The sequence below is a fragment of the Urocitellus parryii genome, chromosome 6 (assembly GCF_045843805.1).
Source record: "Urocitellus parryii isolate mUroPar1 chromosome 6, mUroPar1.hap1, whole genome shotgun sequence".
Classification (NCBI taxonomy): Eukaryota; Metazoa; Chordata; class Mammalia; order Rodentia; family Sciuridae; genus Urocitellus; species Urocitellus parryii.
In genome coordinates this window covers 14,897,162-15,185,519 of record NC_135536.1, presented here as the reverse complement: position 1 = coordinate 15,185,519, position 288,358 = coordinate 14,897,162, and the positions used below count along the sequence as shown (strand labels likewise).

The 288,358-nt window shown below is 42.8% G+C and overlaps 3 protein-coding genes and 2 pseudogenes across 3 annotated transcripts in view; 2 read left to right on the top strand and 3 right to left on the bottom strand.

Annotated features, from left to right (window-relative positions):
- The window catches only part of Efcab11 (EF-hand calcium binding domain 11), a 165,159-nt gene extending 61,681 nt beyond the window's left edge, over positions 1-103,478 (bottom strand). Inside the window, exons 1-5 of the mRNA XM_026394240.2 lie at positions 103,329-103,478; positions 102,721-102,816; positions 98,840-98,885; positions 79,171-79,272; positions 78,044-78,134 (exon numbers count right to left, since the gene is read on the bottom strand). Of these exons, the coding sequence (XP_026250025.2) occupies positions 78,044-78,134; positions 79,171-79,272; positions 98,840-98,885; positions 102,721-102,816; positions 103,329-103,403 (410 nt within the window). The 5' untranslated portion in view covers positions 103,404-103,478. The remainder of the gene's footprint in view (positions 1-78,043; positions 78,135-79,170; positions 79,273-98,839; positions 98,886-102,720; positions 102,817-103,328) is intronic.
- LOC113186696 (large ribosomal subunit protein eL6 pseudogene) lies at positions 93,682-94,495 on the bottom strand (annotated as a pseudogene).
- Positions 103,479-104,729: 1,251 nt separating the features above from the next.
- On the top strand, positions 104,730-180,783 carry Tdp1 (tyrosyl-DNA phosphodiesterase 1). Its single transcript, XM_026394228.2, has 16 exons — positions 104,730-104,754; positions 107,582-108,144; positions 110,109-110,152; positions 111,223-111,278; positions 114,880-114,976; positions 120,896-120,930; positions 125,414-125,506; positions 128,645-128,812; positions 129,275-129,353; positions 131,400-131,585; positions 132,228-132,276; positions 134,285-134,351; positions 135,649-135,756; positions 164,491-164,593; positions 175,598-175,706; positions 180,542-180,783. Exons 2-16 carry the CDS (start codon positions 107,586-107,588, stop codon positions 180,613-180,615), a joined length of 1,827 nt encoding a protein of 608 aa, XP_026250013.1. The 5' UTR covers positions 104,730-104,754; positions 107,582-107,585; the 3' UTR covers positions 180,616-180,783.
- An 11,278-nt stretch (positions 180,784-192,061) lies between these two features.
- Positions 192,062-281,973, top strand: Kcnk13 (potassium two pore domain channel subfamily K member 13). The gene is made up of 2 exons (XM_026394271.2): positions 192,062-192,395; positions 281,023-281,973. The coding sequence occupies exons 1-2, from the start codon at positions 192,062-192,064 to the stop codon at positions 281,904-281,906; spliced, it is 1,218 nt and encodes a 405-aa protein (XP_026250056.2). The 3' UTR covers positions 281,907-281,973.
- LOC113186741 (large ribosomal subunit protein eL8-like) lies at positions 219,178-220,108 on the bottom strand (annotated as a pseudogene).
- Positions 281,974-288,358: the final 6,385 nt, after the last annotated feature.

Sequence of the window (288,358 nt, the reverse complement as noted above, 5' to 3'; positions counted from 1 at the left end):
TGGAAAATGTTTGAATTGAAACTCTGGTAGCATTAAAATAAGCTTAGAGAAAATACTAGTTTGGGAATCAATGACCTAGAAATAAATCTCAGAGAGGGATAAGTGAAATTTCAAAAGAGTAGAATCAAAGAACATCAAAATGTTATTTCCAAATGGTTTGTAAAAATAATGTTTTTGGACTACAATGGAGAAATAAGTACATTTTAAATCTACAGGTATTAATGATATACTGGCACGTTGTTACATAACACTAGTCAGTTGAGGAGTGGATTTCCTTCAAAGGGGTTTATTACTTGAAGTGACTGAGCACCTGGTGATACAGTTCCAGCAATGGCATAAACTCTTCTCCCTTTTCAGAGTCTTGGTCATCTGGTGACGACTTCTACCACTGTTCTGAATTCCTCAGAGGTCAACATTCCATATTTCTCTTTCACAAAACTACTCAGACTTCTATTTCTTGACTTCTCTATTCTGCCTGCCTACCTCAAAACCTTGACTTTCCAATGTTTCCATGAAACTGTAGGTTCCTGGCTCTCCTTTGACTATTCTGTGTCTGGGGTCCCTCCTACCCGCAGCCGTTGCCCTTCTCTTTCTAACCACCCCTTTACACTACTAACAGGGCACCATGATTCTCCAACTCGCCTGAACACCCCATCCCTGGGACCAACCCGGACAGTTCTCTTAACGTTCCTTCCCAATATTTAATCGCCTGAGTCTTTCTGTGTTAACACGCCTAGGATGTGTCCATCTCCATTACCCTAGAAACAAGACTTTACCGTTAGAACTTGGTCAGTTACAATGGCTTCCTGGGGATCAGCTCTTGCCTGGGATGACTTTTCCTTTCACAAACCAAGTGTAATACCTTCCCCAAGAGCTGACGTGAAATTCTTTCTTGAATGATGCCTTCCCCCACCTAATCCCCTTCCACAGTGAATTTTAACTTCCTCGGCTGTCACATCTGGTCACAGTCTCTAGGGAGACCAGAGTAATAAGAGGTCAGCAGAAAGATCTCAGTAAATGTTTGCTAAATGGAAATGAATTATACTGCAGCTCTGCCAGAGTTTAATTTTAATTATATAAAGACTGAGGGAAAACAGAAAGCACATTTTATTTCAACTGTAACAGTTATTACTTTGATTTCTTAAATAGTAATAATAGAAACAGATACTAAAAGCATTGTTGTTTAAAATAGAAAAACCACTGGAACAAAATCCTTTAAACATTCTTGTTAGTTTTCTCTCCTCTAATGCTCTAGATAGATCTTATCACTCTGATAAGGGTTCTTTTGGCATCTGAGAAACTAAGGATTGATGACAATAGGAAGACTCAAATATGTGAAGGATGAATTGTGTCCAGAAAACCGTGGGTCAGAGAGATATTTTCCAAATGGGAAATGAATTCTGACAGGAAGCTGGCTGCTGGGAAATGAAGGAAGGCTTTGAAAAGCTAGTAATCATGACCAGATTTTAGCCGTGTTGACTAATGGAAACACACACTCAGAATCTATAATATGAAAGTGGTTCTGAAAAGAACTTGATTATGCAGAAGAGAAACCCAAAGATCTTTTAAAATTTGAACACCCGCATCATCAAATGTGTTAATGTGTCACACATAACAGGTCTATCTTATTAAATAATGGATACTCAAGAATACCTTGCTGGGCTGAAAATCTCCCCTCTTTTGCACCAAGGTTGGCTCCTGGCTAGGGAAAACCTGCAGGAAGTTGCTATAAGATCACTTCCTTGCCTAAGAATCAGTGCCTACTTGCTGAGTCTAGTCCCAGTGCCCCTCACCTGGCATGACTTTTCCCTTCACAAGCAAAGTCTAATAAGTCTATTAATACCTGTGAAATGACATGTGCAAATTAAAATCATGCTTGTGTACTTCTATCTAATTTCCTCTGTATTATTTCTATGTATGTATGAAACATTTTCATTGATTTGCTGAGCATTTATTGAGCATCTTCCATGTGCTAGGCACTGTCTGAAGCTCCAGAGATTCATGATCCCTGTCCAAAAGGAATTCAGAGCCAAACATGGGGGGGCTCACAGGCCTGGTGGGGAAAAAATGAAAAGTAAAGGACAAGAAATAACCAAAAAGGAAGAAAAAACATAAAATGAAAAAAATTAAGTTTAATCCTAAATTGATTAAACTAATAATCCAAAAACTTAATGTTAAATAAAGCCAGCTAAGAAGTTTACCATCTAGGGCTGGGGTTGTGGCTCAGTGGTAGAGCACTTGCCTAGCACATGTAAGACACTGGGTTCGATCCTCAGCACCACATAAAAACAAACAAACAAACAAACAAATAAATAAATAAAAATAAAAGTATTGGGAAAAAAAGTCTGCCAGCCATCTTGATCATAGTTATATTTGGTTTTGTGACATTCTCATGTCAGAGTAAGCAAGCCAACACAGTGGGAAGCAACAGCCCTGAATCTATGAAGGTTCTATGAAAGAGCAACTGTGTGAATGAGACAACTTTCAGCACCTATAGATAAACTGTCCCGACATTTACTTCATAAGAAATGCAACAGCTCATACTTTTATTTCCTAATTTGTTTTGGCAATACTTTCTTCAACATTAGAAAAGAAATTTGTAATTGTATTTATGATCATAAAACATTTCAGAGAGAATAACAGGGAACCATTACAGAAATGTGGAAAACACACAAGTGGTCAGAAGGGATCTATGTGGTCATTTTCCTACAGGAAATATTATACAATAATGACAATCTTGGAATTAAGCAATATGCTTTAGTAATAAGTTTGTGGGAAACAGAAGAAAAGCGACTGCAGAAGCAAACTTGCTGGACAGCCTGGCTGCTCTCCTCTGGCTAACACCGGAGCCTCCCCGGCCTCCGTAGGCCTCACCCTCGCCCCAGCACCTGCTCCCTTTTCATCGTCTCGCCTACCAGCACGAGGCAGTGAATAACCCGCTACTATTTATTTTCCAAGTGTTTGCTTTTCTTCCCAAACAGATCATACACTGTTCCCTGAGGAAAGGAAGTATGCCTTCTATTCCTCCGTATCCCCAGCAACTGGAAAGCACCCTGGCACGTGATAAATGTTTGTTGATGAGGACACATATGCTCATGTTTATGTGAATATTTCTGTGAATATTAATGAATATGGCTGGTTGAAAAGAAAGGACCTAGGATTAAAATTTCTAAATGCTATATATTTTGCCTGATTGGTAAATAATTCTAAAGAACTCAATACAGCCTTGTATTATTTAGACAAGTGAAAACTGAGAAATAAAACTACCCCATTTTAAAAACTGTAAAATTCATTTTTTAATTTTAAGATGTCTTTAAACTTAGATACATAGAGAACAAAAGATCATCAAACCTTTTATTAACCAGTAATCTTTATTTGCACCTTCTTCTCCCTTCTGCTAAATTCCAGTTTCTAAAAATTACTCTAATACATCTAATGGAAAACAGCTTAATTTTTGAATAACTAATTCTAAATAATGAAAAATTGTCCTAACAAATAGGATCTACATCTTTATTGAATTCCACTGTGTACCCTAATCACCTAGCCTATTCTAAATGTCCCAGACTCACAGGTCTAAATGTCCTCCTTTTGACACAAGAGTGTGTCAGAGACGGAATAACTGGATAACAAAATCAGACTGGCAACTATCAGAATGAATGTCGAGGGCAAGGCTGGTGCAGGGAGGGCATGTTTTGATGACTCTTGAACAGCCCCACTATCCACTGCTGATTTTCTTTAACATTATACAAACGGACACAAGGCTTAAACTACAAATCCTCTGTATTAGTTTCCTAGGACCCACTGGGCCCTGCCCCCATCCGTGGCCTCCAGGATCCCTGTGATGCAGGCAGGAAGGATCCCACCTGAAGCTCCAGAGATGTGCTCTGCGGGTCAGCAAGATGCCACCCACCCTGTCCTTAGTGACCCCTCTCAGATTGTCAGGCCCTGATCACTGGCTCAGAGGTGTCCACACACACATCAGAGACCAGGCCAGGACCTCTGAGCCTGCTGAACAGAGCACGCTCTCAGCTCAGGTTGTGAGGGTGTGGGTGTGAGGCCTGGAGCTGTGGTGGTCAGTGTGACAGCCCCGAGGGGAGTCAGCCCCCGATCACAGCTGACACAGGACAAGGGCAAGGCTCAAAGAAAACCAGAGATGTGGAGTCAGAGGCCACTGGAATTATATTCAAAGCCAGTCCCCACTCTGGGTGATTTAGTTTTGAGAGTCAACAAATTCCTTTTATCACTTAAGGCAACTGGAGTTACATTCTGTGAGAAAGCAACAGCGTAGTTCAAAATTGATTCATGAAGTTCACCTAAGTCATATCCGGCAGTCTTTCTTAAAATCAGGAGTTATTTAGAGACTGACATATGAGCCCTAGGCATCTGAGGGGAAAATGCCATGAAGAGAAGGAAAATGAACTTTATTTGAATAGAAAGGCTTTCAAAAACGTTCCTCATGCTGTGTTTTTTCCTAAGTTAGCCTGGCAGTTAGGACACCTGAGTTGTAACAGAGATGAAGCTTTCAATCATAGGATTTTAGACATATTATCAGAGATAATCAGAAAGCTATTTGGGACAGGGACCTTGCCAGGCACCCTCAAGTGTCACTGTGTGACAACAGCCTCTTCTGCTTTTCCCATCAGACCTTAATTGCTCTCACTAATGGGTCTCCCTTTTCTAAACCCTCCATGTGCATGTGGCCATGAGGCCTGCAGGATGAAGCTGTCTCTGGGCTTCCCTCCCACACCCACAGCGCTGCTGTTCAAACCTCCTCAGCAATTCCTCAAAGGCACCAAGAAGGTCCTTCCCTGGGGCCACACACTATCTTCCATGCCCCCCAGCTCTGGATACAAGTCTGTTCCTGACTCCATCTCCAGGTCTCTGCTGAAATATGGCTTCCTCAGAGAAGTCCCCTTCTTCAGCTCCATTGGGGGCTCTGGTTGTAATCAGTCATGACAACTTTGCTCTTCTAGGACGGCAGGTGGAGAAATTTAAAATGACCTACTTCTGAGTCTAATTCTCTACTTCAGGTCTATTTTCCCAGCCAGACTCTAAGCCTCCGATGAAGCCAGAAACCAGGTCTACCTTCATCACCAGATCTGGGTCTGACATTCCAAACAATTCCACGATTCCCAGGCTCTCTCCCTTTGTCTCCTTCTTAAGGTCAGCGTCCAGGCCTCACAACGGCAGCTTCTAACCTAATTATTACCTGGCTTATATGGAACTCAACCTAAAATTGGGCCTTGATGACAGCCAGCACCCTAGCCCTTCCCCAAACTCACCTCCATCAAGAAAGCTTCCATCACTGCTACCACCCTGTTAACAGGTGCCTTTTCCAAAACCCCTAAGTTTATGAACAGTAAAAGGAAAAAAGTGATTAAAAAAAAAAAAAAGCAGGCCTGGCTTGGGGAGCTACCCCAAGGGAACAAAGTCCACCCAGTGCTGTGGTGCCTGCAGGGTGGCTCCACAGCCCAACATCTCTTGCCTGGCCTGGCCTTATTCTTTGATTTCTCCTTAATCTGCAGGCTGAATAATCTATACTTGCTTGACTTAATAAACATTTAATAAGTATTTTTAAATAATGTACGTCTTTGGGGAACTATCAGTTATGCACATTATTATGAATTACTTAAATCAAGATATTTCCCTACTAACATCTAAGACCAGCTAAACCAAGGAAAGAGTTTTGACAGCTGGGAAGAAGAGGAGCTGCTGGTGATTTTGGAGTGGTGCTTCACAAGGACACTTAAGGAAGGGTGAGCTTGAAGCTTAGGAAGGCAGAGGAAAGGCTCCCTGACCCCTTTTCCTTCTCTATTTTAACACAACAGGAGCCACAGGCAGTAGGTTATGAGTAAACCACACTAGAGCTTCACCTGGAAGCTACATGTCACTTACTACATTCTTGGACATTACATCCCAGATTCTAGATTCAATCTCCCAAAACACATGGAAACCAATCTACTCCTAACTGGGGACCATGCTTCCTTTGTTTCTTCTGAAGGGAAAGACCTGAGTGAGCTCCTAATAAATGTTCGATAAAGACATGTTTTTTCCACATTTTTATCGGTGCACTGTAGTTGTGCATAATGGTGGGATTTGTTGCTACCTATTCACACAGGCACACAATACAATGACATCATTTGATCAACATCACTCCCCAGCACTTCCCCTTTTCCTCCCCTCCTCCCTCCCCGATCCCTTTCCTCTACTTTACTGATCTCCCCTCAATTTTCATGAGACCCCCCACGCCCACCAGCCCCTGTGCCTTTCTTTTTCTTTTTCCCCCTCTAGCGAGTGGCCACATGTGAGAGAAAACATGACCCTTGACCTTCTGAGTTTGGCTTATTTCATTTAACATGATGTTCTCAAGATCCACCCATTTTCTTGTAAATGACATAATTCCATTTTGCTTATGATGAATAAAACTCCATTGTGTATATAACACATCAAGAAGCACCTGTTTAGCTGACAGATCAACAGTGTGCAATCTGATCAACAAAGCAAAAACTGTGGTCCCTGAACAGGGAAATCCCAGCAAGAGTAGAAGGACTAAAAGAAAGGTCTCTTATGATCATCTGCACAGACCCTGACACTGTATGCAAGCTAGAGTGACCAAGATTTCAAATTATGCACTATATTTCAACCTTTATTATATACAGGACAGTGTGATTCCGAGAAAAAGTTTGTAAGGTTACAAAACATTGCTACTAAAAGGAAAGGCATTTTGACTTGCTATCAAACCCCACCAAAGTAAGGCATTTATAAATATGCATCAAGATAAAACAAACTCCTGTAGTTAATCAGCAATTTTTTTTTCTGTAAAAGACTCCCCTGTAAACATTGTAACTGGGGTCCCAGATCTCTAAACCCCGAATGAGATGGTACTCATGCGGCTTGTGGTGTCCTAGGGGAGGGTCACCCTGCTATTATTCACTGTGGTTTTGTTCTGAGTGCTCTGAAAGTCACATTAAAACATTTGTTTGTTTATTTTGGTAGCTGAATAAAGACAACTTTGAAAGCTAGGAATAAATACACTTCATAAATACCTCTGAAGGCCATTTCACATTAAGTAAATGATTTCCTTCACAGGGACCAACTATCAATCAGGAGAAAAATGACATTCATACCTTTCCTGAGCATACCAGACCCCAACACCATGTGCAAACTCTACTTGTTTGCTTACAGACACAACTATGTGCACACTAGGTCTCCCTCCACTATATGTTAAAGGAATGTGACTATGGCTGACAAAATAAAAGCCTCTCTAACATGCATGCTTGTTCCTTCTCCATCATATGTTAGGTTACATCCAGTTTATCCAAAATGCTAACCATCAGATAGTGACAATACAATTTGGAAGAAAAAGTTTGGAATATATTTTTAAAGGCCAGGGGTGGGGTGGTGGTGGTGGTAAACAGAAAGATTTCAACAACCACAAATGCAGTCTTCCCTCCTGCCTGGAGGTCAGAGCTCACCCGACCTGTTTGTAATATGTAACTTGTGATCACAACTGCGAGCATTCTGATTTTCACAAGGCTAAGAAATAAAGAAAAAGAAAATTCTACACATTCATATTATACTACTAGAATTAAATGTCTAGAACTGTTTAGAATCCACAGATTCAGCCAGGTACAGTGGCACATGCCTGTAATCCCAGCAGCTCAGAAGGCTGAGGCAGGAGGATTACAAGTTTAAAGCCAGCCTCAGAAACTTAGTGAGGCCCTGAGCAACTTAGTGAGACCATGTCTTAAAATAAAAAATAAAGGCTGGGATGTGGCTTAGTGGTTAAAAGCCCTTGGGTCCAAGCTCTGGTAGCAAGAAAAAATAAATCCAAAGTTCAAGTTTGTGTTCTGGATAAGAGATTATGAGAAGTGACTTCATGTCCCTCTGAGTCACTGCTTCCTCAACAGAAATGGGAACACTGATAGCAGCCACCCCAGGGTTATTGTAAAGAATAAATAAAACAAAGCATGGAAAGTGTTGGGTCTTCAGTAGGTGATAAAATATTAGCTAGTATTATTTATGATGAGAGCAAGATAAAAGACATCATGAAGAATCCAGTGTCTTAACTCCCTATGTCAGCTAAACCAAAGCAGCAAGCTACCCTCCTGCAATCTGATTAGGGTTGGAGAGACACCAGACACCTTCTTTTGAGATAAGCTGTCATCAAAGAGCTGCAGTCATTCTCAGGAGCCATAAAAAGCACAAAACTCTCTTTGGTTTTACCACCTGAGAAAGGTTTGAAGAAACATTCTCTCTTGACTAGATAAAAATGTGTATTAGTTAGCTTTCTGTCACTGTGACAAAATACCTGAGAAAATCAACTTAAAAAGAGGAAAGGTTTATTATGGCTCATGGTTTCATAAGTTTCAACCCATGGTTGCTTGATCCTGTTATTTTGGGCCTGTGGCAGCAAGAACATTATAGTGAGAGCACATGATGGAGGAGGCTGCTCATCTCATAGCAGTCAGAAAGCAGAGAGGGAGGGAGGGAGGGAGGGAGGGAGAGAGAGAGAGAGAGAGAGAGAGAGATAAGTCCAGGGTACCAGGATTCCCTTCAAGGGCTGTCAACCAAGCCTTTAAGACATAGGCCTTTAGGGAACATTTAAGATCCAAACTATAATAAACTAGAAAAGGAAATAAGATAGACTTCATTCTCCATGGACAGTGAAGCTGGTAGAAGACTACAGATAATATTATTCCAATTTCTTAAATTCCTGGGTAAGAACCCCTCCACATCATAAATGTAGGTGTTTACAGTCTTTCAGAAATTATGAAAATCCCCTGCATGTAGAATTAGACATCAAGCTAAAATAATTTTTAATTAATCTTAGCTTAGGCAAATACCAGAGAATTTATTTACAATGATTTCATGATATATCTACTATTTCAAATAGGTAAAACACTGACCATCTCCAGTATTTCTCCTGTGATAGTATATAAATATACCATTTTCCTGTTTGGGACATTCTTATTGAATATTGTAGGGTTTTTAAAGGAAGATACCATGCTCTCTACTAAAATCCACATTAGAATCTAACAGTTGTTATATATTTCTTTCATAGCAATTCAGTAATTTTAATTATAAAATTATAAAGAAAGATGACTGCAAAAAATTTATTATCTAATAGTTGATACAAACAAAGAAATAGGTGTAACAAATAGGTACATTATAAGTATGAAAATTAAAAACAAGACTTATGAGCCCATTCCCAACTTAAAGACTAGAAAATTACCAATACTACCTGTGTGTTTCCTCCTGACCTTAGTCCTGTAGCTCATCTTCAGAAGTAATTGTTCTCTGTAATTTTGATTTTATTATTCTCTTACTTTTCAGATTAGTATTCTTCCAGCTTTAAATGTATATTGCTTAGTTTAACTAAACACTGAAAAAAATTTTGAGATCTTTTTCTCCAAATAAGATTGGCATGACAGAGTGCAGGTGGGGCTGAGCTAACAAGGTGCAGCTGTCACTATTCTTCCCTGATGCATCACAGGCCCCAGCCTCATCCTGAGGACCACCCAAGTTCTAAGGCTCCTCCAGCTTCTGCTCTAGAAATCACCAGTTTCTTTTCATTCCCACTCAGTATGAGCACCAAAGTGACTGTTATCTGAAAGGGAGAACATTCTATCTACCCAGGGTGAATCTTGTACACTATTTCAATGGGAGGAACCTGAGGCTGACCACCATATTGGTGAACAAGTCCTCCTGCCTGGTGGAGAGTTGGCAATGACCCAGACACTGTCTGAGAATATACTGCAACCACCTCCCCATTTCCTCTTCATCATCAAGAAATAAAGCAGAGGACTGTGACTGCCTGGTTGACCATATAGTCAATATATATTTGGTACTAATTCCCACGGACTTCCCTCAAATCCTGTTAAGGACCATGATTTCTTCATCCTTCTTCCAGAAAGTTATGGGGGTCAGCATCCCATATTTATTGAAAAAACTTAAAAAATGTGAAGGATTTCTTGTAAGAAGCCTTCTTGTAAGATGCCAAAGGCCACAGGCTCCCATGTGCAGGCAGAAGGCCCAGGACTACTGGATCAGAGATGAAGGACTTTATTATGGCACAGCAAGCAGCAGGAGCATAAGCATAATGTGTCAGTCTTATGGGATGATGCAGGTGGGCCTGAATAAATGCTCTACACAAAAAGGGGTGCATTACAGAAGAGGAAACCTGAGTTTAGAGTACCTGGGTCCTTTTTTAAACATTTTTTTTAGTTGTAGATGGAACATTATCTTTATTTTTATTTATTTATTTTTTGTGGTGTTGAAGATAGAACCCAGTTTCTCCCACACGCCAGGCGAGTGCTCCACCACTGTGCCACAACTCCAGCCTAAGTATCTGGATCCTTTTAAGTGCTCAGTGTATTAGTCTGTTTTCTGTCACTATAACATAGTTTCAGAGGCTGAGAGTACAAATAATATGGCACTCTTTCTGGCAAGAGGGCCCAGTTGGCTGTGTCACATCATGGCAGATGGCATAATGGTGAGAGCATATATGAGGGAAGAGATTAAATAGTGAGACAGGAAACTAGAGTGAAGGGGAGGGGCCAGTAATGATCTCACCCATTCTTAAAAGATCCTGCTACCTTTTAACATCACCACACTGGGGACCAAGCTTTAACACATGAACCCTTGGGGGACAAATCACATCCAAATTGTAGTATCAGTAACTAAGCCTATCCACCCAGGACAAATCTTTGTACATTATTTCAATGGGTGGGCCTGAGGCTGATCGCCATATTGGTGAGCAAGTCCTCCTGCCCAGAGGAGAGTTAGCAACAACCCTGACATGGTTGGAGCAGTTGTCTGTGAACCTCTTGCTCTGAAAGGAGATACCATCTGTCTTCCCAAGGCTGTTTGCTATATAAATGGCCTGGAAGGAAGGCTAGAGGCTGGAAGAAAGGAGAGTCAGTGCTTCACCCACAAGCCATGTAGAATCAATAGAGGGTGGAGGTGCATAGTTCTCATCATTATATTCAAAACTTAAGTAATTTCTAAAAATTGTATGATTATTTTAAATCCTAGTTTAAACTTGTAAACAAGAGTCATACACACACACACACACACACACACACACATACACACACACACTTACATAACCTTTTGGAGGAATGTGTGTCTGCAGACAGCAAGGATTCCCCAAAATTTGTGCACTTATTAGTTAACACACGTGACATTTAAAGTTCGGGCCTTCAGAGGTTTGAGAGAATCTTTCTGACTCAGTTTTTTCCTCTATTAAGCAAGAACAATATTTTGCTCTGTAATATTAGTTTGAAATTGTTTTAATGATTATAAAATACAAAGATCTGCTGTGAGACAGAACTGGAAAAATCCTGAAAGCTGAAGCCAGTGAGTCTGGCCGGCGGGGCTTCCTGGGGTGAGCAGCACCCTGCTTTACATTATCCTACAATTTGCACCTTTTCCTCCCAAATGGTCAGTTTTCCCATGTTACTAATGTACTGACCTCCCCTGTATATTACCCTGCAATTTATACCTTTTCTTGAAGTCCATCATGTCCCCTACGTCACTAACATGCTGGCCTTTCCTTGATATTATCCTGCAATTTACTCCTCTTCCCCCAACTCTGTCAGATTCCCCATGTCACTACTAATGTACAGACAGTTCACAATTTGTACTGCATTTCTTACAATTTGTACTCTTTAAAAAAAAACAAAAAACTACACTGCTGCTATGCGTCTATGGTGAAATACAGAGACTGCAGAGGTGGGGCGGGGGGCTCTGGCTTCCATGCAGTCCTATGGACAAGGCTCCTGCTTTAGGAAGGTGATAGGAAGCGATTTAATGCCAGAAGATGGGCCCTGAGCTGATGGTTAAGGATGATGAAAAGGATATTTATTTATTTATCTGTTTATTTATTTATTTATTTTTGTGATTCTGAGGATGGAACCCAGGGCCTTGTGCATGCTAGTCAAGCACTCTCCCATTGAACTATACCTCCAGCCCCAAAATCTGTCTCTTTAAAGAAAAGTTTCAAGGGCTTCACAGAATGAGAAAAAGTCCCTAACAAACAGCTTAATTTACATTACCCAAATCTTAAACTGAATTGTGTCATGGAAAAGGTGTTTTTCGTGTATTAATTCAGCATTTTTCTCTTCATTTGTACTGTTGCTATTTTCTGCATTACCTCCTGGTCACTGAGCAGGAAGACTTCCTGCAGAATGCACTCCCTGAGTCGAGTCTTAAATGAGCTCCAGTTGGTAAGACAGAGGGAGGTAGGGTTAAGAGAAATTCCAGGCACAGAGAGCCACAACTGCAAGTACAGAGGTGCAGGCCTAAAACTTAAGTGACTCAGAATGGTTGGGTCACAGGGTGAACAGGAAGGTGGCCACGTACACCCTGAAGGAGTGCCAGGGGCAGGAAGCTGGATGCCGTACTCCATCTGATGTCAAGACTTTAAGAATTTTAAGGGAGACTAACGTGCTCATATTGAAGTCAGAATAATCTCCTTGATGGTGGTATGAAGGATCTATTAGAGTGTCTACATACTATGATCCTGGATGCAGAAAGTAAGTTAGGAGAGTAAGCCATAAACTAGTAAGGAGATGGACTGTGTCTCCCAGAGTCCCAGGTGGAAGTTTGAACCCTCAGTTCCTCAGAATGTGACTGTGCCTGGAGACAAGGTTTTTAACGAGGTCATTAAGCAGAAGTCACTAGGGTGATTCCCCAGTCCAGTATGCCACTGTCCTTACAGGAAGAGGAGATTTCACAGGCACACCCAGAGGGAAGACCTTGAGGAGACACAGGGAGAAGGCAGTTATCAGTAAGCCCATGAGAGAGGCCAACCCTGCCACACCTTGTCCTCAGATTTCCACTCTCCAGAATCAATCTGTTGTTTACCCAGTCTGTGGTGCTTCGGGATAGCATCTAATAACAGCATGGATCAATGATGGCGAGGTGGAAAAAACGGAGACCAATGGTGGCAGATTGGACAGAATTGAGATCAAGAAAAGAAGTTGACTTGAAGCTTCTTGATGGAGGTAACTGGTATGTGGCGATATCATGAACAAAATAATGTAAGCAAAGAGAAGGAGAGCAGGTCTGAGGTGAAGATAATATAAGACATTTAGAGCACATGGAGTTTCAGGTTTCAGCGGGGGACACCTCAAGAGAGATTCAGGAGGAGCTCAAGATGGGGATCTGAAGCTGAGGAACAAGACTGGAGGAAAGGAACAGAACCAGGAGGCCTCCCTGTGGGGACAGCGGCTGAGGATGAAGTCCCCCAGAGAGGAGTGCTGGGGAAGGAGAAGAGTAAAGGCACTGAGGACCACCACAGTGGGATGGAAAGGAAAGGCTAAGGCCTAGGCCCAGGCAAGCACCATCACAGAACAATGGAAAAGAGTATTCTGAGGAAGGAACCGTGGGTCACCAGTGCTGAACCCCAAGGAGAGGTCAAGGACTGAAGAGCTCCGTTGACTCAGACAGGCGGAGTCTCTTGGTGCACTCAGCAGGATGATTCAGTAGAGCTGCTGGAGGGGAAAGCCGCGCTGTGCTGCTTTGGGAAGTGAAGAGACGGGACGTGGAAACAGCAAGCAGACTTCTTTTTGAAGAAGCCTGGCTGGATTAGAGGTGCTCCAGGGCTCACAATGGGACTAATTACTGACGGTAGTAGTGGTGCTGGTGCTGGTGGAGGAGCAGGAAATGGTACCACACAGACTGTGTCGTGGTGGTCACATCCTACGTCACAGGGTACTGGGCCTCTTTGACATGTTACTTCCAACATGGAGCCTAACATCATCCTTACCATAAGTTGTTCCTGCTTCTATTTGGAGTAGCTCGTTAGGAGTAGAGCAATTCCTGCTCAAAGTATGCACATGGGTGTAGGCAGCCCTGGGGGAGAATTCCTGGTGGCCTTCTATGTAATGTAGAGGCAGTAGGTTCTATGCATTTGCTAGTACAAAGGGCCAACTCTGGATCAGAAAATAAAAGAGGGAGACTATAAGTCAAGGTGAAGAGGAACTTCAGCTCCTGGCAGTGCTGCCTGGCCTGGCTAAATGTAGGTGAATTCTGGTCCCTGCTTACACAGCGTCTCTCCCAGCAGGCTCCCTGCCTACGGGAACATGTCTTGTTGAGTGCTATAACTTAGAACACCCTCACAATGCCAGGCATCTAGCAGGAGCCCAACCAATACTGAATGGCTGTGTAGAGATCAGGTCTTCCTGTCCTGATGCCCAGATCATGCTTACAGGGCAAGAATGAGCCCACTGAGTATCCACAGCTCTCCCTGCATCCTCTCACAAGGCCAGTAGAGGTCGGAGAGGGATGTTTAACTAAGGTGGTCAAAGAGAAACTCTGGGGGTAGATGGTTCAAACTATTCTTGGGCAAAGTCAAGGTTACATGTAGAGAAATAGGGTAATAGGGCAAGAATATTTTAAAGGGCAGAACGAAATACGGGATTAGTAATTGGTATATGATACTGAAGATAATTTAGAACGAGGTGGCTAAGTGCACATCATATTACCTCACTAATTCTCAGATACTTTTTCCCTATTTCAATAGTGATGCATTTTACAAGCAGTGTGTCAGTTTCACAAGTAGGATATTTTCTGTCACTAGTGGTACATGGATGGTGCTCCTAGAATCAGTGGTATCTCAAACTCAATGAAATATGGTATTTTAAGTCCATGGAAAGGTGGGGCAGTTGTTCTGATCTTTTGCTTTAATTAAAAGCATCGGGCTTTAGCAATGGGTAAATTAAAACACAAAGCAGAGTACGTGGAAGGCACCTTTCGTGTGCAGTCACTGGCTAGCTGATTTGGAGGCAACCGGCACTGTAACTGATCTCTCCCAGCCTTGAAAACCTGAGCTACAGGAACCCTAAGAAAGCCGAAAGCACTGTTAAGCTCTATCATGAGGAATGACACTCAAGTCCTAGAATTCAGTAATGAAAGGCTGGTTATGACCACTTTTGTTGAACTGTTTCTACGTTTGTTGTTCAGTCTGTTCTCCTCTTCTCCAACACCAGGGAATGCTGCTTACTTACTTAAATGGGATGAAAAGAATCAAGGCTCTACTATTTTGAAAGACAGATGGGGGGGCAGGGGTGGGGGGGACTCTAGCTTGTGGATGGGACAGACCAAAAGATGGCTCTGAGGAAAGTCTGAGATAGAGATAGGATTCCATTTATTAAATGAGGCCTGGAGAAATAGTGGTATGGGGAGTTTGGGTGGTATGAGGTATATTGCTTTCAGTTTTTACAAGATCAAATCTAAATCCATGTATTGGAAATACATTCTATTTTAACTGCTGGATATGGGATGAATTAATTTACTTATTTTTAAATGTATCTACTGGCCTTTAGAAGCTGTTATTTATATAAAGGTACTTTTGAACTTTACAAACAGTTTGGATACTAACCACTATCTAAATATTTAAAATAAGGTATTAGATATGTTCAGAGCAACAATTCATACCCAAAATAAAAATGAAATCATCACCAAATGCCTTCCTAAATCATATTTTTCACCATTGCACAGATTTGTTCTTATATTGTATTAAAACATTTATCTTTAAAATATTAAATCACTTGAATATTTGAATATATTCTTACTACTTTATATAAAGAGTATGCAACCAATGTCAATAACTTTCAGCAATTATTTCAATTATTATTATAATTCAATGTCTAAATCTTTTAAAAATTGAGCTAGGAGACAATCATAAATGTGAACATTTATCTTAAACTTCTTTGAGGTCTAAATTTACTTTCCATCTTGGCTTTGCTCATTTTCACCTTGTATCTGATTACTTTACAAGGCATATGTCTCTTTCTTCCTTTAATTGCTTTTTATACTTCCTTTTTCATTTTTAATTGCTTGTTGCTAAGCAATGTGCATAACATTAGAATATACTTTCACTATCTTTGAACATCATCTATTTGGAATTTATTTCCTCTATTACTTTACCCTTATTTGAATTGACCTAAACTATATTTTCTGCCTCCTTTTGACCCTTTTATCAAAACATTCCCTATTCTCCTACTCTTTGATAATTATTCAGTACCTATTATATTCAATATTTAGCCCAGAATTTTCTGCTCTCCACTGTTTTTGTTAAAATCTGGTGGGCAAACTCTTACATCATTCAACTATTTTTTTTCTTTTTAGCCTATTTGTCTTCCTTCATTTGTATCTTAAGATATCAGACACCTCTTCTTTTCTGAAATTTAGGTTATTTCCTGTTACTCTTCTTTTATCACTTCTGTTGGTCCAGATGTTGGTTCCTTCCAGTACCATAGCCATGCATTACTCTCTTCCTGACACCTTTTATTATGAATGTATAATATCAACTATGATATAATCCTATAAAAAACACATCCTTTATTCAACTTAAATTTGTTTCAATGAATTACACTTTAACTATTTTTCAAGAAGTTGCAATGCATCTAATTTATTTAGCTATGGTAAGCTACCCCCCAAAAAAAATCCAAGTAATAAGATAAAAAACAAACACCTCCATTACTTATAAACATACACCATCATTTTCTTTTACTTGTCTGAATAAATATTTTTAAGAGCACACTTTGATTTTGCCAAAATTAACTTGAAGCTAACTCGCACAGCTAAACTCTTGTTCCTATTTTTATAACTGGAGACAAAAATTTCTAAGAAGTAGGGTGGAAAGGTTGAGGACTTGAGCTTACCTGAGATTCAGCGTGACTCATCCACAAGTGACCTTATAAGGTCCTGTTTTTTCTAATTACAAAAAGGGAACAGTCCTGCTGCTTCTCCCGTTACAACATGGGGATGGCACAGAGATACAGAAAAATTTAAGTAAAATTCATTATGTTTAAACTCTCTGGAACAAAGTTTTTCTATCTGAAATGTCAGATATATACATGGGTGCCCTTGATAATATTTTAGACTATCACACATTTTTCGATTTCCATTTATTCTAAATGTTGTGAGTATACCTTTCTTAATATTTGTTGTATGGCTCTACTATGGTCCGAACTTCTGTGTGCCCTCCCCTCAATCCACACGTTGACCTAATCTGCCAATGTGATGGTATTAGGAGGAGGGCCTCCAGGAGATGAGATCATGGGTCAGAGTTCTCATAATGGGATTGGTATCAACCTAAGAGGCCCAGAGAGCCACCTTGCACTGAGAGGACACAGGAGAAAGGCACCATCTATGAACCAAAAGGTGAGCCCTTACCAGACTCCAGATCTGCTGGCACCTTGAGCCTGGACTCACCAGCATCCAGAACTTTGAGAAATAGTTTTCTATTGTTTATCAGATATAGATATGTTGTGGTCCATTCAGGCTGCTACAACAAAACATATCTTATTAAGATATGTTTTGTTGTAGTGGTCCATTCAGGCTGCTACAACAAAACATATCTTATCACAACAGATTTCTTTCTCTTAAATATTGGACTATATAGCTAGATGAAAGGGCTTAAATTAATTGAGTATCACATTAATGTGGTATCATATTAAAAAATTCTATCACTTTCCAAATTGATCCTGAACTGAGAATCTCCTACCAATTTTCTTTCCCTCCCAAGGTGGTTCATAATTAATTAAAAATAAGAATCAAATAATAAAATGGGGAAATGTTAATTACTTAACAGAAAATGAATGATAAAAACATACCAGGTATCTTTGTGCTTAACTCTGACTTAATGAAAGACATTTAATGTCGTTGACAAGAGTATAAGCTTTGGGGTTAGTCTGCTTGATTCTTTTCTTGGCTCTTTCACTAAAATGAAAACTAGTATTACTTGTGGGGAAAGTAATATTAGACCACAGTGGTTAAGAAAGTAAGCTCTGAACCAGCACAGGTAGGTTTGAACTCTCACTCAACGATTTACACAGTTAACTAAACATATCTGAAAAGTTACTGAATTTCTGTATCTCACTCTACCCATCTATAAACTGGGAAAAAAAGAACAGAAGTGACTCACAGGATAAAGGAGGGACCATTTCAGAACTTCTCTTGCCCTTTCCCCTAGGTATATCCTCTTCTGAGAGCATAACTCCTTAGGATTCAACTCATGGATCAGACCCGTGGTCCATAAGGTCCACTGCTGGGTGATACCACTCAAAATACAAACATACATGCCCCCCACTTGGTCTCCACAAGCACCCTATCTACAGTGACTACTTGATTACTTGCTGTAATCAACCTATTTCTTTACTTCTTAGCACTTAGAATAATTGAGGGCATTGTTATTGTTGTTATAATTTACTTCCTTGTTGTGTTTTGCCATTTCACATCATATGTTAAAACAATCTAGTTCACATCACATCATGTCCACTGCCTCGCCTACCTAAGCAAGTTAACAAGTGCCTCAATAAAAACTTGTTAACAAATAATAAAAAAGTGAATATACTTGTGCTCTTTACCAACATCAACATAAAAAAACCTTAGTCTCTCCGAAATTCACTATCCATTTTTTTTTAAGTTTTATCTACACTATTTTTAGAGCTGTTTACAGTTTTGGTTTACTTCATGACTTGAAACTAACATATTTTAGAAATTCCACTATAAACACTGTCCAAATTTTAACTTTTCTATTTTACTTCTCTTAAATTTACCTTTATCATGAGTTGAGGTATAAAGTTGGAGATGGGCATTCCCTTGAATATAATAGCTTCAAACCTGAGCTCATATCCAGATCATATCTAGTACTAAATGCAGGCACACATATGCCTAGGGTACACAGCATGGTGGCATTAAGGGATTCAACCAATAAAGTGTCCACCTCTATTTATAATCTTTCCCTAAACTAGTTTGCTCAAGAACATACTTGTGTGGACTGACACTGGTTTTCTGATCCCAGTTTCTCTTCAAGCACCTCTCTTCTACTTTACAGCATAAAGACACATTTCTTTCCCAAAATGCATCTTATACTTGTGTTTCTTGGGTGTTTGAAGACTTTCACATGCCAGAGAGACAATGTCAATGAAGCCTTCACTCAGTGCATAACAAACTCCGTAATGAGAAGCTCAGGCACTCCTGTCTATTTGTTTCTATTAAGGGTGACACATGATGTGAAGGGTATGTAGGGTGTGTGTTGAAATGCCCCGAATTCAAGTGTGTTACAGAATGGTGATGATCTTTTATGTCGTCATCTTGACTTTACTTCCCCAACCACTGCCGAAGAGTGCACTGCCAGAGAAAGTCTTTCAAGGGCAAGCCAAAGAGACCATCTGTAAGAAACAGCTGTGATGGTTTATTTATCCAGGGAAAAACTCAAGGAAAGTTTCATCTCTCTCTCTATCCATCCATCACCCATCCAACTTAAGATTTACACCCAAGATGATGAAAGATAACAATGTGCTCCACAGTGGGCATTCTGTAAATGTTCACTGTTCTCAGGAGTGAGGAAAGGATGAATATTCTGATTCACCAGCCTTTCAGTCCATGGCTCAATTACATATAATGCATGATTTGATGGAGATGGAGGTTACCTTAACAAAATAATAGTCTGTATATCTCAGAATAAAAAGAGCTGATGTTATAACAGAGGAACATTTTATGGTTTCTTGAAAATTTGTTCAGAATCATAAAAGAAACATTTTCATTAACCTTCATCAAAAGATGACTGGGCATATAAATATGTTTACTTTTTATTTAGTCATAAATCCCAAGCCACCTGTCACTTCTAAACCACATCTCTTATTCATTTATTTCTTCCTACCAAGTACTTGTTAGATACAGATAAATTTAACAGGATTATATTGCACATTTTACTATAAATTATGCCATTAACAAAAAAAACATTATATAATTATTATTTTTTTGAAACCTTATATTCATTAATGGTACAATATTTCTCTAATTTTACTGTTAATGTCTACTTGTTATGGTTTGGATGTGAGTGTCCCCCCAAAATTTACATGTGAGACAATGCGAGAAGGTTCAGAGGAATAGTGATTGGGTTGTGAGAGTCTTAACCCATCAGAGAATTAATCCCCTGATAGGATTAAGCCTACTATCTGTGAACTGATTAACTAAATGGTAACTAAAGGCAGGTGAATGGCTGGAGGAGGGGGGAACTGGGGGCATGACTTTGGGATATATATTTCTATCTGACAAGTGGAGTCTCTCTCTCTCAGCTTCCTGATCATAATGTGAGCTGCTTTCCTCCTCCACATTCTGCCATGACTTGTAGCCTCACCTGGAGCCCCCGAGGAATGGAGCTAGCTGCCTATGGAGTGAGACCTCTGAAACCATGAGCCCCAAAATAAACTTTTCATCCTCCACAATTGTTCTGGTGGGATCTTTTATTCAAAGCAGTGAAGAAAGATGACTAAAACAGAAATTGGTACCAGGAGTGGAGTTGCTGCTATGACTAATCAGACCACGTGGTTTAGAAGCATTTGGAGCTTTTTGGAATTGGTTGGAGGAATATTGAGATGTGTAGAATTGTAAGCTGGAAATGCTTTAGACTGTTGTAAGAGGAGCTTAATGGCCAATTCTGGTGGGAGCTCAGAAGACCAGATGCCAATAGGACCATGGACAGTGAAGACAGGGCTCAAAAGGGTTTAAAGGAAAAGGAGGACACTATTGGTAATTGAACTAGAGCCCATTCCTGTTATGTCCTGGCTGAGAAGTTGCCTCCCTTTTGCTTGTATCCCGAATTTCTGTGAGCAATGGACTTCTTAATCTGGCAAAAGAAATTTCTAGGCAGCATAGCATTCAAGAAGTGACTGGGTATTGCTGGTGGCTTTTAGCCAAATTTACTGTGATATTCAGGAGCACAAAGCAGAACAGAAAGATCTGAAAAACTTGGACTTGAAAGGCAGGAGTAAAACTGGGGCTATGGAAGTTGAAGTTGTTAAAGACTTTTATGGCTGCTAAAGTAATGCTAAAGACTTTGCCCAGAGAGTTTAAGAAAGATGGCCTGAGGCTTCTCAGGAATTTGCAAGACCATATCCATCTCAGACTCAAAAAAGTAAAAGTAAAAATTATCTTGAGAAGAGACCAGTGGGGTACCCTTCTTGCACAAGGGGACCTAGAAAGTTTTTTCAACATGCTCAGCTACCCAGGCACTCAGAGGCTGTTGCAGCCATGGTCCCTGGAGGCTTGGCTACTGTTCAAGATGGCAGAAGACCTTGGTGTAAATGACATGGTGCTAGTTCTGCAAGACTGAAGAATGCTGAACTTAGGGGGTCATGGAGACTTCCACCAAGATTTCAAAGGAAGGCCTCGGAGGCCTGGCAAAGTGCAGCAGGGTTGGAGTCCCTGCAGGCAGCCCTACAGAGGGCAACATGTGGAGATGTGAGGAGGAAACCAAGGTTGCAGTGGAGATCCTTGAGATTAAGAAATGCCAGTAATGTAGGACATGGTTCTAGGAAAGCTGCGGGAATCAAGCAGAGACAAGCCAACAGAAAGCCTAATCGGACTACAAACAACAAGACCACAGGGGCAGAGCTACACAAGCCCTTTGGACAGAATATCACCATGCCATGTGCCCCAGATGTTGAACATTTGGAGCTACAGGACTTGTTTGCCCAGCTGGATTTCAGTCTTGCTTTGATCCTATCCCTTCTTTCTATGCCCCTATTTTTCTGAATGGAAATGTTTACTCTGTACCATTATATATTGGATACTTTTAAATTGCTTTTAATTTTACAGGAGCTCACAATGTGAGATTGCCTTGCGCCTCAGAGAATACTCTGGACTTGAACTTTGAGCAATCTCGGAACTGTTGAGACTCTGGGACTCTTGGAAACGGACTAAATGTATTTTGCATTGTCAGATGAGTGTGAGCTTTTGGGGTCAGGGGCAGAATGTTATGGTTTGGATGTGAAGTGTCCCCAGAAAACTCAAGTGAGAGAGAGACAATGCAAGAAGGTTCAGAGGAAAAGTGAATGGGTTGTGAGAACCTTAACCCAATCAGTGAATCAATCTCCTGATGGGATTAACTGAGTGGTAACTAAAGGCAGGTGGCAGGTGGCATGTGGCTGGAGGAAGTGGGGAACTGAGGGCATGGTTTTGAAGTACATACTTGTATCTGGCATGTGGAATATCCCTCTCTCCCTCTTTCCTTCTCTTCCCCTCTCCCTCTCTCTTGCCCTGCTTTCTGATCATGACGTGAGCTGGTTCTGTCTGCCACACTCTTCCACCATGACGTCCTGCCTCACCTTGAGGCCTGAGGAATGAAGCCTACTATCTATGAACTGAGACCTCTAAAACGTGAGGCCCCAAATAAACTTTTCCTACTCTATAACTGTGCCAGTCAGGTCTTTTAGTTGTAGTGATGATAAAGCTTTAAAATACTACTGCACTCATCACATTCATAAAAGGGGAAAACATGACCATAATAAGTAGAAAGTACTTGATAAAAGTCAACATCTATTTATGATAAAAAGTTTTCTAGCAAAGTAGGAGCTCCTTTAATCTAATGAAGGTTATATATCTACCCCCAAATCACAACAAAATGCAGGGGCTGGGGTTGTGGCTGAGCGGTAGAGCGGTCACCTAGCATGTATGAGGCTCTGGGTTTGATCCTAGCACTACATAAAAATAAATAAGATAAAGGTATTGTGTCCAACTACAACCAAAAAAAAAAAAAAACTATTTAAAAAAATGCAAAACACTACTGCAAACATCACACCTGATGTGATACAGGAAACGAGACAGGAAAGAAACAGTATGTCTACTAGTATAACTTTTATTCAGCACAGTACAGGAGGCCCCAGCCAATGCAATTAGAAAAGAAAATTAATAACAGAAAAGTTGGAAGAGAAGAAATAAAATTATAATTTGAAGATGACATGATTATAAGTCTAGAAAGTTTTTAAAAGAACACCAACTGTCAAAATTAGTAAGATAAACGATTAGAATTAATAAATTGATGTTATGTACTAAACGTGTCTTCTTCCCAAGTTCTACGTTGAAGCCCTACCTACAATAGAATAGTATTTGGAGGGGGACACTTGGGAGGTGATTAGGTACTGAGGGAGGAGCCCTCATAATGGATTCACGCCCTTGTAAGAAGAGGAAAAGCTCTCTCCCCCACACTCTGTCTCTCTCCAGGTGCACACTCCCTACAGCAAGAAGGCAGCCATCTGAAGCTAGGAGAAGGGCTCTCATCAGAGCCTGACTGGTATGTCCCCTGATCTTAGACTTCCCGCCCCCAAGAACTGTTATTTAAACCACCTGGTCTACAGTATTTTGTTAGAGCAGCCAGAGCAGACTACAACATTTAGCAGTGCTGCTGTCACCGCATTAAAAACTAAATGTTTGTCTAATTAATTAAGTTGAATGTAAAATTTAAAAATCTAAATCATATAACAACACAGAAATGAAATATCTAGGAGTCACCTGACAAAATATGTACAAATATAACAAAGTATATTCTTGTTTTATAGTAAAACAAGAAAACAATAAGAAAATTAAAGAAGACGTTAAAAATGAAAGGGTATACCTCATTCATGTATGAAAGACTCAGAATATTTGACATCTTCAGTTCTCCTCAACTTAATCTACACTAGAGATTCAATATAAATTTTCCAAACTACCTACCAAATGTTTTTTTGATAGAAACGGAAAATGCATAAGAAATTCTAATGAACTAAAAATAGCCAAGCTGGTTCTGAAGAAATTGCAAAGCTCTTAGAATTTATACTATTTATACTACTTGCTATCAAGGTCTATTTATTTATTTATTTTTGATATCAAGGGTTATTATAAAGCCATATAATTAAGTGTGACACTGGCACAAGGACAAACAGGCCAACACAATATAACAGTCCAGGAAAGAGCTGCTGCTGCTGTCGCTGACCTGAAGGTGGTCTGCAGGCAGAGGCCCTCCTCAGGAGTCCTTTAGGGCATTCAGCTGACAAGATGAGGCACTGTGGACAGCAGTCTGCTCTACCAAAATCCATGGATGCAGGTGTTAATCGTATCTTTAAAATACCTTTCCAGCATATCTAGACCAGTTCTTGGTCAATGTGGCCTGGCCAAGTTGACATAAAATTAACCGTCACACTTAGGTAAGGCAAAAATTACCAACATAAGACAAGAAAAGTATGAATGATTACAAAAACCAACAAATTGGATTTCATTAAAATAAGAAGAACTTCTGAAAGAAGTGTTAAGGAAATGAACAAAAAGCATAGTCCAGAACTTGTACATGAAAATATAAAATCTCTTACAACTCAGGGCTTTAAAACCAATTAAAACACTGGGCAAAAGACTTAACACACTTCATTAAAGGAATATGGCTGGCAAGTTAAGATCAAGAAATAATAGCTGAAGTCACTAGTCACCAGAGAAGTGTGAATTAAAACTGAGATAGCCACCGCACACCTACTAGAGATGACTGGAAACGAAACAAGACCAAAAGAGACCACGGACCAGCAATGACGTGCAGCAACTGGCTCACTCGTATTTCACTAGTGAGAATGAAAACATGGTTTGGCCCTTGGGAAAACAGCTCTATGGGAAAGCAGATTTAAAGCACGCTCATCAGGTGCATGCGCACACACTGACAAGCCAGTGTGGTAATGATGCTTCACAGTTCCATCAGCCATTCCACAAAGTACACATATTTCGCAGCATCAATGTTATATATATAAATATATACAATTTTTGTCAGTGAAGATACATAAATAAAAAAGAAATGGTGTGCCAGTTTCTTACAAATTTAAAACACTTCTTTACCATAAGACTCAGAAATTCCATTCAACCAGAAAGAAATAAAAACAAACATCCACGCCAAGACCTGTACACAGGTGTTACAGCAGCATTGTTCACAAACATCCCCAAATGGAAGCAGGTGTCTGCCAGCTGAAGAATGAGAGGCGCTTTTACCCACCCAGGACACTACTCGGCAATGACAAGGAACCAGTCACTGCTGTGCACACCCCAAGGGACAGGTGAATCTCAAGTGCATTATGGTGAGTGGAAGAAGCCCGGTACAGAGGCCAGAATGTCATGTGACCACTTGCACAACATTCTGCAAAGGGGAGTAACACGGACAAAACTCAGATCAGAAGCGCCCGAGGCCAGGAGCAGAGGAAGGAAACTGAAAGGGATATTCTCTGTCCACTGTGTCCCTGGTACAAAAGCAGGTAGCCATCAAAATGCATATAACCCCATATGGAAATTATACCCTGATAAATCTAATTGAAAAATACTGACAGTAAAAGCCAGAAAGATGAAAATTACATTAGGATAAAATCTAATGTGGGAATAATAACAATAGAAATATAAATATTTTAATTTGTGAAACTTCAAATTGTTAAGGAACTTGGTCTCATACCTTTCATGTTACTAAAGCGAAATGATGAATGTCAAATCATTGTGGTGTTTAGATTACACCAGACACATTAAAAAGGGTGATATGTTAATTTTAAGTGTCTGTGTTTATAATATATTGGAAGTTATATGCTCTGATACCATTTGAACTTATTATCAATGTAAAAATACACATGAAAGTGCATAGTCTTTGACTCTGTCCTGAGAAACACAAAGACCACAGCACCGGAGCACAGCTTCCCAAAGCTGCACCACAGCTGGCTTACAGCTGGGGCAGATGTGCAGCCCCAAGATCTCTTGGACGGGCGGGCAGGCAGGCAGGCAGGCAGGCAGGCAGGCAGGCAGTCTGCCTTCATTCAGAAGCAATCTGTCTGTTCACCTAAATGTGCTTTATAAATACTCCGGGAGGGCTGTAGATGAAAAAGATCCTGAAGCACTGCTCTGCAGAAATTCTGTCACATGTGCACAAATGGAAAGGTTCAAGAAATCTTACTGCAGTTTTAATCACATGGTGAATAACTGAGAACAACTGAAGTGTCCTTCCACCAGAGATAGGAAAACAAAATGAAATTTTACACAGCAATGAAAATGAATGAACTACAAGAGCTACATATATCATCACAATGAATCTCAAAGACTTAATGTTGTATGAAAAAAACCAAGGTCCAAGTTATGTACAAAACATCCCCATGTACATAACACTTGAAAATATGCCACAGAAGATGATGTATTATTTATTAATAAATTCAATGCCAAAATATTAGAACAGGAATAAGATTGATAAATATCAAAATGTGGACTGTGATTCTAGATGGAGGGGAAGGAATCAAGGAAGAAAAAAACAAGGATTTTAAATTTTATGTGTGATATTTTATTTCTTTAAAATTTTTTTAGCAAATATGGCAAATGTTAAAACTGGATAAATTTAGATGGAAGAAGTACAAGTTATACATTATGTTATTCTCTACACTTTCTGTGTTTAAAATATTTTCAATGGACACCAAAAGACCAATGCATGTATTTAGTGTTCTTGAAAATGTGACAGGAGTTCTGCTTAACTGTACTTTTGATAGTTTATGGCAAATACACAGAGTCCAAAGATTCAGAAAACTTAAGCCTAGAGATTAAATATACCCATCGTTAACGTTTTAATTAGCTAATTACTGGAACCTAAACATAAGGCCAGCATGAATACTCTCTTTAAGTCCTAAGTAAGCCACAGAAAATTTCATGAGTTCAAATTAGTAAGGATCAAATGTCATTTCTAATATAAATAGCTTGTTTTGTGCAGTCTTTAATAAATTCATTGATTCATTTGACAAGAAGTAAGTGACTATGTGCTTTGTGCTAATCTGAACATCTCAAGGTCAAGGCTGCTCTCATAAAGCTTTATAGTCCAGCAAGAGGGACACAATAGGCAAAGAAGGAGAGATTTAGAAAGTGCTCTGATTGACATAAGATGTGGTAGCAGAGATGATGGGGGTGGGGGTAGGAGATGAGGGATGTCACTTCTCAGATAATGTGCTGCTTCAAAAGGGAACTGTATATGTAAAGACCTGAAATAGAAGGTGACAAGTATCTCAGGTGACATGCACATGACCGCATGAGCATTATAAACTGAGCCTGTAGAAATACAGGACATTTATCATCATGCAGTGGTTTGAAGTCTGGGAATTCTTTTTTAAAAGTTAAAACTAGAAATAACTTTTTTCCCTCTCTATAAACATCTAAATAAATATCATAACCCAGTGACACAGAATGATTTCTTATGTGATATTTAAGTAAAAACAATATAATACTGAAAAAAAATAACAAGAGTCCTCAGGTATTTACTGAAAGACATAGTAAGAATCAACCTTTTTCTAACATGTGCCACCCATTTAGAAAAAACGACAGACTGAAAATATATTCTCAGGAACAGGTGTTATGAAACAAAGAAAGCAAATATAGACAGGGATCAAAAAAGCAGGTGACTGTGAACAGTAAAATAATATTGCAGCAAGACATTAAACATCTGTATTATATTTCAGCATTTGTGTTAACACTCAAACTTTTCTTGAAGCTGTAATGTATTTTCTTGGGAATGGATATAGTAAATAGTAGATCCTTTCATTTCAATCAGAAGAAAATAACCTAAGTGCTCTGTTGAGAGGCGAACTCCTCATTGCCAGCTGTATCCCAGATGGCCACCTAAGAGATTTAAACTTCATACACCCTGTGGGCACCATCCAGTATTCCCAGGTACACAATATGGTCCATACAAGCATGAGAATTGGAAGGAAGGAAATGAAAGAGGAAACACTGGCTAGGGGCTGAACATGTGTGTCCCTCCAAACTTCACATGTTGAAACCTAATCACCAGTGTGATGGTGGGATGAGGGGGGCCTTTTGGAAGTGATTAGTGCCCTTAGAAGAGGCTCTAAGATTCTAAGGTGGCCTCATAAAAATTCTCCCCTTCCATCATATGAGGATGCAGCTAGAGGGCAGCAAGAATGAACCAGAAAGTAGGCCTTCACCAGACTCCATCCAGATCAACAGTCTCCTTGCTCTTGAACCGTCCAGCCTCCAGAAGTGTGAGGAATTAATTTCTGTGGCGCATTCGCTACCCAGTTGATGGTGTTTTTGAAGCAACAGTCCAAATGGACAAAGACCACGTTCTTGTCTTTGTTTACAGACCACAGAGACACGACATCTTCTCTGTTTGCAGTTCTAATTGCTACATTTCAGAAGACAACAAAAGGAAATATACAAACAATAGTGGGAGTAAATTAATAGTCAAGGACCAGAAACCCTTTCTGTACAAAGAGTGAAAAAAAATCAGATTCTCTAACCCAGGAACACAAAGGCTGAGAAAAGCCTAGGAGATCAGGGAGGTTTGCACAGGATAATTAGAATAATCTCCAAATCTGAAAATTAAGAGCCATGAAACAACAATGCAGATTGAAAGAGCCTGCTTCTTTTAATGACAGTTTTATAGGATATATACAGCATCTTATCCATGAGGTCAGACAGGAAAGTAATTCCTTAAAAAACCAAAAGTATTTGATAAAATCATGGTTTCTGAGGGCTGGGTTCGAATCCGTTATTACTATCTGTTGCCGTGCAACCACGGTCAGGTTTTTTAACCTGTCTAGCCCTCAATTTCTCATCTACGAAACACTGTCATGAGGAGAAAATGAGAAAGGGCCTAGGACAGCACTTGCCACATACTAAGTGCTATAAAAACCCCAGCCACAGCTCCACGTGCAGAAGAGGCAGCACAGCTGGTCTGACTGCCACCCCTCGCCCACGGCTGGCCTCTGCCTGGCATCAGAAGGATCACACAGCCGTTAACTGACAAGGGTGGATCACTGTGCCTGCGACTGTTTGGGCAAATGATATGGTTCATGTTGGACACATGTTTCCCTTCTGGGAGTCTGGAATTCGGGTACATGCTATCTCTGGACACACGTGGACAGAGATAGTCAATTATTTTACACTAGATATAAATACAGTAAGAATGCATTTTAATTAATCCTGAAGTTGAGTTCAACAAAAAAGTGATTTTCAAAGGCTGGGGACGTGGCTCTCTGGCAGAGCATTTGCCTGACATGTGTGAGGCCCTGGGTTTGATCCCCAGTATGGAAATAAATAAATAAATAAGATTTTTAGATATTTATACCTTGAAAATAATACCTTCATGACAATGGAAAACATTCCATGTTTTTCTCATAAATAATACATGAAATGATAAAGTTGAGTTTCAATAGCACATTTATTAAATTGTATCACTATCTTATGATACTGTTTTTATGTCACATGAAAATCAATATTTAGCTTATGGCTTCTAAATGATATTCTATACAAGAACAATAAGTGGTCGTGGCCTTCATATGCTTCAAACGGCAAGAGAAGATATATCACAAGTAAAATGCCAAAATTACTGAATTTTAGAAATGCATTGGTAATTTTATACATTTTCTACATTTCTTATAAATAGTCTTCTAATATTTAATAGTCTACCCATATTTGGAAAATATATTTTTTTAAAGTTTGGAATAAAAATACTTAATAATTCATATGACTTTCTGTTTTTAGACAATCAATTACCCTCTGAACAAACTAAAAATGCTGGATAAGACACTCAATACAAAATCACCTTAAAAATTACCAAAGAACTTAGAAGGCAGTGGAGAACTGCCAGGTCAAAACTTGGGGAAGAAGGAGCCCAGAGAGAATGGTAGAAAATCAGCTCCCCAGGGCCATGTTTGCCCTGGAGACAATGGCCTGTGTCCTGCACTCAGCTTTGGTTTGGTAGCTTCATGGGGGAACAGGCCAGGAGTCAAGATCCAGAGCTTGCCCAATATGGATCATCTCACAGGATTAACCTGAAACCCAAAGGGTTGCATGAAACTTTCCTATTACTGAGCAAAGTAGCAAAGAGAGGGAGAGGGAGAGATTGTTACCTAAGAGAAAGCAGAGAGAAAGAAAAAGAGAGAGGGAAGAAGGGAGGGAGGAAAGAAGGAAGGATGAATTTCCATCCCTAAGAGGTTATGATTATCGACTGACCCATGCCGCTCATGTAGATGGGTATCCTGGATCTAAGCATAACTGAGTGAATACAGAAACTTCCACCCATGGATCTGTCTCGACAGGACCCTGTTCTGACAGTGTTCCTGGGAGTCTGGCCAGAGCAAAAAAGCCACTGCAAGGCGAGTCCTTCATTTAGAATACTTAAGAGTTTGAGATACTGTAGTAGAAATTACAGTTTCTAAAACAATAGGAAACAATGCATTTTCAAAAGCAAAAGTTTTCTGATTATCTATGTTTATAATTCAAAAATTAGAAAATTTTCAAGGTAATATTTTATGTCAAAACAGTTCTTTTATCAAATTTAAAAGAAGAGGTAATTCTCCCTAACTTACTGTCTGAGGCCAGTATAGTCTTGATACAAATTAATTAGTTAATTGAATAAATTAAAAAAAAACAGAAAATTACAGCTCCATTTTGGTCACACACACAAATATATGCACACACACACACACACACACACACACCCAAGTAAAATATTAAAATATTAGTTAACGGAATCCTACTGGGTATTAAAAAGGTAACATCATAACCCAACTAGGTTTAGACCAAAAATATAAAAGCTGGAACCAGGTCTGATGGCACACACCTGTAATCCCAGCAACTTGGGAGGCTAAAGCAGGAGGACTGCATGTTGGAGGCCAGTCTCAGCAACTAAGCGAGACCCTCAGCAACTTAGTAAGACCCTGTTTCAAATTTTTAAAAATAATAATTAAAAAAAGGACTGGGATATAACTCAGTGTAAAGTGCCTGTAGATTTAATTCCTAGTACCAAAGATAAAAAATAAAAGATGAACTGATATTAAAACTATACATAAATACACACATCATTCATATTAACGTGTTAATAATTTCATCTCAATTGATATGGAAAAAGCATCTAATATAATCTAATGCCTATTTTTAAAAATTTGTTATATATGGCAGCAGAATGCATTATAATTCATATTACACATATAGAGCACAATTTTTCATGTCTCTGGTTGTACACAAGTGGAGTTGCACCATTCATGTCTTCATACATGTACTTAGGGTAATGATGTCCATCTCCCTCAACTGTCTTTCCTACCCTCATACCGCCTTTCCCCTCCCTCCCCTTTGCTAATGCATATTTTTTATTTAAAAAATCCACTAATAACTAGGTTAGATGGAAACTTCACTAATTTGACAAAGAAGCTAACTATGAAACAACCTATAACTATGACCAAATAAATGGTAAAATGTTAAAATCCTCCAAGTTGCAGAACAAGACACTATCACCATGGGAAGTGCAAGCCAGAAGTCAAACAAAAGAAATTAAACATAAGGATAGGAAAGGAAGAAATAAAATGGTTACTGTTTTTCACTGATAACCTTAGCTTTGTAGAAATATTCTTTAAAACATATGACAAATCAATCAAGGTTTTTAGATATAAGATTAATGAACAAAATTAATTTCATTTCTATATGCTTCTAGAAGTAATTTTAAAAGCATAATTTTCAAAAGCTACCATTTATAGCTTCAATAAAAACTATAAAATATGTAGGCACTAAATCCAACAAAAGAAAAGAAAAACGCAGGGGTTGCGGCTCAGCGGTAGAGCGCTTGCCTAGCATGTGGGAGGCCCTGGGTTTGATCCTCAGCACCACGTAAAAATAAAAAAAATAAAGGTATTGTGTAAAAAAAAAAAAAAAAGGGCTGGGGATGTGGCTCAAGCGGTAGCGCACTCACCTGGCATGCGTGCGGTCTTATAAGCATGCTCTATTCCAAGGTACCTTGGAACGGAATCCTGCCTCCTCTGTTGACTAGCCATCTCCAGTGAGTCAACTACCCTGTTAGTGCCTTGGTTTACTATGTGCAATGTCTCACAATGTGGGACCCACCTCACTAGGTCGTAGTAAAGACAACATAAAGTAAGAGAATGGAGCCTGGCATACAGGAGACACTGCACTGGGAAAACCATCAGGACTATGAAGGGGAGAGCAGAGGTATGATGATACAACAACTTGCAATCTGAAAGGCTTTAAAGAATACCCAATTAAAAGAAAAAAGCAATACCATTAAGAAGATAGCCTTTTAAACAAATTGTGCTGGGAAAACTGGACACCCACAGAAGAATGAAACTGGATTCCTGTCTCTAACCCTACAGAAAAGTCAACTCAAAGTGAATCAAAGACTTGGGAATTAAATCAGAAAGTCTGCAAGTGCTAGAAGAAAACAGGCTCAATACTCCAACATACAGGTATTGATTTCCTTAATGAAACTCCTAAAGCTCAAGAAATAAAACCAAAAAACAGTAAGTGGGGGGCATCAAACTAAAAGCTCCTGCACAGCAAATCAAACAAGAGGATGAAAAGAAATCCTACAGAAGGAAGAAATCTTTGCCAGCTACACTTCTGACTAATGTCCAGAATATATAAAGAACTAAAAAAAACAACACTAAAAAAACTAATAACCTAATCAAAAAATGGGCAAATAAAACAGATATTTCTCAAAAGAAGAAATACAAATGGACAACAAATACTTTTAAAAAATGTTCAACATCCTTAGCAATGAGGGAAATGCAAATCAAAACTGCAATGAGACTTCATTTCACTCCAGTTAGAATGGCAGTCATCAAGAATACAAACAACTGCCAGGCTTGGTGGTGCACTCCTGTAATCCCAGCAGCTCAGGAGGCTGAGGCAGGAGGATCTCAAGTTTAAAGCCAGCCTCAGCAACTTAGCAAGACCTTAACAATTCTTCGAGACCCTATCTCTAAGTAAAATATAAAAAGGACTGGGAATGGGCTGGTAGAGCGCTGGTCTCACAAGCATGAGGCACTGGATTTGATCTCAGCACCACATAAAAATAAATAAATAAAAATAAAGATATTGTATCCATCTAAAACTAAAAAAAAATTTTTAAAAAAAGGACTGGGGATGTGGCTCAATGGTTAAGCGCCCCTGGGTTTAATCCCTGCTACAAGAAAAAAAAAGAAAGAAAGAAAAGAAAAGAAAGAAAGAAAAAAGAGGGATACAAATAACAAATGGTGAGAATGTAGGGGAAAGAGTACATTCTGCATTGTTGTGGGACTGCAAATTTTACAACCACTTTGAAAATCAGTATGGATTTCTCTAAAGCACGGAGATTCCTTAAAAGAGTAGGAATGGAATCACTATATGACCCAGCTATTCCACTCGTGGGTAATTTATCCAAAAGTACCAAAATCAGCATATTATAGTGATACACACATACCATTGTTTATAGCAGTGCAATTCACAATAGCCAAGTTATCAAACCAGCCTAGCTGTCCATCAACAGATAAATGGATAAAGAAAATGTGGTTATATTCACAATGGAGTTTAACTAAGCCATAAAGAAGGATGAAATTGTCATCTGCTGGTAAATGGATGGAAGTGGAGAACATCATGCTAAGTAAAATAAGCCAGATGCAGAAAGTCAGGGGTCAAACATTTTCTCTCATATGCAGATGATAAAGAGAAAAACAAGGAGTTAAAAAAAGAAAAGGAGTGTAAGGGAGGCCAATAGACCAGAGGAAGGAGACTGAGAGAGGAGGAGGAGGAGGAGGAGGAGAGGGCGAGGGGAAGCCATGGGAATGAAATTGACCAAATCATCTATGTCGATGGACAAATATACCACAATGAATCTCACTTTTACGTATAATGGACTAATAAAAAAAGTGGAGCAGTAGATGAGTAGAGGAAGAAGATCAAGAAGAAGGCAAGAAGGGAGGGAAAGAAAAGATATTGGGGAATGAGATTGATCAAATTATATTACTTGCATATACAAATATGCCACAGTGAATCCCATTACTGCATACAGTTACAATGCACCAATAAAAACCATAAGATAAAATAAATATGTAAAACATATGTCAATTTTCCAGAAATTCATTTGTAATTCATTAAAATGTGAACTTAGGTTCTAGACAAGTCTATTCAAAAATTTATACGAATAAGAGGAGAACTGGAAATAACCAAGAAACTGCTAAAAAAAAAAGACTAAGGAGGCAGACTTACCTTATTATTATTAAGATTTTATGAGGACAATGAGAGACTGATACAGGCACAGATAAAATGACAAATGGGACTGAAAACACAGGAACAGAGGCAGCATGCAGAAGAGTAGAGAAAAAAAGGCACTATCAATAAAAAGAGCTGAAAATCTTGTCCATATGGGGAAAAAAGTGAAGCTGAGTTCCTGCACACTATGCCACACTCAAATCAGTCCTAGAAGAATTAAGGATTCAACTCAAAAGGATAACTCTAAATTTTATAAAGAAAATGCAGGTAATATTTCTCTTTGAGTAAGACACACTCTAATTATGAATAGGGTTCATAAATTCAACCAGATTAAATTTTGTTTGTCTCTAAAAATACTCATGAAAGTAAAAAGACAAGCCATAAGTGGGAAAAGATATTTGTTAACTGAAAAAATCTTTGTATCAGTAATGAATATAAAGAATATTTTCAAGTCAATAGGAAATATAATGGGGAAAATTCCAGAATCAATTGTAAATAAAGATGATAGAGAGCTCCATTAAGTCAGGGAAATACAAAGAGAGCCCCAAATGAGGCTGGTTAGCCCCTCGACTGGAAATGAGTAAGAAGTCTGACAATACCAAGAGTGGGGGGACAACAGCACCTCTCACTGCTGGTAGGAGCGTAAGTGGATATCAATGGTTGGAAATATCATTTGGCATTGTAACACAGCACATTGGCACTATCTAAGTAAACATTTATGTACCTCACAGCTCGGCATTTTGGCTTCTAAGTAGATATCTATCCAAGGCTGGCATTTGCACATGAGCACTGGTAGTTAAGATACAAGAATATTCATACAGTATCATTAGTTAGGGCAAAACCAAACAAAATTGGAAGAAAATACTAAGAATCCATCAAGAAGAAATAGATAAACTCTGGTAAATCCACACAGGTGAATGCTATGTACATATAATTTGAGTGATTTACACATGAAATAAGGATAAATAACTAGGATCACTGGTCAATGAAAAGTGATTCACAAAGGACTACATACATTTGGGATTCTTTTTCATAAAGTTTTAAAACAAGGAAGACTATGTATTAACAAAAGACATATATGTGTATATTTATCAAACATACATATATACATATACATATGTCTGAATTTTCAAAGCAGAGGGATTCTGGAAGTGGCTTCTGTGGAGGAAGGCAGGGAGATGGCACGGAGCAGTACGTGAGTATATAGGAGTAAATAGAGGTTTTGGTTCTTGAGTTGAAAGTACTAATTTTATTGTTAAACACACTAACTTAAATAAATAAAATAAATACAGTCATGTGTGGGAAATTATATTTAAAAATTAACTACATACATTTACAAATTTACATCTACTTACAACCTGATTCAAAGTATTGCACCATAGTTTTAATTTATGCAAACTGTTAATGTGCCATTTTGGAATAATTTACCATAACATTTAACTTATTTATACAACCTGTTGGAAAGACTAGCATGTAAATACAGTCGAAAATAAGGAAGAGAAACAGTATACATTACTTCCATAAAGCTAATTTAAGAAAGTATGATAAACAGTTCCTTCAGTATTAAGAGATAAAAAAAGATTCCATAATCAAAAATCCAAATGCACTGAAATCTATCAGTCCAGGAAATCTAACTGTAGAAATATATACTAACTGCATGAAAATAGAGAATAAAGCTGTGGTTCTACAATCCATCGCAGTGAAAAAAACACTGTGTCAAGGGCTGAGAGACCTGGGTCCTAACCCTTTTCTATTTCTACGGCGTGTGATGCCCGATGTATCATTTAATCTCAATGTGATAAACAAGATATTATGCCATAGGTTCTTTAAGGCTTTTTTGTTGATGAAAGTCTATGGTCCTATAAGAAGCTATTCTTATGAAGAATTAGTAAAATCTTGATATAATGTCCTATTACAAGTATCATCAAATTGAATTTAGTATGAAGTGGCTTTGGATGAAGACCACATCCACAAGTTAAAAGGAAAGAATGAAGCATATTTCTGTCTGTAAAAAATTCCTGAGGCTGGATAACTTATAAGTAAAAAAGGTTGACTTGGGTCATGATTTTGGTGGCTGGAGGGTATAGAGTCAGGTACTGGCATCCTGGTGAGGCTCCCTGACTGCGTTGCGACATGGTGGGGTATTGGAAAGGGAAACAGCTGCCTGTTGAAAAGGCCAAACACATGAGTCCTTGCTACAGAACAACCTGCTTTTTCAAGAACTAATTCGTGCCTATGAAAACGGACCCACGCTGTGAGACCAGCATATGTGAAGACGGAGCCTCCAGCATAATTACCTTCCACCTTTTTTGTTGTTGTTCTGGGGACTGAACTTAGGGACAGTCTACTGTTGAGCTACACCTTTGGTCTTTTTTTTTTCCTTTAAACTTTTCTAATTTGAGACAGGGTCTGACTGCATTACTTAGGGTCTTACTAAGTTGGGGCATTCCTCAAACTTCTGCCCCTCCTGCCTCAGCCTCCTACATTATGGGGATTACAGGTATGTGTCACTGCACTCAGCTGAGGACCCACCTTTCAAAGCCTCAACCACCCCAACATTACCATACTGGGGAACAAGCTTCCAGCACCACACCTTTGGGGAAAACCACATCCAAGTCATAACCTGGCATCACCAAGGGACTGGTTAAAATGGACAAGGTGTGTAACGCACAGAATTTCCAAGTGACGAGCAAACACACTGTGTGGTAATTCAGAGGTGTTTTATGGGATAGCCTTCTTATGCAAGGAGACTGAGGCGAAAGCCACAATTTAAATTATTATGTAAAATAATTTTAAAAGTAAGACAAATCTTGCGTAAACATTCTTCAAACTGGCTAACCTAGGAATGAAAGATTAGCAATTGTTCCAAGATAATGTAAGTCCTCCAACAGGCAGAAAGCAGTCAAGTACATTCTATCAGCATGTTCAAGTACAGCCAGATTCTCCACAAAATTGTAGACTTTGGATATGTCAAAGGGTCCTACACTTTCTCTTTTTTTCAGATTCTCTGAAAATCTTTAGAAAAACATCTCTTTAGATATATATCAAAAGACATTCCATTCCCTCCAAACCACCAACAGGTAATGACTTATAAATGACAAAGAATTGGCACCTGGAATATATAAAGACCCCTATAAAGCAACTTAAAACAGACAGCACAGTGTTTTTTGTGTGGATTAATAATATGAATAGGAAACTGACATAACAGGAAACTCAAATACTTAGGAGACATCACACTGAATTTTTATTAGTAATCAGGGATATTAAAGTTATAATAGGATGTCACTTCACACTTTTCAAATGGCAAAAATGAGAATTTGGTTATAAGCATTGGTGAGGCTGTGGATAGAAAGGAACTGCAGGGAACAGGGTGAGAGCCCGCAACTGGAGCTGCTCATGAGTGTGGGCTAAGTCCCTGCTACTGTACCCCTGCAGAATCCCTCCCACAGGTGGATTCGGAGACACCTAATAAGAGCAGTCACTGCAGCACCACTTGTGAAAACAATAAACAAGCCAGTCAATAGAAACACACACACATATTATGGTATAAAATGGAAAAATGTTCTGGGGAAACTTTCTATTTTTTTTTCTATTTCCATGCAGAGGGATCTCTTTATTCCTCTTTTGGAATAACATTTCCAGCCTACCTCTGCCTCACCACTCACCCTAGAGAGATAGTGTCTAATTGGTGCTCCCTCCTCCTTTTCTCTATAAGTCTCACAGGATGGAAGGCCTTTGCTTTAACTCCTGTTCCCTTCACATGGCTGGAGGGGCAGGTCCACCTGAGGGGAGCCCTGGGTAAATTCCAAAGTCTATGACTGCAAGAGTAAGTCTGCTTAATTTGAGTTGCCTTTTAGCAAGCCCACTCTTTTGATAAATATACCTCTCTAATAAAATTGATATTTCTATCTACTACTCTCTTGCACTTGAGACTGTTTCTCATTTAACTTAGGATGGTAAAAGAGGGTAGTTATTGAGCCCCCTTGAACTTCAACACAATACTACAAATCAGGGAGAATAAATGAAAGACGCATGTATGGATGCAGATAAGTAGTAAAATATAATGATAAAACAAAAAGCAATTTACATTTATGTAAGGCTTAAAAATAAGCAAAATAATACTATATATCATTTAAGATATATAACCTGCGTCAAAAAATATAAAGATACACATGATTGATTTTTAAAAATTCAAGACAGTCATTATCTATGAGGCAGAGGAAGGGAAATACAATGAGCCAAAGCTACTCAGGGGGCTTCAACCAGGGTTAGATTGGAATGTTGTTTCTAAACTTGAGACGAACATATATGGATTTTTTTCTTGCATCAAATATTTCATACACACACATACACACACACACACACACCACATATGCATCTAGGAGAAAATAAGAAGCAGAGCTGAAAAGGCTGTGAGAACTGCCTAAAATGTCCTGCCCGGTCACACTCAGACTTTGTCAGCACTTTTCCAGAACCCTCTGGAACACAGCCAGAGGAATAGGGATTGGCCGTGCCTGGAGATGGATACTAAATGTGGTGCTGGCTTCTACAGCTTCATTCTGAACAGGAGGAAAATCTACTAAACCACAGACTTGGGGGGAGTTGGAAAGAATAAAGCAAATTAAGCATCCAAGGAGTGGAACTGCTATCAGTAAATCACGGAAAGGTTCTAGAACTTACTTTGCCATAACAAAACATAAATTATTGCTTTTTCCTCTCTTTTTTAATAGGAAAGTATTTTTATTAATTATCTCTGAAGGGAAATTCAATAAGTGCTCTTGAAAATGCATTTCAATGACTTAGAAATCACTGGAAAGTTTAATTCAGTGGAAATTTTAAGTCAGTATATTTTGGCTACACATGGTCTGAAGACACTGAGAAAGAAAGTCTATGTTGTCTTCTGATGCCCTAGTCTAAATCAGATGCCGACTCACAACCACAATGACAGGACAGAGTCTTCAGATCTGCGTGGCTTCATTTAAAAGAATATATATTTTTTATGAGCATCACCTGGTAAATTCGTTAACTGCCAGGAGAAAACCAGTGCAGGTATGAGCGATGATTCATGCTCCACTCAAAGGCTGATTTCAGGTGGAAGTCTAAACTAATAGTTAACAGAGCTAGTTTGGATTAATCTGCCTTTACATTTGGTAAAAAGGTCAAGCGTGGAAGATAGCACATGACCTCTGTTGATCCTATGGTGCTTGCTGTTAACTGACTGTACTATACACTGGCTGGCTGTTGATCACTTTCCTTCATTTATTATAGTCATTTTTTTTTCAGCTCCATAGGGAATGCTTTTGTATCTTTTAAATTATTGTAGTGTAAAGTTAATCAATTCAAGTTATATGGTCAAAAATATGTATTTTTAGGCTTCCATACATTTTATTAAACTGTTAATTTTTAAAACTTCCTTTGTTCCTCTCAAAAGAGAGGGATTTAGATGATAAACACTTCTTGGTCTTATGCACGTGCAGGCCTCGAAATCATTTTTTCATGTTCCATGTGTCCGATGTAGAAGAACAAATTAAGACTGCTAATATTATGAATCCCTGATATTTAGATGAGAGATTTGGCTCTTACTATCTATCATTTCACAGTTTGTAACCTAAGGATAAATAAGGTGGTAGAAAAGGTAGGTGCTGAGTGATTGAAATACAATACAGTCCAGCACAGCTGTCTCATAATGAAAGCCTACCACAGATTCTGCTGCATTCAACTCTCACAGCCCCTGGGCTTCTTAGGCCCAGTATGTACCAGATAGTATCTGCTGAACTGAACTGACAATCAGGAATGAGCATGGGAGGTGGTAGAGACTGACCCTGGGATACTGCAACCCACCAGATGACTCTGAACACTGGGAATATCAGAAAACCTATCCCAAGGACTCTAGGCCTTTTTATGGCCCTTCATCTCCCTGTTTACATGGAATATGAACAAAAATACATTACACTAACACAATATAAATACACGATATGGCGTGAGATCACAATATAGCATAGTGCAATACAGGATACAACTCACATGATCACAGAAACTCACTGGGGCAGCAGCAGGAAGAGCAGGTCGTGTCCCCGACTACCTTTCAAGTCTCACTCTGACTCTGGTGCCTCAGCTCACTGCAACCCAGCCACTACAGTTTTCTTTTAGTTTCTCAATCCTGCAAGTATTTACGCATGCCAAGCCTTTGCAACTGCTTTTCCTCTTTCTGGGTGGCTCTTCTAGATGGAAAGCAGTTCTTTGTCATTTAGGTCTTACTTCTATTATCACCCCTCAAGGACACCTTGTCCAACTCCCTGACCTAACACCCCCCCGCCACCATCACCACACTCAGTCATTTGCTGCCACCTATTGCTTTACTTTCCCTGTGGTATTCTATCCCTAACAGAAACAGCCTGCTCAGTTATCTGCCTTCTACAAGGAAACCAGGAGTTCCCTGGGAGCAGGGACCTTGCTTGCTTTTGTAGGTGGCTCTATCATCAGCACCAAAAAGATGCTGGGCACACTGGTGTTGAACAGTCCCTTCCCGAGTGGGTGAACAAATACAGCTAGTTGTTGTAATTTGGATCCGAATGTCCTCCGAGTGTGGCAGGTTGGTTCTCAGCCCAGCAGTATTCGGGTGGGCCTTCAGGAAGGTGACTGGATCAAGAGTGCTCTAACCTCATCTTGGGATTAATCCATCAGATTATGAACCCATTACTGGGAGCTGGTGGAAACTGTAGGAGGGGCAGCCTAGCTGGAGGAAGTGGGTCAGCGGGGGCATTATCTCGTCCCTGTCCCTTCCTCTTCCACTCTTCTTCCCTCTGATCCCCTCCTCTGATTCCCAGTTGCCATGAGGTAAGCAGCTCTGCTTCACAACATGCTTCCTGCCATGAAGTTCTGTCTTACCAAAGGCCCAAAGTAATGACAGCCAAGTGACCATGGACTGAAACCTCAGAAACTGTGGGCCAAAATAAACCTTTCCTCCTCTGAGTTACTTTCTCAGGTATTTTGTCAGAGCAACAGAAAGCTGATTAACATAGTGGCCCAATTTAAAATTCCTTAATCCCAAGATTTCCAAAAATGTGACAAATGTGTTGCCTACTTAATCATATTCAAAATTTTAGATATTGAGTTTACTTTAAAATGTGGGGAGCTATAAACAATGAAATAGTGTGATTAGATAAAATTATTAATACTTAGACTTAGATATTAGAAATCTGATAGCGCTAAGAACACCTCAAAGTGAAAGTTATTTATGTATTTTAATCTTAGTGATCTGGCCCAATAAAAACTAAAAATAGTCCTTTCACTATTTTTACTCTAGGCACTAGTTTAATTATAGTCTGTTACTAAAGCTATTACATTATTTTTCTATCCAAATTACCTTGTACTTTTCTAGCAGTGATACTAGCTATCTCAACATGTCACAGGGTATTCTTGTAGTATGAGACATAATGAGAAGTGAAACACAATGTGAATATATTCCTGAATAAAATGCTTATAAAATGTGATTTCTTCTATCAGCCAGAAAAAGGAAATATTACATATTAGGTCAGTCATTAGGTGTAAAAAGCCCAGCAAACAACGCCACATTTGCGTTATACATGGATCTGGCTCTTGTACACATCTACTAGAATTTGAATAACTTGTGCTTTACTGAATACATGTTTAAAGCAGAAAGCTATCCCTTAAAAAATAAATTCAAGAATCATTCAAACACAGTTTTACTGGCAAAGTTTCAGAATCTAACTACAATGAGGTATTTTTCTAAGTTAAATTTAAACCTCTTCATTTTTCAACTGTACCTGTTATAACTAATAGGTTTTAAAATAATGAACAGCCACAGACTATAAAAAAACATTCCACTTTTATAAAACCAAAGATCATTCTGTCTGATATGAAGTTTCATTTTTAAAACTTCATGCATTTGAAAAAAATTATATGCTCCTGGAAGAAATGGTCATTTTCCATGAAAGAAAATGTTACTGGAATATAGCTTTTGCACATAAGTGAAATATACACTGTCAAGTAAAGGCTGTTTTGCTATTTGGCAAATACAGTCTGTTTCCATATAATGGGTAGGAGAGAAAGGAAGGGGCAATTCTGGGTGCCTGCAAACCAAGAACACAAGAATGCAAGTTTTTTTTTTTTTTTAACTTAGACTTGTGAAAATATCAGATATTTAAGAAACTCTAAGATACAAAACAGAACTATTTAAAATCATAGGACAAATGCATGGGAATAATCACAATGTATTATAGACCTTTAAGATGACTTCTATGTAAAATGCATTCAAACTCAAGTTAAAGAAGCATCTCCAAGGACATTTACTATATGCACACAATGAAGTCAAATTCAAGGGCAGTGGGGCAAAAGGTTTGGCTTCATATGGGATCCTTTGTTGGGGGGCTTCCCCAAACCACCTTTAGGTTTGATAACTTGTTATTTTTTGCTACATCTTTTGTCAAATGCAAAAGGTCAGCTTAGATTCAGGGAGTGGAGAAATAAATCCTACACATTGATGGAAGGACAGTCAAGTCACTGTAAAGAGCAGAGGCATAGGGGTGGGAGGAGTTATTGTGGCCATCTTTGCAATCAACTGACTGCTGTAATCCGCGAATGCATGTGTTTCTTTTCTAGTGAGATGGGACTTGAATAACAAGGTTTGGGGGATTACTGGAGATCTCAACTCAATTAGCTCAGTATATGCGAGAGTTACTATAGTTACTATAAAAAAAATCCTATCCTCACACACGCACATGGGGACTTTCAGTTTCTTGGTGCAGAGCAACAGCCCAAATGGTAGGGGGACTGGTCCCCAGCTCTATCTACCTTTAAGAGAGAAGCACTGTATAGCAACATCAGGTGAGTGGCATGTACTTAGTGTAAAATGACAGGTGCAGAAAACTATTTAAAAGTATGTGACTTTGGGAACATTAACCTCTTTCAGCTCAGTTTTCTTATCTGAAAAACAGGAATTATAGTAATACTGTACAACTCATTAGGTTATCATGAGGATAAATGAGATAATGACAATGCCTGGCACTCATTACAGCATTAAAAAATGACAGATAACTTTTGCCACAATCATTATCTAGTTTATCATTTGATGAATAGCCCAATAACTCTTTTTTGTCATATCAACTCATGACTACCTGATACACTTTTATCAAGTTTGGTTTCAGTTCAATACAACTGAGATAATTTAAAACAGTCTATTGTAATGGCAGGCCTTGTAAATTTTCTACAGCATTTGGGCCTGGGTAATTTACAACCTGAAGAAGCCTCCAGTTTTATGACAACTTCATTATTGCAACTCATTAAAACTAGTATGTCAACTGACCCATCTGGGCTAGAATTGAACATTTGATGGCTATGTTTATTCCCTCCTGAGAAACATAGCCTAGAAAGTTTAAACATTTCTTTACATTGAAAAATTAAAAGAAGAGTATTGTGCACGATTTAATAGGAATTTGTAACATGTTAAGAATCCCTTTGAGATCGACAGGTTTGTTTGTTTGAGGTATAAGAAAACAAAATTAAAGAGTCTAAAATTACAGCAATAAAATTATTTTATTCCACATAAAATAGCTATGTGGAAATGAGGAAAGATAGGTCCCAAGTAAGCCTGAGAGTTTAACATTGTAATTATTAATAACACTGACAATGAAATGTATCTAGTATGTAGTAATCATGTATGTAGTAGGTGCTTAATAACCTCTTGCTAAATAATGTTGAATGAAATTAATGAAACAAAATAATTTCTTTTCTTACTTTTTGCCATTATATCACTGCACAGCCACAAACTATTGGAGTTTCACAATTGTGCTTCACAGAATTTTGTTTTTTTCAAACTGAAAGTCCGTGGCAAGTTTATTGGTGCCATTTTTCCAACAACATGTGTTCACTTCGTGTCTTTGTGTCACATTTTGTTAATTTTCACGATATTTCAAACTTTTTATCATTACGTCTTTATAGAGACCTGGAATCAGTGATATTTGGTGTTACTATTGTAATTGTTTGGGGGGCCACCAACTGCACCCACGTACAAGGTGAACTTAAGTGATCAATGCAGTGCATGTTCTGACTGCTCCACTGACCAGCGTTCCCCATCTCTCTCCCTCTCCTGGGACGGCCCTATTCCCTGAGACACAACAACATTGAAATTGGGCCAATTAATAACCCTATGATGGCATCTAAATGTTCAAGTGAAAGGAAGAGTCACATCACTCGTTTTAAATCAAAACCAGAAATGGATAAGCTTAGGGAGGAAGACGTGTCGAGAGCCAGCACTGGCTGACAGATAGGCCTCTGGCACCAATGAGACAGGTTGAGAATGCGAAGGGAAAGCTCTGGAAGGAAATTAAAGGTGCTACTCCAGCAAGCATGTGAGTGATCAGAAAGCAAAACAGCTTTCCTGCCGATACAGAGAAAGTTTTAGTGACCTGGACAGAAGATCAGAGTCATAGCATTCCTTTATGCCACAGTCTAATGCTGAGCAAAACTCCAACCATCTTCGATTTTAGGAAGAAGAGGGGAAGTGGCAGAACAAAAATTCGAAGCTGGCAGAGGTTGGTTCATGAGGTTTAAGGAAAGACACCATCTCAACATCAGGATGAAGCAGCAGGTGCTGAAGTAGAAACGGCAGCAAATAATGCAGAAGATCTGTTACGACTACTGATGAAGGTGGCCACACCAAGCAGCAGGCTTTCAATGCCACTGAAACAGCCTCCTCCTGGGAGAAGATGCCATCGAGAACCTTCATAGCGAGATAGAAGTCGAAGTCTCAAAGGACAGGCAAACTGTCTTGTGATGGGCTAATGTAGTTGGTGACATTATGTGGAAGCCAATGCTCAATTACCATTCTGAAAGTCCTCGGGCCCTTAAGAATTACATGCACTGTACTCTGCCTGTGCCTTGCAAATATCAACCCCAGCCCACTGTTGAGCCCTACTGCTCAGGAAAAAAAGCCTTTCCAAATATTACTGCTCACTGACAATGCACCTGGTCACCAACAAGCTCAGATGGAGATGTACAATGACGTTAATGTTGCTTCATGTCTGCTAATACAACATCCATCAGTAGCCCATGGATCAAGAAGTAATTTTGATTTTCAAGTCCGATTACTTAAGAAATATACTTCATAAGCCAACCAGCTGCTACAGAGAGTATGTCTTCTGATGAATTTAGGCAAAGTAAACTGAAAACGTTCTGGAACGAATTCCCCATTCTAGATGCCATGAAGAACATTCACAATTCCAAGGAGGAGGGCAAAATATCAGCATTATCAGCAGTTCTGAAGAAATTGATTCCAATCCTCATGGATAACTTTGAGGGGCTCAAGACTTCAGTGAAGGAAATAACAGCAGCTGTGGTAGAAAGAGCCAAAGAACTTGGGTGAGAAGTGGAGCCTGAGACATGACTGGATCGCTACCACCAAACTTTCATGAACGAGGAGCTGCAGCTTATGAAGGAGGAAAAAAAAGGTGACTTCTTGAGATGGAATCTACACCTGGCAAAGATGCTGCGAACACTGTCAAATTACAGCAAAGGATTTAGAATACAATGTAAACCTAGTTGATAAAGCAGCAGAGTTTGAGAGATTGGCTCCAACTTTGCAAGAAGTTCTACTTTAGTGGTAAAATGCTACCAAACAAAAATCTTTCATGAGAGGAAGAGTCAATCCACAAAGTAAATGTCATTGCTGTCTTATTTTAAGAAACTGCCACAGCCACCCAGCCTTCAGCAACCATCACCAGGATCAGGCAGCAGGCGTCCACACAGAGAAGGAAGTCCCTTACCCGAAAAGCCACGGGACTTGTTGAAGGCTCAGGGGTTTGTTAGCATTTAAAAAATGCAGTAAAACTTCAAATTAGAGTTATGTATGTTGTTTTAAAAGACATAATGCTATTGCCCATTGAATAGACTACACTATAGTATAAACATGACTTTTATATAAAAAGTCATATTACTTGTGTTATAATGAAATGATATTTGCTTTATCACAGTGGTTTGCATGGAACCAGAGTTATCTCCAAGGTATGCCTGTACTACTACTTAGTATGACATGCTTTAAGTAGTAAATAAACAAAAAGAATAGAAATAGGGAATCAAGGTTTAGTGTTTTAAAGCCATGAAGACCTTTAGAAGAGGAAACTGAAGTTCAGGGAGGTTGACAGACTTATGTCAGTCACTTCCCCTGCATCACAGAATCCAAATTTCTAACACCTGACCAACAGCCCTATGCCATCCCACCACCCCATCATGGAGAAGAAAGAGTTATGGAGTGATCTGTATGTAGGCCTCACAAAAGGTGGAGATGAGCAAATGACTCTGAGAAACATGGTCTTTCATCATGTAAGCCATAAATGTTTCCCATTACAATGTTTGAACAGCTCATGACAATCTAAAATACAAATTTTCTCTGCCATTAACACAATCACATTTTACAGTATTGCAGTAGAGGGTTTTGATATTTTATCAAAAGATTTTATGACCAAATTATCAAAAAATCAGAATTTTATGAAAAGATGTACAATTCCACTGAAGTGTTCTTATACATCCACCACCTCAGAGCCATGAGAGTGTTATGGCCATAGATTATATGGCTCTATTTTTTTACTATGAAAATTTATATGCTCTTGAGATCTTTATTCTATTGAAATTGAGCTGGAAAGGCCCTTAAATCTGCAGACTATAATAGATCTGATTGATAAAGAGACTCAGAGTCCTCTGTCAAGGGCATACCTGGAGGGGTGTAGGGTGGAGAGGTACAGAAGGAAAGGTCAAGACCCCTCTCGTATGATGGGGGTACTTATTTGCATTTCCAATCTGGAATCAGACTGTTGAGTCAAAGACAAATTCTATCAGATAATGTAATCCTACCCAAGTTACTTAGGCCTTATGTACATGTTTTCTCATCTGTAAAATGGAAGTAATCACAGTAGCCACCTCACGTGGGGTTGTTATGAGGATCAAATGAGTTAATGTCAGTACAGCACTCAACAGGTGTTGGCTATTTTCAACCCTCCCTCTGTTTCAGTCAGCTTTTTCACAGCTGTGACTAAAAGACCCGACCAGAACAACCGCAGCAGAGGAAAAGTTCATTTGAGGGCTCACAGTTTCAGACATCTCAATCCATAGACAGCAGGCTTCATTCTTTGGGGCTCAAGGTGAGGCAGAACATCATGGTAGAAGAGTGTGGCAGAGATAAGCAGGTCACATGATGATCAGGAAGCAGAGAGAGTGACGCCATTCACCAGATACAAATATATACCCCAAAGCCACGCCCTCAATGCCTCACCTCCTCCAGCCACACCCCAATTTGCCTTCAGTTACCACTCAATCCCATCAGTTGATTAATTCTCTGATAGGGTTACAGCTCCCTCAAATCACTTCTTCTTATGGCTCACCCAATCACTTCTTCTCTGAACCTTCTTGCATTGTCTCACAAGTCAGCTTTTTGGGGACATCTTACATCCAAACCATAAGACCCTCACATCATCTCCTCACTCACCATAACAGCCCTCCAGCTGGGCAGGATGTGATGTTACTCTCATCTCTCTACTGTTCATTGTGAATAAGAGGAAGGGGACTTTGAAAATTTATACTCATTTGGCTGTCATCAATTATTCCTGAAGTTGGAAATTTTCCTGTTCTCCTGCCACCTGATCTAGAATAAATTCAAGACATCTTAGTAAAACAATGAACACTGAGTGCTTAGTGTGGGCCAGGCCTAGTGTTTAAATGTGCATTTGCATATACAGTGCTCCAAACGATTCTGTGATGTAGGCTCTCATTCTCTGCAGTTACAGATGAAGAAAATGGGCATCGAGAGGTTAAATAACTTGTCCCAGATCTATGAGTTAGTACAACTCTTTTTATTTCCATCAGTCTTCTTGAATTAACTGTTCCATATGGACATGGAGTAGGGATCAATGGTGGACTGTCTGGGAATCTCAACAGCTGGTGGGGAAAAGAGGGCTAAGGGAACTTCCTCAGGTGCAGGTCTGGCCTGGCTGCGTGGGAAGAGCCAACCACATGAACTGCATTGAATTTAGGAAATCACTGAGCACTGGCTAGATCCAGGCTGATGCCAAACTCCTAGGAGACCCAAGCTGGAGGGCAAAACAACGGACTCAGGGAAATGGGAAGCCAGGGATGCTCCAGATGCACATTCACACTCGAGCAAGAACAAGCCCAGAGCTTGGGAGAAAGCAGATTCCTGGCCTTCAAGACAGAAAGCTAGAAAGGGAAAGCTAAAATGTGGGAAAGCCCTCATGCTAATCAGGAAAACGCCAGAAGCTGGACATGCGGAGCTGGACAAACACTGTGGATTTAAGAAAGGGCCGAGTTTGGGAAGGTGGTCCCTGGGATCAACACGGATAGAGGCCACTCTCGTCACATTTTAATCCATTCTCTACACTATGACAGGAGAGATCGTGTAGGTCTCAAGTCTGATCATGTCACTTCCCCACTTACAACATGTCAATCGCTTTCCAGTGTCCTCAGGATAAAGGTCAAACTTCTTGGTAAGTCTTCTGAGGCCTTCATGATCTGGCCCCTGCCTACTTCTCAAACTTTATTACTCTGCATTCACCTTCTGACCCCACCAACTCATCTACCCGACAAAAACCAGCGTATTGAAGGGCAGACTAGCTCTACTAAGCTCCCAGTTGTGCCCACTCCCCTGCCCATCTCTGCAGACTCACACTGCCCACACACATGCTCCCTCCACCTGGTGGGTCCACGCTTCTGGTCTCTCACTGGCTTTCATTTCCTCTGAAGCCAGCCTTGGGCCCCTCTAGCCTTCATGAAGCATCCTTCCTGCCCACAGTATTTTGGAATCACCATTCAGGATTAACTATCTTGGATTCTAACCATCTATCTCCCCAACCAGACTGTTAGTTCCTAGAGGACAGGGCAGTGTCTGTCTTCTTTATTTTCACAGACTCCCACTGTCTGCAATGCAAAAGATGCTAAGAAATGTTTGTTTTCAAAAAAAAAAAAAAAAAAAAAAAAGAGAAAGATATAAACCTGAGACTGAAGCACAGAGGGAAAAGGTGCCTCCTAGAGTCACTGCAGGACAAAGAAGACAAGAGCACACACTGGACACCTTGAGTGAGGTCAAGACCACGCAGAAAACCTGGGCTCTCAGGAGGTTTTGAAAATGTCCACAGAGAGTCAAAGTTTCAGTCACTGATTTGTGTACACACACACACACACACCACACACACACACACAAGGGTACACACAGAATACCCAAGTGAGAGCGTTGCAAGCTTCACCTGGAAGACAAAAATTGGACACATTTTTAACTCAGGGATGATCAGTCATGAAGCATCTGGTAAACTCCACTGAAGAGGAGGGAGAACAAAAGCATTCAGAAAATTAAAGTACTTCTCTCTCTTTAAAACTGACATGAGCCTGGGACAGGGAGAAACAGAGAGCCAAACAAAGAAGACTGGGAAGCAGGAAAGTGTGGCCTGGGCAAAGGGCAAGCTGGAAAGGCTCTTCTGCTTTAATCATTCCAAGCTATACCTAGTCCCACGTGATGGCGCAGACGTGGGGGAGACGAATTAATCCAAGACTACTCGTTTGTGATAGCTTAAGGCAAACAACTTTTAGCAATACTATGAAGCAAGCTGGCAAAATAAATAGAAACGAAGTCCAAGGAATTTAAACATGAAAATTTGGGGGAAAAAAGAACTTCACAAAGGAAAACAGACAAAATACAAGGCTAACCAAACAAAGGCTAAATCAAATAAATAGGAATTGCCGTGTGCCCTGGAGGACTGCCAAGGAGACTGAACTTCAACAAAGAACGCTCTGCCACCAGCTCGGGAAGCTTCAATTCTAGGAAGGATGAAGGGATGCCGCAGTCCCTGAGTGACAAGGGGAAGATGAGGAAGGAAAGGCAGCAGAGCAGATGCCAATGTGGGCTCTGCGGGCAAGCGCCAGAACCTTCCCCAAGACACGGTCCTGCAGACAACTCCCTCCCTCCCAAAGTGCTGCACACACTGCTCCTTTAAGATCAAATCCAGGTCACACCTGAGAAATCTGCATCATCCAGGACTGCCTGGAGCAGCCTTCTCTCTGAGTTCCAGATATAGAGGCACAGTAAACGTCTGGGCTACCATCCTAATATCTCCAGCGTTGAGAAGAAACAAGTGCACGTAGCTCAAGTCTGACAAACCACTGGCATCATGTTGTGAACTCAGAGCCTGTAATAGTCCCTGGGCTTTGGGGCCAGAGCTGATGTCAATGAACTGAGTCTCACTCCCAGGTTGGAGCACAGTGTTCTTGGCCTTGAGGGGTCATAGCAATAGAACCACCACCACCATGACAAGAGTCTCCACTGAAGGAGCACTTATCTTGTGCCAAGCAAGAGCTAAGCCCCTTGTATGAATTATTTCCCCTACCAAAAATCCATTATCTTAATTCTATAACTACTCACACTACAGATGGGGGAAAGAAGGCCAGTTGAGAGTTTTCCAAGATCTCACAGTTGATAAGTAATGGAGTACAGATTTAGACCCAGTTATTCCAGAACACACTCCTGAAAACAACAGAGTAGCCTGCGGTCCAACAGAAGACAGCAGTAGATGGTCAACACCCATTTATTACTTGTTGTATGTTACACGAACCATGTGAGATAAGACTGGAGTGAGATGATTTCATTAAAAAGTAAGGAAAAATAGCTAGAATTCCCTTTACTTGCACCGAAATAAAGTCTTGAGCTTTAACATCTTAAAGAAAAAAAAGGATCCCCACTCTCATATCTACCATGTTTATCCAGCAAATATTTAGGTTGTTCAAGCCATTAAAGAGACTAACAAAACACCACCAAAGGAGAGTTGACTATATATAGCTCAGGGACTTCTAGGTTTAGGGGGAGTAGTGAGGGTGACATCACCCAGAATGCAGGCTTATTTAGATTCAAACACCAGGGAACCTCAGAATCTCAAGTTCCTTATGGTTTCCTGGCTTCTTCCTCAAATGTCTATATTGCTTTCTTTATTGAAATTTCTGTACATTAAGATGAGCTTTTCTTTTTTCCATGACCTATTTTTCCAATGGGACTGAGAGGGGAAATTACAAATGCATATTTAAAGCCACAAGAATATTTAAATTCTCCCTATTTTTGTCATACATTTTTAGTAGTTTCTATGTGCGATGAAAGATAAAAACTTGTGTGCATGATTTAATTGTAATGATGAAAGAATGCTAGGCAGTTGCTTAAGAAACGAGAACAACAAAGGAATAAACTACTGCAGGCATCACCAGGACTGGAATGACACTGCTCTGTGTACTCCATTTCCATGGCAACCAGCAATGGGAAGATGAATGTTTCATAGTCACTCTGCTCTGCAGTACACGTCTATAAATCAAACTTGCATAAAGAGCACACGATTTCTGCTATGGGCTGTACTCAGGGCTGGTTTATTTTCCTGTTACTGCATAATTATAGAAAAGAATCACAAAACAATGAGGTCATTTTTCGTGGGGAAAAAACTCAGAAATTACTGATACACCTGTGGCATATGATGCCATTCATCTGGCAAGAAATAAGAAGCGGGGAAGGCAGACAGCAAGCCAAAACCCAGCCTGCCTCTGGTGTGAAGCGCACACCCCAGGCCTGGTGTCCCCTGCCTCGCTTATCTCTGCTCTGACACAATACAGGAGCTACTTAGTCAGCTGCCTCAGGAACAAGTCCTGATTCTGATAATTGGGCAGAAACACACTCCATATTTAGTATGAGAGGTTACTGGAGGGGAACAAGTATACCCTTGTTTTTATTTACATTGAAAACGGCTCATCATGCAGAGGTCAGTATGGGAAAATAATGTAGTAGCATGGAGGTGGAAGTCAGGGGACCCGGAGTTTGGTCCAGATCTATGGATCTTGGCTAAAGCCATAAAAGTTTGCTCAGTCTCCATTTTCTTAGCTATAAGACAAGATGGTGTAAAGTGATTCTACAAGTCTCCCACCATCCAATTCCAGGATGCTACAGTCTCTAACTCTCAAAGACCTGATCCATCCATCAGATCTGACTAAAGATGATAGCTGTGCTATTCCTAAAAGCAATATATATACACAGACATGCATATATATGTGCATATGGAAGGTATGGCAAAGGTGTGTATGTACAGCATACACACATTTATATACACATGTGCATGTGGACACACACATACATGCCTGACAGGTATATTTTAAAATTCTTTACCAGCTAAAACTCCTGGTTAGTAGTGTTTAGATATTTCACCATTCCACAGAAGCCTTCTTAAAACTTATTTCAACCTTCCAAACACAAAAGATAATGTAGAAAGTTTAATATAAAGCTATCAGTTTAAATTTTTTTCAATTTTATAGATAATCCAATAATTTTTATAACATAAAGAATATTTAAATTTCAGTAATATGGGCTGCCTACTGGGAAGCACATGCTTCTTGAAGTTCTGAGTCCTCAGAGACATGCCCAGGCTCTTCTGGAGTTCAACTTGGTATGCCTGAGGCCCAGCAATAGCAATGCTCAATAGAAGTTTGTAGAAAAAAAATTGATGGACAAACAAACTCGTATGACACCAATGCCATACCTTCCAGCAACCTTGAATTCCATTCTCCAACCTTAAATGTTTAAGCAGCTCCCGACCAACATATAAACATTCTTAGGATAAACTGGCAAATTTCGGGAAACAATATATAACTATATGATTATCTCTTTTGTGAATCTTTATAAAATCTTTGTAGAATTTTAACCAGAAATAGCTTTCTATTAGTGGACCATGAGACATCATCTGAACCAAGGAGGCCCCCTGCCCCAAAGCCTACATCCTAAGTCCTCATGGTGTGCTGAGGGCCATTACCAAGTAGGTATTGACGCATCGTAATCCTTGCCAGTGTACCCCATGTTAAATGGACTTGCCTTGGAAATTTGCTGCGACCTTGCTTGTGTGTTTGAGAAAGATGACCCTGCTCAAGGTGATCGAGGGTGGATCCAGGTTTGAGGAAGTATCCTGCAGGTTTGAGGAAGTATCCCGGTCCTTGGGCTTAGGGTGTTCCCGGTTTAAGGCGTTTCCCGGTTTAAGAATATGGGTTTTAGGGAAGTTGAGGTTGAAGATTATTGCTGCTGGGATTAGGGTGTTCCTGTTGCTTGTTCCCGTTGAGTTCTCGTGAGATTCAAATGGGATTTTGGAAAAAGCCTCGTGGAGTAGGTGAAGTGTGCGGCAGAACGAGACTGCCCCTGAACGTGTGTGGAGGCTGGTGTGAGATCCGGAATAAAGAATTGCTGTTTGAACCTACAGAGCTGTGTGGTGGCTCGTGATTCTGTGCCAAGCCGAGTCATTGGCACTTGGCTTCGGCAATGGTGTGCTAGGAACTGAAAAAGAACCGAGTCAGCTTCAACCTAGGTAAGCACAGGGTAAACAACACCCCAGAAGCACCTTACACCTACTCTGGGAAAAGTTGTTATCATGACTGCTTTACAAGTTGGGAAAACTGAGATATAAAGAATCTAAGTACCTAAGGGACAGTTATGAATATGTCAAAACCTGGCCTCTCTGACCCCAAAGGCTATGCCCCTGACTGCATCTCAGGGTGCCGTCATGCACAGACTATTGCTCCATTTGGATTCTTCAGGGCTAAAATAGGGAGGGGGCCACAAAGGGTTAAATGAAAACCTAATCCTACAAAAGTAATGATTCTGCTGTCACAGAATACACTTACAGTTTAAAAAAAATGTAAAGTAATAACAAGTCAAAGTTTTTGAAATCGGAATTTGGCACATAAATAGTAACCAGAAATAGAACTCTACTGCTCTAGCGAACATTATGGCCCACATCTCCCTTCCCTAACAAGCAAGTCTAATCCAGGATGGAGTCAGATGTTACAAAACCACACAACTTCCCCTGGGAATACTAACATACTTCTATAGGAGCATTCCATCAATGTACTCTGTTGGCTCTCGGAGGGATTTGGGTTGATTCCTCACTTTAGGAAATGCACTAATTTGTACATATGCTTTTGATATTAATTTTTCAAAAACTAATAAAAAACATTTATTAAGAAAGACTCCAGGTTCACCTCTTCTCTTTTCAATTAGCTTCGTATCAGAGTTTTTAGCACCACCAGCTGGATAAAGAGATCTACTACAAAAATGTGCTTGGCACTCAAATCTGTTTTGTTCACTGAGAGAGGATCACACATTTATCTCACATTTAATTTATGGTAAAGTAATTTATTTCAGTCACTAAATAAAATTAGAAATGCCTTTCTTTGTCAGTCAAATTAATAATAATTCACGCTGCCTTTTTCACATAAGGAGGAGGTATATTTTGGTTAGTAAAAATCATTAGCAAAAACTGTATCTATCCACTAGAGCTAATTTGATTTATTCTATCTTAAAACTCATAGTCAAAAAGCAAAGACTGAGAACTACAATTAAAATTAGAAGCTACTAGAATAAATGGTATGGAGGACTATGCTTTGTACACCAATTTTATCAGACCCTGGTTTGACTGGAAATAAAAATGACTGAGGAGATAATTTCACATTTAAAAAAAAAAAAAGGTTGAACTTTTTCCTCCAAGATACCTGTCTCAAAGGTGAATATTGTCATCTCATCCGTCATGTGAACATACACTGCCATTTCTCTTTCCTTCCTGTTTAATTGAACCCCACCTAGCAATGGGTACCAGTAAGGGAGAGCACAGTTGAGCCCTTAGGGTACAAAAGTGATCTCCACTCAATGAATCAATCTGTGAAAGTAAGTAACCTTGAAGAACTAAATCCAATTTTCCCCGGAACCAATTTGTGGATACACACTGTCTATGAAAAGTACATCTAGCCACTTGTTCTCATGACAAATTTGTAACCTGTAGAATGAATGGCACCACTATAGCCAATCTGGTCACTGCAGACCTCTCTACTAGACAATGTTCAAGAAAGAAATGAAAAGATTCCATCCCAACAATCAAATTTGACTCTGATGACAGGGTTCAGTTAAAAGCTTCCTGACAGAGTTTAAAACTACTGTAGTAATTTTGTGATAATAGCAGATTAAACAGCTAATAAATGTGTAGTCGATTTCATAATTTTTAAAAGCCTCTGAGTCTGAATCTGCAATTGAAAGTCTAGTAGAGACAACAATTTGTAATAGGCACAGATAATTAAGATGGGTAAAAAAGCGGTAGTCCTTAACACATGATTTGGACATACAAACTTTGATCAAGTTAACTTATTCTTCTTACTTATTTGCCTCATTCATTCATTCATTCATTCGTGTATTCATCAATGACTCCAACAAAACACAGTTAAATTCCTGCAAGGAACAAATTAGAGTGAGATTTCTACTGTCCCTTCTTCTCTTTGAGTGAGAGTCCCCATGTCCCATCTCCAATACAAAGGTTTCTATCTGAAGACACGAGTGGATTATGAGGAACATTAATGGTAAGATTGGGTTAAGGAAAGCATTTTGTAACTTTTATTTATTTTTGTTTCTAAATATATCCTTTAATAGGATTCTTGAATGATATTTAATGCTAAATTTGTTAAGACTATTTTTGAACATGACTAAGAAACTGAAAAACGGTACATATTCAAATTATACAACATGGTGTTTTGATAGAAATATACCTTGTGTAACAATTTCCACTACTGAATTAATTAACAATTTCATCAATTGACAGAATTCATTTGTGTTTGTTTTAGCAAGTTTCAAGCATATAATGCAATGTTATTAGCTATAGTTACCTTGCTATACATTAGATCTCTAGAATTCATTCATCTTATAACAAAAGTTTGTCCTTTTGACCAATACCTTTCTCCCCCCACTTTCCTGCCACTAGCAACCACTCTGTTTCTCTGAGTTTTGACTGTTGTAGATTTTACAAGTAACTAATATAATACAGTATTTGTCTTTCTTTGTCTGGCTTGTTTCCCTTAGTATAATGTCCTCCAAGATCCTCCACATGACAGGATTTCCTTCTTTTTCAAAGTTGAATGATATCCCATCATACTGCATGTGCGCTCGAACACACACACACAATCATTTCTTATCCATTTATTCATCGATGGACACTTGGGTTGCTTCCATGTCCTGGTGACTGTGAATGATGCTGCACTGAACATGGGAGTGCAGACACTTTAACTGCAAGCTCAGTCTGTTCCCCATTATTATGAGGCAGTGTGTTCCTACACCACAAGACAAAACACTGGACCACTGACAGGGATCTGCAACATGATTACTATCAAATAAAATTTTTGGATAATTTGTCAGTCTCCTGTTGACTATGATTCTCCTAGGACTGTTTTTCTTTGACCAAAAGATAAAATAACTGAGAATTAACTCCAGTTTGGCTTGAATTTAGCAAGAGGCTTCAGGAAGGTGGAGAGCAGAGTTCAGAGCACTGATCGGCTGTAGGATGGGTAAAGAGCGTTTGGGGCAAGAGTTAGGCTGCTGCAGAAGGAAGGCCAGTGGTCGTAAGGAAGCTTCAGGTCTCAGACTGGCAGAGAGCAGGTCCAAGTACCAGAGCCCACTTACCAGCTTAGTCCCCGCCCTCGGGGTCGGAAAAGGGTGAAGGCCTTGGCAAAGAATGGGAGGCTAAGGAGGGGAAAGTGGTATCAGCTTTCCTGGGGCTTAGCAGCTAAGAGGAACCGAGTGAGACCAGTTCTGATACTGACCGGGTCTGAGTTTCACAGGTGAGAGGAGGGTGGAAGTGAGTGGCAAGCGGGAGAGAAGGGGGGAAAGCAAAAGTTATTAGTATTAGCACCTGTCCTGGGTCTCCAGGGTTGGCTTAGGAACTGGGTGAACCAGAGTCACCAGTAGGTTCAAGGGGTGGGAGGGCAGAAGCAGGGGAAAGAGCAGGAACTCAAGAATCTCAGTAGGCCGAGAGGGTTTAGTGACTACTCTGCCTGATTTTCTCTAGCAGCAGGTTATACGCAAGGAGGGCAGAGGAGCAAAGAGCGTGGAGGGTGAAACCGATAAACCAGTGCTGAAACTCAGCAACGGATTAAAAGGCCTCGAAGTAAGCGAAAGTATAATCTACCTTAGAACAAAAAATACGAATTTAGTTTAGCATCCTCATTCCAGTTAAAAATAAAATAAAACTCCACTCATCAATTTTAAATATTTTTTGCTTCCACAATTTGTTTGGCAAATAATTTGGCACTGTGATATATTCTCTAGACAAGAAGCATGCCGCGTGCATTCCTGTCCACGCAGCCTGCCCCACAATGCCTGCTACAGCTCCAGGGGCTAAAATGCTGCATCAGCAGCCTCTTGTATATTTTCATAAACAGTTCCTTTTGTTTATGTTGCAGGTAATCAAATGAAATCTCAAGGATAACACTCCAAACCAAAGCCATTCACATGAACAGAGAAAACCTACAGAATTATGCAACCAGTTTATCAAGGTGAATACGTGTGGCTTCCTCATGTTTATGGCAGGCATGGTAGGGATACAAACACATGGTTCCTACCCTGTGTATTGTTAAAAGAAGTGAGAAAGGAATAGAGCAGAGATTGGAAGCACAGGGCAAAAAGCCAGCCTACCTGAGTCTGAATCTTGGTTGCATTCCTAACCCGCTGGTGGCCTGGAGCAAATCCTTTGACTGCTCCAACTTTTTTTCCTCATCTGTGAAATGGGAACAGACAGTCTAACACACAGGCTCCTGTGAGGGTCTATGCTGCATGGCATCTGGTACAGAGTGGAACCTCAGGAAATGGTGGTTACGGCTCATGTCATGGTTACACCATTGACTATGTTAGTGTGGCAAGCACTACGGCAGTCCTAAGAAAGAGGGAAGATATTGTGTGAGACGGAACAATAAGGAAGGGCTTCACAGAAGTGTTCAATGAAGGAATGGATACCCATTAGATGGGATGGAGCGAGGGAGGAGGAAGAGAGAAAGCAGTGAACCTGGCACAAACAAAAATGTGGAAGAGAAATGAGAGGATGGGTATAGGGCAAGCGCACCAAATGGTGGGTCTAATGTGTGACCTGGGCATGCCAGCAACTTTTGAAAAAGGCTCACCAGTTTCTGTCTATAGCACCTTGTATTTCAGGCAAAGAAATGTAGATGTTCTATGGCAGGCAATGAGCAGCTATTGAAGTCAGAAGTAACATTAAAATGTAATGATAATTTACCCTCATTATCCTAAATTTAACTAGAAGGGTAGACTAGTGATTTTCAAACTTTAATGTGCATATGAATCACCCAGAAATCATATAAAAGTAAACACATCTGATTCAGGATCTTTGGAGTGGGGCTGAGATTAGGCATTGACAAGCTCCCTGACGCTGATGCTGCTGGTCTTTGGAGGACTCTGTGTGACAAGGGTGAACCTCTCCGCGGGAGCCTGAGGGAGGAGACTGGCTGAGTAGGAGGTGGGTAGACAGGATGTCTAGCCTTAAGGCAGCAAACTCCTGTGACACAGATGTCACAGATGAAAAGGGAGTACTGGAAAATGTTTGGTCCTTATTTTAGGCTCTCTATAAGGAGGACAATAATGTTAATGTAGTTCTTAATTCTGAGCCTATTTTCCCAGGCCATTTTTAAATGATATTATTTTAAATATCTCAGGAAATATAAAGATCTTTTAGCAAACACAAATTTCTCTTACTTTATAAATATAGCATACAATATTATTAAGATTTCCACCCAGAAGTTTACTATCTACTACAAAGGAAAAAAACACAAGAAATTGATTCCTTTTTCTATAAAGGAAAATGGCATGAATACATTCATGATGTGAGGCTATTAATAACTTCAAGGATGACTGAAAGGGTTAGCAACATTTGGTCATAGAGAGAAACCATGGCAGCAGTTTCTTATTTGACAGTTGAATTAAAAGAAAAATAGCCCTCGTGCTATTACAGCAAGAACAGCATATTCAACCACATATGTAGATGAGGAATTGGATATGGTGGCCATAACACTTGTTATAGTGACATCTCAAAAACTAAACCCAGGGTTGGATGGCTGTCAAACCCAGTAATTTCCTCCTGAGAACAGTCTTTGTCACACTGACAGACCACATCTGTATTCATGCTGTGGTGGCTTCTGAATAATATCTGTGGTATACAGAGAAAATAAAGGAGTCTGCCATGCCACTCTCCATGATAAATAACCCCGCCAGTGAATTTCAGAGCTGGAAGACGCCTGCCAGATCACATAACACAGCACCCTCACTTCCGGGATGAGAAGACTGTATTCAGAGAGGCTCAGTGACTTGTGGAAGACCGGTCAGTGGCAGAGCTGGGACTAGTGCTTGAGTCCCCTGCTTCCCAGCTGGGGACTCAACTGGACTCTGTGACCCTTCCGTGGCACCAGCGTGCCGTTGGGGGAGTGGAGCAAACGAAAACAAAACCAACCATAGTACAACGCCTGTTGGCTACATAAGCCATTCATTGACATGGAACGTAGACAATGTAGTACAAAACCACCAGGAGCTGCAGGGGCTGCGAGGTGAAGCCTCCACTGCTCCTAATCACGCACGCAGGAGATGGTATATGAATACAGACGGACACGTAATTGCATCAACAAAGATATTCATGACAGCTTAGGAGTTTAGAGCAAAAGGTAGAGACAATTTTCTTTTTGAAGGATGGAAGGTAGGGTATAGGATAGGGGCAACTTTCAAGATAAGAAATATCTTAAATTGCTGGGCCTTGAAAGATAAGTAGAATTTGCATCGGGGTAGGTCTAACCTAAGAGGAGACTACAAAATCTGCATATCCTAAATGTGGGAGGGGTGAAATATTCCTTCATATCAAGTAACGGATCCTTGATGAAATGAAGTAAATCAAAATAACACATTCTATTCGAAAATCTATGTAGTGAAGTGATCACTCTTCTCTACTTGCTTCTTGATCCAGTTCCTAAGCTTTAAGTCCCGTGTCACCAGGTCTAAAGTTCATGCTGGTAAAAGGACTATCCTCAATTACAAAGGAATAATTTTTGTCTATGGTGCAAAATCACTTAAGAACCCTCTGAAAAACTGGCACTTCCTGGAAATAATTAGCACATAATTATTTATATAGCTGGACTTTCATTTTTAAAATTTTTTAATGACACCTAATAATTGTACGTGTTGACGGGGTATAGTGTGGTATTTCAACATATGTATAAGTACAATATGTAATGACCAGATCAAGTAATTGGCATATCCATCACCTCCAACATTTATAATTTAAAAAAATTTTTTTAGTTATAGATGGACATAATACCTTTGTTTTATTTATTTATGTGGTGCTAAGGAGGGAACCCAGTACCCACGCACGCAAGACAAGTGCTCTACCACTGAGCCACAAGCCCCACCCAAACAATTACAATTTTATAGCTGATTTTTAAAAGAAAGCTTTATTCACTATATTACATGTGAAAGTCCCTAAGGGTCCCACAAAGAGAAAATTATGAGGTCATCTTGAAAAGCTTATACACATTCATAATCCCCATGTAGTAAACATAAGAGGATAATTGGAAAGGAGAATCTCTCACCATAAAATGCTGAACCAAAAGAATTTAAATAAAAATTAAAGCATTACTTTGTACAGAAGACACAAAATTTCATGAAGTGAAAACTAGAAGTGGTAGTGCATGCCGGTAATCCCAGCCACTCGGGCGGGAGACTGAGGCAGGAGAATATCAAATTCAAAGCCAGCCTCAGCAACTTAAGTGAAACCATGTCTCAAAATAAAAAATAAAAAGGGTTGGGGTTGTGGCTCAGTGGCTAAGTTCCTCTAGGTTAAATCCCTAGTACCTAATAATAAATCATAGTAATAAAAAATAGAAGCTCAAGAAGTCTATTTTTCTAGCCATGACACTCACAAAGTGGATACAGCTGATGACTGCTACATGTGCTATGAAGAATGAGATAAAATATCAAATCTTTTTTTAGTTGTCAATGTACCTTTATTTTATTTATATGTGGGGCTGAGAATTGAACCCAGTGCCTCACACATGCTAGGCATGTGCTCTACCACTGAGCTACAACCCCAGCCCCCATCTCAAATCTTTTACATTTTCCTATATACAGAAGCATGAAGACCCTTACAGATCAATAATCATATTCACCAAATTAGGTATTCACTATACAACTGTGACCTTACTGAGGCCCCATGGCCACACTCAGACTCATTCTGATACACAAAATAACTGGGAAACTTTCTCTTATTAAACATATGCAACAAATTGGTTGCTTACAGAAAGGAATTATGGGAAGCTAAAGAACACAGTGAGGAATGACATTTCAAAAGAGATGTAAATGATTTAGAAAAATAAGTGCTATCCCTTCCTTTAGGCCTGCTGGTTCTGTAAGACTTACATTCAGTGTACAAGAATGCCTATTAGTTCATTTTACCCAGCTCATAACAATCCTTTCCAATAGACTGGCCATAATCTAAATTTTGATAGTATTTATTGCTACAAATTATTTTAGTCAGTTATTTGATACAACTTTTCTGCCAAGAGTATCCATCACTCCTTTTTACAATTGCATTCTTAAGCCCCTAACCCTCACTAAACTCTGACATTGATTATTTATTACTCAACAAGTCATCATGCTTCTATTTTCAACTAATATTTAGTACTCCAAAAAGGAGAGTTAGATGTTCTTTTATATACTTCGACTTTCCAACATGTAATATGAAAAGGGGAATTCTTACACCAAAAATATCAGGGTATAACTTTAAATGTCCCATATGTGATTGGAGAGCACTTTGATGCCTCCGTATTTTCACTGTACATTAGTCTGTGGCAATCTGCCTGTGCACTCAGAATCCTGGCTGCTGGGTCAGGCCATGGGGCCTTCTGCACATCCACATTTCATTTCATGCCTGGGAAGCAGAAGAAGCTTTGCAGTGCTTTTTGCCAACTGACAGGTGGTGGGAATATACAAATATCTGTGCTTACAATAGATGGAGAAGGCCTCTAGGCAAGTAGAAGTCAACATACCCATGCAGAGAAAAACACAGGCCAGACATATACAGGGTGCTGATGGCAAAGTCAAAAAAGAACATTAAGCCAGCTCCCTGATGACAGCTAAGGCTAAACCATAAACTAAAATTTCCCCCAAATAATGCCAAGCGAGGCCATCAGAGATTAATTCATGAAAATCACATACAGAAAGAGACAATAGATTAGGAAGCTACATGTGGACATTCCTGGTTGCATTTTTTTTTTTTTTTTAAGAGAGAGTGAGAGAGAGAGAGAATTTTTAATATTTATTTTTTAGTTCTCGGCAGACACAACATCTTTGTTGGTATGTGGTGCTGAGGATCGAACCCGGGCCGCACGCATGACAGGCGAGCGCGCTACCGCTGAGCCACATCCCCAGCCCTGGTTGCATTTTAAAGTACTCTTTCCTAGTTATAAGAAATAAATTAAGCCATGAAGAAAACCTTGAGAATTTTACTATCACTGGGCATTTAGAATAAGTGACAATGGACCAACAATTACTTATTTATTATAATGCATAAAGCAACATGCCAAGGACAGTGGAGATAAACCTATAAATTCAGAGGACTTGTAGCATTTTATGGAGACAGTCACAAATACTGCATTTGTATTTATCAAGTAACTGACTAAAGTAATTTGTAGCAATAAATACTATCAAAATTTAGAAAAAGGAGACAAGGCTGTTCAAAGTAGAAAGGGAAAAAAAGGGTTTTATGGAGTAGGACCTTAAAAGAAAGTCCCAATTTGTATAGTTAGGGATTAGGGAGTCGCTGCCAGGCAAGAGAAATGAATGAAATATAAACGCACGTCGCACAATCAAAGGAGTAAGGATTATGCCAAGGGAAAATGGGAATTTGGGACTAAAGAAAGACAAGTCTGAAAAGGAACCAGATGTTGGAACAGGGACAAGGTGTTGCACAGCCAAGATGAAGAGTTCTAACTTAGCTATTAGAATCGATGAAGATTATTTGAACAATAATAATAATTTAAAAAAGCACCACAAAGTTTTCAACAAGTTCTATTGGTGTTAAAGAGGAAAGATATTTCTTGTTTTAATCTGGGTGCTAGAAACAGCCTACTGATAGGACTTCCACCGCACCAACAGTGCATTCAGCTCTTACATCTCTGTACTTTTGCCATTTTTAATGAGTAGAAGGAAAAAAAGACCTTCAAGAAAAGAATTCATTAAAAACTCCAGGATAATAATGAAATACAATCATTGGTACTATTTCAGCTATTTTACCCACATGTGTTCATCATGACTACCAGCTATATGAGGAAAGCAAAGTTAAAAGTTTCAAACACTGAAAGGAGTCTCAAATTTTGAAATCCAAATGTTAAATTTTATGATATCTTTAGAGATGAAGTTTACCAATTTTTGGTTTTGATTTTTCCGTGAGCTGTCCTTTGATTCAAGAAAGTAATTTGGCCCTCACAATCTTTCCTTAAGTAAAAAAATTTGCTCTCATTCATTTGTATGGGCAGTTATAATTAGCATGCCCTAAGAATGACCTACTAAAAATAAAATCTTAAGAGATCATTTTTATAAAGCAAATGCCTCTATAAAATAATAGCTAGAAATAGATATAGAAAGGCTTGGAAGAGACACCATAAAATAACATGATACAGCAAATTAACAAAAGCACATGAAACATTAGCAAATACTGCTCAAAAAGAAATCTAAGAAAAAATTAAACCAAAACCAGGGCAGGGGCGCCACATTGGGCACAGCACAAAGGAGAACAGGCATTGCAGAATCAGAGTAGAAGACATGGTGAGCAAAGCAAGCAATTAAAAATAGAGATTAAAAATTAAAACATAAGCATAAATCCAACATAAGAATAAATCAGCATTCCAAAGAAAAAGAAGGTGACTCCAAAAAGTCTGCTCTGATACGTTATATAATTTTATTTAAGTACAATGGCCCAAATAACTATCTTTGAATATGAAAGACAACAGGGAATACAGGTCTTAGGACCCTAAGAAAGGATTAACTTCAGCTAAGCAACAGCAATGGCAGGAGGTGTGGAGGTAGCTTTGAATTCATTTAACTGCAGAAGTAAGATGACAACAAAGGAAGAGACGATTGCAGAACAGAAGGTGAATGTTATGAATCCCAACAATATATGTGTTTATATATAAAAATCACATTGCTCTTATTTATGATAAAATCACTAAAGTAAACATCACCCAAACAGTTAAAAAATAATAAGTGCTTGTGTTAGGAGCCACAGCAAAAATATTGATACAGGCACCTTTGGATTTTATTGACTGCCAGCCAGCAATTCACATTCATATGGTAATTGGACTCATGCTGTCCAGCTGGGCCCAATTTCAGGACTCAGGTTACTCATGTCACTCTTGTAATGGGAGAGTTCCCATTGGTTGGAAAAGGATGGTAGGAGGGTGTTCCGGGGGAAGTGGAAACCCCCCCGGCTCAGGTAGACACACACGTGTGGACCCACTTGTTAGGGGACGCACATGGCCTCTCTCTAAATAAAACTTTGTCTCAGTTTGACTGGCTTGTGTTTTTGTGCCCAACCGGGCTGTAAGATTGCAAGCCGGCGTGCACTGATAGCTCAGCAGGGGATCGCTCAGCAGGGGTGCCGCAGGCAGTGATCGGCGAGCGGCAGGAACGGGGCTCAGCCAGCTCGCTCGACCCGGGTCCGGGCAGCCTGCGGCATTTTGGTGGCCCTGTACTGGGAACGCCCAAAACTTAAAGGTGAGTAATATTACTCGCCCCTAAGGAAAGGCGACAGAATGGGTATTTCTGTTTTGATTTATTCTGCTCTTATTTCAGGCTCTCTAGCCTTACAATTTTTCCAGACGAGTTGGAATAAATGGCTGACTCAAGGTTTGAAGTTATTCGGCCCTGAGAGAGAGAAAATTGACATAATCATTTTCCTCCTCTCCGTTTCTGTTTCATTCTGTTTTGGCTTTCTTCTATCCTATCTTATTGGGTTACGTTACCTTTATAGTAGATTAGAATCTAGTAAAAAACAAACCGAAAAACTGTTAAGTAAATTGTTAGAGGTCCAAGCCATGGCAGAAAACATATTAGGTCAAGCAAAACAAAAGGTCTCTCAAGCTAGTCAGATAGAAGAAAATTTGAACAAGGCAAGCTCAGGGAAAAAACGGTCGTCAGATAGGGAGGCTGCTACTAACTCCGTTCCACCACCAGAGGGCATAGTTCAACCAACAGCTTTACCTGCCTCCATAGATGATGAACGGAATCCTGAGGCGGGACCCCCAAAACTAGCATGCCCTGTAATTGAGCAGGGAGAAGAAAAAGAACGAGTTTACCGTGCCTTAGATTTCAAAATAATAAAACAATTAAAGGAAGCTGTAGCAGCCTACGGCCCGGCCGCTCCCTTCACAGTCAGTATGGTTGAATCTATTACCGGCTGGAACTTAACACCAGCAGATTGGGCTAACGTGTGTAATTCTGTGCTAAATAGAGGACAGTATTTATTATGGAAAATTGCCAATGAGGAATTTTGCAAGGAGACAGCTAGGCGAAATGCAGAAGCAGGTTACCCTGAACGAGACCTCAAAATGTTACTGGGAAAAGAGGAATTTCAAGAACAGATGCAACAGCTCAGATATGATCCTGGCGTATACGCTCAGATCGCTATAAATGCAATTAAGGCATGGAAAACTTTGAAGGGACAAGGGGATTTTCAAGGTCAACTGTCTAAGATAATACAAGGAGTTAATGAGCCCTATGCTGACTTTGTAGCTAGACTTATTGAAGCAGCCTCTGAGACATTTGAAAATACAGAACAGGCAATGCCATTTATAAAACAGCTGGCTTACGATCAAGCAAATCGTTGCTGCAAAGAGGTCATTAGACCATGGAAACAGGAAGATTTAAACACATATATTAAATTATGTAGAGACATTAATGAACAAGGACAAGTCATGGCAGCTGAAGTAAAACAGGCTTTAAGTACCAAGCCAAAAACATGCTATAATTGCAATCAAGAAGGGCATTTTAAAAGAAATTGCCCCATAGGAGGAGGGTTTAACAAAGCTAGGTATCAAAAGAGTAGAATCCCGGGTATTTGCCCACGATGCCATAGAGGGAGACATTGGGCTAATGAATGCCATTCTCAAACCACCATAGAGGGTATTCCGTTATCAAAAAATGGACAAAGACCAAGTGTCTACCCACGATATCGTGGAGAAAGGCATCAGGCCCCGTTGTCAAAAAACGAATTGGAGGGCCCAATGCCCCGGGGCCCAAAACCACAAATATACGGGGCAATGGAGGAACCCAGCAGCACCATCAAGGTGGTGCCCAGGACGCATTATCCATCAGATCCCTCATCAGACAGACTAGAGGGAGCGCAGGGTTGGACATCTGTGCCTCTGCCAGAGCAGTATTAACTCCAGAGATGGGAGTTCAAATCATTCCCACAGGAGTAAAAGGACCTCTTCCCCAGGGAACAGTAGGCTTATTATTAGGACGCAGTTCTTCTACACTTAAAGGACTTATGATAAGTCCTGGGGTAATTGATCCCGATTATGAGGGTGAAATAAAAATCATAGCTAGTTCTCCAAGAGGTATATCAGTAATTTCATCAGGAGATAGAATAGCACAGCTATTAATAATACCAAGCCTACATGATAAATTTTCCAGTTGTAATGTAGAAAGAGGTTCCAAGGGATTAGGCTCCACAGGTGTAGATTGGGCTATGCTATCTTTAAATTTAGATTCTCGCCCTATGCTAAAATTAAATATTCAAGGGCATGATTTTAATGGACTGCTGGACACAGGCGCTGACCTCAGCATCATATCTCGCCAGGAATGGCCTAAGCATTGGCCATTACAGCAAGCGACCCAAACACTTAGAGGCCTAGGAGTGGCAACTAATCCCCATAGAAGTGCAATGGTATTAGATTGGAGGGATCCTGAAGGATGTGAAGGAACTATACAGCCCTATGTATTGGACCATCTCCCCATAAATTTATGGGGACGAGACGTCCTAGATCAATTAGGATTGACATTAACAAATAACGTCAATCCTAACGCGCCCACTACTAGGGCAAAACAAGGCTTTAGAAAAGAAAAGAGATTAAAAGATCAAGAACAAGATATAACAGCACCAATTCAAGTAGATCAAGAGATAGATAAACATGGATTGGGTTTTCAAAAAGGGCCACTGAGACAATCAAAATTACTTGGAAATCAGAAAGACCAGTGTGGGTTCCTCAGTGGCCCCTAACTAAAGAAAAGATACAAGTAGCCCATGATCTGGTCAAACAGCAATTAGCGGAAGGACATATACAACCTTCCGTATCTCCCCATAATACTCCCATTTTTGTTATTAAAAAGAAATCTGGTAAATGGAGATTATTACAAGATTTAAGAGCCATTAATAATGAGATGGTTATTATGGGACCTGCTCAATCAGGGATTCCCCAACTGTCTGCTTTACCAAAAACGTGGCATGTTCTAGCTATAGATATTAAAGATTGTTTCTTCTCAATTCCAATTCACCCCGAGGATAGTCCACATTTTGCATTTACTATCCCTGCACTGAATCATGAAGGTCCTGATCAGAGATATGAATGGAAAGTACTCCCTCAAGGGATGGCTAACAGCCCAACTTTGTGCCAAATTTATGTTGATAAAGCAATCCAGCCACTTAGAATTCAAAACCCTGAACTACAGATATTTCACTATATGGATGATGTGTTAATGGCACATAAAGATAAAAACACATTGCTAGAATGTTATGCCACGCTTACAAACTTATTAAAAAATTATAATCTAGAGATAGCAATAGATAAAGTACAATTAAATCTTCCAATTAATTATTTAGGAGTTCTATTATCCTCAACCATGGTCCGTCCACCAAAAATTCAAATACGAGTAGATCAACTCAAATCACTTAATGACTTTCAAAAGTTATTGGGAGATATAAATTGGATAAGGCCTTATCTAGGCATACCAACAGGAGAATTAGGACCTTTATTTGATATTTTAAAAGGTCCATCAGATCCAAATTCACCCCGCATGTTAACGCCTGAAGCTAGAAAGACATTAAAAATCATTGAAACATATATGGAAAATATGCATTTGGATAGAATTGATATAAGTTTGCCTTTATTATTTATTGTACTACCGACAAAAAATATTCCTACAGGGGTATTTTGGCAAGAAGGTCCATTATTATGGATACATTTGTCTTATTCTCCTAATACTATTCTTACTAGATATCCTGAGGCTGTAGGGCAATTAATACTCAAAGGAATAAAGGCAGCAAAAGGAGTGTTTGGGATTTCTCCCAATAAAATTATTACTCCATATACTATGGATCAAATTGATGAGTTAGCTAATGAGTTAAATACTTGGGCAATAATCATGTGTAAATCTAGTGTTGCATTTGATAATCACTTGCCATCTAATCCTTTGTTGTCCTTTTGGTCTAAGCATCCTGTAGTTTTTCCAAAAATGACAAGAAAAACCCCTATCATAAATGCTCCAAATATATTCACTGATGGGTCAAATAATGGTACAGCAGCAGTAGTTACTCCTGATCAAACTTTTACATTTTTAGTACCCAAACAATCAGCTCAAAAGGTAGAGCTCAATGCAGTATTGCAAGCTTTTATGATGTTCAAAGATTCTACATTTAATTTATTTTCTGATAGTCAGTATGTAGTTAATGCTATCGTATCTCTTGAAGATGCTGGTAGGATTTCTCCTTCCTCTACTGTTTTCTCTTTGTTTTCTGCTATACAAAGTCTAATCTGGGATAGAAAGGATCCATTCTTTATAGGACATATCAGAGCACATACAGGATTGCCTGGAGCCCTTAGTTTGGGTAATGAACTAGCAGATAAATCTACACATGACATACATATTTTCTCCACAATAGAAGAAGCTATAAATTTTCATAAAAGGTTCCATGTCAATGCTAATACTTTACAAAAACGTTTTAAAATAACTAAAGAACAAGCCAGACATATAATAAAACAATGTCAAAATTGTGTGACATTTTTGCCACAAGTTAATCTTGGAGTCAATCCTAGAGGACTGATACCTAACCATATTTGGCAGATGGACGTCACACACTTGCCAGAATTTGGAAAATTAAAATATTTACATGTTACAGTTGATACTTCTTCTGGATTTTTGATGGGCTCCCTTCATCCCGGAGAAAAAACTAAAGATGTTATAGCTCATTGCTTACAAAATTTTGCCACTGTGGGTGTTCCTAAACAGTTAAAAACCGATAACGGTCCTGGTTACATCTCCAAGTCTTTTAAACAATTTTGCTCATCATTTGGCATTACTCATATAACAGGAATCCCATACAACCCACAGGGACAAGGCATAGTTGAAAGAGCTCATCAAACTATAAAAATGTACTTATTAAAGCAAAGGGAGGGAATTAGTAAGGGGTATATATCCCCCAAAGATAAACTTAAAATAACCCTTTTTACTCTAAACTTTCTAAATTTGGATTCATCAGGACTTAGTGCTGCGGAAAGACATATGTATCCGAAAAATGTACATAAGCCTAAGGTACTTTGGAAAGATATTCTAACAGGACAATGGAAAGGTCCGGACCCAGTAATAGTCTGGAGTCGGGGCTCCGTCTGTGTTTTTCCACAGGAGGAACAGCAACCAATTTGGATTCCAGAGAGATTAACTAAAACAATTTCTACAGAAAAAGAAGATGATTTGACTCAAATCCATAACAGCTGATATCCAGAGTTCCAGCCTGGCTATTCTTGCATCTGCAACAGTGATTTACCACGGTGCCTTTTTCAATATCTATTTTATTATTTGCATTTTTCCCACATCATAAAGTTCTATTTTATTTTATTTTATTTTATTTTACCTTATTTTTTAAGCTCATACAAACCTAGGTTAATGTTTTTCTGATCAGTTTTATTTTTTTGACTGTGTTTTATTTATTTATTTTTTTTAACTGTAAAGTTTTTAAACATTGCAATGGAGATTTCACCTAGCTATAGCTACAAGGCCTTTATTTACTATTGTCTTATATGTTCTATGTTATGTATGCTGTTTTGTGTTGTATGTCTGTATGTGTGTATGTCCATATTTCATTTATAAGGAGCGCTCATGTATATATAGATACAAGTATTCAAAAAAAAAAAAAATTTTAGTCACGTGACTTATATGGTTTAATTTACTTTAGGTAAACAGCTGTTATTAAATTTTGTTTTTAAAGGTGGTTAACAGATATGTTTGTTTACTTTCACCTTTCCTTTTCATTATATTTCATAATTCTGTTCAGGATAATGTCTCTTTAGCAACATGGCCATAATTCCCATCTCCATCCCAGTGCCGGTGAAGACTAAGACCAAACTACAACTTTTATGATAGCTATCACTATAAACTGTACAAATTGATACATCAATCAAAATAACTCAATAAGACTGCTCAATCAAGGACTTAATTTACTTTGGGAGGAAATGGACATATTGATAGACTCCTCCAATTTGAACTGCTCAATCAAGGACTTAATTTACCTTGGGAGGAAATGGACATATTGATAGACTCCTCCACTTTGAACTGCTTACACAACTTGTCTGGACTATGTATCACCTGTATGCATTGTGTTCTATTTGTTGATACAGCGAACTGGTAGTGCTAAATATCTTAGCCGATGTGTCACCAGTGTTTCCAAAGGAGCCGTCAATTGGCTTGGTGTCGTGGCAATTCTGCGTCTTTCTCCCTTCTGCTAGTGATGGTCTGATTTTGGGGGCCAACAGAGGTGAGGCAAGAACCTCACCCCCCCACTGGCACCAAGGTTAAATTTGGGGGCCAACAGAGGTGAGGCAAGAACCTCACCCCCCCACTGGTGCATAGGCCTATTACACAGGTATGGCTATATACTGGACCGGTAGTCAGTGACGGGTATGATTCGGTTACAGTGGTATCAACCTAAGCCAGGAGACTGACGCAATAAGGTCAGTTTTCCCATGACGGGTAAGAACCATATGTGAATTGGACATACCTAACAGGCACGGTCCCTAGCCACATTTGCCTGTTGTTTATTTAAACAGTAGGGGGCAGATGTTAGGAGCCACAGCAAAAATATTGATACAGGCACCTTTGGATTTTATTGACTGCCAGCCAGCAATTCACATTCATATGGTAATTGGACTCATGCTGTCCAGCTGGGCCCAATTTCAGGACTCAGGTTACTCATGTCACTCTTGTAATGGGAGAGTTCCCATTGGTTGGAAAAGGATGGTAGGAGGGTGTTCCGGGGGAAGTGGAAACCCCCCCGGCTCAGGTAGACACACACGTGTGGACCCACTTGTTAGGGGACGCATATGGCCTCTCTCTAAATAAAACTTTGTCTCAGTTTGACTGGCTTGTGTTTTTGTGCCCAACCGGGCTGTAAGATTGCAAGCCGGCGTGCACTGATAGCTCAGCAGGGGATCGCTCAGCAGGGGTGCCGCAGGCAGTGATCGGCGAGCGGCAGGAACGGGGCTCAGCCAGCTCGCTCGACCCGGGTCCGGGCAGCCTGCGGCATGCTTGCAACACTTTTAGAAGGAATGGATATGCCAATGTTGCTATCATGTTATAAAGTGAAATGACTCTTTGATGCCTTATATTCAAGTCTCCCCCACCCTTTCCTTTTGGATGTAAAGTCATTTATTATATTATTTTTATTAAGAGTATTATGGTTACACATGCATGGAATTTGATTTCTGATCACAATCCCCCCAATTCCTCCTCACTTTTCCCCTCTCATCCTCCCTTCCATCCCCCCCTTCTCCTTTCTCTACTAGACTTCCTTTTGCTCATTTATTTATATTTGAATGTGTTTTTTTTTTTACTTATATACAGGTGAAACTCCCTGTGGTTTAGTTTTTTAAAAACTCATCCTGCCTTGCCTGCCCTTTCCCATCCCTCTATTCTGCCTCCCCATCTCCCTCCTCTACATCACTGATCTTCCCTTTATCTTATTAGCCTATCCTTCCCTTCCGTTTCCTTTAATTTATTCCAGCTTTCACAAATGAAGAAAACATTCCATCTTTGAGTTTCTGAGTTGGGCTTATTTTACTTAGCATGATATTCTCTATTTCCATCATTTACCAGCAAATGCCATAGTCTCACTCTTTTTTATAGCTGAGTAGAACTCAACTACCCCCCCAACACACACACACACACACACACACACACACACACACCACAATTTCTTAATCCATTTATCTACTGATGGACACCTGGGTTGACTCCATAATTTAACTATTATGAATTGTGCTGCTGTAAACATTGAGGTAGCTTTATCTTTATAATATGCAAATTCTAGATTTTTTGGCGGGTGGGAAGTTATACTCCATGTATGTTTGATATGTCAAATGCATTCTTCTGTCATATATAAATAAAAAGAATTTAAAAAAAATTTTTAAAGACCTATATCACTAATTAATCAATTTTAGATATTTTAGGAAAATATTAAGGAGTAGGGTAGCTGGGTAATACAGTGATTCCAACTCTAGTTTTTTGAGGAATCTCCATAATGCTTTCCATTTATTGATCTTTTTTTAGTGTTAAGGTTTTTGAGTTCTCTATATATTGTGGATATTAATCCCCTATCAGGAGTAGCTGGCAAAGATTTTCTTCCACTCTCTTAATCATTTCTTTTGCTTTGCAGAAGTTTTTTAGTTTGATGGCATCCCACTTATTGATTCTTGGTTTTTATTTCTTGCACTCTGGGGGTATTCTTAAGGAAATTTGTGCCAGCACCTATATGATGGTTTACCCTATGTTTTCTTATAGCACTTGCAAGCTTTCTGGTATAATTCCAAAGCCTTTGATCCATTTTGAGTTTTGTGCAGGGGGAGAGATAGAGTCTCCCCCACCCTTTCTTTTTGGAGTCTAGTTTCATTTTCTACATAAAAGCTATCTAGTTGTCCAAGCACCATTTGTTAAAAGGCTGTCTTTTCTCCAAAATATATTTATGGTACTTTGTCAAGTATCAGAAGGTTGTAGGTATGGGAATTTTCCTCTGTGTCTTCTGTTCCACTAGTCTTCATGTCTGTTTTGATACCAACACCATGCTGTTTTTGTTACTATAGCTCTGTAGAATAATTACACATCAGATATTGTTATACTTCCTATTTCACTTTTCTGCCCTTTTGGTTTTCTTATTCTTCCAAATGACTTTAAGAATTATTTTTTTTCTAATTCTATGAAGAATGTCATTGGTATTTTGAAGTTACTTGCATTGAATCTACATATTGCTTTTGGTAGTATGGCCATTTTGACAATATTAATTCTGCCTAGCCAAGAACATGGGATGTCTTTCCATCTAAGGTCTTCTCAATTTCTTTCTTCAAGCGTTCTATAATTTTCATTGTAGAGCTATTTTACCTCCTTGGTTAGATTAATTCCCAAGTTTTTCAATTAAAAAAAAAAATGGCATTACTGCAAATGGAATGGTTTTCCTGATTTATCCCTCGGATGAATTAACTGTTGGAGTATAGGAAAGCTATTAATTTATGGGTGTTGATCTTGTATCCTGCTACATTGCTGAACTCATTAATTGCCGCAGTCTGGCTGGGCACAAATAACCGAGCTGCCACAAAGCACTTGTATGTTCAAACAGGAAACTGTATTGCCCGAACTCCACCAGCACTCCACGCACACTTCCGGGGAACTCTCCCAGCTCTCCACCGGGCTCCACTAATTCTCTTGGACCCCCTCGAGAACTCGGGAACTCCAGGGCGTCTGAGGCAGCAAGAGCCGCCCTACAGTAAAGGTCTATATACAATTGAATACAAAGCTTAACATAACCATCATCATCTCAATGGCTCACTGGCCTTACCTCTCAACCATTCCCTTCTGGCAAAATGCCATGCAAAATGTCATCTCCACTCGGCTGTGGCCCTCAACAATTTATAATCTCTAGAAACTCTAGAATTCTTCTGGTGGAGTTTTTTGGGGGCTTTTAGATAGGTTCATGTCATTGGCAAACAGAGGCAGTTTGACTTCTTCTTTTCCTACTTGTATCCCTCTGATTTCCTCTTCTTGCCTGATCACTCTGGCTAATGTTCCAAGAACTATATTGAATAGAAGTGGTAAAAAGAGTAAACAGCCTTGTCTTGTTCCTGATTTTAGAGGAAATGCTTTTAGTTTTTTTTTTTTTTTTTAGTTTTTTTTAGTTTTTCTCCATTCAGTATGATGTTGGCTTTGGGTTTGTCATAAAAAGCAAGTTCCTTCCATCCCTAGCTTCTTTTTTGTAACATGAATGGTGCCAAATTTGATCAAAAGCCTTTTCTGTATCTATTGAGATAATCATGTAATTCTTGTTGTTAATTCTGTTTAAGTGGTGAGTTACATTATGTTGAACCAAACTTGCATCCCTGTAATGAAGAGCCCATTTGATCATGGTATATTATCTTTTGATGTCTTTTTAAAATGTGTTTTGCTAATTTTTATTAAGGATTTTCATCAGGGATATTGGCATATAATTTTCTTTCCTTGATACATCTTTGTCTGGTTTTGGTACCAGGGTTATACTGGCTTCACAAAATGTATTTGGGAATTTCCCCCTCTTTCAATTTCATGGAATACTTTGAGAAAGACTAGTGTTAGTTCTTCTTAATGATCTTCTAGAAATCAGCTGAGAATCCATCTGATCATTGGCTTTTCTTTTTTGGAAGGCTTTTAACTGATGTTTCAATTTCATTACTTGACATTGGTCTGTTTAGATTTTTTATATCTTCCTGATTCATTGAGCAGGTCATATATGTCTAGAAATTTGTCAATGTCTTTAGATTTTTCAGTGTAGTAAAGTAAAATTTTTAAAATAGGATCTGATAATCTGCTGGATTTCAGAAGGTTCTGTGGTAATATCTCCTTTTTCACCTCTCATTGATTTTTCTCTTTCTTTTGGTTAGTTTAGCTAAAAAATTTATTAATCTTTTCAAAGAGCCAATTCTTCATTGCATGATCCTGTGTATTATTTTCTTATTCTCAATTTCATTGATTTTTACTCTGATGTTAATTATTTCCTGTCTTCTGCTGGCTTTTGAATTAGTTTAGACTTCTTTTTCTAAGCCTTGAGTGGAGCATAAGCTTATTTATTTGGAATCTCTCTATTTTCCAAGTTTCTCTCTTCAGTTATTTGTTTTGATGTTTATTTGCTTGTTTGGTTGATTGGTTTTATTGTTGTGGTTTGGTTTGGTCTACTAAATTAAAATGCAATATGGGCAAGTACTCTTGAAAAAGACCAATCTTGATCTTTAGCAATTTCTTTGAAGAGAACATGGCAGTCACTGACTCAAATGGTATGAAGATTTATTTCTCTAGTCACTCAAACCACAGAGAACTCTGGTCTAATAAAAAATTTTCACTCTTCTTCTTTTTTTTTTTTTTTCTTATGGTGCTTTTCAGATATCAAGCTTTTATTCTGGGTAATTATGGGCCTGGGTGGTGAGCTCCATCAAAAGCTACTCTGGCTTCTCAAAAAGTGAGTCTAGCTTTAGAAACATTATAAAGTTTTGCATCTTAATAGCCTCAGCAGCTGATTTTTATTTTCTTATTCTGGAAAACTGTATACATCACTGAAACAGGGCAGGGGAGTGTATATGTGTATATTAGACATCTGTTTCTGTGGCCTGCTTTAATTTACACAAAGGGGAACTATTTCTCTCTCCTTTTTGAATTCCCAACTTCATTTAATACTTTTTATATTCATCATTTATTCTGGTTGAGGGATTATGATAGCAATATAATTTTCAAATATAACTGAGAGTTTAAATAGAGCATGTTCAATCAACTAAAATGCTTTATTTTGCTGGTATATAGTGGTCTCTGCAAAATGTCTTGAGCACACAACTCTCAAGAAGTAGTACAAGATTTGTACAGTATATGTAGTTATAGATTATATGTATATGTGCTACTAGATTAATACATTATGTGTAGCTCAAAATATAGATTTCTCAAGAATTTTATAAAGATGTCTTTTATTTAGTAATGACAAATAACTTTTTGCTGTCACTAGAAATTATTAATAATATTTAACAAGAATAATGTGATTTAAGCTAATTTATTATTTCAGAACATATTGGTTAATCCTTTGTGATTGAGCAATTTTAAGTTCAATTTGTTTTGATACATGATTTTAACAACTGTTAAAGATACCTCATAAAATTATGTAGAACTAATGAGAAAAAGTCATCGGGGCCCTAATACCCTCAGTTTTTAATTCTATCCTCTGCTAAGGCAAAGGTTTAGAGGTTTTCAATTTTTAATTATTACTATTTTGTTATTGCTAACTGAAATTTAGCTAATATATTTTCTGATATCAATTTTATATCAGTTTGTTGCTCTTGAAAACTTATTAACCTTTTGAATTCTTGTATTTAAAAAAAATTATGTCCTAAAGCCATTGATATTTTGCAAGTTTTTTTTAAAAGCCAGTTAGGATATTCCATTTCCATATCTAATATGTAGATATTCCATCTACATATTAGCAAACATGTAGATGTGAAGAGTTATAATAGGTGACACATTATTTTTAAAAATAAAATCACATTTACAAACATCTACTTTCAAAAAATGCTCTCCTTGTAACAGGTTTCTTCCAGAAGCAGTTATTTTCTCACTTATTGTCAAAACACTGCTTCTACCTTGAAGGGCTATATTTAAGTATATTTTTCAAAAAGTCTCTGCAAGATAGCATCTACTAAAACCATTTAGCACATCAAGGCCACCTAGTTTGGACAACTTGTCTTTCTGCAAAAGGAAAATGGGCAACAATTTTTAGTCCCTCTTATTAAAAACCACCTCTGTGTGGGAGAAATATTGGTATTCATTACCCATCTCATTACAAAGTGTATAAAAAGGTACTAGCATACTTTAAAGAACTTATTTGCACACAACCAACTAAGTAATATTATCCTTTGGTACTGTGTATGCATCTGGCTTTAATGTCTTTGTTCTTCAATAGCTCATTCAATAGCTTGTTTGTGAGTGCGGCAGCCAATGCATTTCATATATGTCACTGTTAATGATAATGAGTGCAAATCCTTATTCAAATAACCTGCTTCATTATTTCTACTGAGTAGGGCTGGCTTCTGGACAGATTCCATTAAATTGCTTTCATCCCAAATGGGAATATCTGCCAGATGTCTCCCAGTATCCATTCTCTCTCCCTCTTCCTCAGTATCAGAACCTGTGAATGGGCCTATAACTTTCCAGAGCAAACCTCACATTTTCCAAGGCCCTCCTCCTTTCTCCCTTACACATACAGCCTTGAATGTACATTGTAAGTCCTGGGATGTAAGTAGGAACAAAATATAGCCTTAGAAGAAGGGGCAGCTCTCCTGCCTCCTTTCCTTCTAACTACCTAGAATTCAGATTTGATGGCTGTAACTTAAGCAACCATCTTGAAGCAAGAAGGAGAAGACAGGCATTATTAGGGCAGCCAGAGCAACGAGAAGGGGGACCTAGGTCCTTCATATGTTGTTATTACTCAGGCTTGAGTTGCCTATATTTATGTGTGAGAGAAATATACTTACATCTCTTTGAGCTTCTAGTATTTAGGGTTTTCTGTCTCTCATTGGTATGCTGAACCCTTATTAATACACCTGGTGATGGCCTGATGAAGCACTCATGCTAGGTGTCGGAGCACAGACAGTTCTGCCATCTCCTCACATCCACAGGTGCTTCCTCATTAACATAACCTTCAATCTGCAGTTTCCTAATAGGAACTGCTTTTGAGCTACTCGTCCATTTAGTCAGAATTAGTTTTTAAGAACTACATAATAGAATATTTAAATTGACTTTACCAGGTTAGTGTAAACTACAATCTCTGTCAGCAGATTAGAAAGCAAATCAATGAGGAGGCCATCACTAGGCACTTCTAGCTTTTCTTCCAACAAGTCAAGAACCATGCATAATCTGCATTTGACAAATACAGACCATAGGAGACCACCAGTGTCCCTGGTAAACAGAAATAAAGTTTTGGTATTTTGCTTGACACATAAATATATGGAGTTCTGCCTCCTTCCTGCTCCTTTCCTGCCACTACCAACAATGTTTCAAGCATCTGCCAGGTGAGCAGCACTCTACCCACCTTAAGGCCATCCTCAGGCTGTGGATGGACCCATACCTAAATACAGGCTTCCTTCCTGCATCACAACATGGCGCTATGACATGGAAATGTCCCAAAGTGAAAAATCTGCACAAGTAAAAGTTTTCCATAAAAACTGAAAACTTATGAAGCAAATGGTAAATCAAAGGGTGGATGGATGTAAAGATTTGGTGCTTTACCTGAATACCTCGAGAACAGTCCTTTCAGGTAATTTGGGAGCCACAAGCCTGAAGGCTCTTTGGAAATCTTCCAAAGTTAAAAATCCACGATCTATTTGAAAACAAAATATATCATGTTCAATTACTTTTATAAACCCTGTGAACTATTATTTCATACTTAATATTTATGTGAAACTTTATTTTAATATGTTATTGGGAGAAAAGCAGTACATTAACATTTGAATTTACAGATAAGATAATCTAAGGTTGAGCTGGGGTTGTGGCTCAGTGGTAGAGCGCTCGCCTAGCATGTGTGAGGCCATGGGTTCGATCCTCAGCACCACATAAAAAAAATAAATAAAGATATTGTGCCCAGCCAAAAAAATAAATTTTTTTTTCTTAAAAAAAGATAATCTAAGGTTGTCTCAATGGAAGAATTTGCAAATCTAGCAATACTCTCCCCTTCAGCACAGTCCCAGTGATCTCGAATCACTTCCAGCCCTGCCATTTTGCTGATTCTCTAAGTCCAGGGGAAAGGACCAGATGCAGACATGACTACAATAATGGAATTGGGCTTTGAGTCATTGTGAATTATCAAAACTGTTCAGTCTTCAAATTTTATTTTATTTTAGTTTTGAGGGGAAACTCATAATAGCAGGGGAGACACTCGAATCCATAAGTCCTCTCCTCCTGGGTGAGATCTGTGGGGCTGGGGGGTCTGTGGCCACCCTTCTCAGCCAAGCCCAGTGTGGGAAGACAACTCTTCCAATTGTGTGAGTCAAAGCAGGAGCTGAAGGAGACAGCTGCAGGGTCTCCCATACTCCCCAGCTGGCTGTGACCTATATTCCTACACAGCCAACCCTTTGCTGCCAACTGCACAATATAGGTACAATCTGTGAGTACACATTATAGTATCCAAGCACAATTACATAACCACAAACATTATTTCATCCTTAGAATGTGCCAAGAACTTAAGATTGCGGTGGGAAAAAAAATTCACACCAACACCTAAGGTAATAGCTAAAGACTACAGTAAAATAATCTTACAAGTATACTGTATGTTTGGTTTACTGAGTATATATTCTCATTCACAATTTCTTAGCACAAACTTTCTATCAAAACACTTCAAACACTCTGAAGACACTTACAGTGCATGTCAAAAGCTGTGAAGATGTGTCTTATCTCATTGTGATATAGTTGAACTTCCTTCTTTTTCCTTATGATATTTAAAAACTCCTCAAGCGATACACCTAAAAGTTGGGGAAGACAATTTGCCAAAGATGACTGTCTTCCTCTTTAGAAAAAATAAAACAGATGTGAACAGTAATAAATATCACAATCAAACTTTACCTTAATTTTGGAGAATGGTATTTACTCCTAAACAAAGTCAAAGAGACATTTTGCTACATGCTAAGTAAATCCAGCCCTAGCAATCAATAGTGAAAATGATAGATACCCTTGGGGTCCACCGCGCCATTGCAAGGGACAAAGGAATGGTGACCTTGAAAAAGTTTAACACTCTTTTCTCTAAAAGATCTAAAGGACAGGCAAGAAACTACTCATTAAACGATGTCTCATAATTTTTCTTTCCTTATGCTTCTTTGATCCCTTTTTTCCTAGCCAGATGTCATTTCGGCAGGTTTTTTTTCCAACTGGGAGATCAGGTCAGAGAAGTAGTTTCTCAAAAGTCAATACCAATTGCACACCACAGATAAAGGTGGAGAGAATATTACATAAACAATAGAGCTGGCACCATCCCCAGCCATGGATACACCCCACAATGTGTTCAGCAGCCTGGGGCTCAGCTTCCTGCGACTCTCATAATAAAAGAGCCCAGCATGATGATATGAGATTGGATACTGTGCTTACAATGTCTATTAAAATGAATTCTAATGTGATCTTTGTAGTAGGTTTAAGAAGCAGAGCCAAGAATTTAAACATTTCAGTGAACTGCGTTCTAAATATATAAAAAGAGCAGTTCATTTTTATAATGCAGGATTTCCATTAAAAAAGTTATCACTCTGTTTTAAAAATAGCCCTAAATCATACTATAACCACAAGTAACCTTTTTCTTTGGGTGGGGTAACTAATATTGTGCCATATGTCATTCCTAAGACAGTTCCTATAGCTCAAAACATGTTGAAATAATTCTTAATTTCTCATGCTTTTCTTATTTGTAAAGATTTATAAACTTAAAAAAATCAATCAAGCTTTATGTTTTTAAATTATTCCGATTGTTTTACAACTTTAAAAATTTTTTTTAGTTGTCAATGCACCTTTATTTATTTATATGCAGTGCTAAGAATCGAACCCAGTGCCTCACACATGCTAGGCAAATACTTTACCACTGACCTACACCCCAGCCCTATTTTTTTTTAATATTTTATTTTTTAGTTGTAGTTGGACACAACACCTTTATTTCACTTGTTTATTTTTGTATGTGGTGCTGAGGATCGAACCCAGGGTCTAGCATGTGCAAGGCGAGCATTCTACCGCTGAGCCACAACCCCAGCCCCCGGCCCTCTTTGACAACTTTTTAAGATCCACTGTGTGCCAGGCACTGTATTAAGCTCTGGAAGTAGAGGGGAGAAGAAAATATACATGGCCCCAGTTTCAAGGGTAATTTAGTGGGGAGACCACCATTATTCAGGTTCAACTGCAAACACATAATTGCAGATTGCAGCAACCAGGGAGAAACAGGAGGCTGTCAAGAGAGTCCCTGGAATCCTCTTGTAGCACAGACTCTGGTCGAGGAAAAAACTCTCAAGAGGAAGAAACACTTAAGCTAAGATCATGAAATGACACCAGCTAGCTAAAGGAGGAGAAAAAGAGCAATTCAAGCAGCGGAAACAACATGTGCAAAGGTGGTGGGCTGGCCAGGTGGGGAAATGAGAAGATGCCACCTGCCTGGACCATGGTGAGCAAGAGAGAGTAATGCAAGACAAGGTGGGTGAGAGAGGCAGGGCAGGGACTCCCACAGGCCCTGTGGGCAGCAGCAGATAATTTGGATTTTATTTAGGATGCAGTAGAAAGTCAGTCAAAGATTTAAATTAAGAAGTGATATGATCTCATTTATATTTCCAAAAGATCTTTCAGGGTATTGTCTTGGGAAAAAGGATTGGAGAAGAAGCAAAAATATAAAAAGGGAGACCAGTTAGGAGACTACTGGCAAGAGATGTGGTTGTTGGGGTGCTGGTGGGCACAAGGAGGAGGTGTCCACAATGTTCTAGAATAGAAATGACACAACTTGATAATGAATCGAATGTGGCAGGTGAGAAAGAAGATGTCAAGAATAACCCGCAGCTTCTGGACTGACTGCTAGGTAGTTTGAGAAGTCATTTAAAGAGATAAAAAGACGAGGGAAGATAGGCTTTGGGGTGAGATGAGGAACTGTGTTAGGATGTGTGAAGTGCTCAGTGCTTTGGAGCCAAAGAGGAGGAAAACGTGAAGGCGGCAGCTGGCTTTCCTCTAGGCAACAAGGCACATGTCCCGGTACCTAGAGGAGCGTCTGGCAGGTATTCCTACGTATAATCATCCCTTGGTATCTGTCGGGGACTGGTTCCAGAACCCCTCAAGGATACCACAATCCAAAGATGCTCAAGTCCTTTATATAAAATGGCACAGTATTTGCATATATCCTCTGCACATCCTCCCATATACTTTAAGTCATCTCTAGATTACTTGTAATACCTAATACAATGGAAACTGTATAAATAGTTGTTACTATGTTGTTTAGGGAATAATGGCAGGAAAAAAGTCTGCACACGTTTGATATACATGCAATTTTTAAAAAATCTTTTCCATCTGTGGATGAGTGAAGCTTGGCACCTGCGGATGCAGAGGGCTGACAGTACTGCATTGAATCAGCATATGCAACATTTTTCCCCCAGTAGTTGCTTAGAGATTGATGCTGCTCCATTCCATCTAATCACTCCTGTGACCAGAGAACATACCTCAGAATGCCAGCTGAGGTTAAAACTGAAGTCAGGTCATGCATGTTCCCTTAAGTTCATATCTATAACTTTAGTTTCATAAATTCCAAAAACTAATTATTTAAATAGCATCTAGAGTTGTTGAAACTCATGGAAACTTTATCCACTGATGATGGCGTGTTCAATGAGATACATCACAATCTTACCCTTTATACCTCTCCAAAGAGGCTTTTAGCACCCAGTAACTTTGCACATGTAAACACACTATCTGGAAAGTCCCTTCTCCTTTATTTCTCCTAGTGAATTTTTACATCTCCTTCTACATGAAATTCAAGCGCTGCCTCCTCTTAGAAGTCTTCTCTGGTTCCTCTTGACTGGGTCCCTTTGCTGTGACTGACAGTCCAGTGTTCACACACAATTGTCAAATTAATTAGAATCTATGGTAATTCTTTGGAGACAGGTCTGCTTCCTGGGAATACAGTACGCATTACTCACAATTTCAGCCCCAAGTTTAGCATGGGGTCTAGACTTCATACACAGGCATTCATCACGCATTTGCTGAAAAAGTAATATGACGAATAAGAATGAATGAGTATGATCGACCATGAAGATGTTTTCTAGATGATTTCTAGTTTGGGGCAAAAAGCTAAAATGCCTGTTTTAAGTCATCTTATAACTCAGTAAACTAGTGCCTCAAAGTAGGTCACTTTTTATTCACATAGTCAGCAAAATTGGCAGTCATTTTAGAACTCCTGTCTTTATTGGTGCATATTAATTATACAGAATGGCAGGTTTCATTGTGGCATATTCATAAGTACATAAAAACATCCTTTGATAAATTTCACTAACACATTCCCCCCCTTTCCTCCCTCCCCTAATCTTCCTCTGCCCTAATGTGCTCCCTTCAACCTGCCTGGTGTACTTTTCTCCCCTCTTGCTGTCACATGACAGAAAACAAATGACACTTTTCTGACTTATTTTACTGAAAATTACGATCTCCAGATCCATTAGAGTTTTCCTGCAAAGGACATAACTTCATTCTTTATGGCTGAGTAAACTCCATTGTGTATATACACACCATATTTTCTTTATCCACTCATCTGTTGATGGGCATTTAGGCTGATCCCATAACTTGGCTATTGTGAATTGTGTTGCCATAAACATGCGTATGCAGGTGTCTCTCAAGTAAGCTGACTTTAATTCTTTTGGATGAGTACCAAAGAGTGGTATAGCTGAATCATATGGCTGTTCTATTTTTAGCTTTTTAAGGAACCTCCATACCGATTTCCATAATGGCTGTACTCATTTACATTCCCACCAGCAGTGTGTGAGAGTTCCTTTTCCCTGCATCCTTGCCATCATTTACTGCTATTTGCATTCTTGATGATTGCCATTCTAACTGGAAAAACTTCTATTTTAATACATAGTGACCTAGTGAAAAAAACAAACAAAATTCAGAGATAAAGGCAATGCATGCATAATATCTGTCCTTTATTCATTATTGCATCTGACTTACAGAAAGGATGGGGGGAGCTCGATTCCATGGTTCAATGTGTGATTCACATGAAAAACAGAACCATATGAGTGGTGCTATCTTTTAAATTACATGTTCAAATGACACATCAGTATTGGAGCTATAAGGCATTCAAGTCTTTATTCCACAATCTCATAGAATAAAAATCAAATGTTCTTTGGTTTTTACTAGGAGAAAATGTATGTGGATTTAAATTCTGTTTATTACCACTTAAAAAGAGAAACACAAATAACTGTGTGTATAATCGTTCTTTCATGCTATTTTCTCACAGAACCATATAACTTCTTTTTTCAAGTCAATATCTAGGGGTCAAAGGCATCGATTACATATTACACTGTGTAAACACACCCCTCTCCACATGCCCTCATGTCATCTTCCAAGGCAAAACACATCCAAATGCAAGCCCCTTTTCTAAAAAGATGGAGAAGTTTTTATTCAGCTTGGCTCTGCTGTTGTAATAATACGATTGCTTTCCAAAGCTAATACTTAATAATTTACTATTCCTACAGCTTTGTAATGCAAACACATTAATGTAAGTTTTATGTATCTTGCTGCTTTTTAAATGGCCTAGAAATAGAATTGCTACAACTAGCTCCACCTGCTGTCAAAATAGTCAAACCTGAAATTACCATTTCACAAAGACTTTCAATAATTCTACTGACATCAGATTTCATACCCAATGAGAAATGCATTATCTGTGTCCCCCCCGGAGTGAAAGAATATGTTCAGGAAATTCTAATTTCAAAGACAATCTTGCATCTTCTATGTACACTATTCCTCTAATAAGTTAACTAAAACACATTTTACAATAGTAACACATTAGGATCACAACATCATCAGAAAACACATAGATCTAGGTGTTTACCTGCATTTATTAATGTCTATGGAAGGTGTTGTGAAATTGCCTGTGTATTTGGACTCTATCAGTGGTTTGCAGACTGTTGTTGTTTTTTTTGTTGTTGTTGTTTGTTTGTTTGTTTTAATGCCTCTTAGGAAAGTCCTTCTTTATAAACCAGGACAGTCCGATGTGTAGAGGATGTGAAGGCAAGGCTACTCCATTTGAAGAGAGGTGGGCTCACTGCACTTCTCTGTTCAACTGTTTCCCCAGGAGTATCCCAACAGGACCCAGGACTGAGGACCACAGCTTAAAGACTGCTAAGAATGTATCAGCCAGCTTTCTGTCACTGTGAAAAATACCTAACATAAACAAAAGAGAAAAAGGTTGTATTTTGGCTTACAGTTTCAGTTCCTGGTTACATGGCCCTGTGGCTTTTGGCCTGTGGCAGCAGGATACATGATGGTGGCAGCATGTGGTAGAGGAAACTCTATCTGTTTTGCAGGGAAGCAAAACAGACAGACAAGACAGAATCCCAACGTCCCCTTTAAAAGCACACCTACAATGGCCCAACTTCCTCCCACAAGACCACACCTCCTAAAGGTTCCTCTACTTGCCCAAAGCACCACAGGCTGGGCTCCAAGTCTGTAGCACATGGGCCTTCGGGGAATGGCTAAGATCCAAACCCTAAGAGGACCTGACTCCACAAGCCTGCACATTTCCCATACAACTAGAAAACATCTTCTATTTTATAAATTATCCTTAGCAAAATGACTCTTTTCATGTTCTATAATGAAAACATACATGCAATTTAAAGTTTTACTTTCCATACTACTTAATATATGTGATATAGATATGCCATATAGAGAACCTGGAACTGTTACTTTTTTCTACTTTTTTTTTTTTGTTTGTTTTAAGCCATTTCCTGGGAGGGTAATCATCTTTCACCACAGGAGCAAATATATTCATAAAGTCCAATCATACTATATATTATTTTTCCTTGAAAATTCCATTATATATATATATATATTTTTTTTTTGTGGTTCACAGTTCTAAGTTTCAGTGCACAACAAGAAATCCTCTTGAAAATGAAGTAGTCTAGAGTTTGGCCAGCACAGTGAGCTGTAATAAACCCAGGAGAGTGAAGGAGAAAACAACAAAAATGCCAGGTTATCTGGATTGTAAGCCTTGTCCCATATTTAACAGCAAAGGGGGATTTGTGTTCACTGGGCCATATATTAATTTTCCCAAGGACTGAAAATGTCTAAAAAAAAGTGGGGGGGGGGTAAAAGAACAAAGTGGCCTTTTAAAATGTACAATGCTAGCCTTCTCTAATTTGAGAAATAAAATACAGATTATGTCTTTTGGAGGCTATGATGGGGGGAAAGGGCTGTAATGTGTTTACACAGAAAGACTGTAAGGACAGAGAGTGAAAGTGACATTGACAATGATGAGTTGTCACAGTAAGATGGATAAGTAAATTCAGAAGACTAATATTTTCTTCTAGTTGCCTGCAGACAAGTAGGGGAATAAAAGGAAAGAATCTACCTTAATGGAAAAAATCAAGTTTTACTCTATCATTGAGAGGAAAATGAGTAAAAACAGGTGACGGCTGAATAGAGATATCAGAACCAATAAAACCTTATTTCTATCAAACATGGACAGGAATCATTACCCTTTTTATTATATACATCTCCTGCTCATAATACTTCAAGGTTTCTAGGTGTTAATAGTGCAAAGCCCTGATACCTCGCTCTAGAATTTGAAACCTCATCCTTTCTTCTTGGCAAACTTGCCCTAAACCCCTTCCCAATTCTCGGTCCCATCAGGTCAGCGGATTCGGCTGAACATAATTTATAGTTATCTGCTCTTCTCCCTGATGTTGCAGGAGGTAACGATATTCCAAGGAGGGAGCTATACTTTGGGGCAGATGCTTTATTAACAGCATCACAGCCAGATGCACTGGTGCACACCCGTAATCCCAACGACTCAGGAGGATGAAGCAGGAGGATGGTGAGTTCAAAGCCAGATTCAGCAACAGCGAGGCACTAAGCAACTCAGTGAGACCCTGTCTCTAAATAAAATACCAAATAGGGCTGGGGATGGGGCTCAGTGGTCAAGGGCTCCTGAATTCAATCCCTGAAACACCCCCCCCCCCCAAATAGCATCACAGCCGCAGATTTAGGTATGCAACTCTAAGAGGAGACAAAGGGTGGGTGCTATAGGAGGCGAGAGAGATGTGGAAGGAAGAGACGCCAGACACCAGAGCATGGTTGGGTAAGAGGGTCTAAGAGAGAAAGAGGGTCTAAGAGAGGGTCTAAGTGCAGAAAGGGCCCTTAGGACAGAGCACTCACCTGCCTGATCCATGGCCAGTAGGGGACTGTGAGTGATAATGACTCAGGACAGTCTCTACCACCTCCAGTGCTCTTATGGCAGTGGAGTGGGTGAGGCATCTGAATCCCTGCTGAGTTCCCCCTGCAGGGCAGAGAGGCCACAGGAGCTAGCAGAAGGAGGAATGGGGCTGGTGTCTCTCTTTCTTTTACCATGTTCTCTTCTTGGCTTTGCCACTTTTCCAAATCTTGCCTATCCCCAGTGTCCAGCCCTAGGCCCACATCTCTCTAGGAAGGAGCATCGCCCTCCTCCAAAGTCTTACCAGTTTTCTTGCCTACAGTATTCAAATAAATCTGCCCATTAAAGAACTGAAAATACTTTTTCACCTTCTCTATCAAGCCATGTTTTTAAATGGTCCATAAGTCAGTGTCTGTGTTTCCTAATTCCTCTCTTTGCGATGAAATGCACTAGCCATTCTCTAAATGAAGAACTAAATAAATAAATTTATGTGTGATTTTCTCTGGGTGAAACCACAAATTGGCCCTATGATTACAGTTTCAGAATATAATAACCTTAATTTGTATGAGTTTCCTGATTATAGAGAAGAACTAAGATGCTAACTGAAATCTGAAAACCTTCACCCTTGCTATACCTTGGCCTTTCCTCTGAAAGTAGAAGCCAAAAAACCCAAAACATATTCAACTACAGGTGTTTTAAAAAAGACTCTAAAATATCAGCAAATGGAATTTTAAATTTAGGAAAATAACATGTTTAATCGTCAACTAACAAGTCAGACAAGACAGTAATAAATAAAAGCATACAAGACGATGACCATTAACTTATTCATTCACAAATTATTTTTCAATTGAACTTACACTGGGTAGCATGACTGAGTTAAACAGTCCATAATTACCATTATGATGAATCAATCTCTTTGATTTTTCCATCATTCAAAGTTGAAGGCTAAAATTAAGTTCCTGGAAATCTTTTGCTTTCCTAAGTATGAAAGTAAAATATGTGATTATTTTAAAAAGGCAATAATACAAGGAAACAGGAAAGAATTTTGCTCAATCTGATCATCTAGTGAAAGCAAAATTCTGAGGTATTTTTCCTAGGGCATATTTTAGATCGATCTGAAATAATAACTCAGACAGCTGTGTGACAATTCAGGGGGACAATGCTCACTCAGTTCTTTCTTGCAGCATTTAGCATAGAGAAAGAGATGCATAAATCTTAGCTGTTCTTATCCATATGAAATGCCTACCATTTATCCATAACAGAGCCAGATCTGCATACTTGTAGCACCTGGTCTTTGCCCTTCACAGAACTGTTCTGATGGGTTTTGGTCTTAAACACAGATCTACATGGAAGCCCTACAAAACTATTACACTTATTGAACCATTTGGGAAATTGCTATCGATTCATCATTCTCTCCCCATAAGACGTCATGAAGAACTGTCACAGGCCAGGCAAAACTACATCTCTCCAGAAAAAAAGAGCTAATTGTATGAACTCTGACTACTGTACTTGCTTGCGTTTCCCTGCGTGTTCTGGATACTAGGTAGCTTAGAACCAAATCTGAACTCAGCTGCCAGCAACTATATAGAAACTGGTGACTGTCCATTTGTGTAATGTCCCCACTCCTGACTTCAACTCACCAGCTAATTAATTAAGTTCCTTAGGGGAATGAACGCTGGCCTCAATTCTGTTACAGTTACAAATATGACCCATGACACTATTAAAAATCAGGGGAAGGGCCTATCAATAGGTCAGGAAGGTAAAGCTGGAGGTCAAATGGCTCTGGTTGGCTGTTTACTAACTGGCTGTGCCACTCTAGGCAAATTATTCAACCTTTTTATGCTCCAGGATTTAAAAAAACTTATCAAATGTGGATAATCATCAAAGTATAGAGTGTATTAAATATAATCTCCACTGCAATGCTCATCGCAGATCTGCACATGGGTAGGAAATGATAGCTACAATCCATATCTATAACAACACATGTTTTTATGACAGTTGAAAGAATTTTGTAAACAAAGAGTCTGCCATGCATATATTCTTTTATCATTCTTCTATTTGCTTTTATTATTCCTCTCTGGAGCCCCATTTCCTCACTTTCAACAGGGGACACATCTGTCCCCTTTTGGATGGATTTTTTTTTTATTCCATTAATATAAGTCCTTGTTCCTGGTTACCCTAAACAGTTTTTGCTGACACTCACTTGGTTGTTGGGCTACAGATAATTAAAAAATGAGTAGCACTTCTTCGGCTACTGTTGGCTACCCTAAGAATTTCTCAGCATGTACTGTTTTCTTGGTCTCTTCTAGTTGAACTTTTTTTGTGTGTATGTGGTGCTGGGGATTGAACCCAGGGCCTTGCAAATATTAGGCAAGTACTCTACCAACTGAGCTACATCCCTGCCCCTTCTTTCTCTATACTTAATAGAAGTTATGAACAAGGATTGTAATAAAACTCTCTAAAAGAAGTAGCAATACTGTATACTGAAAACACTCTCAACATCGATCTGTTGCTTCCTTAAATAAGTGGATGGATTACTTTTTTATTCCATTAATATATTTCCTTGTTCCTGGCTACCCTAAACAGTTTTTGCTGACACTCACTTGGAGGCCAAGACCAACATTTCACTTTTTCTCAAATTAAAAAATGAGTAGCACTTCTTCGGCTACTGCTGGCTACCTAAGAATCTCTCAGCATGTACTTTTCTTACACACATTCTACTCATATTTCTAATAGCTCTGACGTAATTTTTAACTCTTAATTTTCAGAAGAAACCTGTATAGAAATGATGGACTTCTGAGAGAACAAGCACCTGAGAAGCAGGACCTGGGTACTGAGGTACTGTCCTAAACCCAGAGTAAAGTATGTGCATCTTCAGGACACTGCCCTGGCCTAAGAGCAGCTCAGTCAAGGTCAACCCACCCATGCACCATGCAGCCCTGCCCAGACACCTGGCCTGACCTTGTCTTGAGGTAAGATCAGCTGTGGAGAGCAGAATTCCCAAGTCACAGATACCAGAAGAACCTTGGAAAGTTGATTACCAAAATGATTAGCTTCCAGGAGGCCAAGACCAACATTTCACTTTTTCTCCAAAATCAAAACATTAAGGAGAAAGAAAATGTTTGAAGAAACATAACCTGTGCACGAATCCTCTTCTTTGAGAGAAACATGATGTAAATGTAACTCATGTCACTCATAGGGAAGAGATGGAGTCCATGTCTGAAATTGGTTCAGGATTGAAGGGTTCTAATAGAAAAAAATTCACGTTAGCAGCAGAGGTCAGTGACGATTCACTGCTGGATGGCTATTTAACTGTTTGCTTGAATGTTTATGGTCTTGGGCTCCCCATTAAGTCAACGTGAATTAAAGCTAGTTGGAAAGTTAATGCCCTGGTCATAAAGCTGTTCCTTTAACCTGGAAGTGATGCTTTAAGAAAGTTAATCAAGATTGAAATGGAAAAGTCTGGAAGGTTATACATAAGGCAGGTCCTTTCACAGTGTTTCTAGAACAAGGCACTAAGCATAAACATTTGATCTCATTCCTCCAAACTAATCCTTCTTCTGATGGTGCCCCTGAATTTCTCAGATGACTAATTTACTTTGTAACCTTTTGAAATCTATTTTAAAATTAATTATTAGCAAAAGATGCTGAGAAAGGAAGCATCATAATGATCTAATTGAGAAATGGATGTGAGAGTTGTTCTTTGATACTAAATGCAAGAAAATGTGGGCAGGAGCAGGTCCCTGAGCATGTCTTCAAAGTCAGAAAGCCCTCAGCCACAGGAAGATTATTGCTGGTGCCAAAAAAAAAAAAAAAAAAAAAAAAAAAAAAAGCCAGATGAAGCAATCCTTTGGCCATGATGAATCTGAGAAAATGTTCCATAATAACGCAGTACTCGTTATACGTAAGAGAACCCGGGCATGGGAGAAATCACATGAACATACCAAACGTAGAGAGGTGTCTTGACTGGGAACTCATCAAAGGGAAGCTGGATGAGTGCAGTGAATGTCAGAAATAGTTCTGCAGGACAGCAAAATAAAAGCTGAGAACTCATAAAGGAGAGGAGACTTTGTGAATTTCATGAACGTCAGCTGTCTTCAGCTACTAGTCAAACCTTTCTCCAATATAAGAAAAGAGAAATGCAGGGGAATTTTGTAAAAAAAAAAAAAAAAAAAGAAAGAAATATCAGCGGCATACCTGGAACACTCAGTCACCAAGAATTAGCCTTACATCAGAACACTCACGCATAGGAGAAGCTTTTGGAAAACAACAAAGATGAGAAAACTTCTGCCAAATTTGACCCTTCAGAGATCATCCCAGAACAAAACTGGGTGAACACAATATGTGTGGGGAAACGTGTTCACGAAGTCATGTCTTACTAAACATAAGAATATATATGTGATGAGGAGATCTGTGAATAGATTGAATGGGGGGAAAGTTCTGAAGGGAATCAACCTTTACATCAGAGACTCACACGGGTAAATAATGGAGGGACTCTTTCTTCCAGGACTCACTCCTTTCTGCACAGCAGAGAACTAAGGAAAGGAGAGTTAACCTTCATATTAACTCTTCCAGAGTTAAGGAAAAAAGATCTTCAGTGTTGAATGAAATCCTTAATTCAAAATCAGAAAGAAATAAGAAAGAAAGAAAATCATAAATAAGAAAGAAAATCTCTGAGAATAATGATAAGGTGGGTGCCTTCAGCAACAAATCAGAGAAGTCACCAACAGAGAAATACCATATAACAAGCAGGGGAAGGGCTCCTAAAAATCAAAACCCTATCAACATGAAGAATGTGGGAAATTCTTCTGCAGAAGTCAGAACTCCTTGTAGACTGGAAATACTCACACACAAACATCATGGAAAAAATGTAGAAAATAATTCACAAAGATGTTAAAACTAACTGAACATCAAAGAAACAGTATTTTGAATATTTGAAGGTATCAAAATTTTCAGTAAATTAAAAGTTTGGAGAAATTAGGGATTATGTCCAAAACATGTTCTTCTAATAATAATATTATAAAAAATCATATAGGATCTCTAAACTTGTATACAAACATAATGAATTTCCAATTTAAATATCAGTAAGATATCTTACCATCTGATGTATTGGACATGAAGTAATATTTAACCAGATTAAAAATATCTTGCTGGTGCTAGGGTTGTGGTTCAGTGGCAGAGTGCTTGCCTAGCATGTGCGAGACACTGGGTTTGATCCTCAGCACCATAAAAATAAATAAATTAAATAAAAGTACAGTGTCCAACTACAAAAAAATATTTTAAAAAAATATATCATGCCACCATGTTTCATGCAATAGAAAGTGACTTTGACATAGTAAGTGAAATGGCCATTTAGTAAAGAAACAAGGCTGACATTAAGTTTTCAATGATCCTTCCATCAGCAAATATAATCTATGCAACTAATATTTACATAAAATTTGCCAAAATAAGATTCCCAATTGTTAACAACACAAGTCTAAGTGAAAGAAACTATAACTTGTAGTACCCATTATATACAAAAACAAAAAAAGTATTATGTGCAGAAAACAACATCTCTGCTTTTTACATTTAATATTTTAAATATAAAATTTCACAATATGCAGAAGCAGAGATAATAATTGTAACAAATACCCAGAGAAATAGCCCAGACTTAATAAATGTTTAGAAGAGAGACAACAGAAAATGTGAATCAAAGATTTTGAAGCACTGTCAGTATTATTTTTCCTTTTGTATTTGGTAGAATTCCCCAGTAAAGTCGCTTGGTCCTAGAGTCTTCTTTGTGGGAAGGGTTTTAACTACAAATTAAATTTCTTTTTATAGAGATAGAACTATTCAGTTTACCTATTTCTCCTTGAGTGATCTCTAGTCATTTTTAATCTTTCAAGAAATCTGGTCATTTCATCTAAGTTGTCAAATTGTTGACATACAGTTGTTCATAATGCCATTTCCTTTAAATAACTGTGGAATTCACAATATCATCTCTCATTCTGGATACAGATAACCTGTGTCTCAGAAATTATTAATGTTATGACTTTCCAAGTCCTATTTTTAAGGCATCCCATAACATTTGAAAAATGTTGACTTTTCATTTTAAGTCAAAGAACTTTCTAATTTTTGTCTTTTGACTTTTTTTGACGTATGAGTTATTTAGAAATATGCTATTCACCAAATATCCACATTTATATTTAATGGATCAGCTTATGATCAATATTATGACTGTGTGGACTTAAAGAGAATGTGTTCTCGGGGCTGGAGCTGTACATAGATCATTGGTAGAGTACTTGCCTAGCATGTGTGAGGCACTGGGTTCGATCCTCAGCACCACATAAAAATAAATAAATAAAGGAATTGTGTCCATGTACAACTAAAAAAAATTTTTAAAAAGAGAATGTGTTCTCTGATGTTGAAAGGGAAACTTGTCAGTCTTGTTCAAGTCTTCTATGGACTTAATGATTTTATGTCTAACTGCTTTATTAACTGCTTTATTATTGATAGAAATGTTGCTATCTCCTACCATTGTTATGGATTTGCCCAATTTTTCTTCTCAGTTTTTGTTTCATAAATTCTGAATTTTCATTATTAGAGATATAAAGGTTTAGAACTGTTTAATCCTCTTGATGAACTGACACTTTATCATTATGAAATGACTCTCCCTGTCCCTGGTACTATTCCCTTTCCTGAAGTCAACTTCATCTGATATTAACATACCTACTTGAGCTTTCCTTTGATTAGAGTTAGTACGACATATATTTTTTCACCCTTTTATTTTTGACCTTTATGTGCCTTTATATTTAAAGCAGGCTTCTTGCAGGCAACACAGGGTCAGGTCCTACTTTTTTGGTCCAACCTGACAGTATCTGCCTTTTAATTCAGCTGTTGAGACCATTTCCATGTAATAAAAATAGTATATATGGTTAGGTATTATTCTATTACATTGCTATTTGTCTTTATTTGTCTATTTCCATCTATTCTTAGTCCCTATCTTCTTTTTTTCTAATATTTCAGTTATTTAATTAGGTTCTTGGTAAGAAGTTTTTAAGGATAAACCCACAATGGATCACATGTGGCCATGGAGCTGAGGAATGGCTTTGATTTGCGGTAAAATTTGTGAGTCCACAACTTTCTGCGCTGCTCTATAATCTTGTCTTTTGCTTGTGTGTGTTGAAGATTGCACCTTCCTGATGTCTGGGCATCCACACTTCTTCTTGAAGTAAGCATCAGTGAGGTGTTTGGGATTTTCACGTTGCTGATATCAATCTTTGAAGAGGCGGCAATAACAAATTTCTGGTGTGTTCTCCGCAGAGGAACTTGATTGAGGGAAAGAAGTCCCATCACAAATAGCAAGCCACTACTCAGGTGCTTCAGGAAAACCACTCTGGCCTCTGCGGCGCCCAGTGAGGATGATCAAGATGGTCCAGGAGTGGTGCTGGCTCCCAGTTTCCCACATGCTGACTGGGGGTTTCCTGTGGTGGCTCAAGAGCTTTCGTGGCACATCTTCAGTCAGATGTGCCATTTTGGGAAGCTTAACCACCCTGGAACCACGGTTCTCGTCACCACTGACTGGTAGCAAGAACCTTCTCCTTTTCAGCCTTGGACTTAGCAGCTGAGTACTTCCTCTCGTACGTGGGCTTTCAGGAATACACAGCAGACCTGGAGTATCTGCCAATTCCTCCCAGGACTGGGTTTCGGCTGCAGAGGAGCTTCCCTTTCTTGGGTTTCTCGTCTGTAGGTTCTCCCTTTTTAACCTTGCCAACAGCATCAGCCTTCTGGGCTCCATATTTCTTCTCCTTAGTGTCTGGTTTCTCAACCTTTTCACATACCATCTTACAAGATGGGAAAGAGCCCTTCTCTTGAATAAAATATTTTATTCCCTTTTCTGTCTTAAAACTCTGCTGTATTCTCTTAGTGGCTACTTTATTAGGAGCCACATCTTCAAAATGTAACTATTCTCAAGTGATATCAACACCACTCAGGTAGACAATAAACATCTGTATTCCATTTTCTCTTTTTCCTCCCATAGCTTTATTGAGGTAAAATTGAAGTAAAATGAAATTCACATATTTGAAGTATGCAGTTTGATCAGTTTTGACTTGTTTGTAACCAATACAATCAATGTAAAAAGGATTTCCATTTTCTTTTAATTTGAAATCATACAAACTGTTTCCTGCATGATTTATTACATTAGAAATCAATCACCTTAAGATATATAGAACCCCACCCCCACATAAACTATTTCAAAATTAAATGGCACATTTATAAATATTTTAGAGGTCAAGGAAGAAAATAAATAAAAAGTGCTTTGAACTAAGTGATAACAAAAACTTAAAATATCAGGATCTCTGGGATGAAACAGTACTCAGATGCACATTTATAACTTAAAGTACTTGTATCAGAAAAAAGCTAGAATAACAAATTATTTTCAAATTGTGTGGGCAGGAAAAAATAAGAGTAGGAGTAGAAATATATGAAATAAAAAAATAATTCAATTAAAATTTGATAAAAATAAACAAGTCTAATCAAGAAAAAAGAACACAAAAATTAATATCAATGGAAAGGGAGCTATCAAAATAACCATACCAATGCTAAAATTACATTAAGGTAATATTACAATTGTATTCGAACATGTGATAGCTTACATATCTATATTAGAGAAGGATCTGTATGCTGCTGAGAAGCAAGTGTATTTAGTCATTGATGGATGAAATATTCTATATGTGTTAAGTCTAAATTATCAATTGTATTTTTAAAAAAATTTTTTAGTTGTAATTGGACATAATACCTTTATTTATTTATTTATATGTGGTGCTGAGGATCAAACCCAGTGCCTCACTCTTGCTAGGCGAATGCTCTATTGCTAAGCCACAACCCCAGCCCCATCAATTGTATTTTTTACTTCCATAGCTTCTTTATTTAGTTTTTGTTTGGAGGATTTATCCAGTGGTGACAGAGGCATGTTAAAGTTACCCAGTATTATTGTGTTGTACCCACTTTTCAACATTATTTATTTGTCCACTGGTATTTGTGATATTATCATCATTAATTTAAACATTATAAACTCCATAATTCATGATTATTTGTGCTTTAATTGGCCAATTATCTTCTGAAGATATTTAAATAGTAAAAAGTACTTTGTATTTAACCAAGTAGTTACTATATCTGGTGCTCTTCATTCCTTGGGGTAGATCCAGAATTCCATCTGGTACTGCTTTCTTCTGCCTACATGATTTCCTTTAATACCTCTTTTAAAGTAAATCGCCTCTTGACAAATTCAGCATGTAAAACTTAAAGTCTTAATTATTTTTTAAAGCAGTGCTGGGACACTGAATTGCACCAAGCCCTAAAAGTCTTGATTTTTACTTTCATTTTTGAAAGATATTTTGTTTGGCATAGAATTCTAGGTTCTTTTATTTTTTTAATCTCTATTGTCTCCTGACTTGAATAATTTCCTATAAAAAGTCTGCTGTTAACTTTATCTTTGTTCCTCTTTATATAAAGTGTCTCCCTCACCCATAGGGTTTTTTTTTTTTAAACATTATCATTGGTTGTAAGTTATTTCATTATTATGTGACTGGGAATAGTTTTTTTCCCCCCAAGTTTCTTGTGCTTGGGTTTCACTTAATCTGAAGTTTATAGCTTTACTTACTTTAGAAACACCTTCCTTTTACTTAACTATGTTTTTCTGCCCCTACCTCTCTCTCTCCTTTCCACTGGGAGTTCCAATTGCACTTACATTTGTGCAATTTGGCTCCCTGAAGTCATTCTGCTCACTGCTATTTATTTTTTAAGTCTTTTCTTTCCTCTTTGTGTTTCATGTTAGTTTCTATTGTTTTCAAGTTCACTAGTTTTCATCTCTTAAAGTTTGATTAGGACCTTTTTTAATGTTTTCCATCTCTCAATCCTTCTTCTGACTGAATTAAAGGTAGACAGGCACTCTCTCTGTACAACCTCTATAACTCTTCTATAAATCTAACATTTATTATAAAGACTTTTAAAAAGAAAGAAAATGCCAAACCAGTCAAACACACACAGGAGTTAGCTTAAGGGGCACTCACTGGTCAAATCTGTGAGAACTGAGCACTAAAATAATTAATACAGTAATGAGTTATAAATTATTAAAAACATAGAAATCCATTAGTCCACATTGATAACAGAGAGACAGATAAAGAAAGAAGTTTCTTGATAGTAGAATGTCAAGGGCTGATAGAAGGAGGCTTTGGGAGTAGAAAAATCATTATTTTCCAACTGTTATGGCAAAACTAGATTGGACAGTAATAATAAATGGATATCAAATCTAGGGAGAGATTCTGACAAGAAGAAGAATATTTGCATTGACTTAAAAGTGTCTCTTCACAGACTACCAATTAGTTGCAATGGAAGACAATAAAAAATAAATGACACAATGGAGAAATTAAACAACATCTTAACTGGTGATGAAATGAATGTCATCTTTGAGACACAAATGGATACTATATGCCTTCAGATGAGTACCCAGAAGAAAAGCAATTCATCTAAACAGTATTCTGGCCAGGAAGGCAAGATCCCAGTCTAATCACAAAGTATATCAACTGAAAAAAAATGAGGAATGTTCTTTAAAAATAAAAACAAAAAGGTAAGGGGCATACTGTGTTCTAAAAAAATATCTATGTTACAAGAAAAGCAAAAAGGGAAAACAAAATGACTGCAGAGACATTTAAAATTAAAGAAGGCTAAAAAGATATAAAACCAAAAACTAATTCCTGGAGTAAAGGGGGAATAATATAACTAGAAAAACTGACAACAATGGGATATAGATGGTAAATTAGATTAAAATGAAGCATTGATATAAACTTATGAAGTAGATAAGTATGCAGGATTATGCACACTATGGGCTGTGGATGAGGATGAAGGTGGGGAAAACACTAACAGTAAGTGAATCTGGGTAGAGTGCATAGCTATACTCTATTGCTTTTATTTTGCAACTCTGTGTAAGCTTTATTTCCACATGCAGGTCATTACTGAAAAGCCATTCCAGAACATTCTGGATCCTATCCCCTTCACATAAAGGATTTCTCTCTCTCTTATCTCTCTTGTTCTTCTTCACTAAATCATTCTGTTAAGCTTTAAAATCTGTTCTTACATTTTAAAAAACCAAACAAACAAAAAAGCAAATAAGGGCTGGGGTTGTGGCTCAGTGGTAGAACGCTTGCCTAGCATGTGAGGCACTGGGTTTGATCCTCAGCATCACGTAAAAATAAATTAATAAAATAAAGGTATTATGTCCATCTACAATTAAAAATATTTTTTTAAAAAAACAAAATATCTACAGCCATTCCAGACTTACTGAAAAACTTATCTATTTGTTGTCACTTTTTATCATTCTCCATTTATCCTCAACCCACTCTAGCCTGGCCTCCAGCCATCACCATATGTTGAAATTCCTCTTGCTGACATAACCAACACTTCCAGGTGACCACCTCCAACAGATACCCTTCAGTTCTTAAGCTACTTGACCTTTCAGGAGCATTTGGTAATGGTGACCATAGTCTCTCCACTAGAACAGCCACTTCCCTGGGTTTTGATCAAATACTGCTGATTTTCTTTCCACCTACTGCCATTCCTAAGTCACCTAGTCTCTTCCTCATCCTCTGAGTACTATTAGTTACAGTTCCTAAGGTTCTCAGTCCTCCCTCCCTCTCTCTCTCTCTCTCTCTAGGGTGGTCTCATCCATTCCATAATTTAAAAACCATCTACATGCTGATGACTACCAAATTTATTTAGTCCACAGTTTTCCTCTGAGTTCCATATTCATACAGACCCAATTTATTTTGACATAATGGACTGAAATTTCTCAAACTTAACACAAAATTGGACTTCTAGTCTCCCCCACTCCAAACATTCTCCCCCAGTCTTCCCATTCAGAGTCAACTCCATTCACCCAGTTGCTCAAAAAATATGATGAGTGACATTTTTGTCTTTATGCTTTTCAATGGCTTAATTTTTCCTACTGTAAACACATCTTAGTTTTAAACTAATTAATCAAATCTAAAACCCCAAAACTTTCTTTTGAGTGATAGAAATAAAGATGTGCTTAACACAACACATAGTACCTATTTTTTTTCTTGTCTTTAATTTTAGTTTTGTGAGTCACTAAATAAAGGTACTAAAACTAAAATTAACATTTATATTACCAGAAGTACTGGAATTTTTTGAAGACATCACAGAATCTGCTTCTATCTAGAAGAAAGGAGAGAATAATAACATGTAAGTTATCAAGTGTTTTACAGTGCAAGTTCTTAATCTTGGGGTAAGGGATTTATTTTATAAGAAATCATGTTTATTGAACCCAGCAAACAAGTCGCTCAGCAGCTATAATCGTTATTTTACTTTGCTGTCAACATCAATAAGCTACAGATTTTAACGGACCTCAAAACTTTATAACATTGACCAATATGTGTAAAGCACATAAAGTCAATTTGGCTGTACCATATAGATCGTAAGCTGTAAGGCAACCTTTCTGCTTAAGACAAAAGCAAGAAATTGTTACAATGGGCTCCATGGCCTTATTTTTATTTTTCCTGATTATAATAGTAATCCCTGGTTGATATAGAAAATAATAATTTTTTAATTATGAAGAAGAAAAAAAATTTTTAATTCTTCAATGAAAACTACTTTTAGCATTTTGGACTAGCCTAGATTTTTTTTTTCTTAATCCCTCTGTGATTTAAAACATTTGAGAACACACTATATAAAGTTTGAGAACCTGATTTCACCAGATATTAAAATGAAGCATTTCCCCACATTGTTACAAGGGCTTTATAAACTTTTGGGGACTAGAACCCTGAGAGCATCTGACAGACTTTCCTCTCCTTCAGTCTGGAATTCTCCAGTCTTAGAGTCCCTGCATTTTCCTGGCTTCACTTGGCCCTCCCAAATGGCTCCCACTCCATATTCTTCATGGAATCTCCTGCCTACCCTTAACTGTTGACATCCCCAGTGTTCTCTCCTCAGACCACTGCTCCTCAAACAAGATTTCTGCAAAATCATCCTTGGTAATTCCATTCACCCTGTGTTTTGAGCTACTTGTTATACACAAAGGAGTCCAAAATCTATCTCTAGCCTTCACTTCTCCACCCAATTTCAGTTCCTACATCTAAGAGAGGTAGCAAAATCTGAGATATTTTCACCATCATAACTTCCACAGTCAGCACAGCATCTGCTGAGTGAATGCACCTGAAACTCGGCATGCCCTATAATGCACCAGCTCCCCGCGGACCTGCTCCATCTGAATTTTCTTACTTGGTGGCATCACAGTCCCTCTGGTCTTGATGATCGCACCACTGTTTTAGCACCACCATGTCCAGTCAAACACCAGGGCACAATTCATCCCAACATTCCCAAAGTACTCCTACACCCTTCTCATCACAGTAGCCTAGCTCCTCTCGTCAAAACGACACCCTGGCTCCTACTATAACTACCTCTAGTTAGGCCCACCTTCTTTGTCACCTTCTCTTCCTGTTCTTAAATCTCTTCTCTATCTTGAAACCTATCAGAGTTTTATCTGCCTGTCTACACTCCACTGTAAACCACTTCAAGGTAGGGACTGTGTTTAACTCATCTTTACCTTCCTAGCCACTAGCAAATGTTCCTTTTGTTAAACAGGTACACTTAATTTCATTCTGTGAACAATGGCAGAGTATATTCATTATTTATTATATAAGTGTTTTTTTTAAATATTATTGTATGTTATGGTTTTTTTTAAATAACTTTTTTCAAAATATACCATTTTACTGGGAGGGGTAGCACATGCCTATAAGCTCAGCTATTGGGGAAGCTGAGGTAAAGGACATCCATTTCCAGGCCAACCTGGGCAATTTAGTGAGACCTTGTTTCAAAGTAAACAGAAGGCTAGGGGTGTAACTCAGTGGTAGGGTTCACTTGTGTCCAATCCTCAGCACCACACACAAAAATATACTTTCTATTATATGAATTTTACATGTTATCTCATTTAATTTCCTGAACCAAAGTCAGTAAATATTTCATATGTTCAAAGTAATATCCAAAAATTAAATCCCAATTCTCAATCTAGTATAAAATTTAAAATTATTAAATTTCATGTAATGCCACCTATTTAATAAAAGTTCATTGTACAAATGTCTGGTAAATATATAGGTGATTTGCTATGTTAGTACTTTACTGTTTGGTTTCCTCTAGTCAGCTAAATATTTCACTTGCCTAAAAAATAAAATCCAAAACCTCAATTCAGAAGTAAAAAATCTGTTCAATTTCATGGAGTATATATACAGTCTATTACCAAATCACTATACCTGTCATCACATTCCTTATGAATTCTAAAGTTGAAATGAAAGAAGTAAATATTCTTGAGGGTGATAAAGGTAAATGAGACAAGATAGCTTTCCAGTTGAATATAATGCCTTAAAGGCTGAGTCTTTTCAGCTGATCTGCTTTGAATTCCAGCTGAAATGACTGCAGGTTAACAGGAGAGCTGCAATTTCAGAGAGCCAGCCCTGATGAGCTCAGTAACTGGCCTTACAGGAACTAAGCATCTCTGAATAAGCACTCTGGGTTGCTCATGCAACCTGTCTGGGTCAACAGGACACATTTACTGTGTTGTGAAGCATTTCAACACTCTGAAGGGTGCAGAAGTGGGACTTCACAGGTCCCTGGCTGCACTAGGCTTGCAATCTGACAGAGTAGAGACCATGCACGCAGAACTGACTGCTGAGCTGTTTGGTCTAACAAGAGAATAAGAAAGGGCATTCCAGGCAGAGCTCTAAGAGGTCCTTTTGCAGTTTTATTTCTTGAATCTGGACAGCATCTTGACCCCGATGCTTAACAAGAAAGCATTCATCTCTAGAATGCAGGTAACAGGCAAGCAGAACAGCACAAAGACTGTGTGAACAGGAAACCTATTCTGAAGTAGAAGGTTCATTGAGACTCAGCTCAATTCTCATTGGTGAATTGGTGCAATCTTTTTTGAAGAGCAATATCAAACAAAATTGCAAATGTACATATTGCAGAACCTAGCAGCTCTACTGCTAGGAATTACACATTCACAAGGACATAAATCTATGTGTTTGTGTGTTTATGTAGATATAAATGGATGCTCAATGCAGCAATGTTTGTAGGAATGAAAAATAATGAAAACAAATTAAAAAATGACCAAAGAGAGATCATTACATTATTATTATTATTATTATTATCATTATTATTTTGGTATCAGAGATTGAACTCAGGGAACTCAACCACTGAGCCACATCTCCAGCTCTATTTTGTATTTTATTTAGAGACAGGGTCTCACTGAGTTGTTTAGCACCTCGCTTTTGCTGAGGATGGCTTTGAACTTGAAATCCTTCTGCCTCAGCCTCCCTAGCCGCTGGGATGACAGGTGTGTGCCACTGCACCCGGCTATACAACTAATTTTTAAAATGAGGCAGTGGTGTGTGCTTTCAGGTTGATGTATTGTTAAGTGAGAAAAACATTAAAATAAAATAGGCATAGTATGTACCATGTTTTCAATGGAAGACTATGCATATAGTTCGTCATTTTGAAATTTTTGAAAAAAAAATTGAAACAATACGTAAGAACCTGGTTAGTAATGGTAAACCCTGAGAAGCTGAGACCCTCTAGTTGAAAGAGATTTTCTTTTTACTATGTGAATGTATAACTTTTATAATTTAAACAAAGCAAAAAAAGTTTTAATTTAATGTGAATAGACACAACAGATAACCTCCTAGGTGAATTCCTTCTGTTACCAACATCCTTCTCCCAGTCTTCCCTGTTGACATCTCGCTAGCATCTCATATTTAATGTAACTATTAGCAGCTTGGTGGAGATATATGTTTCGTGGGCTCCAATGAGACATCTCTAATTCATTCTTGAATTGGGTCCTTAAGAGGAAAGAGGAAAATTCAGCACTGGTGACACCTCTGAAACAGCTTATAAGTCACCCATGCACTTTGTAAGATCCCAAGAAAACCCCTTGGCAATTTTCTTAGGATCCATTCATATTGCATCTCCCGCATCCCCCAAATACACAAAGAAACTCTACCTTGGAGGGCTTGTACCCAAACAGCATTACAAAAGCAACCTTAAAGTCCTCTCTGCTTAGGTAGCCTTTGTTATCTTCATCGCATGCTTTAAATACCTAAAGAATATTAAATGGTTTCAGTTAGTAAAACAAACTGTTCCCTTATTTTCATTATTATCAAATTTGAACCTCTAAAATCTAAAACTTAGCCCAGTAGAGCTTAGAAATAGAGTGGTATTATCCCAACTTTAAATCTCAAGAAATCTGCCAGAAGTGCCAAGGTCTTAACCGCTGGGCTGACGCAAATTAGTTTTCACCTTCAGGATAAATTCTACCCACAATTCCGTCCTAGAAATTAGGAAAGCGAGGCAACGGGGCTGGGGGCTGGCTTTGAACTGGGAGAAATGCAAATTCGAAACTACGTAGCTGGGTACCGGGGTGGAGAAAGAACTTGGAAGCAGGCAGAACCAGGAGCAGGCAGCTCTGGGCTTTTCATTAATCACGACTGTTCTAAGGGTCGTCCAGGTCTCGTCTGAACAACCCGGCTGAGCCAGACGCCAGCACAGAGACTGAAATGCCCGGAGCCAAGACGAAGTCCAAAACTTAAGAGTCACGTTCCGGACACCTACTTCCACAAACTTCTTGTGTTCCGCGGGGCTGGCTTCCCACGTCCGCCGCCGGGCCCCAGCCTCGGAGAAAAACATAGCCACAGCTACAACCAGTTCCGGACCACCTAGTCCAGAACCTCTCCCGCCAGAACCCCGCTCTCAGCCTCCCTCGGCCACGCCCACCGCGGCTCTGGAACTAGCCGTGCAGCTCCAACGTCTCCTCCCATTGGACGGTCTCCGAGCCACTGGCGTTGATATCGCAATGCTATAGGCCACAGGCTGTGTTTCCTTGGACCAGCCAGGGGCGGGGAGGCTCCCAGGCCCGCCCCCCAGCGCTTAGCTCCGCCCCTGCTTAGTTCCCTTAACTCTCTGCAAGCGACGCGAGACCCAGCGCACCTAGATGCTTTACAAACTACATGCTCAAGTTCATGATTTCTTTCATTCGTTGCCAACCTTGCGATAAATTCCTTTTGATTATGTTGGTCCCTGGCTTTGCTAGATTTCATAGAAGACACAAAGAGGATGAACAAAGCCTAGAAGTCGAGCCAAATCCAGGATTCACGTTTAAGTCAGCAAGTCATTGGGTTGAGCACGCAGGGTAGTTAGTAAGTTGGTTTTGTCCTTTTTTTTTTTTTTTTTTTTTTTTTTTTTTAATAACTCCGGCACCTAGCACTGTGTCTGGAACAAAGGAGATCTTCAATAAACGAAAGAAGCCGTTAGCACATTTACACAGACTTATTCCATTCAACCCTCTGAAAGTGATGCCTGGTTTGAGGGAGACCCAAGGAGTAAATAGCATAAACAGCCTCAAGTCCAAATTACATAGCAAACATCCTTATAAAAGACGAACGTCGGGAGAGTTCCGTTTCCCAGATGGGTTCATCTCTGATCCCTCTATTTTGTCAAATCAATAAATTTAAAAGAACGTTCGCATGCCTGTTTGAAAGAAGCAGGCATTCGAGGTTCTGAGTCTGATGTGGACTTGTTTAACTTTCTATTTTACAGCAGGCTTTTAAAGACTGAGCCCCAGCCGAGCCCGCTCTTCCCGGGACACGGGTTTTCCATTTGGCAGCTGCTTTTAATCTCAGCTCATCTTTTTGTTCTCTCTCTCTCTCCGCCTTTCAAAACACACCGCTGACCCCTGGGAACCTGAAGCTATGTGAACCCCTATAAAGGGGTTGACCACCTTTCTGTTTCTCTCTCTTTTAAGACACCAGTAGGTGAGCTGGGAGGGAGAGGAGGTCAGGTCTCCCATCTGCCCCCTTTGAGGAATAAACCTGTCAGTCCCTTCGGATATGGGGGTCTTTAGGACCCAAGGGCAAGATTCCCGGAAGGGGAAGCGGCTGGGCGGTGAGGCGCGGGCCGCGGCGAAGTGCGTTTGAACTGCGCGCAGGCGCAGACGTCGCGCGGGGCGGGGCCGAGGCGGCGGCGGAGGCGGTGTGGTCAGGTACGTGTCCCGCGGCCGTGGGCTGCGCGCGGTCTCTAGTCCTGCGTCCCTCGACTGCCCGGCTCGCTGTGCCGGGGAGCTGGAGTCCGGAGAACCGGGCGCGTGGTGGCCCGGCTGGAGGCTGACCGCGAGGGAAGCGGCACCGCCGGAGGACTCCGTTCGGGGTCCTGTGCCCGCGGCCTCGGCTTCCTGCAGTAATAGCGCCTCTTAGCGGGCGCTCAGCAAGCGCTGCAGAGACCGACTCCTGCCCGCAGGGTGGGTGCGAGGCCCCCTCTCGCTTCGGCCCTTGCGGGGTGCGGTCCCCGACAGTTGTAGCGAGCGCAGGTTGAACGCGCCCCACTTGCGGGCGTGTACCTGAGCTTTCTTGGCTCGTTTCCCCCAAAGGGGGACGGTCACAGTCCACGCCTACCTCCTTCAAACAGGTCCCAGTCCCTGCTGGACCTTCCCGTCAAACCATTCACCATACGGAATTGTAGCCAACGTAATATTTTTAAAAAGGTAAATCGAGCCAAGTTACTCCCCTTATTAAAGTTCAGTTATTAGAATAAGATGTAGTGTCTTTAACATAAGCCTTCTTCCCCCACTCCTTTCATCCCGGACCATTACCTTTCTTACATAAATCCTTCTTCTGATCCTGCAGTTCTTATGACCCTGTTCTCACCTTCCAGCCTTTGCGGTTGGGTTCCCTCTCCCCGGAATGCTCTTCACTTCATGTTTTAGCTGTCTGGGTCCGTTTTATCCTCCGGGTCCCATTCATTTCTTCAGAGATTGTTCCTAAGTAAGGTCATCCCTGTAAAATGTGAAGTTAAATTTTTATGTTGTTAATCTCTCTTCCACTCTAGAAGCAAACTCCCCCAGGACAGAAACTGTATATTGTTAATTTCTTATTCCCAGTGCTCAGTACACAGTAGCTGTTCAGTAAGCGTGTATTAAGTCAATGAATTGGGGTAGGTAAGCACGATGCTTATTTCACAGCTGAGGAAAACGAGGCTCAGCCCTTATCCAATCTGCCCGATGCACATGAACCGCGTAGTTTAAGAATTCAAAAGAAAGTAGATCTTACATTCTGAGTAATTTTTCCTGAGATGGCTCTTTTGTTTATAATAGTCACACAACTGTAGCCACTAAAGTAGTTCTTTGAAAGTGAGTTGTGACACCTTAGATACTCCTAGCTAGCAATTCTTTAGAATCTAGAACTCTAGGGGATCCTACATTTAAAAAACAATAAGTAAATAAAAACAAGTTAACTAATATGTCTAAGCCGCTTTAAGTAGAAGTTAAACAGCAGATCATTCTGGATGTCTTTCTTGGAGAACCTGGCATTCAGACCGAGTTAACTGTAACAATACACTCCTAACAATTTTAGTTGTCTCATTTGCTTAACCTTGCAGATTAGAAATAGTTCATGAAAATATCTACACTGAGTCTTCACAACCCCCTAAAAGATAATAAAATAGTAGAAATTAACAGAAAACTTTTAGAAAGCAGATATGAGGGCTCAAGAGACCTAGACAGAGTCTAGGGTGTCACTTATTACAGGAGCCAGTGGCCCCATCCACCTCTACGGTTCCAAATGCTTTGACTGTAAAATGGTGTCCATGCAGGTGGGGGTAGTAGTCACCCTGTGTCTGGAAGGAGTGTCTCCATACACTCTTCATAAAATTTCCTTAAAATGTATCATTTACAGAAGAAACCTTGTCTGACTTGACTGGTAATTAATTGAAAAAGTTGGGTGAGAAATTGGAAAAATGATAGGCACTTTAAAAATGTTTTGTTTTTTTTTTAACTTTGAAGTATGAATGTGTATTCATTTGAAAATCTTTTGATGTAGAACCAAGGCTTTTGGGGTTTCGTTTTTGTTAAGGAATTGTCTACGTTACATCAACAGAGTAACCACCGTCTGGCCTGGTTTACATAATACAGCCTACTCATCCTGTTTCAAACAGCAAAAACTTGAAGGTACCTAAAAATCTGAGCACCAACTTGAATTTTATGATTTTTTTCCTCTGGGTTTTGTACTTTGTTAAAAGTGTCACACCACGGAGCTGTCTTTAGTCATTCAGGAAATCTACTTAGCCCTTTACCATTGAATTGACCACGCTTTATAGGTAATACCAAAAATACATGTTTCACATATTTTCGTTTTCTGGGAATAAGAAAGTGAAATTAGACTAATAGTGTAATTTAGAAAATAATGTTTTGCTTCAGTACAAATTCTTCAATAGGTTTTATTAGTTGGATTTATGGCATGGCTGTGAGATAATTATCTCATTAGTTGGGTCCTCATGGTAGTAAGTATAGATAATACACCAACAAAAGCGGTCATTGGCATTCCTCTTGAAGACTTTGCTATGCTTATGCTAAGTGGCTTATCTTTGGGAAAGTAAGACTTAAATGATGACAGAGGTCCCCTGGGTACCTGTTCTTGAGTGAATTCCAATTTGACCTTAAAACTTTGAGCAGTCAGAATTATTCTTAAAATTCCTTAAATTGGCCTTAACCCCAAGCACCCAGTGAATAGAAGTTTCAGGGTTAAGAATGAACATTTTGTTTTATTTTGGAATTTGGCTCCAACCCCCTTTCCTGGGGGATCTAAACAAGGTCTGGATTCTAAGACAAGGGTGGAGGAGGAGATAGTGACTAGGATTTTTGCTATTGTCAACTTCCTGTAGCAGATTTTGGTAACAGTTACGTGGCTTAACCTCTGAGAGGTGTCATAAGTGCTGCTTGTTGCAGAAGCTTATCTGATAGGGAATTTGAGAGCAGCGAAGTCATTTTGCCAATGGCATGGTGAATGGGAAATGATATTTTTGCCTTTCTGTTCCAGAAGCATGTCTCAGGAAGGCAGTTACGGGAGGTGGACCATATCCAGTAGTGATGAAAGTGAGGATGAGAAGCCCAAACTGGACAAGCCATCAACATCCTCTCTCTCCCATGCTGGGCAGGGAACAGCCAGTGAGCCACGGTTCAACTGTTCCGAAGCTCGAAAAGCTGCTCACAGGAGGCAGATATCACCTGTGCAATTCAGCAGTGCAGATTTGGCTCCACCTCCCAAAAAGCAGAAAAGTGGTTCCCAAGAAGAGCTAGGCTGGTGTCTCTCCAGCAGTGATGATGAACTGCAACCAGAAACTCAGAAGAATCAGGCGGAGAATGTGGAGGTCAAAGAGGAAAAAGACCTCTCCTCTCCCAAAGATGGTGCTGCCCAGAGAACTGGAAGCCATGGCCTTCCTGCCAGCCACAGGCACAAAAGAGAGGAAGACGAGTATGAGACCTCAGGGGAAGGCCAAGACATTTGGGACATGCTAGACAAAGGGAACCCCTTCCAGTTCTATCTCACTAGAGTCTCAGGAATTAAGCCCAAGTACAACTGCAAAGCCCTCCACATCAAGGGTAAGAATGCGGACATCAGGAGCTGTGGAGTTGGCCTTGACAGTGTTCTCAGTGAACCAAGGAGGCAGCCTGGAATGATCTCTAGGAACCCTCCTTTGTGGTCCTAACTACTCTAGGGGAAAAAAAATTTTGACAAGTTTTTGGCTGTAGGCTGGGGATTCAGGGAAATTGAAGCAAATGCGTGATGTGACCAGCACAGTATATTTATACAGCAGATGTATGCAATAAGTATAATTCCCCTTCATTCAGGTTAACTTTTTTCTGGTTCATATTCAAGAATAGATTACGTTCACTGTCAATAATTTTTTTATTTGTCAAATATTTAATTGCATATTCAATTTCTTCTGGGTGATGTATAAATGTTGATGGATTTAATTCCATACTGTAGCAAATTGGATTCTACAGGTTTTCATTTTCAGAATCTTTTATCTGGGTACTTTGAAGAGATAAGATAGTTGTCAGTGTTGATATCTTGTTTGAGAGAGAGCAACACAGGAAATGGGGAACTCTGCAAAGCTTGGGTTCCATAATAAAAATGAAAAAGACTGACTGTGAGCACCAAGATCTTGTGTGGGTGGGTGACATCATGAGAGGAACTCTGCCTTTATTGTAACCCCACAGTAATTTTTTGAGTAGGTGGTCCAGAGTAGATGGTCCAGCAGCAACGATGAACTGTAACTGAACAGGTGATGGATCTGCAGTTTAGAAAAACTAAGAACTGTCTGAGATCACAGAGCTGGTAATGGTAAAGCTATGATTTAAATCCAGGCATTCAGGACCCAAGTCCCTTCTAATTGATACACCATGCCGAAACATGCCATCACTGGAGGTTGTCTAGAAGGTCTCATGGAAGAGGGGGCATCAGTGGCCCGGCCCTTGAAAGATACATAGGGTTTGGGAAAAAGGGGCTAGGCATACAGCTCATGGATAGCGTGCTCACCCATCCTGCATATGGCTCCAGGTTCGCTCCTCAGCACCAACAGTTTAGAAGGTGGAGGTGTTGGGTGGAGGGGGGCAAGGATGTATCATAGGTTCTTTTAATTGTGCAGCTCTCCCAATAAGCTAGGAACTTCCTTAATCCATTAAGTCTCAAGTTTTCAATTCTGTGTAGGACGATGGAACATAATGGGTTAAGAATATTTTCATGTTCTTTCAAAGTCTTTGTATCCCAGCAGGTAGCTCAATGTCTAGACGACAGAAGTCACTAAGTGAATGTCAGATAAGTGAATGAGCCCACTCTTAGTCCTCAGAGGCCACCTAGGGGTGAGGGCAAACTGGAGCCAGATGTCCCGGGTCAAACCTGGACTCTGCCTTTTCCTAACTGTGTGGCCCTGGGCAGCCTCCTATGGAGACTGCTCTTCCACAGAATAGGAATATCAGACTCTCCCTCAAAATGACTGGGAGGAAGGAGTTAATACACCGAAAATACCAAAAATGGTGCCTGGAGTCTAGGAAGCCCTGTGCAGGTGCAGCTGTTAGGATCGAAGACAGTGACGATCCTGGTGTAGTTCATGAGATATAGTAAAGCTTGAGTGAGTGCCATGTGGAGTCTCATAGAGTGACCAGAGCACCACAGATGTCAGTTTAGAATGCTGGGAACCAAGAGCTCTCAGGCTTCGGAGGGAGGCAGTGGGAACTCAGATGACTACTGGAAGGAGGTGGACTCAGAAATCCTGGAAAGGACAGGTATGAATGACTTCAAAAAATGGCCATTCATCTGGTACTTAAGTTGTAGATTTTAGTTTTGTATATATATAAAATGTTTATATATATATTAAATAGCATAGGGAAATTTTTCTTGGAAAAAACATTAAAACCTAGCTTTAAAAAAAAAACTAGCTTTATAATAACTTTTCACTTAACTGTTTTCTGAACCAAATCTTGGTCAGTGACTGTTAAATAATTATTATAACTAGAGGATTTTAATCTGAATACAAATCATATATATGTTTTTGTCTTTATAGATATTTTGTCTCCTCTATTTGGGACACTTGTTTCTTCAGCTCAGGTGAGTTTGTGGGTAAAAAAAGACAAATAACTTTATAAGAAAATATGAGAGGTGGGGACACATGTCAGTCCCATCCAGATCCCTAAGATAGTAAGTTCCTTGAAGCTGGCCTCCCGCAGCAAGTTTTAGAATGCATGGCCATAGACATAGAATACATCATGTGATTGTCACTCTCAGTAAATCATTTGACTCTTGATCAGGCCACAAATTCACTTTGGACTGTCCAGCCTTAAAGACTTCTCTTTTGGACACTGATGATCACATGGGACTCATGCAGCCTTCTGGGAAGGTGTGGCAGAGCCAGTGCAAGTTTGATTTGATTTGGAAAAAAGCAAAATTCCCTGCATCTACCAAAAAGAAGTGAGTAGAAGTTAGGAGTTCGCTATATGTTCCATGGCTCCTGCCTGCCTGAGCTGGTCCCTTTGTGTGTGAAATCATAACAGGACGAGTGCTCTGTGGCCTTTGTGTTTGGTTTGGCCCTGAGAGTCCTGGTCTCTGTGGAATGTGGGGTGTACTTGCAGGCATTCAGCTAGACTGCCCAGGCAGAAGAAGATCATGTCATCAAGATGGGACTTATAAGCCTAGTGCATGGGCAGTCCCAGGTGCCTGTGTACCAGGCTATCCAGTAAGTCAGACTGAAGGGACATGTCTTTTTCCAACAGTTCTGGGCTCCTTGTCTTGAGCATCTGTCTTTTTGTAATCATCTAGGGAGGAAAAGAATACATTTATAAGCCCCCTTATTTAAATAAACCTCAGGACTACTAGAACCAACATAAGAGCACCCTCTTGAGAAGTATAAACACTGCCAAGACGTGCAGAGGTAATTTCCATAGAACCTATTTTCTTGTGTGTTTGGATCCATTTATGTGGGGTTCTTCAGCCACATATTCCTTTAAGACAGAAATTAAGTTTAATCATGAGTATTGTACTGTAACTGTGTAGATTTATAAAAAATATATGTAGTACATTATTATTTTAGAGTTTCTTTCAATTTTATAACCAAACAGTTCTTATGAACTGCTTGGTTGAATCACCTATGGCTTAGTTGCTTTTCTTTTTCCCTTGTCTAGTTCAACTACTGTTTTGATGTAGTCTGGCTCGTAAAGCAGTATCCGCCAGAGTTCAGGTGAGTTAAAGGGTCATGGCACACAGTAAACTACAATGCTGTGAAACACGAGAGTTGCATTGTCAGGTAAAAAGCTGCCTTTTTTTAAAGTATTTCTTTTGAGTCATTGAAATCATATAGACATGAAATTATTTGGGGAGAACAGCATTTTAAAATCTTTTTAATCATACACATTCTTTTTGCCAATCTTAGTGCTTTTCTCTGTGTTCTATCCAGAATGGAAAAGGACAAATTCTACCTCAGATAACAGAACTTCATGTCCAGTGTTAATATGAAGGAAATGGTCATCTCCGTCTTAACCAGTACATATGTCGACACGTGGCCAACTACATATTGCTTAGCACGTCCATACCAACATTTTTTGAGCATCTTTCTGTAGTTCTTAGGAGGTCATAGCCCTCTTTTATCCAAGTTGTGGAAGTGACGGATTTCCAGATCCACCATCAGCAGTGCATCAATAGTTGAGACCAAATAAATATAGCTTAGCACAGTGGCATGCCATGCATTCCTGTGTCTAATACGTTTATGTGGCAGAATCTTATAAGGGCAAGTAGGGTGGAGGAATACATACACAAAAAATGATTGTCAGGGCCCTCAAACTCATGGGTGCATTTAAGACATTGGATCATGGATACCTTTTTTGGTATAGAGGGTGAAATGCTGATGTTTCACAGGCAGCTTTGATACTCAAGGGCTTGGATTTGATCTGTAATCTAGAGGATTAGTCTTAGCTGTGTGTAATAGAACACCCAAAGTAACAGTTTAAGTCAACTGAAGAAGTCCAGATGATAGGTATCTGTGGTCTGCATTGGAGCCTTGTGGTTTTTCCTGGACTTACCCACCTACTTTTCTGTCTGACCCACTATGCTGGTGTATGGCTTCAGTCTTCAGAGTCACCTTGTGGTCCAGGATGCCAACCAGGGCTCCAGCTCAGTTGTTCGCGTTTCAGGTAGCAGGAAGGAGGAGAAGGAAGAAAGGGTCTCTAGTTCATTGAGCAGGGCCCAGCTACAGGACAATAACCATCTCTAACGAGGCTGCACTGTGGCTTTTGGCTGGCATAACATTATCTTGCCTGGCATAACACCAGGGTTTTGCTAGGAAGGAGGGAGGAGAAAAGTAGGCTGCCCCAGGCTCTTCCAGGCAGTGTGTCCCTGGGTGCTGCACAGGTGATTTTAGTTCCCCTCCCTTTGCTTCTCAAAAACTGACGTCAAATGTTACCCCTCGAAGCGTTGGCGGAGTGTAGGCTGTAATCCCTTTAGCAACTCAATGGGTTGAATTGTTCCCCAAAAAGATCTCTTGGTATCCTAAGCCTTCGTACCTCAGAAGGTGACTGTATTTGCAGATAGTCTTCATTGGAGGTCATTAACCAAATTAAAATGATGTCATAATAGTGACCACTAAATCAGTGACTGGTGTCCTTATGAAAAGGGGAAATTTAGACATAGAGACGACTGTGAAGGCAAAAGAATGCCAGAGGTTCCAGAAGCCAGGGGAAAGTATGGAGCAGATTCTCCCTCACAGACCTCAGGAGGAACCAGCCCTGCAGACTACTGCTCAAGAACTGTGGAACAGCAGGTCTCAGGTGGTTAGGTGCCCAGTTTGTGGAAGTCTGTTAGGAGTGTAGGTTGTAATCCCTTTAGCACCTCTATGGGTTGAATTGAGTGGCCCCTGAACTCTCAGAAACTAAGGCAGGGATGAAAGATCCTCCCTTCCCTCCACTCCCTTAATGCTGAAGCTGTCCAGAGTATGGTAAGGATGAGGAATGACCTAAATGGCAGGTTCAGGTAACATCCAGAATTTGTATGTAGAATTTTCAGATGGTAAGAGTTAGTACCTACCATTGTTCACATGCTGCCTTTTCATGGTAGTTTGTAGAACCAAGAAACCTGAAGGAATTAATGAGGCCTTCAACTTGTCTCAGCAGTGTTTACTGTTTTTAAGATGATACCACGTTTTGTTTCCAGGTTGTAGATGGCGTGAGTATTTCGAATATTATTCTCTCTTTCTAGTTGCACTGCTTTTCCAGTTTCCCTACTTGGTAAGCAATTAGGAACACCTGTTTCCTAGTGCTGTTTTACCTGTGCTGGCGGAACTAGGCTAGTGTGGGTGTGCGGTCGTCAGGCTCTTGTACTGAAAGCGCATTTCCTGGTATGTTTCTTTCCAGTTGAGCATTGTCCTTTTGTGTATGCAGAGAATCTTTCTGCCCCATAATTGATTAATGTGGAAGTAGTGGCAGTTTATCTTGCTCAATTGCTTGTTGGAAAAAAAAAATCCAGTTTTTGTTGTGTTGGGAAAGCTCATAAAGATTTATTGATTTCTAAGGATAAGCTTGCTTTGAATTAACTGGAGAAGATCAAGAATCCCTTAAAAGCATTTCTAATCTATTCCTGAAGAGTGCTTTTATGTAGTCTTTGGAATTGGAAAATTCTCAATGTACTTTGAACTCTGGTGCACTGAAACTTCACTGCCTGTTCACAAGTCTGCATTGTGCTGAGGGCTTGTTCCTGTTCACTGTTGTATCCTGGGTCTTGCATTGTATATGTAACACATAGTAGGAGCTTAGTAAGTGTTACAGGGCAGAGGCAGCACAGAGGCCTCCCTCATCACCCCAGTTCTTGGGATCAGGCCAGAAAAATTTCAGACATATTACTCAGTAAAGGCATAAGTTTATTAACAGGGCTAGGAAAGGGGAAAGGGGTCACCCTCTAGAGAGAAGGGGTTTCTCAGGAGAAGGACAGTGGTCCCTCCTGCCCTCCAGTTTCATTAGGGGTTCCAGGGAAGTTTCCAGTGTCCCGCCCAGGTCTCTCTTGACTGTGACTGGCAGCCACATGGACCACCTCCAAGAAAGAATACTGTGGTGCTCACAGAGTGGGAGATTCTAAGGACATTGAGTCTCCCATTCTTGCCTCAATTCCTTTCCCCTTAATCAGTTTTATTACTCTTTGAAAAGCCTTCAGCAGGCTGTCTTTTTGAGGGTCTTGATGTTTTCGTTGCCAGGGTGATGGGAGTGGTGGTGGCTTAGGTGATGAGGGAGGATCCAAGCCTCCTGGTAGGGTTTGACCTGATGTTGATACAGAGTCTTTCTTAAGAGGATGCAGCTATGGCTGGGGAGGTTTGAACTTACCAAGTCTCCCAGGTACTTATGTATCAGACAAGGCTCCCTGCAGTTTCCAGCCCTTGGTTATCTTTCCCTGCTCCCCCATTTGTGGCTGACTAGCCATCTGCAGTAAGTATAGGTACAGAGTGAAATGGATGTGTTGCTTTGTCCAAAAAGAAGAGGGGAAAGCATCATACAATAATTGTCATTTTTAATCTACTTAATTTTAAAATATTAACACAGAGCTACTCGTTTGCACTAAAGAAGATAATTATTCAAGGACTTTGTTGTGTCACAGCAGGCTTCAGGATCAGGCCATGTGACGCCCTGACAAGGGTAACGAGCCTTGACTGACCACTGCCCAGTGTTAGCCCCTGTCCTCAGTCACCACTGAGGCCATGAGCAGGTGCCAGGTGGAAAAGAAGCTGCGTTCCTTAATGAGGCAAGAGCCCTGCTGTAGGAACGATACCACGATGCCCTGTAAACCCTCTGGTCTCTTTTCAGGAAGAAGCCGATCCTGCTTGTGCATGGTGATAAACGGGAAGCCAAGGCTCACCTACATGCCCAAGCAAAACCTTATGAGAACGTTTCCCTCTGCCAGGTAAGCTGCCTTTTGCCACTGGACGTCACGCTCAGTCCAAGAGTCGGAAGGGATTTTAGGCCTTTAGTTCCTCCTCCTGCTTAGTGCCAACAGCCTCTCTCCAGCGTCACCAGCAGATTCTAGTCTGGCCTTGGCTTGTCTTGAGATAGCCCAGCTCATTCACCTGCTGGTGATTCATGGTTGTGAGGGAATGTATCCTATTTCTCTTAGTTCTCTCAATTTTGAGGGTGATTCATGGTTGTGAGGGAATGTATCCTATTTCTCTTAGTTCTCTCAATTTTGAGCAGTCACTCAGCTGTGGTCTGTGTACCATAGATCCAGATCTGACTGACCCCGACCTGCCTGTACTCCTGGTTGCACCCAGTTTGTCATCGTGCCTCTCAATACCTGGCTTCCAGCACTGAACAGGTCCTCTGGATGCAATTCAGTGCCTGCAAGTGTCTTTGTGTGAATTCAGCAGAAAACTGTTCTTCTGACACCTTATCTGACTTCTCTCAGCTGCCATTGGCAATTTAACCATTGTCTTCAGTTCTTTTTCACATGAGACATACCTAAGATCTACACTGGAAAGTCCCATAGACTAAGAGACTGTTAGGAGACTTTGGTGAGTTCTGTGTGCATCCTGTCCAAGTCCAGTGAGGGAATATTGAATGGTCTCATATCAGGTATACACTTGCTTTGCTGGGACCAAAGCAAAGTAGAAAAGAAGGCAAAAAAGCTCCCGTAATCTTGTCCTGATAGACTGGTCGGGCTGCAGTGTGCAGGTGAGTCTCACACTTTTGTTAAGACCCACTGCTTTCCCCACATCCCAACAGACCTCTTACTTCAAGTGTCATTCTGACCAAGAAAAGATGAAGTGGGAAGAAAGGAATTCAGAAGAATCTTTTACATTTAAGATTTCTTTCCTGTAGAAAGGGTGTTGTAAGTAGCTGCTGATCCTTCTAGCAGGATTGTGAGACCATTCCTGAGAAAACATGGTGAAGGCGCCTTCAGACCTCTCTTGCCATCAGCTTGGCGAAACTGGCTCCAGATTCCTGCTCTGGGGCACAGTGCATGCTACCTGACATCTTTTGCCATTTTCTGTCTGGGGTCTTTTCTTCCCTACTTAAACACAATATAAGAATTTTAGCTCTCATTGTATCACTCTTCCAACTATAAATGATATCTGTATTTTTAAAATATTTAGATAGTATGAGAGGGGCTAGGGTTGTGGCTCAGCGGTAGAGTACTCGCCTAGCGCGTGCAAGACACTGGGTTCAATCCTTAGCACCACATAAAAATAAATAATAAATAAAGGTATTGTGTCCAACTACAACTAAGAAAAAAATTTTAAAAAAACAAAAACGGGGCTGGGGTTGTGGCTCAGTGGTAGAGTGCTTGCCTATCGTGTGGGGCACTGGGTTCAGTCCTTAGCACCACATAAAGATAAACAAAATAAAGGCATTGTGTTCATCTACAAATGGAAAAAAAAAAAAAGCAGCATGAAAGGGCTGGGATTTTTGGCTCAGAGGCAGACTGTTCACCTAGCATTATGAGGCACTGGGTTCGATCCTCAGCACCACATGAAAATAAAATGAAGATATTGTATCTCTCTATAACTAAAAAGTAAATATTTAAAAAAAATAGTATGAGAGCTTAGTATCCATTTTAAACAAACCTCATAGCATTTTCCCTAATTTAGCCCTCTTCACTTTATGTAGTTATGGTTTTAGAATGTGCCTTTTTCCATCCCACAAATGTCATGTTTGTGGCTCATCTTTATGCATGTGATATGCCTCTGCTCAGGAGTTGCCTAAAATTCCATTGTTCTGCTTCTGTTTCCAGCAACAAAGAAGTTGTTAAAGTGTAGTAGGGTATCTCCCATCACACTAAATAGTAATAAATTTTAAAAAGTAGACAGAATTAAAATTTTTTAAAAAGTAGACAGAAATAAATTGGCATAGGAATCTTGAAAACCAATGATTAAATGGGAATAGAAAGTGTTTTTCAAATACTAACCACCCACACTAGAAGGTTTAGGAGAGAGCATTCTGTGTCTGATGGCATACATACTCATGCTGGCCACTAGGGGGCATAACAAGACCCTTCCTCCAAAACTTGCACCAAGAAAGCTGCACAAAAGTTTTCCCAGCTCAAAAGTTGGAGATAGGGCTGGGATTGTAGCTTAGTGGTAGAGCGCTTGCCTAGTATGTGTGAGGAACTGAGTTCAATTCTCAGCACTGCATATAAATAAATTAAATAAAGGTCAATCAACACTAAAAAAATATTTTTTTAAAAAAGTTGGAGATAGAGCAGAATATAGCCATTTGAGCCATACCCTGTCTGTAAGATGAATTGTGATTTTTTCCAGCATCATCATTGAAGCCAAGGCACATTAGTCAAGGAGTCAGTGGGTGCTGGCACTTCTCCCATTTTGCAAATGTGGGGCCTAAGGCCAGAAGTTGAGGCCTTGGGGTGGTCAGGAGTCATACTGCCAGGTTTTGTCTAAGATCTCTACCTGCAGGCCTTTATTTCTCACCATTCTGGAAGCCAAAAATCTGAGATCCAGATGCACACCAACCCAAGTCCTGGTGAGGGCCCTCTTCCTGCCTTGTAGATGGCCACCTTCTCCTGGTCTTCTCACATGGCACAGGGAAGTGGGGAGGCCACTCAAGTGCTCTGGTGTTTCTTCTTATGAGGATGCTCATCACATTGGATCTGTTCCCACCTTAGAACTTCATTTAACCTTAATTCCCTCCAAAAAGTTTCTCTCTCTGAATACAGTCATCTTGGGGTTTGGACTTCAACATAAGAATTTGGAAGGGGGTCACCCAATATTCACTCCATAATGTTGTGTCTTGCTAGTCTTGTCACTTAAACCTAACTGTGTCAGCCTAATTTCTTCATGGTTAAAATGGATTGCTAATGCCATTCACTATAGAGTTTAAAGGATTTGATACATTAGCCCAAAAAAGCATCCATCAAACATTATCTTTTTGAAAAGATAAACAAAATAAAGGCATTGTGTTTTCTTGTGCCTAAAAGCATATAACTTATAACAAAACTAAAGTCAAGAGCCAGGTCTCTTGACCATTGTTCTTTCCGAGCTAAGTATGTTTACAAAGTGATAATGTTCCTTCTAATTTTATAACTTTAAGGATATGTAGTACAGTTCCCAACTCTCTCACCCTGTCCAGAGCACGTAAATGCATGCAGGTCTGTGAGTGTCCCCAAACCAGGAGCTGTGTTGTACCTACCTGTGTATACCATTGCTGCCCCAGCAGATAGTTCCACCCTTCCATCATGCAGTGAGGAGGGAGGCAGGGTGAGGGAAAGGTGGTGGTAGGGATTGCCACCGTGGTGATATGCTTACTGCATTCAGGGACCTTTTCCTAAGCATTTTATATTTCCTAATTTGCTCCTTATACAGCTTTCTAAATCTTGTAACAGTACCCTCTTTAGAAGAGGAGAAAGCTGAGACAAAAAAATCATAAAGTGTTTTCCAAAGTTATGCAAAATTCGAAGACAAGATTTGAGCCCAAGTACTGCATTGCTGATCGCCAAGCTGTTTCCATAGTTGTTTATTTTGATTCTTTCATGGTCTCTGCCTTCTGGCATCTTATGCTTAACCAAGGTCTTCAGTATAAGAGATTTTTTTTAACATTTTTTTGTTGCCAACACACACATTCAGTGTTTCTTCTAAATGTGCTCTGAAAACTTTGTGTATATTGGTTTCTTCTATAACAAACCAAAGATCTAATTTTAAACTACTTAGAATCATTTGTTTTATTAGTTTTTTGACAACTAAAGAAATTAGACTTCTTACTCCTAATTACTGTAATTAAAAATGCAGTATATATTGAATCATTCTGAGCAGAAAAAAGTAATTTTTTTTAAATGAGCCTTCCTGGATTATATAAAAGCTATCTTGTTGAATGTTTTTTCATATATTTTTTTGACCGTTCATATTTCTTATTCTGTGATTAGTGCCTGTCAGTTCTTTTGCCTATTTATTTATTTATTTATTTTGGTTTTGGGGGGTTTTTAGTGTTAAGTTTTTTGAGTTCTTTTTATAATCTGGAGATTAATTAATGCTCTATCTGAGGTACAGGTGGTAAAGATTTTCTCCCATTCTATAGGCTTTCTGTTCACATTCCTGATTGTTTCCTTTGCAGTGAGGAAGCTTTTTAGTTTTATACCATATATTAATTCTTGATTGTACTTATTACGCTTTGGTAGTCTTGTTGAAGGAGTCAGTTCCTAAGCTGCCTCAATAAATGATGTAGGGTTGGGCCTACTTTTTCTTCTAATAAGAACTGGGTCTCTGGACTAATGCCTAGGTCCTTGATCCTCTTCAAGTTAAGTTTGTGCAGGGTGAGAGATAAGGGTTCAGTTTTATTCTACTGCATATGGATTTTCAGTTTTCCCAGCACCATTTGTTGAAGAAGCTATCTTTTCTCCAGTGTATGTTTATGGAGCCTTGTCTAGTATGAAATAATTTTTATTATATTAGTCTCTGTGTCTTCTATTCTGTACCATTGGTCTTCATGTCTGTTTTTGTGTCAGTGCCATGCAATTTTAATTTGCTTTTCTCTAGCAATTAGCAATTAGAGAAATGCAAATTAAATTACACTTAAATTCCATCTCGCTCCAGTCAGAATGGCAAGTATAAAGAACACAAGTAACAATAAATATTGGCGAATGTTATGGTTGGGATGTGAGGTGTCCCCAAAAGCTCATGTGTGAGATAATGCAAGAAGGTTTAGAGAAGAAATGATTGGGTCACAAGAGTCTTAATTCAATCAGTGAATTAATCACCTGATGGGGTTAATTGATAACTGAAGGCAGGTGAGGTGTGGCTGGAGGAGGTAGGGCATTGGGGGCGTGGCTTTGGAGAATATATAGGTATCTGGCAAGTGGAGATCTCTCTGCTTTCTGATCATGACGTGAGCTGCTCCCCTCTGCCACACTCTTCCACCATGACGTTCCCTCACCTGGAGAATAATAAATGAAGCCAGCCTTTTATGAACTAAGACCTCTGAAACTGGGAGCTCACCGATAAACCCTTTCTCCTCTACAATTCTTCTGGTTGGGTTTTTTTAGTCACAGTGGCAAAATAGCTGACTAAAACAGCGAGGATGTAGAGACAAAGTACTCTCATACATTGTTGATGGGATTGCAAATTGGTGCAGCCACTATGAAAAGCAGTATGGAACCACCATTTGATCCAGTTATCCCAGTCCTCAGTCATATACCCAAAGAACTTAAAATCAGATACACCTACATTAATATTTATAGCAGCTCAATTCACAAAGTTGGATATTGCCAAGCTATGGAACCAAACTAGGTGCCCCACAACAAATGAATGGATAAAGACAATGTGGTATATATACACAGTGGAATATTACTCAGCCTTAAAGAAGAATTAAATTATGGCATTTGCTGATAAATGAATGGAACTGGAGATATGCTAAGTGAAATTAACCAATCCCCCAAAACCAAAGGCCAAATGTTCTCTCTGATATGTGGATGCTAACCTACAACAAAGTGGGCAGAATAGAAATCTGTTGGATTAGACAAAGGAAAATGAGGCGAAGGGAGTGGGGATGGGAATAAGAAGGACAGTAGAATTAATTGGACATAACTTTCCCAACCTTGTATTTGTCAACCAGGGTAACTCCACATCATGTACAACCACAAGAATAGGATCCTAATTTAAAAAGTTATACTCCATGTATGTATAATATGCCAGAATACATTCTACTGTCATGTGTAACTAAAAAGAACAAATTTTTTTTAAAAAGCTGTCTTAATTTAGAGGGCAGTAAAAGAAGTTTTTTTAAAGTTAGTTTGATCCTTTTCTAATTTATTTTCTAATAGATAGGATTATTATTACTTGATCCTTTTTAAAAAGAATAACTCAATTTTTTTTCATCCTAGGCAAAGTTGGATATTGCATTTGGAACACACCACACGTAAGCAACTCTCATGAAATGGGGGAGGATGTGATTTTAATAGATAAAGGGATACGCTTGCAAAAAGTGCCCTTACAAGAACTAATATGGGATGTTGGATCAGTAATGGATTAAGTGATGTTGTCTTCTAAAGCATTAACTGTTGTACTGAGATTCTGAGTCTCAGCATGAAGTTTTAAATCTGTGACTCTTGCCTTCCATTGAGGACTCCTGGTAGACCTGGCTTGAAGGAGTTGATTGTGGTTGGGTGGACTATGTGTGCAGGTCATGTGCCTATAGATTCCCCTGCTTTTAAAAAGTTCTGTGATTGGTAAGAATGAATTGTATTGAATAGCATATCATTGGTCAACTCCATTCTATGATTGAAAGAAAAACTACTTACCAAAAAGTATCAACTTGAAAAGCCTATCCTGGCACAAGACAGATATTTTAGAATAATTTTCTGCAATATAATAAATAGGAAAAAAATTTTTCCCATCCTGTTTGACACATTGCAAGTAATTATCACTTTAACCCCATTTATCTTGCATGAGTTGTATAACTCTTACTGAGTCCTCTTTCAAAGCAATTGATGGTACAAATGAGAGAAAAGACACAACTATCACTAATTTAATATCCTTATAAATCACATTTTCCTGTAAAGATTTGTAAGAAACCTCGTCTTTCTTCTAGACTGGTGGTGAGTAGCCAGCTGCTCCAGGCGTTTCTTCAGGGCAGAAAGGAGTCCCTGAGAGGGGAGGTGTGTTTGGAATCTGGCTGCAGCTATTGTTGTCTTGTCAAGATGGTCTGAGTGGTGGCATGATGGTCGTCTTCTCCTTGTGTGCTGACAGCTGTTATTTTTGCCAGTCTGTCTTGAGAAGGGACTGCAGTGGAAGAGAAGCCAGGTGTTGGCCTTGGGATCTGGTTTCAGATGCCCTGGGGTGTTGCAGCCCCACGTTCAGAGGACAGGCTTGAGGACTGACAGTGAACTCACGTGTAAAATATTCTTTTAATATCCCTGAGTTTATAGGATCAGCAGAGGATACAAAATACCATCAAGGAGAGGCAGTAATGGGTTGTCCCCCACCTTGAGCTAAAATCCCAGCATAAGTACTTAACTGATTCAAGAATACATGGAGTTAGCCTATCACTCATGGATCTGGCCATGATTTGCTAGACCTCCAGCACTAGGTTTCTGTGCCGGCAGTGTGGCCTGTGCTGTGGGATGAGCCTTAGGAGTGAATAGTCAACCCCTGCACTGCTGTTGTCAGTTACAGGGTCACTCCCAGGAGGGATCAAGCAGGTAGGCTGCCAGAATCTGGCACAGCCACGCTGAACTGCACACACATGGTGGTGTGGGGAGAAGGAGAGATGCTTTGTTTAATGCTCTTAGGCAATATTTGGACCTTTTGATTTTATAGATCAGGAAACTCAGACCCAGAATAGGTAGCTGATTTTCTTGTGCCAGTGATGCAGACAGGCATAGAATACATTATTTATTTTAACTTCAGTTTTTAATTTGTTCTTGTTTGTTCACTATTGCAGTTGACATCATGGTTTCCCTTGGTCCATTCAAAACTATCTCTCTCTCTCTCTCTCTCTCTCTCTCTCTCTCTCCCTCTCTCTCTCCCCCCCCCCCATTCCCATACACAATTTGCCACATTAAATCTGAATAAAGTGTTTGGTTTTTGTTTTTTGGTTGTGTCAAGGATTGAACCTTGGCCATGCTAGGCCAGCACTCTACCACTGACCTACACCCCAGCCCCGTGAGGTCTTAATTCAGGATTTAAAATGCTTAAGGAAGTAACTATAATAGAACCTTCCAAACTAGGTAGGATCTGCAGTTTGCGTTTTGTTGAAATCCAGTATCTTAGAAGACAGAGTTCATGTCTTGAAATCACTCTTAGCTGCTTTTTGTTTTAAGAATGGTGTGCTAAATCCCATTATGTTCTTGGGTCACAGACCTGGAGGATAGTTTTGTCCTTACAGCTTTTCATCTTTGGTGAGCGAAGCAGAACACACAAGCGAGTTAGAAAAAGAGAAAATCCTTTCTCTCGTGGAGATGAGGTGTAAGCTACCTCACCTCCCTGACAGGAGGGGCCAGCGACAGTGAAGATGGAAGGCAGTCTCTGAGATGGTGCACACCTGAGCAGGCCTGCATTGCCCAGGTGCAGGTGCAGAGCACTCAAAAGTAATCAAGATGCAGCCCATCTCCCCAAAGCTCAGTCTCCTGAGGCATTAAACCTGCTCCATCCTGTGCCTGCAGGCTGCTATGTGATCCTGTGGCCTCTCTCAACATTTTAAAATGGTAAAGCTCTTTGGCTCCCCCCCCCCCAGAGCTGGGACCACAGTTACCCTGGCCCTAAGATCAGATGTGGGGAGGGGGAGAGAAAGCCAAAGCTGCTGAATGGAAAATGCACCTTCTAAGCAGGAGCCAGTCTCAGTCACAGGATGGGTGGAACATGTCCCTTCCCACTGACCTGTGGCCAGGCTCTCTCCCACTGTCATATACCCTGTTAAAGTTGAGCACACTGAAGGGGTCACTAGCTTGTGATCCCAACGAGCTCTCCCACTGTCTCACTTTGTGACTTAGATGATCTCCGTTACCCCTCCCAGCCACAGATTCTGTAGTACTAAAATAAGAGTAGCTCCCCTGCCCTGCCTCGCCTCGTGTGCTGACCCGGCTGCAGTGTCTGGAACGGTGCCTGGTGAGCATTCGTTTCTTCCCCTGGAGGGACTGGCCTCACATTTGGGAAGTCTCCCCTTTGCCACTCTCACTGCTGAGAGACTATGGCTAGTCCACCTCTTCGAGGGTGACTGTGTTCCTCACCCTTTCCTACCTCTCTTTAACTGGGACCTTAGTGGCAATGTCCTTTTATCTATGAAAAGATTGGTATGGTTCCCCTGAAATTAATTCATAATCCTATTTTGATAGAATTCCCTGACATTAGTGCATGATTTTTCTGATAATTGATGCCTTGATTAATGGAAATATTTGTAAAATTTACATCATGGTTCCATAACTGGCTTATCCTTAATTATAGTCAGCTGCTAATGTAGCAAACTGTGCATGAAAATTTGCCCAGATTTCAGGGAGCACATTTCATAACTGGAAAGAAGATGTCTCAGCAGCTGTCATTTCTCCTGCTCTGCATTAATTCACTATTTGCTGGGTTGGGTTAATTTCTCATCTTGGCAGGAGCTGAAGATCACATTCTCTTTTCTCCTGTTCTGTCCTCTCTTATCTTTTGATGCTGACCTCATCCTGCCGATAGTATCCATGTGGCTGTTTATTTGGCGAGAACTGGTGGTTCGGGGTTTTTGTTGTTGTTGTTGTTGTGTGTGTATTTTTTTTTTTTTTTGCCAAATATAGGAACAGAGTTCATATTTGAGCCTCAGTGGAAATGAGAAATTAAGTCAAGACAGAGGTGCAGCCTTGAGAAGTGACACTAGTGAGAGAAAACTTAAATTACAGAAATAATTAGAAAATGATGGGAAGATGAAAATCACCCAACATTGAATTATAGAATGAAGCAGGACCCTGAAGGAGCCATGGGGGTGAATACACCAGAGTGTTTGACACTGAGCAGAGTGCGGTTTGTCCCGAGGAGGTAGGGAGGGTCCTTCAGGTTACACATCAGAGACAGGCTCAAGAACACTGAATGGTTTCCTCGGGCTTCTTAATAAGAAAGGCTGTAGCTCAAGTCTTCAGGTTTCAAATGGAAAGCTCTTGTTTAGATCCTCTTTCCTCTCTCACTGGAAGTACATAAGAGAAATGTTTGATGACCTAGAAAGTCCCCCTGGAAGAAAAGAGAACTCAACTCGATCTGATGTGAGTTAACAGAGGAAAAGGAAGATTTACCTGAAGTCCATATGCATAAGGCGACAAGCGTGGCACCTGTTGGATACAAATAAATAAATAAATAAATAAATAAGTCTAATGGGGATGAAGCACCTGCAAATTTTTAAAAATTGCAACTCATTGAATAGGTTTTACATTTTGGTGTACTGCACACAGCCAGGCCTATGTGTTAAACCAAAAGTTTCTTAAACCAATACTTTATTTAAATATATGCAGTATGTTATGAGTTATTCTACTTCAGTTGTTTAAAGCATGCTCGCCAAGCCACAGCAAGATTTATGTCCATTCTTTGAAAAACACTGGGCGAGAAGTTTCCTGTTGTCAATAATAATGTAATTTTGAACAGATGATGAGGGACTAGGTGGGGTGGGTGAAGGATCAGGACTGGCCTTGTAGACAGTGGGGGAAGTCCATTTACCATGAACATTGAAGCATTTTTGGAAGATGACTTTCTGTCATTTGAGCAGATTTTCATAATGGTGATGTGTAGAAGGGAATACTATAAGAGTTGTAATATTATAAGTTTGGGTAATATGAGTTTGAGAATTCCTCTAGCTATTGACTACATTTGAGTTAGAAGGTATTACATATTTTTTAAGGTTTTGCTAATGCTTTGCCTTTTGATTCCTTTTGTCTTTGAAGGAAGATGATGCTACTGCTGTACGAAGAAGGCCTCCGGGTTGTCATACACACCTCCAACCTCATCCATGAAGACTGGCACCAGAAAACCCAAGGGTTTGTAGGGGCCTGTTCACTCCCTGGCAGTTGCTATTTGTGCTGAGAAAAATCAAAAGCTAGAATATTCACTTCATTCTCTTTTTCAGCTCTTTTAATTGCACAAATATGCAGAAAAAGTTGCAAGAGTTTTGTTTTTTACAGTGCTGGGGATCAAATCCATGGCCTCATGCATGCTAGCAAATGCTCCACCAATGAGCAACAGCCCCAGTCCCTATAGTATTCTTCACTACCCACCCTTCGACTCACTCTCTGTGCATAATCATCCACAACTTTCTCTAAATATATATTTGTATATTTATACACAATAGATTTTCTCCCAGTTTTTACAGAAGTCAGATCATATACATCTCTACAGCATCTACAAAGCATCTGGGGCTGGGAAGGAGCTGCAGAGCTGAAGGCCTGGGCCCAGTATTGCCCCGTAGGACTTACCAGGTAGCTTTCTTGGTTTCTGCTCATCCTGGTACCCATCTGGACTCTTGCTGGTCACTGGCCAAAAAAGATATAAAGGAAAATTTGGGATGGGGCAGGAATAGCATGCTAAAAGTTTCCCCACACCTGAATCACTTTATTGTCCCATGAAACAAACAATTGTCTTTTTAGAGCCTTTAGTATGGATGTGAATTTGCAAAAGAAAAACTGTGAAAATTTTCATGAATTTTGTATTATTCATCCATTGTTCTTAGAGTACATGTAGATTTGGTTTTTGATCACTTTTTTAAAAGGGGTTTGCTTTTAAGAGGGATTTTAGGTAGTTGCTCAAAGCAACTTTAGCTCTTCTCTCTGCCCTGGTAAGCTCTTCACTGTGAATAGCTTGAGGTTCCCTCTTTGATTTCAGCTGTTGTGCACATCTTTGCCTTTCCTCAGAGGAGCTGGTTAACAGCCTGCTCTGTTGGAAGATACCCTGGCATCTGTCTCGCGCCGTCATCCTCCCCTGCCCTGTATCATTACGCAGCCTCAGCTGGAACTCCTAGTTCAGATCTTCCCACCTCTGCCTGAGCTTTCCCAAGCACTTCTATGCTGGGATAGAGAACCTTCCAGCTTCCACCCATTAGGCCTGTTTCAACCCAAGTGTGCCGTGCAGGATAAAATTATTCTAGTTTTCCAGTGACCCTCTTAAAACCGACCTCTGAGAGGACAGCATTGTGGAGGGTCCAGTATCACAGGATTCCTTGATCCACCGCATTTACAGGCAGCTCTGCCTTTGCTGTCCTGAACACTTCTAAGCTGCCAGATTGGGTTTGGGGGCTCATATGTAGTCCCATCAGGAAAGGAAACGAGATTTAGTATAGCTAATTCTTAGGGAAACTGTGATTAACGAAACTAAAGGGGTTTTCAAGTTGGCTCCCAGCCTTAGGCAGCTCCATGAAGCTTGCCAGGGCCTCTAGCTCATTCTAGAGTCCTGAGCTGGAGCTTATGGGCCATGGTATTTCCTTAGGTGGTTGCTATGAGGGAAAGATTAAGGGTAAGGGTGGTTGTGCCCTTTTCTCTCCCCTTTATTAAAAACATTTTCTTAATTTTTTTTTTTTTAAATGTGTGGACTAGGTAGTAGCTTCACATGGTTCAGAAGTCCACGTACTAAGAACATGAAATTCCAGCTTGCCCCCACCAGCCACCATGATATGGGCACTGCTGTCTCATTCTTAGACTGTGTTAGGCTCTGTCAACTTTGCAGTTTCATGTTGTGGGGTTGTGGTGGTTTTTAAGAAACTTTTGAAAGCAATTTTTTTGTGCATAAGATCTTTGTGATTGGTCTGCTGCAGTCTGGCAGGTCTTCTGCTGTGCAGGTATTCATCCATCTTCCTCAGCTGCCACTGGTCCACTTTTTCTGTTCTCATTTTGTGAAGTGTGAAAAATGTCTCATCTCTCAGCATCCTACTTTAGAAGGTCATTTCCTGCTGTGGTCCTCATCTGGAGCCCTCCTGTGAGTGAGCCTCTCGCCTATGAGCTCCAAGGTGCTCTCTCAAGGAAATGTACACATCCATCTACCCCAGCCAGTCACTTTACACACCAGGAGGCAAAGGCCTGCAGCTCACCAGCCTCCTTTAAGGCAGCAAGGTGAAAGAGGAATTGGGCAATTTCCCTTTTGGCTTGGTGGGTAGAACTGTAGGGAAGTAGCCACCGAAGGAGGAAAGGCAGTAGCAGCTGATGCTCTGAGTGCTTCTGTGCATCAGTACCATTCATTCATTGCCTTGTGGCCAACTTTGCAATCGCCCTGGGAGACAAGCGCTTAATCCAGTCCTCAAACACAAGAGGTCTGAAGCCATACTTTTGTCATTTACCACACATGGAGAGGCTTATAGAAAGATTGGGTGTAGATATGGTTGTTTCCATTTGCGGGTATGGTATAGAAGTTTTGCAGGCACATTGGTTCCCTTTTCAGAAAAAGAATTGATGAAACAGAAGGTATCTTTAATATTTCATCACTGAATTAAGTATTTGTAAATTTGAGGTTAATATAATATTAGATGAGGTATATACTCATTCTAGACACCAGAAAATATGGGCTATAAGGATAGATCTCAAACTGCTTCACATGGTTCCATTATCCATTATGAAAGTGGCATATTCATTACAAAAATTAGTTTGTTGTTTATTGAAAATAGATTTGCACATACATTTTTGTATAGACAACTTTTGATTCTTATTTCCCATTTGACTAAAGGGCTATGTTGATGTGTCCATGATATGGACTTCTTGCTGGGATTACCACAGATGGTGACTTTCTGTAACCATTAGGAGTAGAACTCTGAACTATTGTCATCAAGTCTTAGAAAGCAACACAGAGGTATACCCCAGTCAGAAGGGAAATTGGAAGGCATGGTCAGGGCATAAGAGGGAGCCAGAAGAATGTGGGCTGAGAGAAGTGGATAGAGGCCAGGTCTTAGTGGGTCTTAATTGAGTTCATGCCAGGGCATTCACATCTGGCTATGATGGTAAGCCATGAAGTGGTGTGATCAGATTTGTTTCATATTCTCTAAGAGTCATTCCACTTACTATGTGAAGATAGCGTGAGAATTCACCTCTTCCTTAGGGTGAATTGTAAAACCAGTATAGAGTTATCACTGTGATCACTTGTGCTCCTGACTGGTAAGGCTTGTTTTATCTATTTGTTTGTTTGTTTTTCCATTTCAGAATATGGTTGAGCCCCCTATACCCACGAATTGGCCAGCAAACCCACAGATCTGGAGAATCAACAACGCATTTTAAAGCTGATCTCATCAGTTACTTGAAGGCTTACAATGCCCCTCCTCTTCAAGAGTGGATTGACACCATCCAGGAGCACGATCTCTCTGAAACAAAGTAAGGGTCCTCTTACCTATTTGGGGTGCTTCTATTGTGTTCATGCCTTGCAAGTCACTCAAGTCTGGAGCTCAGGGGCCTCGGTAAGGGGTGGAGTGGTGTCAGGCTGTGCTGCGTGATGTGATGAAGGAGGAGGGCAGGCTCCCTCACCCTGCACCCTGGGGCTCTGAGACATTGGCGAGGCAGTGCAGCTTGTCAGACCTTCTCCTGGGCACACTTCAAATTAGTCAGTTTTTTTGCCCAGTGCTCTGCACATAGTAGGTACCAACATTATCTGGTTTGTTTCAAAATAAGTTTTAAGCATCAGTTACTACTGTTAAGAGGCAGCACAAGAAAATGGGTTGGCTTCTAGAACATTGCATAATTACAGTCTTTTTCATGGTTCTGTGATCTCTAGGTAGCAAAGTATATCTCTGTTCTGTAACTTGCATTTTTTAAATTTTTTTTTTTTTTTTTTTTTAGTGTTTACCTTATTGGTTCAACCCCCGGACGCTTTCAAGGAAGTCAGAAGGATAATTGGGGACATTTTAGGCTTAGGAAGGTAATAGAACTTTTACTGTTTTTAAAACTTTAATGTATTTTCTTTCATATATAAATGGTGTATTTTGATGGCAGCTTCACAATATTTCCAGAACAATTTTGGGAGAGTAGCAGGCACTCAATACATTGTCTAATTTTAGTTTTCAGTAATTACCTTTAATTTAATCTTTATGCCTCTTTTATAGATGTCAGTTGTTCTAAATGGCACCAGCATATGGGCTTTTTCTTAGTTTTTACACATCTTACAGGAAAGACAGAGGCTTCCCATTTATACAACTATTATAACTTTTGATTGTTCAGCATATCAAGGATTTTTAACATGCAAGTTTAACAAAAATAGCAATGTTGAGGAAAGGCTGTAACTTAGCTATAATGTATTTCATTTACCAAATCTGTGACCTTAAGGAGACTATGAATAAAAAATGTCATTTGCTGCTGGTGTGAATAGGAACAAAGAAAAGTCTTTAACAGGATGAAACAAGAAGAAAGTTGAAGATTCATTTTTTTTTTAGCTTTCTTTAATAACCTTAATCAATTCCCTAAAGTGGCTTTCTTAAAAGCCTCATCTCTTATTCTATAAATTATACCTAGCCCTAAAATCCCTTATCCAAATACTTGGTACCAGAAGAGTTTGGGTTTTGAGATTATTTTTAGATTTTGGAATATTTGCATGAGATATTTGGGGGATAGGACCCAAGTCTAAACACAAAGTTCATCTGTTTCATATATACCTTGTATGCATAGCCTAAAGTTAATCTTATACAGTATTTTTAGTTTATTTTTCCTGAAATGAGACTAGAGCATAAAGTAAGCAAGATCTGAAAGTCAGCATCTTTATGGCTTGACCTAGGCAGGTAGTTGAGTCCACTGGCTCTGGGCACACCTGTAGCGGGGAGAAACCCCCACCTGGGTTCAAATCCTAACCTATTACATACAAACCAGGTGACCTTGACTTGTTCTTCAACCTGCCTCTCTTGTCACCTATATAATGGCCATAGCAATGGCACTTCCCTCTTGGAATTAGGCAAGGATTAATGGCATAGTGAGTGTGAAACAGGACCAGGCACGTGTAGGTACCCTTTAAGGACGTGTAGGTGTGCATTAATGGTTTAGACAGGCTAGGTGAGAGCATTTATCATGTGTGACCACAGTCACAGAAAGTTGATACCATCTGAATTTTCAGACCACCTTTCCCACACAGTAGCTCATGTTGCATCACAGCTCTCTCCAGGGAAGGCAGGCAGGTGACTGTTTGCTGAAGTGTGTGTGTCGGAGCACAGGCTTGTCAGGTCATTGGGGGGAGCCCTAAGTAGAAACTGGGTCTTATAGTTGATGCAGTTCTGTTTCCTACTTCATGTTGCCACAAGGTGGAAGTTGAAAACTTGGGTCTTTTTGTTGTTTGTAAATATTGGTGTCCAAGCTGTATTAAGGAAAATAACACATATAAAATTAAACAAAACTTCGGTCAGATTGAGCTCTACTCGGGCAACAACTGTGGCTTTTTTTCCTTGCATTCTGCAGGCTCCAGGTAGACACTTGGTACATGTTGAGTGGATGAAATTTCCAAATATTTTCCGAATTATTTCTGCTACTTTGCATCAGTATCAAAGCAGAAAACTCAGATCACTCTGTGGTGCCGAAGATGGTATTATCTATATGTAAATATATTCTTTTTCATTTTTATATCATCACAGCTACCTGGAGCCTGAGTATTAAATGGGAATGTTAAGCTCCTTTCATGTGAAAGAAGCCAAAATGTGCAATTGTCTTGTGTGTCTTATTTGGGTGTGTTAGACAATTAGGATTTCAAGGCAAAAATCTAATTTCATGTGGTAGGTTCGTGGTGTATCTTGACATTTCTACTAAAATGGATCTTTTTAAAATTCTTTAAACCTGGTTTAGTTTTATCAAAATCAAAGAATTTTGGAAAGGAAAACTTCATGACCCCAGTAATTAGGCATTCCAAGGGCAGAAATCCATGTTTTTGGTGTAGGGCATTTCTGTTAATGTTATTTGAGTGACTCACATTCATTTTATTCTGTCATAGCTTCTGAGAGAACACACCTCGTCAATCCCAAAAGCCGAGTGCTGGCCTATAGTGGGTCAGTTTTCCAGCATTGGCTCACTGGGGGCTGATGAATCCAAATGGCTGTGTTCTGAGTTTAAAGAGAGCTTGCTGGGCCCCTGGCAGGACAGTAAAATTCCAGGAAAAAGCACCATTCCTCTTCATTTGGTGAGTTCTCCTCCTCCTTGAGTTAACATGTTTCTCTTCTCCAGTCTAGGGGAAATGAAAGTCAGTCCTCCTCTTAATACAGAGATGCTTTTTATTCTGTGATTTTGGGGTAGAAAGAGCAGTACATTTGCATTACCACTGGTAATCGAGTGGCCCCAGTATCTGCCAGTGCTGGGCATTTGCTAGTTTGTTCAGGAGCCTGTTTCAGTCGCAGTCTAGCCTGCAATTTTTCCATTCTTTCAGGTTATCACAAAAAGGAAAAAATATTTGGTATGATATTACTAGCAGAATTATAGGGTCTGTGAATTATTCAGAGACCTGCAAATTAATGATTAGTTTTACATTCAAGTCAACATTAATTTGGCATTTCAGAAGAAAAAATATTCAAATCAGAGTTTAATTTTTTTCGTCAAATATTTATGCTTCCTGTATGTTAGTTACTAGTGCAGGTTTTGTTTTTGTTTTGTTTTGTTTTTTCAGTAAGGTGAAACCTTTTTTCAGGTTTAAAGCAGTATTTTCTAAATTTTGGAAATAAGTATTTTTAATTAAGATTTTCATTTTCTTTAGAGCTGGTCATCATTCCTTTTTATCAGGTGGTACATGCTAAGTTTTATTGTTTTTCTCTTTTTTGCTTGTGTTTAGATCTATCCTTCTGTGGAAAATGTTCGGACCAGCTTAGAAGGATACCCTGGTAATTCTTGGGGAAGTTCTTGGGGTGATTCTTTGTTGTGGGTTTTCTGTATATTCCATCAATAAGAATTTTTACCAGAATTAGTTAGAAATTTGCTAGCTACTATTGGTTAGAAACATGGAGATGGTTTTCTCTTAACTGGAGAAGGATCACGAAGATAGATAATGTTGAGCTCTGCCATGTTCCAGTTCTGCAGTGTTCCAAAGATGATACTGCCAAACTGAGCAGTGGAGGAATTATTTAATGCTCACTGTGTGCAGTTGTTTTTCTCCCCATTTTTACCAATAAGGTGTCCAGCAGTTGGGTGGTCCAGATAAGACTCAGCTTCCTCTAGAGCATATCTCACATTTCCTTTACGTCCTCTCTCCACAACCTCTCTGCCCTGTCTTAATATTACCTTAGGTGTAACTTGGTTCTATATGTCTGTTCTTTCAAGGACTTTCTCTGCAAATACCTTGTATTATCTTGTGAACATATACCAACCTGCTGTCTTGTTTCCCTTAAACTAATACTGTGTGCTAAACTTTTACGTGGAATTCACAGCATCCTAACAGTGCAATCGACAGATATTAACTAAAACCCAGAGAGAACGAGCCTCTGGTAAAAGCAGAGTCTGGCTGGCATTCACCAATGGCTAAAAGCTGAATGCATGGAATTAAGACTAATTCAGTCCACTTATTGCTTATCAAACTAGATGTAGCTTTGCCAGAAAAATCTCTATTAAAAGTTCAGCGTGTATTAGCCTGTTCTTTGCTGTTTAATGGCAAAACTAAAATTATTTTACTGTGACTCTGAGACATGGTAGTAGTTTTTCTTTTGTCATCTTTCTGTGCCTCTAATAGGCTAGATCTATTCATAGTCACTTTTAACAGGGAAGAGCATGGTATTTTCAATTTTATAATATTTTATAACTGGTTCTAAAACAGAATATGATTTTAGTTATTTGCAGTAGGAGCCTGGACAAATCTTATGGGAATATCACAGTTGTTTAAAACCCTCTCTGGAGCTGGGGTTGTGGCTCAGTGGTAGAATGCTTGCCTAGCATGTGTGAGTTACTGGGCTCAATTCTCAGGACCACATATAAAAAAATAAAATGAAGTCCAGTGACAACTAAAAATTATTTTTTTTAAAAAACCCTCTATGGAAGTAGCTTACTGTTGAGAAGTCCAACATGCTTTCAGAAAATCACTGATGAACCTAAGTTTTCTTCCTTTCAAAGATAAACAAAAATTGGTTTCTAATTGTGTTTCCACTTGCAATTGTGTCTTTATTCTCTTTTCAAGAATAAAACTTTTGGGATCCCCTTTTTTTTTTTTAACCCAAACTAGTTATTGAATGTTTTAATTTATCTTCCAGTTCTTCTATTCTTTAAGAATCTGTTCAGTTAGTACAAAGCCTGTTTGAAAATAGCCATGCATAAAGGCAGAGTAAACAGGCACATATGTTGTCATCAGAGGCTACCTCCTCAAGTGTCCTGGTCTTGGGCAGAAGCAACTGATGTCTGACCTGATAAAGACAGTGGCATGAGTCAAGATTCTTTCCATGTCTTTTTTCTAACACTTCAGATCTGTTATTCACTTGACACCACTGAGTGATTAATGCCTTTTTCTTTTCAGATTGTAAACATTTACTGTTTAAATGTTTTTTATTACTAAGAAAGGAAACCCCATAAGACAGTGTACCTAATGCAAGTATAGACATTTTCTTTCACAGAATTATTTCATAATATGAAATAATGGAAGCAGTTGTTTTTTATTTACCTTCTCACTGTTTATTATAGATTCTCTTCTTTTGTTTTTTTTTTTTTGTTTGTTTGTTTTTTTATTAGTTGTTGATGGACATTTATTTATGTTTGTGTGGTGCAGAGAATCAAACCCAGTGCTTCATACATGTTAGGCAAGTGCTATAACACTGAGCCACAACCCCAGCCCAATATAGATTTTCTTAATGGGGAAGCTTCACAGTATATTTCATGGCATTTATTTGTTTAATTTTTCTCTTTGAAAAGCTGGAGGTTCTCTTCCCTATAGCATCCAGACAGCTGAAAAACAGAATTGGCTACATTCCTACTTCCAGTAAGTGATTGGTTCAGAGTGCTGCTATTACTTCTTTAGAAATAAGAAAGCTATTTATGTCAGTCTATGTTTTAAAAAAGAATCTTATATAATGTAGCTATATTTTTTCATCTACATATGTTAGTGATAGAAATAATTTAAAATAGGGTCTTAAAATTTTTTGGAATAGGTTTTTAATACCAAAGAGTAAAATTTATCTCTGTGAGGTTTCTATTTAAATATTGGTATGCAAAGAAAAAGATAAATAAAAGATCATGTTGGGTAGTTTATGATTTATATAAGCAGTACTTTAGTTCACTTTTCCAAAATATAAAATGTAATTATTCTTCCTGTGCCATCAAATGATGTGTGGCCAAGCTTGCTGAGGCCAAAACCCTGTGCCACTGTTGCCTGGGATATAGAACAGTATTCGATGTGTCACGGGAGTTCAGTCAATAGTTGATGAGTGGAAAGGGAAAGATATGCCCTTGTCCTCCTGTGGCTATAGCACTTGCTCACCTGCATGTTCTAAACCTTTCCATTCCACACTTGCTTCAATGGGGATTTATCGTTGGAGAGTCAGAAGTGAAGGCAGGTTTACATTTCAGCAGCTTTCAGCTGAGATTCAGGATGTCTTCTCGGAACCTTTTTTAGTACTTTTCTGGAGAGATTGTCCTTACAGAAGACATTTCTGTGTGTTGAGCTCCTTTCAGTATCAGATTACTAAATTCATTTTGATTGAAGAAAGCAGTGGACCCACCTAGTCCTGATTCTTGGAGACCACCTGTTACCTTGAAGGAACATCCTCTCCTACTCATAGTAAGAATGGTTGCTTCATGAGAAGGGCCATTTATTCTCGTGGAAAATTAGTTTCCCTTGCTTTTCATGCATTTTGACAGACTTCGTTTTGCCCACTTAGTGTTTTTCATTCGACAGTCTTTTATGAAGTTCTGGCTTAATAGTGCACAAGGGGACTGTGACTCCTGCCGTTAGATTGTGGTCCAGCCAGGGAACATGCACACATGCAGCAGAAACACAGAAGAGGTGACATACATGCATGGGTGTATGTGTGTATGTTCATCGAAAAAAAAAAAAAAGATGGAAGATGGTAAATTTTCCTTTTCTACATACCTTCTTTTTAAAATGAGCATACATCAGACTTTTATCTGAATAGAATTTAATAAACTATCACAAGTTACAGAACTGTATACTTGGTATTTTCAGATTATAGGATTTTACTTTTCATGCAGTTTCCTAATGTTAGAATTATGATGATTTGTATTATTTCTAACCAGTGATTTGTGTCTCCTGTCACTAGCACGTGGTCAGCCGACACATCTGGCCGCAGCAATGCCATGCCTCATATTAAGACATACATGAGACCCTCTCCAGACTTCAGTAGAATTGCTTGGTTCCTTGTCACAAGGTAAATGCCATTCTATTATTGCTGGGAAGAATTTTTACAATGTGTTTGTAACACCTGCTCTGAATATTGAAGGGATTTCTAAAAAGTGATCGATGAATTGATCATCATTAGTTCTCAGCCTGTTGGATCACATGAATCTTATTTAAAGGAGGCCCATGACTAATCCCTTGTAGAGTATGTGATCATGGCCTGATTGCTTGTAATTCTAGATGCTTATAAAATTTGCATAAACTTTATCTTCTGTTCTTTTTTTATTGGTGCATTATGTTTATACATAATGGTGGGATTTGTTGTTATATATTCACACATGCACATAATGAAGCAGTAATATTTGGCCAATATCACTCCCCTGCCTTGACCCCTCCCTCTCATTCTCCCACTCCCTGGTCCCTTAACTCTATTCTACTGATATTCCTTTGATTTTCATGAGATTTTCCTTCCTCCACCTTACTTTTCCTTTTTCCTCTCTAGTTTCCTCATGTAAGAAAAGATATATGACCCTTGACCTTCTGAATTTGGCCTATTTCACTTAATATAATGGTCTCTATTTCCATTTTTCTACAGATGACATAATTTCACTTCTTTATGACTGAATGAAACTCTATTGTGTATATATACCACATCTTCTTTATTCATTCATCTATTGTTGGATGCCTAGCCTGGTTTTATAGTTTGGTTATTGTGAATTGTGCTGCTACAAACATAGAAATCCATGTATCACTATAGTAAGATGATTTTCATTTTTCAGGATAAATACCAAGGAATTAGGTATAGCTGGGTCATATGGTGGTTCCATGCCTAATCTTTTGAAGAATCTCCATAGTAATTTCTGTAGTGGTTGTACCAATTCACAATAGCACCAGCAGTGTAAACATGTGAATAAACTTTTAAACAAAAGTGTCACTTAGAAACAAAACTAGTTTGCTAGTTTATGGAAATTGGTAACAATTTCTAATGACCCAGAGAGCATGGTTGATTTAGGTCCAATGCAAGAGAAGCCTTCCTGAAGGTATTTGAAGCATCATAGCATAATGGAAAAACTTAATTTTATTGAGTACTAAAAATAAGTACTCAGGATGCTGCAGTCATTTAGTAGCTCTGTGAACTTGGCAAATTTATTTAATCTGAGTCTGTTTTCTAGTCTTTAAAAAGGGGGAATTGATGGCTGCCTTTGGGTTACTGTGACAGTTAATGAGATGCTAGAGCTCAGTGCCCAGAATGTGACAGGCCCTCTGACAATGGCAGCTGTGGATTATGTGTGTTTAAGCCCCCACATCTGTGATAGTGACAGGTGGGCAGGGGAATTGGGACACTTTGCTGTGGATCTTTAAAAACAGAAACTTTGCTTCTAAAGAGAGAGGTTTCCTGGATGTAAAGATCTACACTATCTGTTCCCTAGGTAGGGAACAATAGGAGGTGCCAGGGAAGCCAAGGCATAGGGTACATGTGGCTGCCCTTTGGTCAAGAGATATCAGCCCTGGTTGTACTGAAGAATGCAAGGATTTTGTTAACCCTGCCACCCAATTTTACTTCAAATAAGAACAGTTGGTCAAGTTATTACACATATTCTGAAATTAATGAACAAGAAATTCTTAATGACACCTAACCTTCCATAAAGTTAACCAACAAGAATATGAGGGACCTGGATATTCTAAGAAACCACATTTCATTGTCAGCTCATCTATTTGTAATTGTCTTTTAAACCAAGTCTCTAAGTTGCAAGTTAAAAGAAAACTGGCTTTTGATACTGGTTCTGCCATATGGTCTATGTGTGGCCGTCACCAACTGTATACTCTTGGTGATAAATTAATAGAACTAGGTGAAGTAATCTACCCACTACCAATTATAAAATGCTAATTGGAAACAGTTTTCCAAGTAGTAGATCATCATACACTCCATGACTCTGTTGTTTTATGTTCAGTACCTTAAATGATGTAATATTTATTTTCCTTCATTCATGTGACAGAATTTTCTAAAAGTTTGGGTAATGGGGCGTAGCCCATTATATTACTGAGGCTCTTACTGAAATTAGGCTGCTTGCATTAATATTGAATTTGAAGACTACACTTCCAACTTTGGCTAAAGTCCTCTTACTTATTAACTTAGCTACCTTCATCAAAGTGCAGTATGAGCAATATAGAGAAATACCAAATATTTGTTAGAAACTGATCTTGTTGAGCATCCTTTTTTTTCTGGTTGGGAATACTGGAGCTCAGAGAGGTTAGATTAAATTAAACATATAGGAATGACTAGAAGTGGTCTTCTTCTCCTCCTCCTCTTCCTTCCTCTCCTCCTCCATCTTCTTCCCCTCCCTCTCCTCCATCCTCTCTTCCTCTCCCTTTTCTTTTCCTCCTTCCTATGCCTCTCCTCCTCCTCCTTCCTCTTCTCTTTCTCTCTCTCTCTGCACCCCCCCCACCTTTTTTTTTTTTTTTTTTTTTTGCTATTGGATAGAGTTTATTCAAGATGTGAATGGATATCTCTGTGTTCTATGTAAGAGTTCTCACTGTTGGTCTCTGAGGTTTGCTGAAGATGGAAATCCTAATGCTATGATCCTAAGGATAGGGAAGAGAGGCTATTTGGAAGTCCAGTTGTAAGATGAAAATGGAAAGGATGGGTCCAGGAAAAGTAGGGATGATTACTCTTAGGCTTCTGTATTATTCAGGATTCTCCAGAGAAACAGAAACATACATAGCCTGTTGGATTTATTTTAAGGAATTGGCTCATGTTATTGTGGAGGCTGGCAAATACAAAATCCATAGGGCAAACTGGAAGCTTAGAGGTATTGTAAGACTTGATATAGCAATCTTGAATCTCTTTCTACTGTATTGGAAAAGTTAAACTTAATGTCTGTTTGGAGGTTGATTCTCCTCAACATGGAATAAAGAGGTAGATGTACTTCGCAGAAATTTCATTTGTATAATTGATCCTGTTTCAAGGATATTAATGGAAATTGAGATTAAAGTAGCCATATGAAAAATCCTTATCCATAGGCAAAGTTTTAGTATTATGGTTCAGTGGCAGTTTGTCATTGGCCCTGGGGACACAAAGATCGAGGAGGCATGTTGTGACAGTGTACCCTTGTTGTTTGACTATGTGAGGACCATGGTGGAAGCGCCATTACAGATCATTCCTGGTTGAGGAGGAGGCTGTCAGAGCTATTTCAAGTGGGCCTGGAAGGGGACCTCAGAAGAGGCCAGGAGGACTGGCTGGGAATCCAGGCAGGGACAGAATCCACAGAGATGGGAAAGGACAGGAGGCTTTTAGGGAACACCTGAGTGATTCAATGAAGCTGGATAAAAGAAAAAGTTCATCAGATAGTTTTAGAACTGGTTTTCCAAAATCAGGGTCCTGTGCATTCTTACAGTTAAGTCACAAAGCATCTACTGTCGATTTATCACTTAATAATTATGTGTCTTATACTGTGTGAACACCTGCTTTAATATTGACTGGCTCTTACTAAATTAATTATAACTATTTGAAGTTGACCAAGCACCCTTCTGAAATGCCGATTTTCCTCATTATTCTATGTTCAGAATCCCCCACTTACCAGACTATAAAATCCAGATGATCAATTTGGCCTTTGGGCCCTAGCCACACCATTTCCACCTTTACTATCCAGTAATTTCCAGCACGAACTTCCAGAGTAGCCAGGCCGCCCCTTGACCCCCAGAATCATCCCAACAGGAGCCTGTGTAGTTCCCTCTCCTGTCCCTGTCATTGTTTCTCTGCCTCTTCAGTTTCATTGTTTCTCTGCCCATCTTCCAAGGCATGCTCTGCTCTCCTTTCTTCCTGGAGGCTCTGCCAGCATTGCTGGCCTCTCCTTCTCCAGGTCCCTAGGGTGCTTTAGTCCTTCACAAGCCTGGGAAGGCATCACCTCTGCCTCCTCCTGCCTGTGATCTCATAGAGCAGGAGCAGCGGAGCTTTGGTGTTGTGAGACAGCACTGGGTGAGGTGACTGTGTCACCATCAAGCAGCATCTTGCCTTGAACAATTTTTCACCCTCTCTGAGCCTCAGACTCCTCATCTACACAGAAGTTGCGAGAGCAAGAGAGGCCAAGCCTGGTGACTTGACCCTGGGCTCGTGAGAGTTCAATGTGATAAACTCACTGATGAAGAAGAATAGGGAAAGATCCTCAGGACAAGTGACCAGGTTACTAGTGATAATCTGGTATGAACACTCCATGTTGACTTCTCAGCCCACACATTGCTGCTTCCAACAAGTTCCTCTCTTCCAGGCAGAACTGTCACGCGAATGTATCCCTGAAGGTTCATTTGTTACAGATTTAATCCCAATGTCATAGCTTTGAGAGGCAGGACCTTTAAGAGGTGACTAGGCCACTCTCCTGAATGGATTAATGCCATTATTGCAGGAGTGGATAGTTGTCATGGAGTGGGTTTCTAATGGAGGATGAGCTCGGGCCACTTCCTTCCTCTTCCACTCTCACCCCCTCCCCCCTCAGACCCCTGCTCTCAGCACAAGGTGCACTGAGGCCTGTCTCTGCTGTGCACTGCGCTCCTCACTGCAGAGCTCAGCCCAAGCTGCGCCTCTGCGCCTCTCCCCTCTTCTCCCCACAGGAGCTAATTCTGTTTTCATAAAGGCCCAGGTTACTACACACAGTCACCAAGGACTGTCCAGTTCCCTCGTCGTGACGATGCCTTTCTGCTGCGTCTCAGGCTCACCCTCACAGTGTCCTGCCCTCACAGGCTCCTCCAGCCTCCACCAGCCAATAATGAGCTCATTGGATGAGGGATCAAGTCGTCCTCTTATTACTTCTTCATAGTCAACATGGATTTCTTGAATGCTGGTGACATAATGGGCAGAGAATACATGGGTGATAAAACAGTCTGCATTTCTTCAAGAAATCTAACTAGCTCTGGATACAGGTTCTATAAGAGATGCTGTGAATCAAAATTTAATGGGACAGGACCCTGTTGCTCTAAGGGTGCCAGTATAGTCCTACAAAGCTCAAGACACCATATTCTCATTGCACCATACTTGAGGAATGAAAGATGCGCACAGTGAGATTCACTCCACAGCAGATGGTCAGGAGCCCTCCCTGTATGGGCACTGTCTTCAGCACTGAAGCCGAGGGCAAGGAACCCACTCTACCAGGGCTTTGGCTTCAGGCAGAGCAAGGAAGGGTGCAAACAGCGTAGACACCAATGTGAAAACTCCAGGTTAGGGCAGAACCGGGTGGGCAGTGTGTTGCAGCATATTTGTAGGGGTCAGAGAAGATGGCCTCAGGAGCTCATGTTTAGGCTGAGGCTGAGAGACAAGAAGGAACCAGCCCTGCACAGCAAAAACACCTGGGCTAGCTGGGAAAGCCCTGGTTGGTGAGTGTGGAGTTTGGGATACCCCTTGTGCAGGTTTGCTGATGCTAGCTAGGTCACAGAGGGCTTGAAATGGAGTGATATCATCTGATTAATGTCCTGAAAGCTAGGTCAACCTGCTAGATGGAGAGTGGATCTTGGCAGGGAAAATTCTGGACATATCAAGGCCCATTGGGAAGCCTGAACATATTTGTGTTCCCTGGGAAGAGCTGGTGGATGGAGGCTGTTTTAGGAGGTTGTGTTGTGTTAGGGTCTGTAAACAAGTCAAGATGGTGCCTAGCATTTTGCCAGAGGGAGTGGTTTATGAAGTAACGCCAGCAAGCCATTAAGTGTGGAGATTCCTTGTTGGTTGACTGCTATATCTAGTTTATGTTAATTAAGATAAGCTGTGTGGAATATATATATACCCCTCCTGTCCTACAATAAACAGCTCCCACTCCTGCTGCATCAACCTGCACAACTTGCTCATCACTCCCTGGTTATTTTGCTACAGCCGGACTGCGGCAGTGTTGGTGGGGTGGGGAGGGGGTTTACAATCTGCATGGTTTAGCCTCTTGCCATTTGTGAATCATGGAGCCTCATCTAGCTCATTTCCTTAAATATGAAAGCAGGATATGAAAGCACACCAGGACTTACTGAGGGTTTGAGATCAGTTCTCCAGAGCACTTAGCTCCAGGCAGAGGTCAATGTTCAAAAATTGGCACTTGTCCTTACTTAAGGAAGTGGACTTCTTAAGGCACACTCTTAACTATAAGGAAATGGTACTTAGAATAAATCAAGTATCTCATCAAGTAGCACCTGCCCTAACAATGATGGGGTAGTAACACTTCACGGTGGCCCCTCAACCTTCAAATTCACACAGTGGCAACAAGAATCATGGTAACTTCAGAAACCCTTGTCACACCCTTGAGCCAGTCCCCTGGTTCTTTTCAGACCCTCAGTCACCTGGGAGAGCTCCATCAAAATATCAGGCCCTTGCCATGCTTAGGGGGAAAATGCCATATCTGCTTTGCACAGCAGCCTGATGCACATGTTTCTGATGCTTTACCTGTGTGCCCTCATTGAGCATCGGGAGGTACTGTGAGGTCACATCCTTTCCTCAGTCAAGGAATAAGGCTGCAGATTGGGGCAGCTCCACTGTTACTTAGCACATGTAGTGCCCAAAGCCCAGGAATAGAGGATCAAACAGGAGCTTCCTGCCCCACTGGAACCGCTTTGAATGAGAGATTTAGCAACACGTCAGTCACCTGTGTTAGTTGACTGTCTGCAGTCGCAGTGCTTCCCTACCGGTTCTGCACAGGTAGACTCACCTAGTGAAGGCTTAACTTTCAGTCTCCTAGTCGTCACCTTGAGCCTGGCTTCCTCAGAGACTCCCAGCTTCCTGAGCCCAGGGACTTCCACGACGCCCTGGACTTTCTGCATCCTCAGGGTTCCTTCCCCTGCCTTGTGGCTGCTTGTGTAACTATCTGGCTTCCCTCTGGACTGAGGCCACAGCCGAGTCTGTCTTGTTAGCGCATTCCAGCACCTGGCAGAGCGCCTGGCACGTAGGAGGCACTGGGTACAGATTTGTTAACGAGGAGGCTAATGAAGGCTGGGCTGAGGTGGGAACTGAGAAAATGCTGCGTAGACATTGTGTGCAGTGGAATAGGAGTGAGGCCTCAAACAGTTCCTAAGCTGAGGGTGTGGCTGGCAGACAGCTGGGGTTGGTCGTGGACACCAGTATAGACGTCAAGAAATGGAACTGGTTTCAGGAGGATGGTGGTGAATTTAATTGCTGGCCTGGGCATATGGCAGAGTAGTAGAACACTTGCCTAGTGTCTGTAAGGCTCTGGATTTGGTCTCCAGCACCAAAAAAAAAAAAAAAAAAAAAAGTGTGATTACAGGTTTTTTTGTTTGTTTGGTTTTTGGTTTTTTGTTCGCTTTTGTTTTTTAGTATTTTCAGTTGTAGATGGACATGATACCTTTAGTGTTTTTTTCTTTATTTTTTTATGTGATGCTGAGGATTGAACCTAGTGCCTCCCACATGCTAGGCAAGTGCTCTGCCACTGAACCCCAGCCCCAGCCCACAGATTAATTTATTTTAAAGTGCAGTTGTTGGTTGGAGATGTACTCAAAGGTCTGTTGTGTATGTAGTACATTTTGGAGTTCTTCCCAGTGCTTACGCAGCCTTCGTGACTTTCTTGGAAGATAGTAAAGTTGTTGATTCCTGGGCACCAAGCAACATTCAGGAAATACATAACAAGTGGGCTTTTCACATTTGCCACTGAATTGAAACCAAGTTGTTCACCCTGGGTTGAGAAGGCAACTTACTACCATTAAAAGATCTTCCTTATACCAAAAAAAAAATTTTTTTTTGTTAAACATTATTTAAGTTATACATTCTATTTAACCATTTATTCAAAATACATCTGTTGAGCTCCTACTATGTACCACATGTTTCCAGAAGCTGGGAATAAAATAATAAAACACAATGTTTGGCCTGAATCTGGTGGTGGGAATTACACAAAAACAAACCAAATTTATTTACTTATGTCAAGTAGTGATAAGTTCTATAGATAAAAACAAAGCAGAAAGATAATTTAGATGTACAGTCCTTTATTCAAAATCCCCGGGACCAGATGTCTTTCAATCTTTGGAGTTTAGGAAGGTAGCGTGGTATGCATACTGTCTGTCAGCGTCACTGGTGCTGTCTACACCAGGACTTCATGATAAACATTCCAGAAACAGCCTTATGCTGTTTTTGCTACCTAATGAATTAAGATCAAATTTTGCTGTCAAATGAATGAATCTTAACAGACTACTTCAAAGTCATTTTAAGTTGCCTTTAAATGTTCAGAGCCAACACCAGAGTTGTCACTATCATTAGAAAGCATAGAGGAGCTAAACAAGGTACCCAGAAGCCCAGGTCCCCAGCTCCAGCACCCATACCCCCAAGCACCGTGTAGTGTAGTGAGGATCGTGGTAGGGCATGGGGCTGCATTAAATAGGAGAGTCAGGGAAGGCCTCACTGACCTGGGGACACTGAAGTGGAGGCCTCAAAGAAGAGACAGCACCATGAGAGTAGACAGACTGCTGAGGGAAGAGGTCAGACGCTGGCGCTTGCTTTGTTTGAGAAACAGCAGAATGAGTGCTGGCACGTGAGTGGGGCAGTAGAAGTGACTTCAGAGCCTTCACTGGTGGCCAGGCTTCACCTGCTGTGGGGCCAAGTTGCCACTGGCTTCTCCTAGGATTCCTGGTGCTTTATTAGTCGGGGGTCTGGGAACACTGATTGGAATAATTGAGTGCTTTTTAAAGTACTTGTTCAGTGAGACATTCTAGAATAAGGTAGGGTTTTAATATAGTCAGTTTATCTTTTACTCAATTAGTGTTTCTCTCAACAGGGCAGTGCTGGCGTTTTGTTCAAAGTAATTCTTGGTTGTGCAAGATTGTCTCATGTATTCTAGTGTGTTTAATAACCACCTGGCCCCTACAAACTAAACATTCCACATCCGGGTGGAAGTAAAAAAAAAAAAAAAAAAAAAAAAAGCCTCATCTACCTCTAAACATCTCTAGATTGTTTGCCCCGATGGATAATATTGGCATCTTTGAGGATAAGTGCAGAACTTGATAGGCAACTGACTTTCGCAGACTGCTGTCTTTCACATAATGTGCCTGCCTACTTCTAGTCCAAATGAAGCGAGAGGCCTAGTAAAGCTAATAGAGTGGCAGGCAGATTATATTTTAAGAATTGGGCTTTAGTCAAAGCTAAACTAAATAATCAAAAACCATGTAAGTTTAACTTATTTTCTGACTTTTCTACTTTGATTTGTGTTACCAATCCATGTTTAATGTTCTTGTTTGGGATGAATAACTTCTTTCATACAAAATTAAAACAAATTATCCAGCAGGGGTGTGTAATAAACAAAACAGATAAGCAATATGAATTTTGACTTTTAACATAATGAATATACTTTTCTAAATCTAAAGAAGTGTTGTCCCTCAAGATCACCTTTTGACACTAGGAATCCAACCAGAAATACTGCCATTACTTAAATTGTTTGGAGTAGAATCTCCTTCAAAGTGAATTTACATGACATGTTAACGAATAGGTGTCATTTCTTTGATTTTGGCCTTGGATTCTTTTTTTTTTTTTTTTTTTTTTTGCTGCTTTGTAGTAAGTGACCACAGACTAAGGGGCTTCAAATGATGCTGTGCTTTCTGTGGGTCAATAGCCTGGTGAGCTGGTCCCCTTAGGATCTCACCAGGCTGAAATCAGAATGTCGACCAGGTCTGAGCTCATCCATGCTTGTTGGTTATTGGCAGAATTCAGTTGCGTGTAGCTGGAAGGCTGAGGATCCTGCTTTCTCATTGACTATCAACAGGCTGTCCCAGCGAGGAAGCTGCCCACAGAGCCACTCAGCATTGCTGTTTGCATCTTGAGAATCAGGAAGGACACTGGCCCACCCAGGATTACTTCCATGTTGATTAGCTTAAAGTCACCTGATGGTTAATCTAACAGTGCACATGAAATCTCATTCTAATAACAAATCTTGCTTACACTCAAGGAACAGGGTGATATAGGGCTGGGGCCCTATAGGGAGCTCGGGGACCATCTTCCAATGCTTCCACCCATAGGCCTTATTTGGTGTTCATAACCCAGATTGATTCATCCTCTTGTTCTCCCAACTTTGCCTTGAAATAATTTCTTATTGTTTCCAGAATGGAGGTTTATTTTCCATAGATAAGTAAAACTAGCCTTGAATATGCTCAAAAGAGTGGGCATCTGGCTCTCAAGGCAGTTGAACTTGGAGTGCAGCACTATTCTTTGTGTGGAGCCAAAGGAGGCAGCTTTTTTGATATGAGGAGTAGCCCTGTAGCAGGACCACACCGAAGAACTGTATTCTCTTGGGTGTGTGGCGTTGTTAATAGTCTTATAAAAGTTAGAGTTCCAAAAGATCTACTTTCCTAATCCAGAAAGATCCATCAACTCAGAGGTACACTTTGTAAGTCTCCTGTGCTGTGTGCACATATACCACCTGTTGCTTCTCTACACATCCTCCTAATGCATGCTGGCTTCTGGTCACACAGAATTTGTTTTATCCAATTCATGGTTCACTAGTATGAAACATCTGGATTCTGAATTTCAGAGTTTATAATCTTATTCAAAATTTTTTTTTCATTTCTCATTTCTTTCTTTTACATACAAGTAAAGCATAATTTTTATTCTCCCTCATTTTGTGTCATGATTGCAATTCTGACTGAAAGCATGCTTTGTAGATCCTGGGTCACATTATAGTGTATAGTTGCCATAGTTACCACACCACTGAGAATCATAGATCTGCACTGAAATCATTTTTAATGAAGTTTCTGTTTTATTGGACCATCTGCATTAAAAGTTTTTTTTTTTCTACTTTAAGAGAAAATGAGCTTTATCATATTTCGTTTCCAGCAAAGCACTCATCCTGACTTTGGGTGATTATTCACTTAATGTTTTGTGTTTCTGCCAGATAAATAAAGTGCCTAGAACAGTGCTTCGTCTATAGAGACTTAGCAAATTTCTAATGGATGAGTTAGAATCCCCTTAACTGCAGTTCATTTTTAAACTGCTTCTCAGATTTTAAGTTTGTTTTTCTTTTTATACTATCTGGAACAATTATGCTTCTCCTGCAGGGTCACCTTAAGTGTCCCCCTTTGAATAAAACTTCAGGTCAACAGACAGAATTTCTGATTTTTTTCCTTTGTGTTCCTTTTACATCTTTGTTGGCCCTTTGATTTTCTTTGCTCGAGAACAGCTGCCTGGTCCTTTTCATCTTCATATCATGGGAAATGTGGTACTGCAGGTTTCATCATTGTACAGACCCTTGGAGTACTGACGTGAATCTTTATGGCACAGCATGGTCAATCTACGTTGGTCTCCGGACACAGGAGTCGTGGTGAACACAAATACATGAGGCTGCTGTCACTTAACACAACAGATTGCTTTCCAGTAACCTTTTTATTTTTAAATAAGCAGGAGTACATTCTAAAAAGTATAATATAGTAAAAACACAAGCCAGTATACATGATCATTAGTTACATTACCATTACCAGCTGTCACGTGCTGTAATTAATTGCACATGCTATGCTGTGATGCAGCTGGTGGTGGAGACGTGCTTACCCCAGCACACAAGTATGAGTGGTACCTTGTGCCAGCTTTGCCACAGCCACAGCATCACTAGCTAGTGAGATTTGTTCAGCTCCAGTATAATCCTCAAGGTCTACCATCTATATGTGGCCCATTGTTGACTGAAATATTATCTATCATACAGTGCCTCACTGTATTTGAATGAGAGCCCTTAAAATGTTTTTCTTTGAAGTAGGTAACAGATGTATACAGTATTAAGAGGTATATAAAGGAAGTTTCTTTCCACTGCTGTGCCCAGCCTCCATAGTCTTCAGCTTGAAACCATAATTACCAGTTCTTGGGTTTGATAGCGTTTAGCTCAAGAGCATTTTCAAGCTCAGGCTCCTCAAATGGTGATAGGATCTGGCCAGCTAGCATATTGTTGAGGAAATAACCTGAGACAGATCCAAGTCCCAATATGGATTGCTACTTACTAGTTTTGCCACTTAAATTTCAGAAAACTCAATTATCATATGAACTTTTATATGACTTATGGAATGCTCTAAGGTGGAAGATGGAAAGTGTATGTTACCTATTAAATTGTATGATGTAGTTAATTGCTTAGTGTTTAGTGGCTCAGAGTCATTAGGCCTGTTGTAATTTACAAAAGCAACTCATATAGCCTTTATCTTTTTTGCATATATAACACATTGATGTTAACATTGATGATATGTAACTTAGATTTGTAGATACAGCCTTTTCTAAACTCAGTATGAGGTTAATTTGAAAGTTGGTGAAAATTATTATATTAGGACAAGAATATTCAACCAGATGTCTGTGTTCAAAGGAACTTCAAACTAGCAGTTCAGCTTGAGCTTTGTAACATGTTAAATTGGTTGGTGAGTTTCTCTTTTGTCTGGCTGCTTGCTTTTATGGCAAGTTATTTATGATTTTAATAAGATTTTCCTTCATCTGTTTGATCCTGCATGAGATCATCCTGTGTTTGATGAGCAGCCTGTTGTGGAAATCAGTGAGACATGGTGACAAATACAGTTGGACAACCAGGCAGGAAGATGAGCTTTCAGAAGAGCTTTGGCTCAGGAGATGGTGCCTAGGTGTAATTGGCAAACTCTGTGACAACAGTTATGGAAGCTGTGCATTGTGGGAGGCAGGAAGCAAGGCAGATGCTGACACAGTTGCCTAGCAACTGACAGGCCGTGTGGCAGTCAGGGATGAGCAGAAATGTTGGTGCTGCCACTTTGGGGAGAAAACGAGACAAGTGCTTGACTATAAAATCGCTGTGGCTTTTTGAAGAAACATAAAAGACATTCTCCCCTCCTCTGCTTCTCAGTATTGCTGTGCAGTTCTTCTCTAATGTCTATGCCTTTGATTCTGAAGCAGTCTTTTTTTTTTCCTCCTTTGTCTGAGTTTTTTGGTGAAAATCAAGTTGGATCACACACAAAAATACTTGTAGATGTAATTGGGTAGACTGGGTTGCCTGGCACTGCAGCACCAAGATAGTGAGATTCGTTGTTACGCCTCATGGACTTTGTTACAAATAATGGTTATTTGTATTAGAGCCGGCAGATGACTTCCTTTGTGTGTTAGAAATGATTCAAAGACATTCATCACCCTCACTTTCTTGCATTCTGGTACAAACAAATCAAAAAATAAAGTGTGCCCTGTTCCATGCCCATGAGCAAGTTCATCTCCAAGCCTGAGACTCCTGACGTAGGCCCGGTAGGCCCCTTGTACACTGGCCCAGGTGAGCCTGGCTCGGGATGAGATGCTATTTGGGAGTCCCCCACCAGGGCCCAGCCACAAGAGAAAACTCCTTAATCTTGGTAATGCTTATGTAGTGCTTACCATGTACTGGCTAAGTCCTTTTTTATACTAACTCATTTAATCTTCTCAATTAGGACCTAGGGATTAGGCTTATCCCCATTTTAGGGATGTGAAAACTAAAGCTTAGGGAGCTTAAATGATGGGCAAGTGGGCAGAGCTGAGATTCAGATCCAGATAGTCTGGTGTGACTGTTTCTTGCCTGGGCTTTGGTTATGGATGGCAAACAAGACAGCCGTAGTCCTTGCCCTCAAGGAACTTACATTCTGGTTGGCATAACCCTATTGTCCCTCTGCTTTGGGAGTAGCACTGCAAACTAAGCCCCTGGGGAGAGCATGTGGCTCACACTCCCTGCAGCCCCACCTCCTGGAGCAGCAACCGCCTGTCTTCACTCCAACCCAGCAACCAGGCCCTTCCTGGTCCTCTCCTGCCCTCCACCCAGAATGCCCTGCCTGCCTACCCTCCCTTTCACCATGACGTGTAAGATTTCAGTTTCTGCCATTGCTGTCGTCTGGGGCCCTGCAGAGCAGCTTAGGTGCCTGTAGCTGCCTTTGTATCATCTGACATTGATCTCAGCTCTTGTCCCCTACCTCTCTCATTTTATTCAGCAAATGCTTATTGAGTCCCTGTTCTGTACCAGGCTTTGCTGGGGGTGCCTAAAGCTTCACTGCTCTTAAAATGCTTCTTCATTATGGCCATCCAATTCCCAGTTGCTAGTCAATATCTGGTCAGCTGACAAAAGTTTGTTAAGTACCTGACTCCTCTGGATCCTGCCCATCCAGGCTGTTCACACCAAACCCAGCCACTTCGTGTAGCAATAAGTGGATGCCACCTAGAACCTGAGTCATTTGTCTCTTTCTGTTGTTCCACATTGTTTTTAAGTCTTCTGTGGTCATTCAGGTTTTATTCATCTGTTCATTTCATTCGCACTCAGGATATGTGCTAGGCCTGCAGGCCATGCAGTAGTCTGCTGACTGCAGAGAGCCTGATCAGTGTGTAGTTGGGTTTCAGTGTGTGTAGATAGAGGAGTTTACACTGTAGCAGTTAAGGACATCCAAGGCAGTTCCTAAAATAAGCTGCAGGGAAGTCAGAGAAGAGAGATCACTTCTGCCTAGAGTAACTAGATGAAGCTTCAGGAAGTAGTACCTTTGGTGCTCAACAGAGCAGCATTTGATAGGTGCTGCAGTTTGGAGAAGTGTACCCCAGAGGTCCGCATGGTAAGGCTTGATCCCCAGGTGGCCTATTGGAAGGTAGTGAATCAGGGGACTCAGTCCATTCCTCTTTCCTGCTCTGCTCTCTGGCCTTGAGATGAGCAGTTTTGTGCTACCTCGCCCTTTGTATCATATGCTGCCTCACCACACATCCAAGGTAATGGGACAACTGGTGATGGACTGGAACCTCCAAAACTGAGTCAAAATAAACTGTTTCCCTTTCATTGTCTCAGGTACTTTGTTATAGTGATGAAAAGCTGACAAACACAACAGGCCTGGCTGAGTACTTTATGTAGAAAAAAATCACAGCCGTGAAGTTCCCAAGACAAGGAAAGCTGGGGAGGTGAAGGGGCCACAGAGTTGGCACAGAGTGTTGTGTAGAGAGGGCTGGGAGAGAAGCCTGTCAGGCGGACGGGGTCGAGTGTGGTAGACTGCAGTTAGGGATCACTGGAGGTTTGAGTGTGGTAGACTGCAGTTAGGGATCACTGGAGGTTTTTGGACAAGAGAGCAAAGTGCTCAACAGTATTTTATTAAAATTACTAATAAGGTCTGTTATTAGGTCTTTATCATTGGTTCATTTTATTTTCATGATAATGCTGTCCTGTGCTTTCTGAAATCTAAATAGTGCGGGTATTTTTACCTATTTTATGAAAATAGAAATGGGCACAGAGGTCAGGCTGAATCCAGATCTTTTATTTCCTCTAAATCATACTCTTTAAGGAATTAGTTTGTGGGTTAGATTAGAGGAAAGAGAACATGGAGGCAGGAAGGAAACCCTCCTGAGACACTGAGGCAAACCTCCAGGCGTGAGTCTGTGGGACCTGGATGTGGCAGCCATGGGGAAAGGCAGGAGGGCACTCACATGCAGGTACCAAGGCGGGGGCCCGCCAAGCATGGTCACAGGCTGGGCAGGGAGTGAGGAGGGGCTACCTGAAGGGCTGTGGGCGCTGTTTTCCAGGCGCTGCCACACCAGGCTTTGTTAGCTTTCCTACCTGGAAAGGTGTTGGTGAAAATCTTGGAAAGCCTCCAAAAATTGCAGGGCTGTCTCCCAGCAGGCTGCACCACTGTGGAACTCAGAAAGACAAAGCCAAGGCTCTCCACAGCCTCAGGGGCTTTGGGAGAGAAGTTTTCTTCAAAAATTATTTCAGGGTCTCTAAGGAAAAATGATCAAGTACTGGCCATGCATCAGCCCTGTCAGGCTTCCCTGGCTGAGGGAACCGCCCACATCTGCAGCCCCCACTCCTATTTATAGTCGATCGCCGCCCCTCTCCAGGCCTCTTTCCCTCTCTGCTCATCCAGGGCTTGGGTTCAATCCATGGAGTGGACACTGTGTTCCTTGCAGCCCTGCAAGTTCTAAAAATTCCTTTCTGAGTCCATCACAACAGGCAGGGGGAGAGGAGGGTAGGTATCTCCTTGGTTCATCCAGAGACAATGGCTTTTTGTTTGTTTTAAATGTTTCTTTTGAACAAAGAGGTCTCCAGGTTTAAAAAAAAAAAAAAAATTTAAACCATGATAAAAGATCTCCCAATGCCCGTTCTAGCATTTCATAGTTCTGTTCAGAGTATTAGTGCTTTCTAAGCCTTACTTTTGCATTATGCTTTATAATTTTCTAAGCACTTCCTTGATTGTTCCTTCATTCCCCTTTATAACCCAGCACAATGAGCAGATGGTGCCAAATCCATATCGTGAGTGGAGAAATTGGTACTCAAAGTATGGAATGGCAAGGTAACAGAGCTAGCCAAAACCAAACCCAAATTGAAGTCAGTGACTCTTTTCAAGTTCTTATATTTATTTTCTTTCCATCATAAGAGACACTCCAAATAATGGAACATTTCAGTAGAAAATAAAATAGCAGCATTTGATTATCACATTAGTCACTGTTAAATATACACTCAAATTATTTGATGTAATGTTCTAATACCATTTCTGACCTGAAATTTGAAAAGCAATTTTGATCCTGCTGTACAGTAATTTTTGTCATTTGGATCCTCACTGCTGATGTGATGGCTTCTAAAGACCTGATAGTTGCATTTATGGGGTCAAGGATGATGGATCCATTTAAAGACAAAACTGACAGGTAGGCTGCACTGTGCCATGGAATGCCAGAGGCTCCGCTGAGGACTCAGCGTGGATGTGAAAGACTTTGCTTGGGAGCCAGGATTTGCCTGTGACAGGAACAAAGTGAGGTTGCAAATAGATTTTTCAGAATCCATTTGGGGATTTGTCAGAATTTTTACTTACAAACCCACGCCCAAGTGCTCAACTCCTGCAGTGCTCTGCTCTTGCTTATCTGTTTGAAAACATGGATCAAAACCATTTTCATTATTTTTTTCCTGCTGATGATGTTTCTTTGTTAATATTGAGTATCTATAAGACTCCCACACTCAAAACAGCTGATGTGGTACATCACAAGATTGTTCAATATCTGCAGGATTGGTTTCATTTTATTACATTAAACCAATTACATTCTTGTTACTTTATCACCTGTAATAAAAATTGAGGAAGTGGGGTAGAACCATATTTTATAAAGGAAGTTTTTTCAATTTCCTTTAAAGTAAAATGGGAGTTCACTGCATTGCTGCTTTGTGGGCCCATGCATGCTAGGATTTAAAAATCAGTGATATGATAGATAGGGTGAATAATTTTTAGACTCCTCTATACCAAAACTCTGTAGGATTAACTTGACTCGGTTGGGTAGACTTGCCTTTCAGAGAATTTCATCACTTGATGAGTCAGACCAGAGAAAAGGACCAGAGTCACCTTCCATGTATTTAGCAAAATATTGATGACGTTGATGATAACTAACATTTATTAAGCACCACTGATGTGCCAAGGACCTTTACACAGTGTGTCTGGTATGATTCCCCCCTCAACTTTATGAGGCAACTTTATTACCATGCTTCACTGAGGTGAGCAAGGTTAGCACTAATTGTGATCAAAATGCACGTGAATTCAAGTCCTGCTCTTACCCACCATCCTACTTTACCTGTATTTTGTGCTAAATTGTCAATAATTAGTCCTTTTCTCTAAATTCTGGTTTAAAAATCTTAAATTCTCTAAGTATAGTAAACAAAGTAGCATTAGCAAATTGTGTCTTCTCTCCCTGTGGGTCAGGTCCTTTTCTTTGAATTAATTAGATGTTTCTTGCTTGCCTAACATCTGTAGAATTCAGTGTTGGGAGCTAGAATAACTGCAGACAGCTTCCTTTAAGAGTTGGGGTCCATGGGAGAGGAAAGAGCTCAGACATCTATTGGAGTAGGTATAGTGGAAGGCAAGATGGACAAAGAAATTATGTTTGCAAAAAAATGGGGCCAACGATAAATAGATAGGTCTGGAGGTACTCAGTGAATCAGTTCAGTAAAAAAGAGAAGTGTCACGAAAAGGCATAGTGGGAAATGAAGTTTAAAGCATTGATTCAGACAGTGGTGGAGGGTACTGGATGCCAGGTTATGACATTTACTTTATGCCTAAGTAGAAAGGACACATTGATGCTCTCTGAGAACCACTGGAGGAGGTATGGAATGAGACATCTGAGATGGGCAGTCCATCTGGATCTGCATTCTAGAGTAAAAAGGACCCTGGAAACAGAGGTTGTTACAAGGGTAAAATAGAAAAATTGGAGCCTGGCATGGTGGTGAATCTATAATCCCAACTACTTGGTAAGCTGAGGCAGGAGAATCACAAGTTCAAGGCCAGCCTCAGCAATGTAGCAAGAGCCTGTCACAAAAATAAAAAGACTGGTGTGGTAGCTCAGTGGTAGAGCACTTCCCCACCACATGCAAGGCTCTGGGTTCTATCCCTAGCACCACAAAGAAAATAACAGTAGTAAAGCAGATTGGTAACTGGCTATACATGGTTGCCTATGGAGCAGATAAGTCCCAAATGCCTGAGATTTTTAAGCCTTATCAAATGAGACTGAAGAGATGGGAATTTAGGAAAAGATTGGTTTTCAGAGGGGAAGCCTTGCTGATTCTGTTTTTTGATGTGTTGAGTTTGGGGTGACAGAAATATCCAGAGAAAGCCAGTTTATTTGGAGATGCCAGTTTGGAAATTTGATAAGTCTAAATAGCAGATGTCAGGAATTATTCTTGTCAAGGTGATGGTTACAGTTGGTAAGTGGAAAAGCCCCAAGGAAGAGGAAAGGGTAAGTTTAATGGACTTTGGCCATTCTAATAGGTATGTAGATGTATCTTGTTTAATTTGTAATTCCCTAATGACCTGTGATGTGAAGGATCTTTGACATTTTTGTCATCTGTGTGTCCTCTTTGGTGAGGTGCCTGATCAGGTCTTTTGCCCATTTTTTAGTCAGGTTGTTTGATTTCTTATTGAGTTTTGAGAGTCCTTTGTATGTCGTAGATACCGGTCCTTTTTCAGATCTGTTTTGCAAAAATTTTTTGCAGTCTATGTCTTGTCTTTTCATTCTCTTAACAGATTTATTCACTGAAAAGTTTTTAGCTAGGCATGGTAGTGCACGCCTATAAACCCAGTAACTTAGGAAGCTGAGGCAGGAGGATGACCAGTTTGAGGCCAGCCTCATCAATTTAGTGAGGCCCTAAGCAACTTAGCAAAAGCTTGTGTCAAAAATGAAAAAATAAAAGGGGTTTGGGCAGTGGCTCAGTAGTTAAGCACCTCTGGGTTTAGTCCCCAGTAACACCCCCCCACACACACACACACACACATACCTGTGCAAAAAAAGAAAAAATTTTAATGACGTTCAGCTTACCAGTGTTTTCTTCTTTGGATCATGCTTTTAGTGTTGTATCTAAAAAGTCCCACATCTTCTATTATCTCCCTATCTTTGTTTTGTAGGCATGTCTTAAAAATCTAATCTGGTGATCTCTATTTTTATAAGTGACTTTAATATATTTGCATTCGGTGTCAGCACTAATGTTTTTCATTTTCTGTGATTTTACCTTGTACTTTTTAGTTTCCATGTTTTTCTTTCTCTGATCCTTCTTTTTCTGCTTTTTGATCCTGACCATTTCTTTTTCTTCTGTTAATTTGAAAGGTATAATCAATTTCTTATCTTTTTTTTTTTTTTTTTTTTAAAGAGAGAGTGAGAGAGGAGAGAGAGTGAGAGAGGAGAGAGAGAGAATTTCCAACATTTATTTTTTAGTTCTCGGCGGACACAACATCTTTGTTGGTATGTGGTGCTGAGGATCGAACCCGGGTCGCACGCATGCCAGGCGAGCGCGCTACCGCTTGAGCCACATCCCCAGCCCTCAATTTCTTATCTTAAACCTAAAATTGTTATTGCTTAAGAATGAAAAGTTAATCAGTGTTTTCTTCCTTCCTAGAGAGCCAAAAAACATGGAGGTCTAATCCTAATTACCCTTCTCTACAGTTTTTATTTTCCACTGTTTTTTCCATCGTATTTTTAGATTTTCAAAATTAATCATTTTTATTATTATTATTATTCAGTTCTTATTTACATTTACCCACAGTTGACTTAATTTGATTCCCTTTCTTCCTGGTGGCTCTGTCCCATCAAGTTTGTGGGATTTCCTGAATGTTCTCCTTTATAGCTATCTTGTAGAGAGGCCTTCTGTTGGCACTAAGCCAATAAGTTCCCTTTATTTGCCCTCATTTTTGAATGATGATTCAACTGGATTTGAAAAAGCTCTTCTCTGAAGAGCTTTTCTAATTGGCTTGTCAGCGTGGTCAGTGCTACCAAGAAGGTCGCTGGATAGTTGTTGTTCCTTTGTGGGAAACCAGTCTTTTCCCTCTAGCAGTTTTTGAGATTGTCTTTGTCTTGGTATCCTGCAGTATAACTACAATGGATAAGTACATATAAATTTATTTTTATTTAGTCTTATCAGGATTTATTATGTTTCAATCATTTCTTAGCACATTGACTCTCAGCCTTTTTTGAACTTCTCTTTTATAATCCTAATTATGTGCTCATTAGCACCTCTCTCTAGAGTGTGTGATTTTTCTTCCACCCTTTGCCTCCTGAGTTGCCTTCTCCCTCATTTCTTCAGATCTTCCTTCTAGTTCATTAGTCTTGTGCTCAGATATGATTGTTATTTTATTCATTAATAAGAGTTTTTTATTTTAGTCACTGTATTTTTCACTGTTAACATGCCATGTGTTTCATGGTTTAGAGCCTAGACCAGAATCCAGCTGCCTGAATTCTTGCTCTATCATTTACTACCCATGAAGCCTTAGACAAATTACTTAGCTTCAATTTTCTTACCTGTTATATACAGATACTAATAGTATGAATATCCAGTAGTTTAGAATGAGGATTGATAGAGTTAATGCCTGGCAGGTGGTAGGTACTGTGAGCTAGCTGCAATTGTTATCAAATTTGCTTTTTTCTTGCTTCATGTTTTCTTTTATATTCAGAGTACTTAAATATACTTCTTTTTCAGTTACCATCTAATTGACCAATCATCTGAAGTTCTTAGAATCTTATCCTATTTTCTATTGTCTTTTGTTCATGAAAAATTTGGATTATTTTTTCTTGTGTTTTGAAATCTACTCTTATAGGTGTCTCTTCATTGTGGATTTAGCTGTGAGAATTCTCTGCAACCTGAGGGGACCTCTGTACCTCCAGATTTTGTTTCTGGCCATCACTTCAAGAGCCTAGAAACAGGGTCTCTGTTAATATTTACCTTAAAAATAAATAAATATCTTGACATAAGGTGGGACCAATTACTGACATTCTGGTACTGAGAGACTAGATAGAGAAGAAAAGAAATGACCAGAGAGAGTGAAAAATATAGAGAAATCCAAAGCATATCAGAAGTTAAAAATACTCTTATTTCCATTAAGCCAGGAAGGGGGACAGTTATAGTGGATGTTGCATCTGCTACTAAGAGATTGAATAAGATGGGGCCAAGGAAGTTTCCATTGGATGTGGCATTGTGGAACTTGACAGTGACTTTGAGTGATTTCATGATAATGGTATGGGAAAAAGTCTTATTGAACTCATATAATAAATGAGATTCTTTGATGTATTATAGTGGCAGTTATAGCCCATGCAATAAGACAAGAAAAATAAAAGGCAAAGGTTGTAAAGAAAGAAGCAAAACTATATTTGCAGATTACATGAGTGCATTTGCAGAATCCTAATCAATTTAATAGCATCAAATAACTAGAAATAATAATTTTAACAAAAGGTATATAAGATGTCTATACTGGAAACTGCACATAAAGCACTGTTAAAAGAAATACAAAGATAAAATATTTATGGATTAGAATATTCAATATTGTTAAAATGTCAGTTGCTTCCAAAATTATTGACATATTTCATTACAGTCTCAATCAAAATCTCATTGGGCAATTTTATTAAAAAATCAAGCTGATTATAAAATATGTTTGCAAATGCAAAGTATTTACACTAGCCAACATAACTTGGAAGAAGAACATGTTCATTCCAAAATTTACATAAATATGCAAAGACCAAGACAGTTTTTAAGAGCAAGACTTATACTACATGATTTTAGGATTTATTGTAAAAATACAGTAATCCTGTGGTAGCAACATAGTAAATTCATCAGTAGAACAGAAAAGAGTGCAGAAATAGACAAGCATAATCAAAGATTTTTGACAGGCACCAATCTAATCAAGAAGTGGTGCTAAACAGTTGGCTATGTATGTTGAAAATAACTATGGGCATGAAGAAAATAAGTAACTGTGGTCCTCTCTTGGGCCATAAATAAAATTAATTTCAGACGTATGCTAGATCTAAATTTTAAAAAGCAACTATAAGCTCTAGATCAAGAATATGCTCATGACCTCAAAATAGGCAAAGATGTAGTTGACAGGACACAGAATACATTGACAATAAAAACAAAAACAAAGAAAGAGGGCTGGGGATGTGGCTCAAGCGGTATCGCGCTCGCCTGGCCTGTGTGCGGCCCAGGTTCGATCCTCAGAACCACATACAAATAAAGATATGTCTGCCGAAAACTAAAAAATAAACATTAAAATTCTCATTCATTCTCTCTCTCTCTGTCTCTCTCTGTCTCTGTCTCTCTCTCTCTCTCTCTCTCTCTCTCTCTCTCTCTCTCTCTCTCAAAGAAAGAAAGAAAATATTGATACATTTTTGAACTTAAAAAATATTTTTGAAATTCGGTTCATCAAATGACACCATTTTGGGATAGATGGGGAAAGCCTCTCTAAATAAAACCTCATGATCAGAAGTTACACAAAATTACAACTTAGGCAACTCCCCTATTTTCCCTGCAGAAAAGGAAGAAAGCAACCAAGAAAATGAGACTTTGCAGGTTTTCATTGACAGAGTTAACTGGGAAACATTGACAACATGATTGCAAATTATTCCCATTGTGTATTAGGCAGAAGAATGGCTACCCGAAGACATCTTAATGTTACATTATGTGGCAGAGAGAAGTCCGGTGTCAGGTGTGATTCAGTTTCCTAATCAGCAGGCCTTAAAATTGGGTAGTTGTGTTATTAACAAAGGTGCTTCCCAGTGGAAGAGGGATAAGTCAGGACAGATGGAAGTGTGGAGAGGACGTGGCCTGCCTCTTTGGCCTTGAAGATGGAGAAACAGAGATGCAAGCAGCCTCCACACTGGGAAAGTCAAGGAAATTAGCCCTTCCCTAGAGCCTCCAGAAGGAATAGGGCCCTGCTAGGACCTTGATTTTTAGCCCAGCCAGACCTATTTTGAATTTTTGAATTTCAGAATTATAGGATAATAAATTTTTGTTGTTTTAAGCCACTAAATATGACAATTTATTAAAGCAACAATAAACTAATGCAGACATATAAATAACAATTAAAAATGGGTAATTCACAGAATTAAGAAACCTAGGTGTCTCAGAGATTAAAAATACTGAATACCACCAGTAATCAGAGAAATCAAATTAAATGAGATATTTTGTCTATTACATGGGGGAAAAAATCACAAGCTATTATCCACTCAGAATTCTTAAAGAGTCCAAGGAAAATGTATTTTATATACTTTAAGTCATTATAGTCTAAATAGAAAAAAATGCGATAGTATCTAAATTAAAATTAAAGCTTACAGGCCTGTGTATCCCCATATACAACATGAATCTTTTCCAATGAGATTATTTTTTCATAGCACTTGTGAAATTTTATTTCAGTCTGTAAAAAGAAACAGAACCCAAGAATACTAGAAAATGCACAGCAAATCCAGAAAGAAGAGACCCTATTCTGCCTGTGTGTATGTGTGTGAGTATGTCTGCGCACAGAGGCATACTGTCCTGGGGTTGGGGGAAGGAGTGACAGCAGCATTGGCTAAAGTCCCTTATTCCCCCCCCCTTGCCACAGCTGCCAGGACTGATCTCCAACGTCCACTGTAGCACTCTGCATTGGATCTGTCAGTGAAAGTGCCTGGCCCCCACCAGAAGTGTGTGGCCAAAACCTCAGCCTAAGTCACTAAGTCACCTCTGTATTCTTTGTGCCACTGCTGCTTAGACTGTTAAGTAATTAATGATGAAAAGAAACATTTATCAGCACACATGTTACCATGACAGCAGTCATGAGTCATCACGAATACCCATCCATCTTCTGACAAAAGCTTAAGCATGAACCCAAACCAGCCACTCCAGAGTGCTCTAGCCACCGATGACCAAGGCAACCACTGTCATTACCAAAGTTTAAGTGCCTCAGGGTTTGGCCCAGAGATCATCTTTGGTGTGCCCTTCTTTTCCTGTGCAGCTGTTCCCCAGTGCATTACCATGACGTTCAGAGGAGCGGTCCTCAGTGGGCAGTTCCACTGGAAGTCAGGGCCTTTCTCTTTGGGGCTAAAGAGAAGTCCCAGGTAGCTCTGAACACGAGGTCTCGTCTTGTAGACTCTTGACTGGGAAGGGGTTTTAGCCTTCATTCTAGAGACAGGAACCTGAAGCCCAGGAAGAAGAGCAGTGGCTTAGGAGTTAGAGGAAAGTAGAGACAATACCCTCTACTGATTAGGGGTCCAGGGCTCCTTTTTGGTTTTCCTTTCTTCTCCATGATCCTTATATATCATACTCCCCTAAGATTTCCTCTAAAATTGTCTGTTGTATATTATTAAATCTGTTAAAATTTTTCAACTTTGGTATAATACTTTTATATTGTGGACTTAGATCAAACCTGTAATTAGAAGCCAATCCTGAAAAGCTGTGGCAGAATGATCCAGCAACATCCATGCGCCTCCTAGGCAGGGGGCCTACAAACTGTCTAATTGAATAAGTGACCATTAGCTTAACTGAGGTGACTTGCTGTCGTCTTCAGTTTGGGCTGCTGTACCAAGTGCCACAGGCCAGATCTGTTTCTCATAGTTCTAGAGGCTGAAGCCCAGTATCAGGGTGCCAGCACATTGGTTCAAGTGAGGTGGTTCTTCCTGATTGCAGATGGCTGTCTTCTTGTATCCTCACATCATAGGATGAGGGCAAGGCACTCTGAAGTCACTTCTGCGTGGCCACTAATACCTCTCAGAGGCCCTGTCTCCTAATGCCATCATGTTGGGGGTTAGGATTTCCGCATACAAAAGCAGATGCTTAGTCCATAACACCTGAAAAGGGGGTCAGTCTGGCTAAGCTAATCACATTTCCCAGAATTCCCTTCCTTGTATTTTGCAATTTAGGGTAGGCCCCAAGAAATTCCTGTAGAATATTTGGGGGGTGAACAGGAGACAGCTGTCGTTTTGACAGCACGTGTCAAATGTGCTCCAGCTCACCGTGTTGGCGTGAGGCAGCAGCAGAGCCCACACCCTTCCTGGTTCTCCTTCAGCTTCTCTAGCTTCTGGGCCTTGCCATGTATGTACATTTAGCTCTGTGACAAAGAGCCTGGTTTCTGCAAGACACTGTCACCCCAATCCAGAGGTGACAACCACTGACATGGGTTTCTGTCCCCGGGCTTCAGCTTGCCCTCGTGGTCCTAGCTTGCTGCTCCTACTTGTCTTCCTCTGGCTTCCTCCTGCTCTGTAGACTTCTAGCCCCAGCCTCAGAGGTCACAGTCTGAGAACTGTTCAGCCAGCTCCCACATTTGTGTGATGTCACATGCCTGTCAAACACATATTGTACATAGAGACATGCACACAACCTCTTTAAAGTCTCTGCTCAAGCCCTGAGTGACGTACTCCTGGCCCCCAGAAGCCCTCTATCATTCATCGTGAATTAATTAGTAGCTTGGGCAGAGATTCCCATGGACTGTAGAACTGAGTCATCCAGAGTCCTATTCTCCTAGAACTCCCCATCTTATAGGGTAGTTCCAAACCTTGAATAATCCAAAGTAAGTGGATACCCCCACCCTCTTTAGTGACCAAGCATTACTAACATCTAGCAACAACAAAATGCTCCACAGCACTGAGGGGAGAAGGCAGCCCAGTTCTGAGGGAGACAGAGAAAGATGGCAGCCTGAGGGCAGAGGAAGCATGGGTCGCCAAGGCAGACCGTGGACAGTGGATTCTGAATGAAGAACAGAAGCTGGAACTTGCATGGGATTTCTGGAGCAGAAGAACTTTGCAAGAGCTCCATGGTGTCACTGTGCTCTGTGAAGGACATCAGTGTTTACTGCACACGTAGATTCCTGTCCATGCTGCCCAAGGAGCAGGTGGGTTGGAGTTTGGCTATACACGCCCATCTTCCTGGCTGCCCAGGTGCCCACTCAGAATGTGAAAAATTATTAGAGGCGATAGTTCAAGAAATGTTGATTTTTCACCTAGACCACCTACAAGTGGCTTTCAGTCTTTCACTTTTTAAGGTTCCAGATTCTTGGAATTCTGTTAGAAGCCAACACAAAAGGAGAGGTTAGAAGAAACCAGTGTGCCCTCATGGTCTCCGTTGACCTGTACTATGGATGAAGCCCTCAAGTCTTGGAGAGGTGCCTTCCAGAGGTTCCTCATTCTCAGGGTGTCATGCTGCTGACAGTCTAGGGTAATCCTGAAGGCAGAATCCAGAGAGTGAGGAAAACTGGCAGAGCAGGACTCCTGCCTTGCACTCACTGTATAGTTTTGCCATTAGGCTTTTCTCATGGTCCAGGTCACCTTTGTTAATAACAGACGAGAGACCCAAAAGCAGGTCTTCTGAACTTTGTTTTTAGCTTTTGTTTGTTTCTTTTTGAGGAAGGGTCTCACTGTGTTACCCAGGTGTACACCACTGCCCAGTTCTTAGACTTTTAAAGAAAACATCTTTCCTAAAGTCATAATCCCACTTGCCATAAGCATCCCACTTTCTGTCCTTTTGGACATCCCATAGACAGTGATGTTCAAAATTGTGCGTCCTAAGAGCTTGAGAAGAAGATTTACATTAAACAGGGATGAGAGGTGGGAGGGAAAGGGAGTGAGAAGGGAAATTGCATGGAAATGGAAGGCGATCCTCAGGGTTATACAAAATGACATATAAGAGGAAAGGAGGGGTAAGACAAGATAATACAAATGAAGGAAATGATTTACAGTAGAAGGGGTAGAGAGAGAAAAGGGGAGGGGAGGGGAGGGGAGGGGGGATAGTAGAGAATAGGACAGACAACAGAATACATCAGACACTAGAAAGGCAATATGTCAATCAATGGAAGGGTAACTGATGTGATACAGCAATCTGTATACGGGGTAAAAGCGGGAGTTCATAACCCACTTGAATCAAACCGTGTAATATGATGTATTAAGAACTATGTAATGTTATGAACGACCAATAAAAAAAAAGGCAAAATTGTGCATCCTTATGCATCAAAGATAAGTTTCCTATCCCTGTTGTGGTCCAGTTAAGAAGACAGAAATATTTTGTAAATGTACAAAGTGGATTCTGTGGACAGTGGATTCTGAATTTTATTTATTTTATTTTATTAAGTGAGCTTAATGGTTTCAAGGGTTGTCCTTAGCTCTAATGTCCTCATCCCCCCTCTCTGTTCCACTACATCCCTTAGATCATTCTTCTCCCATGACTTGATATCTCCTATTCCAGCATATCACCAGAAAGGTGGTCAGTGCTCTAGTGAAGGACTCTCAAAATGCCCAGTTATCCACAAAGCCTTGCTTTAAAGGTTCTGAGTAGCTGAGGTTTAGTGTTCATTTTGAAAGTAATAGTGAGTTCAGATGAGCCTAATTGGGAAAAAAAAAAAAAAAAGGTATTTTGTAGGTTTATGTTAGTTAAGAGCAGATGAGATCTCTCTATCACATTTGCAGGAAAGAAATCTAACACAATGCCTCAGAGCTTCATTGTCTCCATTCCAGAGCATACTGATGTGTACTTTCTTTTATTTTCCCTTTTTTTTTAAGTTGTGCATATTTAGGGGGTTCAGTGTGATAATTCACGGATATAATGTGTTCTAATGAACAGATCAGTAAGTAGTGCTTTCATCTCTTTAAACCTTTGCCATTTCTTTATATTAGGAACCTTCAAATCCTCTCTCCTGGTTCTTTATAAAATGCAGAATAACTTTTTACAAACTGTACTCGCTCTGCTGTGCCGAAAAATGCTAGGACTTGTTTTGGTGGCCAGTATCCAGCCTCCCTCACTCCTTCCAAGCCCCTCCCCCTCTCCTTCCAAGCCCCTCCCTCTCTCCTTCCAAGCCCCTCCCTCTCTCCTTCCAAGCCCCTCCCTCTCTCCTTCCAAGCCCCTCCCTCCTAGTGACTGTGGTTCCGCTTTCCACTTCTATAGTTGATCTTAGCCAAGAGGCCAGGAAGCCATTCTACTGCCTGCTCCTCAGAAGTTGGCACTTTTAGTGTCCACGTCAGTGAGAACTGACGTACTTCTTGGCACCTTCTGCATGATCAGTTCCGGGTCTTCCCCTTCCTGCTGCACTATGATTTTTTAGCCAGATCCACAACTCTTTGTCCCTAAAAAGCATCATTCTAATGCACCTTTTCTTTTTGGATATGAGTACAATTAAATCTAGTGCCCCCAGAGCTGCTTTCTTTAGAACACGCATAGAAATTAGCGCTACCTGGCCAAAAAAATAAAAAGGAGGGGCAGAGAAAGCAAGCGTGAAGCCTAAGATGCTTCTGTTTAAAGTAACGTTAACATGGTTTTTTCTTAAATTCTTTTTCTATACAACAAAAGGCGAAGTCCTGGCTACACCAAAGTTACGAAAAGGAAAAGAATTTGAAGGACAAAAAAGAAATAGGAAAAGTAATTATTTTAATAGTTACCCTCAACGGAAAATGCAGATGAACATAAAATTGTCCCCAATTAGCAGTTAGATAAATCCAGAGGATTATAGCAGGATTTAAATCCCCTTCCAAAAATGCCACAGCTCCGCTAGAAACTGAATCAGGATGATTGCAGCTGTTTTTCTGTGAGTCTGACCTGCACAGAGATGCTTCACTGAGCCAGGCCTCTATGTGTCCTTGTCTCTGCAGCGCCAACCTGTCCAAGGCCGCTTGGGGAGCACTGGAGAAGAACGGCACCCAGCTGATGATCCGCTCCTACGAGCTTGGGGTGCTCTTCCTCCCGTCAGCATTTGTGAGTTCTCTCTCCCAGCTGTCTCAAGGGTCACCTGGAAACTGAGATGGATTTTTGGGTTCTCTTCTTTAGTCATGGTGACTTGTCCAGGGTCAGCAGATAGAGGATCAAGATTCTATACCAGAACCTCTGCTCTCAACAGCTGTTCTGTGTGATAAACCTAGAAAACACTTAGACAGATGCAGTGGGTTACCTGGTTAGAGGTCAACAGGTGAAGTTAATAGCAGTGTTTAAATAAGTTCTGTGAAATATGACATGAAGATTCATCTCAAGGGGTAAATGACAAATTACCAAAGGAAGGGCCCAGCCAAGCACAAGCATTTTAGTTGGGGATGATGGGAGGGTACAGCCGGGAAGAAGGAGGGGTTGGGAGGCGGGCAGGGCACCATTATTCCTGGAAGGAGATTGGCAGGAGGGGAGCTGGGAGACAGACTGGTGTCATGCCATGTGCGCCCCTGAAAGGCACCACATGAGAAACTGTGTCTCAAAATGTCCAGCCCAGCTGGCATACTTCCCAGCTTTGAACTGACTCGTGGTTTCCACAGCCAAACACCAGTGAAGTGGCAAGCTTCTATGTGATGACCAGGTTGTACAAGCCATATGTGTCTTTAAACACTAGAATCACATTTGGCCCAGAGAGGAGTCCCCCACCTCCGAGGGGCACACAGGCCCCAGGAACTCCCATCTTCCCTCCCCAGGCTCATGTGGTGGAACACAGTCAGAATCGCCCATGTAATAAAGGCCAATGCCTCTCCCTTCCTCCCTCCCTCCCTCCCTTTTTCTCTCTCTCTCCCCCTGCCCTTCCCCCTCTCCCCTCCTCCTCCTGCCTCCCTCCCCGTCCCCCCTCCCCCTTTTTTAAAACCACTTGCTGTAATTGGCTTTATAATAAACATACATGACATAGCTCCATTGTGAACCACTTTTACTGGACCAGGTTTAGCTAAGCAGGTGCTGGGTGCTTATTCTTACATTTTAGTCTGGTCCCACATCATTCATGGGAATCCACTCTTAAGGCATGCAGGGCCCCCTCCTTCCTGGCCCACCTACACAGTGCTGCCGTCTTTCCCTGCACCATGCTCTAGGGAATAGCTGTTCTCCTCCTTTCTCTCACTGTTCCTTGCCAGTCTTTACCCATGCTTCTCCATCCAGAGGGCTTACTACAAAACTATCACTGGCCTCTTTGGAGGGTGGTGTCATGAGGTTTCAGAATATTTTGTTTCCTGCAAAGAAGAACAATGCAGATTCATATGCCACTTACAACGAGAGCTCAGCTTCCACAGGCCCATAAGGTAGGTGATTACCCTATTTTCTAGGCAAGTATATTATGTCCCGAAGGTTCCACAGGTAAAGTGGGACCAGCCCTGAGACCTCAGTTTTCTCATAATTCCTTGGTGATCATCCAACTTTATACTAGTTTCGGGGGAAATGGTGAACTCACAGTCCAGGATAACAGTATTGAGTAACCTGAGGTGATTATAGTGATTGTGGCTTCAAACTCAGGCTGGAGTCAGCTCCTAGTAGTTCCTTAAGAAACAAGAAAATTCCAAGTCATTCTTGTTTGGCTTCTGTCAGCTTTTGAAAGTCCTAATCTGTTGTAACGGTTCTCACCGCCTCCCTGATCATGAAAATGGTAATATAGAATGTGTTGCCCTTACACATTCTCTAGGCCCTTCTCAGCTGCTAATCTTTACCTAAGATATTCTTTCTCTGCACCTTAGAGAAGGGTAATAGAGGGGAAATGAGAATAATAATGAGAACCCCCAAACTGTCTTCATACTGGGCTCTTATTTCTGTACTTTTGGAATAAGAAAGCCCTGCAATAGCAGCTTCTAGGTAAAATAGAGTCTGCTATTTAAAAAGACCATCAGCCAAGAATATAACAAATGGGTTCTGCTTCTGTGCTCTACCAACAGATTCAGATCCTGATGCCAACCAGGGTAACTGTGTAAGTAACACACTAAGATGGTGACAGCTTCCCCCACCGTGTGCTGGCTGGTCTCAGCACACGCAGCCTGGAGCAGTGCTCTACCGCCAACTGTCTCCCTAATCCTGGAGAGGACCTGCACACTGCACCGTCTGGTCCCCAGACATTTTCCCATTTGATTGGGTCGTCTGTGTCATTTTATGAATCATGAATGACTGGGGCAAGGCGCAGAAGCAGTTTCACCTCGCCCATCCAGTTAGGTCATGGTCAGTAGGTAACTTGTCTGTGAGTGGTAAGACAACAGGTGTCCCAGGTGTGAGCCAAGTGCTCCTGTGACACAAGGGAGGCATCAAGCCTGAGTGAGCAGACCCCAGAGACCAAAGGTCTTATTCTTTCAGTTCTGTTTTACAAAAAACAACTTAAGTCCCCAAAAGGAGGGAAGAGATGCTGGAGGAAGTCATGGAGTCAGAGGAACTGTGAACAGCCAAGACCTGGAGGGAGGCCAGCTGGCTTTGGGGACCTAGCAGTAGACCTGTCTGGCTGCTGCTGTCGGCTTGGCCCCACAGCATCTCATGAACTGGCTGTTCTGCACTTCCAGTGACCTCGCAATCCTAGGTCTGCCTTGTCTCAGGGCTCACTTGATGTGTCCCCCAGTAGTGGGCTTGTTTCCAGAAGAGGAAGATTATCAGCTAAGATACCATCCTGGAAGGTAGGCTTCCAGGGCTTTCTCCTGAACGTGAGCTGATGTTTCTCATCAGTGTGTAAAAGGTGGTGTTGGGTTGAGATATAGGAGATGTCCTTAAGCTGTGTCACTCACTGGTGTCTGACACTTCTGGGAAAGTGGTAGACTTCTGCGAGGCCTTCACAGAATAATCTCTATAGTGATGACTTTGGGGACAACCCAAAGGGCTGTGCCAAGGCTGTACAAGCCCTGGAACAGGACGCTTGCCCTGGGAGGGCGGGCATGCAGTGGACCCGCTCACTGGTTTCCCCTCAGAGCTGAACATTCCAGCAGCCTGGGGTTGATCCCCGTGACCCTAGCTCAGCTCTGCAAGTACCCTGTGCCTCCTCAGAATGAGGAACAAGCTGGACTCTTTATTCTTAGTAAACTCCAGGGTAATTTGAAGAATCAGAGGAGTTTTACATTGAGTTTGAAAACCATGATGGGGGTGCTCAAAGGGCTCTGAAGAGAGGGAGCATGGAAACTGCCAGAAGGCCCAGGAAAGTCTTCTGTAAGAAGATGGCCCTTGAGAAATGAGTGCATGCTCAACCCACGTTAGGCAAAGAGGCTCTGTGAAGGAAGTGGCAGCACCTGTACCTGGAGCGGCCTGAGGAGGGGGCATGGGTGGGAGAGGTTGGAATCCCAATCTGAAGGAGATTGGCAACCAGGACTCAGGGGTTGGACTTGGTCCCACTTGGATGGTGGAAAACCATCAGCTCCTCAGTCCAATCATTAATTCTTAAGTTACAGTGAGGATTATTCAGATATTACTTGAGGATATGGGCATTGCAGATACCATCAAAATTTTCTTAAGCCACATGTAATCTGCCACCTTTCACCCACTGCCCTTCTTGTATGGAAACCCTCCTTAACAGCTCTCTCACCCCGTATCTGCTGAATCACCGAGGCTTGTGGCTCTCCCTCCTTCAGGCTGCTCGGTGCTCGGTCACCCCTGACCATCCCACAGCCTCTGTGTCCAGGGCATGTCAACTTCTAGTTCAGGAACCTCCAGCTCACTTCCTAGGCACCTGCAAGCTGCTCTTCACCCTGCTGCCAGAGGTGTCTGTCAACCACAAATCCAGTCCTTTTGTCCCCACTCCAGGCCTCACTCCTGCATCCCGTGCCCCACTGTGTCAGGGTCGTTGATGTGCGTCCCCTTGACCAGGTGGCAGCCTGCTTTCTCTTGGGAGTCTCTTAGCAAACGGTTCTTAGTTGACGTTCCTGGAGTTCGTGCTGCCCTGTTCTGAGCAACTTGAGCAGAAGAAATCTGCCAAAGAGTGTCTGTGGAAACTGTGAACAGTGGGTATGGTATATAGTAAGGGCTTCAACACAGCCACCAACTGCTGGGAGGAGAGCGCAGTGCGGAGAGCGCACTGCAGCCGCTCTCACCCTCTCCCCACCCAGCCCATTGCAGTGCAGCTGCCAGTCCCCATTGGTTAGATAAACGTCTTGAAGATTTCTGTATTGATCATAACCTTAAGATGTTCACTGACAAGAATGCAATTTGTTGCAAAATAATGGGGGTGCGTTGTTGTTTTTTGAAGCTCTCCCTCTTTGGTACTAGAAAGACGTCTTCCTCTTTTTTCCTCCCTCCCTCCTTCCTCACTTGGAATATAACCCAGTGCCTCGAACATGCTAGGCAAGCGCTCTACCACTGAGCCACAACTGCAGCCCGAAATCTTTTTTCTTTTAAAATAGGGTCTCACTAAGTTGCTGAGACTGGCCTGGAACTTGGCAACCCTCCTGCACCAGCCCCCCAAGTTGCTGGGATTACAGGTGTGCACCACTGCGCCCGGCTGGCACATGCCTTTTATGCTTTTAGTTACATGCTTCCAAAGAGACTTGGAGCTCTGCAGTCACCCTCCTGCCTGGGCCTCGTCTCTGGAGATCAGCCTCTCTTTGTGCCTCCCAACAGAGCTCCATGTCCACACCACCCACATTTCTGAATTATCAGTACCCAGAGTGCTCTTTTGTCCTTCACCAGTTTGCCACCTCCATCACTGTGACCTGAGGCCAGTGTTGCAAATAGGAAAGACACAGTGTCAAACAGCAGAGGCAGTCACCTTCAGGGACCCTGGCGATGCCCTACTTTCCTGCAGCTGTGATAAGGACCTATAACTCAGCAGCCAAGTGGCAGTGCTCCTTACGACTGAAAAAACTCCCATTTTTTCCTGCTTCTTTTAAATGAATGAATCCATAAAGGCATCCTCTCAAGATTGACCTCACTTGCAGTTAGAGCATCAGTAGCTGTCCCTTAAGACTCAGAGAATAATGTCAGGTACGTTTGACGTTGTACATCCAGCACTTAGAGATGCTTGGTTCGCAGTAAGTTTCTAATTAGAGCTTGTCAATATAAGTCAAAGACCTAATTCTTCTGAGGTCTAATTTCAATTTGTCAGTTCTATAGTGTTTTCTGAATTGACTCTGTACTTTAGAGGTGTATTTAATTTTTAAATTAGACTACGGGCCTGAAAATCTCGATTATAGGAAAGAGCCATTGATGTCAAAGATCAGCGACAGAGTTCCAGGCCCATAGGCGTCTGTGTGTGTTGGGAGGTGCCCGCGTTCCTCCTGGAAAGCTGCTCCCTTTGGTGTGTGTCAAGCGTACGCTTTGTCAGGCCCTGGACCTGTGCCTGCCTTACGTGCTGTGACCAGAGCTCCGTTCTTACAGCTGTGGCTCTGTAAGAACTGTGGCTTCCAGGGTCTCCTGGGAGTCCACAGCTGGGAAGCGTCGTTTCACGTGAGGCTTCTTGGTAGCCTCCTACATTCCCCCCAGCTAACAAAACCAGCTTCTTCCCTATCCATTCTCTTGCCACATCCTGTCCCATCCACCTGTTGAGAATTCCTCCCCTTTCCTCACTGCTACTGTCTGCTTCAGGGCCAAGTTTCTGTCCTCGGGTCCAGATCTGTTCCCAGATGCAGGTGGATTCCTTTGCCCTTCAATCTTGTGTGGCTCCCCTTGGCCCACAAGATGGCGTCCAGATTCCAGACATCATGGTCCACTGGAACAGCGCGGCCTGCCCTTCCTGTGACTAGCTTCCCTGCCAGTTGGTCCATCCTGAGTAGTGTGCTCCTTCTGGAGCGTTCAGCTGGGTCACCGCCTTACCCAGGGAAGTCCTGAGGCCCTGAGTAGCTGACAGGACAAACCGTCTGTGACTGTGGTCTGAGCGGGTCGCTCGCTCTTCATGGGAGAGCAGTGGTCCCGGCGGCAGCGACGAGCACTTGTACCCCTCTGCTGAAGGGGGCAGCCACAGTCCCTCACGTGTGACGTGTGTGCACCTCTCACCTGGCGGTTTATGACCGTGGTCTCCAGGGCCTTGTCAGTATCCCGGCCTGGGAGGGCGTTGTGTAAACTGCCATGTGATGCGCCTGTGGTAGCTCAGTAGTGACAAGTAGAGACAGCTCCACACTGCTTGACAACCAGCCTGAAGGGAAAAGTGATGCCTTTTTTATTTCCACATAATACCCTAGAATTTGGATCATAAATGGCATTCAGGAGGAAAGCATATCGGCTCCTGTCAGACGAGGATGGTTCAAACCCCCTTCTGAGGTCAGGCACCACTGAGAGAGGCCTGGGTCCAGGCCGCGCAGAATCAGCATTGCCCTGACCCAGTTGAAAACATCAAGCTAGGAGCCAAGAAGAGGGGAGTCGTTTTATTTTTTAAACCCGAGACTCCATGAACGTATTAAATAATCACTAAATTGGCACCAGCCTCTGGCCTCTGGTACCAGGATTTCCAGGAGATGGCTCATCTTAATTCGCCCTGCGTGACATGGACCCTTGGACTTCCATGGGGTTCTTTCCTTGTCATGGTGCCCAGTGGTGGGTATGAGACCATCTCTTTGCTTAGTCAGAGGAACACAGGACCAAGCCTGAGAAGGACAGGGTTCCACATCTGGCCTTGCCACTGTTGCTGGCTGTGTGACCTTGATTGACTGTTCAACCTCTTTCCTTCTCTGAGAAATGGGACCATTTGCATTACTAATTACACCCTGAATATACATAGAATTCTGCTGGTTTATTTTCTGGAATATTTACCATGTGCTAGTCATTGTTCTAAGTAATTTATACTTCTTCACAGTAGCATTGTAAATCAGATGCTATTGTCTTCATTTAATAAACAAGGAAACCAAGGCTCAGAAAGGTTAAGTAACTTGCCAGAGGCACACAGCAAATAACTGATCTTCAAAGTAAGAGATTGTAGTTTCCTGAGATCCAGAAAATGTCAAAGGAATGCCCTGCCAGTGGGAACAACTGTGGAAAGGAGCAGGCTATGGTGGTCTTTGGATTAGTGGGACTCAAAGCCTCCAGTAGCCCTTGGTCTCCTGGCCCCTTCCTCTTTTGCTTCACCCTCACAGTCCCTGATTTGGGGTTTTGGGTTTTTGGTTTGGTTTGGTTTTTCTTCCAGTCTCTTTCAGATTTGTTCCTTTCTGCCTCCACCATCCACTCTCATCCTGTCACCTGTATAGCCGTCACTATCCTCTGTCTATTTCCTGTTCACGTTGCAGTAACTTGCTGTCCCCTCTGTTGGATCCCTCGTGCGGTCGTCCTCCCTGACCCCGGGAGCAGGGCGCCTCTCCAGAGCCTTTGCAGTTCCTCTCTTGTTGCCGTGGAGGCCGCGCTTCCCAGGGCCCCGCGGCGCCTGTGTAGTGGATGATCAGCTCAAATGTGAGCACGGAGGCTGGCGGGGGAGGCTTGTCCAGTGCTGGGGCCACAGCTTTGGGTTCTGACGACCTCCACTGATGGACTTGAGAGCCCCCAGCAGTCGGCCTAGGCCTTGCCAAGCAGCTCCCAGAGCCAGGTCTTCCCCAGCTTGGCTACCTGCCCATGCCGAGTCACTCCAGCCAGGGAGCGAGCCCATGTGACAGGCCAGACCACAGATGTCTCCACTGCCGGTCATTCAAAACACTGTCCGGTCTGGCCCCCAGTGCCCTCCGTGTGACCTTCCCCCATACACACCCCACTCAGCACCCAGAGGCTCGCTGTGCCCTGCCCTCGATCATGCTGCTCTGTCCCCAGGTTCTTTTGCCACCTGCCTCTCAGCAGCATGGCTGTCTTTCAAAGTGCAGCTAAAATATTCTTCTCTACAAAGCCTTCCTGTCTCCTGCCACTGAAGATAGGCTGTCCTTTCGGTGCTGGGCGAGCTTCACCTGCGGCCTTGCTTGCGTCTTGACTTGGCATCTTCAGCAGCGTTGCTTCCGCACTTTACCACAGTCCTCGCCACTCAGAGCTCTCCCTCGATCTCGCATTTGCTCCCTCAGGCAGGGAAGGCTCTTCACTCCTGGGTCTGCAGCTCAGGATTTCTTGTGCACCTACTATGCCCCGGGATGTGCCTGGGCACTAGAGTTAGAAGAAGTAACACAGTGACCACCAGAAGCTTTGCTCTCTGGGTTTCACAAGAACAGCCCCACGGTCCCTCCCACCAGCCATCTGAGTTCCTAGAGCACGCCATGCTCTTGGTCACCTCTGGGCCTGGGAGGTGCTATTCCTCTCTGAAACATTTTCCTTTCCACTCCCACTTCCAAACCCTGCTTCTCTTTTAGGGTTTGACCATAGTGCCACCTTTTTTAGGGAGGCTTTCACTGACCACCCCCTGCCCCAAAATCTACAACAGCCATGCTGGTCTCTGAAGTTGCTCTCTGGCTGTTCTTGGTGGCACTCACCACGGTTGTAGGTATATTTTTCACAGATGTATTTGTCTAATGTCTCCTCCCAGCTGTGCAGTCGATGAGGCAAGAGATGGTGACTCTGGTACACGCGGGGCCTGGCACATGCCTGGCCCTGGGAGGCTTTGTCAGCCCCTTGACCTCTGTATCCTAGTCTGGAGGGACGCCGACAGGGTCTCCAAGGCAAGGTCCAAGCCAAGCCGAAAGGAACTTGAGTTTACAAATCAGGAACTGGCCATTCTAGTCACCGAAGTTCCAAGTTCCCCCTGGACAAAAGATTATGGTTCATATGGGGTCATGTGCGACCCAGAGAAGGGGGACTCTGGGGAGCACAGAGGAGCAGACCAAGCAGCACAGCTTATGGGCTGTCTCATGACACCCCAGGATCTTCTAGGGTGGGGATTTAGCATGATAATCAGCATGGACATGCGCTCTCTATTCCTGTTTAAACTGGATGAGGTTAGAGTGGCATCTATCCTGTTGGGCCTGTGTTTGTTAGGGTAAGCACATAAACCCACACAGAGGGTTGATGAAGCAGCAGTTACAAAATCACAAGAAATAGGTGTGATGACCTTAGGCTCTTGGGGCTCCTTCATCTTCTATTTGTTGAATGAATGAACAAACTCATGAATGAAAGCATCCGCCATTCACACAGCTTAGCAAGTGCCAAAGCAAAGGCTGAAACCCACTTTGTCTGAAGCCAAGGTCAGCGTGACGCTTTTTGTGTCCTCGCTGTGTCTGGGACCAGTCTCCCCTTACTAAGTTACATGATCACAGGGACTGAGAACCTGGTCCTTATTCTTTTTATGGTGAGTGCTGTTGAGTATGTGGGTATTTAGGCTATGAAGGGCAACCTGTGTTTGGGCGCTGGAAGGTGGAAATGAGAGACAGGCAAACTAGCGAGCAGAGTTCCAGGGTGATCCAGGAGGGCCCAGAAGATACCCAGGTGGAGACTCACAGCCTCTGGGACAGGATTCCTCTGTGTTTCTCCTTTGCTAGCAAAGCAATAAACCTTTTTCCTTTTTCTCAAAATTATGTCCTCCTTATTGTATTGGCACTGGGGACAAGGACTGAGCTTTCAGTAACAAATTTGGCACCCCAGATGGGACCCAAGAGCAGCCCCAGCTCCAACTTTCTTGGACAGGCCTGGCTCTCCGAGGAACCCTGTCCATGCTGAGGTTACCAGGTGCTGGAGAACTTGCTGAGAGCCAACTGCTGGAGAGTTAGGAGATCAAGGAGTTTGCCTCCAGTTGAACCAGAGAAGCTGTTCCTGCAAGTACAGGGAGGGACCGAGGGACTGTCCCAGCAGCTGCCAAAGCTCTTTTTGCTTCAGGGAACTCCCCCTTTCTCTCTCTGAATGATACGGTTTGCCCCATTGTGATCCACCTTGAGCAAAAGGAAACTGAACTCAGGAAGGTGGCAACACCCTTGGCCATCTGCATGATCCCTACCCTTTGTATGCCTTGTCCAGTCACCTGCCATCTGCCACTGTGGACCTCTGGACTGCTCTGGTACTGAATGCCCTTAGCTGTCATGCCACCTCCCCATCCAAGGTAGAAAACAAGGACTTTGGACCACTTCCCCCAACTCTGCCCTCTTTCAGCAGGAAGCAGCTTGGAGATGTTGTCACCCATTTTCCCACAGAAATGGAATGTGGAAATTAACTGTGCGGAAACTAACAGGGGTCCACTTTATGCTTTGAATATAGCCCTCGCTTCTCTGCCACTGCAACTTATTTTTTAAATAGACATGTTTCTATCTCTTCTTCTCTCTCTGCTCCTCCGAAGAAATGAAGGAATCCAGACTTCAGGGATAGCACCAGAAGATTTCACAAATGACTGTCTCCCAAATTCACAAGGGAATTACGACTCCAACAGAGAACACATGGAATGTAGCCTTTGAATCACCTCCTTTAAAAGCCTCCTGTTTCTGCTGATGGGCAGAATCACAGCCTCTGGGACAGGAGTTCCCTGAGTTTCTCCTTTGCTAGCAAAGCAATAAGCCTTCTTTTTAAAAAAAGCCCGTGTGTGGGGCCCAGAGGACAGCACTGATGTCTTAGTCAGTGAGAGGAGGACAGGGTGTGCGCATATCAGCCTGGAGAGAGCCTCCACCTCCACCTGACTCACACCTAAGACTGATACCTTGTTCCGCAGTTCTTGGAATAAACTTTCCATTGTGATAGATCGTGAAGAATTTCCATTTTTCTATTCCTATCCTATTAACTTGAGCACTTCCATTATACATGAAAACAACTTTTACTTCTTCTTTCTCAGGACAGGCTGCCTGTTACTATAGCAATATTGAAAACATTTGAGGTATTTTTATACAATGAGTTCTAAAACTCCCTGCCAACTGTACATGGTGTTTAGTAGAAATGGGCTATAATATCCAAAATTGTTTCTCTTGTTTCTCTGTATCCTTTGTTAAACTCTTGCAAGCTTTTAATTTAATTCTTAAAATGTTAAATCTTATTTTCAGGGAAGAAAATAATTGGGAGGAGTTGTTAAATATATTTGCCTATCAAACATTGAAAATAGTTCTGAAGTCATTTGAATTTTGTTGTAAATGTCATAAAGATATGATTGCTTCTTGGGATCTTCCAGGTTCTTTATTTGTTTCAGTTTGGTTTTAGTTTTCTTGTTTTCTTTTGGGAAATGGCATACAATCATTGATTCCCTCCATGTGTTTGCAGGGCCTGGACAGCTTCAAAGTGAAACAGAAATTCTTCTCTGGCAGCCGGGAGGCAACAGACTTTTTTCCAGTGCCCTATGATCTGCCCCCAGAACCGTACGGAAGTAAAGGTGAGACAGCTGAGGGGAACTCTGGGCAGGTGTATCATAGTAGAAACAGAGCCAGGCAGACACCATTGGTCCCTCAATGAAACCTGGTTCGTGGAACCCTCTGGAAGCTTAGGTTTACAGAGGCCCCTTTACTGCCCTGTGATCATTGGAGCCACAGTTCTCAAACTGTTTGGCCTTAGAACCCCTTTGTATTCTCATGAGTTTTAAGATTCACGGAAATCATTTATTTATATGGGATTTTGTATCTATTTCTGTTTATTGTATTAGGAATTTAAACAGGAACCTACAAATATTTATTCATTAGTTTTAAAATAATAAACATATTTGTATGATCATTTCCAAAATTAAAAGACAAAATCAGCAAGCAAAGTGGCATAGTTTAGTGGTTTTGCAGCCTCTTTGTGTTATAGCTAGAAGCCAGCTCCATTTCCACAGCTGCTCTGGGCTGTTGTGCAGTCACGTCAGTCGGCCTCTGCACATTTGTGGGCTCATGACAGCAAGAACCACATGCTGGCTTCATGCATCATGAAGATAATTTCTTACTTCAGAACCTCCCACCCCTCAAAGGGAGGTCCCCAGACCACACTTGAAAACTGCTACACCAGACTGTGACTTTCCTGAGGGTAGTGACCAAGTGTGTTTCACAATAGAAGGGCCATTGGCATATCCACAGCAGGCTCAGAAGTCCCCAGCCAGCCAGCAGGCTTGGTGCACCTTCTGTGTCTGCCCTGGGTGGACCCAGCCTTACAGGCTGTCCGGCCACTTCTGTCGGTCCTGAAAACGTCTGTGCTTAACACAGTGTCCAACCCAGAGCTAGTAGCCAATAAACAGTAGTCACCTTTAATATAATTGTTCTTACTGTAATATCTAGTTCTGTTCCTGGCACATGGGAGAAGTGATTTGGTGTGACTCCCCACTTGGGGAGCAATGATTTTTTTTTAATGTCTAAGGCTTGTCTGTGTCAGTCCCCTCCCCTTCTGGATTTCTTTATTCTTCAGGTTCCTTTTCCATAGTTTTTTTAACCCAAGGTCTCCTGAATAAACATAAGTAAGGTGATGGCTTGAAGGATTCTGACTTGGGTCTTGTTCCCCAACCCAGACCCTGTCTGGACTCCCCCACTTCCTTTAGTCCTAATCTCCAAAGGAAGAGGAAAAGCGAGTGTGGAAGCCATAGAAAGTCTTTAAAAAACGCCCTCACAAACCTTCCCCTCCAACAGAAAAAGCATTCCCCAGAACCCAGAAGCTGACCACAGGATGATAAATCTTTGATTTGCCCAGCAGGCAGAATGCTTTGCAATGTGTCACTGTCTTTTTTATTTCTTAGGCATTTTCTTTAAAGATACATACAATAGAAAGTGGAGCATTTTATTTTATGTCAGTGCTATTTTATCTCTTACACTGTGTTAGTAGCTTGTAGAATAATACCAGGAATTCAGACACCACCACTTCAAAAACAGCCTGCATTCAAGGAGCCATGTAGACTAAAGAACGGCATTTTACCAAGATGTAGAAAAGTGAGTGGTTAAGAACATTTCAAAAGCACTTCACTTTAAAAAGTGATTTTCAAACTGTTATGACACGTACAGGGTCTTGTTCGGGGCTTCTTAAAATCAAAACATGATTCAGAAAGCTTAGCAAAGACATCTACTGCTGCATAGTCCCACCAGATATCTTGAAACCAAGACAATGATCAAATGAAGTAAAGCAGAACCTAAGACCCAGCTACTGAGGTCCCTTGCTTTCTGTAGGAGCTTCTATTCATTTGTTCTCTCATGGGTACCTAGTGAGCACCTGCTGTGTGCCGACAGTCTGGGATGAATCAGTGAACCAGTTAGGCATGAGGTCTTGCTCTTATCATCTCCTGAAGTTATATGTAACTCCAAACCCATTTTGCCAGTGGGACTTAGTATTTTATTGAGATGACTTCTTATGAAGCAAAATCACCAGTTTTTTTAAATTAATACAAATTGGTTCCATATGTCCCATGTGTTGTGACCCTGAGCCTGAGGAGAAAGTGAAACAGATCAGTCCCCCACCTCTCCTGAGCTCCATTCCGTGGGCCACTGCTTTGTGTTCTTTCACTGATACTCTGCATTATCGTATATGTTACTGAGAAAATAAAATGAGGACAGCCTGCCTGAACCTAAACAATAAGTGCAAGTCCCACTTAAGAAGTAACTGAACATACAAAGCTTCAGAGGTGTTAGTTACATTCTGTTTGTGAATAGGTTATTGTATTTTCATTGTTTTTTATTTATTTATTTATTTTTATTTTGTACTTGGGGTTGAACCCAGGGCGCTTTACCATGGAGCTCCATACCTAGCCCTTTTTATTTTTTGAGACAGGGTCTTGCTAAATTGCTAAGGCTAGTCTCAAACTTGTGATCTTCCTTCATGAGTCTCCCTAGTCCCCAGGATTACAGGCATATGCCACCATGCCCAGCATTATTTGTTTTTAGAATATACCTGGCATATATATATGTGTGTATGTATGTGTATAAATATATTAAAATAATAAGTGTATATAATTTTTTCTTTTACTGTTGTAATGTTTTTAATGCATGATAGTTATACATAATAGTGTAATTCATTTCTTTCACATTTTTTACAAAAATGCAGATATACAGAAAAGTTGCAAGAGTACAAACATTTTGTCACATTTGCATTCTTTCTCATACTTTACATTTTTCTGATCCATTTGAGTGTTGCAGACATGATAGCCCTTTTTCCCTAAATACTTCAGTGTGTATTCCTAAAAATAAAGTCATTTTCTTACATGACCACTTTACATTTATCAAGATTGGAAAGGTCCGTGGCATCTAGCAGTTCTGAACAAATATCACATCCACATGCATGAATATGCATGTAATATTTGCATATTAGGTTACAAGCCCATTTGTTCTCTTAAGGAACAATTTGAAAGGATTACTTAAAAGGGGCTTTTTCTAAGCCAGTGATTGTTAGTACTGATAGTGTAAAAGAGACAAGGGTCACAGCCACCCTCTTCTCCCCATAGCCATGTGTCTAGCTTTCCCTCCAGGTTTTGGGGGAGACCTGTCAGTGAGTGTGGAAATCGTTGCCCACAGCCCACAGGGGCAGACACATTGAAAAATCAGAACTGCAAGAGATATGCCAGATGGTGATCTCTGGGTCCTTGCCTGGTCCTCACTGACTAATTGAGGGGAAAAGGAGTAAATACAGTGATCTTGACATCACTGGCTCGTTAGTAAATGTCTGCATCTGAGATCCTGTATTACTGTGAAGAATCTCTCCAATAGCTGCTCATCTAGCAAGAAACAGGGTGTCTTCTACCTTGGGAATGAAGTTGATACTACCCCACTGAGCAATATATAGAAGAGGGGTATAGAATAGGAGTCCAGGCCCAGAAGATGCTGTTTGCAGTAGAGAGAGCCTAGGCTGGGGTAAAGATGGGGGAGTCAAGCCCAAGTCCATGGCCAAGTCGCTCAACCTTTAATGAAACAAATATGTCAAATGGAAAAGGCTGCCTTTCTCTAACAAGCTTGGTAAAGTTAACAAAAAAGGGATTGGTTTCATGCTTTCAAACCATCTCAAGGCCAAAGATAAGCAATAATGTTCTGATAATTTGTTGCCATCTTCAGAATTCTTGCCTGCGCATCCTGCTGGGTGCTGCTATGTGCACAATTGCTCTAAGATTATTCAACAGGAACAGCAAGGCTGCTGCAAGGAGAGGCTGGCAGAACCACTGTTTCCATGCTGTTTCTGAGAAGGGAAAGGATCCCTAGCAGGAGAGTTTGCAGAGCCAAGATGCTGCTTTAACGTGGCATCCTTCTTAGACCTGCAGCGAGCTCTCCAGCCCTGAAAAGTTTTTCTGTTAGTAATACTTGTCGAGACAATGAGACGGGATTTATTTTTAATCCTTGTGATGTATTTAGACCTTACCCATATTCTTATGGTTCTTTTGAATGGTTTAGCTCTCACAGGAACTATGTGTGGTAAAGATGATACTCTGAAGTGTTTTCAGTTTCTAAAATATCTGTTAAAAGGGAGAAAGAACAGTTCGCATTTATTGAGCACCTTCAACATGACTGAAACTTTACACATGCTCTCTTCACACTAATCCCTGGTGGTTGCTAATGTACTTGCCATTTCAGGGGAGAAACCTAAGGCCAAAACCCAGATGCCTTCACTAAGGGCTGAGAGGGAGGAAGGTGGGATTTGAACCTGGGTCCTGGGTGTTCCTTCCAGTGTTCATACCCACACCTGTTGCTTTTTCTCACATTGGTCTGCAGTCAGTCTTTCAGAAGTCTTCATGTCTCATTGATTATTAACATTTAATAAGAAAGCAAAAGCATTTCACAGTCAGGACTCTGGTCCTCTGGGGCCCGCTGAGAGCAGCAGTGTGGCCTGGGCTGCGCCAGCTCTTGCTTCCTGCAGCACCCTAAGGAGGAGAGGCGCAGCTGCCTGAGGTGGCCCCTACTGTGTGCCAGACACCACGTCTTACTTGCTATCTGGAATCATCTCATTTGTCTTATGACAGCACCGTGGTGTGGGTACAGATAAGGAAACTGGGGTTCAGACTGGCAAAGTAATTTGCTAGTGTGGCAAGGCAAGGTGGCAGGCCAGGATTCATCCTTGGGTGCTGCTCACCTCCCTTCCTATGCTCAGCTGACCCTGTGCCTTAACATGAACCTTTACGAAAACCACTGTCTGAACGGGGTATCCTCCAGTTGATTCAAAGACATTCTTCACAGTTTGGAGACCTGAGCACACAGTGATTTTACCCTATCAGGTGAGTGACTTTTCTGTGATCCTGTTCAAATAAATATTCTGTAATGTTTTGGTATTTTTTCCCAGATCGGCCATGGATTTGGAACATTCCTTATATCAAAGCACCAGATACACACGGGAACATGTGGGTGCCCTCCTGAGAATCTTAAAGCACTGTGAAATTGAGCATAAGATGTTGAGCCCCAAACCTTGGATATTCTTGTTCGTACTGGATGTGCATTTCCCTTAAAATCTGACTTGCATCCCTGCAAAACTCATGAAGGTTGCTCTTGTGAACTTGGATGTTGGTTATACTTTTAATGTTTATTGTCAGCATTCTCACTTTAAAAAAAAGTGTTATTTTCTTATTTCACTTTTATATGTTTTGGAAAGAAAGCTATTAAACTTCACATGTTAAAAATATGTATGTGTGCTGATATGAAATTACCCCCCTACTGAAGAGGACTCAGCTCTCAAAAGTTGTGGCTTGACCGTGTTTTGTGATTCCACCCTCTCTCCATCTCCGAAGGTATCTTCAGCCAGCCTGGCTTTCCAGAGAAAGCAAGCCGTCCCTCACAGCCCCCTGTCTAGTCCAGATACCCACTCTGCAGCTCTCCGTGGGTTTCAGCCTTAGCTCCCCAAGCTTCTCATTGCCAGCGCCCTGCCTGCTGCCTCCCTGCTTACAGACAGGTCACACTGGTAAGCCATTTGCTTACCCTTTCCCAAGCTAGAAGGGTATCTCTTCCATCCCCAGAAATTTCCAAAGACAGCTCATAGGATCATACAGAAGCATATAGGTATCTTATTTAGAAGAAATACTACAAGGGGACTGACTTTGGTGCCGTCCATTTACGTGTAAGGAAGCTAAGGCTGTGTCCGCTGGTCATACGGCTGGCTGGGGTCAGAACTGTGTCCTGCTTCTTGTGTGTCGGGATCTCCTAAGGCAATTTGGACTGTTTTATCCTGCTCAAGGCTGACTCCCCGCTGGTCACCAGCCTCTTCATCGCATAGTTTAGGGAAAAATTAAATGTTAGTTTTGGGGGGGAAAAAAAAGTCTAAATAGTCTTTCAAACTCTTTCTCAGAGGCCTAGGACTTTCCAAAGCTACCTTGAAAACTTGGGGTTGTGTGTGCTGAGCTAAAGCAGGAGGGTAGGAAGACGGGCCCTTTGAGGACCCTTCTCTCACAGAGAACTTCTGGTTTACAAACTGGAATTCTATAAAGGATATTATCTGGGACTTTTTTCTGCTAAAAAAAAAGCTATTGAATTGGTTAAGCAGTTCATTTCACGGGTAAGAAGACTAAGGCTTGTCTGAACCTACCCTCTGTATACTACAACATTCAAACCCTACACCAGATGAGCGCGCTGGGCATGGAGGAAATGGGGAGAGTCTGTGCTAGCAGCAGAAGCCAGCATAGTGGAGGGCAGGCCCTGAGGTTTGGTGGCTTCATCCTCAAGGGGGTGGGGGGGGCGGGTGGGCAGAAACTTGGGTGACTTCACTACCAGGGTCCAGGCAGTGCCAGTCTGCTGGGGAGCTGGATGCAGCCAGTCAGAATGGTAGCCGTCCGCAGCTGGCCTTCATGGCCTTGTGGTCCACATAACAGTACAGGGAGGTGGACAGGCAGTCTGGGCCAGAGCGCAGAGCTGGAGTCAGGTGGGCCAGGATGGACTCCTAGCCCTGCCACTCACCAACCTGTTGCCTGGGCCAGGCCAACTCACATCTCTGTGCTTCAGCCCTCGGCTGTAAGACCAAGTCTGCACCACCCCACCCCCCACCCCCCACCCCCGCCCATGGAGGGTTACTTGAATCTTCCAGGAGATTGTGCAAAGTGCTTGTGCAGGACCGGAAGGGGCGAGGGGCAGCCCTGCTTCCGCTGTCATTCATTTCTCAGGACAGTCCTCATCCCTAACATTCCTGTCTCTACTTATCACAGATTGGTCCCCTGACCACCCTCCAGCCCCAGGGGGACCCTGGATGCCACCTGGACAGGTCATGTAGATGAGGCTGGGTGGAGAACTTCAAGGGCCATGCAGGATCAAAGAGTCTACTCTTGGTGGGTGTCCAGCAGTCCTATGGCCCTACCCATGAGCAGGGACTCAGGAGAGGCCAAGGCTAGGCTGGGCTGGGCTGGGCTGAGCAGAGCTGGACCAGCCAGGTAGGGCCAGCACTGCATGTTTTCTGGGCACAGTTGTAGCACACTTGGGAAATAATTCCCTGAGAATAGTCCCGAACATGTGGAACACAGAAGGTAAGAAGTCCAACCCATATGGTCCTCAATTTAACGGGACTGGCTAAACTACCTACAGTGCAGGGGGAAGTACCGCTGGACCAGGCTACTAATGCTTTTGGGGAAATCGCACCTCTGGTCTCAGGCTGCGTCTCAGCAACTCCTTCTCCCCACCTGAGGCCACCCTCCCTGCCCCCGTCTGCATGAAGCAGCATGGCCCCTTCTGTGCCTTTCCCTGCATCTGTGTGACGTGCCAAGGCAGGAGGTGCCTGGCTGAGCAAGGAGTTTTCCACATGGGGACTAAAGAAAGGAGGGCTTTGTGTCATGAAAAGGTGTTATCTTCTTCAGCCTTGCCTGACATTCTTTTGTGAAGATAGACATGTAGTCTAAAGTGTAGAGATGTCCACAGCAAATGACAAATTCCAACAGCAGGCTCAATGCTTGAGCACTGCAAAGACCCAAACACACTGAATGAGAGAATGGCCAAGCATGACACCTGGCAATCCACAGGAACTCACATGCCATTTTGGCAGGAGGATTTCATGTCCCCTGTTTCCCAGGAGTCCTCATGGGAAGGGAAGCCTGGTCACCACCAGCTGCTTGGAGTGAGTGAGATAGGGTTTTCAAATTATTTGTCAACATACTCCTGGGCAAAACCGCCTGTTTTTAACTGTAGTGTGATATAAAGCAGCCTTGAATTGCCCTGGTCTGGGCTGATTTTTTCATATAACAGTATTTGTTACTATTGCCCAAGTTCTCCTTATACTTCAGTTCCTATATATAAGTGCTTTAAACTCGCATCACCATTGTTGGCCCGTTTGACAGATGAGAAAACCAAGGTTCAAGGGACTTAAATAACAGAAGGTCCCACCTTAAGCAGTGAAACCAAAGCTGCTGCCTTAGACATGCTCACAGTCTGCACCTCACCACCTGCAGAAGGAGCTTCATTTCTCTGGAATCTGGTACAATTTATATGATTTTCCTTAATAACAATCATTCAAGTAACATGACTTTTCAAATGACTATAGTTTACACATTAGACTCAGTATGCTTAAAATTAAAATCTTGAATTTTAGTCTTTTTCCGTGTGAAATTAAAAGTTTATTTTCTAGGGAAACTACTATTACTTGATCCTTTTTTTTTTTTTTTTTTTTAAGTTTTGGGACATTTGACGTTCTGTCATTGGAATTACAATTGTAACCCTTCCTGAAGAATTAAGGAAGAATCCTTGGGAAGGCTTGCTTCAGATTGATGAGTGCCTCAAAGATTTGGTTAGGCATTCTTTATTTACATTTATAAAGCTTAGCAATTATACTGATGGATTAGTGATGTTAATTATGACAATGTATGACAAAAAATCTGCACAGGAACTCAGTGACAGGAACAAAATAACTAGAGTGTAGAGTCAAATCTAAAATCCTACTGATGATATGCTAACCACATGTTCTGCATCGGTCAGATCCCATCATGATAAAACCTTTGGAAATTTTCCAAATTTAATAGCCCATTTTTGTCAAGAAATAACCAGGACTAAAGAGTGCCACAAGCTGCCCCATCTCCCATTACATTTCTCTCCACTAGTAACTTATGTGGCTGTTGTCATATAAAAGGACTCATACAAAAAAAAAAAAAAAAGATGAAACAGATCAGAACAGGGGCTAGGTGCAGCCATTTGCTCCTGGGAAATGCCAGCCATGGTGTGACCAGGACCCAGTAGGGAGGCAGCTGACTGATAACTCTTAGGCCCAGTCAATGCCCACGGGTCCCTGAGCATTAACATTCACCAGCAGCAAATTCTGACCTGTTTGTGCCAGGAACTGTGCCACATGTTTACCCAATCTTCATAATAACCCTATCAAGGAGGCACTGTTACCCCATTTACAGATAGGAAACTAAGGAGATTATTTGTCCACAGTGGTACCGCTGACAAGGACAGAGGGCATAGCTCCAGAGCTGGGCTTTACTGCTGTGATGTCCAGGCAGCAAATGTGGCGACGTTCCCAACCGCAGCCCAGGAGCAGACTTCATGTACATGAAGTTCAACTAGATATAAGACCGGGTGAGCTTTCATCACTGCCACAGCCATTCACTGTTAGCATGACGGAATCAACTAGCAGCACATACAGTCGGCCACTAAATGTCCCATCAGTACACAGGACCAAGTGGCTGAATTCATGCCAGATCTTGCTGGCAAAGTAGGCACCTTTTGAGGTAGAGCAGAGCGGGCTGAAAACTTGGCACTCGTTTGTATGCTTTATTAAATTTGTTGACATAAGCCTATCATTTGTGTTGACTTGCTAGATCAAAGGTACAGAATGGGGGCTGGGGATGTGGCTCAAATGGTAGTGCGCTCGCCTGGCATGCGCAGGGCGCTGGGTTCGCTCCTCAGCACCACATAAAAATAAAATAAAGATGTTGTGTCCACCGAAAACTAAAAAATAAATATTAAAAAACTCTCTCTCTCTTTAAAAAAAAAGTACAGAATAGGATCAGTGGGTGTCAGAAGAAAAGGTGGCATAGAAGATGCTAGAGACTAGCAAGAGGCAAAAAGCAGCCCAGGAAATAAGGTACTGGGGTGCCATAAACAAAGATGTCTCACACAATAATGGGTGGTGAGCAAATGAGGGCGCTTGTGTTACAAGCCTTGGAACCATCCAAATCTGCACTGTGCAGAGGTCCAAGCGAGTCTGTCTCAAAGCAGAATAGCTGGCATATGCAAGCTCTCCTTTATTCTCTTTAGACCTTCAAGAAGCTCCACTGAAACCACAGTCAGACAATCTTTTGTTCACGTGTCTGAGACACTTGGTTCAGTCACCTGTTCCCTTGGTGGCAACGTTTGAACTGGAAGGCATCCAGAGGAAACTCCATTGGTAAGACACAAAAGAGAAGCTGGGCGAGGAAAGACAAAGGAGAAGTTGCCTCCACCCATTCACTCTGGGTCAGCATGATTATAGCTAACTTGATACCCACCACCATGCCAAGAAGCAGGTGACAGTATCTCCAGTTTTCAGGGGTGAGAATAAGGTTCAGAGTGACACAGCTAGGTCATGAACTAGATCTGTGCCTCATCTGTGGTGCTGGGTCTGTCCTGGTTAAGCCACTGCATGTCCCTGTCTGGGCCCAAAGATGCAGATGCCATTGTGTGGGCCCTGGATAATTATTTATTCATAGTTCTTTAAAAATTATCATGACCACTGCTGAACACAATGGTATACTCCTGTAATCCCAGTTACTCAGGAAGCTCAGACAGGAGGACCAAAAGTCTGAGGCCAGCCCAGACAATTGAGTGAGACCCTGTCTCAAAAATGAAAATGGCTAGGATATAGCTCAGTGGCAAAGCTCCCCTGGGTGAAACCCCACTGCCACAAATAAAAGAAAATAAAGGTCAGAAAGCGACCAAAAGCAGGCAGGAACTAGAGGTGAGTCCACATCTGGAAGAAAGGCACCATGCTGGACAAACTTCCTGTACTTTGTTTTTCACCACTTCGAGCCAGAGTTTGAGTCTTAGTCTACACAATGCAGAACATGTAAGCCTCCAGTGGAAAGTCTCTAGTCCTGCTGGCTTGAAGAGCCAGAGCAGAGGGTCTGGAGCAAGCATGGCCTCTTGGGAACAAAGGGAGAACAACAGAAGAGAGCCAGAGAGGGATTCCCAAATTCTACTATATAAACCCTGCTCAAGTCTCTGGCCACCAAACTCTGTACATAGGGCTAAAAACAACATTTTTAAAAGCTAAAAATTCAGTGTCTAAGTTACACAGACCACATTTCAAGTGCTCAGGAGTCACTACATATTGAATAGAACAGATACAAGATATTTCCATTATGCACTAAGTTGCAATGGACAGCATTGGCTTGGTTCAACCCAATTAAAACATGGAAATTGTCAGAACCAACTCAGTGCCCTCCCAAAAAAGGGTCAACTCTGTACTGCTTATAACAGATCTGCTTTAAATGTAAAAAGACGGACAAATTAAGTGACTTGGAAAAGATAGATACAAATGACAAGCAAGAGGAAGCTATGGTGACTGAATTAATGTCAGATAAAGTAGACTTCGAGACAAAGAGGTATTCCCAGTAATGAAAAGAGACACTTCCTAATGATAAAAAATCACTACATCAGGAAGGCCAAATAATCATAAAGACATATAATCTAATTACAGCTTTGAAGTACATGAAAGAAACATCAACAGTTAAGGGAGGATAGACACACAATTATACCTGATAATTTTAAACTCACCAATTGATATAACTAGAACTTTAAAGACAAGCAGAAGATCTGAAAAACACAATTATCCTGACTTACCATGACATTATAACTGTAGAATATACATTCTTTTCAAGTACATAGGTACTAATGTAGCTGGACCACAAAACAAGCCTCAATAAATTTAGAAAGACTAGACACATGCTGAATATGATTCTCTGACCACATTGGAAATAAGTTAGAAATAATTTGCCTTTAAAAAATACAAATATTTGGAAATTAAGCAACACATGTAAATATTTTATGGGCCAAAGAAGAAAACAAAACATTTTGAACACAACATGAAAATAAAACAATTCAATAATTTCAGGATGCAGATAGCACTGGGCTAATAGAGAAACTTAGAGCTTTAAAATGCCAACATTAGCAAAGAAGAAGGATCTAAGATCAGTTTTTTAAACATCTACTACAAGAAGCTTAAAAAGAAAAAAAAAAACAATAAGAATAATAAAAATAATAGAATAGAAGCTCCAAGTGGAATTTATCCCAGAAATGCAATGCTTTTCTTCTTAAAAGTTAATGCTTTCTAATGCTCATGCTTAACAGTAGAAAATAAATTGATGAAATTCAACATATATTAATAGAATAAAGGAGAAAAGTATTGCAATAGATGAGAGACAGCATGAAACAAAACTAAGTACTCATCCATGTTTCATTTAAAAACTAGAATGAAAATAAAAGGAAACTTCTTCAACCAGATAAAGGGTATCCATGAAAAACCTATAGCTAATACCATATATAATGATGAGAAACTGAAAGCCTTCTCCTAAGATCTTCAGTAAAGTACCTACTTCCACCTGTTCTACTCAGTAATAAACTAAGGTACTAGCCATTGTAATAAGACAAGAAAAAAAGATGGAGAAGGAAGAACCAAAACTCAGATGTCATGATTATTTATATAAAAATTCCTAAAGGAATCAGTAAAATAATCATTATAATTAATAATCAAATTAACAAGTTTGGAGGAAAAAAGTAATTTGCAAAAAGTCATTTGTATTTTTCTATACCAAGGCAAAAGCAAATGATTGAAAAACATTTTGAAATTCCATTTACAATGGCATCAAAAGAACATGACTTTACAAAATGATATGAACATGGCTTTACAAAATGACTTTATAAAAGTTATGCAAGATCTCTATAAAAATTTTCTAGAAAATCAAAATAAATAGAGTGATATACATTACTCATGAACCATTCAAGATATCAGTTCTCCCAAAATTAGTTCAACATAATCCTAATGAAGATCACACAAGGCTTTTTCTGATGAAATTTAATAAGCTGATTCTAAAATTTTTTCATGGAAAATATTATTCAAATAAATCTTGAAAATGAAGAATGAAGTTGGAAGACTCACTTCTTGAATTCAAGTTCTACTACACAGCTACAAAATAGAACAGTAAACTGCATACTGTGGTATTAGAATGGGAGTAGAGAAATAAGATAACAAAATACAGATTCCTGAAATAAATTCATTCCTATTGTCTTTTCAACAAATGACCCTGGAATAATTGGATATCCATGTGGAGAAAACGAATAACTCTGACCTCACACCATATAGAAACAAACTTAAAATGGATCAGGGACCCAAATATAAAAGCTGGGGGAAAGGAGACAAAACTATGCACTCTTGAGGGAGGGTGTATGTGTTTTGTTTTTGTTTTTTGTTGATGGTCCTTTTTTTTTTTTTAAAGAGAGAGTGAGAGAGAGAGAGAGAGAGAGAGAATTTTTTTTTTTAATATTTATTTCTTAGTTCTCAGCGGACACAACATCTTTGTTGGTATGTGGTGCTGAGGATCGAACCCGGGCCGCAGGCATGCCAGGCGAGCGCGCTACCGCTGAGCCACATCCCCAGCCCTGATGGTCCTTTTTAAAAATTTATTTATTTATGTGCAGTGCTGAGAATGGAACCCAATGCCTCACACATGCCAGGCAAGCACTCTACCACTGGGCCATAACCCTGGCTCAATGATTTCTTAATATACAGAAATTGAAGAAGATTGATACATTGGGCTAAACCAAAATTAAAACATCTGTCAGAAAACATAAATAGGCAAGCCAGAGGTAGAAAATAGTTGCAAAATGCATGTCTAAGAAAGAACTGATATCCTGGATATATAAAGACACTCTATAACTCAATAATAGAGAAAACATTGTTCAGTGGGCAGAAAATTGACAAAGATATATAAATATCAAACCAAGGATGCAAATTTAAAACCACAGGAGATAATGCTATGCATCTAGCAATATACAGATTATTTAAAATTTAAATGACTGATAATGCCAAATATTCACAAGGATATGGAAGCTTCTGGAACTGTTCTACATTGTCGGTTATGATAGTTACTTTGAGAAAATGTCAGGTAGTTTCTTACAAAACTAAATAACTGATGATACCCTATGATCCAGTAATTTTACTCCTAGAACTCCCAAGAGATATGAAAACACATATCATTATTTATGATGACCAAAATTTTCCAACATCCTGGTTTCTATCAATAGAAGAGTGAATAAAACTGTTACATCCAAACAATAAAAAAAACTAGAGGAAAATTACTAAGATATATAACATGAATAAGTCTCAAAAATCTCTCAGGAGTAAAATTGCTGGATCATAGGGTATCATCATGTATTTAGTTTTGTAAGAAACTACCTGACATTTTCTCAAAGCAACTATCATAACTGACAATGTAGAACAGCTCCAGAAGCTTCCATATCCTTGATTTACATAAAAGACTTGACTGTATGATTCTGCCTAGTTCCAAAGCAGGCAAAACCAAGTTCTACAAAAGCCGAAATGATCCATGGTAGGAGTATTGAGAGCAGTGGTTTCCTCTGAAGGAATGAGGGTGGGGATTTACTGGAAAGGGACTTAGGGCCTGTAGATGAAGGCGGTTGATAGATTGGACAGATTAGTGTTTGGCTTCCAAAGGTGTACACATTTGTGAGAACTCACCTGATGGTACCCTTAAGATTTGTCCATTTCATTATATGTAAAATTTACTGCAAATTTTTTTTTTAAAAAATCTGTCAATGTTAAACTCTAGGTAATGGCAGAAGTGCTGGGAATGCAGGCAGAAGTGTATCCATGTCCACCACTTTTTGAAATGCATCCTAACTGCGTTGATGATGGAGAGAGGGACAGAAAAATACATAATAAAGTATAATAAATGTTAATTGTAGAATCTAGGTTGTGGGTATCGCTGTAAAATTGGCTGAACTTTTGGAAATGTTTTGAGTTTTTCATAATAAAATGGGGGTGGGGAAGGATCATTGTGGTCTAATCCTGCAGTATACACATGTCCCTGTACTATTTCCCCCTTAAGCTCCTATCCCAATGGGCTAAAGAGAGGCATTGGGGAGTCAATAACGGAGCCAAGGAACGCATAGGGCTTCTAATGAACTCGCTGGAGCTATTTATTCGCTTGGTTTTACTAAACAGGACTGGAAGCCCTTCTCTCTTGTGTTCCTAGTTGAGAATACTGGTAGGTGGATCCCCTGGGAGCACACGCTGGGAATATGGAAAAATTCGACTCAGCTCGCAGGTGCCCACGTATCCACTCCTTCTTGCATCCATATTCCGTCCCACGCGCCCGGGGCGGGTGACTCTGGAGAGGCGGTGTGTGGCTGGGTTCACGCGTGGGGGCGAGGTGTGTCGGAAGAGGACCGAGCGCCCTCTCCTGGCCCCGGAGGGACCCACTCAGGCCGCCTAAGCATCCGACCCGCCTCCCCAGCACTGGCTCCCGGGATCTGCGCACCGGGTGGGAGCGCTGCAGCCCCGAGGTTGGCCCGCCGAGCGCCGCGAGCCTGCCGGCGGAGACCAGCCCAAGAGGCGGCCCTCGCGGCCAGGAGGCGGGCGACAGGGTGGAGTCGCTTTGGCTGGCAGCCGCGCGGCTCCACCTGTTGCGGTGTCGGAGCACGCCCGCTAGGAAAGGCCGAGCTGCACTCGGCAGGGCAGGGCCGAGGAGGAAACCCCGGGACAATCCTGACCGAGCGGTACAGAGGGAGGTGAGACCTGAGCGCAGCCGCGGCGCCCACACCTGCTACGAGAGGAGGTGCCTGGGAGGGGGCCCCGCGGTCTGCTGGCGAGCTTGCTGTGGATCTGCATGGAGTAGCGGGAGCACCTGCGCGAAGCCCCTGCCTCCCTCCCCCAAGAACTACAAGCTGAGATAGCCAAGACTGGGAGGGAGAAAGGGAACTCTTTGGGATCTCCTGGCCGCTGTCCTTGAGGGGCCGCCAGCTCTCTGGAGAGCTGGCCTGGCCAAGCCAACAGGTGCGTTCAGAGAACACCCCCGCGCAGGACCCAGAGGCCAAGGACACGCTGGCTGGGGAGATGCTCCTAACTTCCTTATTCCTCCCTTTCTGGTCTCTTTCCAGCCGATCCACCTGCTGGATGCCACGCTGCGTGGGGGTCGGGCGGGAGGTTCAAGCCTGCAGATGCCACTCTGCACAGTCCCTCAGTTCGTGCGCCTGCCCTGGACGGGTATCCAGCTTCTAAGCCCAGGCAGTCGGGTCGGTGACTCAGGGGGCAAGAGGCTTGGCGCGACAGGGCGACTAGGACGCACCACTGCGGATCCGACTGTGTGGGCAACTCCAAAGCCAGTAGACACCCCACCACCCGCCTATGAGGCATCAGCGGCTTAAGAAGTGAGGTCGGAGGGACAAAGACCCGAGGGCTCCGCTGACCTACCTACCTCTCTGGACTCCGACCTCCGATTCCGGGGAAGTTCAAGTCCTCTCCAGTTTGCTGTGAAGACGTGCCACGCCCCCTCCCCAGTCTGGGCCCAGCGGGGACCCCGAGGTGAAACCCCTCGCCTGCTCGTCGTACCAAGCCTCAAAGGACTCTGCGCTCGGACTCTCGAGTCGTCAGTGTTAAGGAGAACTCCAAGGCCGGCAGGAAACGGCGGCGACAAAGCGGATTCGAAACCAGGACGTGGGGAGCTGGTGCCGCAGAAGCGGCGGAGGCGCTGTGGGAGCGCCCGGCGGTCATGGGTGTGCCAACCGCGGGGCGTCCGGGAGCGGGCTGAGTGCCCGCGGAGCCGCGACCTCCCCGGGGTGCGGACCAGAGCCCGCCTGCGCCCAGGGCGGTCTGGCACGGGGCTGTCCCGGGGGCCCGGCCATGGCCAGCCGGGGTTGCAGCTGTGGTCCCGGCCACTTGAATGAGGACAACGCGCGCTTCCTGCTGCTAGCCGCGCTCATCCTGCTCTACCTCTTGGGGGGCGCCGCCGTCTTCTCCGCGCTGGAGCTGGCGCACGAGCGTCAAGCCAAGCAGCGCTGGGAAGAGCGCCTGTCCAACTTCAGCCGCGGCCACAACCTCAGCCGCGAAGAGCTGCGCGGCTTCCTCCGCCACTACGAGGAAGCCACCAGGGCCGGCATCCGCATGGACAACGTCCGTCCGCGCTGGGACTTCACCGGCGCCTTCTACTTCGTGGGCACCGTTGTGTCCACCATAGGTAAGTGAGCCCGGGGCCTCTAGGGGTCCCCACGGGTCCCCACTCCCCCCTACTCCCGCTGAGCAGGACTGAGCTTTTCAGCTTCCATTCATCTCGGGGCGCCCTGCCCGCTCCACCAGGTGAGCTGTTGCCTGATCCACAGGTGATGGTGCAGAGCCGCCTGGACTCTTATTAGAAATTCAGTCTGTCCCCTCCCGAGACCTCCTAAATCGAAGCCGCATGTTAATCCGCCCCTGGGGATTTGAATGATCCTTAAACTGGAGAAGCTCTGCTGCAGGAGATTTTTGGATCTAGTTAAGGAGGCAGGACTTGAGTTCCTGGAACTTTGAGGAGAAAGCTTTCAAATAGAGACAGGAACCTATGAACATGTACTGAGTAAGGACTTCACAAGCCACTGGTCAGAGGAGATGCCCGAATTTAAGAAGACTCTGGCCATGACTTCAAATTTACAAAGAGAAACCCAGATAGAATTCCAGATTGATGTAAGGAAAAGAGGTTTGATAAATGTTCAAAGGACTGAGGGTGTTCAGGGAGGGACGGGAATAAGTGACCCTTGGGCTGAACCAGTAGGTGTTTGGCATGATTTGGGTTTGCATTGTGGAGCAGACGGGAATTGTATTCAGGGGTTCCATGAGCTGGTGGCTCTGGGGTAGTGGAAGGAAGGTGGGAAGGTCTGCTGGCTAATGGGTGGAGAAGGAGGTCTTTTCTGCCACCCTGGGCACTAGAACTTATCTGGAGGCATTTGGGAGCCATGGAGAATCTTGAGCAAGGGTGTGGCATGGCTACTTTCAGCTGTGCAGTTACACTCCAGCCTCAGGAAGCAATGAGGGGGAGGTCTTTGTACCACCCTCCTAAAAATGCATAATCCAGCAGATTGGGGGAGGTGCTGTGGAAATTCTGAGAAGAGGGTTGGAGCAGGGAAAGCGTTTTGAAAGACTAGATAGAGAGAAAGGAAGTGGCTTGCAGCTGCCAGAACACCAGGACAGCAAAAGGGCTAGTGCTGGCAGCAGCACAGGGTGTGCACACTTTGTGATCTGCAGCTAGGGCCTCTTGTCTCTAAAGGGCCTGTCGGTGAAGCAGGTGACAAGGTGAACCTCCTTGAGCCTCCCACACAGCCTCATGGCACATAGACATTCTGCCAGGGGTACATTCTGCACAGAGTACAGAAGAGATCAGCCTCGGTCCTGATTAGTCAAGAAAGACTTCCCAAGGTCAGTCCTGGAACCCGGGGTTCAGCGACTGAGTGGGAGGCAAGGCAGAGGGGATCAGCATGACTGGGAACACACAGGCCATATCTGAAGAGCTTTGTGCTGAAGAAACCAGATCATGACCCCCTTCCCATCCTGGTGGCCCTGCCCATTAGCAGCCCTGACAGCACCATGGTAATTGGGTGTCTGGCAGGAAAACTCTTAGGGCATTGTCCATGTGACTAGAAGCCTAGGGCCCTGCAAGGGGTGGCCGGGGAGTATGTCCTTCCCCAGCCTGTATCCTCTGCTGGACTTTCTTAGCAGTGTTCTATGAGTCCCTCATGACGTCACTTCCTGTGTCTCTGAAAACCAGTTTCAGAATTTCTACATATGGGACACTTGGCAGTGAACAGACTGATTTGGAGGTGTCACTTTGAAACTTACCTTGAATCTGCTGTCTGCATAGCAAGTTCAGGATTTCAGTTAGATTGAATGATATTTGGGGTGGCTTTGATGTGAGATTAGGGGGCTGAATCCTCCCCACCATCATAAACCGTATGTTGGTGCTTCCCATGGACATGGAGGTAGGAGGAGTGTGCCTGTGCATGGGCTAGTGAACCTGGATACCATAGGCACAGGGAAGGCCATGGGCAGGTGGACACCTAGGAACGTAGGCTTTGAGCTGAAAATATGATAAAGTAGCTGGTGAAGCAGGATGAGACCTGCACACACAACCTGCAGCAGAGCCTCTGTAACTTGGGAAAGTTCCTTAACCCTTCTGAGTCCTGCGCTTCTCATCAAAGGTGTCTAGGAAGTGCCCACCTTAGAATCTCGAACTATGTAACTGTTGGGTGAATCAGTCCTGCCTCCTTCTCTCCTTGTAAGTCTGCAATGAGTCTCGGATGAGAACAATGAACTCCTGTAAGGAAACTTAAAAAATACAAAGCATGCTGAGTACAGGGGTGCACTCCTGTAATCCCAGCTACTCAGGAGGCTGAGGCAGGAGGATCAGGAGTCTGAGGTCTGCCTCAGCAATTTAGCAAGACCCTGTTTCAAAATTAAAAAGAGCTGAGGTTGTAGCTCAGCAGTAGAGTGCTTGCCTGGCACACCTAAGGGTTCAATGCCTACGAGTGCAAAAAAAAAAAAAAAAAAAAAAAGTTCAAAGTGTTACATGGGTGGATTTATTTTATTTTCTTATTTTTATAATATTTCTTTTAAAATTATTTTATGTATTGCTATTAGGACAACAGCTGTTCTTTATTAATCCAGTGAGAAGATACTTGTATACCCATGTTCACAATGCCATTATTCACAATAGCCAAAAGGTAGAAACAACCCAAATATTCATCCATAGGTGTAGGATGAATGAAATGTGGTGTAAACAATACAGTGGAATGTATTCAGCCATAAAAAGTGAAATTTCTGTACAGTATAGATGGACCCTGAAAACAATTCTACTTGATGAAATAAGCCAGACATAGAAGGACACACATTGTCTGGTTCCACTTACGTGAGATGCCTGGAATAGGAAAATTCATAAGAGACAGTAAATTAGAGGTTGCCAGGGGCAGAGAGAAGGCGAGAGGGAGCATTGTTATTTAATAGGTAGATGAAACAGTTTTAGGTACAGATAGTGGTGATGCTCATGCAACATTGTGAACGTGTTTGATGCTATCCAATTGTGCACTTGCGTATGCATAAAATGATAAATCTGTATCATTTTTCACAATAAAAAAGGAAGCCAGAGCAGGATATTAAAACATGATGTAGGAGTGTTGATGGTAAAGGGTCGGTGACTGGCCTTGAAACAAGAAGATTCAATTTCAAGTTCTCAAAGACATAGCTTAGCAGTATAACCTGTAAATGGTCTTCTGCAAATAGCTTTTTCCTGAAAGAGGCTTTACCTGGGACTGTGTTTCTGTGTTTACCTACTTGTTTATAACTGAGCATCTGGACATAAAGGATTCGAGGTCCTTTGCATATGAGAGAGTCAGCAGGCACAAATTATGGTGCAGTAGCCACCCCCCCCCCAAATCTTGATAGATAGCAAAGTTTACTTTCGACCGGCACACAGTCCCCTTTGGACTCAGGTGGCTCTCTGGAGCCCTTGTCTCCTGCGTGGTCTCAGTGCTCCAGCTGCTTTTCTTTTGTGGCTTCTCTTCATCGCCACCTGGTCCCAGGACTGACTGGGAAGGGAAAGGAAGGCTCAAGAATTGAGCACCACCAATGACGTGACCACCACAAGTCTTCTCTCCTCTTGTCTCCTGGGTCAGAGCAAGTCACATGGCCACACCAAACTTAAAGAGTCAAGCATGGGAGAGATCTGATATTGGTGGACAGAATGGATGATGCCTCCCATGCATCCCTACACACTGTTGTAGAAAGGATGCCAATAGGCGAAAAACTCCAAGGAGGTGAGAAAAGAGGAGCGGGATGGGAAAATTAGCCCCATTTGCTGATACACAGGGACATATGGCAAAAGGACCTGTATCATTGCCAAACTGAGCCCCAAATTTGGCTCTGAGTTTCTCCATTGTCAGAGAGGCAACAATGACCATTAAATGAGCCCCCTTATCCGAGCTGGCTTTTTCAGTCTGGAATAAAAATTCCTCCTGCATCTTGTCATAAAGGCGCAAGATAATGTGGTGAGAGAGTTCCTCCACAGCTTAGCCAGAAGTACGAAAGAGAACTGTGTGCCGTACGTGGTGTGGCATCCCTCAGTACAAGTGCAATTAAACAAGAGCCCCTCTGCCGAAGCCCAGAGCTGCACAGAGCAAGTAGGCAGCTCTGGATGATCCCATTCAAGGCCATTTGAGTCCTCTCTGGTGGTCCCCAAGCTTTGAGTCTGGAAGAATCCACCTGGGAGAACAGGTTAAGACACAGGTGCATGAGGCCTCCTCTTTCAGAGATGCTGGTGTGGTAGATGTGCACTTTCAGAAACTTCTTTGAAGGTGATTCTGTTGGGCAGTAGATTGAACAAGCACACCTGGAAGGACCCTACATCTTAAGACATGTATGATAGGAGTGGGCATCGACTTGAAAACCTTCCACAAGGATCCTTGCTACTTAGAATCACCTATTAACCAGAGGCCTCAGCATCACCAAGAAGCTTATTAGACAGGGAGTCTCAGTTGGACCCCAGACCATTGGGATCAGAGTCTGCTCTTTAATGAAACAGCTGGCAAGTCCTGGGCACGTTCAAGGCTGGGAAGCCTGGAGCCTGGAGGGCTCTTACCTGTGGTGTTGCTGATGAGGGTAGGCACCCCTGGGACTTCAACACAGACAAAGCAGGGGCCAGGCTGGTCAGCAGGAGAGATTGCTCATCTGTTGCCTTGCTGGAGTTCCTCACCAGCTGGAAGCCAAGCATGCCCAGGGGCAATCAATCAAGCGTTATCCAGATGCGGGGATGTGCTGGGCTTGGGCTCTGGCCACACAGCTTGTGAGGTCTGAGACACAGAGAGGCTTGGCCCTCCTTGTGGAGACCACTCAAGATGTGTGATCTGATTTTCAACAAGAGTTTTTATTCATTTTAGTTAAACAGAAACAATTCCACTGGTGCCCATTTGGGCCCAGGCAGAGCTCATGGTAGCTCTTGTGGGGTCCCGGAGCTAAGCTGGCAGGAGTGTGGCTTGGCCTGGTTCGTGTGTAGATCGATGGAGTACAAAACTGAATATTGCTTGGGGAATCATTTTTTTCCCCACAAGGGAACAAGGCTGAGAAAAGAGCTTTTTCAAATCAAATGACATGAAGTCTAACCAATAAAATATTAGGAATTACTATTTTATAGTATCAAAATGATGTCAACTGACATCGAAGATGAATGGCAATTCAGAAAGAATATAAACACCAATAAATGTCATACATGTGTCAAGATTGAAATCACACACTGAACGGGCACTTTACATTTTGTGAAATATTGGTACACAAACCTTACAAGGAAGATAGGCAAGTTGCCATTAATTCCATCTTGCAAAGGGAAACAGAGGTGCAGAAAACACAAATACCTTACTTAAATTGACAGAGTCGGAATTAAAATCGAGTTTTGTTTCGTTCCGTGTCTGGTGGAAAAAAGAAATACATATTCGTTTTAGAAGACCAATGGGTGTTTCAGTCTGTTTTCTACAGCTAATACACAATATCACAGACTGGGTAAGTTATGGAGAAAAAAGATTTCTTCTGGCTCACATTTATAGGTCAAGGTCAAGGTTTAAATCTGGTGACAATAGCCTTCTTGCTAGTCCCTAGGCGGTGCAAAGTAAGATGTGGTGAGGGATCCTGAGGGCATGTGTGTATGTCTCTCTAATAAAGCCACCAGGATTCAGTCTTGAAGGTCCCAACCTGCTGACTTTATGGATCCTTAATCACCCCAAAGGCCCCTGTCAACACGCAGTGAGATCATTCCCACACTCTGGAGCCTCGCAGCAGGGATTAAGCTCATCATGAGTTCCAGAAAACAAACCATAAAACCATACCGTATGTAAAAAAAAGTAGGAAATCACCCCTATCCTGTCCCCCAACAAGAACCACCGTTAATATTTCAGTGTGTCATATTATATTGCACATAAATGCTATTTTATTGACTACGACATGTCATTTTATGTGCCATTCAGAAAGAAAAGCTGCCAATTAAATTCTGACATGCTAGCCGCTGTGAGGTGCCTTTCAATTTCCGATATTAAAACATTGAGGAAAGGTGTATCTTAAAGACGCTGAGATATGTCATATTATATATATGTCTTGTTATTTTCCATGGAACCATTAACCCATGGACAGAGTTTGATGAAAATGAATCTCATAATTTGAATGTCTTTAATTTGTACCAGAGTTGATTAATTTTAAATATTTATTCACAGTACTTTAAATATTTATTAAAATCATCTCCTCTTAATCAGCTAGCTCATTCTTTCCCCATTTTTCAATTGGGAGCAGAGGGATGTGGGTTAATCGATGCGACAGGTGGGCTTCCTATTTTAAGGATTTGCTCCTTTCATCCCAAGGCTAGATGTTTGTGCCATGCTTTCCGTCTTCGGTTTCTGTTCCGTGTCTATTATTGATCATTTAGAGGAGAGTTATTTTTCATTCCTCTGCAGTTTCATGTCTCAGTCTTTCCCTACAATTGTCTGTGCTTAGAAAACCCAGAGGCTGTTAAGATCGAAACTTTTGTTGGTCCTTTCCTAGCTGGTCTGCACTTCCAGCCACAGTGGTGGCTTAAAAGCACTTTAATGTACTGTTTCAAGTGAGCAATAGAAGGTGCACTTTAGCTGGGCATCGATGCAGGGTCTGGAGAACAAGGGAACAGCGAGGCCCTCGGGGGAGTGCATTCGCTCGAGGCAGGGTGCCAGGGCCATCTCTCTTGAGATCCGCCTTCTAAAATTTCCTGGGGAAGTTCAAGATCATTCCGAGAATCCTGGATTTGTTCCATGATTCCTTTTCTACTTAGAACATTTCTGAGTCTGCTGGAAGTCACAGCCTCTCACTCTGTGTCCCCATCCTTGTCCTGTGTGTGCTCAACCGAGCCCACTGCATTAGGAATCAATCGTGTGTCTGTCATAAAATAGAATGATTTTCTCTTTTTTAACCCCTAGATTCCATCCTGTTTCTGTTTTCATTCGTGGCTGTCTCTATGAAGGAGACATGGATCTGGTATGAATGTAACCCAAACAATTCTTGGGTTTCTTTGGGGTCCTAAGAGTAGCTTTCTATTCAGAGGAATGTGGTTAATAGCTAAAAAGAATGAAAGATACTTTTTTTTTTTTTGCTTGCTACTTTAAAGAACCTTATAGAGTCAGCCACGGTGGTGCACACCTATAATCCCAGATACTCAGGAGGCTGAGGCCGGAGGATTGCAAGTTCAAAGCCAGCCTCAGCAACTTAGCAAGGACCTAAGCAATTAGACTCTATCTCAAAATAAATCCTAAAATGGGCTGGGGATGTGGCTCAGTGGTTAACTGCCTCGGGTTTTAATCCGTAATACTAAAACAAACCAACAAAAAACCCTTATGGAGTCTCCAAATGATAACACAAAGGAACCATCCTTCTTTCCTCCTCTCCCAGCCTCTCATATCTCAATTCTGTACCTAAACCCCTTGCCAATTTCTTCCTGGCTGTCAGCTCTCTGGTTTTTGTTTGTTTTCTGTCCTTGCTGGTGCCCTCTGCCTGATGTCTCTCCAGCTGGTATCAATATTGAAACAGCCTCCACAGTTTTATTATCCTCTCATTTTGTCCAATACCTGGGTTCCCAAAAGCACAGTGTAGTCTTAGGACTGACCAGCAGCAATTCTTTCCCCTCAGGAAAAAGGAGAAAAGAGTAGGGCATAATTATGATCCCCAGGATTAGAATGACTTTTGACATGGGGACCTTCTCAGCCTTTAGAGGACACTACCCAGGGCATGGTCCTGCGGAGGCCAGGAAAGGCCCATCCTGCTGCTGCTCTCCCCACCCCCACCCCCCTGCCAGCCTGTGCCTCCTGTGGCTGCATTTATCTGACACGCCCGGCATTTCACCACTGTTCTGAAATGCTGCACCTTTACACGCCCACCATGCCTTCCTCTGGCCAGGGAGCCTCTGGAGAAGCCTAGTCAACTGCCCAGGGTTTGTGGTTCCCAATGTTTGATCAATCGCCCGCATCTCTTACTGAGCACATCTCCCTGGAAGGAAACTGTAGGGTCAGCGAACCCCAGGGTCCGACCATGAAGGGAAATGAGTGCAATCCCGGTGTAGGGCATTAGGGAGTAGTGGGGCCTGAGCCCTGGAGGCGTCATATTCTAACTTCAGAGCAACACTGGGCTGACCAGACAAATCCAGGGAGCCTGGGGCCCCTGGTTGAAGCTTAGGTCACCTGTGAGCTCTGAGCCTTCTTGCCTGTGGGGTGAGAAGCACAGGGCACCCCAAGTCTGCCTGCTCTGTCATTGCATCTTGATTTCACAGTTCACATATGTACCCATGTCCTCGTGCACCCACTTACCTCCTAAAGGAACAGGGACAGTTGTTTTTTCTTAACTCCTCCAAAGAATACACATGTGTAGTCATCCTGAAGTTCATACTATTTCATTCTTCTTTCCTTTTACTTTATTTCCTGTATATTCTCCCAAGACTTTCAAGTTTATATTAATGTAGAAGAGCTGAACTGTCCTCAAGAAGTCAGACATGGACAATATGTGTGATTTTTTTTATTGTGTATAGTAAATTTTATGAAACTTCTCAAATGCTCGCTGAGGGCTAAATCCAGGATACGTCCTACACGAAGCCCAGAGGGTAGGGACCAGGATCAGCCTCCTGCTCAGCAGGGGTTCTGGGGCTCAGAGAGTTGCTGGGCATCGCCTGCAGTTGCCCAGCCAGAAGGAGTGTGGGCCTCCCCTCTGAGCTGACACGGAACCTTCATGCCCTCCTCCTCTTCCTTTGATGTCCTCAATGTGGAAGAATCACCAGTTAAACACGCCACAACCCCTCCCCTCAGTCGTGGTCCTTAGGTGCCCTGCCAGAGTAAGCAGACAGAGACACTGTGGCTAGCAGCCTCCTGGGGACATTCGAGATCTCTCATAAGGTCTGCGTTTCCAGGGGCCAGGTTGGAGGAAGGCCCACCTCCCTCCCAGGAGACCAAGTGGACAGAGACATGCCCCTTCCCCTTGTCAGGTTTCCTGGTCCTCTCGAAGTTGCAGCCTCCCTCCCATCTCCATGACGACTCTGGTTACCTGCCCCCAGACCCTCACCTCCATGTTCAGACATGTAGGACCCCAGAGTCACTTCCGGCTTTGCCTGTTAGCTCTCGGCAGTTGGCACCAAGTTTCTCTGTCTTGGGTCTTCTTGTGGCATCCATCCTACTGATCATCCAGGGCAGTGGTTTTCAAACTCTGTCCCCAGGAACCCATGGAGGTTCTCTGAGGTACTTTAAGGGCATTCTCTACCCTGCCCTTATTTATCCTCACTTATCCCCAAAAACTCATGTGTGAGACAATGCAAGAATGTTTCTAGGTAAACTGAATGGGTTGAAAGAGTTTTAGTGTAATCAGTGCATTGATCCCCTGAGAGTGATTAACTGGGGGATAACCATAGGCTGCTGGGGTGTGGCTGGAGGAGGTGGGTCACTGGGCTGTGCCTTTGGGGTTTGCATTTTATCTCTGTGGTGAGGAGAGCTCTCTCTCTGCTTCCTAGTGCTATGTCCTGACCTGCTTTCTTTCACCACACTCTTCCGCCATGATGTTCTGCCTCATCTTGGACCCAGAGAATGGAGTTAGTCACCCATGGACTGAGATCCCTGAAACTATGAGCCCCCAATAAACTCTTCCTCTTGTAATTGTTCTTGTCAGGTCTTTTGGTCACAGCAGTGAAAAAGCTGACTCAAACAACGGATCTTTATTGACTTGAACTCTTTTTGGAACGTAAATACTCTCATCTGACTAATTTTTTCATCAATCCCGGTCCCTTGCATGGTTAAGACAAATATTCTCACCATTCTCTGTTTAGCTCTGACTCTTCTCAAATGTTATTCCAAGAGGCTGCATTTCAAAAGGTTCTGTGAGGTTGGCTATATAATTATGCTTGGATTTATTGCTAAAATTATCCCATAATGATTTGCCAGCGTGCCGGTTTCCTGGTTCCCTTGTTCATTTCTCGAGTGTTTTCTTTGTATCCTGTGCCTGTATCTATTTCAGCTGAGTTTCCTCTTGTGTTACAGAATTGGGGGGCTGGAGGGAACATCATTCCCAGCCGCACTGCAGACCTAGTAAACAAATGCAAAATAACATGCCCCCGTGTTTCATGGCGAATTCAGGATCATTGCTTTTAGCACTGGCAAAACTTTGATTGTTCATAACTTTTTATTATCTTATTAGTGTCACCTTGCCAATCAGTATCACTCTTCATACTTTCTGTGTTTAAGCATAGATATTATTAAACTTTGTGCATTGTGTTAGCAGATCCTCGTTCCCTCTTGGACCCTCTCTTTAGTTATCATCTTTAGTGATTTTGAAGCCACCACTTGCCTCATTTTTATATTTTTATTTGTTAACGCCTTTGGACAGTTCTCTTTGTAGCAGAGGTTGGTGCATTTATTATTTGGTGCCATTTATATCTCCTTCTTCTTTGCCTCATCTGTTTTTTTTTTTTTTTTTGCACTGTTCTATTTCGATCGTGAGCTTTAGGTATTCTTTTTGACATTCTAAGTGTGATTAGAAGGAAATCTTATCTAAACTACCTGAGGATAAAAATCATTGCTACCACTGTTTTTCATGTTCCTAAATAAAACGGAGCTGCCCTTCCTGGATGATAGTGAACCTTTTGTCTTTGAGGTCATGCCATTCCTCCCTCCCACCTCCTACCTTCCATACCCTTGTTACATCTTCTGTGGAAACGATGGTCTCACCCCCAGGTATCATCGTAGGTGATAAGGAAGAGCTGCCCTTTTTCTTCCAGGTTCTGGAAGACTTTTCCAATTTCTCCACCTTTATTTCTCACACCTTTGGACCTTGAGGCTTTGGTTGATCTTTTACTTAACACAGATTTTTCTCAAGCTTTGCTTTCAATCAGAAAGTAAAGAAAGTCAACCCTCAGGAAACTGACTTTTCCCATGTGGTCTGAAAGCGATGCCCCATTTAACAAGTGGAGTGGGAGAAAAGGGGAGGCAAGAGCCACATGGCTCCCTGCCTCCCCGAGCTCTGTGCCAGGCCTCAGCCCGCAGCCACCTGGAGGGCACTGAGGCCTTCAGTAGTGTTGCTCATTTTTGTCACCGACGTACAGTTTCTTTGTCTCAGTAATAACGAGGAAAAGAAAGTGACAAACTTATCAGTGGCAGGTTGCATTGGGCTGATTGTAGCAAGACAACCCCCAAAACAAAACAAAACCAAACAGAAAACAATAACAACAGCTTAGAGGGTAGACATGGGCTGAGGCCCACAGTCCAGGGCCACACAACAGTCCCTCAAGGCCACCAGCATCCCAGCCCTTCTGTCTTTCTGCAGTGGCAGGCTCGGAAGGTAGGTCTCTCCCCTGTGCTCACAAGGTAGATCCAGGAATGGGGGCCACCGTCAAGACAGGAAGGAAGAGGCAAAGGGCATGTGTCACCTAGCTGGGCCCTTGAAGACGGCTTTCCTGGAAGTGTCAGCTCCCACTTGGATCTCACTGGGCTGAACAGTGTCACCTTGTCCCTCCTGTCCTCCATGTGCAGGAGAGCTGTTGCCATTGTGAACACGGTTAGGGTTATTTATGGAGGCAGAAGGGAAGGGTGCTACTGCAACTGAGTGGTTTAGGTGACTGACTGCATCTGTGGGTGGGGGCTGTGGGAGCCTTCCTGGTGGGATTTTGGGGAAGGTGTTCTATAAGGACTTAAAAACAGCACACTACAGGGTCACAGCCACATCAATGTTTATAGCAGCACAAGTCCCAATAGCTGAACTGTGGAGCCACTCAGTAGATGAATGGATTTTAAAAAGTGGCATATATACACAATGGAATATTGCTAGGCAATAAAAGAGAATAAAATCATGGCATTTGCAGGTAAATGGATGGTTTTGGAGAAGATCATGCTAAATGAAGTTAGCCAATCCCCCCCAAAAACAAATGCCGAATGTTTTCTCTGATATAAGGAGGCTGATTCTTAGTCGGGTAGAGAGGGGGAGCATGGGAGGAATAGAGGAATTCTAGATAGGGCAGAGGGATGGGAGGGGAAGGGAAGAGTGAGGGGATTAGCAAGGATGGGGGAATGTGATGGACACCCTTATCCAAAGTGCATGTATGGAGACATGAATTGGTGTCATCATACTTTATATACAAACAGAGATATGAAAAATTGTGGTATATATGTGTAATAAGATAATTATAATGCAGTCTACTGTCATGTATTTAAAAAGTAAAATCAATTAAATATTAAAAATAAATAAATAAAACGTATACTGAAGGAAAAAAAAAAGCAGCTGATGTGCTCACTTCCTTCTTCAGTCCTGGCAGGGTTTTCAGGCGTTTTCTTCCTTTTTCTGGGACCAGATGGGACCCAGAGCCTCACACACGCTAGCTGCATCCCAACTTCTCTTCCCGATATTTTCTTAATGATAATTTAGACGATCCCTGCACTGTGTCCCCAAATTAGTCTCAATAATTGGTTATTCCTGTTTTTTAAAGTCTACTGGATCCTTTTTCTTCATTGATTGGCTTAATTCTCTCTTTGGGGTTTGATCCTCCATTTCTCTCCCAGCCTCTTCTTTCCTCTCCCTTCTGATCACTGCCTGTTGACTCCGTGGGTTTCAGCAGGGTTTATTAAGAGCCTGCTCCGTGTCAGGGACGAGTTCCTCTTTTCTCCTCTCCTGCTGCTATTTACTATGGTGCAATAGTTCTTTCTTTTTTTTTTTAACTTTTTTATTTGTTCTTTACAGTTGTACATGGCCGTAGAGTGTTTTGGGTGTTTTATTTTGGCGGGGGGCAGTACCGGGGATTGAACTCAGGGACACTCCATCACTGTGCTACACCCCCAGCCCTGTTTTGTATTTTATTTAGAGACAGGGTCACACTGAGTTGTTTGGTGCCTCGCTTTTGCTGAGGCTGTCTTTGAACTCTCAATCCTCCTGCCTCAGCCTTCTGAGCAGCTAGGATTATAGGCATGCACCACCATGCCCAGCGTTAGAGTGTATTGTGACATATCATACGTACATGGAGTACAACTTCCCATCTTGTGGTTGAACATGATGTGCAGTTACCCTGGTCATGTATTTATATATGAACATAGGAAAGGTATGTCTGATTTGTTCTACTGTCCTTCCTATTCCCATCCTCCTCCCTTCCCTTCATTCCCCTTTGTCTAACTCAGTGAACTTCTCTTCTTCCCCTCTCCCTTATTGTGTGTTAGAATCCCATATCAGAGAGAACATTCAGCCTTTTGTTGGTTGGGACTGGTTTATTTCACTTAGCATGATAGTCTCCAATTCCACCCATTTACCAGCAAATGCCATAATTTCATTCTTTTCTATGGCTGGGCAATATTCCATTGTGTATATATATCACATTTTCTTTATCTATTCGTCTGTTGAAGGGCACCTCGGTTGGTTCCACAGCTTAGCTATTGTGAATTGAGCTGCTATAAACATTGATGTGGACGAGGTTGCAACAATTCTTGATGATTCTGATCTCTCTTTTATTTCTTAGAGTAGATTTCCTTCATTCTATTTTGCTCATTTATCTTTCAACTTCTGGGCCTGTTTCCCATAAGCCACCCCCACTTCCAACAGAATCTGAGACCCTGGTTTGGGGCTCCACTTGGCATTTCCCTCAGTCAGGGCTGTGACCTAGCTTTTGACAACTTCTTCTCCAGATATTCTGTTTCGGCAGGAAATAGGCCCACTACGTTGCTTCCCAAGCCACCACATCATGAGAAGATTCAGTGTCTTTCTAAAATATCAGGTCACCCCGTAGTGAAAGCTACATAAAGAGATATGCTGAGCAGCTGGAGAAAAGTAAGTCTCTGTCCCAGATGAGGTTGGGGCCAGCAATGACCGGTTCTCAGGATATTAGCTGTCTTCTCTCTTTCTTCTTTGTATCCCCAGCTCCAGGGCTTCCTGTCCTCTAGGAAGTCCCTGTTCTCCTTCCCAGACTGACTAGAATTTTCTGTTTTGGATGCCCAAGGTCTAGGAAAGAAGGTGAATCTGAACTTAACCTGCCCACAGCTACTTCCCTCCAGGCAGGAGGGCCTGGAGCAGGGTTCTCCTCCTGGGTGCTGCTGAGGTTTGGGGCCTGATAAGCTGTGGTGGTCCCTTGGCCCTGCCTGGTAGGATGTAGCAGCATCCTGGCCCCACCCAATGGTGTACTGGTTGTGACACTCCACCTGTCTCCATGCATTGCCAAATGTCCCAGGGGTGGGACAGATCCCCTGAAGGGGGCCACAGTACAAGAATCTGCCACAATGGCAAGCCCTCAGTCCTCTCCTTTCCATGGCCTGTCATTCACCTTGAGTGAAGGGCGACTGGGTGGGCTCTGGAGGACTGAGAGAGGGATAAGCCACATCCAGCTTCTAGAAAGTGAAAGCACATGGGATTTCTACCAATAAGAAGTTTCAGGCCAAAACCAAGATTCAGAAACATGATCTTTATGTGTGTACTTGGCCCCTCCCCACCTCCACCCAAGTTAAGCTTGCATTATTAACTACAAGATGGCTTTTATGTATATATATATATATATAATTATATATATATTTACAGACAGGATCTCACCAAGTTGCTTAGGGCCTCACTAAGTTGCTGAGGCTAATTTTGAACTCATGATCCTCCTGCCTCAGCCTCTGGGACCACTGGGATTACAGGTGTGTGCCACCAAGCCGGCTCCTTCCCATTCCTTTGTAAATGCCTTTATTGAGATACAGTTCACAGACCACGTCTATTTAAAGCATAAAATTAGACAGGTTCTAGTATATTCACAGGCTTTGGCAACCATCAGTACAATCAATTTTAGGCCATTTCAGCTTTCAAAATAAAACAAAACAAAACAAAACTGCATACCCCGAGGCAATGACCCCCATCTCCTCCAGCTTCTGCTTTCTGTCTCCATTTTTAGATTAGATTAGATTTCACAATTCTGGACGTTTCATATAAATGGAATCACACTATATGTGACTTTTGGTGACAGTTACCTTTCACTTTGCATGATGCTCTTTAAGACCTCTGTGTTATATGTTCATCCCTTTTTATTGGTATATTCTATTACATGTACCAAGTTGTATTTATTAATCAGTTGTCAGGTGTTTAGGTTGTTTCCACTTTTAACTTTTATGAATAATGTGCAAAGTTGAATAAGTAGGTGTCCAAGTTTGTGTATGGATATGTCTGCATTTCTCTTGGGTGTATACCTGGGCTTAGAGTTGACGGGTCACATTTTAACTCTAATCTTTACCTTTGGAAGAAGTGCCAGATTATTTTCCAAAGTGGCTGAACCATTTTATATCTCACCAAGACTGTGGAGGGGTCCCTGTTTCTCCACATCCTCACCAACGCTTTCATTATCTTAATAACTGGCCTCGTAGATTAAAATGGTATCACATTGTGATTTTGATTTGCATTCCCTAATGATAAATGATCTTTTTTAAAAAAATATTTTTAGTTGTAAATGGATGCAATGCCTTTATTTTATTTATTTTTATGTGGTGCTGAGGATGGAACCCAGTGGCTCATACATGTGAGGCAAGTCCTTTACCACTGAGCCACAACCCAGCCCATGACAAATGATCTTAAGTATCTTCCATGTATTTATTAGTCATTTGAATAACTTCTTGAAAGAAATGCCTATTCAGATCCTTTGCTCATTTTAAAAATTGAGATATTTGTCCTCTTGCTATTAAATCATCAAAGTGCTTATTATGATCTATATTCAAATCCCTTTTCAGATACATATTTGCAAATATTTCCCCTCTTCTGTTTTTCTCCTCCTCTTTTTGCTTACTTCTGAGTCTCCTTTGAAGCACAGAACTCATAAATTTTGCTGATGTACAGTGTATCTATTTATCTTTTGATGCTTATGTTTCTGGTGTCGTCCAAGAAACCATTGTCTAATTCAAGGTCACAAAGATTTATACCTATTTTATTCTAAGAGTTGGGTAGCTTTGTGCTTGCATTTAGGATGTTGGTCTGTTTTGAGTTAGTTTGTATATGGTGTGAGGTCTGGGACCAGCTTCACCCTCACAGTGGATCTCCAGGTGTCTCAGCACCATATGTTGGAAAGACTATCCCCTCCACCAGCCCGAGTGAATTATTTTGGTATCCCTGTCAAAAAATCAGTTGACCATGAATGCGAAGGTTGTTTTTTGAATTTTCATTTCTCTTGATCTGGATGTCTGTCTTTATGCCAGTACCTTGATTGTTGTAGCTTTTATAATAAATTTTGAAAGCAGGAAGTATGAGTCGTCCAGCGTTGTTCTTCTTTTTCAAGACTGTTTTGGCTATTCTGGGTTCCTTAAACCTCCTTGTGAATTTTAAGATTGTTTTGTTCATTTCTGCAAAGAAGGCTTGGCATTAAATCAATTTGGAAATATTACTGCTTTTTTAGTCTTCTAATCTAGGAACATGAGATGTATTTCCATTTATTTAGATCTTTTCATTTTTTTCAACAATGTTTTGTAATCTTCAGAGTGTAAGTTTTGCACCTGTTTGGTTAATTTCCTCTTATTCTTTTCAATGCCATTGTGAATGAAATTGTTTTCTTAATTTTACTTTAGTTTTTTTTTATTACCAGTGTATAAACAGAATTGACTTTTGTATGTTGATCTCGAATCCTGTGGTCTTGCTGTTCATGTATTAGTTCTTGTCATGTTTTTGTGGATTCTAGGAGATTTTCCCATACAGGATCACAGAATTTATGAATAGAGAGAGTTTTGATTCTTCCTTTGAAGTCTGGAAAATTTATGTCTTTTATTTCATTCCTGGCTGGAGTTTTCAATAAAGTGTTGAATAGAAGTGGTGAGAATGGACGTCTAAGTTTATTCCTTAGGGGGGAAATGTTAGTTTTAGTTTTTCACCTTTGAGTATGGTACTAGTTTTGTAGGCAGTCTTTATCAGGTTGGGGAAGGTCTCTTGTAGTCCTAGCTGGTTAGGTGTGTTAAATCACAAAGGGGTTTTGCCAAATTATTGTGTATCTATTGAGATAATCTTGTGATTATGTCCTTTATGCTATTAATAGTATATTTCATTAATTTTTACATATCAAGTCAATCTTGGATTCCTAGAATAAATGCCACTTGGTCATGATATGTAATCTTTTTTTGTACAATTTTGCATTCAGTTTGCTAATATATTATAGAGGATTTTTGCATCTATATGCAAAAGAGATAGTCATCTATTTTTTTGTGATGCCTTTTTCTTGGTTTGGCATCAGGATGATTTTTAGATCTATGGAATGGGTAGAGAAGTGTTCATCTGTAGTTCTTGCATCTTTCTGAGGTTGCCCGGGATACATAGCCACAGCACAGATATTCAGTAACTTAGCTATTCCCCCCATCGTGGGCCATGTAGGTTGTTTCTAATTATTTGCTAGTACAACAGCTCTGTAGAGCATACTTTTAATTTTAAACTGTAAATATGTATAGCAACTGCAAAGTTTTGAGAATTTTTGAACTTAAATAGTCTTTTGGCCAATTTGCAAGAATCTTCTTTTTCTTCTTCTCCCCTGGTACTTTTCTTTTTTTTTTTAATTTTTAATATTTATTTTTTAGTTCTCGGCAGACACAACATCTTTGTTGGTATGTGGTGCTGAGGATCGAACCCAGGCCGCATGCATGCCAGGCGAGCGCGCTACCGCTTGAGCCACATCCCCAGCCCTCCCCTGCTACTTTTCTAAGCACTCTACAGACAGTCTGTCATTCTGTGCCACAGGACTGTTATTTTCCTTATTCTGTGAGAGAGAAAACTGAAAACACAGTGGCTAAGTATCTTTCTTGGGGGGGAAAATTAGCTTACCGGAAGTTACACAGTAAGCAGTAGAACTTTGATTTAAATGTGTTCAGCCCTGACTTGAATGGCAGGCACGAAGGGGCCAATCCCTGAGATGATCAAAATTCTAGTGAAAATGAAAATAAAACCATGACCCTTGTTCTGTATTTATTTTTGCCACCCACGTGTTTATATTGGATGTCACTGATGGATCAGGCTGCATCAGGAAGATGTCTGGGTGCTGTTTCTCCCTGGTGACTCCTTAGGACCACACCCACCTAGCACCCACCTCATGTCAAACACAAGGTTTAGTTTGGTTTCATTGGAATTTACTAAGTCCCTAACACATGGGACTTGTCCCACTGATGACAGTTCTTAACCCATGAATGGAACTTGGGTGGGAAAGTAACCCCATGTTTCTAATCTAGACGTAGAAGGGGTGATGCCTGAAGCTTTGTCACCTGTGGAAATCACAGATCTGTTCCCCTCACTTCACAGTTGTGGAAAGTACCTCCTCATCCATCACAGCTTCGGAATCCTGGAGCCTTAGACTGAAAGATCTTGCTGCTTTATGATTTAACAATGAAGCACATGTTGTATATTACACTGTTTGAGTCAGCTATTTCACTGTGACTAAAAGAATCCAACCAGAACAGTTGTGGAGGAGGAAAGTTTATTTCAGAGGTCTTAGTCCACAGAAGGCCGGCTCCATTCCTGGGGGCTTGAGGTGAGGCTGGACATCATAGCTGGAGAGTGTGGCAGAGGGAAGCGGCTCACACGATGATCAGGAAGCAGAGAGAGACTCCACTGGCCACATACAAATATATACCCACAGCCTCGCCCTAATCCCCACTCCTCCAGCCACACCCTCCCGCCATCAGGGGACTGATTCACTGATTGGGTTAAGACTCTTAGAACCCAATCATTTCTCCTGTGAAGCTTCTTGCATTGTTTCACACATGAGCTTTCGGGGGGCGGGGGGGGGCACCTCACATCCAAACTGTGACACACACGTTTGCCCCATAGTTGAAGAACTGTGCTTTTAATATGGCTGCTTCTACAATCCTACACACTTAAATTCATTCATTAAAAAAACAAACAAACAAACAAAAACAATAAAAAGTGACCCTTAGGCTTCTTGACTGTCAAAGGCTCCTTATAACCAAAAACAGGAATTGAGAACTGGACTAGGGCGGATTTTGAATAAAGAGGAAAAGGGAACCCGCTCTGTGCAGCTGCCCGTGTGGGGCTCGTGAGGGCGTTGATCCTCCTGCCCGTGGATGGAAACGCTCCTGTTGCTCAATCAACCTCCTCCTTCCCTGAGTATTCAGAAGATGCTGCTGTGTCTTGAGGGTCACTCTCCCTCGGGGCAGTGGAGAAGAGACACCATTTAGAAATGCCCTCTGTTTTTCTTTCTTGCTTGCTTATGCTGGGATTGATCCCGGAGCTGCTGTACCTCTTAGCTTCATCCCCAATCCCTTTTCAAACTTTTTAAGATCTTGAGACAGGACCTTGCTGATTTCTGAGGCTAGCCTTAAACTTGCGATCCTCCTGCCTCAGACTCCACAATGGCTGGAATCACAGGCATGGCGGCTCACCGGCAGGGATGGACACGCACTCCACCTAGTGCAGGGGGCATTGTTCACGGTCTCCTTTGCTCTTTCACCCCATGGGTTCAGCTAGCGATGGTGACCCTTGACCCTAGCCCACACCTACCCTGTTATTCCAGTATCATGAGTACCCTCTGATTTGGGGATATATGCTACTTCATAGTCATTTCGTTCTACGTTTCATTTGATGTTTAAATTAGAAATTGCAACCCACAGGCCTTGGATGAAAGGTGGCTTGATTATTTGGTGGCAGATGGTGATAAGTTGATAAATTTTTAACAACTAGTTTTAAAAAAAAAAACAACAGAAGTCCCAATTCATAATATTTGCCCATTCCTGGGGTGTACATATTTTCAGATGTCAAGTCACTGAAGACAGACAGCAAAGTAAATGTCATAATCAGCCTCGGGGGTTTGTCAGCCAGCCCCCTCACACTTCTGTGGACCTCAGTGTTTGAGAAAAGTTAAATTAGTTGTCAAATATTAAAAATCAGATGTCCCAGTTAAAATCTAGATTTCTGATTTTTCTTGAGAAAATGGAAACTCTGGCCCTGCCAGGCCCATGTTCCTACGAGGCCACCATTCACTGAGCAGGAACTGAGGCTGCTCCCTTAGGGCCTCATGCCACCTGCCACTCATCACTGTTCTTTCCTGTTCCCTGCTTTAAGTCCTGAGGTTCTTTCTTCCTTTGAGAAGAAACCAAGCAGTCTTATCACCTGGCTTTTTATCAAAAACTCCAAAGAGTTGCAGAGTCGGACCCCCTCAGTGATCCTATGTGATATTCATTTTTTCTTTTTTCTTTCTTTATTTATCTATGGGTGCTTCAGCTTGACCATGGGGCAATCGAGTTTCGAGTTAGGGTGCACGGAGAGTTTACTTTTACTCTTGTTGATTTCCCTCTGGCCATCCCAAATCAGTAGGCAAAAGAGATTTGTCTACTTAGGACAGTTCATTAATGAGAATCAAGCAGAAAAGCATGAACTCTGGGGCAGGCTAGTTTTCCTATGGGAAATTAAGACCCACTGACTGGAAATGGTGAAAAGCAATGAGTTCAGAGGAAACTCGGTACAGTAATTAAAAATGCATCAATCAAGTTCTGTACTGTAAGCTGTTGACACAGCAGAGGAAAAGAAAAGTAGCATCTCTGAGGTCTCGTTGGATGCTGTCCATGTTGATCTTGGACAGCAGCAAGCCAGTGTCTGGGGAAGACTGCTCTTAACCAGGAATGTAGAGCACTCGCGATGCAGCCCCCCTGGCTGGAATGACTGGACCGTGTCGCATTATTGATGAGGTTAAAGGGACCGTAAAGGGTGTAGACACTGTAAAACCCTGTTCTTGTCGGGATAGATAGAATACAGGTGATTAATGACTGAGAATTGGGGAAAGGGGCTAAGGAGAGGGTCATGGAGTTACCTACGATAGTGGGGGAGAAGAGGAAGTCAGGTAGAAAACAGTGGAGGTATTTTAAGAATTACATTATGTACATACTTGAACATTTCCAAGAGTTTTGTCATTTAGGAGTAAAATCAATTTCATTTTGGGAAGGAAAGCTGCATTGTTGAAGATGCTTTTTGTGAACGTGAACCTGGCCTCCTGCACACCTCCATGTGGTTGGCGGGGGGTGGCACTGGAAACCTCAACTGTCCCAGGCTTGGCTTTCCAACAACATACATTAAATGAAGGGAGGAGAGAGTTTTTAATGCATAAATGAGGTTTACTAAATACATCTGCAGAGAAGGCACAACTAAAAAGAACACTACTGATGTTTGTGGGCAGTTGATAAGGAATCATGGAGGACAGAGGTCAGAGGTAGCATTTTAGTTCTTGGTGGTTTTTTTAAATTTTTATTTGTTCTTTTTAGATATACGTGACAGTGGAGCGTGTTTTGACATATCATGCGTACATGGAGTATAACTTGCCATTCTTGTGATGGTACCCTCGTCATGTATTCCTATATGAACACAGGAAAGTGATGTCCAGTTCATTCCCCTGTCCTTCCTATTCCCATTCCCCTCCTTTCCCTTCATTCCCCTTTGTCTAGTCCAGTGAACTTCTATTCTTCCCCTCTCTACCTTCCCTTGTTTGTGAGTCAGCATCCACGTATCAGAGAAAACATTCTTTCACTTAGCATAATATTCTCCATTCACCTGCAAATGCCATAATTTCATTGTTCTTTAAGGCTGAGTAATATTCCAGTGTGAATCTACACCACATTTTCTTTATCCATTCATCTGTTGAAGGGCACCTAGGTTGGTTCCATAGCTTAGTTGTTGTGAATTGAGCTGCTGTAAACATTGATGTGGCCGTGTCCCCGTAGTAGGCTGATTTTAAGGGCTTTGAGTATAAACCTAGGAGTGGGACAACTGGATCAAATGAAGGTCCCATTCAGGTTTTTTGAGGAATCTCCATCCTGCTTTCCAGAGTGGTTGCACCAGTTTGCAGTCCCACCAGCAATGTATAAGCGAGCCTTATCCCCACATCCTTGCCAACATTTATTGTTAGTTGTATTCTTGATAATCAGAGGCAGCATTTGAACTAGTGGGAAACTCACAAGCCAGCCATGCAGTGGGTGGGTCTGAGGACAGACTTTTCAAACTTGAGTCTTTTTCATTTCCTTGCCTTTTAAGAAGCATCACAATACTTAGAAAGGGTGGAGGGAGATTAAACAGCATCCTCTTTATTAGGCATCCTCTTTCCATTAAGTACCAAGTCTCCTCTGGGCACAGGGCAGACACCCCAAATGGGGACCCCAAAACGAAATTCAATCTGCTGAGCCAGGCCCTGTACTAAGTGTGGAGGTCTGTGTGTTACCCCTGTTGACCCTCACAACCTCACTCCATGGTAGACGATGATGTCCCTACTTTGCAGAGGAGAAAACTGAGACTTAGAAAATTTGCTTCTCACCCCACAGCCAGCAGGGAAGTGGGTCCATGTGGCTGCAAAGCCCACACTTTTTCTAGACCACTGTGTCATTAATAAACTGAGTTGAACGTAGTGTTCCCTGAATACATGGCATAAGTTGCTATTGTTCTCCAGGCATTGATAAAGAAAATTAATTCACAATATCATCAGCGAAGATGGAATCAGTTCCACTGTCACCTGAGTTTGTTCTTCCTTGACAGTTTAGGGAGTTTTGTTTTTTGTTTAAAAAAAAAAAAACTACCTGTTTCCATGGCCCTGACTTCCCTTTTCCATCCCTACATAGGGTGAGGCAGGAAGTGTGGTGGGGTCTTCTGAGACTGTTTCCTGCAGCTCCCTGGTCCTCTCTCCAGCAGGCCAGTTTAGAAGGACATGGTAGAAATGTTCCAGGAGGCCAAAGGGGCCCTGTGAGCGCATACGGTAGCTGGGGTTGTTTGAGGTTCCCTGTGAGGATTCCCTGTCTCCTGTTCATTTCCAAAAGACATCCTGGGCTTTGAATCTGATAAAATGCGATCCCTGTCATCCCTCCTTCCAGAAGATTCTAAGGTCTCTTCATCGGTGGGCAGAGATTTATGTCAAATGCTTACTCATGGACTTCTGGAATGTGGTCCTAAATCTTTCTAGATACTTGGATTGTCCTGAATGTGCTTAATCTGTGAGCAGATAAGCTCCTGGTATGGGGAATACTTGTTGACTGCATATTCAACTTGCTGAATTGGGGATTTGTTTTAATGGGATTTGGTAGGAGCCATTTCCCACCCACCCCCGGCTTCTTTCTTTCATTATTATCAGCTCTGACTTTTTCAGTGCCTGGAGAAGAGTGAGGACCCCAAGGGGCCTCTTAGGTCTTGTCTACAGGGAGCCATCAGCTCCATGTGTGTCCCTGTCACCTCTGTGCACTGACGGGCCCCTCACCCAGTCCTGTCATGCATAGCCCCTTAGTAAATATTTGTAGGATTAAAAGTAGAGACCACCTCACCTGCTCTTTGACTGTGAAGCTGAAGGAGAACCAGGCATTCATTTAACCTCCCCAAACGGCTGTTTCTGGACAGTATCCAGAGAGTCCAGTGATCTGGTCATAGAACTGGACCGTTGTTGCTCAGCTGAATTATCACAGACGAGGCGAGTCCAAAGAGCCTTATCTTAATGGTAGAGCTGATTCTATATCTTATCATCGGAGAGAGGAAACACCAGAGCATGGGTCTGGCCTTCTCGCTTCCTTTTCCTGCGTCTTAACCAGGTCATGTCCCATCTCAAGTCAACTCTGGGAGGTGGGGCTCAGCCACATTGTATATGCACCTCGGCACCGGGGCACGTGTCTGCCACCTTGGTCGTGATGTGCTTCATTATCAAGGAATTAAATTTCTATAGAGTTAAAGTTTTAACTAGAAAAGTGTTTGTTCCAAACTTCTTTTTAACTTATCCGTTTTGGTGAAAGCATTTAAAATAAAATAAAAAGGATTGTGTGTTACCCCACCTCTTCAAAATGTGACTACCCCACAGAATTGAAGTCCTTTTAGATGTTTAAGGCTCATTGCTATGGGCAGAACACATGGTGTTTTTGAGCTGGAGAGGAATTCAGTCTACCAAAAGGGCAATGCCAGCCAGGAACCAAGGGGGTTGCCATTCTTTGCCCCTCGTGATCTTTCTTCCTCTCCTCAGATGTCCCTTTTTGCTAGGATCAAGTGACTCTAACAAGGATGCACATCAAGATCTCCCAGGAAACTTTTAAAAATATATAACTGTCTAAGTGATTTGACTGAAATTTTTGATTCAATAGGTCTGAGATGGGGCCTTGCTAGTTCTACTTAATCACCCAAACTTCTTTAGGTAGGATTTTTTGCTCTTCTGGAGAGCAAGTGTCCTAGGCAGCACATCTTCTACAATTTTTACTTCGGCTGTCTTGTCTTTCTCTGGTGTATTTGGGGGAGGGGGACCTCCAGAAGGGTTGCTTCTTCCTTCCGTCAAGTTAGAGCAGTGATTCTCAAACTCACCCAGAGGGTGGGATGCCTGAGGTTTTCCTTGCAGAATACAAGGAGGAGTTGTGATGTATATTTTTTTTCTCTCGTAAATACTCGGTTCATTTTTGTTAGCAGTGAGTATAACTGTTCATTGTCTTAATGTTACCATCTATGGTATTGGGTTCATTGTCTCCATTCAGCAAAGAATCAAAAAACAGGACACAGAGATAGCAAGCCAGCAGCAAGGTTATTGCAAGAGTGACAGAGACAGACTTCTCAGAAGAGAAGGGACTCCAGTGCCCGTGGTGGAGTTGTGGCCTGTTCTTTTTATGGCCTCTGAAATTTCCTCATCTCCTCCCCATCCATGCGTTCTTCCCTATTATCGATTGGGGCCCCTCTGTCCACGGGTCCCTTTTAGTTTTTCTAATGGATTCCCCCCTGCTTAGGAGCACAAGTACAGAAGGGTCTGTCTCACTGGGTCCCCCACTCGTGTCCACCAGCACTTCTGTCAACCAGGAAGGTGACCTCATCAGGAGACCCTCTCACTCGCCATCTTGTCCTGGCTGCCTGTGCCCTTCGACGTCTCCCTCATTAGTCAAGACCCTGTGCATCCAAGTATTGGGGACTCACTTGAATGGGCTCAAAGAAAAACATGGAATGTGCTGTAAGGATATGGGGATTGTTCATGAAACTGTGGGGCAGGAAGTACAGGTGAGCCTTGCAGGAGTCCTAAGACCCAGGAGCCGAAAACCTGGTAGGAATTAGTGGCCATTTTCCCAGGCTCTTGCCTTTGCTTCGACTTCTGTGTCGGCTTTATTTTCCCTCTCCCTTTTGACTTCTGCTTTCTTCTTCTCTCCTCTCTTAGCTGATGACGGACACCCCTTAGCCCTTGAGTTTTTATCTCCTCAGTTGAAAAACAACCAACAATGACCACCTACTGCTTCTTGGTCCAAGTGTCCATTCCAGAGAGAATCCGATTGGTCGCATTCTCAGATGCATTGGTCAGAGGTTGACCCCTTGTCCAGTCAGGTTGATCTTGGTGGCTTGAGCCAAACAGAATAAACATGGCCACCAAGGGAAAGTACTGTAGGAAGAAGCCCTGAATCTTGTCATGGGAGAAGAGATACCTCCAAAGAAGGGTTCAAGGAGATTCTGGAGAGAAGAGGAAGCTTGACTCAGGGGTTCCTGGCATACATGGTGGAAAAGAAGCCCAGCACGTGCCAAAGACATGGAGGTTGATTTAGGAAGTCGATACACCTTCAAGGGAGAATGGGCAATCTCAGGAGAGATGCCTTCGGGGTAAAGCAAGGAATATGCATTCCAGGGAGTATGTGGGCATCTCCAGGAGGAGAGATGGCAACCTGCTGTTGTAGGTGTTAATGTTCACAGAAGGATGGTGCTAGGGGCTGGGTTGGAGGTGGAGCCAGGACAGAGTTACACAAATGTGCCTCAGAATTCCCTTGCATATTGGCCTCATTTTACAAGGTCATGGGTAAGGGCACATCCTTTGATACTGGGCACCTCTCCCTTAATTACAAATTGCTATCTTGTTGTATTCTAGATTTTATTTTACTTCTTAGCCTAAAGCCCCCTACCTGTACACCCAGAGACTCCTCTCTCAATATAACCATCCATCTTATTAACAGCCGCAAAATATATTCCCCACCCCTGATTGGAGGCTAACAAAGTCCTGTTGAGCTGCAGCAAGCAGAGCCTTGTGGCTCTTAGATACGAATGCCCACCAGCCGCCATGTGTGGACTAAGCAATCAGACTGAACTACCCCAACACACCCAGGAAACAACACTGGAGCAAAGACAAGTCAAAGACAATAAAAATTCCCCTTTAGAGAAAGGTCTGGGGTACAGGAACCCCCGAGTATCATATCTGGCTATTAGCCACTCGTGCCCAGCATAAAGGGCATCCTGAAGGGCACAGGAAGGTGAAATGGGACTCCAGACATGGGTATCCAGACCTATTAAGCAAACAAGGGGAGTTTGTTCCAAGGCTCCAACTCCTTTGATCTTGTTCAGCCTCCCTCTCTTCCTCCCTCCCAGGCAGACACTTCAGTGGATCCCCACGAGAACAGGATGACCCTCTGGGTGTCTCTGGGCCTCCTGCATCTCTTTACTCCTGTTCTCTCCATACTGCTCTGGGCACTAACCTGGGGGTTCCTCAGAGGCTTCAAACTATGAAGAGAACCAGATATTCCCACTGCAGAGTTCTTCAGATACCACTGAGACTACGCAACTTTAGGCAGCACATGGAACACATAGTACTTTTTAAATGTCCATTCAGCCTCCCAAGCTGCTGGGATTACTGGCGTGCACCACCTGCAATGAAATATTTCTAAATTCTGTTAGTCCACTCCACTTTCCCAGTAAGTAGGGTTTTCTTCTCTTTTTTGTCATTTCAAGAGACTTGATTTTACTGGATCATGTATTATCAGTATAAATAAATGCTTTATAGACTCATATTCATTGCTACCTTAAATAAGGCAGTGACTGGTCAATCACAAAACCCTGGCTTGATTTCTGAGCATTTTACTGCTATATAAAGCCTTTTCATGCAAGTTACACAATGAGTTTCTAAAGCTCTCACACTGTGGGGCATGCCCTTGCTACTGCCTGACACAAGTTTATTGCCTTCAGCCTGTGACACTGGATGAAGGACAATTTATTACTTTTATGTACAGAAATGCAACAGTGTACGTTTATCCCAGTTTAGTGGCGAGTTCTTAGCCTCTGCCTTTTCCAGCTTGGCAATGCGAGCCACAGGTTTTGGACCCAGGACGTTGCCTGCCCAGTGGCGGCGGATCTCATCATATCTGTCATTGTAGTTGGTTCTGATAGCTTCCACCAACTTCGCCAGAGCTCCTTTGTCTTCCGAGTTAACCTGTGTGAAGGCAGCAGTGGTGCACGTCTTCCTGTGAACCAGAGGGCCCAGCCTAGCCTTCCCCTTGATGATGTAGTAAGGGACTCCCATCTTGCGACACAGGGCAGGCAGGCAGACAACCAGCTCCATGGGATCCATGTCATATGCGATCACCACCAACTGAGCCTTCTTGTTCTCCTCCAAGGTGGTGACAGTACCCCTGCTCGAAGGACAGAACTCGCCACTAAACTGGGGTAAATGTACACTGTTGCATTTCTGTACATAAAAGTGATAAATTGTCCTTCATCCAGTGTCACAGGCTGAAGGCAATAAACTTGCGTCAGGCAGTAGCAAGCGCATGCCCCACAGTGTGGTCTCTTTGTGGGGACATCCCCTTTGCCAGCAGCCTTCTTCTCAGCCCGGGCCAACAGCCTCTGCTTCTTTTCCTGCTTGGTCTCGGGTCTGTCCTTGTGGGCAAGCTGAAGCAGCTGGGTGGCTGTTGGGGGTCCAAGGCCTGGGTGAACCGGTTAATCGCAGGAGGCACTTTCAGCCACTTATAGAGAATAGCCCTTTGCCGCTGCAGCCGGATGTAGAGGGGCCATTTTACAAAGCGGGTAAGGTCCCTTTTGGGGCTGGATGTCTTGTCTGATGCCGAAGTTCTTCAGCCTCTTCTCAAAGAGCGGGTTCACCACCTTCTTGGCCTCCTGGTTCTTGACCACAGCGGGGGCAGGGGCCACCTTCTTCCCCTTGGCCTTCTTTCCCTTCGGCATCTCGGTCTGCTGGAGGAGAGACAGCGTCAGCAGGGTTTTCTCAGTGCAGCTGAGGCCTGTCTTTGGCATCATGGTGGACAGCGGCCGTGGAGAGGGAGTTAGAAACGGAGCTTTTTCCTCCTTGTTCAGGTTATCTCCTTGGTGGCTTCATAAATGTCCTAAGTCGATCTCTGCCGCATTTTATTTCTTGTTAACAGGCCTCCTTTTCCTAAAATTTGAATATGTGAAAAATTCCAAGAATAATAAATTGTCTACCAGTTGGGTTCCAGGAAATTGAGGATAGATTGATCAATGATCTAGTAGAAAGATGTTCCCGGCTCACAGCTGGTGCTCTATGTACCCCACGCTCCCCTTGGAGACGGCTGGGAGCGGGTGCTGGTGTTTTAGGAAAGTGTTGGAGACTCATGGCAAAGAAAACTTCAGAATGGACGAAGCATGTGAACAGCCATGGGAGCCTGACACGCGGTGGACAGACAGACAGAAGGCGGGCCACATGTTCACAGAATTGTTCAGAAGGGTTTGGAACATCTGCCTTCAGGAGAAAGTCCCCAAACTCTACATTTTCTCCAATCAGTTTTCCCTTCTGGGGGAGGCAAGTAGCACAAACCGTCCAAACGCTGTGAATGTTCGGCTCTGATGTCCCCAGCACAGATTTCCTTCCCCGACCGGGACATAACCTGACTAACGTGCAGCTCTGGACTCTTCTCCAGCTGCTGTTCTGTAGGCACAGTGGCTAAGGCTCGGTCTCCCTGCCGATAAAGTGAATTTGCATTCTCTGTTAGCTGAATAAGGCTCCTTTGGAGTTAGCCCCGCTTTGCGGTTCCTAGTGTAGATAATCTACACCCGGGTCACTGGGGACTGACCACGGTCAAAACAAACTGAAGGGGACTGAAGAGACCTTCAGATAAGGAACCCGATACAAAGATGTGAGCCCGCCTCTCCGACTGAGAACTCGATGACAGATTCCAGGGGTCTTGGGGACTTCATTATTACCATTTGCCAATTCTCACACCTCAGCAATGCTGGCCCAAGGAAACCTAAACTGGAAGCAGATTCTGCATAATGAAATTATACTTCAATAAGCCACTTTGTGGCTGGGACTGATGGCCTCCAGGACAAAGGCTCTTCTGTTTGCTGGGGAGAGGATTGCCTCCGTGAACAAATGACAATGAGGCTTAATCAGCCTCAAGGGTGTCAGGAAGGCAGAGTGTGGCGCGGTGGGTGGAACGAAGGAAAACAGTAATTCTGTCAAACCAGAAGTGGCTATTTTTATAGCTCTGATTTGTCCACTTGCAACAGTGGAGTGTTTTGAAAAATTATTCTGAAGGGCTGCTGCTTTTTGAATCTGTGTTTGCAGCTCAGCACTGGCTCTTTGACACGGCAGGTATCTCCACGCTCCTTACAGCCAAGTGTGCTGCGGCCTACAGATGGGCACTCTGCTCTCCATGCCTCAGTTTCTCCATTGGGAACAGAGTTGTTCTCAGGAGTGAACAAGGAAACAGGCACAGCATTCAGAACACCCCCTGCCTTGCAGAGAGCACTCCATACCTATCTGCCCCTTCACCAGGGGGATGGGGGGGGGGCACTCCCAGTACACAATGACAGGGACACTCTTTTTTTCTAACATCTTAATCAAGAAGTCCTGGCACTTCTCTGCCCTGAGACTTTATCTTGGACCAGCGATCTCAGGGAGGGGGTCTGGTCTTCATAGGGATGACAAGAAGGCAAGGTGTCATATTCTGGGACCCTTAAACGGGTGCTCCAGCCATTCTGGTTAAGGGGAAGACGTTCAGCAGTTCTGTGGAACTGGCAACAACAAGAGCCAGTGTTCAGAGGTTTGCTGGATGCCATGCTCAGTGCACAGCTCTTCTCTCCTCTAGAACTTCTTCATTTATGGAGGTGAAAATTGAGACTCAGAAGCCTCAAGTAGGATTATTGCCAGCCGGGCATGGTGGTGCACACCTGTCATCCCAGTGGCTTGGGAGGCTGAGGCAGGAGGATTGTTGAATTCAAAGCCAGTCTCAGCAACTTAGGCCCTAAGCAACTCAGTGAGACCCTTTCTCTAAATAAGCAATAAAAAGGGCTGGGGATGGGGCTCAGTGGTAGGGTGCCTCTGGGTTCAATCCCTGGGACCAAGGGGGAAAAAAAAAGACTATTGCATGTGCTGAAATGCCTCCTGGTGGAGGCAGGACTCCATCCTGGATGGTCAGACTCCAGAATGCATCGTCTCAACCACTCTGGTCCCCAGGCACATTCAGGAACATTCTCTCTCTCCTCTCCCACTCCCTTCCTGCTGATTGGGGATCATTCCAGGGACACGTGCCAAGTTCCTCCCTAATCTACACGCAGCCTTTGGGAACTGGAGCTTTTCAGAGCCTCCAGATCAGCCTGGTCGCGTTTGCGTCCCTGTTAACTCTGAGTGTCTGTGATGGCTCTGCGTGGCTGCTGTTTTCCAGCTGAATGGGAAGGCTTTGTCTCAAGTTTTAGGCGTTAGATTTGGCGGGGGGGTGGGGGGGGGGGGTGGGGGGGGTGGGGGGGGCGGGTTATTTCTGTTCAGACTCTGGGGGCTTCAAGGGCCACCTGGGTTACTTTATCCAGGTCCTTTTCTCATGGAAAATGATGTATTTTTGGAGCTTAAAAAACACATGAAAACTGGAGCATCCTGCACCCCCAGGGAGAGAGTGCCTTCCTCCTCCCTCTCAGCCCTGGGAGAGATGCAGGCGTGTCTCCTGCCCCCAACTCCGCCTGGCTTCCTCCACCCTCCCTGGCTTAAATGAAGCGCAGACCTTGCTCACGCCTGCTGAAGACCCTGCCTCCTTCTCTTCCAGCCTCTCGGGCTTCTCCTCTTCAGCTCACTGCCCTCCTCTGACAGCTCACCTCTCGCTCCCCAGTTTCCCTCTGGCATCCAATTTCCTCCTCTTAACTCAGCCTCCTGGTCTTGCCTGTCCTCAAGGACACCTCGCTGGACACTGACCGCTGCCTCTGCATGTCATCTGCCTCCTCCGGATGCTGTCCTCTGAGTCGGGCACTGAGTCACTGCTGAGCTTTCTCGATGGACCTTTTTTCTCCGGTGACGGAGTCACAATCATTGTTTTATATCGAGACTATTTCAAATTTATTGTTATATAAAACTCTGATGAGCTTCTGGAAACCTCATTGAAAACCCAAATTCTCTGAAAATGTTTACTCCCTGGGCACAGCTAGCAACCAGATGGCCGTGAGACCCATTGTCCTGGTCACAACTCGAAGGACCAGGCTTGGAGACCTCTGTGATTTGCTCAATCGTCTCTCTCTTTTTTTTTTTTTATTGTTGGTTGTTCAAAACATTACATAGTTCTTGATATATCATATTTCACACTTTGATTTCTTTTGTCTGGTTCTTTGAAGCCTTTGTGTGATAATCTGAAGATAACGTTCTTTGTTTCATTCTCTCTTCTCTCCTGGGCCACAGTCCTGTGGGATGGCCAGGGAGGCTCTGCCAGATTAGCCAGAAAGGCGGGGGAGTCTCGGAATCCCCTCCCTCCTTGGGTCCCGGTCATTTTGTCTTGAATTTAGGGCTGGACCGTTGTTTTCCAGCTCTCTCTGCTGTTTACAAGCAGGGGAGGGGCTGATCCTTCCACACGTCCAAGCTGAGCTTGCAGCTGCTCTCCTTGCTGATCTCATTATGGAAGCTCCTTGTTTCCACCAAGACTTGACTTTTCTTCACTGAGCTCCTTATACAATGGGTCCTCGTCTTTCAGCTTTTTATCTCAACTTCCTGTGAAGCATCCTGCCCTCATTTAATCTCCTCTGGGTCCCTTCCCTGAAATCACAGATGTTAGGAGTAGAAGGGGTCGCCTCATCTCCGTCTGCAGGATGAAGCAAGTGTGACACAAGTGCTTATGTGGCCTGTGCCACCTGCCCTGTGGTCCTGTGTTGCCATTCGGGGTGTCGGCATGCTAGCCCATAAGAACCCAGGGCCAGCAGAGTCTTACCTACAAAATCCATTCTTTCCAAAATCAAGGGAGTTGTTGGTTTTTGTTTTGTTTTGTTTTGTTTTTTCAATTCCATTTTCCTTTAAAGTCCTTGAATCCGACACTACACAGAACAGGCAGCAATTTATGTCCAAATAGAACCAGGCCTCCATTTATGTTCTAATTGAGAGTCTAGCAAATGTTCCATGACTCTTGTGAGACTGCATATGACATCAGGAGTCACTGTCCAGGCCTTGGTAAGAACAGGGGCAAAAACATTTTTCTGTGGAGATGAGGAACTCTCCAGAGACGAGGCCACTGTGCTGGGCGCAGGAGGCCAAGCCCTGGCCAGGCGGGGGGTCTTGGGCTCTGGTTCAACAGATGCCAATTGCCCTGTCACCTTAAATTCCCCCCTCCCCTGGTCAAGTCCTTTGTCTTGAAAATAAGGTGATTCAATCAGAATAATTCATCTCAATGGCTGTCATATCTAACAACCTCCTTTTTTTTTTTAATTGTAGTCGGACACAATACCTTTATTTTATTGATTTATTTTTACGTGGTGCTAAGGATGGAACCCAGGGCCTCGCACATGCGAGGCGAGCGCTGCACCTCTGAGCCACAACCCCAGCCCTGTCGAACAACCTCCTTTTTATGTCAGAATTTTTTTTATGATACGGAATGAAAAATTTTAACTAAAGCATTCCTTTATCATCCCAAGGTGAACTCTAGATTAAATAAACCATCTCTACATAAAATTTCAAAAAGACAGCCTACTGCCCTAATTATAAAGAAACAACAGAAAATATTTTGTTTTGAAACAATATCTATCTTAGAACATTAATGCTCTGGGCTGACTATGCTGAAGTAGGCAGGTGCTGGCGCCCACAGGTTGACTGACAGGTGTGCTGCCCTGTTCACCATAGCAGTGATGTCTGTGGCGAGATGGCCTGGTGTTATGGTGTGTAAGAGGTGTCCCCCAGAGCTCACGTGGGACACGGTGCAAGAGTGTTCAGATGATGAGATCTGCAGCCTCATGAGCTCCTTTGGGGTTTATGTTTTGCTCCTGGCACACATCTCTCTCTCTCTCTCTCTCTCTCTCTCTCTCTCTCTCTCTCTCTCTCTCTCTCTCTCACATCCCCTTCCTGGCTGTCATGAGAACACCTTTCTTCCACCACACCCTTCTGCCATGATATTCAGCCTCACCTCTGACCCAGAGCTATGGAGTCAGCTGACCACTAACTAGACCTCTGAAGCCATGAACTGAATAAGCTTCTCCTCCCCTAAGTTTTTCTTGTCCAGTGTATGGGCCACGGTGATGCAAAGCTGGCTGAAACAGCTGGGATGAAGCCCGACTCTTGATCATGCTTCAGATTAAATACAGTCACTCCCCAGTATCCAGGGGCAATTGGTTTCAGGACCCTGCAGATACCAAAATTCACGGATGCTTAAGTCTCTTATACAGAATGGCACAGTATTTTCATGTATCCTGGGCACATTCTCCCATATACTTTAAATCATCTCCAGATTACTTATAATACCTAAAAGAATGAAAAGGCCACATAAATGGTTGTTATCCTGTCTAGGGGTAATGACAAGGAAAAATGTCTTTGTACACCCAATACAAACATAAATTTTTTTCAGGATATCTTTGATCTGAGGTTGGTTGAATCCATAGACATGGAATCTAAAGATATAGAGGGCCAACTCTAAATGTTGGTTATCGCCTTGATTTATATGGAAGTTGCATTCCTGGAAATGTTGGTGTATGTTGACATCATGCAAAAAATAAAAGTGGTTATTTATAAAACAAGAATTAGGTAGGTTCAAATAAATGCAGATTAGCTTTCTGTATGCTAGACTCCCCGGCAAGACATTTGGAAGCCATTCAATATACAAGAGAATTCTTTAAAGTACTGGCCATCTAACTTCCCTGGCTCCTGCCCACTAAATGCCAAGCCATTATGACAATCAAATCATCTGCCAAACAGATTTCCTGAATGTCCTGTGGAGCAGCACCATGCCTAATCAGAACTTGGTCAGCAATGAACCCGGAGATGTGCCACTACAACTTCATGGGCATGTGGATAACTTGGGAAATCTTATTAATATGCACCTGATCTGGGAGCTCCAGCATGAGGCCCTAGAGTCCATATTCCAGGTGACACTTTGCTGCCAGCCTGCAACTACCCCTGGAATAGCATGGACCTAGAGGATTTGCACAGCGCCTCCTGGGCTAAGTGTGTGTGCATTCCAAGTAGGTCTCCCTAGAGCAGGGTGTCTTTGAGGACTACCTATGCTATTAAAACAGAACATGAATCCCTGAGTCTCCCTTGAGACATCCTCCATCAGGAACTCCTTGCCTGTGCTTCCTAAAACTTAATTCCCTGAACACTGCCTCAACCTCACTGAAGTTGAGAACCCTCAATACATCTCTAGACATCTCAAGACCTTGAGGACCTTTGCAGAACAAAGACCCATTTCTTTAGCTGAATCTCAGGTGCTGTCCTGGGATGTCAGACAGAGGCTGGGGAAATCACCACTCAGATTAAATTCTGGAACAGAATTTCTTGATGGTTTCATAGATGCTCGAGCCCTTTATACCCTTATTCCTGTTTTTCTGAGTGTATGTTGCATTTCCCACACACACGAATGAGAAAACCTCTTCTCGGTGGCTTTAATAGATGTGGTTGACTCACCCAGGGAAAGAAGCAGGGAGCTGGGCTACTGGGCCCAATTATCTTTCTATCCCAGCTGTTCTCTTTTACTTTAGATCTCACTCCCTCTGACCTGGCAGTGGAAGGGGGTGGGGAACACAGTGCAGGGTTTTTCTGGGACCAAGCAGAGGTTGACCTGCACTCAATAGGAGGAGGTCATCTGGGGGTGTCGAGTCTCCCCATCTCTACAGGTGAATGTCCTTCTTCATCATTTCTGGCCCCAGTGGCTCGGCCACAGCAATATACCCACCATCCCTGTCTCTGGGCTTGGCTACCATAGACCATTACAGCCAACCCCTCTAATGAGAACGTTTTTATTTACATGAGAATTGACGTTTCTGGGGATTTCTTGCCTCTGCCCTGGTCTTGCAGCCCTCACAGGTGGGTGGATCACTGTACCCCACACCTGCCTCAGGAGAGAGAATTCATTCCCCCAGGGAAATCTAAGGAGCCTTGTCTAGTATTCAGCAGCCGATGGACCTTGGGGCTGCACTGACCCTGACCTCGCATCCTGACTCTAGAACCAGTGCTTCTTCCCTCCGCCCAGCCTCTGCCTGAGACCCATTTCTGGCCTGGGATTGGCCTGACACCCTGTCCTGCTTGCTCTGCTTTGCTCTTACTTCTGCATCTGGCTGCGACAGCAGGCTGTGACCCCACATGGTCCAAGGGTGCCATTTACATTGTGTTCCATGGGCCAGGCCCTGCTCATTACAGGCTCATTACAAACAACAAACAACAACAAACACCCTGAAGTTTTGTTTGCTTGGTTTTTTTTTTAATATTTATTTTTTAGTTTTCAGTGGACACAGCATCTTTATTTTTTTTTATTTGTATGTGGTGCTGAGGATCAAACCCAGTGCCCCACGCATGCCAGGCGAGCGCGCTACCACTTGAGCCACATCCTCAGCCCTGTTTGCCTGTTTTTGATGAAGCAGATCAGTTGACCTAATTGACCCTTCATTTGTTCTTTCTCATTTCTTCTGAAGTGAGCACCGACATTCAGATGAACTAGATGAGCGATACCATAGTAAAGTCTTCCTGGAAAAAAAATCTAAGAACCTCTCAGTCTTTCTACAGATGAACTCAAAAAATACAAAAATACAAATTATCCATCTTTTATAGAGGTCATCACAAATGTTGATAGAAAAATACACAATGAAACTGGCAACAGTTAATTGCACATGATAAAATGTGTTACAGTTGGGAAGCTAAGGGGGAGTTCAACAGTGGAAGTGGGAATGACTTTATGTGATAGGAAAAATCCACACCAACTAAAAACATCCGAAGGAGGAATGCACATTTAATGCTTAATTCCCTGGGTTCTACCTTTGTCCACCCCGGTGCTTCTCAAAATCAGTAAGAATCAAATAATCTTGGCTCAATTGGGACACACAAAATTTAACCCAGGAAAATGAAAATTGCCTTTTTTTTATACCAAGGATTGAACACTTAAACACCAAGCTACATCCCCAGCCCTTTTTAAATATTTTATTTAGAGACAGGGTCTTATTAAGTTGCTGAAGCTGGCCTTGAACTCACGATCTTCCTGTCTCAGCCTCCTAAGCCACTGGGATGACAGGTATGCAGCACCACGCCCAGCAGGAAAATTGATATTGGTAGAAATGTGATCATCAAAAAAAAAAAAACAACAACAGATTATCAAAGTCATAGTGGACACCATTTATATAAACAAAAAATAATCGATGAACCAAATGTTTTTAGTAACATTTTTGTGTGTGTATCTGGAGAAAAGTTCTGTCCAAAAAGAATTTCTTAAGTGAGCAAACATGATAATAGTTTACCTGCACAGAATAGGAAAATTGTCCATAAATAAATAAATAAATAAAGTGGCTTTTAATTGTATTCTCTGAAAATACTTCCTTAAAAAATTCTATTTTTAGTCAGGGTCTTGTTAAGTTGCTCAGGCTGGCCTCAAACTTGCGATCCTCCTGCCTCAGCCTCCTGAGTACCTGGGATTATGGGCATGCACCACCATGCCCAGCAGCAATATTTCCTTCAATAAAATTTCTTCAATGGTGGTAAAATTCAGATGAGAATCTAATATATTCCTATTCATATAGTCAGGACAAAAATGTGTTTAAGATCAAAGCATCAACGGGGTCAGATATTCAAAACTGTGTGATACAAAGAAACATGATGGCTAAATATGAAGCTAAACGACAAATGCTAGATTGGATTCTGGATGAGAAAATGGCTATTGCTTAAAAAAATCATTGATGAAACCCAAATGATGCTGGAGTCCCATGAATAGTAATGTATCAATGTCACTTTTTCACTTTGGACAAATGTCCCTGGTACTGTAAAGTGTCAGCATTAGGGGAACCTGGATAAGGAGTATGTGGAACTCCCTGCACCATCAGGCAACTTTTCTGCAAATCTAAAACTATTCCTCCACATCTGGCAGCCCCCAAAGCCCTGCATCAATGAACAAAGCCAACCAGCACCCCACTGCCCTCTCTCTGGGTACAGTCTTGGCTCACCACCCCACAGAGCCCATTGATGGTGCCAGTTGATTTAGTTTATTTCTAGTGAATCATGTCTGCTGCCACACATGCCCTTGTCACCCCTATATAGGCTTTCTGCCCCCCAGTCACTGGTCTGTCCCCACTTCTGTCTTTTTATTGCTCAATCCCAATAGCCAGTCTTGGACTTCCCAGGGGGTAGACCAGGTGGCTGAAAGCAGCCTGCACCTGGCCATCACCAGCCAACGGAGCTTTAACATAGCTGTTGCCCAGTTGCTGTCCCCAGGGAGAGTCTGGTTTAAATGGACTGGGGCAGGGCCTGAGCTGCTGGAGTCTGAAGACTTCCCCAGGTGATTCTAATATGGAGCCAAGTTTGAGAAACTAGTGTCATCTGCCTAAAATTTCTGGTGGTCCTTGAAAGGCCCAATTAAACCCTGCCTTAAAACGGTAGCCTTTCTCCATGCTCAGGACCACAGAGGTCACCCGAGTCCTCACTCAGATACATGTGGCACCATCATTGCATGCATGGCCATTCGCACCCTGTGGGTGGAGATTTGTTCCTCCTTGCGTCTCCATCACCAGGATGTGCAAGCCCCTTTTTCTCCAGATATCCCTGGGAGTGAGGATGGGATCCCTGTGTCTTTTCTGGAAACAGGAGGCAGTGACTGTCCTGAGGGAGCTCCTTGCTAGTTGACATCTCTCTTCTCACTGTGTCAGCTTCCTCTTGGGCTAGGTGGCCCTCATCCAGGCAGACAGGTGCTGTTTACCTCTCTTCCCATTCAGAGCAGAGGCTTTTGGGTACTGTGCCAGTGTGGCCTGAACAGAACCATCTCTCTCGTTTGCTCTTCAAGTGGAACTCAATCAAAATCACGGACTTCTGCCCACCCAGGGTAGATTCTGGTGTCCAGGAGGATCTGTCCCTTTAACATGCAGAGTCTGAGACCTGGTCTCATCCCAGCTCCTGAACATCAATGTTCCTACAGGGAGGTGGCCTTGGCCTCTGCTTTTTCTTGGTGGTTGGTTGGTTGGTGACAGCAGTTAGTTACCCCAGACCCATAGACTGAGTTGCTGAAGAGTGATTTCTGGTCATCTGAGTTTTGAAAGTTCCCGAGGTGGTTCTGGGACAGCCAGCGCATGGCTACTGGTTCCTGGGTTCTCCTGGGAACAGCATCCCTACAAAACATCAAGGGCACTGGTTCAGAACTGGGAGTTTCTCAAGAAAGCACTTGTGGAATTTATCAAGAAGTCAGGCCCACACCTCATTCCTGGAAAGTCTGAGCCAGTAGGATCCAGGTGATGCAGAACTTTTTTTTTTTTTTTTTTTTTTTTTTAAGGCTTATACCCTCCCCAGTTGATTCAGATGGGCAATTCTGATCTGGCCCAGGCATCGTAGGCTTCTTCTATAAAGGGGCAGCTAGTAAATAAGTTAGACTTGCAGACCATATGGTCTCTCTTGCAACTGCTAAACTTTGCCATTTTAGCCAAAAGCAGCCAGAGATTTAAATGAATATGCATGGCTGTGCCCGGCTGGGTTCCACACACTACATTTACAAAGACAGGCTCACAGGCCCACAGCTCATGGGTCATAGTTTGTTCCCCTCAATAAAAATCACTGGGGGAGCTATAAAATGTTCTTCTATGCTCAGGCCAATTAAATTAGAATCTCTGTGGGGGGTGCCCAGGCATTGGTATTTATGAAAAGCTCTTCGGATGATTTTTCAATCTGCTAGGATTAAGCATTGCCACTGTCATGGCCCAGCGGGTTCCAAACAGCAATGACTTGCTCTGAGACAATGCTCAGCCTGTTCCCCCAGGCTTCTTGTTCCTTTATTATGTTTGCTTGTTTTGTTTGAAGGAAGGATTCCAAGTGTATTGTTCTACGCCTGCCTTAGACAATTTTTTTTATTGAGATATGACAGATACACAGTCAAGTACATAATGGATTTTTACATCTTTTTCTTTGCACTCTTCACATGTATCGTGTCATAGAACTGCTGCTCAAATCAAAATATACGACACTCAAAGGAACCCTTGTTCCCCTTTCAGTCAATAGCCTCCTGAAGTTTTTGGAAGCCTGCTATTCAATCTGTCTTCTCTCAGAACGGACATCACTCAGGCACCAAGGATTTGACGACTTGGTTTGGCCATAAATATTCTTAGCCTCATGGGGCACAAGCCAGCATGGGGTGTGATGGGGGTTTCCCGTGCATATTGAATCACTGGGGCTTGCTGCACCCCTGGAAAGGATGTACCCCTGCCCATGGCCTAAACATATCCAGGGACTCTTTGAGGAACTGCTGTGCTATTTCCCACGACATTCTACATCCCATTAGAAACATACAAGGGTTTGAATTTCTCTACATCCTGGCTGACACTCGTTTTCACTTTTTAAAATTGTAGCCATCGTGATGGATGTGAACTGGTATGTCCTTGTGGGTTGAATCTGCATTTCCCTAGTAACACATGATGTTGAGCATCTTTTCCTGGACTTGGTGACCACCTGTCTACCTTCTTTGGAGAAATTTCTATTGAAATCCTTCATCCATTCCTAATTTGTTTGTCCTTTGGTTGGATGTCAGCATGGTACGTACGTGTGCTGTTCTGGGGAAACAGGACCAATGATCCCCTCCAAGAGTTTGCTTTGAGTTTCATCTACTTCCTGTTTACTCAGAATGATCACCGTAGGTTTATCACATTCATAAAAGCAGTCACATGACAGGCTGGGAGCTGGGTCGCTGTCTGGCTTTGTTTTCCTGATGGTGGAGCTCATGGGCATATCTGGGTTGAATCCCATGCACTTCTGATCAGCATTCAGCCTTTGGATCATGAAGAGGCCTCTTCCCACCACCAGGCACTCCGTGTGGGAACCAGCCTGTGAGGCCTAACCCACTGCAGACCAGGAGGGGAACCAGTGAGAGGGTGAACAGGGGACTCTCGGCGTCTTGCCTGCTTGCTTTGAAGTGGCAGACGCAGCCATTGGAGTACCTCTGCCTCTCGAGGTCCAAAGAGACTTCCTAGCCTTGGGGTTCAAAAAGAATATTCTCTCAGGGTCCAGGTAAGGTGTGTGGCTCTCTGGACCATCCTGCCCCATAAACAGTTGTCTTCAAACCTTTTGTTCATGAAGACAAAAAGAATTTTGGAAAACTCTCTCATTTTTTAGGTTGCCATCTAGACTTTCATCATGAATACAAGAAATTGGCAAAGATCGATTTTTAGACACATTGTATCTATTGATATTTAAAATAAAGCTATTATCTTTCTCTTAAATGTGCCCAGTGGAATCCAAATACCATAGCAATTTGATTTCCACCAACCACCATCTGTTTTTAAAATATGTGAACAAAAATGTTAACAGTCAGAAATTATAGAGTCTCATTTTCTTTGGGAACTTGTGTATCATTCCATCTCCCCAGAGATTCATACGAATGCAATATAATTTATAGATGTCTCTTTGATCACCATTTTACTGCAACAAAAATATGTATATAAATTGAAATTTAATTTTTCAATTTTCCTGTAATCATAAGGTTTAAATTTTGTGAGGGAGGGGGTTACCAGGGATTGAACTCAGGGGCACTTGACCACTAAGCCACATCTCCAGCCCTATTTTGTATTTTATTTAGAGACAGGGGCTCACTGAGTTGCTTAGCACCTCGTAGTTGCTGAGGCTCACCTTGAACTCGCAATCCTACCGTCTCCCCTTCCCGAGCTTCTGGGATTATAGGCATGCACCACCGTGCCTGGCAGGTTTAACATTTTTTAAAAGGACAAAAAGTTTGTCCTTTGATCAGTTTTTCTAATTGAGTTATTCTTCACTTATTACCAGTATACAATTGATCAAAAACACAAATATTTAATTTAATTTGGATAAATAGTAAAAATAAAAGTGAAGTTTATTGAAAATTCATTTCTAAATAAGATGAGTGGAACTTTATAATTTTTTTCCAGTTAATATCTTAATAAATAAACATTATTTACTGCTTTTATAAAGTTGTGTTTTCAGATAAAGATTGTTCCCATTTTTTCATTTTTAAGGTAAGCACCTAAGAACCCTTGTCTAGATAACTGTGCAAATGAGAAAGAAGTTTCATTTAATTATGCGACTCAGTTCTTTGAAGGTACACTGGGTTCTATGCCCAAAAATTACATATGCGTTTTGATAAAAAAAATTCTATTTAATGGTTTATGTTAGGCTAAATAAGACCCCCCCCCATCTGAATCCCCAATGCCTGTGAATGTTGCCTAGCATAGCAAAGGGAGAAAGGATCTTGAATGGGGAGAGAATCCTGCACTGTTTGATGGGCCTGCTGTAATCACAAGGCTATAACAGGAGGAGTCAGACGCAGAAGGTGATGTGAGGACAGAAGCAGAGAGACATTTGAAGATGCTGCATTACTAGCCTTGAAGGATGGAGACCAGTGTCACAAGCCATCCATGGGTTGCATGTCACCGCACATGGAAACCTAGTGGATAGAAACATCTGGTGTCTGGCAATGACCAGTGGACATTTTCTGTGGTCAATTGCCCAAGGACAGTGTGAATTTCTATCCCATTCTGCTGTGGCCCACACAGCACCTGAGATGGGTGTGACCTGCCAAGATGTCAATCAGCCTGCTGACTACAAGACATCATGAAGCAAGACTCCGCCCTTGAAACCTTATCCCTGCCTTTGATGTACCCCCTTAAATAAACCACCAGGGCCATCTTTTCTTTGTGGACTAGATCTATGCGGGGCTTCGATTTTGTAAATATATTTCTGAATATTTGTATTTTGTTATTCACTAATTATCTAAGTTTTAAGGTGGCTTACATCCTTCTGGGCAGGAAGAAAAACCCCACAATGAGACACTGGCCACCGCCCCCATTAGACAGGGACCATGAGCCAAGGAACTGCAGGTCTAGAAGCCAAAGAGACAAAAGTATCCTCCCTCAGAACCTTCCTTCGGAAGGAACTAGTCCTGCCCATACATTTGACTTTAGTTCAATAAAACCTGATTCAGACTTCTGATCTCCAGAACTGTAAGAGAATAAGTTGGTGTTGTTTTCCGCCATGATATCTGTGGTAATTTGTTACAGCAGCAACACAAATCTGATACAGTGACCTGTCTACTGACAGCTGGGTTATGATCTTCTAGCTAATATAGAATTGGAAACCATATGGGGAGTGGCTGGTCAAAGGACACAAAGTTTCAGTTAGACTGGAATACATTTTAAGATCTATTGCACAGCAGGCTGGTTATGGCCAATAATGTATATTTCAAAGTAACAGGAAATTTCAAATATATCCTCACAAAAAATGTTAAGTAAGTGAGGGGATGGATATGTTAATTACTTAATTGAACACGTCCACTGGATCTGTGTATCACATCATACTCTGTAAATGCAACTCAATTATGGTTTGTCAATTTAAAATAATTTGTTAATTTAAATATTTAGTTGATTAGTTAATTAAAAGAATTGGAGATGATGAACTTCCATGTCCTCATTCCAGCCCACAGGAGGGGAAAGGAGAAGAGGGGAGTATACATAATCTAAAAGCTGCCACATCACTTAGTCACATGGCCTCACCTAACTGCAAGGACCCTGGGAAATGGAGTATTCCCTAGGTGACCTGTGCTCAGGTACTTTAGCTCTGTAGGGCAGAAGGAGAGGCTGCATTTAGAAGGAAAGTCAGTGCTGCGGTTTGGATCTTGACTGTCCCCAAAGGTCCATGTGTTAGAGGTTTGGTCCCAGGTTGTTGCTTTTGGGAGGTGGGGGAAGCTTTAGGAGAGGGGCCTAGCAGGAGCTCCTTAGGTCACTGGGGGTGTCCTTGGAGGGGAGTGTGGGACCCTGGCCCTACCTCTCTCTTTTTGTTTCCTGATACTGAGGTGAGTGGTTTTGCTCCCCCATAGATTCCTGCCGTGATATGCTTCCAAAGCAATGAGGCCAACTCATCACAGCCTGCAACCTCCAAAACCATGAACCCAAATAAACTTTTCTTCTTTCTAAGTTGATTTGCTGAGGTATGTTGTCATAGTGCTGGAAAGCTAACAGAGGGTCCGGCTTGGGAGGCAATGCAGTAGTTGAGGGGGAGAAACGGACTGGAGCCCATCATCAAGGAGACTTGAAGGACAGGATAACAATAAGGGCGGGAAGGGCAGGTCCATGCCTAGATTCCTGGCTCTGCAGAGGGAGAGCATGGGGTGGGGAGGTGTAAGAAAAATATATGTTCCTTATCAGAACTGCCGGTTTATGTAAATATTGACGTTCATTGACAAGTTTCTGTTAAATTAATTAAGGAGAATGTTTTGGGAAAGGGGATAGAAGTGAAGTTGCTGAAGCAGCACTTGGCAGCCTCTCTCCTTGGCCTCCCTTAAGCACTGGGATTTCCTTAGGATGTTTTACACCCACACCAGGAAAACTTTCTGGGCAGGGACATCATTATGCCAGAGCCGTGTCATTAACTAAATGGCACTTGATCGTTTGCATGCTTTGCAATGAGACAGCTAAATCCCTAAGCCAAATGGATCTCCTGGGTCCTGGGCCTGTGGTTTGCTGTTGATTATTGAACATTCCCTCTTTCTTATTTCCTCCCACGATGAATGCAGCATGCACTCTCTGCAGACACTGGGCATGTTCTGGAACTCCAGAGAAGAAAAAGGAAGGCTGTCTCAGGCCCACTTTACGAGCACCTTGTTGGTTTCCTTTCAGCCTGAAGCTCTCATTGTAAACCCATGTTCTTGTATCTTTTTCTTAAGCAGGCACCTTACTTAAAGAGTTTTCAGGATTTTGATAGCTTTGTAATGGTCTGTGATGGGCACAACTATATTTTATCCAGCACCACCACCCCCACCCCTTGCTGGGCATGTCAATTGTTGCTGCTTTTTCACTGTCATTGTTATGCTCAAATTTGGGACCCCCAAAAGACCATCAGAGACCAAGATCGATGTAAGCAGCAAAGAGGTGTTTATTGCGAGCTAGCTCGGTCCTCCGAGTGCACACAGCAACTGGTGAAGCTGAGAGGCCCCGAGCCCAGGGTTTGCAGCAGTTTTATACATTCTTTGGGGAAGGCAGGGACTTCACATACATCATAGCATCTCAGCAAATCATCACACACCGCGGGAAAATCAAATAACAACTCTAAAACATGATTAGCACATTCACTGGCGGGAACAAGTTGGGTAGGGGTGATTGGTTACTACAAGAGGGGGATTCGTTTGAACTGATTGGTTTAAGCCAAAAGGGGTTGTTTATGCTGAACTACATAGTTTCCCAAACGTTATCAACCACCATAAACTACTGGGAGGGTCATCTGGCATCCCAGGTATTTTCCCTGTCTCATGCTGATTGGTGGCTGCTAGGAGGTTGCTATGGATCCCCACCTAGTCTGACTGAGTCAGGGACACCTGGCGCAGCAGATCTCTCCTGTTATTTGTAGATAAACAACTTAGCAGGGTGGGAATGTGCCTAGGAGTGCTCTGTGGGTTTTTCCAAGGACAACGGTCATGTCCCTTCCTTGGACAGGCTTTGCTCTGAGGTAGAGGCTGGTTTTTCATCATATATGATGTTCTGAGTAGTGAACTTAAAACAAAGCTATGTCTGTATTGAGCATCGTTTCCTCAGAATCAAGTAACAAAAGTGAAATCCCTTAATAACAGAGTATGGGTATTTTGAAGACTTTTCACCCAGAATTTGACATTGACTTTGTGTGTGTGTGTGTGTGTGTGTGTGTGTGTGTCACTAGGAATTGAACCCAGAGACACTCTACCACCAAAGTACATCCCAGCACCACCACCCCTTTTTAAATTTTGAGACAGGGTCTTACTCAGTTGCCCATGCTAGCCTCCAACTTATGATCCTCCTGAGCCTCAGCCTCCTGAGCTGCTGGGATTACAGGTGTGTACCAACACACTGAGCTGACATTGCTTTTCAAAAGAGTTGTACCCTGTTATATTTTAAAGATCATGTGTGGAACTGTAGGGTTTTATTTGGAGCATGATATTCACCAGTTGGCCTGAACGAATCAATCCACAAATGTGAAAAGAGGGTACAGCTATTAAGGGGTGGGGGGATCAAGGTCAGAACTAATTTAAATAATCCTGGCTGAGTTATTAGAAGGAATCACTCAGGTGGTTTGCTGTGTGGCACTCTGCATTCATTCACTACTTACCTAACGAGCCTGCCTTCGTAGGCAACTCAGATTCAGGCAGGCCATGGAAGGGTCCCGCAGTCGCCCCATGGCACAGATTCTCCCTCCCACGTTATCTCAGAGCTCTCACGAGGAGCAGCCACTTTCAGACAGGAACTCCAAAACTTAATGACTGAGCCAGGATCACACAGCCAGTGTGGGCTGCCGGGACACAAACCCAGTTCTGTGGCTGCTTTGACTGTATGTACTGAACTGCAGCCTGGCTGTCGCAGAACAGCCTGATAAACATCAGAGGAGACCAAGGTGAAAAGCAAGTCCCATCCCTGCAACCTGCTCTCAGGAAGCTCAAAAGGCATCTGGTACTTAAGACATGTGAGCTCGTCAGGGTGGCCGTACAGAGTGACAGAATGCCACAGAACAACATGCATTTACTACTTCATGGTTCTGGAGACCGGAGGTATGAGACCAAGGGACCAGCAGCGTTGGCTTCTTCTGAGGTCCCTTCCCTTGGCACGTAGGCGGTCAGCTTCCCCCATGCCCACAGGGTCTCCCAGTGTGTGCTATGTCTGAGTCCCAGTCTCCCTTTCTGAAAAGGACACCAGTCACTTGGATTCAGGTCTGCTCCAATGATCTCATTTTAACTGAATTACCTCAGTAAGACTCCATCTCCGAAGACAGGCCCTGGGAGTTAGGGCTTCATGCACCGGGAGGTGGGGACACCATGCAGTCTGGAGCTAAAGGTAATGGAGAGAAAGGTGCAACCCCTCAGTTGTGAAATGTGGCACATTCTAAGCCAGTGACACCCGCTGCCACCTACTGCACTTCAGAATCACCTGGGAGGTTTTACAACTAGTCAAACCTCCAGAGATCCTGACTTAATTGGTCTACAGAGGATCCTGGCAGAGGGTTTAAAAAAAAAAAAATCTCTGTCATGATTCTAACATTCACCCAAGACAGAATCTTGTATAACTGAAATCCTAAAGAGAGATCCGAGTTGCTTTCATTTTCTAAACTGTCATGCTTTCTTCCCAGCAAATAATTAGTTTTCTATTCATAGAAGACCTTCTCCTCGGGGCAGCAGCTGGGCTGCAGGTCTTGGGCTCCTGCACTCAGCCTGCAGTATTCTTTAGCCAAATAAATGATGGACCCCCAGAGATGTCCATTCCCTGGAACCTGTGAAAGGGAGCTGGCCTAGGGATCTTAAAAGAGAGAGTCTTGGCTAGCCAAAGTCGGAGAAATATGACATAAGAGAATATGAAATATGACATAGTAGTGGTGACTCTGTTATGGTCTGGATGTGAGGCGTCCCCCCAAAAGTGCACATATGAGACAATGCAAGAAGGTTTGGAGGAGAAATGATCGGATTATGAGAGCCTCACCCAAATTGGTGAGCTAATCCCCTGATGGGATTAACTGGGTGGTGACTGAAGGCAGGTGGGGGGTAGTTGGGGGCATGGCGTGGGGTAGATATTTTGTATCTGTAGAGTGGAGTCTCTCTCTGCTTCCTGATGACATCATGGGAGCTGCTTCCCTCTGCCACACTCTTCTGCCATGATGCTCTGCCTCACCTCAAGCCCCAAGGAACAGAGTGGCTGCCCATGGACTGAGACCTCTGAAACTCTGAGACCCCAAATAAACTTTTCCTCCTCCACAATCATTCTGGTTGGGTCTTTTAAGTCACAGCAATGGAAAAGCTGACTACAACAGACTCTGCCCACCATGGCTGGCTCTGAAGACAGAGAAAGGAGTCCACTAGCCACAGGAAATATCAGCCTCAATGAACTGTAAGCCCGGGAGCTGGAACAGCTTTCGGCTGACAGCTAGCAAAGAAATGGGAGCTCATTTCTCAGCTGTAGGAGATTGGACCCTCAGTGACCTGAATGGGCAAGGTAGCATTTCTCTACTAGGGTTTTCAGAAAAGAATCCAGCCCTGCAGAACCCCTGGCTTCAGCTTGGTGAGACCCGAGTCAGCCTCCCAACCTGAGAACTAGGAGATTATGAATTACGTTGCTCTAAGGCACTAAATTGGTGGTCAATTTGTTACAGCTCAATAGAAAACAAATTCAGCTAAACCCTGAAAAATAAAAAGACATTCTACCTGTTGTCCTAGAATTGAGCAACTGAAATATGCAAAATGACCAAAGGAGAAACAAATCAACTTCACAGAAACTCAAGTCTTAGGCTCTAGAAGGGACAGAGTTTGAGGGTCCTGGGGGTTAGGTGACATATGAGGCCCATCTTCCGTGCTTATTGATGGAAATTCCAGCCCAATGGAAAATGCGGAGCCTGTTACAGTGCAGATTGAAGGAAAACACATTTTCATAGGAAAACATACAGAAAGGACTGATTAGTTAGAATAGGTAGGCTTTTGGAAAAGAAAATTATAGTAATAATAATTCCTTGGATTTTCTTCCCCACCAGCCCCCAAATCTGCTTAATTAGAGTGAAAACTGATGGTGAAATCATGTACACCAACAAAAGAACTATGTGGAAACAAAAATCACCATAATAACAGGGTCACGAGAACCAACTGGAAGAGCTTCCAGTGACCAGAGCTGCAATGACTGAGCAATAAAATAAAAGCCGTCGTGAATAATCACCTAAATAGAAATGCCCATGAGTCCACACGGATATGAGTCAAAGGCTCAGTAAACCAACGGGGAGCAGAGACGAATCTCCTCCACACAAGGATTCCAAATCATTTACGTAGCTTCCTGCCTCAGCCTACCTGGGCCGCTGTGGCAAAGTGCCTCAGGCTGGGTCACTTGTAAACAATAGAAATTCATGGCTCACAGTACTGAACGCTGGGAGGTCCAAGGTCAAGATGCAGCAGAGGCAGCAGCATCTGGTGAGGGCCTGTTCCTCCCCGTGGTATCCTCTGTGTCCTCGTGTGGAGGAAGAGGAGGGGACAAGCAAGCACCTGCAGGCCTCTTGTATGAGGGCACAGTCTCATTCATGCGGCTCCTTCCTTACACCTAGCCACCTCCCCAGGCCCCATCTCCTAAGGCCAACACACTGGGGATCAGATCCCAACTTAGGAATTTTGGGGGGACAGGAACATTCAGACCAGAGCCACACTCCACGCTCAAGGGTGGGCCGTTAACTCCCTAGGACCACCTGTGGATGGTGCATAGTGACTTCCTTCCAAAGAGCATGGTGACTGGGTGGGGTGTGGGGGTGGGGTGGTACAGTGGAGAAGCTGCAAACACGACCTCAGGGTGGTCCACGATCCAGCGTCCTCCCTGATAGGTCCTGTTGATGGAGTGTGCCCGTCCTGTGGCGGGATGAGAAGTCCCCTCTCTCCTTCCTCCCCAAACCCCATAACTCCAGTCGAATCCCAAGGATACCTCAGACAAATCTCAACGGAGGGTCATTCTACAAAATAACCTGCACACCTCCAAACTGTCAAGGTCACCAATAAATAAGGAAAATCTGAAAACGTGTCACAAATCAGCAGAGCCCAAGGAGACACGATGACAAAATATCACATCTGATGACAAAACGTGAAATCAAAAGTGGGATCCTGCTACAGAAAAAGGACATTAGGGGAGAACGAAGGAAATCTGGATACGGCACGAACCCCCTTCCCACCCCCATTTTCTAACTTGCTATTTGAGACAGAAGAATGTACGTAACATAAATGTTATGAATCCTTCTAATGAAATGGGCATCCATAAACCGGCCACTCACCCTGAGGGCAAGGCATCACCAACGCTGTCCATCTTCCCTCCTGTTTCCACCTCCCCTCCCCCAGAGAGGACCACCACCCTAAACTGTGTGGCTATCATTCCCCTGGTTTTTCACACTTTATATTTTGTAATCCTAAGTGATACATGGACTCATTTTTGGCTATGAGATTTGTAAATGCAGCATCGTGATGAATATAAATGGCCACATTCTTGATGGCCACAGCGCTGGGTGTCTCAGTCTCATCTGCGGTGTGTGTGACCTCAAGCCACAGTGCACTGGTTTGGGGTTCTGAACAGTGTGCTATTATATGAATATTCAACGGTTTACTTACTGCTTCTCCTGACTTGAAGCACGGGCATTTCTTTGTGTTTTTTTCTTTTCTGCTTCTGTGGACATTCTGGGTCGGAGACTCCTTGGTGCCCCACGTGTGAGCATTATCTAGTGCCAGAGTTCTCCAGCCTGAGCCTACATCAGAATTCCCTGCAGGGAACGCAGAGGGCTGGCCCCACCCACTCCCAGAGCTTCTGATTCTGTGGCCCTGGGATGATGGGTCAGAGATTTACACTTCTAGTTAGTTTCCAGGTGACTCGGACACTGCTATCTGGGACCCCACTTTGGGAACTGTTGTCCTGGGATAAATGCCAAGGAGTGGCATGGCTGGGCTCTAGGACATGCTCCTGTGCCATATTTATTATAACACCCAACTCCTAGGAAGCAGTTGTAACATGATTCTCTCCTGAGTGTGTGGGAGTTCCACGGAGCCACATGCTGACCAGCCCTGGGTGTCACTCCCCTTCTTCCTCTGCATTCAGTGTGGCTGGAACATGGGGACGGAAGGCATTTAAACAGAGCCAAGGATGTTTTACACTTGACTTAAAGAATACGGGGGCTCCCCATTGGGTCTGTTTCCCCAACACGCAAAGGAATTGGCTCTAATGGGTCTCCCCAGGAAAGCAGACGGTGAACAATCCATAGGACTTTCTCAGAATGACTTCCGCCGGCGCCCGCGAGAGGCAGATGGTTTAGTCATTTAGGTTCATTTCATGTCACCGCAACAAAACTGGAGCTAGATCCTAACACAATAGCCGAAACCGTCCACAGGAGCAGTTTTGTCAATTCTTCGTTAGAGCGTGATGCTGTTAGTTAATCGAAAGGCACTTTATTTTGAAAAGATGAAGACTCGGGAAAGACGTAATTGAAATTTCATGGTGCTGTGACGGTGAGGATGATCATGGATTGATTTATCACGTGCCAGAACTGGAAGGAGATATTGACCTTTAGAATACATGAGGTGGTGGATTGCTTTGTGCAGGAAATTGTCCAATTACCTGGCTCATGGGGTGGCCAGGCAGAGCGTGGTAGAAAGGGTATCAGCCTGCATTAGCCAGACTGGGGTTTAATTCCAGCTCCTCTAGCGCAGCCCCAGTGTGAGAACTGGAAGGTGTCCCCTGGTCCCTCTGGCGCTTTAGTTTCCTCACCTGTCCACTGGAGTCATTCCCGTCCGCCTGGCAGGGCTGTTGAAGTGTACGTGACATAACATGTCCTGTGCCTGCTGCGAGTAGGGCACTCAGTAAGTGGTTGGTCACGGGCATGAGGTTTTTTAGGGGGAGTGATGGGAATGCTCTGGGATGGAGCTTGTGGAGATGGCTGCAACTCTGCGAGGATCCTAAAAACCACTGAACCGTGCACTTTAGGTGAATTGTGAGGCAGTAAAAATAAACCTCAATAAAGCCGATTTTTTTTTAAAAAAAAAACCTTATTTAAAACAACAACAATAACAGAAATTGGCTCAGAGCAGTTAAGGAACTTGCCCAAGAGTGCAGAGCCAGCAGGCAGCCGCTGGGATTGGAACCAGGAAAGTTGAGTTTGGAGTCCACGCTTTCTGGTTCTCGTCTCCCCTTTGTCTGCCTGAGAAATTCTTGGGGCTCTCACGACTCAGCTCACCCCACCTAATGCTTTCCCTGTGAGCTGCACGGCTCAGTGTGGTGACCTACACTTGGAGAGAAGGGTGACTGGATTCCTCCCGCCGTGTGCTCATTCCCAGGGCCCAGCTTATGTCTGGCACCAGTCATATGTGTCCAGTCCTGGGACTCTGGCTGAAATCGAGGGATGCAGGCCACACCTTTCTTCAAGCCAGCCTTTGCCACCAGTTCCAAAGAGGGCTCCTGAAGGAGGTCACCCTGCGTGCACTGTTGATGTACAGCCCTGGGCCTGGGTGGCCTCACTGACGAGCTCTTCATAGGAAGGAGGCCAAGGCGGCCAGACTCGTCTCCGTGCTGGTCACAGTGCCTGGCTTGCTCTCCTGGGCTGGCAGCATGAAGCCCCCACCCAGGCGGTCATCTCGAGAAGCCTGTGCGCGGTGAGATGGGGCACGAGGAAGGGATGAGTGTGACTTGAGGAGAACTCATTGTCACCCGTGGAATAATATCTGCAGGTTCACGTCCCAGTGGTGGAGTGAACGCCATTTCCCATGCTCAGAGGTAGCGCTTCTTGGCTTTTCTGCACCTCCTGCTGCCTCCTTGCTTCCTGTGCGGTTTGTGGAACAGCCTCAGGAGGTGAGTCCCGGCTGAAATTGGACATGGGTCGGCATTTTAAGGAAAATTAAATTTCTTTGCAAGAACCGGCCCACGGTGCTCAGCCCTCCCTGCGAACCGGGCGCTTTGCGTGGTCTTCTCGGGTTCTGCTGTCCTTCCACCCCTGGTTTACTGATGGGGAAGCTGAACTGCAGAGAGTCACGCCCCCTCCCTTGGCTGGATGACACAATGAGTGTTTTTATTTTTTTTCTCATTTCTCCGCATTTTCTGCATTTTCTACAATGAATGCGAAGGTTATAGTTTGGATAAAAGGTGCCTGTCACAAAGCTCCTCGGGTGGACAATGCGAAATGCTCAGAGGTGACATGGTAATCTGTGCATTAATCTGGATTAATCCATTGGTGGATTAATAATGTAAGAGGATTACCGTGCTGGGTGGTAACCGTAGGTAGGTCGGGTGTGACTGGAGAAGGTAAGGAACTGGGGGCCTGTCTTTGGGGTTTATGTTTTGTCCCTGGAATGCCTCCCCCCACTCCCTGATTCCTTCTAGTGACAAAATCTGAGTAGCAGTGAATATTCAATGTTCTTAAAAGCAGGTATTACTAAAAATAAACCATAAAGGGCTTGGGGTGCAGCTCAATGGTAGAGCACTTACCTAGCAGTGAGAAGCCCTGGGTTGCATCCCCAGCACCCCCCCCAAAAACAAGCAAACAACAACAACAAAAAAAAAAAAAACACAAAAAACAGCAACTTCTGAGAAGAAAACAAGATGGGGTGGAGGAGCTCAAGGCAGCCTGTTAATTGGGGTCCTGATGGTTGGAGAGCTTTTGCAATGTCTCCGGGGCTGACTAATGTGGTCAGTGGCCACCCTAAGTCACAGTTGTTAACTTGCAGAGGGGTTGGCCTGGTGGCTCCCTTGGGGGACCCGCACCTCTACACTGCTGACCCCGGGCTTCTGATAAAAACGCCCATCTGAGCCAAATCCTGCCGCTGGGACTCTTCCAAAAGGAAACAAAGATAAGGTTCAGGAGAAAACACCTCTGTGCCGGATGGCTTCTCGTCAAAGGGAGGAGGGAAGGGCTGACGGCCAGTCTCCCCGGGCTGTGTGGTGCGGAGGGAGGGCGGGAGGGAGGCTGGGGTTCACCAGTCTCCCGCTGTGGCCAGACAGGGAGAGGACGCTCCGTAAGTGATTTTGCAGATTTTCCAAACACAAAGATGTGGCGTTCCATTGTTTGCTATCTGATGGCCGCTGCCCGGTGCCAGGTCTGCAGAAGACCTTTGTAGCCTCTTCCCCACGTGGTGGCGGGTTCCCAGGGACCGGGGATGTCGTGATGATAGGGCTCCGCCCGCATCATGCTGGGGGTGGAGGTGCCTGGCCTCTGGGAGGCTGCAGGGCACCTGGCCGGCCTCTCAGCTGTGGGTCACGACCTGCTGCCAGCCTCGCTAAGAAGGGAGGCTTCCGCCCAGTTCTGAAGCGTTTATTCCTGATTGAGCACAGGGACCCGCCATGGCTCAGGGAGTATCCAGAAGCTTCCCAAAGAGCCACCTGCAGGCACTCACCTGCCTGATGAAGCAAGGCCAAGCAGCAGGACGGTGGGCAGATCAGCTGGACCCTGGAGGGATGTTGGTCGGTCCAGGGTCGTGGAAAGCAACAGAGTGTGATGGGAGAGGGTGGACGGGCCACACGGAAGGCAGAGGTCTGTGCGCCCTGGGTGTGCCCAAAGGGGACTCTGGCCTGCTGCTCCCACATTTCCTGCAAAACGGAGTCACTGGGTAGAGAGCTGGTCCCAGTGTATTCTGCAGACCCATCGTCCCTATATGGTCACTTTTTTTTTTTGAGGTGTATTGTGGGTTTTCTTTATTTTGTTTAATTGGTTCTAAGGAGCCATACGTGACAGTAGATGCATTTTGACACATCACACACACTGGAGTATAACTTTCCATTCTTGGGGTTGTACATGACATGGGATGACACTGGTCGTGGCTTCACCTCTGAACATAGGAAAGTGATGTCCGATTCATTCCCCCAACTTTCCTATTCCCATCCTGCCTCCCTTCCCCTTCTCCCCCCTGCCCAATATGGCGAACTCCACACCTCCCTTCCCACCCCTATTGTGAGTCAGCATCCACATGTCAGAAAAACTATTCAGCCTTTGGTTTGGGGGATTGGCTTATTTCACTTAGCAGGATATTCTCCAGTTCCATCCGCTTACCAGCAAATGCTACAATTTCATTCTTCTTTATGGCTGAGTAATATTCTGTAGTGAATGTATATACCACATTTTCTCTATCCATTCATCTGTTGAAGGACACCTAGGGTGGTTCCATAGCTTGGCTATTGTGAATTGAGTTGCTATGAACACTGATGTGGCCACCTTACAGTAGTATGCTGATTTAAAGTCCTTGGGTACCATCATGGTCACTTCTAAGTGGGAACAGGCTACGGACTGGGTTGAGTGTCCAGAGACAGGCAATCTGGAGACCCTCAGATCCTGAGGCCAGGTGAGCAGGAGAGAAGCAGGTGAGAGCTGTTGGGAAGCAGGAGGCTGTCATCTCTGTCCCCAGCGTCTGGCTGGACCTGATTTGGCGGATGCTCCCGGGTGGCTGAGGGAGAGAGACTGGAGAGGGGGGGCTCCCGCGGAGCTCAGGGGACCACAGACCCAGCCATCTTTAAATAGCACCTGGGACGGGAGAGGCGGCCTCCAGTTGGACTTCATCAGCATCTCCGTGTCCCTCTCTGGTTAAGACTGACAATGGAAGAGGAATGCAGAGACCCAGGCCGGGGTCACCAAGTCGCAGAACAGGCAGTGGAAGCCCAGTGTGTACGTCAGGTGGCCCTCACGTCACGGAGCTTCTCTGACTTGGGCTTCTTTCCAAGTCTGTGCTCAGGTGAAAGAGCCAAGGTAAACAGGGCCAAGCGACGAAACTTCACTCGTCTGGTGGCCTCTGCCTTCCTTCCTCCTTCCCCCAGCGAGGTCCGCTGGCTCCTTCCCACCTACGTTTCCTGCCAGTAACGAGGTCCACTCTGACCTCCTTGGCCTTTTCTTTCCCAGTTTTTCTACCTGTGGCCAGTGCTCCTATTCTGGCTTTAAAAATGACACCTGGAGAACAAATGAACAAAACCCATGAGTTGGGAAGTTACTCCAAAAAAAAAAAAAAAAAAAACGAAGGAAATAAATGAGTTGTAAAAATGGGGACAGTGTAATTGACTCCCAGCTGTGTGTTTATTGCATTAGAACCGCAAACGTCAGAATTCATTTTCCCACTCCGTGGCTTGTCGGGGCGTAATGAGCTGCTTGCACACATGACTGTGCACTTAAAGAGCCTGTAGCTTCTTATAATTAGAGATCGATTTCACCCTTAGCCTGGAGAGGAGCTTAGCTTTTAGGGTGAATGTAAGATCCATTCTGCCTCCGAGCGGGTGCTGTTATCCAGGCGAGTGGCGGAGACTCTGGCGATTCAGCCCTTGACCTGGCCTTCCTCTCTGACCCAAGCCGTCTTGGGTGATTTCCCCAAACTGATAACAAGGAGCCAAATTGCATTTCAAAGCAATTCATTTAACTTTTTATTAGCAGATTTTTATCCCAGGTTATTTTTTTTCTAAAATGGAAATCTCTTGGGCTGGGGATGTGGCTCAAGTGGTAGCGCGCTCGCCTGGCATGCGTGCGGCCTGGGTTCGACCCTCAGCACCACATACAAACAAAGATGTTGTGTCCGCAGAGAACTAAAAAAATATAAAATATTAAAAAAAAGGAGTATTCTCCTTAAAAAAATAAAATAAAATGGAAATCTCTTGATTATTATTTTCTGTTTACAAAAGTGATAATTCATGCTCATTGTAAATAATAATAATAAAAAATTGGACACCTCAGAAATACCAGGGGTAAAATCCCATCAGAACCCACTCCCCCAAATAATGACTATGAAGAGTTTTCTATCTCATTATCCAGATTTTTCTAATACACATAAAATATTCATTGGGATTTTGATTTTCTAACGGGGTTATGGATCTATTGACTTCTGTAATTTTTTAAAAAATTTTTTTCACAATGTTCTGATGTTACATGCTTGGCTTTGGAAGTGGAGGGTGAGACAATGAGCCGCAAAAACAAAACAAGCTAAAATATATTGAGATGATAACGTGCAACCAGGGAGAGGTGCAGGCGACTCCCCAGATGGCCAGGAGTCTGAGGAAACAGTACTAAAGCAGAGTCCTGCAGTCAACATGTGAATGAAGAGCTGGGCAAGAGCATTCTGGTACAGAGTCTGGCAGATGCCAAGGTCCTGTGGCCTCCCAGTATAGCTGTAGCACAGTGAGCAACAGAGAGTGTAACAAATCAAGGTTGGGGACAGGCAAGACTCAGAGCCTGGAGGCCCCGGAAGCCATGGTGAGGAACTGGAGCTCTTTCCTTCTGTGCAGTGGGGTGCCACTGAAGGATTTGAAGGGAGAGACAAGACCAAACTTGTATTTCCTGAGGATCCTGCTCATCGTGTACAGTAACCTAAGCTTCACTCTGGCGGCTGGGAGGGAGGGGGCCGTTCAGTGGTGAAGAACAGACACAGAAAAATCTGTTGGGAATGTCTGCAGTGGCCAGGAGGGCAGCGGGACCTTCCACCGCGGGGTGACCTGGTAGATGCAGGAGTCAGATTCAAGATGTCAGGGAAGTAGGACCCGCCGACTCTGGGGACCCAGGGATGTCAGCGTGAGAGAGACTAGAGCAGGAGGGGCGCAGGCTGGGGGCAGGTTGGGGGTGGTCCTAAGGAGCAGCAGGAGGCTGCGCCCACACCCTGGGCCATCTAGAGGCCCTCTTGAATTCAGGAGTCAGACTCTCCAGTGCCTGGGCTCAGCCACAGCGAGAAACCCTCAGGAGACTCGTGCGTTTCTTCTGGTTCCGGAGACCCAGTGAGGCGCCATGAACTTGAACATTTGAACAATCGCACGGCACGGCAGTCGATCAGACTCCGGGGACAGGGAGCCGGGACTGTGCTGTTAACTGACATTGCAGAGGGCTGGGACGGAGCCAGGTCCCTTCCAGGTCCCCTTCTTGCTCCAGAGACCTCCACCTGGTGGGGACCTGGACATGCATGGAAATAACCCAGAACCTTCCCATTAATGTCGCTCCCTTGAATCTCCCATAGGGTTCCCCAGGAGATCCCGATGAGCCCCCGAGTTATCGGAGGCCAGTAATCACGCCGGGCAGAGCTCGAGGGTGAGGGACTGGACGGGAGCTGGAGAGGAATGTGCCGTCATCATAGGTTCCACCATGAGAAACAGATCAGCAAAGTCAGTGTCTCCCTGGCCGGCGGTCATTCCTCTGGCCACTCTTGGCCGGTGCTGACATTTCCGGGGGAATAAGCAAGCAAATGAGGGAGAGGGCCTGAGCCCCCCGCCTCCTGGCCTCCACCTCTTGCGGCAGGGGAAGGCAGCTGGGCTCCTACGGACCAACCGATTCAAGCTCCTGCCCAGTGGTGAGCCAGAGGGAGCGCGTCACTCCAGCACCTGCCCCCTGCCCCCAAACCAGAGGAGCTGGGCCCTGTGAGCAGCCCATCGGCCCCTCCCTGGCACCCCGTCTCTTCCTGGGGAAGGGGCTGGGATGGACCACATCACCAGGAGCATCCCCAACCCCACCCCAAGCAAAGACAGGAAAGCAGCCTCAGACCTCAGGGCTCAGTAGTCCAACTGGAGCTGTTTGTTATAGACCATTGTGTCTGCTGCTGACAGCTTTATTGGCATGTAATTGACCCAAATCTGCTCACACTGAAGGTGCAACTTGAGGAGGACATGAATGTGTCCCCAGGTGGGCCTTATGGGAGCACTTTAGATCACGAGCCAACCCATGAGGGATGCAGTTCATCCCTCCTGCCCAGCCCAGGTAGCCACGAGCTGCCCGCTCTCTAGCACTAAGAAATAGTTTGCGTCTTCTAGAATTGTATATAATTGGAATCGTACCACGTGGGTTCTTTTCTGACTGGCTTCCTCCACTCAGCATGGTCATTCTGAGATTTATCTATCCTGTTGCTCCTCTGAATAATTCATTCATTTTACTGGCTAATATTAAGCATCACTCGTTAAAGGATTAGCCTGACAAGACCTTTTCTCTCTACCCTCCAGATTCTCCAGCTGACCCCGTGAATTAGGCTGATAAGAGACAGACTAAGAAAAAACAGACAAGTTTATCAACATGGGCATCCTGCTTACACAGCTTTAATTTAGGTCTTTGGTTTTTTTCTGGAAGCACTTAGTGGAGTAACTGCAGAGGGTGGCTAGAACCTGGGCTTATGTAGCGTCCTAACAAGAGAACGACACATTTTTTAGAGAAGTGAGAAGACAAAGGAAAAGGAGTTCGAGTTTCTAGAATGTCAAATTATGGGAAGATAAATACATGGGGGAAGTAATGGAAGATAAGAACTAGAGGATAAGTATATGGATTCCTCTGGTGCCTCCATGAGCTGATAAGGATCCAGAATTGTCTTCCATGATGAATTTCTGCCCTTGCTGGTCAAGAAGGAAGAGGAGGGGCACTTACAAATTTATACTACTCCCACTTTACTCATGGTCCCTCTTTCTATAGGTTCAGTTATCTGTGGTCAACCACAGTCCAAATATATTCAATGAAAAATTCCAGCAATAAATAGTTCATTCTGAGTCAAATGATGGACTCTCATGCCATTCACTCTGTTCCGCCTGGAACATAGAATCATCTCTTTGTCCAATGCATCCACACTGTATATGCTGCCTTCCTTTTAGTCACTTAGTAGCTGTCTTGGTTATCAGATGAGCTCTAGTGGTATCGTAATGCTTATGTTCAAATAACCCTTGTTTTACTCAATAAGGGTGCCAGGACTGAGGTTGTGGCTCACCAGTAGAGCGCTTGCCCAGCACATGCAAGGTCCTGGCTTCAATCCTCAGCACCACATAAAAATAAATAAATAAATAAAATAAAGATATTTTGTCCAACTAAAAAAATAAATAAGTATTTTTTAATATTTATTTTTAAATTGTAGTTGGACATATTACCTTTATCCCATTCATTTATTTTTATGTGGTGCTGAGGCTCGAACCCAGGGCCCCGTGCATACTAGGTGAGTGCTCTACCACTGAGCCACAATCCCGGCCCCAAAAATAAAATAAATATTTTTTTAAAAAGGTGCCAAAGTACAACAATAAGTATCCAAAGGAGACTTGGAAGACAGATTAACTCTGGTGTTATGTGGCAATGCTGCAGAGCATTTGGGGGAAACATGCACATAGAGGGTTTGGGCTCTCTGCAGTTTCAAAGTCCCCTTCAGACTACTGTATACCTTGCTTTGAGGCAGATAAAGGGGAGGGCAGTGAGCTTTTCTTCTATCTGCTTCTCAATTGCCTTCCATTCAAAATAACTCTTATGCCCAAGTGGCGTATTTGAGTGTAGCTTATTCCACCATTGCTGTGGATTGGATGTTGGACCTTCCCACCCTGCATTTGTGTGTTGGGGGCTTGGTCCCCAAAGGTGGCAGTGTTGAGGTGGCATGGACCTTTAAGAGGTGGCACCTAACCGGAGGTGCTTAGGACCACTGGGAGCACCAGTCCTCAGAAGGGATTTTCTTGTGGGGACCTGGTTATTTCTTGAGAGGGGGCTGTTAAAAAGCATGAGCCTGGCTCCTTCCAGTCTCTCTGGCTTCCTCTTCTGAGATGTAAGCTCTTCCCCACACCTGGGTTCCCACCTTGCCATCTGTCATGATATGATGCAGTCAGGAGGGCATGGCGGCACTTGAATCTCCAAAATTATGACCTAAAGAAACCTCTTTTCTTTATAAAGATAAGCTACCTCCGGCATTTTGTTATATTCATGAAAACCTGATGGCTACCCTTCAAAACCTTTGTGAAAAAATCAACTGACTGCGTGTGCAGGTTTATTTCTAGACTCTATTGAGTTCCACTGATCTGTGTGTCTATCTTCACACAAATACCGTGTTATCAACTGTATTAAGAAGTCTCAAAATCAGGTAGCATCAGCCTCTAACACTGTTCTTTTTAAAAGTTGCTTTGGCGTTCTAGGTCCTTTGCATTTCTATATAGATTCAGAATTAACTTGTCAATTGCTACAAAAGAATGTGGTGGAATTTTGATTGGATTGCATTGAATTTATAGATCACTCAGGGAGAAACTGACATCATAACAAAACATTAAGTCATAATAAACTCATGAACTTGGCAAGTTTCTCCATGTATTTAAGTCTTCTTTAATTTCTCTCCACAATGATCTGAAGTTTTTCAGTGTACAGTTCTGACAGATCCTTTGTGAAATTTCCCTGAAGTCTTTTATATTTTTTGATGCCATTGTAAACAATTTTTTAGTTTATTTTAGTTGCTCATAGCTAAATATAGAATTTCAATTGTTATATTTGTATCTTGCCACTTTGCTAAACTTGCTGATTTAATTATTAATTTTTTTTCTAGTTTCCAGTGGATTTTTTGCAGAGGTGTGAATGAAGGCCATTTTACTTCTTTCTTTACAACCTACCTTTTATCTCTTCTGCTCGCCGGATTGCTCTAGAACCTCTAGAGCATTGTTGAATAGACATAGTGAGAGACGACATCCAAGCCTTGGTCATGACCACGGGGGAAAGGTTGTCCCCTTGAAGACGCTGGCCACAGGCATTGTGAACTTACTGTCACATGGATGAAGTTCCCAGTTAGATCTTGTTGTCTGAGAGTGATCGTCATGAACAAGAAGGGAGGTGGCTTTTGTCAAATGATTGTCCTGCAGCCAGCAAGTGATCTTGTGGTTTTGTTTCTTCCGTCCCTTGGAAAATTGCATTGATCTTCAAACAGTAAATCCACTGAGGGTTTCAGAGATAAACTCTCCTGGGTGTCCTATGCTTTTCAGACATTGTCGGGTTGACTTGCTAAAATTATAAGCATCATTGTGTCTGTGTTCATGAGAGGCTTTGGGAAGCAGCTTTCTTGTTGTCTTGATGTTAGAGGAATGCTGAACTCGGGGAAGGAAGCAGGAAGTATTCCTTCCTCTTCTGTTTTCTGCAAGTCTGTGTAGAACTGGTGTCATGGATGCTTCAAGTGCTCAACCATCTTCCACCAGTCGGGTCGGCTGGGTGTGGAGTCCATGAGAGATTTAACCACAAACTCTCTTTCCTTAGGACTAGGGCACTTCATGTTATCTCTTTCTTCATGAGTGAGGTTTGATAGTTGCATCGTTCAAGGAGTTTGAAATTTTTATTTAATTTGTTGAATTCATTACCAACAAATTGTTTATAATATTCCCCTGAGATTCTTATTTTGCGGCTAGGGATGGAACCCAGGGCCTCATGCATGCAAGGTAGGCGCCCTCCCAGGGAGCTGCACCCAACCCCCTTATTAATTTTTAACATCAGTAGGATCAGTTGTGATGCCCCCCACCATCGTTCCTGATATTAGTGTTTAATATCTACTTCTTTTTTCCTGATCAGTCTAGAAATTTATCGACTTTACTCATCTGTTTTTCTCTATTGCCTGGCCTTTTAGAAGTTTGAAAATCTCTGCTCTTTATTGTGTTCTTTCTTCTCCATACTCTGAGCTTAATTTGGACTCTGTACCCTGCCCCTCCCCCAGTTCCTTAAGGAGGAAGCTGAGGTTTATCTGAGCACGTTCCTCTTTTCTGGTAGAAACATTTAGTGCTATAAATTCCCGCCTGATAACTGGATCACTGTTTTAAGTGCATCAGTTTTCATATGTTGAAGTGATTTTCATTCCATTCAAACTCCTTCCCAGTTTCTATTTATCCTTTTACACATGGGTTAAGGAGAAGCGCATTGTTTAATTCCCAAGTAATTGGAGATCTTACATCTGTCTTTCTCTTGTTGTTTTCTGAGGTAAGCCCGTTTCACACCTCAAGATGCTTGTTAAGATTTGCATGCTTTAAAGTTTATTGAGTTTTGTTTTAGGGCCAGCAAAGTCACCTATCCTGGTTGAAGTTCCATTGTACTTGAGAAGAACATGCCTTTTCGACTGTGGGATGGGTGCCCTATAAATGTCAGACAGACCAACTTGATTGATAGTGTCTTCTAGATCTTGCAGATTTTCCACTTGTTATGTCACTTATGGAGATATGGTTGTCAAATCTTCAACTAAATTGAGGCTGTATCTACTTCTACATAGAGATCTCACAGTTTTTGCTTTTTGTGTTTTGAAGCTCTACTATCAGGTCCATAAACATTTAGGATATTGATGTCCTCTTGACGAATTTTTCCCTCCATCTAATATAGAAGACCCCCATAGAAATGACCCTCTTGGCCAGAGGTGATGGCACATGCCTGTAATCCCAGTGGCTCTGGAGGCTGAGGCAGGAGGATGGCAAATTCAAGGTCAGCCTCAGCAATATAGCCATGCCTTAAGCAACTTATCAAAATCCTATCTCTAAATAGAAAGTGATGGGGATGCAGCTCAGTTATAAAGTTCAATCCCAAGGAGGGAAGGAAGGGAAGAAATGACCCTCTTTACCCTGACAACATATTTGGCTCTAACCTGTACCTTAGCTTTTATGAATATAACCACTCCCGATTTCTTTTGACTGCTGTTAAAGTGCAGTCTCTTTTTTCCATACTTTCACATCTAAAATCTTTATGACTTTATACCTAAAGTGGGTTTCTGATAGACAGAATATAATCGGATCTCAATTTTCCTTCCCCCCCCCAAACTAGCAATCAATATTCTTCAAATTTGATGTTTAAAGAGGTATTCAATATCTTTATTGGTATGATTGTGTTTAAATCTGCCATTTGGCTATTTATCTCTAGTTGTTCTATCTCATCTTTGTTCTCTTTTTTCCTCTCTTACCTTCTTGGGGAACAATCAAGGATTTTGACGGTTCTGTTGGATCTTCCTTGTTGACTTATTAGCTAAAACCCTTCCGTTATTGTAGTGGTTGCTTATGGTTTGGAATCTCTGCATTTAACCAATCGCCGGCCACCTTCAGGCAATCTTCCACCACCTCCCCCGTCCTTGTGCTGCTGGGCACCATGGATACGTGTGTGCACAGTGATCAACGGCTACACACTGTCGTTCCAGATGTTCCTCTATGGCTTTAGCTGTCTAGGGCAGGAGGGTAGATATGGTCCCTGTTATTCCATCGAAGTCAGAAGCAGAAGCCCCCAGAGTTTTTCAGTTATGTCTTTTAACTTTACAAATAAATGATCTTCCATCTCTCTGTTGGTTGTGGAAATTTCAGACAGCACTAAGATGAAAATATTACCTGTCACCCAGAGTAACTCTTAACATTTTATCATAATAATCCTTTTTTTTTAACATTTGTGCATAATGGAACTGAGTATATTCTTATTATGATAGAAAAGAGGAGCATTTTCTTTAATAGTTAAAAGCTCTCCATCAGCATCCCGTCATTGGCTGGCTGTCAGGCCATGGTCAACGGGCGGTTTACTAACTTACTATCCCCCAATCTGGGTACTTAACATGGCTATAGTTTCCTATCATGAATAATATCACATGAGACTTTTTATTTTGGTGCTGGGGTTCAAACCGAGGGCCTGGGTATGCTAGGCAAGTGCTCTGCCACGGAACCACATCCCCGGCCCCTGCATCAGATACTTTTTAAAATTTTCACATCTTCAAAATTTTGAAATCGTCTCATTTTCTCATTTCCACATAACTGATTCAAAAAGTCCAAGGAAATGATTGTTTCTGGGGCTCCTTATATAAACCCAGTTGTTTTCTAGGAACATAGTACTCATCGATACTTAATGGTACATATTAGTGACTGGTAATGATGGTAAAAGAAATCTTCACCAATTTGATAGGGAAAAAAAATGTTTCAATTGGCATTTCTTTTACTAAAGTGAAAACTAATTATTTCATGTTCCTTCACATTTATGTTTCAGTTACCTATTTACTTATTTATTTATTTGTTTATTTATTTTTGGTACCGGATATTGAACTCAGGGACACTTTGCCACTGAGCTACATCCCCAACCCCTTTTCAAATTTGTTTAAATTTACAGACAGGGTCTCATTAAGTCACTTAGGGCCTCGCTAAGTTGCTAAATCTGGTCTTGAACGCTGATCCTCCCGTGTCAGCCTCCCAAGCTGCTGGATTAGAGGCATGTGCCACCACACCTGGCTCCTTTTTTATTTTTAAGTGACATAATAATTGTATATTTCTCGGGCTATAATGTGACATTTCAATACATGTGTGTAATGTGTAACCATCAGATCAGGCTCTATCATCTCAGATATGTTTCATTTCTTTGTGATGAGAACACTCAACATCCTCTGCACTAGCAATTTTGAAACCTTCAATTAATTGCTGGCCTCATTCGTAGGAATCCTGCTGTGCTCTCTCCTCCCATCCAGCCGCCCCTGTGCCTCTCATCTCCTCTCCTCCACATCCTTTCCAGGCTCTGGTAACCGCTGTTCTCACTTCACTTCTATGAGATCAACTTTTTAGCTTGAGTGAGAATACACAGTCTCTGTCTTTCTGGGACTGAGTGTGTCAGTTGGCGTAAAGACCTCCAGTTCTATTTATGCTGCTGCAAATGAAGATTCCTTTGTTTCAGAGCTGAATCACTTTCCTTTGTGTACAACCCCACGTCATCTTGCCATCCATCCACGGATGGAGTCTGGGTTGCGTCCACATCTCGGCTATTACAAGGTGGCTCTGCAGTAAACACGCAGGCACAGACAGGTCTCTTTGACTTGCTGACTCCATTTCCTTTGGGATTGCTGGATTCCGTGAGTTTTCATTTCTAGTTTCCTGAGGAACCTCCATACTGGGTTTTCCACGATGGCTGTCTGCTTGACATCCCACCAGCAATGTTTGAGAATCCCCTTTCTTCCACACTCACCAGAATTTGTTATTTCCTGTATTTTCACAATAACCACCATGACTAGGGCGAGTTGTCTCACTGTGGTTTTGGTTGGCCTTTCCCTGATGGTTCCTGATGCTGAGCATTTTTTCATATTTTTCTTGGTCATTTGTGCATCCTCTTTGGAGAAATAGCTATTCTGGTCATTTGCCTATTTTTTAATTAAATTTTTTTCTTTTTTTTCTTGCTTTTGAGTTGTTCCAGTTTGATATATATCATAGAATTAATTCCTTGCCAGAGGGAGTTTTTAAATATTTTCTCCCTTTCTGTAGGTCATCTTTTCACTCTGTCAAGTGCTCCCTGTGCTGTATAGAAGTTTTTTAGTTTGATGTAATCCCATTTGTCGATTTTTCCTTTTTTGGTCTGTGTTTGGGGTCATACCCCCGCAAAATCTTGCTCAGACCAATGTCTTAAAAGTGTTTTGTTGTGTTTTCTGCTGACAGTTCCATAGTTTGGGTTCTTACATTTAAGTCTTTGATTCATTCTGAGTTAGCATTTGCACGTGGCTAGAGGGGGCTAGTATCTTCTGCGTGTGGATATCCAGTTTTCCCAGCGTTGTTTATTGGAGAGACTTTCCTCTCTCTAGTCTATGTTCTTGCTGACTTTGTTGAAAATCGGTTGGCTCTAACTATGTGCATTTATTTCTGGATTCTCAGTGCTATTCTACTGACAGGGCACCTCTGAGGTGACATCCCATGACCTCTGAGGGCTGCCTCCTGGGTCTGGATCGGGCTTTGCACCTGCTGCTCTGAGCCTTGCTGGCCCTAGCCGCTCAGGACAGGCTTCTCACTGCTTCCCAGGGCCCTGGGTGAGTGGGGAGGGCCCCCTGGCTGCTTCCTGGTGCCTCAGGGACCCAAGCTTCTGTGAAAGGGTGCCCAGCTGCTTCCGGGGTCATGGGGAGGTGGGTGGGCCTGATCGCGAGGGAGTTCCACAGGGCTGCGGCTGCCTCCTGAGGTCAAGACTTCCATGACTGAGGTGCTCAGGGCAGGCTTCCAGGTGCTTCCCAGGACAAGGCCACCTGGTTGGTTGGGGGCTGGGTTGACAGAGTTGCTTCCCAGCTGCTTCCCAGACCCCAAAATGGCCCATGCATCAGGGGCCTGGGTAGAGGAGGGTACAAAGTGGCTGGGCTCTCTCCAGGACAGTGCTGCATGAAGTACCCAAGTTCTCCAGCCCAGACCCAGGGAGGCTCAGGGCCTGTGAGGGCAGGGTCTTCTCCAGGAGCAAGGGATTCAGGTGTCCCGCGTCCTGCATGGACACTGCTGGGGACCTCCCGCCTAGTCTTTTCACAACAAGAAGCATCCGTCTTGGTTCAGGGTTGATCTCCAGAGATGGGACAGCAGGTGCTGTGTGCTCAGTTCCCTTCTCATAAGGACATTGTATCTTTGTGCTCAGCAGCATCTCTGCCTGGGTCCCCTGCGCTCCAGGGCTCTGCCGCAAACACGTCGGTGAAATGGCTGTCGTTTTCTTCTTTGTTGTAGGGGGGACCACACCAGGCGCCACTAGACAGCCCTCCTGCTCTATTTTCTATTCAGGAAGCATCCGTGCAGGTCCTTTGCTGTATTCTGGACCAGTTGTGTTTTTCTTACCAGTTTATATGCACTTAATAAGTGAAAGATGATAACACTTTCATTTGTGGCAGAGAACTTAGGTTTCTTACATTGTCATTTGTCTGCTTTTAAAGTATAAGAGATTTAAAACTTGATATGTAGTTAGAGCTATTACACTATTTTCCTCTGAGATTTCTTCTATTGTAAGCTTTAAAAGGTCTTCCTTGCACCTGTCGGTGAATATTTGTGTTTCGTTATCTCTCGTATTTTTATAGCTCTATACTTTTGCATTTAATGTACCTGTGATTGAATTAATTATATGCTGTGAGGTTAAGTCATACTTTGATGCTTTTTAAAAAATAACTGATCTTGGGACTGGGGTTGTGGCTCAGCGGTAGAGCGCTCGCTTGGCACGAGCAAGGCACTGGGTTCAATCCTCAGCACCTCATAAAAAGAAATAAATAAAATAAAGGTATTGTGTCCAAGTACAAGTAAAAAAATAATTATAGATTCATTTTATATTTACATATATAATATCTAATCTCCCCAGCTCGCTGAGTGAATGAGCCTTCCCTTCTCCCCTGGTTGGGATGTGATCTTGACCACTCCTCCGTCACGGACTTCCAGGGATCTCTTCTGGCACTCCCATTCTCTGTTCTGGATGCACCTGTCCATTTTGTTCTAGTTCCACACTATTAATCCCATAAGATCTTTCCATCAGGGGCCCTTTCTAGGGCACCCTTTGTGTGACAGGTGGCAGCCTAAGTCACGAGGCTGTCATGAGTGAGATCTTCTCCCTGCACCCAAGAACCGTGAAGTCCTCCATCCAGGAGGGAAATAACCTGGAAACGACCCTCTCACCTGGACAGTGAATGCGGCTGTCACCAGGAGGGGAGGATTAACTGTCGGGAGAAGCTGAATGAAGGCTTCATGGAGAAAGTGGCCTTTTCTTAAATGGCAAGGAGAGGGACAGGGTGGCCTAGGCTGAACATGAGCAGCATTTCAGAGGTGCAGAGTGACTTGGGACCTGGAGACAGCAGAAGCTCTGCTGCCTGGTGGGAAGGGCAGGAAGTGATGGGGAGCCTGAGCTGGCCGGATTTGGGGACGCAGCAACAGGGGCTAGCAAGGGTTTTGTGAAAGGGAGTGCTCCACACACCACCCGTCCTGTTGGCTGCGGTGATCATGTGTCACCTTTCAAGATCCTGGAGAGACCCCAATGGGACGGGTAGCAAGGCACTGTCCTTGCCCTGTCGCACGCAGGAGGTGACATTTTGCATTTAATTACAAATGTTCTGTGAAAGCGCTACACTGTGATACTTTCAGCTGTGTCTCCCAGGAGGTGAATGGGGGTGGTCCAGGCGGACACCATGGGACCTGAAAACCCACAGGGCCGTGGTGAGGGGAGGAGCTCCCAGGCCTTGGTTAGAAAGGACCTGGAGTCCAGGGGATGGGAAGGGATGGAAGATGATGGAGCTCTCTGACTTCAACCCACACGTGCTGTAGAACTCTCTGCGCCAGGCTCTGTGCTTGGCCTGGAGACGAACAGGGATTGAGTAAACCCAGCCTTCTAACTGCTGAGACACCAGGAGGCAAGACAGACAAATTAACAGGTGACACAATACAGAGCTGCAGCTACCGAGAGAAGCAAACCTGCCTGTTATGGTTGGGGTCTGAGGTGTCCCCAAGAGGCTCCTGTGAGACAATGCCACAATGTTCAGACCAAAATGAGGAGGTGATGAGAGCTGTAACCTGATCATTGGATTAATCCACCTGATGGATTTGAAATTTGGAAGAACTAGTGAACTGGATGGTCACTGTAGGCAGGAAGGGTGTGGCTGGAGGAGGTGGGTCACCGGGGGGCATGCCTTTGAGGTTTCTGTTTTGTCCCCAGCACCCTGATATCTGTCTGTCTGTCTGTCTCTCTCTCTCTCTCTCTTTCTGTCTCTCCCTCTCCCCCACCTCCCCTCTGTCTATCTCTCTGCCAACATGAGCTAAATGGCTTCCCTTTACTGTGTCACCTCAGGCCCAGAGCAGTGGAGTTGGTCACACGTGGGCTGAACTGCTGAGACTGTGAACCAAAGTTTCTGTTGTTGTTATTGTTCGGTATTTATGTCCCAGCAATGACCAGCACACACAGTGCCACCCACATGGGCAGACTCAGGAGCTCACAGAATGAGCACACAGCCCAGGGCAGATATCCTGGAATCGTGATGTCTGGACCAAGACTTGAGATGCGTGGTAGAAATTGTGCATCCCAGGGGGAGGAGTACATAAGTCCAGGAGTGTCTCAGGCTAAGGCCAAGAAGGTGGTGAGAATATGGCCCCTCACAGGCTGGGCTAAAGAAGGCGAGAGGGCAGTCTTCCTCTGTTTTGTGCTACTGTAACAAAATACCAGAGACTGGGTAATTTATAAACAAAAGACATTTGTTTGTCACAATTCTAGAGGCTGGAAAGTCCAAGGTTGAGGCCATCTGGAGAGGGCCTCTCTGCTGTGTTATCTCATGGCAGAAGGCAGAAGGGCAAGGGAAAGCAAGAGATTGAACTAGCAGCCTGGATCCTTCTAATGAATGGCATCAGTCCATTCAGGAGGGAAGAACCCTCAGGTTCACCCCTCAAAGGTCCCAAGCCTCAGTACCATTGCACTGGGGATCAAGTTTCTGACATATGAACTCTGGAGTTCCCATTCAAACAATTTCAAGGACACAGCAAGGGTTATGGTTTGGATGTGAGGTGTCCCGGAAAGGCTCGTGTGTGAGATAATGAAAGAAGGTTTAGGAGACAAATGGTTGGATTATGACAGCCTTAACCCAATTCGTGAATTAATCCCCTGATAGGGATTAACTGAGTGCTAACAGGAGGCAGGTGGGGTGTGGCTGGAGGAGGTGAGTCCTAGGGGCCTGCCTTTGGGGTATATATTTGTATCTAGCAAGTGGAGTCTCGCTCTCTCTGCTTCCCTCCACCGCACTCTTCCTCCATGGTGTTCTGCTTCTCAGGAGCCCTGGGGAATGGAGCCAGCTGTCTACGGACTGAGACTTCTCAAACTGTGAGCCCAGAATGAATTTTTCCTCCTCTATGATTGTTCTTGTCAGGTCTTTCAGTCACAGCAGGAAAAAAAAAAAACCTGACTAAAACAGCAAGAGATTAGAGAGGCAGAGAGGAGCCAGGTCGTGTGGAAGAGTCTGGCTTTGTCCTGAGGACGCTGGGGAACCACTTCAGGGCTTGGAACTGGACTGGGCCAGGACCAACACTGCACGTCAGAAAGCTCCCTGTGGTTCCAGCCACAGCAAGGAAAACAGGTACGAGTGCAGCAAGACCCGTGGTACCTGAATAAGACAGAGGACGGCCTGCACCAGACGTGACCGTGATGGGTAGGAGGGACGTCCCAGAGCTGGGATCACTGGGACATGAAGATGTCCAGATGCGGATGTGAGGGGGGGTGGAGAAGCCAGGCCACCCGGGGCTCTGTCTTGGTTAATAGAACCCCCTTCACCCAAACGCCAGGGGCAGGCTCGGAGGTTAAAGCAGATGGTTCCAGATTGGAGCAGATTGAGTTGGAGGAGGCTGTGGGACACGGACACGGAGGAGCGTGGAAGACGGTTACCTGCGCGGGTTCGGAGCTCTCTGGGGAAATCTGGGTTGAGATAGAACCTTGGTGACATCGGGATAAAGAATGAATGAAAGCCATGCGAGTGAGACAGCTCTGTTGGCCACGGAGGAAGACAGAAGGCGTCTTATCTCTGACCATGACATTGAAGGGGTCACAGAAGAGGAAACCATGGGAGAACAGGACCCACCAGAGGTCAGTGGGAACCAGAGGGGTTGGCACTGTGGAAACCAAGACTACAGAGGGTCTCAAGTTCCAGTGGTCATTGGTGTCCAAGGCTGCAGAGAGGCCAAGGACGATGAGGTCTCTCATGTGCCACCAGCTTTCCCGACAAGATGCTTGGGGACCTCATGAGAACAGCTTCCTGGAGAGGCGGGAAACTAGCAGCACCCTCCAGAGGTGCCAGAGCGGTGGGCTGGAGTGACATGAAGTGCAGACGGCTGCTCTGCTCAGCACTCTGAAGACACTCGGCAGGAAAGCAGAAGAGACAGAGCAGAGAATGGAGGAGACGAAGTGTTTCAGTGCTAGTGGGATGGCTCTGGAGGAGATGTGAAGAGTTAGGAGGAGGAGGAGATGATTGATGAAGCAGGCGTCTCAGGAGATGGGGGGATGGGCACAGGTGGAGGAAAGCCTCATCCACGGTGGAGAAGAGGATGGAAGGTGTGGGTCAGGGAAGGCGTAGGTTCCCTGTTTGCTCTGGGAGCTGGCAGAGGAGATGAATTCATGCAAAGAGCAGCAGCCATCCAGGAAGAGAAGGCAGAAAAGGGCCATGGGGTGGGTGAGGTGGAGGGCTGGCGAAGGGACGATCGGAGGAGGGAATGACCCAGCTGTTCCCTGAAAGCCCAGGGAGGCATGTCAACCTATCGTGGTTGCAGGACACACAGAATGGTGCCAACTGGAGGTTGCCCCCCAGACCTGGCCATTCCAAAAGCAATGGAGGCAGACGCCAAATTGAACCGAATCAAGGAACCATTGGAAAGGGGTCTGGAGCCCCCGTGTGCAGACTACCAAGCTCATCTATGTCACTGGTGGCTTCTAGTTGAAGCTGTTCAAAAGCCACTTAGTGTCCTAGATCATTGCATTATTGTCCCTGGAACCCTGGCTAAGGCTATTAATTTAATCATCTGACTCTTCCCATGTGCGGCGATGTGGCCAGGAGACACATGGAGTGCGCTGGAAGAGTTGAAGTTGTCAGGCTCGGCACTGTACATACTTATAAAAATAACACTTATCAAGGGTTGGGGCTGGGGCTCAGTGGTAGAGCTCTTGCCTAGCATGTGTGAGGCACTGAGTTCGATCCCCAGCACCACATACAAATAAAATAAATACATGTACTAAACAAAAACAATAACATTACTTTTTTTTAAAAAAATAACATGTATCAAGCCCCTCCTGTGTTTCAAGCATTAAGGTAGATGTGGGGAGTAGATCAGTAAATAAGATAGACAAAACCCCTGTCCTCCTGGAACTAGCAATCTAGTGGGGAGAGATGATAAATAGATAAATACTCTAAACGTAGTCTATGGCTGGTGTCATGCACTATGGAAAATAATAAGAGGCAGGGAAGAGGGACGGGAGTTCTGGGGAATATGTTATAGTTTTCAGTAGGATAACTGGGGGCCTGGCTGAGAAGGGGGTGGTTAAGCCAGCATCTGGCATCTGACGAGGTGGAGGGGTGAGCCTTGGGCTCCCCAGGAGGAGGCAGAGGGCCAGGGAGGGAGCAGAACAGCAGGAAGCCATCGCGGCTGCCGAGGAGGGAGTGAACGGTGGACAAGGTCAGACAGATGAGAGGTGGAACTGGGGAGGGCGTTGGGTCAGCTTTGTGGGCTCCCCGAAGGACTCTGGCTTTCAGGCCAGGTGTGTGGGGATCCTGGAGGGTTTGGGGCTGAGGAGTGGGTTCCAGTTCTTTTCAGAAGGGCCAGAAGAGCAGCAGGGAGACTCATCAGGAGGCCATCGCACGACTACAAGGATCCAAGGAGGACAGAGTGTCTTGGGCCAGGGTGGTGGCTGGTGGACAGCAACGGTCAGGCTCTGCATTTATTTTGGAAGGGAGAACAGACAGAATTTCTTGAAGGACTGGATCTGAGGTTTCAGAGAAAGAGAGAATTCCAAGGTGACTATTGGGGGACCTGAACCACTGGAAGGAGAAATTTACTATTGTTCAAATAGGGAAGAGCCGGGAGGGTCAGGTCAGGGACTCCATTTGGGACCCGTTCATCTGGGGCATCGTTATTGCATATTCAAGCGGGAAAGTAAGACGGGCAGCGGCGGGTTCAAGTCAGGAGTGCAGGAGGCAGAGTCACACGAGAGGCAGATGCTGAAAGTCATCAGCTTACAAGTGGCATCTAAAATCGTGACATTGGATAAAATCGTCAAGGGCAGGAAGAGAATGGAGAAGAGGCCCAGGGTGGAGGGCTGAGGCACCCCCATTCTTGAAAGGCAGAGAGGAAGGCGAGCTGACAAAGGACTGAGGAGGCCAAGCCAGGGCATCGGGAGGAGAACCAGCAGAGACTTGGGTCTGGAAACCCAGGGGAAGAAGTGAGGGAGCCGGGAGGAGGGCCAGGGACGGCGGGGCCTTGCCCGGTGTTGCTGGAACACCTGTGCTGTGTGAGTACTGAAGCCACCCAGAGTTGTCACAGGAGTAGGTGACAACTGTCTGAGCTGTGACCAAAATATTCCAAGGGACGGGGGAGGCCCCTGGGTGTGTCCAAAATGCTGACTATTAGGTGTCAGTCTCACTGAATTCGCGATGGCTTAGAGAACTCGTTAGAATACACGAAGAGCTATATTCCTGGCTCTGACTGGGCACTTCTGGAGGAGCCTGGTGTGTGGCCAGTGGACTGACTAGGGAAGAGCCGCCCCCACCGCGGTGGGTGCTGTCAGGCAGGTTGGGAGCCCGGATGGAACCATCAGCGGAGAAAAGGCAGGTGCGTCTCTTTCTCCTGGGACTGGCTTATCCTCTGCTCTCCCATCCTGGACATTAGAAGTCCAGCCTGCCCGGTCCTGGGACTCTAGGATGTACAGCAGCCCCCAGATTCTCAGGCCTCTGCCTCAGACTGAGTTAAACCCTCTGCATCCTGGGGTTTGAGGCCTTGGGACTTGGCCTGAGCCTCACTGCCAGCTCCCCAGGGTCTACAGCTGGCAGAAAGCCGGTCACGGGACTCGCAGCCTCCGTGATTAAGGAGCTGATTCCCCTAGTAAAGTCCCCCTCACAGTTGGTCCTGCACATCACCCCCACCCCACGTGGAGAGAGCAGGAGGGCCTCCATATCTGCATCTAGGATTCCATAACCGGGGGCCAAAATATTCCAAGGGGAAAAAATTGTATCTCCACTGAACGCGTACAGAGTGCTTTCTTGTCATTATTCCCTAAACAATGCCCCATAGCAACTATTTATGTGGCATTTACATGTAAATGTACATTTGATGTACTTTGCTAATTGCATATTATGTTGGGCATTATAAGTAATCTAGGGATGGTTTAAAGCAGATGGGAGGAGCTTACTAGGTTATATGTAAATAATGGGCCATCTGAGCATCCTTAGATTCTGGTAAGATCCCAGAACAAGTCCCCCATGGATCCCAAGGGATGACTGTGCGCTTTGTGTGTGTACAGACATGTTTGTGTCCTATTGGTTTGTGTTTCTGGAACCCTGACCAATACAGGGTCTGAAACAAGGAGAAGGAGAAGCAGAGGGTACATCATATACTACATTTCACTTAATCTGACCAACAGTCCTGTGGGGTGTTGTTATCACCCCACTTAACAGATGAAGAGACTGAGGCCCAGGGGAGGTCAAATACCGTGTCCAAGGTCACTCTCCATGGGTGGCAGAGGCGGGGTGTTCCGTCCTACCACCTCCCATGCAGGACACTCCTGCCCTCTTTCTCTTTCCCTTTGTCTACACAGGATCCTTCCAGCCCTGACCACTGTATCTCAAGGGCATCTTTCCAACTGGAAGTGTTGACTCTGGGCCAATAGGTGCTTTTTCATGTTGCATAAATGTGTATGTTTGGATTCTGGAAAAACCAGAGTTTATTTTACGTACAACTTAATGTAAAAATGCACTTACTGGGGGCTGGGATTGTAGCTCAGTGTAGAGCATTTGACTGGCTTGTGTGAGGCACTGGGTTTGATTCTCAGCACCACATATTAAAAAAAATAATAGTCTATTGACAACTAAAAAATATTTTTTAAAAATGTACTTACTGGGAATGGGGTTGTGGCTCAGTGGTAGAGCGCTCGCCTTGAACATGCAGGGCCCTGGGTTAGATCCTCAACACCACATAAAAGTAAATAAATAAAATAAAGGTGTTAAAAATTCTTTTAAAAAGAACTTCTAAGTTTCATATTCCTATAAAAATTGTACTTATTGGAATTCAAGCAGTGAAACATCTCATATAATCAGGTACTTCCTTCACTGCCCTTTCAAAATAATCTGTGCTCATTCTGGTGATTCCAATGTACCTTAAGAATCTGAAATTCCATCTGGACCATTGAAGATAATTTTAAACATAATCTGTCAGAATTTGTGAGATGAGCACATTTTGATGTTCCGCACATCGATACCTATTACCTATTGTGATTCTCAGTCAATCACAAAATTAATTGAACCCAAACTTGCACACCTGTGCTGGCCCTTTCCTGTCCGTGACATTTTTCTTGTCCTAGTGGTCAGGCCCAGCAGGACCAAGAAAAAATATTGGTATTGATTTCTGCAGAGAACCAGATGATGATAGTCACAGGCCCCCTCACCTGGGAAATCCTGCTGAGAACTGAGCTGAACCAAGGTTAGAAAGGAGGAGATCACAGCCGGAGCAGACCACCAGTGGCCCAGAGTGACCGTCAACTTAAGCACCCAGGCTGGACTGGAAGGGGTCCCTCTGAGCTGAAAAGACTTGGCCCTGGGGATCATGGTAGACTGGGGGGAGTACCCCACTAACATGCCCCGTCAGGGTCTATTGGGAAAGTAGGAGAGCAGAGGCCGTGTTTATCATCTGCCCTTGATAGACAGAGAAAAGTGGGTCGAGTCGGCTCCCAAAAGGAAGTACCATGATTTGACCCAGGCCTTGACCTCTGAAGGTGGCCAGCAATGGTCCAGGCCCCTGACCAGAGAAGCAGGGTCTAACACCAAGATGGCGTAGTCCATTTTCAAATAGTTTAGTCTTTGACATGTCTGTTGTTCTTGACTCCCAACAACCAGAGAAAATAAGACCATGGAGAGAGAGGCTTAGTACCCTGAGATACTCAGGCTGTTGCTGAGGGATTTGGAGCCACCAGGAGCAAAGAGGGTGGGCCCACCTCTCTGCTGGGCAGAGCACCAGGGCTGGTTCCTGGAGCCAGTGCTGGAGGCAGGAGTGGGCAGATGCCTGGGTGTCGGGGGAGGTGACCTTCCTCCCTGCCTGCCCACCTGCCTGTCTCCTTTCTTTCCAACAGTCAACAGTCCAGAGAGTGGAGCAGGAGCCCAGGTGAGGCCCCCAGCCTCATTGTTCTGCTGGGGAGATGAGCACCAGCCTGACAAGCAGGATATGGGCAGGCAGGGGCCAGCCGTGGAAGGAAGGCCCTCGGGGACCGGACACAGGGGCTGCTCTGCTGGCTGTGGCGTCCTGGGGCCCTGGTGGAGGAGCGCGCACTTGGGAACTCCAGAGTCCACACCCAGCACAGCCACGGCCCTTCTGCTCCAATAGGAAATCAGAAGTGGGGCCCGGGACTCAGTGGCCATCCTGCCCTCTCTGCAGGGCCTGCTGTTCCCAGAGCCATGAGCATAGCTAGTCAAGGGGACAATTCTATTTCTGCGATGTGCTCGATTGGTGATAACTATCTCCTGCCAAGTGCAGACAGAAATGCCCTTCTAGATGTGGGAAGCAGGGTGCGCCTGGATGAGAAGTCTTCCCCAGGTCTCAGTGGAGGACCAGTTCACAGAACACGTTACTTAGCAAGCCTTGCGCTTGGCCATGGAGAGCAGCTGCGGTTAACAGAGGGAACTCCCATGCTGGGGTGGAGCTCAGGAGTGCCAGCCCTTGCTGAGCCAGCTCTGGGTTCTGTCTTGGTCACTGCAAAATAAAAGGCAGCGGGGGGGGGGGTGCAGGGCTAACTCCTAAAGCACTGAGGTCCCTCTTAGCCTTCCACCTACTCTGAGTCTTTAATCTTCGCAGAGCCCTTGGGGATGCTGCTTGTATCATCCCGTCTTATGCATGAAGAGATGCAAGTACGCGGAGAGGTTAAGGAATTTGTTTTAGGTTAGAATTGGGATCTCAAACTGCTTGGGTTCAAATTCCCCCATATCCCTTGTGATATCGGGGTGATCGTGGGTAAGTGATGGGGCTGAGATATAAACCCAGACAGTCGGACTCCAGACTCAGTGCTCTTAACTCTGTGTGTGTGTGTGTGTGTGTGTGTGTGTGTGTGTGTGTAGGTGTCGGGGATCACAGAACAAGCCTTTGCTTTTAAGGAGCCTAAAGCCTAATGGAGAATACAATACAAAGATGCCCTGACCAGGAGCCGCACGGTGGTCTTCAGGCTACCGCTAAATAAGAACACCCAACTGAGAAAGAACACCCGCTTCTGCAGGCCGAAGGCTTCCTTCTATCTCACCTTCCCTCACCCCTCCCCTTTGCCTTTCTTTGCAAAGAAACTCATCCAAAAGTCTCAAAAGCACAAAGAGAACATCAGTTTTTCATGAGCAGTTGCATTTCAGCATTTCAGGTATCAAATGTGAGCTGAGCACTTGTCTAGGCCTGGGCGAGAACGAGTGAATCACTGTCATCATGAGTTGGGGCCTGGGGAGACAGGGAGCATTTCACCTGAAGGACGAGTCGAATGTTTTGATTTGTTTTTGTTTTACTTGGGGGAGGGGCAGATATGGATTTTTTTTTCCTAATTAGAAATTTAACAGCATCCTCCCTCGGGGTGCCTGCCTAGCAGTTGCAAAAGGTGTATTCTTTATATTCTCAAAAGAATCAAAAGGAGAGACTCACACAGATATTTGTATACCCTGTCCATAGCAACAATACTCACAATAGCCAAAAGAGAAAAGAGACCCAGGCACCCATGGCTGGGTGAGTGAGCGAGCAAGACATGGGGTGTTCGGACATCAGGACGTTCTCCAGCCTAAGGCAGGAAGTTCTGATGCAGGCCGCAACAAGGTTGAGCTGTGACAACATTGTGCCAGGTGAGAGCGGCCTTCCCCAAAAGAACAAATGTCACATGATTCAATTGCAAAGGCCAATTCAGGGGGACATGAAGTAGAAAAAGGAGGCAGGTAATTACTGTTCAATGGGCACAGAGGCTCGGTCTGCGGATGAAAACGTTTTGAGATTAGTGGTGACAGTGGCAGAACATTGAGAATATTGTGCCGTACACTTTAAAAAGATGGTTAAAATGCCAAATTTTATGTTATGCATATTTTGCCATAATAAAAAATCCATCATAAGGAAACAAACAACCGAAATGTAGACACAGTAGGAGGCAAGAGGCCAGCCCCGCCATCTACCATAGCCGTGGAACAGGGATCGTATGCCAAGATGTGTGCCCACTTCATACGAAGAGATGACAAAACCCTACTAAGGCTCGTTTTTAAAATATTTCTATAGATGGAGAGAGATACACTGTGTTCCTGGTGGAAAAACTCAATTTGGTAAGGATGTCATTTCTCCACAAATGAATCTCTAAATATAAGGCAACCCCAATCAAAATCCAAGTCTCTTCTCTGGATCTTCACCAAATGTCTCTAAAGCTCATCAGGAGAATTGAGCAGGAAATAAGCAAGGACAGTTTTGAAAAGAAAATGGGAAAGAAGGGAGGGAGGGGAAGGGGTGGGGGGAGAAGGAGGGAGGAGTCTTGGTCCACCTGAAGAGGAAAGAACTCTGTTTACACTAACCCGCCTCAGCCAAGACAATGGCTGACGGATCAGTGGAAGGAAATGTAAAATTCAGATGCAAATAAAGGTAAGAATTTTGACTTTGATAAAAAGGGACATTTGTGAGACTGGAGAAAGAACAGACTATTTCAAAAATGGTGCTGAGGAAACAAAACTGTACAGAACTCAGTACATACACACGCACAGGTGCCCAGGGATCCAGGAAAATATGAAAAAGTCCATGGATTGTGCCACAGGTCGATATCCTGGATACAATTTTATTTTATTTTTTTTTATTGGTTGTTCAAAACATTACAAAGCTCTTGACATATCATATTTCATACATTAGATTCAAGTGGGTTATGAACTCCCATTTTTACCCCAAATACAGATTGCAGAATCACATCGGTTACACATCCACATTTTTACATAATGCCCTATTAGTAACTGTTGTATTCTGCTACCTTTCCTATCCCCTACTATCCCCCCTCCCCTCCCCTCCCATCTTCTCTCTCTACCCCATCTACTGTGATTCATTTCTCTCCTTGTTTATTTTCCCCTTCCCCTCACAACCTCTTATGTGTAATTTTGTATAACAATGAGGGTCTCCCTCCATTACCATGCAATTTCCCTTTTCTCTCCCTTTCCCTCCCACCTAGTGTATCTGTTTAATGTCGATCTTTTCTTCCTGCTCTGGATACAATTTTAGACTAAAGTTTCGCAAATTGTTGTCACTGGGGGAAAGTGGGTAAAGTATCTCTGTATCACTTCTTACAACTGCACATCAATCTGCAACTCCCTCAGTCGAAATTTTTCTTGAAAATGGTGCTAAGGAAAATGAATGATTTTTAAAACACCAGATCACTGCAGTTTAAGACTCTGTATTACATTGTTTCAAAATATTAGAACCATAAGGGAACACTGGTACACTCCCTGGACAGGACTTTCTGTCACCCCCAAAGCCAAAAGCTACAATGGAAGAAACTGATATGTCTGTGTGAAAACCAAACTTCTGCATAGCAATAAAGCATTTATGTCCAAACAAAAGGTGAGCACAAATTGAGAAAAAAAAATGTTTTCTAAAATATTTGCAAAAGACAGAGCTAACTTCCTTGAAAACATGCGAAGAAACTTACAAATCAACAAGAAAAGTGGTGAACTTTTAACTCGGGGTAGGGCTCAATAAATGTTGAACGAAAGAAAAAGTGGAAGCAAAGAATTCAGGTGACCTGTCAGGAAGGAACATTCCAGAGGCAGGTGGGAGAGAAAAGTAGAGGTATAAGACAAGTTGAAGGGGGGAAAAAAGCAAATTGGGTCAGCTTTAATTGTACAGCCTGTTTTGCCAGTAAAACTAGATGAATTGTGTCATTGGAGAAAATCCCTTTAAGTCCCAGCTCCAGAAAGCCTCCCAGATGGAAGGACGATTTCCACCCTGGTCCCCGATGCCCCTTGTTTGCAGCTGCATCTGTCTTTGCTCTTCCTGTTCCCCAGAGGATAACAGGGACTTTGTCCCTTCTCTTCACCAGTGGGTAACAATGACTTTGTGCTTTCCTCGACGCGGGTTTTGCCACCAAATCTGACCCCACCGAGCATCACCTGTGACAGGGGGCATCAGATGGAGGTTGGCACTGTGGACCTCGTTATTACTGTTTGCATCTGCAGCTCCGTCTCGTCCCGCTGCACATTTTCTATTTTTCAAAGGAACTTATTAGAGACCCTGTGTCCACAGCCTCAAGTTCACAGTGCATGAGCTCATTGTTTGTTCCCCGGTGGAAAAATGAACCCTAATGAATCACCCGTGTCTTTCCCCATGATCAGCTAAACAAGGCGTGGTGTTACGATCTCTTTGAACATTTCTTCTGGCAGTTAAATTATTACACCAACCCCGCTTGTGCCACAAATATCTCCACTTTTTTTTTTTTTTTTTAATGGGTTCCTTACTGGCTTTAGGCATAGGAAAGCTATAACTGCTTTCTGGAACTAATAATGACAAAATTAAATATTTTTAAGAGAAGGCCCCAAAGGACTCCCTCAAAGAATGTAATTATGTCTGTCGATTACAGAACCGTGATTCCTTTCGAGGCCAGGCCGGAAGATGTCTCTGAAAGGAAGGTTTGGGTCGTGTGTTGCTAAAAAGACTCCAAGGACAGGGAGGAGGGAGGCGAGGAGAAAAGGAAAGAAGGGAGAAGGGGGAAGGTAAACTTAATTTTCTATCAAGAACTTTGATTCCCTAGAGCTACCTCCATAGCAAACATGGGGGTGTTTGCCACCTATTTCTGGAAAATTCTAGAGAATACAGAGCACTCCGTGGTTCAGTAGGAACATAGGAAAGTTCATGAGTTTACAGGGGAGAGGTTCAGACTGTGGAGGAACACAGGTCTGATGCTGGAAATAACATGTTTATTCCAAGTCTTACTGATGTGGCCATTCCATATCCCTGGGCCTCAGCTCATTTTGGGGGTGGAGGGGGGACTAGCAATTGAACCCAAGAGGAACATAACCACTGAGACACATCCCCAGCCCTTTTTAAATTTTTGTTTTTTTTTATTTTAAGACAGACTCTCACTAAGTTGTTTAGGAGCCTCACCAAGTTCCTGGCCACGATCCTCCTGCCTCAGCCTCCCAAGCCCCAGGGATTCCAGGCGTGCGCCACCACACCCAGCCATACTTCATTCTTCTTGTAACATCACACACGTGGGTGAGAGTCACCAATATTCTGTCAGCCTTTGCTGGTGTCAGGAAGCACCAGGGCCCCTCAAGGGGACCGAAGAAGCTGCTGTGAGGAGAGAAAGGATGCTCAGGGGGGCAGCGTGAGGACTGGCCCAGGTGAAGCCCAAGGCTCAGGGTCCTCATCTGGTACACTGACTGCCCTCTGCAGAGCCCTGTGAGCTGTCCTCGGCAGCAGGATCAGAGAGCAGGCAGGTTCACAGAGGCCTCGTGCAGAAGCGCATCAAAACAAAGGTGTTTTCTGTACAATTCCTCAAAACATCTTGAAGCCAGACCGGTTCACTCTTAACCTGGGGGGAGGCAGTTTGGCTCAGGAGAGAATGTAATTCTATCCGCTGGCTTTTAAGGGATAGTCACACAACTTAAAACTTAAGAGGCCCTGAAATCAGAACACCTCTTAGAGATGAGTCAGTCACAGGATCCCCCCTCTTCAATGAGGGTAAAGTAACAGCATTTACATCCCAACCATCATGCGGGCACCCCAAATTCTGCATACAGGGAGAGGGCTTAAGAAGTCACAGAGCACAGCATGAACACCCCAGGATTCAGGTCTCTCTCAGGGAAAGGAAAGTTTTAAAATTCTGCCTCGGGAGCCCATGCATTCTGATTCCCGTTGGGGCCAATTTTTTGTGACTCTCAATATAGCAATCGCTGCGACTGATAGTGATGCAAATGACTGAACTCGTATCATGTCCCAGTTGTCAATTCTTAGAGTGAGAATAGCAGTCATTTATTTTTTCACTTGGAAAAAAATCAGGTGTGTAGAGGTCTCCCCTCCTTCAGGAGGGACGTGGAAAAATAGAGGAATTTTAAGATTCTACAATCTTCTGTCAAAGATGCTTTACAGTTAATAAATGAGAGAGGCGTCATCACCCTGCGAGTATCAAATCCCAAAAACATCCTTAACTCGAGGAAGAACTGGAAACTCCCACGTCCGTGGTGGTGGCTGCTGTGGAACAGGAGAAGCCTCGTCCCTCTGACTCGCTGGGTCCCTTGCAAAGTGCTTTAGAATCAGCCCGTGGAGTCTTTTCTTCTTATTATCATTGTTATTGTTGAGAAAGTTACACATAGAAATATTCTTGGGCTGAGGACGTAGCTCAGAGGCAGAGCACTTGGCTGGCCTATGTGAAGCCCCGTGCCACAAAAACAGAGAAATCCTTCAGGTCGGGTGCAGATCTACCTGCCTGGCTGCTACAGGTGCCCCAGGTGAGTGCCCCCAGAATCCTGAGGTGATGGAGCGAACATCAGGAGCTCAGATTCATGCCAGCACCCCAATCACAGACCACTGCAGTCAAAGACTCTGAGCTCACCAGAGCACCTACCCTCGTGTTCCCAAAGGGACAACCACAGTAGTTCGGGCCATGGTCCCCTTGGGTTATTAATGGTCCAGACTTAGACCCAGGCCCCCAATTAGCCGGCTATGTGACTCCGAGCAGGTGACGTGACCTCTGTGCGTGTGACCTGATATGACCTTCTCTTCAAGTATGATGGGGAGAAGGGTTCCTGCCTCACGGGGTCCCATGCAGGGCTCCTGGCCGGGATAAGCGCTCAGTCATATGGACTGCCATGGTGGTCACTTGCCACCATGGATGCTGGACCTGGACACTGACCTGCCTCCCCAGATCCTGGGAGGAGCATCAGACAGCTCAGGTGCCCAGAGAGGTTGAGCACTCGAGCCACCCTCGAGAACCACAGAACAAAGGAGGAAATTCCTAAATCCATCCATTTTCATTGTTTTCCTCTGCACGAGGTAATCTAGAAATGAGAGCAATTATCAGCTTTCTGAGAGCAGAAAGTTGATTGAAGTATTAATTGCCAGTCCTCTTCTGGCCTGTTCGATCACTGAGAAATCTTGCCTTGAATGGAAGGACCTGTGGAGAGGACTGGGCTTAGCCCCAAACACAGGTCCTGGCTCAGGACCCAGCGGGGAAGGCCCAAGATTCTGCATTGAAACAGGTGGCTTTGATACCAGGGTTCTGGTGCACACTTGAGAAATGCCACCCAGAACGTGGGACCCAGAGCTGCTCATTCACCACGGTGGAGCTCAGAGCCACTGCGTGCTCAGCAAATGCCCATTTGGAAAGTCATTTTAGAGCCAGGGACCAACTCAGTCCTTGGTCACACTCCCCACCACGATGCCATCTATCACGATATGATATAGTCAGGGGACCCTCGCCAAACTTAGCGCCATGCTGGTCAGACTCTCTGTCTCCAAAACTGTGCACTAAATAATCCTCTTATCTTTATAAAAACATCCAGCCTTGGGTATTTTGTCATAATAACAGAAAACAGCTGAGAAGTACTACTTTCTTCTATTCATTTCCTTTGTTATAAGTTGAACACTTTGGAAAGCATTTCAATCCAAAGGAAGAAATGAATAGCTGCCATCATGTCTGCCATGAGGTTCCATAGTTAACCCAGAACTTCTCAAGATGGCTCATTTTGATTTAATGGGTCATCTGGAATACTTCCTGCATTCCCATATTAATATACCAAAGAAGTAAGGAGTTCTGTTGGCTTCACTGAGCTTTAGCGGGACTCTTGGGGACCCTCATTTAGAATCCTCCCCAAGAAGGCCTGGGTCTTATTGTCTTCCACACCCCAACCCTTTCTCCCCACAGCACTCCAGCCCTAACTGGCGGGTGCTTCTCTTAGTGGGGTCTGCAGCCCTTGCCTCAGAATCACTATGGGCACTAGCTTAAATGCCCGCTCCACCTCTTGAGTCAAATCTCTGAGGGTGAGACCGAAATCCCAGTTTACAGGTTCCTGAGGAAGTGTTCAGGTACACCACGGTTCACACCTCTGTCCCGTGTGATCTCCACAGTTCACACCTCTGTCCTGTATTGATCTCCACAGCTCACACCCCTGTCCTCTATGATCTACACAGTTCACACCTCTGTCCTGGGTGATCTCCACAGCTCACACCCCTGTCCTCTATGATCTACATAGTTCACACCCCATCCTGCATGGTCTTCACAGTTCACACCCCCGTCCTGCATGGTCTCTACAGCTCACACCTCCTTCCTATGTGGTCTCCACAGCTCACACCTCTGTCCTGCATGGTCTTCACAGTTCATACCTCTGTCCTGCATGGTCTCCACAGTTCACACCTCTGTCCTGCATGGTCTCCACAGTTCACACCTCTGTCCTGCATGGTCTCCACAGCTCACACCCCCTTCCTATGTGGTCTCCACAGCTCACACCCCCATCCCGTGTGTCTCCACAGCTCACACCCCTGTCCCGTGTGATCACTATTTCCTCTGATCTTACCACCCCTCGTTGATTTTTATGCTACAAGTAGAGGTGTAACCTCCCCTCCTCCCCGGAGCTTGACAGCAGTTCTCCATCTTTCATGTCATCTGCAAGTGACTCAGGGAAGGCATTGGCCTGGTTTTACCTTGTGCAGGTTTCATTCTTGGGTGTCCTTTCCTGGCTCAGGTTCCCTGGAGGGCAGCACCGACTCTCCCCACGCCATGCACGTTCTAAAACCTAGAGACACTGAGACCCTGACACCTTCAACTGCCCCAGCAACACTCCCCCCAGCCCACACCCCACACCCCGGCACTCCCAACACAGAAGGTGACGATTTCCCAGAGGAAGTCAGTTCCAACTGCAAACACTTGACCTTTCATAGTAAACCTTTAATCGGCCTTTAGGAGGCTCACAGAACTTTAGCCGCAGACGGCATTGTGTGTCCAGAGCCCTCGGGACTGGAGAAGGTGTTCAGTGGAGAGAAGCGGAGTCAGAGGGTGTCCTCGGGATGGCTCGGCTGGCGGGGGGCCTCCTCATGAAGTATTTATCGGGTGAAGGAATAACGGATGGCTATCAGAGCATCAGAGCAGTTGAGATGTCTTGGGCAGCCTGGAAGAGCCAGTCCTAGAAAGAGGTGGCGGAAACATGAAGGGGCCACGTCATGCCCTGGAACGTGGCGTGTGGAGATGGGCCGCTGCAGGGAAGGGGCACTTTGAGGCTTCGGGATGTGACATGTGGACCATGTCCACGACTGCTTCCCCGAGTCACTCCCTGTCTCTGATGTCACAGTTTTATCATTAAAAGTCCAGACGTGGCAGGTGTCCCCATGCAGAACCAGTCACGTGTCTGATTACGGGGGATGGGTTCCTAAGAACAAAAAACCAGAAGAGGATGCAGATAGTTCTAAGGACGTTCTGCCAAATCGCTCGCAGACAGTGCGGGCCTCTTTCTGTGTCCCCAAGAAGCATTTGAGGGTTGACGATACACACGGGGCACGTTCATAACACACAGGTGTTCTCCTCCCACCCCCCCCCAGTTGTCTCTAGAAAAAAAACTCTGAGCCAAGTCTACAGTCTGCATTGACCCAACAAATCAATTGCATTAAAATAGGAAGGGAAATCAGTGAGTCAGCAGAGACACTCAGTGTGGCCTTGTTGGGGTCCTGATCCGTCCCAGTGATCTGTAAAGAGACGTTTTAGCATGGGCTGGGCATTATTAGAAGTGAAGGATTTAGCGTTGGTTTAATTAGGAGTGTCACTGTGCTGATGTTGGGAAATCAGGTCCCAGGAAGTCACAGATGCATCTTTATTAATGGACGAAGTGGCCTGCTGTTTGGGATTCATTTTAAAATACCATAGCAAATAAAGGAGTGGGCTGGGATGGGGAGCTGGATGTCCCCCAGAGACCTAAATGCATCATTGGGAGGGGTGGAGACTTTAGCAGGTGAGGCCCAGAGGGAGGAAGTTAGCTCACTGGGGGAATTCCCCCAAAGGGGGTTATAGGATCTTGGCCCCTTAGTCTTACCCTTTGCTTCCTGGCCACCATGAGTTGAGCAGCTTCTACCACCAAGCACTCTCATCATGACAGGCCCCCCAAAACAGACCAACTGTCCATGATCTGAAACCACGAGCCAAAATAAACCTTTCCTCCTTATAAATTATTTTTCTCAGGCATTTTGTTACAGTGATAGAAAGCTGACTAACACAATTGGCAATATGTTGATAATTGCCAAGCCTGAGAAATGAAGGCACATTTAACTATTCTCTCTAACTTTGTATGTTTGAAAAATATCATAATACAAAGCTTTTAAACTTTTCACCTTGATTAACTTTGGAAAAAGACTGTCTGGTTAACAGCATATACATTTAAGACTAGAAGACTGCAGGCCTGTTCTTCTCTTCATGGTCTCAGTGAGGGGTTCCACGGAGGTTGACTGCCACCTTGGCAGTGCCCAGTAGCTTCCTTCCTAGCCCCAAGGACAAGGGGGAGCCTGGATTGGTCCCGAAGCTGCCCTGGAGGCTGTGGTCACATGAACACAGGTCTGAAGTAGGTTCAGGGAACCTCGGCCTCCAGACAAAACTCATGCATCCCTGGGCCTCGATCGGCTCAGCTGCTCCCAGACTCAGTGACTCAGGCATGAAGGGAATAGATCACTCCTTGCTAGTGCCACCTGGGGCAATCAGTTCCGTTTGTGAGTCTGTGAAATAAAGGAAGGCACAAGTGGCGTGGGGTGTGACGGGTTTATAAACAGGTCTCATTATGTCATTTGTTGGAAGAAACACACATACATCCAGAAGCTTGTGTTTTAGTAAGTGAAAATCATAGGTTTTCAGCTTCTGATGCCAGCTAATCCCCCCTGGTTTGGATACCAGACTTGGCAGCCCTTATGGTCTGATATCTATAGAGAGGGTGAAACTGTAGATGCTTGGTTAATTTCCTTCCTTCCATGCTGCTTCTGCTTCTGGCCTGTATGCCTGACAGTGGCCTGCACTCAGTTAGCAGAGTCAGGTGGATAAGCCCAGGCCTGGCAGACAAGACCATCTTGGTTTTCATTCTGGCTCTGTGCCTTTAGGCAAGTTCCTTACCTTCTACAGTCTTTTTTTTTTTTCCTGTCAAAATGTGTGTTAATCTAGTTTTCATTACTGTAACTAAATACTCAAGACCAGGTCCCCTTATAAAGAAAAGAGGTTTATTTTGGCTCACGATTCTGCAGGTCCAAGGTTGAGATGCCTCATGTGGTTTAAGGCCTTCCTGCCGGGGAGTCCTAAGTCAGCTGAGGGCATTGTGTGGTAAGAAACAGGAAGCATGTATGTGAGTCTCTGCTGAGCACACACAATCTCTCTCTCCCCCTCCTTCCATCAAGGGGCTCCACCCTGATGACCTTATCTAATCCCAGTCACCTCCAAGGCCCCAATTCTAAACACCACAGTTAGATTAAACCTCACCCAACAGCCCTTGGGGACACACCAGCACTCCATGGGCCAACCGCAACACCCAGCATGGGTGAGAGGGGTGAGAGAGGCTGGGGGAGACCTTCAACAGGAGCTCAGTGGAGGATGGCTGTCACCCGTGGCTGGGAGCTAAGTCACAACAACTCCCCTGGCTCTGCTTCCCAAGGCCAGAGAGACTGAGTCCTCCCTCAGACAGGAGCGGGGTGCAGAGCAAGTCCCCGTGGTGCTCAGGTGCCCCTGCGCCCCGCTTACTGCTCCTGAATCTCCCCCGATTCCCTTCACTTTATCCAGCCTCTGGATTTATTAGAACGGCCTGGGTGAGGGTGTTCCCCTTTTCTGCCCTGGTCTGCTGTTCTCAGGGACTAGAGCAGCAGCCCTCTCTGGTCTTCCAGCTTTGAAGCAAGGGGCTCCTGTCTTCTTTTGTTTCTTCATCTTCCAAGCCGGGTGAGAGGGGTCAGCAAGTTGGGGATTTTCTGGCTGCAGAAATTCACTGAGCCAGTGGAAGTGACTCCAAGTTCCTCAGAAAATCAGGAACTAATGACTGGACGCCATGGTTGACTCCTCAGTGCTCTTTTGAATTGGGTGGAAAGAGACACGGCTCTCAGCTCAGCCTTGAGACTCCAGACCCTGGAGCCATGAGACTCAGCTCTCCATGACTTCACTGCAACCTGAGCCTGGGGATGAGAATCAAAGATTCTAACAAGAGAAAAGGGAGCAAACCCAATAGACATCTCTTTTTTTTGGGGGGGGGGGTTACCAGGGATTAAACTCAGGGGCACTTGACCCCTGAGTCACATCCCCAGCCCTATTTTGTATTTTATTTAGAGACAGGGTCTCACTGAGTTGCTTAGTGCCTCGCCATTGCTGAGGCTGGCTTTGAACTCGCGATCCTCCTGTCTCAGCCTCCTGGGCCGCTGGGACATCTTTACACAAAGGACACTTAGCAAGTAAGGGCCTTTGATTTTGAAAACAACATTTTCCAAAGAAGAGATGATGGTCTGATTTTTTTTTTCCCTACCATTAAGGGTCCTAACTGACCCTCAGTGGGTTGTTCCCTGGCCCTCGGTCCTCCACGTCATCCCATCCAGCTGAGAAGCTGAGCTCAGCACGTCTTTCTATTCTCTTGGTCACATGCTGTTCATTTCATAGCCAAATGCAGCTCCTCAGATGCTGAGAAGAGACAATTGAATTCAGCTAGAAACAAAACGACAAAACAGTGCACACATCTGGGCGTTGGACTCGACCTCGGAGCCCAGGAGGTCACGTCCCAGAAGCCCACACGTTTCAAGATCCACTCTGGCCACTCCCCAGGGCGCACTGCAGGCAGCCACAGTGGAGCTGTAGTGACAAGGAGACAGATCGTAGGGGGCGGTTATCGGGAAAGAGGACAGTGGGTGAGTCCTTGGGGTCCCAACATGGGCTCAAGGAACTGAACTTGAAAGTGAAGTAAAAACAAATGGAAAGAAGGAGGCTTCACTCCACTGAGAACCTGAGCCCCGGAGCATGCTCAGTACTCAGCTTTTATGGTGCTTTTACTCAGGGTGGCTCTGATGCCCGTCCTCCCCACAAAGCAGCCTTCTCCGTGGTGAATTTCGTCGCTCGTGGGAAGCAGCCCATGTCCCTCCAGTAAGGTGGGCTGGCCCTCGCGGCCACAAGTGGAAGGGCTGCGTGTCACCGCCGTCTCTCCGATTCTATTGTTCCTAACGATGCTCACTGTCCCACTCGATGCCTATTCTTAGCGGCGCACCTGTGTGCCCAGGTAGCGAAGTCAAGAAGGTGGAACTAGCGCAGTGAGAGGCAAAGGCAAGAGGGAGATTGTGTATTTCATCCAACTATCAACCCGGTGCAAGAGCATAAGGTGTGAGTCAAAGGGCTTTGTTTAAAAGATGGGAAAATCTGGAGCGAATTTCTCATTTCTGCCTTTGCTGGCGCCTGCTGTTTCTCTGTGGGAACCATCCCCTGCGCTCACACGTGCCCCCTCCTGTCTGCCTAACTGCCTGCGTAATCTTTCCAGAACCCCAAGCCGGAGATGGGACGTCCTCATAGCAGCTCCACAGAGCCCTGTAGTCCTCCAGCACAAGACCCACCACATGGTGTACACTCACTGAACCAGTTAGTGCTCCAGGAGCACAGGGGCCAGATCTGTCTTGCCCACCGTTCCATCTCCAGCTCTGCAAGTGTTCGTACAACAAATGACTTCAGATGAGTCTCTATCAGCCTTTTCTGTGTGTGAATATTTGCTTATCTCTAGGGACAAGGCCTGATGGGTGTGGATGTTCAGGTTCCTACTGTACAAGGCCATCTCACAAGTCCAGCCCACAGTGTCGTCACCAAGCCATTTCTTGCTGGCTGTATCCACCCTGAGCCAGAGGTGCCTTCTTGTGCTGGCCCAGTTGCCCCACCTGGATGTTCAGCAGCCCAGCTCTGTGCTCGGAACCCAGCTCAGCCTCTTCCAAAGGAGGCCAGCACTCTCCTGCTGGTTCCTACAAAGGCTAGGAGGCTTCGGTTTGCACAGAGGGTTCCTTTCGGTCCTCTGCCAGCCAGCCAAGCCCAGACCCTGACCCCATTTTCAGGCCAGACCCCTCTCACCCTTCTCTCCTCTGATTTTTGTGTCCTTCAGGGTTTGGGATGACCACTCCAGCGACCGTAGGAGGAAAGATCTTTCTGATCTTCTACGGCCTCATCGGCTGCGCCAGCACCATCTTGTTCTTCAACCTCTTCCTGGAGAGGCTGATCACGGTCATCGCCTACATCATGCGGTCGTGCCACCAGCGGCAGCTGCGCAGGCGCGGGGCGCTGCCCACCGGCAGCCTCAAGGCGGCGGGCCGGGGCGCGGACAGCCTGGCCGGCTGGAAGCCCTCGGTGTACTACGTGATGCTCATCCTGTGCTCGGCCTCGGTGCTCGTGTCCTGCGGGGCGTCGGCCGTGTACGCGCCCATGGAGGGCTGGAGCTACTTCGACTCGCTCTACTTCTGCTTCGTGGCCTTCAGCACCATCGGCTTCGGGGACCTGGTCAGCAGCCAGGGCGCGCAGTACGAGAGCCAGGGCCTCTACCGCCTGGCCAACTTCGTCTTCATCCTCACGGGCGTGTGCTGCATCTACTCGCTCTTCAACGTCATCTCCATCCTCATCAAGCAGACGGTGAACTGGATCCTGAGGAAGGTGGACGGCCGCTGCGTCCAGCCGTGCCACCGCAGACTGGCGCGGTCGCGCAGGAACGCGGTCACCCCGGGCAACGTCCGCCACCCGCCGGGCGACATCTCCACCGAGACGGACGGCGTGGCCGACAGCGACACGGACGGCCGGCGGCTCTCGGGGGAGATGATCTCCATGAAGGACTCCAGCAAGGTGTCGCTGGCCATCCTGCAGAAGCAGCTGTCCGAGATGGCCAACGGCGGCCCGCACCAGGCCGGCGCGCCGTCCCAGGAGGACGAGTTCTCGGGCGGGGTGGGCGCCTTCGCCATCATGAACAACAGGTTGGCAGAGACCAGCGGGGACAGGTAGAGGACCGGTTGCTGCCGGGCGCGAGGCCTGGCGGGGACTGGAGCAGGAGACGCTGGCCCTCCACGGCCACCCCGGGCCCCTTCCCATCGGGTCCCCCAGGCCCACCTTTGGAAATCTGACCTTGGCCCCCACCAAGAACCACCGTCCAGGGCTGGGGGGGACTGGAAGCCCCATGCCCGACTCTTTACCTTGACCCATCCTGCCTAAATCCAGTCTTTTCTCAATGAATCACAGAAGACACTGTATTGTCACTTATCTTTCCCCCAAGTTTTCACTGCCCAAGGGAAATAAGGTTGACTTTGAGCCTGATTCTCCCCGCAAACCACCCCCCTCCACTGTTTTCATTTAGAAATGAAAACCTGCAAGACTCTAGTTCTTTCCCTAGAACACTGAAAGGAGACCTTCTCTGCCTCACCTAGCCCCTTCAAGACAAGGGAAAGAATGTTCCAGAACGTGCCAGGACTAGGGTGGTTTGGTTTGGTTTTTTGGTTTTGGGGGGATTTGGGGCGGGGCATCCTTCCAAGCAGATTTATCGGTGGTTCCATAAATAGGGAGAATAACTAGTCTGCTCTTTCTGCACACTTCTTAGGGTTTTGTTTTGTTTTGTTTTCTGCTTGTTTTCCTTTTCTGTTTAAGACCAGAATGTTTGGTGGAAGTGTCTTTGAGACCTCGGTGTGATAAGAAAACTGAATTTGGTTTCAGGTGTTTAAACTTAAACTGCCTCAAGAGAGGCAGGTGTTTAAACTTAAACTGGGGCAAGAGAGAAAGTCACTTTTGTAACTGAAGAACACACTTTAACCTTTTCCTCTTTGAATGGTCACTTAGATCATTTCATTTTTACCAGGGCTTGGGGCCCACTGCAGAGATAATGACTGACTATTTATTAGAACTGAAAATTTAATAAATTCTCATTTTATTAACTAAGATTCCATGGGTCCTCATTGTGAATAGCAGAGGGGACGTGCTTAATTAAATAGACATTTGTTGCACTCGGGGGAAAAAGGGAACAGGAAATTGGCCTTAGGGATATGATCATCTTCTTAGAGAGTCTTGGCTGGAGAAACATTCAAGGCCCAATAATGAAATTTGGCTTTTCTTGTCTAATCTGTTGCAGTTCGACCTTCCGAGACTGTAGCAGGTCTAGTTGTATTTATCCTTCCATGCAGTTAAAACATCCTTACTAGGGGCTGGGGCTGGGGCTCAGTGGTAGAGTGCTTGCCTAGCATGTGTGAGACACTGGGTTCGATTCTCAGCACCATATACAAATAAATGAACAAAATAAAGGTTCATCAGCATCTAAAAAAAAATAATTTAAAAAAACAATCCATAATAGGAACGAGACTTTTGACCTTCCTAGATGCAGCAGAAAACACTTCAGGAGATGCCAGTCGATAGCTGTTGCTTTTACAAGATAAGAGCAGCTACCCGCTGTGCTTTGAGAAGTGATCTGGAGAGATGGGCTGGTAAGGGATACCAGGCTGGAAACCAAAGCCTGGTGAAACGGGAAGGTTGAGCAGAGCCCAAGTGAGCTTGTAGGACCCTTGGCAGCCATCTCCTCCAACCTGCTTGTTTTCAACCCAAGGAAACAGGGGCATAAGGGACTGCTCCCTGACTGTGGTCTTAGGGTGGTGGTGTACAAGTGGGGAAGGAACCCAGGCCACCTAGGTTCTTAGCCACTCCGCACAGCCCCCCATCCTCCCTCCCACTCCCTCTGTAGGCCAAGTTGCTTTTTCGACCAGTTTGCAAAAACAGCTATTTTCTTTACAATAGCAGAAGTCTGGTAAGTGGCAACGTTGGCTTTGAACTTGGGGTTATGTGGCTACAGAGCAGAGATTTTAAATCATCACCTGCTTCCCTCTTAAAGGGGAACTTCCCAGAGCCGCTGCAGCTGCAGAACCCTCATCAGGAATCTCTGAGCACAGACCAAGCTGCGCCTGGGCTCTGCACTGACAGCAGCTGGGGCCTGACCCATAGGGGTTTCTGGGTCTCCATGTTCCTGGTCCAGGGATGGCATGAAGCATCTCAGTGTGAGTCACCGCGACCTTGGCCCTGTGCCAGGAAGCCAAGGCACAGCAGTGTAAACGAGGTTAATCTGACAGGATCAGCTTCACAAAGGATTTTACAGAGGTATTACATCAAAGCACATAGACTTTTATAAGTAGGATCCAAAACTGGCATACACTTTTATGCTAAAATTTTTAAACTGAGTTTACATTTCCCGAAAATCTTCCTAGGGTCTTAGAAAGCAAGTCTATTCTCCTCTTCTGAGTCAGGGGTCCCTGGAGGACACATCTGAAAATCAGTGTAGGAAGAAAAGTGCAGTGTCTTATGATGGGTGGATGGATGGATGGATGGATGGATGGATAGATAGATGGGTGGGTGGGTGGATGGAAAAATGAGAGGAACTTACAAAAAAATTTGCAAAACTAAGAATCCTTCTTTAGTGAAGTCTCTCTATAGTTACTCCTGGGCATGGACTGGTCAAGAAGGACATTTCTAGATAGTAACAGTCAAAGCTGCAGTTCAAAACCTAGAACCCACTAGTCCCCTAATATCGCTCCAGGCGCACACCTGGGTGTGGAAGAAAGCAGGTGTTGTGCACACGTGTGCATCTTTCTGGGCAATGAGAGTCCTGACGTCTTGTACAGAAGGAACATCTGCTGCTGTTTTCTCCTGTCCACTCAGTGTGCTCCCAGCCCTCCTCACCGGTTCTCTTTTCTGTCCTCTGATCTGTCACCCTCTGGCCTCTCCATGGGAGGCAGCTTTCTGGCCAAGAGGAAAGTGACTCCACAGAGGGTTTTGTGGTGTGTCCAGGCTCCTGTGCGTTGGAGCCCAGAGTCTCCCCATCTCTGGGAGGTGCTCAGCCTGCACACGTGGCTGGGCTCACAGCTGGGCAGCCTTGGAGCTCTCTGAGATGCATAATTGTGACCTGGCCTTTCGTGTTTCTCTTGTGACCATGATCCCATGCCATTTGCCCAAGTTGTGCCATGCCTGGATGCTACTGCATCTTCTCGACATTTTCATCAAGTTTTTAATTAGTTTTGTTTTAGAAAAGGAACCTGGTCACATTAAATCAAAGACTCTTATCACTTGCCACAAATGGGAAATATAGTAACTTGAGAATTGACAAAATGAAGATCAAGCTGGGTCACTAATTCTAGCCAGATCCTGTATCCTAGCAAAGGCTCTGAACCTAGACTTTTTCTCACTTTATTAAAAACAGAGAGCAACTGGCGTGATGGCACATATTTGTAATCGTAGCTACTCTGGAGGCTGAGGCAGGAGGATCACAAGTTCAAGCCCAGCCTGGGCAAGTTGATGAGATCCTATCTCAACGTAAATTTTTAAAAGTGCTGGGATATGGTTCAGTGGTAGAGCATCCCTGGGCTCAGTCTCACTGTGTAACACACACCCACAACACCCCCCTCCACATCCAGAGAGATTAGAAGGTGTAAGGCAGGTTATAAAGACACACAGTACAAGAGAATTTCTCTATAATATAACCAAAAGGACTGGAAGAGAATCGAAAAGGGAATCACTTTCTCATCATGTGATTTGATGTTAATTCATTCCACACCTGAACATTGTTCCACATTCCATCCAAATCACTGGCATACATCCCACATTTGGGGCAACAGAATACATATAGCTCAGTACAGCACAACTGCTGAGGTCAAGTGCACCATGAAGGACAGCTCTTGGCGTCCAGTGGGGGAGAGTGTGAGCAAGTCAAGCTCACTGAACCCCAGCCCCTTTCTCTGATGTGGAAAGCTAATGCTGGCTCCTTACAAGTTATTGAGAGGATCAAATGAGGCGATCCTCAGGGAAGGCTTTGGGGACCCCAAGGACTGCACAGGAGTGGGTGCTGTTGACCTACATGCTGGGTTACAGGAATGGGATTGGGGGGACAATGACAAAACATCCTATTTGCTTTCCTCCTGCACCTGGCACCCAGCACCTCCCTCACTGTGTGACAATAATGGTTCTTCTCAATTTCTAAATGCTATCAGTCTCGGTGGGCGTTTTATACCAAGTCAAAACCCCAGAGTCTTTATATCTGTTCTACAGTCCTTTCATGTTGGTATCAGCTGAGCCAATTAAAATGTTCAAAATAGGAAATGTTTTGCAATATCTTTATCTTGCTAACATTTCACAATTTTAAGACTTAGCCATTCATAATTGTAATATTTTGAACTCCATAAACTACATTGTGAAATGGGAAGACACTGATTTTCAAAGTACCATTAATCTTTTCTGCAGTGAGAGGATAAATAATAATCTTATTCTGTGTACAAGTTAACTGGAGTGAACTGATTGACAGTGGTTTGAGAAGGAGGCTTGAAGTTATTTGCTTTGTGCTCTAATGATCATTCTCCATTTTCCTAACTCCTTCTAGTTTGCTAACTGAAATTCTTCTGCATGGAAGAGTTTTTCCTTCTCCCCATTGTTTTAAAATATTAAGGAACTGTCTTTAATATTTTTTGTAGGGCAAAGTTGCTGGCAACGAATTCCCTCCGTGTGTGTTTGTCGGAGATTGTCCTTGTTTCTTCTCCATTTCTGAAAGACACTTTTTATGGATTCATAATTCTGTTTTGACAGGTTAAAACAAAATTTTTTCCCCAGCACTTTAATGCTGTTAAACCACTGTCTTCTGATTTATATGGCTTCTGATGATAAATGTAATGTTCCTTTTTTCTCTAGCTGGCTCTAAGATTTTCTCTCTCTCTTTTTTTTTTTTTTTTTGTTTCTTGCAGTTTGCACATGATGACCTGAGTGTATGTGGTGTGTGTGTGTGTGTGCGTGTGTGTGTGTGTGTGTGTGTGTATGTGTAAAACATTCAAGTAATAATTGCCACAGCAAGATCCATTGTTGCTAAAATTAGTGATGTAAAAGTTTAAACAAATACAGGATGTTTTTAGTCTCGAAGGATTGCCACCAAAATATTTGGTGAAAAATATTAACAGTAGAGAATTCTGACAGATGCCATGTTAACGAAGTGACCAAAGTTAACGTCACAGTAGAACATACCAGCATCCTGTGCTCTCATAAGCTGGGTGAGAAGGGCCCTGCATCTCTGTGGTATTCTTTGTCATGAGGCATAACTTCCGTCTAATTATGACAAATCATCAGATAAACCCAAATTGAGGGACCTTCAACAGAACAACTGACGAGTGCTCTTTGAGGCTCAAGATCATGCAGGATAAGACTGGCAAATTTCTATAGACTGGAAGAGACAGAGGAGACATCACACATAAATGCATTTTGAGTTAGATCCTGGAACTAAATGCGATTTGGGATCCTCAGTCGGATCCCGAAACATAAAAAGGACATTAAAAAAGGGGGGGAGTGAAGTCCACTTAATTTTGTCCTGTAGCTAATAGTGTTATCCCAAGGTTAGCTTCTTAGTTTTGCTGATTGCTCTGTGCTTATGTAAGATGTTAACATAAGGGCAAGTTGGGTAAAGGATATATGGGAACTCTACTATTTTTACAATGTGACTATGAATCTAAAATTATCTCAAAGTAAAAAGTTAAAGAGAAAAGAAAAACAAGACTTTCTGAAGATTGTGCCGTCAGTCACACCTTGCCTGGGCTGTGACTTGAGCATACACCTATGTATGTGTCAGTTTCCTTCATATGTTCTAAGCAGGTTTTAGCCATTGATCTAAAGCACCACTTCTGTGAGTGTGGTCCCCAGGCCAGAAGCAGCAGCACCTGGGCACTAGTCAGAAGTGCAGATTCTCAGGCCCCATACTCAGTCTGAGAAACATGGAGGGTCAGACCCAGCAATCTGTATTTGAACAAGTCCTACAGGCCATTTTTATGTGCACTGAAGTCTGGGAACCACTGATGTAAGGCACTAACAAATCTAACTCTTGTAAATTGTGTATTTTTTCATTGCACCTTTCAACTTTGCAAATAAGGCCCTCTGTAATCATGGGTTAGGAAGGCAGATGTGACCCCCAACTTGCACCAGGGGTTCAGAGCCATTGCATGACCTATGCTGGTAATATAGGGACTGGGACAGACTCCCCTTCCAGATCTGCACCACTCTGCCATCGCTCTTCTGCTTGAGTAGGATAAGGATTAACTTTTTTAAAAAAATGTATACCTAGGGCTGCGGCTGGGGCTCAGTGATAGAGCACTTGCCTGGCACGTGTGAGGCACTGGGTTCCATCTTTGGCACCACATAAAAATAAAATAAAGGTATTGTGTCCACCTACAACTAAAAAAAAAATGCATATTAAAAAAGTGTGGGGCTGGGATTGTGCTCAGCGGTAGAGCCCTTGCCTAGCACGGGCAGGGCCCGGGTTCGATCCTCAGCACCACATAAAAAATAAAGGCATTGTGTTGTGTCCATCTACACCTAAAAAATAAATATTAAAAAAAAAGTGTACATGGAGGCAAATGTGAAATACAAAAGCAATTAGAGCCTGCCTTCAACAAAATCCT

Excerpts from the sequence above, each read along its gene's own strand:
- Kcnk13 (XM_026394271.2), top strand. The coding sequence starts at position 192,062 with ATGGCCAGCCGGGGTTGCAGCTGTGGTCCCGGCCACTTGAATGAGGAC. Across the intron at positions 192,396-281,022 it reads CACCGTTGTGTCCACCATAG|GGTTTGGGATGACCACTCCA; the intron begins GTAAGTGAGCCC and ends TGTGTCCTTCAG.
- Tdp1 (XM_026394228.2), top strand. The coding sequence starts at position 107,586 with ATGTCTCAGGAAGGCAGTTACGGGAGGTGGACCATATCCAGTAGTGAT. Across the intron at positions 125,507-128,644 it reads TGGCACCAGAAAACCCAAGG|AATATGGTTGAGCCCCCTAT; the intron begins GTTTGTAGGGGC and ends TTTCCATTTCAG. Across the intron at positions 175,707-180,541 it reads AGAACCGTACGGAAGTAAAG|ATCGGCCATGGATTTGGAAC; the intron begins GTGAGACAGCTG and ends ATTTTTTCCCAG.